The sequence below is a fragment of the Xenopus laevis genome, chromosome 4S (assembly GCF_017654675.1).
Source record: "Xenopus laevis strain J_2021 chromosome 4S, Xenopus_laevis_v10.1, whole genome shotgun sequence".
NCBI classification, from domain to species: domain Eukaryota; kingdom Metazoa; phylum Chordata; class Amphibia; order Anura; family Pipidae; genus Xenopus; species Xenopus laevis.
In genome coordinates this window covers 26,493,899-26,782,256 of record NC_054378.1, presented here as the reverse complement: position 1 = coordinate 26,782,256, position 288,358 = coordinate 26,493,899, and the positions used below count along the sequence as shown (strand labels likewise).

General features: G+C 39.1%; 1 protein-coding gene across 1 annotated transcript; it reads right to left on the bottom strand.

The window, feature by feature from the left end:
* Positions 1–68,324: 68,324 nt before the first annotated feature.
* slc6a2.S (solute carrier family 6 member 2 S homeolog) lies at positions 68,325–282,417 on the bottom strand. The gene is made up of 14 exons (XM_018260422.2): positions 282,095–282,417; positions 281,422–281,962; positions 232,955–233,086; positions 229,286–229,523; positions 206,772–206,910; positions 185,485–185,619; positions 179,085–179,188; positions 154,489–154,613; positions 140,280–140,392; positions 136,022–136,150; positions 117,994–118,093; positions 101,612–101,712; positions 68,792–68,959; positions 68,325–68,581 (listed from the first exon to the last, which is right to left on the bottom strand). Exons 2-14 carry the CDS (start codon positions 281,714–281,716, stop codon positions 68,402–68,404), a joined length of 1,959 nt encoding a protein of 652 aa, XP_018115911.1. The 5' UTR covers positions 281,717–281,962; positions 282,095–282,417; the 3' UTR covers positions 68,325–68,401.
* Between the last annotated feature and the right edge of the window lie 5,941 nt (positions 282,418–288,358).

The following is a 288,358-nucleotide window of genomic DNA, read 5'->3' as shown; positions in this document are numbered from 1 at the left end:
CCGCCTTCCACCTTGACCACCTGTTCCCATTCCCAGTTATCTGCCACCAGCCAAGTTTCTGTGAAGGCCATGTTTGAGCGTAAGAAGCCAATGTCTGACTGTCACCCCCTTGCCCGGCGTCTGACAGCTGGCTTGTCTGCACTCTTAGCCCGCCAGCTTTTACCATACCAGCTGGTGGACTCTGAGGCCTTCCGCAAATTTGTAGCAATTGGGACACCGCAGTGGAAGGTACCCAGCCGCAATTTTTTTTCTAAAAAGGGAATACCACACCTGTACCAACATGTGCAGAGCCAAGTTACCGCATCTCTGTCACTTAGTGTTGGGCCAAAGGTCCATATGACTACTGACGCATGGTCCTCCAAGCATGGTCAGGGCAGGTATGTCACCTACACTGCCCACTGGGTGAACTTGGTAATGGCTGGGAAGCAGGGAATGGGTAGCTCAACAACAACAGTGGAGTTGGTGTCACCGCCACGGATTGCACGCGGTTCTGCCACCACCTCTACTCCTCCATCGCTCTCTACCTTGTCTTCTTCTTCTTCTTACTCTGCTGCTGGGTCCTCCTTCTCCTCCTCCACACCTGTGCACCCCCAGCTCCCCCTAGGCTATTCGACGTGCCAGGTACGCCGTTGTCACGCTGTCTTGGGGATGACGTGCCTGGAAAGCAAAAACCATACCGGATCTGTACTCCTGTCATCTCTGCAGTCACAGGCCGATCGGTGGCTGACCCCACACCAACTGCAGATCGGAAAAGTGGTGTGTGACAATGGAAGCAATCTGTTGGCAGCGTTGAGACTAGGCAATTTAACACATGTGCCCTGCATGGCACATGTGTTAAATTTAATAGTCCAACGTTTTGTCTCCAAGTACCCAGGATTCCAGGACGTTCTCACCCAGTCCAGAAAGGTGTCGGCCCATTTCAGACGTTCCTACACAGCCATGGCACGCCTTGCTGACATTCAGCAGCGCTACAACATGCCAGTCAGGCGTTTGATTTCTGACAGCCAGACTCGCTGGAATTCAACGCTCCTTATGTTGGAACGTCTGCTGCAACAACAAAGGGCCGTCAACGAGTACCTTTTTGAACTGGGTGGTAGGACTGGATCTGCACAGCTGGGGATTTTTTTCCCCCGTTACTGGGTGCTTATGCGCGATGCCTGCAGGCTCATGCGACCTTTTGAAGAGGTGACAAATATGGTCAGTCGCACCGAAGGCACCATCAGCGACCTAATACCCTTCGCTTTATTCCTGGAGCGTGCCGTGCGACGAGTGACAGATGAGGCTGTAGACCAGCGTGACGAGGAGCTGGAAGCGCACGATTTCTGGTCGGAATCACCAGAACGAACCCAGGCACCTGCTGCAACGCAGGGAGAGGTGCCAGAAGTGGAGTCAGAGGAGGAAGGTGGCTTTGTGGAGGAGGAGGAGGAGGACCAACAGGAGCAGGCTTCCCAGGGGGCTAGTGGTGACCTTTTGGGGACCCCTGGTCTTGTACGTGGCTGGGGGGAGGAGACCGTGGATGATGCAGTCCTTGATAATGAGGAAGCGGAGATGGATAGCTCTGCATCCAACCTTGTGAGAATGGGGTCTTTCATGCTGTCATGCCTGTTGAAGGACCCCCGTATCAAGAGGCTTAAGGAGAAGGACCTGTACTGGGTCGCAACGCTACTAGACCCTCGGTACAAGCATAAAGTGTCAGAAATGTTACCAACATACCACAAGTCCGAAAAGATGCGGCATTTACAAACCAGCCTGCAAAACATGTTGTACAATGCTTTTAAGGGTGATGTCACTTCAGGAACTCATCAACATTCCAGGGGCAGAGGTGCCAGTAATCCTGCCACGAGCACACCTGCAAGGACAAAGCCCTTTGGCCAGTCTGTAACGTCAGACATGCAAATGTTTTTCTGTCCAAGGCAGCGCCACAACCCTTCTGGATCCACCCTCAAAGAACGCCTCGACCGGCAGGTAGCGGACTACCTGGCATTAACTGCAGATATCGACACTCTGAGGAGCGATGAACCCCTGGACTACTGGGTGCGCAGGCTTGATCTGTGGCCAGAGCTGTCACAATTTGCCATGAACCTCTTGTCTTGCCCAGCCTCAAGTGTGCTCTCAGAAAGGACCTTCAGTGCAGCAGGAGGGATTGTAACTGAGAAGAGAACTCGCCTAGGTCACAAAAGTGTCGATTACCTGACCTTTATTAAAATGAATGAGGGGTGGATCTCGGAGGGTTACTGCACGCCGGAAGACTTGTTCTGACTTCTATGCAGCTGTCCTTCTCTTCAAGCCTCATGACTCCACACACAGCTGTCCTTTAGCGTCCTCCTCCTCCCTCCGCCACCGTTACAAACTAGGGTGCAAACCCTACTGGTTTAATTTTTTCTGGCCTCTGTGCTTCAGTGGCTGCAACCAAAAAAAACTGGGCAAACAATGTCTACAAGGTCAACGTATGGCAAAAAATGACTATTTTCAGCATTTATATGGCATATTTTTTCTGGCAACTGTGCTTCAGTGGCTGCGTCCAAAAAAATGCATATTTTCTGCATTTATATGGCATAATTTTTCTGGCCTCTGTGCTTCAGTGGCTGCAACCAAAAAAATGCATATTTTCAGCATTTATATGGCATAATTTTTCTGGCCTCTGTGCTTCAGTGGCTGCAACCAAAAAAATTTATATTTTCAGCATTTATATGGCATAATTTTTCTGGCCTCTGTGCTTCAGTGGCTGCAACCAAAAAAATGCATATTTTCAGCATTTATATGGCATAATTTTTCTGGCCTCTGTGCTTCAGTGGCTGCAACCAAAAAAATGCATATTTTCAGCATTTATATGGCATAATTTTTCTGGCAACTGTGCTTCAGTGGCTGCGACCAAAAAATGACTATTTTCAGCATTTATATGGCATATTTTTTCTGGCCTCTGTGCTTCAGTGGCTGCGGCCAAAAAAACTGGGCAAACAATGCCTACAAGGTCAACGACGTTGACCTTGTAGGCATTGTTTGCCCAGTTTTTTTGGCCGCAGCCACTGAAGCACAGAGGCCAGAAAAAATATGCCATATAAATGCTGAAAATAGTCATTTTTTGCCATATACGTTGAGTCAACGTATGGCAAAAAATGACTATTTTCAGCATTTATATGGCATATTTTTTCTGGCAACTGTGCTTCAGTGGCTGCAACCAAAAAAACTGGGCAAACAATGTCTACAAGGTCAACGTATGGCGAAAAATGACTATTTTCAGCATTTATATGGCATATTTTTTCTGGCAACTGTGCTTCAGTGGCTGCAACCAAAAAAACTGGGCAAACAATGTCTACAAGGTCAACGTATGGCGAAAAATGACTATTTTCAGCATTTATATGGCATATTTTTTCTGGCAACTGTGCTTCAGTGGCTGCGTCCAAAAAAACTGGGCAAACAATGCCTACAAGGTCAATGTATGGCAGTTGTTTAAAGAGAACAGTAGATTACTAGCCAGCAAAGCTACCTAAGCTAAAATGTCCCTCAAATCCCTGCAGACTTCTGTCCCTCCAATACAGAGCAGTATCAAGCAGATTACTAGCCAGCAAACTTACTATCATCTGTCCCTGAAATCACTAACAGCTCTCCCCCTACACTATCTCTTCCAAGCACACACAGGCAGATTTTTCAGATACATTTTTGCCCTTGATCCCCCTCTGGCATGCCACTGTCCAGGTCGTTGCACCCTTTAAACAACTTTAAAATCATTTTTCTGGCCAGAAATTTTTTTTTTAGATGTTAAAGTTCGCCTTCCCATTGAAGTCTATGGGGTTCGCGAACCGTTCGCGAACCGCTCGCGTTTTTGCGCAAGTTCGCGAATATGTTCGCGAACTTTTTTTCCGACGTTCGCTACATCCCTAATTAACAGTTCACAAAGTTAAGTTCACAGTTCAGGTGTGTCTGGAATGTAGTGGGAGGACAGGCAGTGAGTTGAGGAGTCTGATAGCTTGCGGAAAAAAAGCTTTCACGCATCCTGGTTGTTCGGGCTTTAATACTGCGAAAGTGTCTGCCAGATGGGAGCAGCGTGAACAGTTCATGTGAGGGGTGTGTGGTGTCCAGTGCAATACAATTGACTGACACCAAGACTTATATCACTCTGAGAGGGGGATCCAACTACTGCTAATAAGAATGCATTAGACTCTTTGGTCAAAGCTGCCCTATTGGCAGGGTGGATTGACACAACCACAAGCCAATTTTTAATGATTGACTATCCAAAGATTCCATTTATATACACTTTGCCAAAAATCCACAAGTCCTTAATATCACCTCCTGGCCGTCCAATAATATCAGCAATAGGATTGTTATTTCAACCGGCAGCAAAGTACTTAGATTCTTTTCTACAACCCCTCGTACAGAATATGGGTTCTCATGTAAAAGATACGACACATCTGCTATCTCTGCTTAGAGGGTTAATCATTCCATCAGGGTGCCTATTGGTGACAATGGACGTATCAAGCTTATACACGGTTATTCCACATGATAGGGGTATTGCGGCCTGCAGCGACGCATTGAAAGGGTCCCATCAAGGTCCTCCACCAATTGAATTTTTGGCATCTTTACTTGACCTGATACTCTCCCACAATTACTTTACCTTCAATGATGCCTTTTATTTACAAATATCAGGGACAGCAATTGGCTCGAATGTAGCCCCGTCATATGCCAACCTGTTACTGCAAGATTACGAAACACATTACTTGCTCCCCTTGGGTAAAGAAAAAATCATTTTTTTTAAACGATATATCGACGACCTGCTGTTATTTTGGGATAGTACAGAGGATGAACTCATTGAGTTCCATAGGACCCTTGAAGGTTTAAACTCTCCCATTAGGCTGACCATGACGTATGACAGACAAAAAATAGATTATCTGGATGTGAGTATTTTTGTATAGGACAACACAGTGGGTACCACACTTTATAGAAAGCCTACAGATAGAAATAGTCTAATACAAGCACAGTCTCACCACCCCCTACATATGTCCCGAGGGGTTCCCTATTCGCAACTTTTGAGAGTTATTAGAAATAACTCCAATCGGGAGACTGCTGAACTGCAACTCAAGAGGATCTACTACAAGAGCAGACTATATCCCCCAAGGAGAAGGTGGATTCGATTTTTGACAGAATGGACGGATACAAGTGTGCAGGTCAAGAGAGCCATAGAGGATCGGTGGGAAATCGTTCATGCTGATGCCAAATTACCTTTTTTTGGAAAAAAAGCTCCACTTGTCGCATATAGAAGAGGACACAATTTGAGTGACCTGCTAGTGGTCAAAAATTTGACAAAGGACCCCAAAAAAGGCACCACTTGGTTAGATAGACCTTTAAAACTTGGATGCTACAAGTGTGCCAATTGCCTCACATGTGGCGACATGTCTCAGGGCACCTTTTTCACACACCCGAGTGAAATATAAGATTCACCATAGGGTCACGTGCACTTCGGACCATGTGGTATACATGGCATGGTGCCCTTGTGGACTACACTATATAGGAAAGGCCTCCACCACTTACCGTGAGCAAATGAACAATCATCGCAGTGCGATCAGGAGTGCTCTGGCAACAGGGAAAGCTGAACAACTGGTTCCTAGACATTGGTTAAAGATGAAGCATACCCTTCCACAGTTCAGACATATGATAATAGATCATGTACCAGCCCCTAAAAGAGGGAGCGACAGGGATACCCTATTATTGAAAAGAGAAAGCATGTAGATCTACACACTGGATACATTGGCTCCGAAGGGGTTAAATGAAACCTTACCCATGTCTCCATTTTAACGGGCCCAAGCGTATTGACTGCTTGTATATTTGGGATATTTAGGTCTTTTGAACATTCTGTGGGGGTTATAGTAAGTGCAATAATTGAAATTATCAAAGGGGTGTGATATCTCCCCATCTACATCCAAGGACTTGGACACTTATAGCTACATGAACTGGGTAGCAATTTAGTGTTTGCAACAGTTAAAGGATAAGGAAAGTCTAAAATAGAATAAGGCTAGAAATGCTGTATTTTGTATACTAAACATAAACATGAACTTACTGCACCACAAAGCCTAATCAAACAAATGATTTATGCTTTCAAATTTGGCCACAGGGGGCTGTCATCTTGTAACTTTGTTAAACATTTTTGCAAGACTAAGACTAAGTGCACATGCTCAGTGTGGTCTGGGCTGCTTAGGGATCATCATAAACAAAGCTGCTTGAGTTCTGCATGGCTGGTAAGTAAGGCGGGGGCTCCCCATGCTGTTCATAAGTATGATTGTTTCCCTGCTCAGCAGTTAGGGACCGTCTGACAATTCCTATCCACAGCAGCAAATGAAGGGAGAATTTCACTGCATACAGTCAGGTTTCTTATAAAAACGGTACACATTTTTTAATTAAAGTATATTGGAGATAGGTTTATTTTTCATTAAAGAAAGTAAAAATGGGATTGTATTTTTTTGCCTTTCCTTGTCCTTTAAGTGACAGGTGTATCACCATGTAGTAACTATGTTTATGGCAGCAAGTTTAAAATTAATACATTGATGCTTTGTATCTCTTTGGGCTAATAACACATGATTGCTATGCTTTATTTTTAGAATTACATCCTACACAGGATATGTGTATGGTCATTGGCTTATGACCATATTCTGGACACCCTGAGGGATGAAGTGGACCACAGGAAGGTAGGCCCTATGCTGAAATGGCGCAACCACCAGCTGGATACCCTAATTAATTCCAATATGAGATACTGGCGTAAGTGAACAGGAGTAGCCCCCTTATATGTCAAACTCTGGCCACGTGTAATAAGCATAATCATCCCACTACCCTATTCCACTGCTTGATGCCCATGTTTCACTCAAGATGGGAGGTGAAATACCGTAAAGCCCAACGGCCGTGAGCAGGGTGTGTGGTTCACGACACCCAGCTTACTGTACTTTAGAGCTACAGGTAGTATACTGACATATGAGCATGGACAACGGGTAGGATGGGCTTATGGAGCCTGCTTCACGAATGACGTGAGCGGCACCCGACTGACACGGATGGAAAGGTGGAGTGGATGTTGCGATACGGACAAGGGGTTCAGTGAAGGCCGGATGATGCGCCTGGATATTATTTGCTGTGATTCCTAAAATGGGTTTACCGGCACAAGTGGAGGTCTGCGCCTACGGCGGTTAGGGCGAGAATCAGAGCGCACCATTGATCTTTCAGTCTTCTGCCCTCAGGGTAAGCTTCGTGTTTTTTACTTATAAGTATGTTCACATATCTGTTCATTGTTTTCTAGGGACACTGGCACCATTCAGCGCAGCTTGATGCGCTCATTTTAGGCACAAGCACGCACACTAAATACAATAGCTAAAAGAATCACAACATAGGCAATTACACTAAGTGATGTATGCACGGTCCAATGACGTCACTAGCCTTGCTTGGCGCCATTTTGTGTTTAAATAGGATTGTTATTTGTTAAATGTTCACTCCATGAGGAAGGCTCGAGTTTAGGAGCCGAAATGTCGGAATAAAAACACTTTTTTGTTTGCACAACTCACACAGATATGTGAACATACTTATAAGTATGTTCACATATCTGTTCATTGTTTTCTAGGGACACTGGCACCATTCAGCGCAGCTTGATGCGCTCATTTTAGGCACAAGCACGCACACTAAATACAATAGCTAAAAGAATCACAACATAGGCAATTACACTAAGTGATGTATGCACGGTCCAATTACACCACTAGCCTTGCTTGGCGCCATTTTGTGTTTAAATAGGATTGTTATTTGTTAAATGTTCACTCCATGAGGAAGGCTCGAGTTTAGGAGCCGAAATGTCGGATATGGTCAGACAGAGGATGAACTGTGAGACCACTATGGTGGTATACATCATTAAATGCCCCTGTGGATTGCTCTATTGTGGAAAAACGACAAGGCAGCTGAAGGAGAGAATTGGCATGCATCGGTCGAGTATTAGGGCTGCGTTAAATCCTGAGAGAATAAAGATTGAGGGGAAACAGGACATAGCCCAACAGCCAGTTGCCAAACATTGGGCTGATGCCAGACATGATGCCTCATCCTTCAGATGCATGCCAATCGAACACATTACAGCACATCCCAGGGGTGGTGACATTGAAAAAAAGCTATTACAGAGAGAGGCTTTTTGGATTTATGAGCTAAACTGTATGAGTCCGAATGGCATGAATGGGCAGGTCAATTTGAGCTGCTTTTTAACATAATTATACCTAGTGGGAATGTGCAATATTTATTCATTAGGTTAACCTAAAGAAAGGGATCAGTAATATATGCTAGTAGATAGAAAAATGACTCTAAGAATACCGATGTGGTTGTTACAGTAACAGATTGAGTCTTTTTAATTGATACTATTTTGTTTCTTATTTTTTCCTTTTCAGGATTTGTAGCAATTGGATGTTATGGACACTGTAACAAACTTTTAAAGCACACTGGGGACACCTTGTGGATGTAATATAGTTTTACAATTCATTTATGTGATTATTTACTTGGACACAAGCACAGATAACTTTTAAAAAAAGGTATTTATTGAATATCTGCTATTTTATAACACATATTATATGTTGGTTACATGATTTGCAAAAAAATTTTTTTAAAAAAATGTTTTTTTAGAAAAATGTTTTACACTTGAATTGTCTAAGTATTTGGTATGGAACAATTAACCAATTAAGGGTGGATTGAACACGAGTACACGGATTGGTCTGGTATGAAGCACATGGTTATTTAATGTTTGGTTTTACCACATTTTGTATCATCCTTGAAAAAGGTCCCAACAGGGACCGAAACGTTGGATAAAGATGCAATAAAAGATTATTTATTTTCAAAGGGAGTGCTGGTCTATGAAACATTGGTGTATACAAGATTTACTGTGCACCCCTGCCTTCATTAAGATTGATTTCGGAGTGCGGATACTCACCTGGAAGAAGGCTGACAAGGGAGGGGCTGTGGTAATTATGGATAGAGAGAAATATAATAATGAGGTGATGCAGTTATTAAGCATATCAGGTCATTATTGTAAAATCGACTCTGACCCTACAAATATCATAAAAAATACTATTGATACTATGGTTAATGATGCCTTTCTTCAGGGCACTATTGATAAAACTGTCAGAGATTTTCTCACTACTGATTTTCCCCATATTCCACTGCTGTATAATTTGCCAAAAATCCATAAAACCCTGAATGACCCCCCGGGTAGATCAATTGTCTCAGGGGTAGGCTCAGTATTGGAACCCTTATCAAAATTGGTTGATTCCCACTTACAAAAATTGGTTAACAATTTACCAACATGTTTGAAAGACACAACAGATCTACTAAGCAGGGTAAACAACTTGGGCATTATATAAGGGGAGATCACTTTGTGTAGTATTGATATAGAAAGCTTATTTACTTCCATTCCTCAGGAAGAAGGGCTGTTGTGCGTGGAAAAAGCTTTACTTGATACTAATTTACCCAATGCCCTAGTGTACTTTCTTGTTGATTGTTTGGAGATGGTCCTGGGTAAGAACTATTTTATGTATGATGGGCAATTTTATTGGCAAAAACAGGGAACCTCGATGCGTTTGGCGGTCGCGCCATCCATAGTGAATCTTTTCGTATATGGGCTAGAGAAGAAACTATTCTTAAATGACACATACTTACCTTATATCAGACAGTATTATAGATACGTGGACGATACATTTTTTATATGGGATGGTCCCCTAAGCACATTTGAGCAAATGGTGAATGAGGCCAATAGTTCCCATCCTACAGTTAAATTCACCATTGAAACTTCAAAGCATGAGCTGAATTTCCTTGATGTCAACATTAAATTCATAGATAATAAATTAATAACTGGGTTGTATCGTAAAACAATGGATAGAAATAATCGGTTACATGTTAAAAGTTGCCACCATCCCTGTGATGAAAGCGATCCCCAAAGGACAGTACATGTGAGCAAGAAGAATATCGGGGATTGATTTCCTTTGTAGAGAAGCAGCCAATGACCTCACATTGCGTTTTGCAGAGAGAGGTTACTCTAAAGGCAAACTACAACATATTGCTAACGAGGTTGAAAAATTGCCTCAAGAGCAACTACTGCAGCCTAAAAAACGCAATACTCACAGGAATAGAATGATGTTTGTAGGGAGATAAGATAAAAAAAGCCATAAAATAGAATAGATTATTAAAACGTTTTGGCCAATTATGCAATCAGATGACAAGTATGGTGGCTTAGTTAAACAATACCCCAGTTTTGCGTACAAACAAGGTTCTTCACTTAAAGATTTATTAAGTCCAACTCAATTTACCCCTCAAAAAAAGCTCTTTGAAGGCACATTTCCGTGTATGGAATGTAACTGTTGCAACTCCATTATTAAGGGGCCAAATATAAACCATCCTTTGAGTGGGGCCGCTATTGAATGCTTATGCCATATGCAAAAGTAAATATGTCATTTATGTATTGAAATGCCCATGCGGAATGCTCTATGTGGGAAAAACAATACGGTCTGTGAATACTCGCAGGAGCATAAGCGCAATATCCGCAATTTCAAAAATACACCTACACTGATACACCAGTGTCAAGACATTTTTTCAGCAGTAAACACAGCGTTTGCCAATTGAAATGGAAAGTGTTAGATGTAGTTCCAAAACCAGTAAGAGGAGGGGATTGGAATAAAAAACTACTCCAAAGGGAAGCTAGGTGGATTAGGCGCTTAGATAGTGTTATACCTCATGGGATGGATGAATGACTAATACAGTTTAAGTTGCTTCTTGTAACAAAAGTTGTGTTAACCTTCTTGCATATTGCTTTTTTCACAGATATTAAGACTATAAAGATTCAATGGCAGTTACATGCAGTCTTACATGGATCTCCTGCCATAAATGTAATATGGGTGAGTTACAGCAGATAAATTACTACAATATATGCTGGCGTAAATATTGGGTTGTATCAAATACTTTTGGTATTTTTGTATCCCTTTGACCATAGGATAGTTACATAGTTACATAGTTAAATTGGGTTGAAAAAAGACAAAGTCCATCAAGTTCAACCCCTCCAAATGAAAACCCAGCAAACATACACACATCCCTCCCTACAAAAAATCATCCAAGCCATTCTTAAAGGCATTAACTGAATCAGCCATCACAACATCACCCAGCAGTGCATTCCACAACCTCACTGTCCTGACTGTGAAGAACCCCCTACGTTGCTTCAAATGAAAGTTCTTTTCTTCTAGTCTAAAGGGATGGCCTCTGGTACGGTGATCCACTTTATGGGTAAAAAGGTCCCCTGCTATTTGTCTATAATGTCCTCTAATGTACTTGTAAAGTGTAATCATGTCCCCTCGCAAGTGCCTTTTTTGAAGAGAAAACAACCCCAACCTTGACAGTCTACCCTCATAATTTAAGTCTTCCATCCCACTAACCAATTTAGTTGCACGTCTCTGCACTCTCTCAAGCTCACTTATATCCCTCTTAAGGACTGGAGTCCAAAACTGCACTGCATACTCCAGATGAGGCCTTACCAGGGACCTATAAAGAGGCATAATTATGTTTTCATCCCTTGAGTTAATGCCCTTTTTTATGCAAGACAGAACTTTATTTGCTTTAGTAGCCACAGAATGACTTTGCCCAGAATTAGACAACGTGTTATCTACAAAGACCCCAAGATCCTTCTCAGGAAACTCCCAACACCCTGCCATTTAGTGTATAACTTGCATTTATATTATTTTTGCCAAAGTGCATAACCTTGCATTTATCAACATTGAACCTCATTTTCCAGTTTGCTGCCCAGTTTTCCAATTTAGACAAATCAGTGATACCAATTATATCATAATTTTTAGACCATGCAATTAATTCTAGGTCTCCCATTTTACCTGACAAACTCCGTGCATTTGCCAGCATACAGCGGAGGTTACTACTTTTACTTTTGAAATTTGCATTACTTAGTGGAGAATTATATGTTAAGTTAGTATTATTCTGTTTTCCTTGTAACAGAGGGACCTCCATAGCTGGTAAACTTTATGCCCCCCTCACTCCTCCCCCATGACCCCTTACTAACCCCACTGTCCGTCTACCCTAGCTTCCCCATAATTCTTTATCTCACCCCCCCTTGCCTAGTTTAAACACTCCTCCAACCTCTTAGCCATTCTTTCCCCTAGCACCGCGGACCCCCTTACATTGAGGTGCAAACCGTCACGACTGTATAGGTTGTACCCCAACGAAAAATCAGCCCAGTGCTCTAGGAACCCAAACCCTTCCTTCCTACACAAAGACTTGAGCCACGCATTTAGCTCCCTAATCTCCTGCTGTTTTTCTAAACTTGCACGTGGCACGGGCAAAATTTCAGAAAAGATGACATTGGAAGACCTTTCCTTGATCTTAGAGCCTAGATCCCTGAAATCACTATTTAAGGTCTTCCATCTACCATTTATTTTTTCATTAGTACCGATATGCACTAAGACAGCTCGGTCATGCCCAGCCCCACCCAATAATTTGTCTATCCGATCAACCACATGCCGAACCCTGGCACCAGGTAGACAGCAAACTGTTCGGTTGTAGCGATCCGGATGACAAATTACCCTATCCACTTTCCTAATAATTGAGTCCCCTACAACCACAATCTGCTTAGGCCTGACTCTACTCTCCTCCCCACCTCTACTAGAGAACCTGGTCCCCGGCTGTTAGAGAGATCAGCCCCATCTAGAATTTCCAATCCAGAGTTCATACTCCCATCATCTTCACACAATCTGGCAAATTTATTGCGATGTATAAGCTCCGGATCAGCCTCCATTTTCCTTTTGCCCACCTTTGAACTGTCACCCAGCTAGCTGCCTCAACATACTGCTGCTGTTCTGTTCCCCCCAAACTATCTGACCCCGCTAGGTCCTGCTCAGTGAGCAAAAGACTCCTTTCAAGATTGTCAATCGACTGCAGTGTTGCAATTTGTTGCTCTAGTGCTCTAACTTGAGCCTCCAAAGTGGCAATTTGCTCACAACCACCACAGAGGTAAGCATTTTGGATCTCTTGTTCCAAATCTGTATACATATGGCAGACTGTGCACTGAGTCAGACCTTCAATCTTGCTAGCACTCATTATCCCAGTTACAGATCAAAACAGGAAACAATAAAAATAAATATATAAAATAAAAATGAGGGTTTAGAACAAACTTTTGACCTAGTTTGAACCTCCTTTAGTTTTAAACTCCACTTACAGATCCTCCACTAACTCCTGTGTTTATAACTCCACTTACAGATCCCCCACTAACTCCTGTGTTTATAACTCCACTTACAGATCCCCCACTTAAAGAGCTAACACTAGAGCAAGCTCCACTGGAGTGCCAGGGGTTCTATTTATACAGTCTGTTCAGGTGCAACTAATCAAACCCCAACCCCTCAAAGGGAGGGAAAACTAATTGCAAAGTAAAGCAGGTTGTGACAAACTTGCTGTAAGCACACTAGCACACCAAACTTTGCTGTTTAGCACCCAAGACAGAAAAAAAACCTTTAAAAAATAAAACCACAGTAGTTAAATATAAACCTTAATATAAAATAGCAGTTGATAACAAATACTTATCCCTTTCAGTTGATTTGTTTGCTTTATGTTGCTTTATTCCAGTTAGCAGCCTGTTTCAAAAACAGGAAAAAAAAGGATGTCTTGGGACAGGTATTATGTGCAGTGTCTCATCGTTAAGTAGGCGAGGTTTTAGTTAGACAGTGGCCTGCCTAAAGGGACACTTTTTGATACCTTTTGTTCCTTTCAGGAAATTGTTTCACTGTTTCTATATTATTGGACATTTTGTTCTTTCTTAACATACTGTATGGACATTTTTTAACCATCCTGGACTTATCGCAATTGGATACAAGCAAATAAAGATGAATACAAGATTGGGATTTTTTAACTTTAATTGTTTTCATTTTTGTATGCTGCAAAGTTTTCTATTTCTTATATTTGTGCACACAATTATGGTCTGAGCACTGGCTTTACTATTTATGTATTAATAATAAACAGATACAAGTGTCACTTTACCCCCTCACTATGGACTACAACTCCCAGCAGCCTCTAGTATGGAATCCATGTTACAGGCAAGCAGAGAGTGTGGCCCTGAGCTTTTGTATTTTTTATGTCTGTGCTCACACTTATGGTCTGAGCAATGGCTTCACTATTTATGTGTTGCAATACAACCTATATACGCACTAATGTTTTAAAATGTGTTAGTACATTTCTCTTTAAATTGATTACCCAGACTGCACTATGTTGTATAGGTCAAAGTGCATATGAGTTTTAAATGGGTGCACGTGTTAATGGTCCTTATTCACTTGATAAAGGGTATTGAACCCGAAACATGTTGTGTTTTGCACTGCCTGGAATAATAAGTTGTTTGCAGTAATACTGCTGGAGTTCCTCTTCCTTCTCCTATACTTGGATCATTTGCAGCACAGAGCAACTATTAAGGAATTGGACGCATACCATTTGGAAAAGCTGTGCCGACATCCCCCTGTTCTATTTGAATGTTCAATTAGAGTAGTCCTCCCAGGAAGATCAGTGAACACAGCCCTATTTCTCATCAAGAATTGTTTTACTTTTTTCTGTGACACCTAAAGGGTTTTGGCTATTTTTACCTCTGTTATCAGGATGGCCCAGAGGTATCAGTTCTGATGCAAGGACCTCCTGATTCCTCCATGGCTTAAATAAAATCACATGATAAATTTGCACCTGTTTTCTCTTATTAGGTTGTATGGGGTCTACCATATAATAACTCAAATGGGGAGAACCCAGTTGAGGCTTGTGATACCTCCCTGATTGAGAACAACGAAAATAGCAATAAACAGTCCCAGTTTTCCCCATCTTTATCTACAACATTTTTCAACATGGCTTTCCACCAAGCCATCAGTTTGAGGTGATAAACTGAGATCTGAAGTGTTTTTTTTTACATCTAGCATATTATTGCCTTTGAAAGCTACTTATAACTTTGCCATAAAGTAATTTGCAAGATGTTTTTACATTACCTGTCTGATGCCCTATATTTCTGTATGAGGGGGCTGCCATATTTGTGCAGCAGAAGTCTGTAAGCATTAGAAACTTTAACTGACAGGCTGAGATGGGACAGTCAGGTTGGCAAAACAGTCAGGTTTAGAAACTTCAACTAACTTACAAAAACAAAAATTGCAGCAAAGTGAATGGCCATGAAATAGGCCAAAAGTTTAGCAGCATGAGGGTCCACTGACACCTGGGCCCACCGGGAGATTTCCTGGTATCCCGGTGGGCCAGTCCGACACTGTACCTCCATGATTGGAACGGAAACCAATGGACCTCTGTAATATGGCCTTGGTGCTGTTAACTGACAATCTGGGCAGGAGTTACAATATCGCTTTACAAACCACCCCAGGCCAAAATAACCTCTGAAGGATTATTTCTGTAGTTTTCTTGACTCCCATGTTTATGTGCCATATCAAATACCACCTTTCTATATTGATGGGGAACAACCAGCTGTTCTATAATTTCACCCCTTCTTTTGCTCACATGATATAAAAGATCCTTATTCAGGACCATGTGCAGGGACACTGCTACTGCCCCTGGAAATTGGGGTTCCCATTTATCACTTTTATATTTTCTGTAACATTGCTCAGAATTGGGTTCCTCATTTGGGCAGTTCCAAAATTATCTCTGGAGACCTCTAAATCAGGTACCTCTAATTTTTCTCTGAGTTGGGTCCCTCATTTGTGCAGTTCCAAAATGAGCTCTGGAGACCTCTAAATTAGATAGCCTGTCACCTTTCTCTACTCCCTCTTCAAGGCCCGCAAACACTTCTAGGGGTGAGGAAACATCAGAGGTCACCCCTACCTTTCCAGCATTCTCAGTGTGTGTAAAGCATTCTGCGGACAAGCAGGATCCCTCTGCCTCACAAGAGGAGCCCTTTTCAGAGTTACTGTCGCCACCCTACCGTTGCCAGAGTAATGTAAAATTTTACAACCCCCACTTGATACTTTACAGTTCCATACAGAGTTTCACTCAGAACCAAAGCTGGGTAGTCTTTGGTGTCTCCATGAATGCACAACACCCTCACATGTGAGTTTAGAGAGTCAACGGTGTTCACCAAACTAGTATGAACTAATGTTACCAAACTCCCCAAGTCCAGGAGAGCCTTTACACAATGTCCTTCTATGACTACTAAGCAAAATTGTTTACCAGGCTCTTCTTGTAGAGAGGCCAGATACACTGGGGCAAATTCACTAAGGCGCGAAGCGCCGAACGCTAGTGTTAATTCGCTAGCGTTTGGCATTTTCGCTACTGCGCAAATTCACTAACGAACGCTGGCGTAGTTTCACTAGTGTTACTTCGCAACCTTACACCAGGCGAATCTTCGCTAGCGACGAAACTACGCAAATTCACTGACTTGCGCAGTGTAGTGAACGCTACCTTTTACGCTAGACTTCCTTCGCCACCTCAGACCTGGCGAAGCGCAATAGAGTAGATAGGGATTGTTTAAAAAAAAGTCAAAATTTTTTCTAAGTCCCAAAAAACGCTGGCGTGTTTTCTACATGATGGCTGATAGGCTGAAAAAGATTTTTGGGGCTCCCCTTCCTCCCCCCTACATTTCCTGACTCATGGCAACTTACCAAGACAGTGGGCACATGTGTAGGGCAAAATAAAATTTTTATTTGCAGATTTGAAGGTTTTCTAGGCATTTGTAGTGCAGATACGTGTTCCTCCATTGAAATTTGAATTTCGCGCCGAATGCAAATTAGCCTTCGCTAGCGCAACTTCGCTTTATATAGCGAATCAACGCTAGCGCAGCTCCGCAACCTTACGCTACCCCTGTGCGCAACTTCGGATTTTAGTGAATTTGCGGAGCCCTGGCGAAACTACGCCTGGCGAAGTGCGGCGAAGTTGCACCTGGCGCAACTTCGCATCTTAGTGAATTTGCCCCACTGGCTGAGCATAGATGGATTCTTCACTCCCCCAGCTACAATCCATGATATATGAATTGTGAATTATTCAAGCGGATTAATCTAGCCAGTGAGTAATGAATACATGGTACCTCTATGTACAATGAATGTTTAATGCTGTATGTGTGAAATAAGTTATTTCATTTGTTTGGTCACAAGCTTTCACTCTATGGACAATTATAGAAACATTGGTATAGAGCACTTCATTTATACTATGGAACTGTTCCAAACTAAATGGACTTTGGACTATTTGTTGGACTTGTTTGATTATATTCAAATGACTTTGTTGTATGGGTGTAAAGATGTGGGGATTCCCTCCCTTTTTAATTCACCCCAGTAGAGGTCACTGTGCTGTTTCCTACAATGTGTGTACAATATCACTGGTACACCATCACTGAGGGTGGACCATCTGGATCGGGTGTATAAAGTTGTGAGCACCATGCAATAAAGTTTGGAACACCCCATTTGCTGCATAAATTCAGGTACTGGTCTTCAATTTATCACAAATGAACCGCTATGACAACAATATGGGCCAGGATTTCCTCAAAATATTATAGTTATGGGAATCCTGTTCTTTCAGGTCATAGTACACCTTCTGGGTTTCACCTGTCTGGGGTTCTGCCAGGAAGCCAAAAGGGCCCTGCCCATGTTTGAGAGAGTTGTAACAAGGGAAAAGTTACCCCCAGAGGAATTGGGAGAGGTGGTAGCATTTTACTTGACAGGTGAACCTGATACTGATACAACAAGCTAATTCAAGCCACCAGGCTTGCATTAGATTGTTGCTGATTGGCATTATTTTGCTGCTGGGTTTGCAACATCCCCCTTTTAAACTGTACCTGTCCCTTTAACATTTTGTCTTCATTATTTCCAAGTTAAACTTCTCACACACTGTAGCAGACAGCACCAACAGGAATATCTGTTTAAAAAGCCTTTATTTAGCTTTTCTTAGGCTTAATGATCAGGACAGTTACAACGTTTCAAGCCAAACAATGGCCCTTTATCCAGCTTGAAGGTTTCCTTCTTAATAGTCCCAATCCTATTAATGCAACTAATGTTGCATGGTTCAAGCTTGAGGAAATTCAAGAGATGTTAAGATGCATGTTCAGATAAAAAGTTCCGGGACCAGATGGTATTCATCCCAGGGTACTTAGAGAGCTTAGATCTGTGATTGCCAAATGGCTTTAGTTAATTTTTCAGGATTCATTGAGGTCCGACACAGTGCAGACTCGTATTGCTAGTGTGGTGCCGCTATTCAAAAAGGGATCCAGTTGTCAGCCTCAAAACTACAGACCGGACTCATCCACTATGCCCATCGACAAGCCAAAAAATGCAGTGACAACTGCTTCACGAAAACATGGTTCGAATCAATCTGCAGACAAGCACCACTGGCACCAGGCATCCTCAGTCTAACGTATAAATTATTCAAAAAACTGCCTACCGAAAACTTTAAACATAATGTATGCTGCAATGGGAAAAAGACCTCCAAACTACAATCTCAACTCAACAATGGTCTCAATGCAGCCTCACAGCAAATTTAGGAAGTACCTGTGTTTCTATTAGAGAGACCTCAATCAAGCTTCTGCACAGAACTTACCTTGTGCCATCACGACTACACAGGATCTACCCATCTTGTGACCCACTCTGCTCCAGGGGCTGCCAAGAAACAGGCTCAATGCTTCACATATGGTGGACTTGCAAAACAGTCTCAAAATTCTGGGACCGTATCACACAACTATTGTCCAAATCCTACACACTGAATTCCCCAAAGACCCAACCACCATGCTCCTAAGAAAAAAACCAGCTCGATTACCCAACTCGGCTCATAGACTGTCACAACATATCCTCACAGCCGCCAGGTTGATTATTGCTCGCAACTGGAAAAAGCCTACCATCCCTATACTCATGCTTAAAACTAAGATAATTGATATAGCAGCTAATGAAAGAATGTCTTATATGTTGCAGAATGATTTGGAGGCCTACGATAAGATTTGGTTACCCTGGTTGGCATATGAAAATGATCCCTTGCTTTTCTCAGCATTGCATGTATAATCTGTTGACTTTCTCTCTGGGTCACCAAACTGCCTACAATCTTGAAAATGCCTATGTTCACTGATACCTAGCCCAGCACCCTTTACTACCTTATTTATCTGTTTATTTATGTATTTATTTGCGAACCCCCCCTCTTTTTTTTATTTTTTATTTTTTTCTCTTTTTCCCCTTTTCTCTATTGTTTCTTTTACTCTCCATTTTACTCCATGTTATCTTATTGCTCTCTTATTCATGATTGAATCTACATATGATATCTTACGATTTTCTGCGACTGCACTCATGCAATAACATGTTGATTTTTTTTTCATTGGAAAATCAATAAAACATTTCAGTTAAAAAAAACAAAAAACCTATAGACCGATTAGTCTGACATCAGTAGTAGGATAGCTTTTCAAAGGGGTATTAAGAGATAATATACTGGACTTCATTGTAAATCATAATACTATGAGTTTGTGCCAGCATGATTTAATGCGTAATTAAATTTCCTTTTGAGTAGGTGAGCAGGGACCTCGATTCTAGGAAGGCAGTGGATGTTATCTACATAGACTTTGTTAAATCATTTGATACAGTGCCACACAGATGGTCCTGGTTAAATCAAGGAACATAGTATTTGTACCTGGATAGAGAACTGGTTAAAAGATAGATTACAAAGAGTGGTGGTAGATGGAACATTTTATAATTTGACCAGTGTTGTTAGTGGTTTGGCTCTGTACTTGGTCCTTTGCTTTTCAACTTGTTTATTAATGACCTGGAGGTGGGCATTGGTTCCATGCGGGATGCTCCCACTTTGTAGAGTGATGTGACTAAACTGGATATCTGGGCAGCAAATTGGAAAATGAGGTTTAATGTTAATAACTGCAAGGTTATGCACTTTGGCAAAAATAATATAAATGCAAGTTATATACTAAGGGGCAGAATTATCAAAGGTCAAGGTGAATTTTCAAATTGAAAAAAATTAAAATTTTGAGCTAGTTTTTGTATACTTCGACTAGGGAATAGTCCAAATTAGATTAGAATTTGAAAATTAGAATATTTAAATTTATCAAATTTTTTGGGAAAAACTTAAATTCAAATTCGATCGAATGCGCTATTACTTTGATTTGTTCGATTTCAATTTGGCCAAATATGGACCTATTAGATTGAAAATGGACCTATTCGTCCAAAAAAAAAAACTTCTTAATTTCGGTTGGTCTTTTTTGAATTTGAATTTCGAAGTTTTTCAAATTTGAAATTTGACCCTTGATTAATATGCCCCTAAGGGGCAGATTTATCAAAGGTAGAGGTGAATTTTCAAATAAAAAAAAAAAAATCTAATTTTGAGCTATTTTTTGTGCACTTTAACTTGGGAATAGTCCTAATCCAATTCGAATTTGAAAAAAATTCAATACTGTCTCTTTAAAAATTTAACTTCAACCATTCACCATCTAAAACCTGAATTGCTGTTTTAGCCTATGGGGGACCTCCTAGAATCTACTTGGAGTCAATTGGTGGACTTTGAAAAATCAAAGGTTTTTTTGGGAAAAACTTTGATTCAAATTCGATCGAATGCGATATTACTTAGATTTGTATGATTCTAATTTGGCCGAATATGGACCTATTCAATCGGAAACGGACCTATTTGGCCAAAAAAAAACCCTTCGACTTAATTTTGGTTGGTCTTTTTTGAAGTTTTTCGAAATTCGACCCTTGATAAATATTCGCCTATATGGCAGTGTGTTGGGAGTTTCCTCAACTGAGAAGGATGTATGGGTTTTTGTGGATAATAAGTTGTATAATTCTGGGCAGTGTCATTCTGTAGCCACTAAAGCAAATCAAGTACATTCTTGCAAGGACATAAACTGAAGGAATGAAAACATAATTTTGCCCCTTTATAGGTCCCTGGTAAGGCCTCATCTGGAGTATGCAGTGCAGTTTTGGGCTCCAGTCCTTAAGAGGGATATAAATGAGCTGGAGAGTGTGCGGAGACATTCAACTAAACTGGTTAGAGGGATGGAAGACTTGAATTATGAGGGTAGACTGTCGAGGTTGGGGTTTTTTTCTCTGGAAAAAAGACTTGAAAGGGGACATGATTATACTATTATAGTATATTAGAGGACATTATAGACTAATAGTAGGGGACCTTTTTACCCAAAAGGATCACCGCACCAGACTCTACCCTTTCAGACTAGAGGAAAATAACTTTCTTTTGCAGCACCGTAGGTGTTTCTTCACAGTGAGGGCAGTGAGGTTGTGAAATGCACTGCCAGATGATGTTGTGATGGCCAATTCTGTAAATGCCTTTAAGAGTGGCTTGGATGATTTATTGGACAAGCATAATATCCAAGGCTATAATGATACTAAAATCTATAGTTGGGGGCTGATTCATTAACTTCGAGTGAAGGATTCTAAGGTAAAAAACTTCGAATTATCGTTCGATCGAAGGAATTATCCTTCGATCGTTCGATCGAACTATCTGCGCTAAATCCTTCGACTTCGATATTCAAAGTCGAAGGATTTTAATTCCTAGTCGAATATCGAGGGTTAATTAACCCTCGATATTCGACCCTTAGTGAATCGGCCCCTTAGTGTATGAGTATATATAGTTGATGTATATGGAGGGGTCATTGTGTGTGTGAATGGATACTAGGTTTTATTTGGAGGGCTTGAACATGATGGACTTTGGTCTTTTTTCAACCCAATCTAACTATGTAACTATGTAACACTCTCTCTGGCAGCTAACAGATCTAGCCTTCTAATTATTTCCCAGGTGATACTTCATAGGGAAAATAACCCACTAGTGTTCCAAATTTTACATTTGGCACGCGAAGCAGAGTGCAACTTAACCCGTATGCCAGTGCTTGGTAACTGAGCACTAAGGGGTGCATTACTGTGCAGTAAATAAAAAAACAATACTTTGTTTCAAAGAAACTCTAAAATCTCTAAATAAAAAATGTCTTGAATTTTACCTAAGACAATTCCCATTGACTTCACCAGCTTTTAGATGCTGATTTTTTACATTCAAGTTTTAAATTTTTTTATTTGCTTAATAAATACTAGATATTCAAGTTTTTTGAAAAAAATGAAACATGGCAAATATTCAAATCTGAACCTTGATAAATCCCCCCCTTGGTGTATAGGCAGCTATCTGAGGTTATTGTGCTTTCAGAAAGAGCCAGCCCTTCATAGTGGAACTGCTGTCAGATAAGTTATTGTTTCCTAATCAATGTAAGTCTCGACTTAGGTTAGACAGACATATTGAGTCTCATACATATCACTAGGTGGGACATGGGAGCATTGATTGGGAGCAATGCAGGTGTCAGGGAGCTGTTTTCTGGTTACCTTCCCATTTTTCTGCTGATGGGCTGATGGGGGAGAGGGGGGTTATATCACTTCAACTTGCAGTAAAGATTGACTAAAGTTTATCAGAGCAGAAAGCAAATGGATGTGGGGACCTAAGAAACCATGTCAGATTTCAAAATGAAATATAACTAAATCTGCTTGCTCTTTTGAAAAAAATTTTTTTTGTCATAGTGGCCATAGTATTATTGTTGCAAAACACTAGGTCAACAAGACTTTATATCTCTAATTTACATCAGTACTTCTCAGATTCACATTCATCTGGTATGGTGCCTATGGATTGGAGAAAAGCTGATGTTATTCCAATATTTAAAAAAGGATTATGATCTCAGCCTGGCAATTATAGGCCAGTAAGCTTGACATCTGTGGTGGGCAAATTACTTGAAGGATTGTTAAGGGATCACATTCAAAATTTTGTCCTAGTCAATGGCATTATGAGCAGCAATCAGCATGGCTTTATGAAGGATAGGTCATGTCAGACAAATTTGATTGCTTATTAAGATGAGGTAAGTAAGATGCTGGACAGTGGGGTAGATGTGATCTATTTGGATTTTTCCAAAGCGTTTGATACTGTGCCACACAAACGACTGCTTTCTCAACTAAGGTCTGTTGAGCTTACTGAAGTCGTTTGCACATGGATAGGAAACTGGCTACAGGATCGGGTACAGAGGGTGGTTGTTAATGGTACATTCTCTACTTGGATTAAGGTTCTTAGTGGGGTCCCCTAGGGCTCGGTATTAATGACTTCGGGGAGGGTGTTGTAAGTAATGTATCAGTGTTTGCAGATGACACAAAATTATCCAGCCCAATTAATTCCATCTAGGATGTGGCATCCTTGCAACACGATCTTGACAAACTGGCAATCTGGGCAGCTAAGTGGCAAATGATATTTAATCTTGATAAATGTAAAGTCATGCACCTGGGATGTAAAAATGTCCAAGCCACTTATACACTTAATGGTACTGCACTAGGCAAATCCATTATGGAAAAGGACCTTTGAGTCCTTGTGGCTTGGAAACTTGGCTGTAGCAAGCAATGCCAGTCAGCAGCATCAAGGGCAAATAAGGTCTTGAGATGTATTAAAAGGGGCATAGAGTCACGGGAGGAGGGGGTCATTCTTCCACTGTATAGAGCCCTTGTAAGGCACCATTTAGAAAATGCCATTCAGTTTTGGTCTCCATCACTCAAACAAGACATTATTGTATTAGAGAGGCTACAGAGAAGGGCAACTAAGCTGGTGAAAGGTATGGAAAATTTTAGCTATGAGGAAAGACTGGCCAAATTGGGGATGTTCACACTGGAGAAGAGGCGCTTAAGGGGTGATATGATAACTATGTATAAATATATAAGGGGATCATATAATAATCTCTCTAATGCTTTATTTACCAGTGGGTCTTTCCAGCTGACACGAGGTCACCCATTCCGATTAGAAGAAAAGAGGTTCCGCCTAAATATTCGGAAGGGGTTTTTTACAGTGAGAGCTGTGAAGATGTGGAATTCTTTCCCTGAATCAGTTGTGCAGGCTGATACATTAGATAGCTTTAATAAGGGGTTGGATAGCTTTTTAGCAAGTGAGGGAATACAGGGTTATGGGACTCCATTTTGGGGTAAGTAAGGAATTTTTTCCCCCTCCGAGGCAAATTGGTGAGGCTTCGGATGTTTTTTTTTTGTCTTCCTCTGGATCAACTGGCAGTTAGGCAGATATAAGGTTGAACTTGATGGACGTGTTTCTTTTTTCAACCTTACTTACTGTTACTATGTTACTATGTAATGCATGGACTGGGTTGTTAAATGTTTGCTAAAACAGAAAATAAATGGTTGTCATTTAAAGGACACTTGTCATGTTACAATTGCTCCCCCACTGTTTACATTGCAAATAATTCACTACCATTTAATTGAACCAACAAGTGTATTTTTAGCTTTATTTTTTAAAATTGTTTTAAAATTGGTGTGGAGGCAGACATCTCAGTGCATGATTCTGAGCTTTGAGAAAGATCCAGCACTTCAGGATGGAACTGCTTTGAAACAGTCAGCCTGCTTGCCACTGAAATGCGGGCCGTACGGAGGGAGGCATTAGTCCGGCTGCGTATCACGCAACATGGCCCCTCCCCCTCTAGTTACGTTACTGTATATATTATAGTATATGCATATTTATATCAGTAAATTCAAATAAATAGCCACAGAAAAAGGTTGTGAAGTAGTATATTTTATTGTGTTACTATTTTAATCTTGCTTAAAGTTTCTACACTTTAAAATACATTCAGAAATTCATATAACCACTGTATAATTAGTAACATTATTTTTAAATGTTCACATTTCTTTATATCCACAGTACTGTATATATAGACTTAATGAATTGACAAAACATATTCAAACACATGTATTGCATAATAAATATTTCATGTAATATATTTTGCCTTTTTATATATAAAAGGCAATTAACCTGTTTATAACATTGTTATAAAATACAAGCATTTAAAAACAAAATCAAAGTTGCAGAAACAAAAAACAAATAAACTCATAAATAATACATTGTACTTTAGTCCCTCAGTATTTTGTATTTAGCCTTGAACTGCCCCAGATTTCCTTTTGAAAAGATAGTTTTGATGATACTGCCCTTTTCTTTAACATACCTCTGCAATAATTTCAATTATTTTCAAAACACACTACCAAAAATGCTACCATCTAGTGCTAAATGTAATGGCATTGTCTGAAAACTATATTTTAAATATATTTTTAATACCAAAGAAGAAGAGATTAAAAAGTTGGACATAGTCAGGAACAAGAATACATTTTTAAGGGGTTCAGTAGTCTCAAATCTCTTGGCATTCATATAAGAAGCTTTAAAAGCAAGAAATATAAAAGATGAAATATGGAATATATACAGTGCTGGAATTGGGGTGGGATGCAGAGGGATGACATCCTGCCACTTCTTTTATTTCATTAAAATGCATCCTTTTTGGTGGGATGCTAAGGTTTAGAATACTGCTGAGAAGTGAACTCTCTCACCAGACGCTACTGTTTGAAGTTAACCTTTACAGGGGGGTTAAGGTCACAAGAGAGATCAAAATTTGTTGAGTATGCATACTGGCTATTAACAGGGGTTTAAAACTGATAGCAGAAGATAAGAATATTGTTGCTGACTATTCTACTATTTATAGTTAACTGTTACAGGGCTGGCTATAACAGGGGCAAGAGCAGCTTTTGCAGTCATTATTACTTTGCTGCGCACAGAACAAATATGAATACACAAGGGCCGGTCACAAAAAAATGGGAGAGCTACCAAAAGAGTCAAAAGGCAGGAGTCACATACCGGAGAGAAAGGGGAAAATGGAAGATACGAAGAAAAGAGGGGTGCTTGCTGAAGAACAGGAAGAGTTAGATAAGTATGAAAAACTGTAAAGAAAAAATGCTAGAAGAAAAATGATTAGAAGAAAGCAAAACAAATATGTATAAGAAAATAAAAGGGAAAGAAACGCAGAGCAGGGGACAGAAAATATAAGGTTAGTAGTATGTTGCTTTTACATATTTTATATTTATATATGCACCTATAATTTATAAAGTGGACCTTTGCTATGGGTAACTTGTGTTCATAACAATGTGCTTGTTTGTGGTGTAAAAATGGGCATGTTGGTGGAGCTGTGCTTTACTTTCATAATGATTGGGCAGTATTGTCCTAACAGACCTGCAGGAAGGAGATCCCTTTCCTGGTAACCCTTTAAATGTGTTGTCTTGTGGTTGCAGTCACAGTGCAGGTCTTCCTCTTGCTGGTTAGACAGCAGCCCCAGTATAATTTCTTGTATCTTGGGTTGTATGTATATCATTTACGTGATATATCTTATGAAGATAATGTATTTCTCTGTATATTTTACTATATGTGCCAGTACTTACTGTCTCTCACTATGCACAGTTTGCTTGGGGTGCCAGTACCTACTAACTCTTATTTCATATAATGCTCTGTATAATGTGCTTGGGGTTTGGATATTCATTGTTTCTAACTGTATATAATGTATTTGGGGTGCCAGTTATTACCTATTACTGACTACTGTTTATCATGTGTTTGTGAATTAAAAATCCACTGCTCTCAGAATATAATGGGATGCTTGGGATGCCAGTCTCAGCTCCTTTTTACAATATTATTGTATATTTTTACTGTATATTGTGCTTGAGTCAGTACTGCTGTTTGCCATGTGCTTGAGGCAGGACTTACTACTGCCTTTTAATCTTTTAATAATATGATGGTGATGCTATTACCCATATAACTGCCAGATTTCTAGCATGTCTAGGGTTAATGCCTCTATCTATTTACTGCAGTGTTCTGGCATGTCTGAGATTAATACTGATTATCCATTTACTAAGGCGGCTATTGACATTTCTGGGGTTAATGAATATGGTTACTAGCATTTGTGGGGTTAATGCTGATTATTACTTTTCTATAGTGACTACTAGCATAATGGCTCTGTAGTTGAAGTGCAGATGGTACTGATGCTGCTGAACGAGCAAATCCAACAGAGTCTACCAGCAATTAACATGTCACATTTATGCCAACCTTGAATGAAATTGAATTGAGTTATGAAATATTTTCCAGGTTGGTATTGATGTATCTGTTGATTGCTGTTGCTTTGCTTTAAAGTTAAACTGACACTGAAATGCTATTCATCAAAATATTAATGTACATTTAGGGGCATATTAATCAAGGGTTGAATTTCGAATTTGAAAAACTTCGAAATCCGAATTCATAAAGACCAACCGAAATTAAGTCAAAGGGTTTTTTTGGCCAAATAGGTCAGTTTTCGATATAATAGGTCTGTATTTGGCCAAATTCTAATAGTTCGAATCGAAGTAATAGCGCATTCAATCAAATGAGAATTGAAGCTTTTCCCCAAAAAAAATTAGATTTTTCAAAGTCCAACAATTGACTCCAAATGGGTTCTAGGAGGTCCCCCATAGGCTAAAACAGCAATTAGGCAGGTTTTAGATGGCGAATGGTCGAAGTTGAATTTTTAAAGAGACGGTACATGATAAATTTTGATATTTGAATTTTTGCATTCTTTTCAAATTCGAGTCGAATTTGGACTATTCTTTAGTTGTAGTACACAAAAAATAGCTCGAAATTTTAATTTTTTAATTTGAAAATTCATCTCGACCTTTGATAAATCTGCCCGTAAACGATTTTTAGTTGCTTTTGTAAGTAACTGTTACTTAAAGTTCCTAGACTTGACTGTTTTACAAACTGGACTGTCCCTTCTCAACTTGTCAGAGAATTTCAAATCCTAACAGACTCCAGCTGCATAAATATGTCAACCCCCTCATAGAGGAACATGGGGGCATTAGATACATAATGTAAAAGCATGCGGCAAATACTTTTATGGCAAAATTACTTTTTTATGGCAAAAAGTAGCATGCAAAGACAATGTTATGATAAAAGTAAAAAAAAAAAGTTTAGTTTCTAGTGTCAGTATCTCTGTAAAGTGGCAGAAACAAGAAAGTGTCAGTGGGTTAAGTTTATTATACCAGTGGGTTTGGCTTATAATTGTGGGCATGGCTTATTTTTCTATTTTCTTTCCGCCGCACTACACACGGCACACGTACCATCCCTCCAACTTTTCAGACTCAATTTCAGCACTGAATATATATAATACTTTCCTTCAGAACAAATTACAAGTAGCCATGTCACTGTTTGTGCTGTTTACATTAAAGAAAAAGTAACATGGGTTGGCACCACATCCATCACTGAATGTGAAGCAGATAACACATCACCAGTTGCACAAGGTTTTAAACTTTTATTGTAGAAAAATATGCAAGACTACGAAAAATGGCAAAAATTGCAGCTAAATGTAAATATAATTTACAGTAAAGCTGGGGTTGACATAGTAGTAGAAAATTGTTATCCCCAAAAATATGGGATGGGTGGGGCAGACTAAGTAGTCTGCCTCTCACATTCCACAATTTGGGTACACTGTATGAAAGTGTACTAAAGGAAGAACTATACACCATTATGAACATTTTACAACTAACTGCATCTGCTGCCACATATTCATTCAAAACACTTGCAGATCTTACTCTTGCCAATATGAGAACAAGCTTAAGAAAAGAAATGGAGGAGCAGAGGGAGAATGAAAGAAGAAAAACTAAAGTATAATTTGAAGAAGTAAAAAAAGAAATGAGAACTTGAGTAAACAATGAGGAAGGGGGAAAAAAAAGAAAAGTAGAATGAGGAAGGAAAGAAGAGGTGAGCAGATGAGAGTAAAAGACAAGTGGAATGAAAGCGTGAACCGTGAAACAAAGACAAAAAAAGGTAAACTAATCCAGAATGCTCAGGACCTGAGGTGTTCCGGTTAAGGGACCTTTCTGTGATTTGGATCTCTATACCTTAGGTCTACCTTACAGTAATTTATATATTACATAAACCCAATAGTACTGTTATGCCTCCAAGAAGGATAAATTGCAGCTTAGTTAGGCTCAAGTGCATTGTACCGTTTCATTGTTACAGAGAGAAAGGAAATCATTTTCAAAAACTGTGTAATTTGATTATAAAGCAGTCTATGGGAGATGGCCTTCCTGTAATTCGGAGCTTTCTGGATTACAAGATTATCTTTTACAAGATAAAAGTAAGTAACCAGTAAATGCTGCTAATTGGCTGCTATGGGAGCTTTTTGTAATGAAAATTTTAGTTTGCATTTTTTCTCAATTCCAGAAAAAAATGGCTAATACTCATGTGAATATTTTCAGAAACCTTGAGGTATTTATTAAAAAAAATGTGTAAAATTATGTGTAAAAAAATGCTAATAAAAGCCTGGGATGTTCCATAGAAGTCAATTGGAATATTGATTTTGGAATTTTATATATTTTCCCAGTTCATTACAACAGTTAAGATTTTCAGCCTTATTGAAAATTAATAGAAAAATGTATACTCCCAAAATTTTAAAAATGCAAAGAGGGTTACAAATTATTAGATTATGGAAAGTTTGAACACATTTCTGGTGGTTTTAAGGCCATATTTATTTTATTTATTTTAGTTTTGCTAATGAAGGTTAAATTGCCCTTTAAGCTGTGAGTCCCCAAGACACTTGTTTATCGTATTAGTTACAATTGTATCAAAGTCCAGGTGCTGAGTATTTGTGGTCTCTGCTAAAAGCCTCTTATGTAATTACGTTTCAGTGCAGGAATTTAGGACAATTTAATCAAAATCCAAGACTGCAGGCTGAGCTGTCAGACTCAGGACTGTCCCATGCAAATGAGGATAGTTAGGAGGTATGCAATATGATTCTTGCTGGCGTGTCATTTTTTTGCCACAAAAAAACTCAAACTCAACTATTCAGTTCAAGTTTCTTCTTAAAAAAGTTACCTTCAAGAAAAAGAAACAAAAAGTTGCAGTAGTTTTTCAAATATCGAAATCATTGAATTTTTTAAAGCTAATATTCAAGAAAAAATCGCCAAAAGTTTTTTCACAATTGTTTTTTTGGTGCTTGCGTTTCTTTTATCAATCTCAAAAATAAGTAGAAAGGCCTCCATATGTTACTAGACAAGTTGCAAACTTTTCGATTTTTAAAGCTCCCATTATTTATTGCAGAGAGTGAGGAAATTGTGAGGTTACTAATGATAAATTATAAACTACAAAATCATTTAATCATCATTTAATAATATCTTTCAACAATCATTCAGCAACCTTTAAGTTTCACCTTTAAAATTTTAGTATGTTGGAGTCTGTGCTAATCTTAGCAATGTATCAGTTTAACTTCTTATTGGGCCTTTTGCCTTATTATTTAAATTCAGTACTAGCTAGAATGTTGTCGGAAAATGATCACAGATATATTTTTTAATAAAATCACATTTGGTAGATGAAACTTAAAACTGAAAAGATTAAAAATTAAACAAACCTGTTCCTCCACTTAGCATTCAAATATGGAAGTATTGTTTGCAGAACATTTCAAAGCACTATTACTTTGCAAAAGTCTAAAGATCAAGTTAGAGGCATGAAGCTAAATGCAAGGAAAATCATGATGTGAATTTGCTACTTTGTACAGAATTAAAACTGGATTAGGCTATAAATTTTATACTGGTGGAGTACCATAATCTTTGAAAAATCAACTGCGCATTGGTGAAAAATCTCTTTGTATTAGAGAACATTCATAGTTTTTCTCCAGGTGAAATTCCTTTAGTGAATATTTGTCAATTAATGAAGAAAATTAATTTTCGTCAAAACCAATTTCTCTATTTTCAGACACTAAACATTATAAAGACAGAGCCACCACTATTGCATTACATTATCTACATCACTTCCTCAATGCTAATTTTCCATATATTTTCCAGATATCGATAATTTTTTATGGTATTAATTCCCCCCACTACAATTGTATGGGACAATACACTGGTGAATTTTCAAAGAGAATTTATGCCAATTCACCACATTGCTATCACATTAGAATACTAACAGTATTTAGTAAATATGAGATGTAATATTCACCTTGGATTAAATTAAGGTGAACTTTGCCATATAATTATTCTTTGTCTTTCTATTCTGCATCACTAAACATTACAATTTAAAATTCTATCTGGTCACGGGAGTGAGCGATCACTCAAACAAAAAATAATAATTTTAATGCAAAATTTTTAATGTAATTCTTATTGCTGATTTTCCTCTAAGAAGCTCTTTTAGTTATTGTCAATTCTGACTTCTAAACTAAAGGCTGTTTGCAAGGGAAGTAACCCTAATAATCAGCTTGCAAAACACAAATATAAATAACTACCTTTCAAAAAAATAAAAAATAGATGAGGGAACGTAACATAGATTGCTAATGGAAAAACATTCACAATGCAAATAATAATTGTTCACATTGTAAAAATGTTGCCTTTGCGAAATTGTAGCAAACATTTTGTGAACCATTTGCCTCTCATGCGACAGTAAGATAGAGATTGCGAATTTTATAGTTTGCAATAGTGCGCAGTGTATGTAATAACGTTTCTTACAGAATAAGTTGTTATATTTGCTCCAAAAGTTTATGCCATCTTCAATCATTTGTTAAAAGTGCGCAATGCACAATTAAGATTCGATGCAATAAGTCTAATGAAGAATATTACATTGCATGCAAATTTTTTTTCTCTTTGCAAATCTTATTACATTCCCCCAAAGACCCGTAACACATTATATAAGAATCCCACCTCTTAAATCACAATAAAAATTAAGGTGAACTATTCCTTTAATAAAAAAATAGTGAAGTACACAGGATGCATCTGTCAAGCTCTCCTTGGGTGCTTGGATTGCCTAAAAGAAGCTAACCTTATCCCACAGTGGCACAGCTTGTAAATTCAAACTTGAAGTGCTTCTGTCATATAGTCAGCCAGTGTTGAAGCTGTAAGAAAACAGAGGGATTAGTGATTGAAACATCAAAAATCAGTAAATCATAAAATAACAAACTATATAGAAATTGCAGTGCTTCTTGACATATTTCATGATTAATTTGTACAAAGCAGTTTATAATTATTATCAAACTACTGTTTGTAACATCATTACAATCTATGGGAGATGTTTTTATAAATATTCAAAAATTGTCTAAGAGGAAACTTATATGAGAAGGAAAAAATCACTGACAGGTCATTGTTATGAACTTATAAATAATGTCTAGGGACACTGCGATCAGTTTTATTTTTGCAGACATTATTAGCATGTTCCTCCAGCCCACAGGTGTAATAGTTCTACCTATATACAGTAGATTGCAGGTGCAGATCAGGGAATATACTTAATGTTATTTTATCATTGGTAAGTTTTTGGAAGCAGAAGCCTTACGTCCCTTATTTGAAAGTTGCAAGGGCCAAAAATGTGTATGTTGTACACCCTTTGCCATGAGACCCACTATCATGCTAAACTCTTACTGAATTACAGCCTATTACTCTGTGATGTGAGGTTGTTGGAGAGGACTAATATACTTTTCAATGCTATTTTTTTCTGAAATAGATTGATGGACAATTTTCCACATATTAATTCAACAATGGCTTCATTATATTCTAGTGTTAATTTTACTTATTTCTTCTGCCTTAACATTATATTTAGTGATAAATAGTACATTGTATTGTCAGTTTCTTTTTTTTGGTTTCTCTCTTGAAACATGCTTTGCTTTCCTACAATTCTTTCACGTAAAACCTCTACCTGTTACACGTAGGGGCAGATTTATCAAAGGTCGAAGTGAATTTTTGAATCAAAAAACTTTGAATTTCTAAGTAATTTTTGGGTACTTCGACTTCGATTCAAATTGAAAATAGTTCTGTCTCTTTAAAAAACTTCGACTTCAACACTTTGCCACCTTAAACCTGCCGAATTGCTATGTTAGCCTATGGGGACCTCCTAGAACCTATAGCCAACATTTGGCTAAGTTTTTAGAAGTCAAAGATTTTTTTTTAAAATCGATCGATCGATTAAATCGTTCGATTCGAATGATTTCTACGATCAAACAAACAATTGTAATTCGATTGCAAACAGCTAGATTTAAACAACAAAAAAAAACTTTGACTATCGAATTTTTCAATTCAATGGTCGAATTTCGAAGTTTTAGCACTTCGAAATTCGACCCTTGATAAATCTGCCCCATATAGTTACATAGTTAAACCGGGTTTAAAAAAGACAAAGTCCATCAAGTTCAACCCCTCCAAATGAAAACAGCATCTATATCCAGCATCCATACACACACCCCTCCATACTTTCACATAATTATACAGTATATACCCATACCTATAACTAACTATAGAGTTTAGTATCACAATAGCCTTTGATATTATGTCTGTCCAAAAAATCATCCAAGGCATTCTTAAAGGCTTTAACTGAATCAGCCATCACAACATCACCCGACAGTGCATTACACAACCTCACTGTCCTGACTGTGAAGAACCACCTACGTTGCTTCAAATGAAATTCTTTTCTTCTAGTCTAAAGGGGTGGCCTCTGGTACGGTGATCCACTTTATGGGTAAAAAGGTCCCCTGATTTTGTCTATAAAGTCCTCTAATGTACTTGTAAAGTGTAATCATGTCCCCTCGCAAGCGCCTTTTTTCCAGAGAAAACAATCCCCAACCTGGACAGCCCCTCATAATTTAAGTCTTCCATCCCTCTAACCAGTTTAGTTGCACATCTCTGCACTCCCTCCAGCTCATTTATATACATCTTAAGGACTGGAGTCCAAAACGGCAATGCATACTCCATATGAGGCCTCACCAGGGACCTATAAAGAGGCATAATTATGTTTTCATCCCTTGAGTTAATTCCCTTTTTTATGCAAGACAGAACTTTAGTTGCTTTAGTAGCCACAGAATGACACTGCCTGGCATTAGACAACTTGTTATCTACAAAAACCCCTAGATCCTTCTCATTTAAAGGGATACTGTCATGGGAAAACTTTTTTTTTTTTTTCAAAATGAATCAGTTAATAGTGCTGCTTCAGCAGAATTCTGCACTGAAATCCATTTCTCAAAAGAGCAAACAGGTTTTTTTATATTCAATTCTGAAATCTGACATGGGGCTATACATATTGTTAATTTCCCAGCTACCCAAGTTATGTGACTTGTGCTCTGATAAATTCAATCACTCTTTACTGCAAGTTGGAGTGATATCACCCCCCTTCCTTCCCCCCCCCAGCAGCCAAACAAAATAACAAAGGGAAGGTAACCAGATAGCAGCTCCCTAATACAAGATAACAGCTGCCTGCTAGATCTAAGAACAACACTCAATAGTAAAAACCCATGTCTCACTGAGACACATTCAGTTACATTGAGAAGGAAAAACAGCAGCCTGCAAGAAAGCATTTCTCTCCTAAAGTGCAGGCACAAGTCACATGACCAGGGGTAGCTGGGAAATTGACAAAATGTCTAGCCCCATGTCAGATTTCAAAATTGAATATGAAAAAATTGGTTTGCTCTTTTGAGAAATGGATTTCAGTGCAGAATTCTGCTGGAGTAGCACTATTAACTGATGCGTTTTGAAAAAAAACATGTTTTCCGATGATAGGATCCCTTTAAGGAAACAAACTGCCATTTATTGTATAACTTGCATTTATATTATTTTTGCCAAAGTGCATAACTTTACATTTCTCAACATTGAACCTGATTTTCCAGTTTACTGCCCAGTTTCCCAACTTAAAGGGATACTGTCATGGGAATTTTTTTTTTTCAAAATCAATCAGTTAATAGTGCTGCTCCAGCAGAATTCTGCACTGAAAACCATTTCTCAAAATAGCAAACAGATTTTTTTATATTAAATTTTAAAATCTGACATGGGGCTAGACATTTTGTCAATTTCCCAGCTGCCCCCAGTCATGTGACTTGTGCCTGCACTTTAGGAGATAAATGCTTTCTGGCAGGCTGCTGTTTTTCCTTCTCAATGTAACTGAATGTGTCTCAGTGGGACATGGGTTTTTACTATTGAGTGTTGTTCTTATATCTACCAAGCAGCTGTTATCTTGCGTTAGGGAGCTGTTATCTGGTTACCTTCCCATTGTTCTTTTGTTTGGTTGCTGGGGGGGGAAAGGGGAGGGGGGGTGATATCACTCTAACTTGCAGTACAGCAGTAAAGAGTGATTGAAGTTTATCACAGCACAAGTCACATGACTTGGGGCAGCTGGGAAATTCTAGCCCCATGTCAGATTTCAAAATTTAATATAAAAAAATCACTCTGCAAAGTGGCAGCATCCTGCATGGAATCTATATTTTTGCACAATTTAGTATGATCTGCAAAAATAGAAAGAGTACTTTCAATGCCCACCTCCAGGTCATTAATAAACAAGTTGGAAAGCAAGGGACCTAGTATAGGGCCCTGCGGTACTCCATTAACAACACTGGTCCAATTAGAAAATGTTCCATTAACCACCACTCTTTGTAGTCTATCTTTTAGCCAGTTCTCTATCCAGGTACAAATACTATGTTCCAGGCCAACATTCCTTAATGTAACCACTAACCATTTGTGTGGCACTGTATCAAATTCTTTAGCAAAGTCTAAGTAAAACACATCCACTGCCATCCCTGAATCGAGGTCCCTGCTTACCTTCTCATAAAAAGAAATTAAGTTAGTCTGGCAAGATCTATTACACATAAAACCATGCTGGCACACACTCATAGTATTATGATTTGCTATAAAGTCCAGTATCTTCTCCTTTATTAACCCTTCGAAAAGCTTTCCTACCACTGACGTCATACTAACTTGTCTATAGTTTTTAAGCCGAGGATCCTTTTTTGAATAGAGGCACCACATTTGCAATTCGCCAGTCTCTCGGCACTATGCCAGACCTCAATGAATCCTGAAAAATTAAGTAAAGAGGGGTGGCAAAGTATCCTGGGATGAATACCATCTAGCCCGGACCCTTTTTTATCTTAACATGTTCAAAATAATTTTGGATTCTTTTTACTGCTTTCTGCAATATCCTTTTCCATATCAACTTTAGCTTGACTTATAGCTTCTTATTGGCCTCCTTGAACCTTATAAATGATTTGGCTGTCCCAGCTAACTTGAAAGCCTTAAATGCACGTCTTTTCTTACCTATCTCAACACCAACACTTCTATTGAACCAAAAAGATTTTGCTTTGCAACGACGTTCCTTGCTTACAAGGGGAATATACTGACATGTATATTTATTAAGCAGCATTTTAAAGACTTCCCATTTTTGTTCTGTGTTTAACCCTGTGAAAAGCATTTCCCACTTAATATGTTGCAGAGATGGCCTTATACTGTCAAAGTTTGCATGTCTGAAATGTATTTTTTATTTATTTTTTATTTTAGTTACTCCCTTATAGAATTGCTTCTACAACAGAATCTCAAAGGAGACCATGTTATGATCACTATTCCCTAAATGCTCACCAACACAAATGCTAGAGATGAGTTCAGTATTGTTAGTTATTACAAGGTCCTAGTAGGTTCTTGAACGAGCTGGAATAAAAAGTTGTCATTAAGCATTTTTACAAACTTACTAGCTTTTTCTGTCTTGGCAACCCTATTACCCCAGTCAATGTCTGGATAATTTATGTCACCCATAGCAACAACTTGACCCAGCTGTGAAGCCGCTTGTATCTGCAAGAGTAGCTGGGCTTCATACTCCTCACTTATACGAGGTGGTTTATAGCATACACCAACGATCATTCTCTTTGTAACTTTTGCCCAGTCAAAATCTCTACCCAGAGGGATTATACACCATCACCAGTGCCAAAACCAGAGCATGCAATTCATTCTAGGTCTCCCATTTTACCTAACAAAGTCCATGCATTTGCCAGCATACAGCGGAGGTTACCACTTTTACTTTTCAAATTTGTATTACCTAGTGGAGAATTATATGTTAAGTTAGCAATATTCTGTTTCCTTGTAACAGAGGGACCTCCTTAGCTGGTAAACTGTATGCCCCCTCACTCCTCCCCCACGACCCCTTACTAATCCCACTGCCCCATTTACCCTAGTTTCCCTATATTTCTTTATCTCACCCACCCCCCCTTGCCTAGTTTAAACACTCCTCAAACCTCTTAGCCATTCTTTCCCCTAGCACAGTGGACCCCCTTCCATTGAGGTACAAACCATCACGACTGTATAGGTTGTACCACAAGAAAAATCAGCCTAGTGCTCTTGGAACACAAACCCTTCCTTCCTACACCTAGACTTGAGCCACGCATTTAGCTCCTGCTGTCTTCCTAAACCTGCACATGGCACGGGCAAAATTTCAGAAAAGATGACATTGAAAGACCTTTCCTTGATCTTAGAGCCTAGATCCCTGAAATCACTCTTTAAGGTCTTCCATCTACTATTTATTTTGTCATTAGTATCGATATGCACTAAGACAGTTGGGTCATGCCCAGCCCCACCCAATATGTTGTCTACCCGATCAACCACATGCCGAACCCTGGTACGGGGTAGACCGCAAATTGTGGTTGTAGGGGACTGCATTATTAGGAAAGTGGATAGGGTAATCTGTCACCTGGACCGCTACAACCAAACAATCTGCTTAAGCCATGCACAAGCAATCAGGAAGGGGTAGTGTGATGGACAGGATAGAGGGCTAATAACCTAATAGATCCAATTGTTTATATTAATGCTCACACTGATTGCACGGTGCGACGCAATCTCACAGCCGATGTAAACTCCAACCACCTTAATGTTTATTTTCACAAGATTTGAATAAAAACCATAGCAGCAGGAGCAACATTTTTTATGTCTTTACCCAGAGCAACTGTATATTAAGATTATTCTGCAGTAGACTAATAGTTGGCTGGGTTCTGTGTATAGGTTATGAGACCTGTTACACAGTAAGAAAAGAGGACACTGGACCCTCAAGCATATTATATAGTGACAAGGCAGTATTGAAATCTCAAGTACATAATATATTAAGATCAGGGTACTGGTACCCCCAAACACTCATATTCTGAAAACAGGGGGCACAGACATTTAAAGCACAATATATAAAGAGATACTGCTATCCAATGTGAATGATGAACAGTTGAAGGAAATAAATGGCCACTTCACAAGGACATTATTGTACATAACCTAATGCACATTATGCACAGAAATAAGCAGTGAGGGCTGATACCACAAACATAATATATATGGCAAGGGACAATTGTACTGCCACCCAATGCACATTATACACAGCAAGAGGAAGTCTGGGTTGACACCAGAAACACATTATATACAGTAAAGGGAACTGGGATACAAAATAGGCACCAGCATTTGAAGTACATACAGGCCCAAACAGCACCCCAGCCCAGTAAATAGTGAATTTCTATGACATTTTACAGCAGCCACTCTGGCATTTGCCAGAATATACAGATTGTCAATCTGGGCCTGGCTATTAGGGATGTAGCGAACTGCCGATTTGGTGTTCGCGAACACCGGCAAAAAATGCGAACGTTCGCGGACAGTTCGCGAACTTCGAACACCCGCTAAAATCGTTTGATTCGAACGATCGAAGGATTTTAATCATTCGATCGAAGGATTTTCATTCGAATCGAACGATCGAAGCCATTCGATCGAATGCTTTTCATTCGATCGAATGCTTACAATCGTTCGAACGAATGGAAATCGTTCGATTTTTAGCGATCGAAGGAATTCGAATGGTCGAATGACTTGTATTCGAATCGAACGCGAACTCAAAATGCGAACGTTCGCGAACATTCGGCGGACGCGAACGGTCGAAGTTCGCGCGAACTAGTTTGCAGCAGAACAGTTCGCTACATCCCTACTGGCTATAACAGCTCTCCAGTTTTGCACCAGCAGCCCTTAAAAAAACATGTTATTCCAGCAATTGGGAACTAGGGATGTAGCGAACTGTTCTGCTGCGAACTAGTTCGCGCGAACTTCGACCGTTCGCGTCCGCCGAATGTTCGCGAACGTTTGGGAACGTTCGCATTTTGAGTTCGCGTTCGATTCGAATACAAGTGGTTCGACCATTCGAATTCCTTCGATCGCTAAAAATCGAACGATTTCCATTAGTTCGAACGATTGTAAGCATTCGATCGAATGAAAAGCATTCGATCGAATGGCTTCGATCGTTCGTTCGAATGAAAATCCTTCGATCGAATGATTAAAATCCTTCGATCGTTCGAATCGAACGATTTTAGCGGGTGTTCGAAGTTCGCGAACTGTCCGCGAACGTTCGCATTTTTTGCCGGTGTTCGCGAACGGCGTTCGCGAACACCAAATCGGCAGTTCGCTACATCCCTATTGGGAACACAGCTAGGTCCACAATTAATCAGTCATCATAAATATATACTGTATGTGCTGGAGCTCACCTTCTGTTATTCAATGGCCTTCAATTCACTTTTCTTATTAATTAATTAATGATGTTTTTCAATTATTTTTAACAGTTTCCTGTACTTGCCTTTCAGTTCTTTTTGTGCTCTCTCTTTTACTTTTCTGTTTTTTCTTTTTCTTTTTTCTATACTTCGCTACTTTTTTCCACCTCTCCTGCTTCCTCCTCGAGAGTCATTTTTTGTTTCCCTTTTATTCATTACCTCTCACTACATTTCCTTTCTTTTGTATTTTAATTTTCACATTTCTATATCTCACTCTCTGCCTCCCTGATGTTTCTATAGTACCTGATTTTCCTCATCCACTTCTTACAGTATCTATTATATCTTACAGTTATGTGTTTTTTTGCTATTTCGCCATCCTCTGTACCCCTATTGTCTTCCTCCGTTCAATTTTGTTTCTGTGCAGACCCAACCCCAGAGTTTTTTTCCCCTTTCACTTTATGTAAACACAATAAGCCCTTTAAAGAAGTAACAATACTCCCCCTTCCTACCAATGCTCATAATTTAAAGATTTGTTAGATAAAAATTAAACTCTTTATTCCTGGATCCTCTTGAAACCACTACAGCAGTATGTTACATATTTTCTTATCCCTGCCCAATATTTATTACATATTATTTAATAATATACTACGTAATATTATATGCCCATTTTTATTTTAATTTTGGTGCTTCTGCTGTTCTCTTATTTTCATTCCACCTCACCCCTGCAGAGAAATACAGCATGAAAAAAGTATAGCCAAAAGCAGCACCAGTCGTTTGCCATCTTGAAATGATGAGTATTCCTTTATCAGTTTTACTTAACACTTGCTCTTCTCAGTTATACATGTACCTTCTGTGCTTCTGTTTTGAATTTCCCAGACAACTGAGAAACACAGTACAGCCAAAAAGCCAGCGATCAGGGCCTGTCTTACCAACTGCGGGCCCAATTGGAACCATTCTGGCGACCCCTTTGATGGAATTTTGCTGCCTTTGATGGACCCCTTTGATGGAATTTTGCTGCCTGCCACAGGGTTCCAGGATGGGATGGCAAATAATGTATGCTTTTCCCTCTGTCCAAGTGACTACAGCCAGTAGAGGTTGGGGGCAGGCTATGCAGCTGAGAGACAATTCTCCCTCATTTTCTAAGCTATGTGCAAAAAAAAATAATTTCTGCAAATTTTGGTTACTAGTGTATGCAACACCATGGATTATAAATACAAAATTAATACATTTCACTTGTTACTCAGTTTTATTTTCATGGAGCAGCTGCATACTCAGCACCAGCTATACATTTTCATAGTAAATGCATGATGCATTTGTTAAAGACTTTCCTGCTTTATGGCACAGGGAAATGCTGGTATTCATTTATGTATTAATCTTTTTCTACAGGCAATAAACAAACTTAGGGGTCTGTTCCTGCTGAATTGTGCTTAGTACAGGGGAATACCTATGCTGCCATAGTTTTATGGGATCTCTCTGTACAGGTTATGAGTAAACTTAAGGGGCTGTTCCTGCTGAATTGTGCTTAGTACGGGGGATAACTATGCTGCCATAGTTTTATGGTACGTCTCTATACAGACAATTCCTGCTGTGAAACTATTTGTTTTATAAAATTATGTTTTAACCTAATTTAGTGCATCACCATTTTCTTGGCTGATAACCAACAAAGTACTTAAAATTGTGAGGAGAAACTTGGGGTGAGGGTTATAGGTGGCAACTTCCCTGGAATATTAGTTTTTTAAATCTGTTCCTTGGACACAATTATACAGGAATATTGGATTAAAACCTGTGAACAGATGCCCAAAGCCTGGCATGTCCTGCATAGAAAACAGCACATACAGATGCAGCCACTTTGGTTTGTCTGTTTGACACAGAATAACTAAACACAGATATCCCATTTATCTCATTTAACACAGAAAACTGCGTCACAACATCCCATCTAATTAAAGCATTCACCATTGTTCACAATGGTGCTTTGGTATGCTAATGGAAAGGTTAAATGCATTAAATGAGTTAAGATGACTTTAGATAACGCAGTTTCTTCAATTAACCATGAGTCATGACGCATTTATCTCACAAATCCAAGTGGCTTCATCTGTACATAGCTAGAATCTCAGTGGCCTAACAGAGCAGGACTGCTGCTTCCAATGGGGATCAGATAGGATTTTTTTAATATTGAAAACTTAAATACAATATTACTTTCAATTCAGAAAGAAACTAAATATTCAGACCATTTACAGACTAAAGAAACATCACCAGTTAACAGGTAAAACGTTTTTCATTTTTCAGTTTGCAGGAGATTTCCCATCATACAAAACTTTTTCAGAGTCCTTCTGTCCATGAAAAAGCTATTCAACCTGGCCACAAAGTCCCAAGTACGACTTCCTATAATTAGGCCGTCCCACCACCCTCCTCCCTTTCTCCATACACAAAGTTTTGCATTCACACATGCTAAGATGGAAATGATACAGAGCCAAAGAGAACTTGTGGAAAAGGCATGAACTGGTGATATTTGTTTTTCCCTCTGTACACTTACGTATTGACATATCTTTTTCCCTCTGTACTACCAACAAAAAGCCTATCAGATCAGTCACAGATTCACACATCTCCATTTGGATCCATTCAAATAGCCAAAAGCCAGAAACCTAGACCTCTGGACTTTAACGTTACAAACATTTGAGGTAAGAAATTTAATTGGAGACAACACCATCATGTACTTTTGGCAAAATTTTACTCCTTCTTACTTTTGCTGAAGAAATAGCCTTGTCTCCATATCTTTTTACCTGTGGCCCAAAGGGAAACCTCATCTGCATCACCAGCTAAACTTTCCACTGGATTTTGGGAAATATCTGCAGTGCCTCCTATACTTTTTTACTCACTCGCTGTTCGCCACCTTCTCTAGTTCTCTTTTTTTGAAGCCAGTTGGATTTCCATAAACTCAGGCTCCAAATCTCTTTGCTCTCCCTCATTCTCTGTCCCCTCTGCCTTCTCCAACCTCTGTAACTCCTCTTCCCTTTCTACCCTATAACCCCAGGACTCAATGTCTAGCACTGAGAAGTTATTTCCTAATACTGAGTGAGAATTTAAGTTCTCCTGAGCCACCTTCCCCTGAATCAAGCTGATGGGCACATTTTGTTATTTTTTTCTTTTGATAGATTTTCCAACCTTCTCCTTCCACATTCTCTTCACTTGCAGCCTTAGCTTCATTCACTTTAATCTCCTTTTCTGGCCTCTTTCCTCTTTTCTGACTATTAACAGGTTGTTTAGCTCTTTGCTTTTTGGAAACCTTCCTGTGATAGGGGCAGCTCTGTGTCCTGTTCCTGTTCTCTTTCTCCTCCCATCGGCTGCATTTCCCTATCTATCTCAGGAAACAATTTGACAATATTGTGGTAGGCTTCAGGGCACCTTCTATGGGAATGGTCCATTCTGTTGCACAAATTGCACCTCACTCGGTCACAGCTTTCTGCCTCATGGCCTGTTGCATTACAAAGTGCACATGTTAGTACTTTACAGGCTCTTGCCACATGGTTTCTAGCCCCACATTTAAAGCATCAACACAGCTGGCCAATATAAAAGCATGTACCTTTCTCCTTCCCTATGAAGAATGAATGGGGCAGATGATTTGGTACATTGCCTGCTATTTGTAACTTCACCTGCGTGCGCCAAACACCTGCCCAGACATAGTCTTCATCATATGTTTTAACTAAAGGAGTCAAAACAGTGCACTGGCGCCATAACCAAACCGCAATGTCCTCCTGGGGAACTGCATCATTTTTCATGACTATTGTGATATTTTTGGTTTCTGGCTTGGTCATTGGTAGGACTAATCTATCCCAGTTTTGATGACCTGCTGTTTTTTGTACATTCTATATCTTCCAGAAATGGTCTAATGCTTCTAGCAATTTAAAAGTAACATCAAAATCATTCTCTGTCTGTGCAATAACGGCCGATAAGCCATCTGGTGATCTAATAAGAGGGATCTTACTATAAAGCGCCTGGGGGGGCATCCTCTTTAGTACCATCTCACGTCATCTTAACTCAGTTCTTTCTCTTAAAGGGCTGACACATCTGGACCTGGGAACAACCTTCATTTCTCCCTAAAGGATGCAGGGTTTCTTTGTACACTATCAAAACCTACTTGGATTGATTCTACTTCTACAGAAGCTGCCTCTGCCTGATCCATCTGAACGTGCCTATTACCTACTAATTCCCCAGTAGAAGGGTAACCTGTATTCCCACACACTTCCCACTCTTTCACTCTGACAGCTCTTTCCTTGCACCCCTTCACCCATCACACCATTCAAACCACTCTCCACTGCGCCACTCTCCACTGCGCCACTCTCCATTGCGCCACTCTCCATTGTGTCGCTCTCCACTATGCCGCTCTCTATTGCACCGTTCTCCATTGTGCCAATCTCTTTTACACTTGGAGTTGATTTTGTTGAAGCTTCCATTTCAATTTTTTCTCCTGCTTCCAGGGCTCCTTCATGCTGTTTCTCACTTCTCACAGAAGCGGGCTTGCATGGTGGCTTCACATTAAGTTTGCCTTTAGCATTTGGTAAATCTGGAAAATCTTGATCTGATGATAACTCAAAAGTTCTTTTAATCTGCAGATCTTGTTTCTGGTTATTTACTTTAAAGGTTTTAATTACAGATTTCCTCTTTTCCTGATTATCCACATATTGCTAATCAAAAGCCATGTTTTGCCAGTCTACCTTTTCTCTGCCTCTTTGCATTTTTGGGGGTAACGGATTTGATAAACTCTGTTTCACTCTCGGATGAGCCGGGGCTATTGGATGTACTTGCTTCGTAGGATTTCTGTAGAACAGGCTTTGATACAGAACTACAGACATTAGATCCCATTGTTTCAAATTGTTGTTTATTTTGGTAGACCTCTTTCCATGGTTTACATCTTTATACAGTTTACTTATTTGAAAATCAATCTCAGCAAGTTCACCCCATAACTCATCTCTCTTCCTTGCATTTAATTCTTTCATTTCGCCTTCAGAAACTGCTAACACATTCGTTAGATATTTGATAGACAACTGTAGTTTTTTATTTTTATTTTGCAAGGTGGCTAGTTCCTTCAAGGCTTCAGCTACTTTTTCAGCAGTAAAAGTTTAACTTTGCCTTTAATTTTTGGTTCTTTCGTGTCTGTACCTTTAAGAGACAGTACCTTCTCTTCAGTCTCTTCACACAGTCTATGTGCTTTGCTGAGTTTGCATCAACTGGGCTCCTTTACTGGTACTTGTGCTTTACATACAACTCCTTTACCGGTGTTATTATCAATGCTTGTACCAGTGCTCACACAAGGGCTGCTGCATTCTGAGCTCAGTGGATACAATGGTGGAAACTGCACTTCTCCTCCCTCCGCTGCTACAGGCGCTGGCTGCTCCATGGTCTGGAGATGTGGGGGCACCAGTGCAAGGTGTGGCAGCTGTATCTGGGGTCCAACTCTCTTGGCAAGTCAGCTGTGAGGGTAACACATGCACTGCATCTGATTCCTCCCCCACCTGGACAACCAATTCCCGCTCACACAGAGGGGCCTCCGCTTGTTTCTCAGCACAGCCCTGGATTCCCTGCACAGTTTCCTTTTGCTTTACATTAATATCAGTTTGTGATACAGACACAGGTTTTTTTCCCCTTGCACATCCACACTCACTATTGGCAGTTCATTTACAACTAAAGGTACAGCTTGTGTTTCCATACCTTTGTGCTTTATTTCTTCATTAGAAGCCATCCCTTGTTTCCGTTGCATTTGTTTACTTTACTTTCCATCCACTTTAACCAGAGGCTCAATCTTTGCTGCTCCAGGGGGACTGATCCTTCCCTGTGAGCATACCTCCCAACATTTTGGAAATAAAAAGAGGGACAAAAAAGTTGATGCGCCCATTTTTGTGGCCACACCCCCTCATTACCATGTTCATTTTACAAAATTTGGCAGGTTATGAAAGTGTAAACACATTTCTGTGTTTTTTTTTCAGTTATTATAATTTTGTTAATGAAGGTGAATTGCCCTTTAAGCTGTGTGTCTAACGTTTCCCAAGGGACCTGTTATCTTATATTGTTACAATTACTTATTTGCTTATCTGAGATTGTTACAAAAGTTTCCAAGAGCCCCTGTTGGCTGTTCTGGGCTCTCTGCCAAAAGCCAATTAAGTTAGAAACATTGTTTCTTTTACTAGCTGTTCAGTGCAGAGAAAAACGGGACTTTCCAGTACAAATGAGGGACTGCAGGTTGAGCTGTCAAAAGCGGGGCTGTCCTTCTATGCCTGTGGGGCATCTCTGTGGGCTTTCACCTCCTGAGCATGAGCTGCAGCTGCGCTTCTCTGCTTCTGCCTCCTGCTCTCAGCCACAAACTTCTCCACCTCCATCTCACTCTGACTGCTGGTTTTCCCCCGAGGTGTTGTTGGGGTCCCAACAGATGAGGATCTTAGTCTTGGCCTTGAAAGTTCAGCCTCAAAGCCTGTGTCTCAGTTTTCCTGGTAGCCTGGGCTTGTTCCAGACATTCACAGAGCTCACTGATACTCTACCGCTTCCACCAGGGATCAGATAGGATCTGTGCAGCTATTTTATACAGATAGCTAGAATCCCAACTGCCATAAAGCAGGGCAGTGGGAATAAGATAGGATCTGTGCAGCCACTGGGACAGAAGGCTCTGTTATACAGATAGCTAGAATATCAGCTGCCATAAAGCAGAGCAGGACTGCTGCTTACAATGGGGGATCAGATAGGTAGGGATGTAGCGAACGTCGGAAAAAAAGTTCGCGAACATATTCGCGAACTTGCGCAAAAATGCGAGCGGTTCGCGAACGGTTCGCGAACCCCATAGACTTCAATGGGAAGGCGAACTTTAACATCTAGAAAAGACATTTCTGGCCAGAAAAATGATTTTAAAGTTGTTTAAAGGGTGCAACGACCTGGACAGTGGCATGCCAGAGGGGGATCAAGGGCAAAAATGTATCTGAAAAATCTGCCTGTGTGTGCTTGGAAGAGATAGTGTAGGGGGAGAGCTGTTAGTGATTTCAGGGACAGATGATAGTAAGTTTGCTGGCTAGTAATCTGCTTGATACTGCTCTGTATTGGAGGGACAGAAGTCTGCAGGGATTTGAGGGACATTTTAGCTTAGGTAGCTTTGCTGGCTAGTAATCTACTGTTCTCTTTAAACAACTGCCATACGTTGACCTTGTAGGCATTGTTTGCCCAGTTTTTTTGGACGCAGCCACTGAAGCACAGTTGCCAGAAAAAATATGCCATATAAATGCTGAAAATAGTCATTTTTCGCCATACGTTGACCTTGTAGACATTGTTTGCCCAGTTTTTTTGGACGCAGCCACTGAAGCACAGTTGCCAGAAAAAATATGCCATATAAATGCTGAAAATAGTAATTTTTCGCCATACGTTGACCTTGTAGACATTGTTTGCCCAGTTTTTTTGGTTGCAGCCACTGAAGCACAGTTGCCAGAAAAAATATGCCACATAAATGCTGAAAATAGTCATTTTTTGCCATATACGTTGAGTCAACGTATGGCAAAAAATGACTATTTTCAGCATTTATATGGCATATTTTTTCTGGCCTCTGTGCTTCAGTGGCTGTGGCCAAAAAAACTGGGCAAACAATGCCTACAAGGTCAACGTCGTTGACCTTGTAGGCATTGTTTGCCCAGTTTTTTTGGCCACAGCCACTGAAGCACAGAGGCCAGAAAAAATATGCCATATAAATGCTGAAAATAGTCATTTTTTTGGTCGCAGCCACTGAAGCACAGTTGCCAGAAAAATTATGCCATATAAATGCTGAAAATATAAATTTTTTTGGTTGCAGCCACTGAAGCACAGAGGCCAGAAAAATTATGCCATATAAATGCAGAAAATATGCATTTTTTTGGTCGCAGCCACTGAAGCACAGTTGACAGAAAAATTATGCCATATAAATGCTGAAAATATAAATTTTTTTGGTTGCAGCCACTGAAGCACAGAGGCCAGAAAAATTATGCCATATAAATGCAGAAAATATGCATTTGTTTGGTCGCAGCCACTGAAGCACAGTTGACAGAAAAATTATGCCATATAAATGCTGAAAATATAAATTTTTTTGGTTGCAGCCACTGAAGCACAGAGGCCAGAAAAATTATGTCATATAAATGCAGAAAATAGGCATTTTTTTGGTCGCAGCCACTGAAGCACAGAGGCCAGAAAAAATTAAACCAGTAGGGTTTGCACCCTAGTTTGTAACGGTGGCGGAGGGAGGAGGAGGACGCTAAAGGACAGCTGTGTGTGGAGTCATGAGGCTTGAAGAGAAGGACAGCTGCATAGAAGTCAGAACAAGTCTTCCGGCGTGCAGTAACCCTCCGAGATCCACCCCTCATTCATTTTAATAAAGGTCAGGTAATCGACACTTTTGTGACCTAGGCGAGTTCTCTTCTCAGTTACAATCCCTCCTGCTGCACTGAAGGTCCTTTCTGAGAGCACACTTGAGGCTGGGCAAGACAAGAGGTTCATGGCAAATTGTGACAGCTCTGGCCACAGATCAAGCCTGCGCACCCAGTAGTCCAGGGGTTCATCGCTCCTCAGAGTGTCGATATCTGCAGTTAATGCCAGGTAGTCCGCTACCTGCCGGTCGAGGCGTTCTTTGAGGGTGGATCCAGAAGGGTTGTGGCGCTGCCTTGGACAGAAAAACATTTGCATGTCTGACGTTACAGACTGGCCAAAGGGCTTTGTCCTTGCAGGTGTGCTCGTGGCAGGATTACTGGCACCTCTGCCCCTGGAATGTTGATGAGTTCCTGAAGTGACATCACCCTTAAAAGCATTGTACAACATGTTTTGCAGGCTGGTTTGTAAATGCCGCATCTTTTCGGACTTGTGGTATGTTGGTAACATTTCTGACACTTTATGCTTGTACCGAGGGTCTAGTAGCGTTGCGACCCAGTACAGGTCCTTCTCCTTAAGCCTCTTGATACGGGGGTCCTTCAACAGGCATGACAGCATGAAAGACCCCATTCTCACAAGGTTGGATGCAGAGCTATCCATCTCCGCTTCCTCATTATCAAGGACTGCATCATCCACGGTCTCCTCCCCCCAGCCACGTACAAGACCAGGGGTCCCCAAAAGGTCACCACTAGCCCCCTGGGAAGCCTGCTCCTGTTGGTCCTCCTCCTCCTCCTCCACAAAGCCACCTTCCTCCTCTGACTCCACTTCTGGCACCTCTCCCTGCGTTGCAGCAGGTGCCTGGGTTCGTTCTGGTGATTCCGACCAGAAATCGTGCGCTTCCAGCTCCTCGTCACGCTGGTCTACAGCCTCATCTGTCACTCGTCGCACGGCACGCTCCAGGAAGAAAGCGAAGGGTATTAGGTCGCTGATGGTGCCTTCGGTGCGACTGACCATATTTGTCACCTCTTCAAAAGGGCGCATGAGCCTGCTGAATGTCAGCAAGGCGTGCCATGGCTGTGTAGGAACGTCTGAAATGGGCCGACACCTTTCTGGACTGGGTGAGAACGTCCTGGAATCCTGGGTACTTGGAGACAAAACGTTGGACTATTAAATTTAACACATGTGCCATGCAGGGCACATGTGTTAAATTGCCTAGTCTCAACGCTGCCAACAGATTGCTTCCATTGTCACACACCACTTTTCCGATCTGCAGTTGGTGTGGGGTCAGCCACCGATCGGCCTGTGACTGCAGAGATGACAGGAGTACAGATCTGGTATGGTTTTTGCTTTCCAGGCACGTCATCCCCAAGACAGCGTGACAACGGCGTACCTGGCACGTCGAATAGCCTAGGGGGAGCTGGGGGTGCACAGGTGTGGAGGAGGAGAAGGAGGACCCAGCAGCAGAGTAAGAAGAAGAAGAAGACGAGGTAGAGAGCGATGGAGGAGTAGAGGTGGTGGCAGAACCGCGTGCAATCCGTGGCGGTGACACCAACTCCACTGTTGTTGTTGAGCTACCCATTCCCTGCTTCCCAGCCATTACCAAGTTCACCCAGTGGGCAGTGTAGGTGACATACCTGCCCTGACCATGCTTGGAGGACCATGCGTCAGTAGTCATATGGACCTTTGGCCCAACACTAAGTGACAGAGATGCGGTAACTTGGCTCTGCACATGTTGGTACAGGTGTGGTATTCCCTTTTTAGAAAAAAAATTGCGGCTGGGTACCTTCCACTGCGGTGTCCCAATTGCTACAAATTTGCGGAAGGCCTCAGAGTCCACCAGCTGGTATGGTAAAAGCTGGCGGGCTAAGAGTGCAGACAAGCCAGCTGTCAGACGCCGGGCAAGGGGGTGACAGTCAGACATTGGCTTCTTACGCTCAAACATGGCCTTCACAGAAACTTGGCTGGTGGCAGATGACTGGGAATGGGAACAGGTGGTCAAGGTGGAAGGCGGAGTGGAGGGTGGTTCAGACGGGTCAAGGAGAGCAGAGGTAGAGCAGTAAGATGCTGGACCAGAAGGAGTGTGGCTTTTAGTTTGCCTGTTGCCTTTGAGGTGTTGCTCCCAAAGTGCTTTGTGCTTGCCGCTCATGTGCCTTCGCATAGAAGTTGTACCTATGTGGCTGTTGGGCTTACCAAGGCTCAGTTTCTGACTGCACTCATTGCAAATTACAATGCTTTTGTCAGAGGCACACACATTAAAAAAATCCCACACTGCTGACTTTTTGGAAGTGTGCGATCTGGCGGTAACAGTAGAAGTTGGCGGAGTTGGCGGTATTGGCGGCAATGGCGGGTGCGTTGGCCGGCTGAACACAGGTGCCGATACATGTTGTTGCCCTACTGATCCCTGCGGGCTGTCCTCCCTGCTTCTTCTAAGTCTTATTCTCCTACTGCCTCTCTGACTCTCCGTCTCTCCATCTGAACTACCCTCCTCTTGCTCTCTTCTACTAGGCACCCACAAAACATCAATCTCCTCATCATCATTCTCCTCAGATGCATCAATTTCTTCTGACACATCACAGAAGGAAGCAGCAGCGGGGACCTCCTCCTCATCACTCATTATGTCCATCTCTATCGTGTTCTCTGCCAGAATTAAATCTGGTGTAAGGTCCTCATCTCCTTCATCTTCTTCTGGCAATAATGGTTGCGCATTACTCAGTTCAAGAAACTCATTGGAAAATAACTCCTCTGACCCCAGTGAAGAAGGGGCACCGGTGGTGGAGGAAGTGTTACGTGGGGTGGCCATAGCAGTGGAGGATGAGGAGGATGTTGTGGTAAAGTTAGAAACGGTAGAGGATGGGGTGTGCTGTGTAAGCCAGTCAACTACCTCTTCAGCATTTTGGGAGTTCAGGGTCATTGGCTTTTTAAAACTGGGCAATTTGCTAGGGCCACAGGATTGCATAGCAGCACGGCCCCTAGCACGGCCTCTGCGTGGCGGCCTGCCTTTGCCTGGCATTATTTTTAAAAAAACAACAACAACAACAAAAACTCAGTTGGTTTTTCTGGAAACGATAATACACACAGCTAGATGGCGGGTTGAAGAAAACACTGTGCAAATAATGCCTACAAAGTCAACGTATACACTACTACAGCGGTGGATACGGATTACGTAAAATATATGAATGCTGCTTGAAAAAAAGTAACTCAAGTGGTTTTTCTAGAGACGATAATATTATCAATATTTAGACAAAATGTGAACAAGGTCACACAGCTCGATGGCGGGTTGAAGAAAACAGTGTGCAAATAATGCCTACAAGGTCAACGTATACACTACTACAGCGGTGGATACGGATTACGTAAAATATATGAATGCTGCTTGAAAAAAAGTAACTCAAGTGGTTTTTCTAGAGACGATAATATTATCAATATTTAGACAAAATGTGAACAAGGTCACACAGCTCGATGGCGGGTTGAAGAAAACAGTGTGCAAATAATGCCTACAAAGTCAACGTATACACTACTACAGCGGTGGATACGGATTACGTAAAATATATGAATGCTGCTTGAAAAAAAGTAACTCAAGTGGTTTTTCTAGAGACGATAATATTATCAATATTTAGACAAAATGTGAACAAGGTCACACAGCTCGATGGCGGGTTGAAGAAAACAGTGTGCAAATAATGCCTACAAGGTCAACGTATACACTACTACAGCGGTGGATACGGATTACGTAAAATATATGAATGCTGCTTGAAAAAAAGTAACTCAAGTGGTTTTTCTAGAGACGATAATATTATCAATATTTAGACAAAATGTGAACAAGGTCACACAGCTCGATGGCGGGTTGAAGAAAACAGTGTGCAAATAATGCCTACAAGGTCAACGTATACACTACTACAGCGGTGGATACGGATTACGTAAAATATATGAATGCTGCTTGAAAAAAGTGACTCCGGTGTTTTTTCTGGAGACGGTAATATTATGGATATTTAGACAGAATGGGAACAAGGTCACACAGCTCGATGGCGAGTTGAAGAAAACAGTGTGCAAATAATGCCTACAAGGCCAACGTATACACTACTACAGCGGTGGATACGGATTACGTAAAATATATGAATGCTGCTTGAAAAAAGTGACTCCGGTGTTTTTTCTGGAGACGGTAATATTATGGATATTTAGACAGAATGGGAACAAGGTCACACAGCTCGATGGCGGGTTGAAGAAAACAGTGTGCAAATAATGCCTACAAGGCCAACGTATACACTACTACAGCGGTGGATACGGATTACGTAAAATATATGAATGCTGCTTGAAAAAAGTGACTCCGGTGTTTTTTCTGGAGACGGTAATATTATGGATATTTAGACAGAATGGGAACAAGGTCACACAGCTCGATGGCGGGTTGAAGAAAACAGTGTGCAAATAATGCCTACAAGGCCAACGTATACACTACTACAGCGGTGGATACGGATTACGTAAAATATATGAATGCTGCTTGAAAAAAGTGACTCCGGTGTTTTTTCTGGAGACGGTAATATTATGGATATTTAGACAGAATGGGAACAAGGTCACACAGCTCGATGGCGGGTTGAAGAAAACAGTGTGCAAATAATGCCTACAAGGCCAACGTATACACTACTACAGCGGTGGATACGGATTACGTAAAATATATGAATGCTGCTTGAAAAAAGTGACTCCGGTGTTTTTTCTGGAGACGGTAATATTATGGATATTTAGACAGAATGGGAACAAGGTCACACAGCTCGATGGCGGGTTGAAGAAAACAGTGTGCAAATAATGCCTACAAGGCCAACGTATACACTACTACAGCGGTGGATACGGATTACGTAAAATATATTATGGCTGCTTGAAAAAAGTGACTCCGGTGTTTTTTCTGGAGACGGTAATATTATGGCTATTTAGACAGAATGTGAACAAGGTCACACAGCTCGATGGCGGGTTGAAGAAAACAGTGTGCAAATAATGCCTACAGGGCAAATAATGCCTAAAAGGTCAACTTATACACTACTACAGCGGTAGTAAAATAAAAAAAAGTAAAATAAAAAAAAAATGAATATTAAAAAAAAAAATTAAAGTTGGTGCTGCTGAACTACTAGGAGCAGCAGATTAGCACACCAGTCCCACTCCCCAACACTGCTAGACTAATAGCACTGGGCTCTTATAGTAGTAGTAGTAGTAGTAGTAGTAAAACAACAAAAAAATAAATAAAAGCAGTCCTTACAAGGACTACTGTTATTGCAGCAGTCAGCAGATGAGATCAGAAGCAGGACAGCTGCCCACTGCAGCTACATACAGAGCACTGCAGTAGAAGGTAGATTACTAGCCAGCAAAGCTACCTAAGCTAAAATGTCCCTCAAACCCCTGCAGACTTCTGTCCCTCCAATAACAGAGCAGTATCAAAACGATTACTAGCCAGCAAACTTTCAACTGTCCCTGAAATCACTAACAGGCAGCAGCTCTCTCCCTACACTATCTCTTCAGCACACACAGGCAGAGTGAAAAAACGCTGCAGGGCTTCGGTTTTTATAGGGAAGGGGAGTGGTCCAGGGGAGAGCTTCCTGATTGGCTGCCATGTACCTGCTGGTCTGGGGTGAGAGGGCAAAAAAAAGCGCCAACAATGGCGAACCCAAAATGGCGAACGTCGCGCGACGTTCGCGAACTTCCGGCGAGCGCGAACACCCGATGTTCGCGCGAACAAGTTCGCCGGCGAACAGTTCGCGACATCTCTACAGATAGGATCTGAGCAGCCACTGGGTCAGAATGCTACTAAATAATAATTAATGTTTCAGCCATAAAGTCTGCCAGAAAATGCTTGATAAATTCTGCAAGAAATGCTGCTTGAATTGGGCTGCAGATAGGAATTTGCACCACTGAGGCAGAATGTTTTTAATAGATAGTTAGTATAGTAAGTACATGCAGGTCCGTGGATTCAGTACTTCAATCTTGGCTCTTTTCGTGACTTCCGGTCTTTCTGCAGCTTCAGGACTTCAAGTTCGTCTCTTTTCAGGACTTTGGGTCTTTTTGCGGCTTCTGGACTTTGGCATTTCGGATCTTTTCGTGACATTGGCTTTTCGGTGGTTCAGGACTTTTGACGAGGCGGCTTTGGCGCTGCCAAGGAGGGCCCGGCTATTTCCAAAACTACAGCACAGCCAGGCCCCCCTTTAGTCCACGGCCCGGTACACTTGTCTATGCCCCCCTCATGGCGGCCCTGTGTACATGTAATTAAAACACAATCTCCAAAAGTCCATAAACATCTTCCCTTTCAAATTGTGATTCCATGAATAACCACTTTTATCCCCTGTATCAAGAGCCTCCTCTCTAGTGATCTCTTTATCTATCATCTCTAAGAGTTAACTGTTTCTGACTTTGAAATTCCTCAGTCCTTGCCTCTCTGATATTCTGAATTTGTCTCCTTACTTTGCTGGATGTTTACAAAGCTAATAATTCTGTCAAAAGTTAATTGTAGTAGAGACAAAATGCAGATTTCCCTTCAATGAGTGCAGAGCAATAAGCAGGTATCTGTAAGGATTTCTTACAAAAATAAACAAACTATGTTATGTAGCCTAGCAGAGGGCTGCAGCATTCCTCAGCTATATCAGAAAGGATCCTTGGGTTGGGAATGCATGACCCCCTGCGTGGGCAGGGCCAGAGATGCAGGCAGAGTAGAATGCAGCCCTCCACTTCACCAGTCTCAACCAGCCTCAGCTGTAGCAGGGAAACATAAGCAAGTGAAAGGACCACAGTCTCATGAGAACACAACAAAAAGAGCTGAACAGAAGAACCGAAGAGTCATCATAAGTTTGAGACATAGAGAGAACTATCCGGCACAGCGGAAAGAATTGCCAAAAACTCTTTACCTGAGCTGCTGTGTGGGGACCCCATGGGTGCGGGGCCTGATTGGGCACAATAGATCCAATCGACCTAAGACCGGCCCTGGTCTAGTGCAGTGATCCCCAACCAGTAGCTTGTGAGCAACATGTTGCTTTCCAACCCCTTGGATGTTGCTCCCAGTGATCTCAAAGCAGGTGCTTATTTTTGAATTCCAGGCTTGGAGGCAAGTTTTGGTTGCATAAAAACCAGGTGTACTGCACAACAGAGCCTCAATGTAGGTTGACAATCCACATGGGGCTACTAAATGGCCAATCTCAGCCCTTATTTGGCACCCGGAAACATTTTTCATGCTAGTGTTGCTCCCCAAATCCTTTTACTTCTGAATGTTGCTCACGGGTTCAAAAGGTTAGGGATCCCTGCTCTAGTATTTAGCTGCTCTTAAGTTTTTGCTCTGTAAGCGCTTGCTCTGTAAGCGTGTGTGCTGTAAGTGAAGTTACAAATGTCGGATTTATGCTCCTATAGTCCTCCAGGGATATAATATTCTCAGCCACGATGAGTAAGTCCCTCTTGGATTTGAATAAATACTTACTCAAATCGAGCCTGGCCCCGAAGTTCCCCCTGGGCCTGACTTGAACCAAACAGATTCTTTCAGGAAATTAACCAGACAGCTTTATTTGAGGTATACATTAATACAGAGTATTACAATACAGAGTATTAAATAATAGCTCACACATCCTGAAAGCTCGTGAGGACGTTGGGGAACAGTTAGCAATACAACAGATGACTATTTAACCATTTCTTCTTCCATGGGCTGATCCAGTGGCATCCAATCATCATTCTTGTTTTAGCATAACTGTGTCACTATTTCCATCTTAGGGACAGACTCACAGTCTCAGTACAATAGCCAAATAAGGTGCAACTACTGTGTCAGCACAGTGTCCAGAATAGTATCTATGCTGTAGTTTCTGAAACGATGTGTCTTGCTTGGCCTTGCACTATACTTGTGACATGAGACAACAGATGTATTCCTTGTTCTGTGCAAACATTCTACATTCTAATAACAGAATGGCCTTTAACCTTGAGCTTCTTCTACAACACAGCAATTCTGTATTTAGTGTCGTGTTCTATAATCGTTGTTCTTTGATAATAACCACTTATGGCTTAAATCTAAAACTCTGTTATCTACTACAAACACATGAGTTAAAGAGAGTGTTCTGTAAGTGGAGTTATAAACACAGGAGTTTCAATTAGTTTTCAACTAATGAAGGTTCAACCTAGGTTGAAAGGAGTCACTTGCTTACTGAGCAGGACCTAGCTGAGTCAGATAGTTTGGGGGGAACAGAACAACAGCAGGATGATGACGCAGTTAGCTGGGCGACAGTTAGAAAATGTAGTGCGGGCAAAAGGAAAACGGAAGCTGCTCCAGTGTTTATACATCCCAACAGATTTGCCAGATTGTGTGAAGAAGATGAAGTGTGAACTCTGCATTGGCAGTTCTCAATGGGGCTGATCTCTCAAACAGCTGGGAGACCAGTTTCTCTAGTAATGGTGGGGAGGAGAGCGGGCCTAAGCAGATTGTGTCATATGGATCGCTAAGTTTGGCATGTGGTTGATCGGGTAGACAAATTATTGGGTGGGGCTGGGCATGACCCAACTGTCTTAGTACATATTGGTACTAATGACAAAATAAATGGTAGATGGAAGACCTTAAAGAGTAAGTTCAGGGATCTAGGCTCTAAGATTAAGGGAAGGTCTAACAATTTTTTCAGAAATTTTGCCAGTGCCACGTGCAAGTTTAGGAAGACAGCGGGAACTTAGGGAGCTAAATTTGTGACTCAAGTCTTGGTGTAGGAAGGAGTGGTTTGGGGTTTCGGATTAAAAAGGGTGGAGGTATGTAAAGCGTGAATTAAAGTCATGCACTAAAGAAATAACTGTTGATGGCACTGGTGATGGTGAGGAATCCCTCTGGGTTTTGACTGGGCAAAAGGTTACAAAGAAAATTATGACACTTTGTCAAGCTTTGAAGATCAAATAATTGCTTTCTACAGCTTTTCACTCAGTAACCAATGGTCTAGCACAGAGGACTAATTAAATCTTTGAGAAACATCTTTGTTGATTTTCATCCTCTCATCCAGATAGTTTATTCAATTTTCTTCCATATTTTGCTTATAGTAATTCTCAACAGTCTTTAATCAAGCAAACTCCTTTCTTACTTTCAGGTATTTTCTGTGCCAGCAGATCAAGACCATATGTCACTCCTTGCTAATAATGTTCTACTTCTTCAACAATCTATTCTTCATGTTCAAAGAAACGTTAAGATGTTCACTGACCTTTAACGAAGGAGAGACCCTGAATTCAAATCAGGAGTGTTGGTTTGGCATCAAAATGCACACTTGTACACAATTTGGAACAGGAGTTGGAACAGACACTGGTAAAGACTGCAACTATAGCAAAATGTGGGGATAGGAAATGAACAAGAAGAAGCAAGTGGCAATCAAAGGAGGTCAGTTGATATAAGACACAACCGCTTTTCTATGCCACTGCGGATAGCAGCACCTTCTGTCTGAAGGTACCTTCTGTATTGAGAAAGCAGCAAAAATGCTGATATGTGCACTGCTCAGCCTTTACCCTTGCCACCTTGTAGTATGTCCAGCAATATTGGCATGTGAAGATGGATGGCGGTGAAGGTGGATGGATCATGTTGACTATCCAAGCACCATGTAAAGAATGTCTTCCAGATGCAGTGGTGATCCATTTGTGTGCTCTCGATTGTGGCAGTTACTTTGTTAAAAAACCCTTTCTTTGACCAGATTGTGCTTTCAATAGCCATGCCATAAGTGCTAAGTTCTCCAAAGTGGGGTGGGAAGCAAGGAGGTTGGGTTTCAGGGGCAGCTTCCATGGTGGGGCTATCAATAGATGGTGGAGATAGGAAAACCAAACCCTTGGCCAAAATGGTGCTGATACCATGGTGATTGTGTGGAGCAGAAGTAGTCTGTGCAGGATTGGGTGAATCATCGGGTAAATATGTACCTCAGATTGAAGTCCAGAGAGAGAGAGGCCCTGTAGGTTACTGTATCAGGAGCAATATCATGGGACCTGATGGTTGAACATGATGCCATGAGGTCTACTTGAAGACCTGATGAGTTCTCTCCTTGGGAAGAGACCATTCCCCAGGGTTGAGAAAGTTTTGGCTGAGGAAGTCTGCCTCCCAGTTTAAATGCTCAGGAATTTAGATTGCTGCTTGGTATTTGGTAACAATAAAAAGGGAAAGCCTGAAAAGCTTGCGGTGCTTTAAGTGGTTTATGTACTCCACTGTGGTGGTGGTTTCTAACTGGATCTTGATTTGGCATCAGAGGAGAAGACATGACCAATGGGTGTCTGAGGGTTAGACTGTGCATAGTTTTTTTTTTAAACTAAAATAATGCTTTATTTATTTATCCACAGTTAAAAGATTATGACAGGTTATAGTTATCATTTAAGTGGAATGACACATACAATGTCCTGCATTGTAATATTGTATAGATTTGTGAACAATAAACAATAAACAGTAATAATCTTGCTAATGGGTCTCCTCATTTTTTGTGTTATCTCCATTATTCTCCTATGTTTCCTGGGTAGCCACACCTGGGGGGGGGAGGTAGGGGGATAGGGATGTCTTGTGGTGGTTGCTCCATGTTTGTTTTAAAGATATATAGGTTGCCATGCCAACTAAACTTTTCTGTGTGTTTCCCTTTTATTTTTAATGATAGCTGCCATCTGTTTCATGTGTTCACAAGAAGCAAGCAGTGTAAATAGTTATTTCTGTGTGTATCCGGTGTTAAGCTTCCATCTCCTTGCAATGATTGTGGCTGCTGCAGTAAAGATTTGGAACAGTAGTCTCCTCATTGGGAGAGTGAAGTCTGGTGGGGTTGCATTGAGGAGGGCAATCTTCAGTCTAAAGGGGATTGTCCATTTGAAATAGGTGTTTATGAAGGTAAAAAAGTAGCAGAATTTGTTTATTTGTGGGCATTCCCACTACATGTGTATCAAGGTACCGTTTGTATCACATCCTATCCAGCATTTCTCGTTTTAGGTGGGATTGATCCATTGTATTTTGGCAGGTGTTAAATGCCATCTGAAGAGTATTTTCCTATTGGTTTCAATGTGGTTAGTGCACCTGGTAGCTCCATTGGGCGCTGTAAGAACTCTGTCCCATTGTTGTGGTGTAAGACTTATTTTTTAAGTCCTGTTCCCATCTGATTTGGTATAAGAGTTTTTGATCTGGGTCTTTTTGTATAAACTTCTAATAAAAGTCCTAAAGTACTCCTTTGCCGTACCTGCTTTCTCTGCAAAGATTTTCCATCAGTGTTGAGTGTCTGATTGTTTTATAATTGGGTAGGTATGTCTGCATCAAGTGGCTAATTTGTAACCATGGGTATCTGGTCCATTCTGGTAAGTTATGTTTCCTTTGGAGATCCTCAAATGGTCTCCATGAACCAGCAAAGTATAGATATCCCAATGTTCTAACTCCTTTGGCATACAGTTCTCTTACATTTATGTTCTGAATCAGGAGTTTAAGAGCTGTGTTGGGGGTGAGTGTGAATGAAAAGTCCTCGAAGTTGCATCTCTTGCAATTTATGTCCCAATAATTAAGGAGTAGCTTAGTTGTTTGTAATGCTGTAAGTAGTGGCGGTTGTGACTTGTGTGGAAGCCACAGAATATATACTATGGAAGGTCCAGATATATAATAAGTCTCTATGTCTACCCATTTTTTATAACCTAGGCACTATGCATTCTTATCACATTTTCAAGAGTGGACGCTTTGTGGTTGTCACGGGGGCCTATTGACTCCCAGCGGGTGAAGTCCGGACTCAGAAGGAAGCTTCTGGTAAAGTCCAAGTTCGCAGTACAGACAAGGGTTTAGGAACAAAGCATAGTCAAATCCAGGCAGTAGGTCAGAAGATAATTAGCAAGGTCAAGGTTCGGGCAAGGTCAAAGGTCCAGGAATACCATTAACATGAAATTAGGAATTCCTAGGAATGCTTGGATGCTGTAGGACCGAAGCAGAATTGAAAGCATCCTTCAGGGATTGGAATGCTTATATGGCTGGAGATGGCCATGAATTAGGTTTACCCCCTTTTCAAATAAGAGCGAGGATGGGGGCTATGTAGAACCCCTTGATGAACTATCGGTAGTAGTTTGCAAACCCGATGAATCTTTGTATGGCCTTGGTGCTCAATGGAAAAGACTACTTCTGGATCGCAGAGACTTTGGCAGAATCCATCTCAAAACCTTCTGGGGAGATGACATAACTGAGAAAAGGGATCTTGGCCATAATTTTACTTAGGTCCCGGAAGTCTATGCATGGACGTAATCCTCCATCCTTCTTTTCCACGAAGAAGAAGGGTGGAGAGGTAGAGGAGCGAATAAACTCCCTCTGAAAATTTTCTTGAATATAGTCTTTCATGGCCAACATCTCGGCAGGAGATAAAGGATAAGTGTGGCCCCTGGGTGGCATGGTACCGGGAAGAAGATCTATGGGGCAGTCATAGGAATGATAAGGGGGAAGGAATTCTGTGGATCTTTTACAGAAGACATCAGCGAAATCCCCGTAGACTGCCGGCAGAGGTCAAAGATTGGTAGAGGAAACGGATATCCGCTGGATGGGTGTAACCCGTAGGCAAAGGGTTTGACAGTATAAACTCCAATGGGAGATCTGACTTGAAGACCAATCAATGGAGGGATTGTGCAGACGAAGCCAGGGTAATCACAACACCACAGGAGCGGATGGGCAGGTAATAATCACGAACTATAGTCTCTCTTTATGCAAAGGCCCAACCTGCACAGGTTATTACCCCATCGTCTTGTAGATAATTGCAGAGGTTAGTAGTCTGTAATCAATGGCTGTAACTAGCAAGGGAGTAGATAAGGGGTGCAGGGATACCATGTATTTGGCAAAGGAAGCGTCCATGAAATTCCCTGCAGCCCCAAGGAAGGCAGAACCGTCAATAGTCTTAGTGGTGAGATGAATCTGTAGAGGTAGGAGAGAATTCCCTTGAGGAACAGGTGCAATGCTCCCCACATGAGACACCCCAGTTTTACCTTGAGGAGAGGAAACTCCTGGCTTTAATGGGCAGGAGTTGGCAAAGTGAGCCTGGCCACCACAGTATAGACACAGGCCAGCTGAACATCTCCGTAGTTTCTTCTGCTCAGAGAGACGTGCCCTTCCGATCTGCATAGGTTCCTCAAACTGGATGAGGCATTGGGTCACAAAGCCTCTACAGGCCTGAGTATCCCCATTATTGCGGGCGGAGGAGGAATGCGGGGCTCACCAGCCAATGAAGCTGCAGAAGGAGGAGCCACTGTAGCGGGAGGATTTTCCACAACCGAAGAGGCGGATGGCATCCGAGAAAGGATAGTGTCCAGTATTTGCCCAATGCGGACCTGCTGACCTTCATAAGCTTCCATGCTGGACGCCAATCCACCACGCTCCTGACAGTGGTATAGGGAGACATTAGGTATTCCTAGACCTCCCAAATGTATCGGGTAGTGCAGTGTTTTTAAAGCTAATCTGCTTTCTTGTCTTTCCATTTGAAAAATTCAAGTTTTTTGGAGATCTTTGATGAATTTTGGGGGTATTCTGCAGTGTTCGGACAGGTAAAGGATGCGTGGGAGAATTGTCATTTTGGTAGTGGCTATACGCCCTAGCCAAGAGAGCTCACGTTTTCACCATTTAGTACAATCTGCCCTTATAGTGTTGAGTAGAGGGGGGGGGAGTTTAACTGGTGTTGTGAAATGTCTTAGGAATTTTAACCCCTACATAGGACATACAGTATATGTGTCTCGCCATTCAAACTGGTATTTCTGTTGTAATTGTGTGACTACAGCTGGCCATAGATGCAAAGATCTGATCGTACGAATCGAGGATTCGTACGATTTTCGGACCGTGTGTGGAGAGTCCCGACATTTTTCGTCCAGCGGAGATCGTTTGTTTGGTCGATCAGACAGGTTAAAATATTTCTGTCGGCTGACGATAATATCTCTGCATGTATTGCTGATCGTACGGTTTTCTGAGGGAGACTGTCACTAGCTTTGGTCGGACTTAACTGTCAAACGTTTGTTGTCAGGGGCAGAACATCGGCTGATCTGTTCTTTTGTACTTTATTTTATCGGGATGGTTAGTGGCAGGTCGGGAGATGGGAAAGTCTGATCGTACCATGATTCATATGATTGGATCTTTGCATCTATGGCCAGCTTTAGTCACTGGGGAAGCCAATTGGGAGAGCGTGTGTCTTGTAGTTTATTTTGTAGTGGGATGCTTTCTGAAAGTTGTTTAATTCTGTTACTACCTAACAACAAGGTTGGGTTTGTTAGAGTCAGAATTATCATCTGCGAATAACCCAATCTTATGCTGAAGATGTTTCCCTTAAGTCCCACTTGTTTTAGAACTTCTTGCATATATAACCAGTTTACCCTGTCGATTGCCTTTTCTGTATCCAACGATAATACCAGCAGGGGGGTCCTTTCTCTTTCTGTTATATGGATAAGGTCTAAAAGTTTTCTAGTGTTATCAGGGGCCATAACAAACTCAACCTAGTCATTTTGAACTAGTTTAGGGAGAAGAAGGGTTAATCTGTTGTCTATAATTTTAGCATATATTATAATATCTATTAATTTATTTAATATTTAGGAGCGCTATTGGCCTATAATTGGTGCAGCTGTCTGGGGCCTTTCCTGGTTTAGGGATAGTGACAATATGCATTGAAATAAATTCTGGGTTAATTGTATTGTCTGTTACCCAGTGGTTGTATAATTTAGTGAGCCGTGGCGCAAGTATAGATGAAAATATTAATTTTAATTACCGTATATACTCGAGTATAAGCCGACCGAGTATAAGCCGAGGTACCTAATTTTACCTAGGAAAACTGGGAAAACTTATTGACTCTAGTATAAGCCTAGACACAACTACAGCCCTGTCTCCCAGCAGCGCACATTCCGCCAAAAGACGTCTTTGCAAAGTTGATGGTGACAGAAAATTGCCAAATGGATTACTGTGTGCATTGTCCCACTGTCCCACTACCATGTGCAGAGGGTGCTGTGTGATATTGCCATCACTGTTAATCTTTCGTATAACCAACAGAGGGTGCTGTGTGATATTGCCATCACTGTTAATCCTTCATATAACCAACAGAGGGTGCTGTGTGAAATTGCCATCACTGTTAATCCTTCATATAACCAACAGAGGGCGCTGTGTGATATTGCCATCGCTGTTAATCCTTCATATAACCAACAGAGGGCGCTGTGTGATATTGCAGTCACTGTTATTTTTCATATAACCAACAGAGGGCGCACTGTTATTCTTTCATATAACCAACAGATGGCGCTGTGTGATATTGCAGTCACTGTTATTCTTTCATATAACCAACAGATGGCTCTGTGTGATATTGCAGTCACTGTTATTCTTTCAAATAACCAACAGAGGGCGCTCTGTAATTCTTTCATATAACCAACAGAGGGTGCTGTGTGATTTTGCAGTCACTGTTATTCTTTCATATAACCAACAGATGGCGCTGTGTGATATTACAGTCACTGTTATTCTTTCATATAACCAACAGAGGGCGCACTGTTATTATTTCATATAACCAACAGAGGGTGCTGTGTGATATTGCAGTCACTGTTATTCTTTGATATAACCAACAGATGGCGCAGTGTGATATTGCAGTCACTGTTATTCTTTCATATAACCAACAGAGGGCGCACTGTTATTCTTTGATATAACCAACAGAGGGCGCTGTGTGATATTGCAGTCTCTCCCCAAGTGAACTGTTGGTATAGGAATGATTAAAAGTGACTGCAATCTCAGCTACTGCCCGCTAAGCTGAGGTAGACTTTTTCAGCACATTTTGGATGCTGAAAAACTCGGCTTATACTCGAGTATATATGGTATATTTAAATTGTTCGAGAATCCATCAGGACCAGAGGATTTCCCAGTTTTTAATCGTATCTACCACCTCTTCCTCTGTAATTGGGTCGTTAAGTTATTTTAGTTGTTGTTGTGTTATAGAGGGGAGTTTCACAGTGTTCACAAAATCTCTTATTTCTATAGGGGTGGGATTATGCTCATGTCTGATTTTAAAGATTGTAGAGCCCCGTGTAATATTCTGTAAAGGCTGCTGAAATTTCTGTTGGGTTAGTGATGTGGTTTCCTTTATGTTTTAGGTATTTAATTCTGGTTTGTGCTTGTATCTCCTGTGCTTGGCAACATTCTATCTGCTTTGTTGCATTTAGTATAATATTTTAGTTTCAGTAACTTAAGTCTATATTCTGTTTTTGCAATTAATTTCTTATTAAGCTGTCCTCTGGTTTCTTCTATTTGTTTTTTCAATTTTGTTTGCTTAATATTTGTTTGGGAGGGCTGGAGAGAGGATTCCAGTTGTTTTAATAGGGTTTCTAGGTTTGCTTTTTGGGTTTCTCTATTATGTTTACCTTGTTTGCTAAGTTTAATTAATTCCCCTCTAGTTACTGCCTTGTGGGCTAACCATAACGTTTGCGGGGTTGTTTCAGCATTCATATTAATTTGGAAGTAGTCCCTAAGACCCTGTTCAATTTGTTGCTTATATTCTGTTTTTTTAGTAGAGAATCATTCAGTCGCCATATTTTTGGGCCCCTTTGTTCAATTTGGTTTCCTATATCTACCACTACTGGTGCATGGTCATGACCACGACCGGGTCGTAATAAAAGCGTTCTCTAATAACATTGTTGTTTGCTAAAATAAGGTCTATCCTCGAGTATGAGTCATGTCTTGGGGAATAAAAGGTGTATTCTCTTGAATTATGGTTGTGAGCTCTCCAAAGGTCTATTGTTGGTATGTATGTATGTGTCAATTTTCTGTGCTATCCGTTGTAAATTTGGGTGTGGGCTTTTTCCTGGGGGTCTGAGGGTGTCCCTGATTTGATCTAGGGTAATATTAAAGTCTCCTGCAACCACCAAGCATCCCCTCTTATTCTCTTGTAGCTTCTTGAGGGTTTTATTTAAAAATGTATCTTGATTGTCATTCGGTACATAGATATTGGCAATTGTGTATAAGTTACCATCGAGTTAGCAGATCACCACCAGATACCTGCCAATGGAATCTGGTATTGTAGGTCAAAAGTGACATGTGTTGATATCAGTATTGATACTTCTTCTTTCACTTCACTACTTTCATTTATGGGGGTAATTTTTATTGTAAAATTTGGGAGGATTACGAATGGTGAGTTTCTGCTCACCTCTTTCAGTGCTATATTGCGTTTTTGTGGGATATTTAGTCCCTGAACATTGTGGTAGACAAATCTAACCATTACATTTTTCTAATATGTGCTTATACCTTCTCTGAGATGGGCACAAGCAGTCAGGCTGATATGGAAAAGTAGGAATGGGGATTTGGTGCAGCTTACCCAGGAGACACAAATAATTAGAAAAACAAAAGGAGTAGCAAGAGAGGAGAGATTTTGTTTGTGAGAGCATAAATTCAGAACAACAATTAAACCAAAAATAACCTGAGGTAGGCCTTTGTGGCCTTGGTGTGAGAGTTTGTGGTTTAGGTCCTGATGCGGTTGCAAACCCCCCGAGGGTATTCGCAAAACAGGTAAAGCTGGGGGAGAGGTTTGTTAGATCCCCTGCGGCCCTCACACATAGATGATTATTCCCCAGTGAGTGAAGGTGTATGGTGTTGATAGGAATCTTCTCTGGATAGGGTGGAATTTGGATGTTGTTACACCACCTACCACTCTGTTTCCAGGCAAGTGGGCGAGGCTGGGAGTCAGTTGGTTCTTGAGGCGTCTCAGTTTTCTCGAATCTCTGATCTGCTGTTCAGCCATCTGGATGTTATTTTCCTGGACTGTGTACATTTAGAGATTTCCATTCTTTGTCAACACCAGTTCGGTGGGATAAGCCCATCTGCATAGGATTTTGTGTTCCCTGAGGGCTTTAGTTGTCTCTTCTCTTGTCTGTTCTCCTTTTTGTCAGGGTGGCCATGGAAAGATCTGCATAAAGTTCAAGATCTGCATACTTACAGAGCCAGCTTTCTTTTTTCATGGCTAAGGCCAGTATTTTCTCTTTTATCCTGTAAAAGTGTATTTTCATAAGGACATCATGGGGGGCCATTTTAGGCTTCGGTACTCTGTGTATGCGGTCCAGTTCAATGTAGTATGCATAGGAGTAGTTCCCTGAAGTAGGCCTCAAGCTCCTCTGCTTTAACCTCCTCTGGGATACCTCTTATACGGATATTGCAGCTTTGGGAGCTATCTTCAAGATGTGCCACTTTGCCTGTTAGCATTGATAGTTCTTTCTCCATGGCCTACTGGGAGTCAGCGACTTTTGCGCTGTGGCAAACTCTCCCATTTTGCGCTCTATGTGGTCTGTGTGCTCCGCTAAATCTCTCACCTCTTTCTTAATTTCCTCCGTGAGCCGTTTAAAATCATAATACAGTGAGGTTCGGAGGTCAGAGAGCATTACCTTTATTTCCACAGCTGTTGCGGGTGGAACTGCATTGTCCATCTCTGCTCGCGCCTCGCTGTTTGCTGGTCCAAGATGTTTGCTTGCTGTGCTGCTCTGTGAAGAACTCATACCTTTTTCTGGTCTTTCTTTGCTGGGTTCTTTGGTCCCATGTTTTGCCGCTCGGGTCAGACACTGAGACATGCCTAAAACTTGATCTTTGGAATGGGGAATATGTTTAAATTTCACCTTTTTGGGCTATTTGCAGGAGAGCTCTCGTGTAGTGTGTCCGCTCACATGAGTAGCTTAACTCTGCCATAGCAAAGTGCATAGTTTTAGGATGTTTATGTGTCTCCTGTCGACTCCATCTGTCTTGAATTTTTATGTGGATGAATACTCCTCCCAGCTGAGTAAACTGATGTCTGTTGTGATGATGGCCCAGTGTGTAAGAGAGAAAACCCTGCCACTTAAAAGATTGTTTGATTGGAGCCACCATTATAAGGACAGCTTTGTTAGTCGAGAGAGATTTCTTTCTCCCTTTTCTGTTGTCAGATATACTTTGTGTTGTTTGCAGTAAAAGTGGACACGTAAGAAAATAATTGAATGGTAACAGGTAGTCTACTTTTTGCATAATCGACACCACGAGTCTTTAAGATGGCTGCTGTAAGTGACTGGGAGTTGGTAGGAGCTTGGAGCAGTAGGTCATCTAGATAGGGTAGTCCTATTAGACCTTCTTGTTGCATGTAGACCACTAGGGCTACCCTTATTTTTTGTAAATACCCAAGGGGTTGTAGTGAGTATGAATGTATAACCTGAAACTGGTAATAATTCCAAATCATAGATATTGTTGATGATGCTTGTGGATGGCTAAATACAAATATGCATTTTTTCACTTAACAGAAGTTAAAAAGTTCCCCTTTTGAGGTTGGCAATAACTGACTGAAAGGATTCATACTTAGAAGTGTGCCCTGGAAGGGTTGGAGCCAATATGGAATATTAGGATCATGCCCTTGCTATACTGACAATGTTTGTCTGGGAGTTGAGGGCCAGTTGTGATGCCATGTTATACTGATTAGTATTAGAAAGGTGGAGGAGAGAGAGGAAGGTGAGCTGTCAGGGAAAAAGGAAAAAGTAAGGAGAAACAAACGTAAGTATTAGCAGTACTTGGGTACCACTGTTGCATAATGCCCCATACTTCTGGGGGCGGGGATAACAGAACAAGAAAATATCTAATTAGTGATCCTAAGAGCAGCCATATCTGCAAGAGGTATAACAATGCAAAGCATATCACAAACACAAAATGCTCCACCAATCTCTGCATTCAGGAAGGGACTTGTTGGTTGGTTAGTTGGTGTTTTAAGGCAGTACAGCATGCCTGAGTAAACAAGAAACTACAGCATGCCTTAGCGGTAGCCCTCCTCAAATGGACCTTGTTTGAAACCACTTGGATAATTCCTGATTTGTATATATTTTTTTAGGATCACCTAAAATTACTATAAACAGCCTCCAGAATAACATCATGTAGGAACCCATAGGGTTAAATTCCCCTATGGTCTGAAAATCTCCACATGGTTGGAAATCCCCTGCTGTGGCTAGCTAAGTGTTGAACCAAAATTGGATAAGGGAGGGGGGGTAAATCCTTTGTCCCTAATGCAGTGTGCCCTGGCAGATTCCAGATTTGGCCAGAAGCTGAGCTGCCATGTGCTCAGGGTCAGTGTGTGCACGTGTGTGTTTACTTCTGGTTTTTCTAGTTGGGCCACCGATAGGTGTATCCCCGGATCTCACTAGTTGGAGGCACTGCCATTGAGAGAAATTCCCAGTACACTTCCTTTTAGCAAAAGGGATTCAGGACCTGTGTATGGTAAGATACAGTATTAATGAAATACATCCTACAATACATGTGGTGTCAAAATAGGATTATAATACCTTTTCTCTTCCATTTAGTTTTATTTTGTTTCTCTGATACAAGCAGTTGAGCAGCAGCTCCTTTAGCCACTTTCTTGTCTAGAGTGAAGCTCTGCCCCAAAGCTCTCCTTCTCCCTCCAACTGTGAAGATCTCAAAAAGGCTCTTACTAGATACACTCACTGCATCTACTCTAATAGAAATGAATAAGGCATGGAAAAAGCTCAGGGGGTAGAGCTACATGCTAGACAAGGAAGTAGCTAAAAGTTGCAGTGTAGTTGATTGTGCCAGAGAAAATTAATAAAACTAAATGGAGGGAGAAAGATGTGTTATTCTGGGGGCTATTTAGAGTAATTTTAGAGAAAAAATAAAGGTTTACTTGTTGTTTAACTCTAAATACAGCATATACATGACAGTTTTATATGATGGCCAATTTAGATTTGGGAAGTCTGTTCCTTACAGTTGTTGTTTTGTTCTGCATTGATAAAAGTTCTGCAATTAATGCAGTACATCATATAGAAGCTACATTTTAGTTGATTAAAGAAGAAGACTGATTGGCTACCTAATCTGTCATAAAAAGAAATGTATGAAAGGCTCTCAGCACCCCTTCAGGAACACCTATTTATGTAGGAAATTATTGCTTCAAATCTCCCAAGTTTATTCTGTGGGAAAGCCAGAGTAGAGGGTGCATAGTGGGCTTTTCTATACTACTGCAGAACTTGGATCAGCAATATAAAATGCTTAGCTATTGACTTCTATAGCAAGATAAGCCTACTTTCATTTGACTGACCCACGACTAACAAAGAACTGGCATTGTGATTAACTATTAGAATCAACCTTTTTAAGAGTACAGATGAACTAACCTTATATTGCCTGATGTCTCCTTCAGCAACAAGGTGATGTTCACTCTCTGGGGTGATGCAGTATGCAAGTCTCTAAAATGGTTAAAAAGATGGAAATATAGTTTTACAAAACTGGTTTTTGTAGGCAGATTTTTGAATAAAAGTGTTGAAACATGTTTCTTATTTTAAAAAAGCTGCCCAGTCTAGTAGTTCCTGTAACCTGAAAAACTTGAGAAAGGGTCCATGTTGTGTCAATAAATATATTTCTGATAAAATGTGTCTAAAATGCAATGTGTTTCTTACCTCTCTCAATGATCCACGCATTGTAAAAAACTTATACATGATGTATACGGGAACCAAAGTCATAGATGACAATGCTATTGCCCATCCAGATCGATTAGCCCAAGGTGGAAATTTGTATTCATCATACGTCAGAGGTTTGTAAGTCACGATACTCACAATTATCACAAACTTGATGGATAGAAAAAATTAGACAGTTATTTAATAGTCCTGATTTGTGTTGCATACAATTTAACTGTTGGATTAAAAGGAAAATATTAAGCAAAAGTAAGTACCAAAGTCTATGGTGTTTTGTGTACAGGAATGCATGGATATAAAACATTAAGACCAGTGACATCATAAAGGGAAAATATTTATTGTTAAAGTCTCTTCATCCAACACCTATAAATAAACTATTTATCGGCAACAAATGTCCTATTTTATAGAAGAAAGGTGTTAATTCTCTCACAAAGGGCCACCAATGGTATGTTTGTATTTTACAGGATATACATGAATTTTCTATGCAAACTTGTGAACTTTTCCCTTTTTCTATTTGAATTGCTGCTCCCATGTATACAACACAACTTAATTATATAAACCAGTGCTGTCCAACTTCTGTGGTACAGAGGGATGGAATTTTTCCAGCTTACATGGTGGAGGGCCAGTAATGAAAGCCAGTGCAGACCACTCCCTGTTTTTAAACCACACCCATGTTACAACAAGACCATACCCACATTAATTGTGGTAGCACACCAAAAAACCAAATGGTTGGTGCTCACTGCAGGGATATCACTCCTCACTCATATGTGAAAAAACTTGTCATATTAAAACATACCCTTAAATCCATATGCCTCACCCTCCCCTGTGGATAACACAGCATGCCCAGCACATGATTACACACGTTATAACCCCCTAACAATATTTTTCAAATGCTAACAAATCCCCAGAACAAACCCTACCAGGCTAATGTTCCACAGGCAGAGTATTGCACACCCAGGGAGCATATTGCAGGTAGAGTATGATACACACAGGAAGATATACATAGGGCAGGCAGAATATGGCACACAAAGGGAGCATAGGGAAGGCAGAACAGAGCAGGAGATAGGGAAACCTATCAGGACCTCCATAATATGTGCTACATACAGTGACACAGTGCTTGTGCCCCTTCAGCAGTTTGTATAAAGTGTGAACAGGCAAACAATGTGGGCAGTTTCAGTCTGGGTCTCAGGTGTGAACAGTACAGGTTTTTAGGGTATGAACAATAGAGATGTTACAATGTGAACAATGCAGGGGGAATTAGATGTGTGAACAATACAGGGGATTGCAGTCTGAATTTGAGGTTTAAACAATGCAGATAATCTCTGTAGTGATACATTTTAAAGCTTCCACATTTTAAGAAGACACAGCAGGCATACTTTCATGTGGGGGCCACACAAAGGGGTATTGTGGGCCGCATGTGGCTCGCAGGCCGCCAGTTGGAAAGCCCTGATATAAACTACATGCAGTTTTTACCAGTGCAGGATAAAAATACATTATATTTAAAAGCATATAGTACCCTTTTATTTGTTGATGTTGCTCTTCCATTAAAGGAGAACTAAAATAACCGGGATGTGTTGGCAAACATTTTTCCACTTGCACTAGGTCTCATTTTGTGGGCTCCCTACCCACTTGAGACCAATATAACCGGTTTAATTCTTGTCTTTGCTCGTTTTTATGTTATACTGTATTTGTTTTTTTTTTTTCTTTCCATACTTGATTTTGCTGAATTTATCTGTGGATTGGTTTCACAGGGATGCATGGCTCACTCTACAAGGGTGTCACTAGTTAAAAGGGGTCGCCACCAAATTACACCTTACAGTAATCCTCATGGCTAAGTTACTGTCCTTTAACGTAAAGGGGCTCAATACCCCACGTAAGAGGTATTTAGTGCTCAGGGAGGCCAAAAAACTGAAAGCTGAAATACTGTTCCTACAAGAGACACACTTTTGCAATAGCAAGTCAAATGCCATTAATTCACACTTATATCCTCATGTATACTATGCTTCTGGCCCATCCCGAAAAGCAGGCGTGGCTATAATGCTCCACAAAAATGTTTCATTTTCATTAACCTCCATCATCAGGGATCCATCTGGCAGATTCCTGCTACTTAGGGGTATGTTGAACGGGACAGAAGTCATACTACTTAACGTTTACCTACCCAATCAGAATCAATCTGCGTACCTGTCAAGAATCCTCTCAAAGCTATTACCATTTTCTCATTTACCAATCATAGTGGCAGGAGATTTTAATATGGCACAATCAACTATAAGAGACAGATCGAAACCGACTCCATCACCACAATCTGAACAATTAACCAGAGCCTTTAGACAACTGATACAAAAAGCTAGACTATATGATGCCTGGAGAATTCAACATCCTCTGGAAAGGGGTTACACCTTTTACTCCCCAGTACACGAATTGCATACCAGAATTGACTACTTTTTTGTGAATCAGTTGGCCCTCCCATACCTTGTCACAACGAATATCCATCAGATAACATGGTCTGATCACGCCCCTATTGAACTAATTCTCTCAACTCATACCCCCCCATCACGACCACCTACTTGGAGACTAAACGAATCGCTGCTTGCTGACCCTGACATAGTCAACCGGATCGGAGACTCTATCAAAGAGTATTTTGCATTGAACACAAATTCGGTGCCCTCCAGCCTTACACTTTGGGAAGCACACAAAACTGTGATCAGAGGCCAGCTTATCTCTGTAGCTTCTTCCAGGAAAAAAAATCTCCAAGCTAAATCCAAAGAACTTGAACAAACACTTAGAAAAGCCGAGAGAAGGTTATATGCCAACCCAACAGTTTCGCAACTAGCCAAAGTAGTGGGATATAGGAATCAACTAAAAGACCTAGCGATACAACACGTCCAAAAATTGATGCTGTGGACCCGCCACAGATACTTTGAATATGGAGACAAGGCCCATACCCTTCTAGCTAAAAAACTCAAAAATCAACAAATGGCCAGGAACATTCCAGCAATCAGAAACAAGCAAGGGGTCACAGAATACACAACGGAGAAAATCTTAGCCATTTTTCACTCTTACTACCAATCCCTGTACAATCTGAATGACGTAAATAAGTCCCCACAGGGTGACCGAGCTCTCATAGAGGCTCTGAAACTTAAACTCGCTTCTTGGATACCACCTGAGGTCCTGCCAACTCTATCGTCAGAGCAGAATGATATCCTTAACAGACCCATCACTGACTTAGATGTACAAGACACGCTTAAAAACCTCCCAAATAAAAAAGCTCCGGGCCCGGATGGCTTCACGTACTGTTATTATAAAACCTTCAGCCACCTTTTAACCCCACACTTAGTGACAATATTCAATGAATTTCTAAAAGGGGAACCTGTACCGACCGGTATGAATACTTCTCACATCACAGTTATTCCAAAACCGGGAAAGGACCCTCTGGAATGTGGCAATTATAGGCCGATATCACTGATCAATTCTGACCTAAAAATTTTCAGCAAAATCCTAGCTGATAGGTTATCAGTTATCATCCCTTCCTTGGTGAATGACGATCAGGTTGGCTTTGTGAGGGCAAGACAAGCGGGCGACAACACAAGGAAGGCAATTGACCTCATAGACCTTATCAACGCCAAAAAGGAACCTGCGCTAATACTGAGCCTAGATGCGGAAAAGGCCTTTGACCGCCTAGACTGGAATTATATGTTAGCACTCTTAGAATTGATGGGATTCAGAGACCAGTTCCTTCAGGCGGTACAAGCCCTATACACCACCCCCTCAGCAGCTGTCAATCTCAATGGCACCCGATCTCCATACTTTCGTATCTATAATGGAACGCGACAGGGGTGCCCCCTCTCTCCTTTACTGTATATATTATGTATTGAACCACTGGCCATAGCCATCCGGGAAAATCCGGACATCAACGGTATCAAATACGGCCATACCGAATTTAAAATTTCACTTTTTGCCGACGACGTGCTCCTGACGCTGGCCAGACCTGCAATTTCCCTACCCAACCTTCATAGAGTGATACAGGAATATGGACTCCTCTCGGGTTATAAGATCAACGAACGTAAAACGGAGGCTCTTCCGCTGCATATTGCCACACACTTGCTTAAAACTCTAACACTTAACTTTAACTACAGCTGGCGAACCCATTCCATCCGCTACTTGGGAATCTCCTTAACGAAAGAATACAACCTACTCTACGAACACAATTACCCTGCCATAATTAAGAAAATTCAAAATGAGATGACACTGTGGAACCAAGGCACATTAGCATGGTTTGGTAGGATAAGCGCAGTTAAAATGAACGTCCTTCCACGCCTGCTATATCTGTTTGAAACACTCCCCACTCCGGTGCCGAACAAAACTCTTATCTCTCTCCAATCTATGCTTACAAAATTCATCTGGGCAGGCAAAAAACCACGTATAGCAAAAGGAGTACTGGTGAAAAGACTATCCCAAGGAGGACTATCCGTGCCGGACATTAAAGCATACTATCTAGCGGCCCACTTACGACATATCACTTATTGGTCTACCTGTAACCCATACAGCAAATGGGCACTACTCGAAACTCTAGTGGCGCACCCACTACACCTGGGTAACACGATATGGGGACAGGGTCATCATTCATTGCCTAATAGTTGCCCCCTACATTCAATAAAGTTTACCATTTCACTTTGGAAAAGGACTGCCAAACAACATCACCTCATATCTGGACCCAGTCTTTTACAGTCCATCACTGGCAACCCGCAGTTCCCACCGGGACAGTCCATGTCCCTCCGGCGGATCTGGCATGACCCTGTTAGCTTTCATATTTGGGACATTATAACTCCTACAACAGGCAGGATCAAACCATTGTCGCAGATACAGGAACAGATGGAGACTAAAGCGATACCATACTACCAATACGTACAAGTCTCAAACTATGTCAGAACCATGACTAAAGGACAACCTAACTTATCTCTCCATCCTTTTGAAAAGCTCGCCAAAGATGGGCCCTCCCAGAGAAAACTGATCACTAACATATATAACATGCTGGTTACATTGCCTACAGACCCCTTTTTGAAACACTCATATATGCGCTATTGGGAAGAGAACCTATCAACTACCTTATCCTATGAAGACTGGGAAGATATCTGGGAGAATGCCAAAACATCCTCCACATGCGTTCGATATAAAGAGAATGTATACAAAATCCTACTTAATTGGTACTACACCCCGGATAGACTCCACGCCATATACCCTACCACAACGGACAGATGTTGGAGAGGCTGCAAACAGCGAGGCACACTAGCACATCTCATGTGGTATTGTCCCATAATCGTCCCGTACTGGGAAAAGATGTCAACACTTTTAAGCAAGGTGCTTTTTCGGAACGTACCACTTGATCCTTGGATATATATACTGGGTAGACCCCTCGAGGGGAATCCCAAGGCAGATCAAAGGTTAATGAACCACATACTGACAGCGGCTCGGAGACTTATATGTTCAAAGTGGAAACAAAGATTAGCTCCTACTATGACTGAAGTGCAAGATAAAGTGGAAGACATACGTAGAATGGAATATATGTCAGCGATACATAATCACAACACTTCGGCTTACGATAAGGTATGGACGAATTGGATATATCATTTTCCCAACATTCACACAACAGCATAGTCACTATGATCTTCCAGAATTTAGGGGCCCAGAGCGCCTATACAGCATGCGCAGTTTATGACTGCAGAATATGGACACGACTACGTTCTTTGATCAGGGCCTCTTTGCACCAAGTCCTCCTTTCCATTTTTTTTTCTGCGATACTTTAGACCAGGGATCCCCAACCTTTAGAACCCGTGAGCAACATTCAGAAGTAAAAGGAGTTGGGGAGCAACACTAGCATGAAAAATGTTCCTGGGGTGCCAAATAAGTGCTGTGATTGGCCATTTGGTGGCCCCTATGTGGATTGTCAATCTACATTGAGGCTTGGTTTGGCAGTACACCTGGTTTTTATCCAACCAAAACTTGCCCCCAAGCCTGGAATTCAAAAATAAGCACCTGCTTTGAGGCCACTGGGAGCAACATCCAAGGGGTTGGAGAGCAACATGTTGCTCGCGAGCTACTGGTTGGGGATCACTGCTTTAGACCTATACCTCCTACCTCCATATCACTCTTTGACTGGTTTACCCAGATACCATACTCCAAACCTTGATGTGGAGTGGGGCTGCACCTTGTGAAACCTTAAGACACTATGCTATTATATTGTATTTAGTCAATCATATCCACAACCTTGCATATTTCAGTTTCTCAACTGTATAATGTTTTTTTTTTTTTTTTTTTTCTTTTCTGTTTTCTTATGTTTCTTATGTTTCCTATTTTGTCCTACTTATTATTTGTGTAAAATTCATAAAACTACTTAAATAAAGAGTTATAAAAAAAAAAAAAAGGAGAACTAAAGCCTAACTAAAGAAGTAGGCTAGCAATGTTGTACATTATGTTTTAGGCTTATGTACCAGCCCAAGGGAACCACAGCATTTTGTCATGGAAGATCTATGCCTCCAAAGATCCCTTATGAAATACTCATATTAAATATTAATTCATTTAATATTTCAATTTTTATCTGGAAGATTGTCAGGGAGGATACTCTCTAGCATTTGTCAACCTTCAAAATCCACACGTAAACATACATTTCCTCAATAAAGAGTCTTTTAACCCTTTTGCTGCCCGTCTATTTGGTACTTTTATTGCCAAACCATTTTTGAACATTTTGTACTCTTCCACTTCAAGGGCATTTCCTGGGGGTATTTTAGTTAACCTAGGAAAAAAAAAAAAAAATTTTTTTTCAGGACAACCTAAGATTTCAAAATATGCTAGAATTTTGGTGTAATTCCACTTCTGTAAAAAGATATAGGCTGATAAGTGTCTAATACAATGAACAAAATCATGTTTCACATAATTGAATCACATATATCAGAAACATTATTTATTTATGTATGAGAACACAGCATAGAGTCCTGTACAATATATATATATATATATATATATATATATATATATATATATATATATATATATATATATATATTGTACAGGAGGGCTAATTACTGCAGTAGTGCAGGAGTAAAGAGAGCCCTGAGAGTTCAGGAAGGGGGTTGGTAGACACATTTGAGGTCTGCATGAGAGAAGTGTGTTTGGAAACTCCTCACCTGACTGGGAATGAAAAGCGTTGCAAGGCTAGGTGATCCATGAATGGGAATATGAACTGTTTTCTTTCAATTCTGCTGTGCATGTGACTGTTACTTTATGCTGAAGAATATATTTAAGTTGACTTATTTTACCTGCTGAGGATACAGCTTGTTTAAGTTGTTATTGTTACCTGCTGAAGATACAGCTTGTTTGTTTGAATAAGGAATAAAAGGACATTTATTCTACTACTGTGTTGTGGCCATAGTGCACGGGTGATCCCACTCCACCTGAACATTACAATATAAATATTTATTTATTTATTTATATATTTATATATATAGTTATTTCTCACTTGTATAGATCAAATACTCCAAACAGTACACTACCAAATTTCCAAAGAACCTCTCCACAATACGGCATACTTCTGATCTCAAGCCCAAACATTCTACTAATAGTAGGTTTACCATAGAAAACTACGCATTATTAGAGCAGATTCTGGCAAATCAAAAAATGGGTAAATATATCTATGTTGGGATATACTAACAATATTACAGTGTGTGGAGTGGAAAAGTTCATACGGCTGGGGTACAGCAAATGAAGTGTCTCTTTACTCGACCATACCCCACCATAAAGGTATAGTAACAGTTCAATATCATCTGACCAGATGTAGTAATTATTCTGACAATGTGAAGGATTTCATTTTGGAGGCAACCTGGTACTTGCCAAAGCACAATTATTTTACATTCGGGGGAAGTATTACCTCCAGAAGTGTGGGAAGGCGATGGGGGCGAGTTTCGCTCACTCATTTGCCAACCTATATATGGGTTGTGGGAGGAGGCCTACATCCTTGGAGGTGATATCCGGGGACTGGAAAGTGTTATACTGTTCCGTTGCAATATCAACAATCTCTTGTTTATATGGGCAGACAGTGCAGAATGTTTTCAGGAATTTGTTGAAAATTTGGATAATGAGGCTCTAAATTTGAGATTTACGAGTAGCTTTGATGTGGATTTGTGGATTGTATATCTGGATTTACTGATTGCTGCTAGAAATGGAGAAATCATAACAACAATACACACCAAACCCCTTCCATAAAAATCAACTCAAAGCTTCCACCTTGCAGCATTTTATCTCCCACATACTATTAGGTACCAAGATAAAACACCTCGAATATGAACAACTGGGGTCCACTGAACAGTTTTATGTCCAAAAAAAAGTATGTGGCATATATATTCGAGCTGTCAGTTCTGTTATTCCAGATACTGCAAAATCAACACATTTCCATCGTTTTGGGGGGGCAAAGGTAGAAAAAAATACTTTCACCCCATAAAACTATATATTTTCAGAAAGTACACATTCCCCCACATTGGGAATGCATGTCTCTCTACTCCAAAGGACCAAGTCGCAAACCTTTCCTAAATTTGGTGATTTTGGTGACATTTTCAAAAATCACCTCAAAGCTTCCACCTTGCAGCATTTTATCTCCCACATACTATTAGGCAACAAGAGAAAACACCCCAAATATGAACGATTGTGGTCTGCTGAACAGTTTTTGTCCAATATGTATAGTGTTTACTTAAGTATGTGGCTTATTGGGGCCCCAAAAATAAGACACCTCCATCTGGTCTGTCATTTCAGGTACTGCAAAATCAACACATTAATAGTATTTTTTAAGGGGCAAGGATAGAAAAGAGTACGTTCACCCCAGAAAACCATATATTTATAGAAAGTACATATTCCCCTGAATCCAAATTGGGTAAGCATGTCCTTCTACTTGAAAGTGTCAAGCTGCAAACATTTCCTAAATCTGGTGATTTTGTTGACATTTCCAAAAAACACCTCAAAACTTCACCTTGCAACATCTTATTTCCAACATATAAAACACCCTAAATATGGTGTGGTTTGATGGCTGCCTAGAACATGATCACAGCCCTCCCACAAAAACCTGGCTGTACTTTTGGCAGACATAAAGCAGAGCCAATAAGTTCAGCTACTTAAAAGTGAAATACAAGGTCATACTACTAAGCTCCAAGACTTAGAGCAGCATCATGCACTCTCTCTCTCTCTCTCAAACTGTCAGCACAAACTCAACCAGACTCTCTACACAGGCACATCATATCTTAAATCTGCGCTGACTTCAAGAAGATGCAGAAAATAGAAGTCGCCATTGTAACCTCCGTATTCACAGAATACCATCTGATGTAGCCAGCGCTGAACTGCATCAAATTCTCTCAGACCTCTTCAACCAACTGTTAGGCCAAGATAAAGGTACAGAAATTAAGATCGACAGGTAGCACAGATTGAGCGGAGGACGCCTGAACAAGCCAAGAGATGTCCTCTGCGCCTTTCATAATTTTACCACTAAAGAAAAGATCCTCCATAAAGACCGAGAAATCAAAACTGTGCAATTGGAGGACGACTGATTGAAGATTGAAATTTACCAGGACCTGGCCTACACCACAGTACTACAATGCCACATGTTGCGAAATGTGGTACAATTTCTAAAAGAACATAGTATCCCCTATAAGTGGGGCTTCCTATTCGCATTGATGACGCATAGAGCTGGTAAGACATGTTTATTTAAGGAACCTGCGGATGCAATTCCATTTTCCAGTAACCTGGGCCTCCCAAACATCAACATAAAGGAATGGAGCAGATTTGTGTAACCAGATGAACCTCCATCTGACATCGCCTCAAGCCAGTCTGAAACTCCTTCCGTGGACAAAGACCCAGATCCCCCAATGCCCGGAACCTTAGATACAACATGAATAGCTGATAGATATCACTGCTTCATCTCAGCAATGATGTAAAGGGTTTTACCCTTTTTTTTTACGGTAGGCCAACAACATCCTACTTGGCTACCAATCTCGGATGTTAACCTGAAGATGCGATCTACATGGTAACTATAGAAAAGACCAACCATATTTGCTTAATTTTTTTATTCAGCACAAGGCCTTATAACAACGGTTCTATGGTTTAGCTCTCACCTACATTTTTTACATTAGACCTTATAGTAAATTGTTTCTCCTAATAGTTCTACAGCTGAGTTTAATCATTGTTATGAAGTATATAAGTATACCTATGACCAAAATTGACTCACAAACTGAAGCCTTACACTCTGACATGAGAGGCGATCCTTAATACTAATGAACCCAAATCACTATTCTTTGGACACAATATGATTCTAACATGACTGCTGGTTGAACCATATTTGATCTGATAAAAGGGTAAATGACAACAAAGCAGGCTCCAACCCCAATTTCCTTTACCATCCTCCCCACCCCCTTTCTATTTCTTTATTTTTTTTTCTCCCCTTCCTCCACAATATCCCATAATGACTACATGTGATATATCTCTATGGTTCCATCACAACCCTACCTAATGGTCAGTCCCATCAGTACCATAACTATAATAATGTGAAGTTAAATATACCCGACAGGGAATACACCAATTTAGTTCTCTATATTAAATAAATAACCATTGTCTGCAATTGACAACAACCCAAAATACTTCCTCAGGACACCCATCAATGAAAGACTCAAGGCTAAAAGACAGGAAGATGCAATCCGTGACTATACCCAAACTACCTACCTATATGACCTAAGATACATACCTTTTTCTGGAGATTATAGTTACACATCACGCTTTATAAGCCAATATATAAAGCCATGTTGTGTAATGTACTATATTCACGAGTTACTGTATTTATCTCCTATTTAAGCTTACTGTTATATATGTTCTGATGAAAATAACCATGCAATGTCCATTTGGAACTTTCAACTATGTAAAACTCACTGCTAGGATAGGACTGCATAACATACAGTATTTCTGTCTTTCAACAAGACAATAATGTCTACGGCCCATGATACAGATCTTAGCTGGTCAGTGGAAATGGTGAATCTTTCTATATTACTCACTTATATTCCCCTCACCTTTTTTTCCCCTCCTGCTAGCTTTTAGATTTTCAATCCTTCCACCCTCCCCGCAAAGAGATATCCAATGCCAACTACGATAATTAGGGATGTAGCGAACTGTTCTGCTGCGAACTAGTTCGCGCGAACTTCGACCGTTCGCGTCCGCCGAATGTTCGCGAACGTTTGGGAACATTTTGAGTTCGCGTTCGATTCGAATACAAGTTGTTCGACCATTCGACCATTCGAATTCCTTTGACCGCTAAAAATCGAACGATTTCCATTCGTTCGAACGATTGTAAGCATTCGATCGAATGAAAAGCATTCGATCGAATGGCTTCGATCGTTCGATTCGAATGAAAATCCTTCGATCGAATGATTAAAATCATTCGATCATTCGAATCGAACGATTTTAGAGGGTGTTCGAAGTTCGCGAACTGTCCGCGAACGTTCGCATTTTTTGCCAGTGTTCGCGAACGGCGTTCGCGAACACCAAATCGGCAGTTCGCTACATCCCTAACGATAATGAAACCTAGAGACAAACTAGACTGCTTTAGGATTATTAGCATCAATTCTAATGGCTTAAATTCCCCTTAGAAAATAATTCTTCTTTCCTCTGATCTTTAAAAACAGAAACCAAATGTGGGAAGAGGGAGAAGTACCTAAATGGAACAAAAAACACAAATTTTTATGAGTAAACCACAAACCGCGAAAGCACTCGGGGTTGCAATAGTTTTTTCCAGAAACTTTGGTTTCACATTGACAGGCTGAAAAACTGATACATCCGGACACTTCCTTTTTAAAAGGCCTTTTTATAGGCTGAATTTACACTTTTGTTAATATATATCCCCCCAAAATTGACCAAGCTCAAGAACTTACCCGCATACTAGAAATATTACATACATTTGCTGAATGTACCTTAGTAGCAGGAGGAGACTTCAATATACCTTTTGAACACTGCCTAGATTGCTCCTAGATTGGCAAATCTAGTATTGTTGCTAAACAATTATCATGCTGCAAACAACTAATCCATTCCATACAACTAACTGATCCGTGGAGTATATTTTACCCCAGCGAGAGACACTATACCTTCTACTCACATAGACACAATATATATTCAAGAATAGACTATTTATTCATATCCCACACCTCTCTATCAGATGTTCTAAATAGCCAAATTCTAGCCAGAGTGTGGTTAGACCATTCCATGATTGCCCTTACATTAAAGACACCCCTTCCTTCTCCTAAACATTACGTCTGGCATATTAGCCTACTATTGAAACCAGGGAAAACTCTATATGAACCAAGCAGTTATAGACCAATTTCATTGATAAAGGGGGATATTATACTACAGGTATGGGACCTGTTATCCAGAATGCTCAGGACCTGGGGTTTTCCGGATAACGGATCTTTCAGTAATTTGGGTCTTCATGCCTTAAGTCTACTAGAAATTAATTTAAACATTAAATAAACCCAATAGGCTGGTTTTGCTTCCAATAAGGATTAATTATATCTTGGCTGGGATCAAGTACAAGCTACTGTTTTATTATTACAGAGAAAAAGGAAATCATTTTTAAAATTTGGATTATTTGGATAAAATGGAGTCTATGGGAGACAGCCATTCCGTAATTCGGAGCTTTCTGGATATTGGGTTTCCGGATAAGGGATCCTATACCTGTACTAGCAAAAATCATTTCAAACAGAATAAATTCTATCCTCCATAAAATAATAGACCCAGGTACAGGTAGGCTTTATACCAGGTAGTCAAGGCAGAGACAATACCAAAAGACTCATATATATCTTACATTGGACTAAACTGCAAAACACACCACTACTGCTACTAAAAAAGGCCTTCGACCATGTTAATTGGTCATACATGTTCACCTGTCTACAACATATTGGTCTGGGCCCAAAGACATTAAAACAGATACAAGCACTATATTAAAACCCCATAGCCCGTATCTGCACAAATTGTCAACTGTCCAACTACATTAATATCCACAATGGCACACGACAAGGCTGCCTCCATTGCCAGGCTTATTTGTAATATCACTAGAACCCCCTCCTATTTCATATACGACTGAACCAGGAAATAAAAGGAGTAAATATCACAAGCCATCAGCACAAGACTGCAGCTTATGCAGGCGATTTGCTTTTTCTTAATTACACAACCTATTACATCAATCCCAGCTCTTAATCAATTACTGACACAATTTGGTTACCTTAGTAAAATCAATTTCTCTAAGTCTACATCTTTAAATATATCTCTAACCCAACAAATTATACAAACATTTTCCCTACAAATGGTCCCAGCACCACTTAACATATCAAGAATTTCCAAGGACTGGACTTCAAAAAACTTAAAGGAATTTATAATATATGTATATATGTTTGGCTGCATGAATGTGGTAAAAATGAAAATTATCCCATATTATTACCATTCCTTTACATGTGTCCGAATCCACATTAGACTCCCTGCAAGCTGTCATAACAAAATTAATGTGGCAAAACAAAAAATCGAGATTGAGCCATAGAACACTGTTATAGAATAAAAAACAGAGTGTGGTGTCACTTCCTGATTGCAAACTATACTATTATGTATCCGGATTGGGGTGTGTAGTGGATTGGTCCCACCACATAGAATTGAAATTATGGGTAGAGATTGAACAACAAGCTACTTTCAGTTACCTACTACACATATCATGGCTATGTAAGAGATATAGGCAAATTAAGTCCACAGATCACCCACTTCTTACAAATGTCGCACTCTGTATAAACTTACCCAATTTACCCTCTTAAACCAATTATTAATAACCCAGCTTTTCCGGCTGGACAACAATTAAAATATTTCTCCCATTGGCTAATAGAAGACAACATACAAATCTTTAATTTTATGGATAAAGGTGAATTTATATATAAAGGAAAATTTCAGTTGGTCAGACCATTCTCACAGTCAGCTCACTTTAAGTTTAAATTAAATTTACACAAATAAAGCACTTCTTTTAAAGCATAGGGGGCTCTTTATTTGAAACCCTTTGTTCCACTGAATCTATTCCTAAACACGTAACTTCACAAATATATAAACTACTACATCAGCCACATCTACTTGCTAGACCTTCATACTTAGAACGATGGGCCACTGGACTTTTTTATTCAATTCCAAGAGGAACAATTTGGCAACATCATGAATAAACTTTTTAAGAGCACCAGATGCTGCAGGTCCAGGAAATAAATTACAAAATAACCTCTAGATGATACCATACCCCCTCCAGAATAACACTTATATACAAACCTACCAGTGAGATATGGAATATGGAATAGACAAGGGCAATGTACCATATATTAAATTTCTATAGGAACGAAGAAAGCAGGTACCGGCACACAGGTGCGATTCAAGTAGGGAATTTAACCCTTACGTGTTTATTAAGTCGACACAACGTTTCGGGGGCAACTCCCCCTTCGTCAGGTGATACAGCCATGCATGTGAAACAGGTTTAAATACCCAAAGGAAACTCCCCCCCAGGATCCCATTGTCCAATGTCCAGAAGGGAATGCAAAATTGTCCAATTCTGGGGAACTCCCAATTAGAAAGTTCAACACCGTATGTGAAAAAATCTATTTCCCATACGAAAAAACCTATTTCCCAAACGAAAAAACAAAATATAAGCAGAACAAATGATGGACAAATTCATTGCAAGGGGCTACAAACAGGAGCCACTCAAAAAAATGAGAGAGGAAATAGCAAAAATCCCCAGGGAAACATTGTTGCAACAAAAGAAAAAAGAAACATTTAAGAGAATTCCATTTGTGTCAACTTACGACAAAAATTCTAATTTTGTTAAACAAACCATTTTAAGATATTGGGGGGTTCTTAGGAACGACCCTAAAATTGGTAACTTTTTCCAGTCTCCACCCATTTTCTCCTACAAACGAGGGAGAAATATTGGGGATCTAATTAAGCGAAAAAAGGCTCCTCCAACTGTAAGGCAGATCCCTTCTGGCACTTATCCATGCCAAAATTGTGGCCATTGTAATGGGATCATTAAGGGGGATAAGGTAATGCATCCCCTGAAAGGTACTCCCCATAAAATCAAAGGGATACATACGTGCAACACACAAGGGATTGTATATTGTATTAAATGTCCGTGTGGCATGGCATATGTAGGCCAGACACAAAGATCTTTAAAGGTGCGCCTGAACGAGCACAAATCTGTAATTCGCAATTATCAACCAGAGGTGGGGAATACACAAAATAAGAAAAAGCAAGAAACCATTTTGGCAAAACATTTTTATGAGTATAAACATGGTGTCTCACAGTTGCGTTGGCAAATTCTAGAAAAAGTGAACAAAAAACATGGACAGGATTTCAAACAAAAATTATTACAACGGGAAAGTTACTGGATATGGACCTTACAAACTCAGACCCCTAAAGGTTTGAATGAGGAATTCAGTCTAATGTGTTTTCTATAACATTTGCTCCTGGATAACCTGTTTTTTTGCATTGTTTTTTGCATTCTTTTTCGCAGTCCTTTCCGTATGCTTAACCATCTTCTTTTTACTTTTTTCAGATATTAGAATGAAAAGAACGAAATTTACTTCCAGGGTGAGGCAAAATTATTTTTCTATTTTTCTAATTATTAGGGAAAGTTATCCTCCTATTCGTTAGATTTAATTTTTTTTGGTATATTTATAACTGTTTTTGTTCTGCTTATATTTTGTTTTTTCGTTTGGGAAATAGGTTTTTTCGTTTGGGAAATAGATTTTTTCACATACGGTGTTGAACTTTCTAATTGGGAGTTCCCCAGGATTGGACAATTTTGCATTCCCTTCTGGACATTGGACAATGGGATCCTGGGGGGGAGTTTCCTTTGGGTATTTAAACCTGTTTCACATGCATGGCTGTATCACCTGACGAAGGGGGAGTTGCCCCCGAAACGTTGTGTCGACTTAATAAACACGTAAGGGTTAAATTCCCTACTTGAATCGCACCTGTGTGCCGGTACCTGCTTTCTTCGTTCCTATCGTATTACGGAAGTGCCGTCTTCCTAGGGTCCGTGTCTACTACTTCATAGGGCTCGGGTGTGCACGTGAGTGTATTTCCATATATTAAATTTCAACATACATGATGACCCAGCATATGTTTTATTGTTCCATATGGATAAATCACTTAATAACTTCGCATTGATAACTATTGAACCTCACTTACTGAATGCGGCAAACATTTTGATTCCACTGAAATGAAAACAAATTGCCCCAATAAAAAAATGGAGACAATTTTAGCAGAGCAAATTTTTAGTTATAGCACAAAATGCCCTGTTTCAATCACGATACAATACTGAGACTAATGATTTATTTGTTATTGCCTGTGAAAACCATATATTTTAAGTACACATTCTGACCAAGTCCAAAATAGGTAGTTATGTCTTTCTATTCCAAACTACCATACTGCAAAGCTACAATAAAGGCAGCAGTTTTTATGACATTTCTGAAAATTGCCTAAAAATATTGCAATTGGCCACATTTTGCTCACCCAATTATTTACATACAATTGTAAACACCCTAAATATTGACTCCAAGGCAGGGCCGGACTGGGAGTTAAAAACAGCCCTGGCAAAAAAATCAAAGCAGCCCACACATAAATAGTGACTAGGCTGTACATTATACATTAACCCTTTGCCTGCCAAGCACGTACACCGTACGTTCTGGCAGGCAAGGGCTTTAACTGCCAAGCACGTACATTGTACGTGCTTGCAGTTTTACATGCTGTACTCTGCATCAGCGGCTTTAGCCGCCTCTGCAGAGGTTTAGCAGCATTGACAGCCCCCTGGGCAACGAGGCTGGGGGGCTGTCATGTCGGTCCTGCGACTGGATTGTCGCAGGGCCGACCTAAAAGAGGCAGACACAGCAAATCGCGTGTCTGCCTTGCTGCTCTGCTTCCTCCTGCTCACCTCGTGTTCCAGCCGCCCACACACTTCCTGCTTGCTGTGAATCTGCAGTTCTGCTTCTCTCTCCAGCTCTAAGATCAGCCAAAAACGGTAAGTGGCCTTTATTTTACACACTTACATACACCTACCTACATTATACACATATACACACATATTTTAGTATAAAAAAAAACAAAAAAAAAACGTTTTTTTTTAATTTTTAATTTTCCACTTATATGGACTTATATGCATTTATATACACTTATATAGACTTATATACACACCTATACACACTTATACACTGTCACACAATTCTTGGAAGTGTACACACATTTTATTTTTTTTACTTTTTCATTTCACCAATTTGTGTTTTTTTTACCCATAAAAACTGTTTATTTCAGCAGCGTGACTATTGGATAATCGATAAATCGATAAACTAATTACGCTGTCGGTGCAGTTATTTTGTTATTTCATTGATTTGCACAATTTTTGTGGTTTTATTGCAATTTTATCCCTGGATTATTGTTCCTTATGTATCTTTAGTATAGTTTTGCTGTTTGGTGCTTTGGTATATTATTTTACTTAGATTGATCCGTCAGAATATATGCTTTCCAAAAATATATGGTTTTCTGGGGTCTTTTTACAGTTTGGGGGTCTTACGGCACATAACGCACAGTTGGGGTTCTCTTTTCAGCAGCTTAGTTGGCCAGCGTGAAAATTCATATGCACATTTTTCATTTGGGGCCGTACACACCATATACTTTGGTAAATCTATGCATATTGGGCATCAAACTATTCAGTAGACCTCTGATGTCCATATTTGGGGTGATTTTTCTTTGTACGTAAAACATTGTGTGAGATAAATGTGGCATACTTCAACATTTTTAGGCGATTTTCGGAAATGTAAAAATCTCTATGTTTATAAAAGTTTTGCAGTTTGGTACTTTGCTGTAGAAAGACGTCTTTATCTTGGTTGTTTTCGTCAGAATGTGTACTTTCCAAAAACATATGGTTTTGGGGGGTCTTTGCTGTTAGGAGGGTCTTGAGGCACATGATATGAAGTCAAGGGTCTATGTTCACAGAAGGCGAATCGGCAGCAGAGAAAACTCATATTCACTATTTACATTTGGGGTCCGCACATGCCAGCTGCCTTGGTATATCAATGCATATTGGGCATAAAACTGTTCAGTAGACCCTTGGCATCAGTATTTATGGTGTTTTACAATTGTATGTAAGAAGTTGGGTGAGATAAATGCGGCCAATTGCAATATTTTTAGGCGATTTTCAGAAATGTAAAAACCGTTGCTTTTATCGCCAAATTTAGGAAAGGCTTGCGACTTGGTACTTTGGAGTACAAAGACATGCATACCCAATTTGGATTCGCGGGAATGTGTAATTTCAAAAAATATATGGCTTTCTGGGGCGAACATACTTTTTTCTACCTTTGCCCCCCCAAAACTATGTAAATGTGTTGATTTTGCAGTACCTGAAATGACAGACTATATGGGGGTCTTCCTTTTGGGGCCCCTATATGCCACGTGCTTGGGTACACCTATACATATTGTTCATCAAACTGTTCAGAGGACCCTAGGCTTTCATATTTGTGGTGATATCTCTTGATACCTAAAAGTATGTGGGTAATACGATGCTGCAGGGTAGAAATTTTGAGGTGATTTTTGGAAATATCACCAAAATCATCAAATTTAGGAATGGTTTGCGGCTTGGTACTTTTGAGTACAAAGACATCCATACCCAATTTAGATTCGTGGGAATGTGTACTTTCCGAAAATATATGGTTTTCTGGGGTGAAATTACTTTTTTCTGCCTTTGCCCCCCCCCCCCAAAACGATGTAAATGTGTTGATTTTGCAGTACCTAAAATGAAAGACCATATGGGGGTCTTCCTTTTGGGGCCTCTATATGCCACGTGCTTGGGTACACCTATACATATTGTGCATCAAACTGTTCAGAGGACCCTAGGCTTTCATATTTGGGGTGATTTCTCTTGATACCTAAAAGTATGTGGGTAATACGATGCTGCAGGGTAGAAATTTTGAGGTGATTTTTGGAAATGTCACCAAAATCACCAAATTTAGGAATGGTTTTCGGCTTCGTACTTTGTAGTACAAAGACATGCATACCCAATTTAGATTCATGGGAATGTGTAGTTTCCGAAAATATATGGTTTTCTGGAGTGAACTTAATTTTTCCTACATTTGCCCCCCTCAAAACGATGTAAATGTGTTGATTTTGCAGTACCTGAAATGACAGACTATATGGGGGTCTTCCTTTTGGGGCCCCTATATGCCACGTGCTTGGGTACACCTATACATATTGTGCATCAAACTGTTCAGAGGACCCTAGGCTTTCATATTTGGGGTGATTTATCTTGATACCTAAAAGTATGTGGGAAATATGATGCTGCAGGTTGGAAATTTTGAGGTGATTTTTGGAAATGTCACCAAAATCACCAAATTTAGGAATGATTTGCGGCATTGTACTTTGGAGTATAAAGACATGCATACCCAATTTAGATTCGTGGGAATGTGTACTTTCCGAAAATATATGGTTTTCTTGGGTGAACTTACTTTTTTCTACTTTTGCCCCCCCCAAAACTATGTAAATGTATTGATTTTGCAGTACCTGAAATGACAGACCATATGGGGGGGGTCTTCATTTTAGGGCCTCTATATGCCACGTGCTTGGGTACACCTATACATATTTGGCATAAAACTGTTCAGAGGACCCTAGGCTTTCATATTTGGGGTGATTTTTCTTGATACCTAAAAGTATGTGGGTAATACGATGCTGCAGGGTGTAAATTTTGAGGTGATTTTTGGAAATGTCACCAAAATCACCACATTTAGGAATGGTTTGTGGCTTGGTACTTTGGAGTAGAAAGACATGCATACCCAATTTGGATTCAGGGGAATGTGTACTTTACGAAAATATATGGTTTTCTGGGGTGAAAGTACTTTTTTCTACCTTTGTCCCCCCCCCCCCAAACAATGTAAATGTGTTGATTTTGCAGTATCTGAAATGACAGACCAAATGGGGGTCTTCCTTTTGGGGCCCCTGTATGCCACGTGCTTGGGTACACCTATACATATTGGGCATCAAACTGTTCAGAGGACCCTAGGCTTTCATATTTGGGGTGATATCTCTTGATACCTAAAAGTATGTGGGTAATACGATGCTGCAGGGTAGAAGTTTTGAGGTGATTTTTGGAAATGTCGCCAAAATCACCAAATTTAGGAATGGTTTGCGACTTGGTACTTTGGAGTACAAAGACATGCATACCCAATTTAGATTTGTGGGAATGTGTACTTTCCGAAAATATATGGTTTCTGGGGTGAACCTACTTTTTTCTACTTTTGACCCCCCCAAAACGATGTAAATGTGTTGATTTTGCAGTACCTGAAATGACAGACCATATGGGGGTCTTCATTTTGGGGCCCCTGTATGCCACGTGCTTGGGTACACCTATACATATTGGGCATCAAACTGTTCAGAGGACCCTAGGCTTTCATATTTGGGGTGATTTCTCTTGATACCTAAAAGTATGTGGGTAATACGATGCTGCAAGGTAGAAATTTTTAGGTGATTTTTGGAAATGTCACCAAAATCACCAAATTTAGGAATGGTTTGCGGCTTGGTACTTTGTAGTACAAAGACATGCATACCCAATTTAGATTCGTGGGAATGTGTACTTTCCGAAAATATATGGTTTTCTGGGGTGAACATACCTTTTTCTACTTTTGACCCCCCCAAAACGACGTAAATGTGTTGATTTTGCAGTATCTGGAATTACAGAACTGATAGCTCAAATGAGGTGTCTACATTTTAGGGCCCCTATATGTCACATGCTTGGGTACACCTATACATATTGGGCATCAAACTGTTCAGTGGACCCCAGGCTTTCATATTTGGGGTGTTTTACATTGATACCTAATGATGTGTGGGAGATACGATTCTGTAGATTGGAAGCTTTGAGGTCATTTTTCAAAAAAATACTATATATATTTGGTATTGCTGCGTTCAGGAGACATAGACCTTTCCAAATCAGCTGTGTTCTCATACATAAAGTAAATAATGTTTCTCATATATGTGATTGTTCTTTGTGAAACATGATTTTTTTCATTTTATTGGAAACTTAGAAGAAGTAGAATTACACCAAAATTCTTGCATATTTTGAAAGTTCAGGTTGTCCTGAAAAAAACAATATATTGTTTTCCTGGGTAAACTAAAAGACCGCCCCAGGAAGGGCCCTTAAAGTGAAAGAGTGCAAAATATCTAAAAACTGCTTGGCAGTAGATGTTCGCATCTAGGACAAAACGGCTGGCAGGGAAAGGGTTAAAATCAGGGTACTGGTACTATAATCTGATTATACAACATGCAACAGGGACTATCACCCCAAGCACAATATGTCATGAAAGCAGGGGGCAAGACATCTACAGCACAAAGAGAGAGGCAGTAGATACTGCTATCCAATGCACATTATACACAGATAGAGGCAGTGAGGGCTGACACCACAAGCACATTATACAGGTATGTATATGTATCATAATGGAGTTTATGGGAGACAGTCTTTCTGTAATTTGGAGCTTTCTTGATAATGGGTTTCAGGATAATGGATCCCATACCTGTATAAAGCAAGGGGCAGTGGGTACTGGCAACCAGGAATATTAAATAAAGTTAATGACAGTTGGTTCTAGAACCCGAAGAACATTACTTATAGAGAGAGAGGCAGTGGGCACTAGCGACAAAGCACATTCTATAGGCAGATGGTACTCAAACCCCAAACACTACTCAACTCCCCCTATCAACAAGAAACATTTCTGAAGCTGGAGGTCTGAGGCACTGTCTAAACTGCAAGAGGTTAAAGTGATTGCATATCTCAAGGATGGAAATATCTTCCTCATGCAGGTTAGACAATGTTGTTGGTTTAAAATTGTACAGTTATATACCAGCTCTCCAGTGCTGCACCACCAGTCTTTAAAAATCATGCTGTATCAGCACAGCTGGCCCAGTTATACACAGGGAAGAGCGGCCCCTCGGGCAATTGCCCGAACAGACAGATTATCAGTCCGGGCCTGCTCCAAGGGTGTATTGAACAGGTTGATGGGCAATATGCACAGATATACCAAAACAGTTGGCATGTGTGGACCCCAAATAAAAATAGCGCATATGAAGTTTCTCGGCTGCCAATTCACCTTCTGTGAAAAAAGTCCCCAGACTGCGTATTATGTGCTGCAAGACCCCCCCAAAACCATATTTTTGTAAAGTACACATTCTGACAAATATAAAACAGGGAATTATGTCTTTCTACTCCAAACTACCATACTGCAAAGCTCTTCTAAACATAGAGATTTTTACAACATTTCTGAAAATCACCTAAAACTATTGCAATTGGCCGCATTTATCTCACCCAATTTCTTACATACAATTGTAAAACACTCTAAATATTGATGCCATGGGTCTACTGAACAGTGTTATGCCCAATATGCATAGATATACCAAAGCAGCTGGCATGTCCCCAAATAAAAATAGTGCATTTGAATTTTCTCGGCTGCCAATTCACCTTCTGTGAGCCCCCTGATTGCGTATTTCCGCAAGACCCCATAACAGTACAAAGACCCCCCAAAACCATATATTTAATCTTTAATCATACAGTATACTATAACTTATCATTTAGAAAATGCAAGCAATATTTGCTAGGTACCCATATGATTACACATTTTTAATTGTCCTATAGCTCTTTACTAATTGCCTGTATATTATCCTATTACTTATACTATTATCCTATTATTATTGCTACTTTATACATAAGCACCACGAGCCTGATGTAGTTCCATGTAACACAGAGCCTCTTTGCTTTCTATGTATTCACACTGCAGGGCTCTAATAATATATATAATTATATATATATTTGGGGAGAGGTCATCCCTAGGATACCTGGGAAAACAGCAGCCATTAAACAGTGGCTACGCCCTCTTAATAAGAAGCAGATTGGAGACATTTAAAACGGATGGCCCAAAAGAAGGAGACCAATAGACGAGTGAATCGTTGGTTCGTCGCGATGCAAGACTACTGTTTCACAGTGAAACTTAGGCCTGGGTCAGAAATGGGCAATGTTGATGTCTCGGGTTCATTCCTGCTGGGCCTCAGTTGTTCCAACCATTGGGTTAAAACAAGGAAGAGGGTATGTGGACAGGTCACCACTAGGATACCTGGGAAAGTCCTGGACAGAGCTTATCACACAGATCACAGGCAGGCTCACACAGAGAGTACAAATGCAGTACAACCTTTCTCTCCTGGAAGTTGTCAGGCAAGCAGCTTCTACCTGAGTTCACTGAGGTCCCTGACTGGAGGCAACACACAGAGCCTCTGGGAAGCTACTCCCTTTCTGCAAATCCTTGTTGGAGCTTCAGCTGCTCTTTCTCTCTATCCTATCTGCCTTTCTCTCCTAGAGAGACTATGACAAGTCTGCCCTAGTATATCTGTTCCTCATTTACGGGGTTACCTGGTCCCCGACTTGGACACATGCCTTCTTCTGGGCCTATTGCACTCAGTCCCCCTGAGCACATCCAGCTGGATCAGCATCCAGAGGCAAAAGAGGAAGTGGCCACTCCCTGCACACACTATATAGGAGTGAGTCAGAGCAGTGTCATCAAATCTCTCAGCCTATCACTGTAAAGGTTATTCTGTAACAGGGATTCTACCCAATAACCCAAGGAATTGGTGAAAAGATTAACTCTATAGGGCCTGTATGCCTATAGGGCCCTACATATATATATATATATATATATATATATATATATATATATATATATATATATATATATATATATATATATATATATATACAGTATAGTGACATAGTACTGCACTCAACGGGAATACTTGTGAAAAAATCAAGATTTATTAAAAAAAAAACAATGTTTTGAACACCAACTGTGCTCTTTTTCAAAGATAACAAACCAAACCAACACAAACTGCTAAATACCCCCCCCCCAGAAGTGAATGGCACCAAAAAACACTGGTTGTCATGGCAAACCTTGTAAACAAGCAAGTGGAACTTGCACATAGGCACACACTGGGTCCTCTATAACCTAAGGTACTGTAAAGCCTTGTAAGATTCTTCCAACAACCTCCCTAAGGCAATGTATTCATTTTAGATATTTGAAGTAGGCTATATACAGATGCTGTACTATGTTGCAAAAGTTGCATTAATATGTATTTATTTGTTTTGATCAATTCTCTAGTTAACCAGAAGGATAGCCAGGTATTATCCTCAGATCAAGGTACGTATTTCACAGAAGAGGTAATGCAATTAATCTGCAAATACATTTATATACCATACATTATGTGTCATACCAACTTCAAGCTAGATGGAAGTTTAAAGGTTAAACGGTGTCATAAAAATAGACTCAGTAAGTGGGTGCAGAGACAAAACTTGGTTGGCCTGATGCTCTTGGTCTGTTGCTCATGGTCTAGGATATAGGCAACTATGCTCTAAGCACACAAGATTCGCACTTATGACCTAGTACTTTTTCACTTGCTGATTGGCTGTGCATGAACTATGGACTGTAGTGTACCTGACTGAGTCCATGTCCAATGGCACCAAATCAATGGGCAGATTTATCAAAGGTCAAATTTTGAATTTATTTTTTTACTCTGATAAATTAGAATATCACAACTCGAATGGGAGGTTATTTGAAGTAAAACAACTAATATTTGATTGAATAGTCCCCATTCGAAAATTCTAATTTGAATCGAGTTTTCCCTACAAAAAAAACTTGAATGTCTGGAAGGCAATTAACATATTCAAATGGTTCAACTGACCTCTGTCATTGACTTGTAAATGAACTCAGCAAGTTTTAGGTGCCAAATATTAAAATAAGGACTGTTTCCCAGGTTGAGGTATGATAAATCTCACAATCTAATTTATATTCAAAAAAAAATTCAAAAAGTTAAAGGGTAGGCTGATGGGATTCCAGAAGCACACTGCAATAACACTTAGCTTCCAACTGTTTTTGTAGGTGTGGGGTAAGTGTAGACATAATAGGCTCCTGTCCTTGAACCACAAGTCCTAGGGACCTCAGGTTCCTGGGCTAAGCAGTAGGTCCTGGACACTGCACCATCAAAAACACCTACAAATCATGGCACCATTTCTTCAGTTAAAGTTGTGCAAATACATTTATATGCTAAAGTAGACAAGCTCTATGATAATGCTCTTATTGTGATAAATATTACGGCAGTCTCTTTTTATATTTCTAATTGTTGGATGTGCTTGCACTCTTCCTTTCCTGCCTTTAGCATGCCTTACATAGCAGAACCTCTTACTCTAGAAGAAATAGTGAAAAAGGTAGTGTTGCATCAAGGTAATACAATTACTCTAATCTCTACTCTAACACTGGTATAGCAGGTACTAGTAAAAATGGAACTATTGCCCCCTAATAAATTAGGTATAGAGTGGCATTGCTGTTCATAAGGCAACTATTTTTTATATTTTATCCTTTGCTCAGGAGAAAAAAGGTAGGGAAACTGAATTGTTTAACTGCCCCTTATTTTCATAGGCTCAAATAATCAGCAAGGTACCATTTTCCTCTGTTACGTTTGTTGAAAAATAACCTATGGTTTCTCAAGATATGTATATAATCCTGACATCACATCTAGTTAGACAGGCTGCCAGCAAAAATAGCACTTACGCTCTGTTTGACATCCCATTGGTTAATAGGTGTTGCATTAGGAAGGCCTTTAACCTTATTTCAGATCTTTGTTGCTTGACATCACTAATGAGTATGGTGATACATTTAAGTTAGTTAGCCATGAGCTTCAACAGTTAAAGAAAGAAGTTATGCAGTATCACTTAGTATTAAATTACCTCACAGCCAGTCAAGTAGGGTTATGTACTATAGTCATAACCCTTTGAATCACAGACAGCACCATCCATGTATTTTCTTAAAACGCCTTTATTGAGATAAAATCAATAGTCATACAACGTTGAAGAAGCATTGTGGTCGGTGCTGCCATCCTACAATTTATCTACTACTTTCCTGATATCATTGGTTGTTGCTGTCCTTACTGTTCCTCCTTGCTATCATGCCCTTTTCCGGATGCACGTCCAAGAGAAGCCCGGGAACCGGCGCAACTAAAGCTAAGCACACGCACCAGTCCCCGGACGTGCGTCTGGAACGAGATGTGCATCAGCATGTTTGGATGCATGCATGCACAATAGCGCTTGCACCGCATCTAGATTGACGCACGGTGCGTTGTGAAGTCATCAAACGTGCTGACGTCACAATTGGCACCAAAATTCAAAAATAAAAAGTGCTTTCAGTTTGGATTCATTGCCCAAACTGTTTTTCAGTACTCCTGACTCCGTGCAAGCTACATTCTGCATTCCTGTTGGTTTTTGACTTTTGATTCTTGTCGCCTGCCACTGACCTTTGCCTGGATATGACTTTGACCTTGCCTGATCCTTTGGTACCATGCTTCTGACCTCCTTGGCTGTGGGTAGGATCCCTGCCTGCTCCGCAGCAGAAAGTCTGGTTCCCCAAAAGGGTGTTGGTGAATACCGGAGTTACTAGGGCTGTCCTGCTACACCTAAGGGGTAGGTCCTGCCTCTACACTACTAGCCATAATAGGTTAGCTTGGGCCCAAAATGGAGCTCAGGTTGTAAAGGAAATGTCTCTGTTCATTTAATGAGGATGCCCTAGGGCAGGGTCCCCAACCTTTTTCACCCGTGAGCAACATTCAGATTTAAAAAAAGTTGGAGAGCAACACAATCACGAAAAATGTTCCTGGGTGGGGCCAAATAAGGGTTGTGATTGGCTATGTGGTAGCCCCTATGGGGACTGGCAGCTTACAGGAGGGTCTGTTTGGCAGTACATCTGTTTTCTAAGCAACCAAAACTTGCCTCCAAGCCTTGAATTCAAAAATAAGCATCTGCTTTGAGGCCACTGAGAGCAACATCCAAGGGTTTTGAGAGCAACATGTTGCTCAGGAGCCACTGGTTGGGGATCACTGCTAGGGTAATATGTCTGCTGCAGAACACTCTATAGACTTTTGTAATCTGGCAGCCGAGGTTGCTTGGAACAACAACACTTTGGTCGCAGCTTTTTGGCAAGGTCTTAATGAGAACCTAAAGGATGAACTGGCTCCCAGGGATCTTCCTTCTCTGTTTGAAGACTTAGTTTCCCTTGTAATCCGTGTGGACACTCGGATGAGGGAGAGGGTGTTACAAAACTCCTATGTACAGTGGGTTGTTCTTCCTACTGTGCCTACAAATCCTTGTGTCTCTGCTGAAGAACCCATGCAGTTAGGGGCAACTCATTTGTCTCCTGAAGAGAGGACCCAAAGAAGGAATTCCGGTCTCAGCCTGTACTGTGGTCAAATTGGTCATCTTCTTAAGAGCTGCCCTGCAAGACCCAAGCACCAGGGAAATGCTCCCGCCTAGGTTTGAGTGGGGAGTCTCCCCTAGGCAAAGTATTTTCACTCCCAGATAAACAATGTTCATGCTTCCCTATCCTACAGGAAAAGATGTATCCCCTTTCAAGTGCTTCTGGACGCTGGTGATTTCGTAAACTCTTTTGCCAAGAAGTGTTCCTTTTCCTTGAGGTTCCTCTCTCTGCTCAAGTGGTAGATGGTCGGCCGTTATCTCTGGGATTGTTAACTGCCTCTACCATGCCGTTACACCTACAAGTTGGCCTCCCATAGCTAAGACAACATAATTCCTCCATTGATTGGGAGACTGATCAGCTCACTGCCTAAGGCTCTTCATGCCACTTATATTGTCTCCCTGTTTCCCATGGACCAGTGAGGATTTTGTCAGTCACACAAGTTTCTTCTCTTCTTTCTAATTGTTAAGTTTCTTCTCTTCTTTCTAATTGTTATGTTGTTATTTGAATGCTGACACCATTCCTCTAAATAGACCGTGTGATTTCCCTATTGTCCTCATCCAAGAAACTATGCCACCTTGAGGGAGAACCTATCCACTATCCATTCCTACAACTCAAGCTATGCAAGAATACATTCAGGAAAATCTTTCTAAAGGTTTCATCAGAAAATCATCATCTCCTGCTGAAGTGGGAGTTTTTTTGTGCAGAAGAAAGATGGCAGACTTTGGCCATGCATTTAATACCGTGGTTTAAATAAAATCACTATTAAAAACCACTATCCTCTTCCTTTAATCCCAGAATTATTTGACAGATTGAGAGGTGCCAAGATTTTTTCCTAACTTGACCTTCGAGGAGCTTATAACTTGAGTCGCATTCGCTAGGGTGACGAGTGGAAGACTGCCTTTAACACCCAGGATGGCCACTAGGAATAAGTTGTTGTGCCCTTTGGCTTATGCAATGCCCACACAGTTTTTCAAGACATCATAAATTAAATTTTTTGTGATATATTGCAATCTTCTGGTAGTATACATTGATGATATTTTGGTATTTTCCGCCTCTCTTTCTGAGCATATTATTCAAGTTAAAGCAGTCTTGCAATGCCTCAGTCACAGAATGGCCTCCATCTGTGCGGTTAAAAGCCATACAACGTTTCCTTGGGTTTGAACATTTTTATCAAAGGTTCATTGAAGGTTTCTCTCAAATTGTAGCTCCTATCACTTCGCTCACTTCTAAGGACGCCAATTCTTCCTGGACCCCTGAGGCTCGAAAGGCTTTTGAGTCTTTGAAGGTGGATTTTGCCTCAGCTCCGATGTTGATTCACCCTGAGACCTCTCGATCATTTACCCTTGAAGCGGATGCCTCCAATTTTGGAGTCAGTGCCATTTTATTGCAATGTATCAATTTCCATGGTCCACTCCATCCTTGCCCTTTCTTTTCTTGGAAATTTTCCCCTGCGGAAAAAAACTATAACGTTGGCAATCGAGAATTACTGGTCATAAAGATGGCTTTGGAGGAATTTCATCATCTACTGGAGGGGGCTACTGATTCATTTACCATTCTTTGATCACAAACAAAAATATAGTTCACTTGTAATTAATGTTCACTCACTTGTATTACCCAATTTCAGGCTGTGTAGAGGTATATAAACCAGAATAGGGATACTAAAAACAAGAGAAAGCAGTAAAACCCCACACTACCTTACTAAAATTAATTGAGATCTAATTATATAAGTGCTTAGTGCTATTATAAACATATGCTTAGTTCTCAATCAATTTAGCACCAGCATACAATTAATGGTATTTCAATCGATTGTGTTAATACAAATAATTATGATTGAAGTGCATAAGTGCTATAAATTAGGTGCTGTGACCTTTAACAAAATGTATCTACACACAATTGATGAATAATCTAAAAGTTCATGGTTCTTATATGAATTAAATAAGGTGCTAGTGCTGTAGTTATAATTTTAAAGTGAGTTCATGGTATGAATTAAAAATAAAGCATCAGCAATTCATGAATAAAAGTTAGAAATTAGAAAATAGTATAGAGGTGGAGTTGTCCCGAAGAAACTAGCTGCGTTGTTCTAAGCCCTGGGACACCACATGTGGGAGGAAGGCAGAACACTGAGGACTGTGGTCTTAGAGATAAAAGAGAATAAAAGGAATGAATGCTGCGCTAATAGCGCTACAATTCCATTAAATTTCTCTGGATCCGAGATTCAATTAAAGTTTAAAAAGGTAAGATTTCAATAATGAGCTTTTTTTTTTTAAAAAAAAAAAGGGTTTAAAGGCTCGCTGATGTACGTTTCGCTTACGCTTTATCATTTACCATTCTTACCTATCATAACAACTTGAATTATAACTCCACAAAAAGCTAGATGGACACTTTTTTTTCAAGATTTAACTTTATTATTTCCTATAGACCAGGGTCAAAGAATGTCAAAGCTGATGCTCTATCCAGGTCAGTGTCTCTGGGGGAGGTTGCCACAGCCCCTCCCTGCCCTATTATCCCTCCCGAACGAGTGGCTCCAGTAACCCTGGTCCAGCCTGTTCATGAAGTGCTTCCGGCATGTCCTCACGGTAAGATATGTTCCTCAGGGAGCCATTAAAATTGCCGGCCATGAAGGCATCAAGAAATCCCTGGATCTTATTTCTAGATACTTTTGGTGGCCATCCCTCAAGAAGGACATCTCTCAATTTGTTGCTGCATGTTCCATTTGTGCCCAACAAAAGATTCAATTACACACTCCCCTGTGGTCTCTTGCAGTCATTATCTATTCCAAGTTTACCCTGGACTGACATTTCAATGGACTTCATTGTTGATTTACCCAAATCTGCAGATTACTCCACTATTTTTGTGGTTTTTGGTTTTCCAAAAAGGCTCACTTCATTCCCCTAAAGAGACTCCCATCTGCGGCTTTCCTTGCAAAGATTTTTATTAAAGAGATTTTTTGACTCCATGGTTTTTCCCTCCTCTATTGTATCTGACCAAGGAGTGCAATTTGTTTCCTGTTTTTGGCGTGCTTTTTGTAAATTATTAGGCATTGGCCTTAATTTTTCATCAGTTTATCATCCACAGAGCAATGGCCAAACTGAGAACTAATCAAACTAATCAAATCCTGGAACAGTTTCTCCGCTGTTTTATGATAATGATAATTGGGTTGAGCTTCTTCCATGGGCTGAATTTGCCCATAACAACCTAAGACATGAGGTGGTAGGTTGTTCTGGTTTTTTTTGTATCTGTGGTTGGAATCCGTTGACTCTTCCTTCTTCATTAATCAGTGGAGGTTCCTGCTGCTGAAGAGGTTGTGCAAGACTTCAAGTCTATTTGGTCCACTCCACACAGCTTCGTGTGCCATCTCCTACATTGGGTCCTCGATTCATATGCCCTTTTAAAATCAAGGAGGTTATTAACCCAGTTTGTGTCAAGCTTGAGCTTCCTCCCAGCATGAAGATTTCCAACTCCTTCCATGTCTCTCTCCTCAAGCCAGTGGTCAGCAATGTCTTTTCTTCTGTCTGTCTCCTTCTCCTGTCCTGGTTGATGGGCATCAGGAGTTTGAGGTCCAGGAGATTGTTGATTCTCGCATATAGAGGTAACATTCAATATCACATACACTGGAGGGGTTGTGGTCCTGAGGAGAGGTGTTGGATTGCTGCCAAGGATACTCATGCTCTTTGATTGGTGAGGTTGTTTCAAAAAAGGTTTCCTGGGAAGCTCTGGGAGCCCCCAGTGGATGCTCCTGATAGGGGGGGTACTGTAAGAAACCCCTGGAGACTGGCACGTGTGCTTACCTTTAGTCATGCCGGTCCCCAAGCTTCTCTTGGAAATGCGACCGGAACAAGACGCGCGTCAGTGCATTTGGACGTGCGCATGCGCTATATTACTCACGCCGTGTCAAGATATGAACATGCTGTGACATCACAGAACATACTGACATCACAATTGGCACCAAAATTCAAAAATAAAAAGAGCTTTTACTTTGGATTCATTGCCCAAGCTGGTTTTCACTACCCCTGACGCCGCTCAAGCTATGTTCTGCATTCTTGTTGACTCTTGCCTTGTTTATGACTTCTGCTTCTTGCCGCCTGCCACTGACCCTTGGCTGGACATGACTTTGACCTCATGCTTCAACCTCCTTGCCCGTGGGTAGGATCCCTGCCTGCTCCACAGCAGAAAGTCTGGAGTTAGTAGGACTCTCCTATTACACCTAAGGGGTAGGTTCTGGCAGTAGAGCTTCTCTACACTACTAGCCATAACATTATGTTCTCTTTTATCCTCAAAACATTAAATCTTAAAGGGTTTAATTGCATACACACTGTATACACATATTATATCTCTATTTAGTATTCATAGCATTCACAAGTAATTGTATACCGTCACACTGGTTCATTATTATTCTATTGTATGGTTTATTGTGGTTTAATTGTTACTAATACTAACATAAGGGGGCTGAATGCCCCAGGCCCTTTTTGTATTATTTCCCTGGTTCTTTTGTAGCCCCACCCCACTGAATTCTTCTTTTAGAAGCTAACCAGACTGTGTGCACAATTTGCAGAGAGAGAAGAAAGGCAACAGAGGAATTTATTCCCCCCCTACTGTATTTTTGCTGTGCAATTGGTCCTTATGTAGCCCCTTTCTTCTACTGAAAGATATTCTCCATTGAGTTCCCCATTTTTGCACTACAGAAGTCTATGTATCTGCTATATTATAGAGCAAATACAACTATAATTTGGCAGGCTTCCACCCAGGCTCAGGACAGACTATACTGTAATGCCCCTCCTTGAGAACCTCTCTAATCCACAAACACAACTCTGAGGTAAGGTTGATAGGTAATGTTTCTCTGCCACTGGGGTTCCATATTTGGTTTATACATCCAGTGATATTTGGCATGGTACATAAAACCAGTTACAGCACTTCCTTTTCAGGCTTTCTTACAAGGCTACAGACTCCTCCTCCACCATGCGTAGAACATGTAAATGCTGCTACAAAAAGTGAGTAATAGAGTGGGTATCCACAGCTTCCCTAAACTTAGTAGTAGATATAGTAGATATAGTTATATTACCAGTATACAACAGCATATCAGTATACAACACACTCCTTTCACCTCTTTATTGGGAATGTTTCATGAGCAGGAGTCCAGTATGCCCCCACCCTTGCATATTGTTGTTATTGGACAGGAAGCCTGTAGTGATTGTTTAAATCTGACTAGATGGAAGTTGGTTCAATCACAATCTGTGACTTCTTTCACCAATCCTATTGACTGCAAATGATGTTACTGTCACATATCCTGAAAAACCATGGTGGTCTATAAAAATGTAATTAGCATTTGTTTTGTAAAAAAGAAATGTACAATGTGTGTAACTAAATGTATTTTCATTTTAGTAAATCATTTCTCAAAGGCTTTACTTACCAGAAGAAATGCTGGGCTGACAAACTTCCAGCAGAGTCTCCAGTAGAGCCCAGGCCTGAAACCAAGCATTCTATAAATGTCTTCACTGAACCTGTCTACACCTAGACCAGGAAACAAACATACACAGATAAGATGTTCATTCATAGCTCTAGTTTAAACAGGATAAATAAATGTTTCCGTGCATTTATTAATGGCATTGAAGATGGATTAAAAAATAAGTTGTGCATATTTTCAAATGAGTAATTAAATATTTGCATAAAATGGTAGATTATGTTCTTACTTTAGGCAAATACAAAAGCGAAAATGTTACCAACACTATTTTACTTACATCTGAAAACTGTGTGCATTATTTAGTTATTTAGATTGGGGGCAGAAGTATAAAATATAAAAAAAAATTGAATTCCAATTCTTTCTTTATTTTTTGAGATGTACTGTATTATCACTCTTCTGACTGTCAGGAAGATTTTCATTATTGTCAGAAACATGTTTAGCAAACTGACAATAATGCTGATGAATGTGTCCGTTTGTAAGAAATGGACTACGTTGACTTCCTTTCTAATAGTGTTAGAAAAAAAGTTGGAAAGTGGTTAAAAATAAATAAGAAAAATGATTTCAAATAAAATTACAAATACATAAATAAATTACAATTAAAAAGTACAGGTTTATCTATAAATTGCCCAAAGCTTTTACTTTTCAGCATCTTATCTCCCACATGTGCAGGTTATCTTAAAGAAAATGAATGCCAGGGGTCCACCAAACTATTTGAAGCACATTGTGCAGCTTATCATCAAAGTATCTGGCATGTAGAGATCCCAAAATAAAATAAGTGTATATAAACTGTCCTAGAGGTTCCTTCAGCAACTGAAACACATTTTCTGCTTTTTATGTGAGGCAAAACCACAAAAAAAAGATTTTCCCCTGCAAACCACATTTTGGCAAATTCCAATGCATATTGAGTTGCAAAGCTTTCCTAAAATTAGTGATCTTGATGAAATATCTGAAAGTCGCCACAGAGCTTGCACATTCCAGCATCTTATCTCCTACATATCATGACAAACCAAGATAAAACATACTAAATATGAATAGTTTACATGCCCTTTACCCATGATAATCCCCACAAGTCGTAAAGTACTAACATAAAACATCCTACGTATGACTGACAGGATTCTGCTGAACAATTTGATGCCCCATACATTTACTAAACTATGTGGTGTGTAGAGGCACCTAAATGAAAATATACATATGAAATTTCATGACTGACATTCTGGCTTCTGTAGAATCCAAAATGGGTAAATATGTCTTTCTACTGCAAAACTATGTCTTTCTAACTGCAAAGCTACACTAAGGGGCAGATTTATCAAGGGTCAAATTTCTAATTGAATTTGGACTATTCTCTAGTCGAATTACACTAAAATAAACTCAAAATTCGAATTTAAATTTTCAAATTTTCAATTCGACCCTTGATCTTAACTTTTTTTTAATGAAATTTCTAAAAATTGTCTTAAAGGAACAGTTCTGTGTGAAAATAAAAACTGTGTAAATAGATAGGCTGTGCAGAATAAAAAATGTTTCTAATATAGTTAGTTAGCCAAAAATGTAATATATAAAGGCTGGAGTTAACAGATGTCTAATAAAACAGCCAGAATCCAGCTTCCTGCTTTTCAGCTCTATAACTCTGAGTTAGTCAGCGACTTGAAGGATATGACCCATGTGCCCTCCCTCAAGTCTCTGATTGGTTACTGCCTGGTAGCCAGGGTAACCAGTCAGTGTAAACAAAGAGAGCTGAAAAGCAGGAAGTAGTCTTCTGACTGACGTGTTATATATAAAATCACTCCAGCCTTTATACATTACATTTTTGGCTAACTAACTATATTAGAAACATTTTTTATTTTGCACAGCCTGTCTATTTACCCAGTTTTTATTTTTACACTGTACAATTCCTTTAAAGCTTGTATTTTACCCCATCATATATGCCCCACATTTCTTAATGCATACCTCCCAACATTTGAAAAATGGGAAAAAGGACAAAAAGATCTGCCACACGTATGAAACTTTTTTGACCATGCCCATTTTTGGCCACACCCCTAACTACAATGTCCATATTACAAAATTTGGCAAGTTATGAAAGTTTGAACAATTTTCTGGGAGTTTAAGGGCCATGCTTTATGTGTTATAACTGTTTTGCTTATGAAGGTGAAATTGCCCTTTAAGCTATGAGTAAGGTGCTATAAGTGCAGGTGCTGAGTATTCTGGGCTCTCTGCCAAAAAGCCTGTTATTTAATTAAGTTTCAGAAAATTTGTACCTTTTACTGGTGTCAGTGTAGGAGATAAAAGAAACACATGGAACTTTTTAATAAAAATCAGGACTGTCCCACAGAAAACAGGACAGTTGGGAGGTATGCTTAATGTACTAACATAGAACATCCGAAATATGAACACCAAGGGTCTTCTGAAGAGTTTAATTCCCAATATACATACATTTACCAAACTATGTGGCATTACAGAGTCAGCCAATAGAAAATATAGCGCACAAATTTCCAAGGGCATAAACAAATAATAAAGAATAATGCAAAACATTTTTTTACCTAGTGTATTCTGCATCATACAGAATCACAGGTTGAATAGTTTTACTTGTAAAATAAATTTTACAGGCACATCAAGCAATCATTATATTGTCAAAAAAATCAAAGATTAATGAGGTGAAACAAAAAACAGAATCATAATATAGTGTAGTATTTTTTCAAATTCGATATTTACACCCTTAGTGCATCAATTACAAATATGACCATGTGTGTCAAAGAAGCTGTGCTTTCTCTTATCATCAAGCAGTCAACCCTTATGCAGAACTAAACTATACCTAAAATTTACAATATATGCAATTTTTTCATAATATAGAGGAACATGTCAGAAATAGGGATGAGCAAAATGTTTTGCAGGAAAAAAACTGTCATACACTTTATAGTTTAAAAAATGTTGTGCAGTTTGAAAAAATGCCACATTGACATCAATGTGTTTTGCGAAGCAATACGTGTCAGATGTGGTACAGTATATGTATTCTATGCACAAAAATACAACTGACTTGGAAAGTGCCTTGTGTCCTCAACCCATCAATACTTATGTGCATTTTTAAGATTCTCATCATGTTTAGATAAAAAAAATTCATCATCATTCTTTAGATAACAAGGGAAAAAATGCAACAAAAAGTAGGTTTATAGCCGCTACCACAAAGAGAAAACACAGATACCTGAGTAAAAAGCTATAGACGCTCTTTGTTTGTTTAGGATAGCAGCCGCAGTATAAACTTGGTATGACATCACTTCCTGCCTGAGTCTCTCCCTGCTCACTTATTGCTCTGGGCTCTGATTACAGCAGAGAAGGGGGGGGGTAGAGGAGCAAACTGAGCATGCTCACGCCCAGGGCAAGGAGGTTTACGTTGAAGGCAGGAAATCTGATACAGAAGTCCATGTATACACAATAGAAGGAAAGAAATGCAGTGTTTCTTTTGACAGTGGAATCAGAGCAGCACTACTTTGAGGGTTTACTGGTATATTTAGGTGGACCTTACTGATAAGGCTTACTTCATTTTAACCTTTCCTTCTCCTTTAAAAACCTGACATACCGTATTGCTTTCACTAACCAAAATAACAAGAGGTTACTATTGATCCAGTGAATTCCTCAATCACAAATATGGATTTGAGACTGTTTGCTTCTATGTGACTCATGTACCTTTATGAACAATGCCTTTTTATCTATTTTGGGACATTTTAAATGGGCTGTTCACCTTTAAATGAACATTTTAGTTTAGTTGCTATGGGTTACTGCCCAGGAACACATTTGCCCTTTGTATATAAATGTTCCCCAATGTCTCTCACTGTATCATGCATTTGGGCAGTTCATACCCACTCTGTTCTTGTGGTGACTATACCCTGTGATCTTGTTATATAATGTACTATATGTTAACTGATGTCACATTATGACATGGTGGGGATGTTATACCTTTACTCGTTACCGTCAGTGTGCACTGGATCCTACCCCCTTCCACTTCAGGTACATCCAGGATTCATCCTGCAGACCCAAGCTAGTGTTCAACTATATTTTTCAAAATCCTTAGACAGGCAAAGCCATATAGTGGGTTATATTTGAAAAAACATGGAAGTTAAAAGGAAAAATTTAAGCTACTCCATGTCTGGTCCTAACATGGTAGATCAGTAGATTCCCAGTTGTTATTGTTTTCAAAGCAGCAGGAGGATTAAACACTAGCATGCAGATATATCAAGGATCAAATTGAAAATTCTAATTTCAAGTTTATTTTAGAGTAATTCGACTAGGGAATCGTCCAAATTCGATTCGAATTTAAAAAAAATTTGAAATTCTAATTTTGACATTTATCATGTACTGTCCCTTTAAGAATTCAAATTTCACTATTCACCATCTAAAACCTGCCAAATTGGTGTTTTAGGCTATGGGGGAGTTGTTTTGTGGACTTTTGAAAAAATAATTAAAAAAAAGGTTTTTTAATTATTTATTTATTTATTTTTTGGTGAAAAAACTCGAATCAAATTAGATTCAAATTTGATTCCAATTTGCAGCCCGATCCTATTCACCTGTTTATAAAAAATTACATTTTTTTAAATAAATTTTGCTTGGTCATTTTTTTTTTAAATTCGAGTTTATGGGAGTTGGGAGTTAAACCTACCCACCTGAAAGCTACAGCATTAATAGTTTGTAGGAAATCTTCTACAACAGCTTATGGGACTCTTAAGCTGTAAAGAGTAGGAAATTTATTCCCTACTCTTTCTTGTCAAAAAGGCTTCAGCAGGTTGGAGGCCGGTACTGGATTTGAAGAAAGTAAACTTCTCTACAACATGATTTTCAACATCATAATTTCAGCAGTCCAGGAAGTAGACTGGCTCTTGTAGATCGATCTGAAAGATGCATATCTCCACCTTCCGATAGCATATCAGCAACAGCATTTTCTATGCTTTGCAGTTCATCAAAAGGCTTAGCTATTTGGCATTATCTGGATGACATTCTTCTGTCTGCAAAATCTCCAGATATTCTTTTAGCTCACAGAGTGCTTGACATTACTTTTGTTTTTTTTTAGTTCCATGATTGGATTGTCAACTGGAAAAAAAATTGGTTACAGCCATTTCAGTCTGGGTGCAGACAATGTGGTCAAGTTGCTTCAGCAGAAGGTGGATCATTTGATAAGGGAGATATATGGTTTTTTTTGTTTCCAAAATTCAGTGTCCAAAATTCAGGTGAAAAAGCAAGTAGACAATTATTTGGCAGTGCCTTATGTGAAAAACAGGAAGTGTGTGCACCCAATTTTAAGATGGGCAGAACATAATCTGGATCATTTGGCTGCGATTTATTTTCTGTGGATTCACAATCAACAAGTGGACTTTCTCAGTGGTTCAGTGTTGTCAAAGCCCGAATGGAAGCTGCATCCAGAAGTTTTTCACCTGCTGGTGGAGAAGTGGGGTCTGCCAGAAGTTGCCTTCATGGCTACTCCAGAGAATACTCAGCTTCTGATCTTCTTTTTGAGAACTTTCAGTCAGCTCGCCCAGGGGTCAGACGCTTTTCTTCAGCCTTGGAGGTTTCAACTAGTCCATTCTTTTCTGGCAATTCCTCTCCTCTTTCAAGTCCTTCTAGAGGTTGTCCAAGTGGAAGTGGATGTGATTCTTCTGGCTCCGTAACGGCTTGCTGCCCATGGTTTCTGCTGCTGAGGAGACTGGCAATAACGGATCGATGGCCTCTGCCTGTGAGAAAAAGTCTTCTGTCTGAGGGTCCAGTCTCACAATCGGACCCACAATGTATTTCTTTGATGGCATGGAAACTGAGTGCAAAAAGAATTACGTCTTTCTCAATCGATTGCAGCTACGCTGCTTAAAGGGACCTGTCATCCAAAAAAATTATTCCAAATCCCATTTTATCATGTTATTCAAGCAAAATTAACATACCTCCCAACATTTTGGAAATAAAAAGAGGGACTTTAAGCTTTAAGTCTAACATTTCCCAAGGGACCTGTTATCTATATTGTTACAATTACTTATCTTGAAATTGTTACAAATGTATCTAATCTTCTGTTGTGGCTGTTCTGGTCTCTCTACTAAATGCCAATTAAGTTAGAAACTTTGTTTCTTTTTCTGGCTGTTCAGTGCAGAGAAAAACAGGACTTTTCTTTACAAATGAGGGACTGCAGGTTGATCTGTCAAAAGAGGGACTATTCCTCTAATAACAGGAAAGTTGGGAGGTATGAATTAACTTTAATTACACTGTATAAATTATTTGAATCTTGTTTCCATCACTCTGGGAACTTATAATTATAGCAAGCAGGCAGGAGCCATTTTTTGCAAGCCTTGCATCATCTCAGAATCTTGTTTGTGCACCAGAATGGGGGACTTGATATCCATCCCCATGCCCTGGCTACACAATTAAATGGTTAAGAGAACTAGTGGAATGTGGGGAGAGCAGTGACATCTAGGAAGTGCTGAATGGAAAGTGAAAGTAATTGCCTGCCCTGCCTCTATGCCTAAGGCATAAAGGAGGGGCAGGCATAGTTTGATTGACAGCTGAGATTTTTAAACGAGTTTACAACAGCTCTAAAAGCTTTAATGAAAAATTAATTTGGATTTCATGTGTAATTTGAAAAGGACTACAGCTTTTTATGTCTGGGTGACAGGTCCACTTTAAAGCAAGAAAGCCCTTCACTACTAACACATATAAAATTTGGAAAAAAATTCTGCTCTGGCAGTTAGAGAAAGCTAGTCCCATTTTTCTACAACCTTTACTTCAGGTTCTGGAATTCTGCAGTACAAAACTCTATGTTGCAGCACTTTCAGCTATGACAGAGATTAAGTAGGCAGAAGATCAGTAGTAAAACATTTCTTCTCTGCCACTATTAAGATTTGTCCTCCTAGGAGGATATTATCTCCTCCTTTTGACCTCCCTATAATGCTAAAAACAAAACGCTATTTGAGCCCCCATTTGAGCCTGGAAGAGACATCACTGTGGATGGCTACCCTTAAAACATTGTTTTGGTGTTAACTGTTTTGGCAGCAAGAGTCAGCCTTCTGCAGGCTTTGTCTATGAAAAATCAAGACATGACTTTTTGGTCAGATAAAGTTATTCTGAAGCAGAATCTTTTCTGCCCAAGGTGGCTTCTGCCTTTTACCTACCCAGGAAACTGTGATTCCTACCACACCAGAGGATTCCAGCATTCCTACCGACGTCCAGAAATTGGATCCATTCAGACTTTTGAAGCATTACTTATCAATGACTGAATGATTGAGAAAGACTTAAAGATTGTTTGTCACACTGGGGGGCCCTCCAAAAGGAGAACCTCAAGTAAAATCCACCTTTGCCAGATGGATCTTAATTCTGATTCAAAATGCCTCCAGACTACAGGGCAAACAAACTACAAAGCTTCAACAGGGCTTAAAGCTCATTCAGCAATGACTGTAGCTACCTCCTGGGCAGCAGAGGCTGTATGATAGGAAATTTTCCTTTTTCTATGGACAACCCTACCTGTCCATGCAGGACTACTGGGGAAGGCCAAATGCTGTCCAATCCAAAAGGGTAAAGAACTTAGTATTGTAACTATATATATATATATATATATATATATATATATATATATATATATATATATATATTTATATACAGATGACTGCGGGATCTAACTATGTGCCACCTCTGCTATGTGCACCTTTCTGTCAAAAGCCTCTCCTGAAGAGGCTAAAACATCTAGTTTGTAAAACTTGACAAATCTGTGCCGTGAACTCCATATAGTTGTCTTACAAAAAATTTTGGGGGAGGCAAGTTCTTGTAGACTGGTAAGTGAACAATGTTCACTTATTGGTGTTTTTTGAGTATACAATGTTATGACTTACGTGTGAATCCTCACAATGGTTCAAGGAGAACTGAAACACATTGATGTGGGGGATTATATGAATTTCCAATAAATTCACTTTTCATTATGTCCGTGGTGAGTGCCAGTATTTATGAGGACTATATATATATATATATATATATATAGTAAAAAGGAGGATCGGCACTCACTGTGATTGCAGTGAAAAAAAGATTATTTATTTTTCAAACAAATGTTACATCTTAATTTGGATTAAGATGTAACATTTGTTTGAAAAATAAATAATCTTTTTTCACTACAATCACAGTGAGTGCCGATCCTCCTTTTTACTATTTGAATATTTTTGATCTGGCACCATTGGAATCGCCTAGATTTGAGTGCGGGTACTGTGGGAGTATATATATATATATATATATATATATATATATATATATATATATATATATATATATATATATATATATATATATATATATATATATATGTGTTCAAAGGCAGCTGCATTCTAATATGGATTTTCTGTATTCTTGTGGGTGCAGGTTCAAAACGTTTATTGCATAATTAATCACATAGAACCGCACTCCAAATTATAGCAAATCAAGTCACCTTTATTTGCATGAATCTTTGTGTCCAACGATTCGGCCCCCTTGGTGCCTTTTTTAAGGATCTATATATAAATATATCCTTGGTGTGCATGAGTAGCTATATGTAAGGTTTTCTGAAATTACTTGAGTTTGACGCATGTGTAACTTTTGGTTCATGTACAACAGGTGTAAATGTAAAGATGTGCTGTCTCTACCATACAATGAGGAGAGGACTGCAAAAGTGCCCCCATTGCAGTAATACCGGTGTTATGTTTTGGGTAGCCGATGATGAGTAGAGTGCTTTATTAGCAGGCTCTCATGCAGGCATTATACAACAGTAACTTTAACTTTCACTTTTAAGCTGTCAGGAAGTATGCACAGTATACGTCTGTGCACAGTGACATCTATAGGCCATTTATATAAACACCACATTTTCCTCCTATAGTAGGAAAGCATTTGGACAACTATAATAAACAGCAACAATTAAACAGTATGCATTTTAAAACAATATTATACATTCTTCACATAACAAAGTCCTTGGTCAATGCAGGTAGTTTTCTGACTCTCTCAGTACACCTTATAGGTTCACTTTCTTCAGGCCTATTGCAGTTGACATCAGGAGTAGGAAAATGTCCTTCATCAAATGGAGCTTCTCCAAAGTCATAACAGGAGCAAGATGGAGCAAGACGACTTGCATTCCATATGCGTCCATCAGACAGTTCATATGTGTATGGTCCTTGCTGGTGTCTCACTTCAAGTGGTGTAGTAAATTTAGATTGTCCTTGTTTCATTATTCCTGGTTTCTTAATTCTGACTAAAGATCCGGGCTGAAAATGTACTTCTCTTGCACCAGATTTTCTGTCAGTATAAGCCTTGTATTTGGCTTGTTGACGTTCACAATGTCAGCAGTAGATGATTTTGTAGGCACAGTATTTTGTAGAAGTTTGATGTCTGCAACATGTAACTTAGTGCGCATCTGTCTGCCATGTAATAATTCAACTGGAGATGATTGGGTTGTTGCATGGCGCGCTGCTCTGTAGTTATGTAGACACTTTGTTGTAGATACTTTCCCAGTAAGATTTTCTGTCTGTAATGCTTCTTTCAGACTTCTGTTGAATCGCTCGATTTCTCCATTTGCTTGTGGGTAATACACTGAACATTTCCTATGCACAATATTCCTCTCTCTCAGAAAGGATTGAAACTCATATGAGACAAACTGTGGTCCATTGTCTGATATTAACTCCTTTGGATTATGTTCTCTGCTGAAGACTGTAGACAGAAATGTTATCACTGTAGCTGATGTTATATGAGAAACAAATGCAATTTCTTTCCATTTACTGTGATAGTCCATCAAGGTTATAGCAAATCTGCAGTCTATAGGAGCATCTGTTAAAGGTTTGAAAATATCAATAGCAAGTTTTTCCCATGGTGAATAAGGAAATGGTACTGGTTTTACATCTGGTCTCAACGTAACTTTGTGTATAAAGTTCTTTGCACAACCCAGTGAAGTGTTGCTTTGTGGTAAAATTGCAGACACTGGCTGTGTGGCAGGCACTGGGGCTGTAGTAATAAGACCATCAACTAAATGTAGGTTTAATGCAGCAAAGAGATCCCTCCAAGTATAGCAGCACCCTTATTCACAATGCAGAAGTCACATTTTGCAGTATTTGATTCAAATTGTAAAGTCAAGGGCAAGCAACCAAGCACAGTAATTGGATCCTTTAAGTAACTGACCAGTTTCAGGGCAGGTGCAACAAGCGGATCTTTTGCAAAGTATTTCAAGAAAATATCCTTTGGTAGTATAGAAACAGCTGAACCTGTATCAAGCATCAGGTTAATGGAGTGTACTTTGTCAGCAGAAGCAGTACTGACACTGACAGTAAATATTATCTTGTCTGGAATAAATGTACCAGCTTTATCCACACTTAATACTGTAACATTTGTAGTAGTGCCTTCATTAACATCTTTAGCAGAACTATGGCAGATCTTAGCAAAATGTCCTACTTTTGCGCATTTGCAGCACCGTTTAGCTTTTGCAGGACATGTAAGATGATTTGCAGTGTGTTGTGTTGAACCACAGTGAAAACAGTATTTTCTATTTGTATTTGCTGCATGGTTTTGCAGTGTAGGTGAATCCCTTTCCTTAGCACTGTATTTTGCCTGTGACTGTGCATTATTAAGCCACAGTGACAAGTTCACAATCTGTACATTCCCAGCAGTTCCCTGACTGAGAGTTTTAGCCTCTGCCAGTGCTGTTTCAATTTGGCTAGCAACTGTAATAGCCTTTGCAAGGGTTAAACCTGCTCTAGGAGCAGTCACTCTCTAATGCGAGTTGAGTTTGTTTTTTCCACTATTCGGTCTCTTAGCATTTCATCTGTTACATTCCCAAAGTTACAGATAACAACCAGCTCTCTCAAAGCTGCTACAAATTGTTCTGTGGATTTGCCATTACGTTGTCCACGTTGGCGGAATTTATATCTTTCAGCAACCACATTTACTCTTGGCACGAAAAAGTTCTTTATAGTAGTAAGAGCAGTTTCATAAGTATCATCAGGTAATGGTAATGTATAGAATATGCGCTGTCCCTCTGCTCCCAGGCAGTAAATAAGTAAAGCACGCTTTCTAGCAGCAGAAATCTCCCCTTGGTCAGCAGCAATAATGTAATTTTCAAACATACAGATCCAAGAAGTAAAAGGTATGGTAGGCTCACCAGGATTTGATAGAAAAGGCTGCTTCAAAAAGCCATCCTGTCGTCAATTTTTTATGTTTTGGGTAGCTTTTTTAGCAGGCTCTCATGCAGGCATTATACAACAGTAACTTTCACTTTTAAGCTGTCAGGAAGTATGCACAGTATAAGTCTGAGCACAGTGACATCTACAGGCCATTTGTATAAACACCACATATTCCCCCTATAGTAGGAAAGCATTTGGACAATTTTAATAAACAGCAACAATTAAACAGTATGCATTTTAAAACAAAATTATACATTCTTCACATAACAACCTGCTTCCAATTTACTCTGACACTTACTTGAAAAGGTAGTACCCCATCTCACTGCACTATTCCCCTATGATGTCATGAAAGGGGCAGAGCTTCAACTTGTAAATGAAAGATATCTAACTTGCAAAAAAACTGCAGCAGCACTGAGTCCTAGTATGTAATATAATGTAATATATTAGAGAAACAGAGAAGAGAGGAAGAGAGACGGTAAGAGTTCACAGAGAAATGTAGAAATGTTATGTATAAAATGAAACATGCAGGTAAGAGGTATCATCATGATTAAAGGGGATCTATTGCAGAAATTTAAATTTAATTTAAGCTTCATCTCACTGAAGAAACTTTCTAAATGTAATCAGTTAAAAATTCTGTACTGTTTATGAAATCATCAAGTTTGGTTTACCTCCAGCATTGTTTTAATGTTTGTTGTGCCACCTACTAATTTAATCAATGTTTTTGTGCATTGCTTTTAGAAACGTCTTTCTTAGGGTACTATGCTGTACCATGAGATCATGTGTAACATCAGGAAATTATTAGTCTAGCTGGCATCTTTATACTGTTCACCGCTAAAATGACACCATCTGCACCAATTTTTCCCCATCCATATTCATGGTAGCATCGTTGGTAGGTATTACTTACCCTCAGCTCTGGTTTACCAATATAAATAGTTATTTACCATTTTGAACTGTCTTTGCTAGTTATAATTTATATACACAGATATCTCATGGCACTGCTGTATCAGTCATTGCTCAGGCATCTAGGCTTTACCCCCCATGGATGCTTCTCTTCTTTTATGCTTTGTAGAAGCTAATAATTACAGTGTTTATTGTACTTTGCCATGACACATTATGTCGTATAGTATACATAGTCATTTTTCTATTTCCCCAGTTTCACACCTTTCCCTTGTTAATAAAACTGAAGCTCACTAATCTGTCTCAGTTTGAGTTTAGCTGCATGTCAAACTACACACTGCTCCAGGGTAACATGTAGTGAGAACAGAACAAATATACTCTTCACTTTCCCCTCTGAGCAACCTGCCTCTCTTCATTCTCTCTTCATACAGTAGGTGGAGTCAGTTTTTGATTGATAGGTATAATACTTCCTTTGGGGGGGGGGTTACACCCTTATGTATTAGAGCTCACTCTTTCAAAATAATTAGCTCTGATGGAAATCCTGTTTTTCTGTTTAAAGGGTATGTGCCAGAGTCTGTTATTTTGAAAACTTTTGTTTTTCTGGAGTTGATTAATTGAGTTAGTGCTAAAAACAATGGCTAAGAAGGGGAACCCCTCTAGAAGACATATTAAACCTACCAGTCAATCAAAATCGGACCCAGACCTCAGCATGAAAAGAGCATGAACAGTGGCAGGTTGCTGAGAGTAAGATACTGAAAAGTAACTTGATTATTTCTTAAAACATACAGAATTTTTAATTGATTATATTTATAATTATGTATAATGTTTAATGTTATGTATAATGATAGAGTAAAGTGGAGGAGGGGGAGCGGGGAAGGCAGCAACAACAAAAGCGTTTGGTTTGGACTACTGTTAAATGCTTGAATATGCTTGCTGTAGTAGAATACCATGGAACGTATTTATGAGATTGTTATTATGTTACTATGTTGTATATGTAATTGCTATTGCCATTGTTTGTTTTGTCTGCACTTGTAGTTCTAACTCCTGAAATAATTTAGCAGAAGCCAGAGAAAATAAATGGATAAATAAATGCAGCATTTATTTGTGATAACATTTACAAATGTTTAAACAATTATTAATATTTATATAAGGCATAATGGAAAGTTGCTTAGTATAATCTTCAGGGTCCCTTTATATTTACTTATTACAATTTCTTTTAGTCAGCCTTTATGGACTTAACCCCTAAAAGTCAAATTCTGTACTCTATTTTGTCTGAGCTATACTGTATATGTTGTTTAAATAATGTTTACACCACAATATACAAAAAACCAATGAGTTTCAAAAAGAACAAATTAAATTTATTTTAACTTTAAGGATTCCACTCTTTTATAACAGTACATTATTGGGTTTATCGAAATATTGACAGCATGCTTAAATAAACACTGATGTCAAGCAGTCATTTGCAGTTTCTAACAAAAGGGAAATAAGAGGTCTTAGTTTCCTATAAATAATAAAATTTCATAAATTTCAATAAATCCTTGGCTGGCTTGGCAAATTAGTACCTACATTTTTTCCTGATTAGAGGGTTTTGTTAGAGTTTTACATATATGGTTAATTAATAGGGATGTAGCGAACTGTTCTGCTGCGAACTAGTTCGCGCGAACTTCGACCGTTCGCGTCCGCCGAATGTTCGCGATCGTTTGGGAACGTTCGCATTTTGAGTTCGCGTTCGATTCGAATACAAGTCTTTCGACCATTCGACCATTCGAATTCCTTCGACCGCTAAAAATCGAACGATTTCCATTCGGTCGAACGATTGTAAGCATTCGATCGAATGAAAAGCATTCGATCGAATGGCTTCGATCGTTCGATTCGAATGAAAATCCTTCGATCGAATGATTAAAATCCTTCGATCGTTCGAATCGAACGATTTTAGCGGGTGTTCGAAGTTCGCGAACTGTCCGCGAACGTTCGCATTTTTTGCCGGTGTTCGCGAACGGCGTTCGCGAACACCAAATCGGCAGTTCGCTACATCCCTATTAATTAATTGTTTCATCCTGTTTCAACAGACAAAAGAATAAAATAAACTACAGGTTCATGTGTCAGTCTTCTATCTCAGAAAATTTTGTTGTATGGCTTAAGGGAAAACTATATCCCCAAAATGAATACTTAAGCAACAGATTATTTATATCAAATTAGTATCAAATTAATTTTCTATTTATGATTACCCAATGGCACATACTACTAAAAGTAAATTATTATGAAAATGGTTTATTTACATAAAGCAGGGTTTTACATATGATCTGTATTATGCAATATATTTTTTATAGAGACTAACATTTGTTTGGGGGGTATAGTTTTCCTTTAAAAGATTTCAATTCTAACAGCTGCTTTTTAAGGGGTGGTTCACCTTCACATAAATTAAGTTATTTTAGCAGATTAGGTCATTTTAAGACCATATGTAATGTATCTCTTTAAGAAAATGAACTTAGTTTTTGAAATATTTACCTCTGAAGATACGATTTCTTTCTATGGTAGGAGTTAGTGCAGGCACTAGGGGAGGGGGTCACTGACCCCTTTTTGCACATGCCTGTTTCAGCGCTTAGAAGCTCTGCCTAATGCTGAGTACTGGCAGTAGGAGTTTCTAAAGCTGTTATAAAGTTGTTATAAAGAAGTAACAGGCTCTTCCCCCATCAGATCTCCTTCCCAGCTTCACCATGGAACAGAATCTCTTGCTGCTACTGCTGTAATCTCATTTCAGCCTTGCTAAGTAAAAGTTATGTTTTATATTATAAACTGTAATGACAGGAGTGAGGAGTTTGAGCTGCTACTGCTGGGAGGCAGTGAGTGGGAGAACATCAGAATGCACTACCTTGATTCTGGCACGGTTAATGTCTCCTGCTAGGAATCTTGGTGTAGGGAGGGGGGAGCAGTGGGCAAGCAAGTCACAGAGTTTTTCCAGTAAACAGTGTTCATGGAAACGATCTGATAAAAAAGTACATTATACAAACAGGACAAATACACTCATAACCATCTCTGCACTAGGCAGGGTAATATATTATGTTATACTCAATGGGGTGGGTTTCTCAGACATCAGGAGCTATAAACTCCAGCTAAAAAAATCTGAAAAAAAATCAGAAGCAACAGGTAAACAGCCAATAAAAAAGTTTCTTCTGCTAGCCAATGAGTGAATAGTAAGGGAAAAGTCATGTGACTCACACTGCAGAGAGGAGTAATGCCCCTCCCCCCTGAAACTTTCTCGGATGCATCTTTGAGATCTGTAGCTATTACAGCAAAGGTGGCCATATACGTAGAGATCCGCTCATTTGGCAATGTCACCAAATAAGCGTATCTCTCCCCGATATGCCCACATCGAAGTGGGTGATAACGGGGCAATCCGATTGTGGGCCCTAGGGCCCAATGATGGAATTATAATGGATCCGATATGGGTGGTCGGATCGTGGGACCGCATACACGCATAGATGTGGCTGCGATCCGATGAGATATTTTAACCTGCCCGATCGAGATCTGCCCAACTTTTGGCCAGATATCGATCGGGGACACCCGTCGGATGACCCCACACATGGGCCAATAAACTGCCGACTCAGTCTGCCAACTCTTATTGGCCTGTGAATGGGGGCCTTTAGTTATAAACAGTGTTTTCAGCCATATAAGTATACAATCTTTTCATAACACATATTATCATACTCAGGAGAACAGAATCTAGATTTTTTTTTTGAGTAGCAGGAAACCCTTTAAATAAAACTCATGGGTTTTGCTCAGCAAGGCTAAACACAACAAATGTATCAACTAAATGTATCAATTTAAAACAGTTAAAAGTGAAAAATGAAACTTAACACTTCAATATTAGAAAAACAGTCACAAATAGAAGATAGGAAGTAATTGGAAAAAAGTCCAACTGAAACTGAAACCAACTGAAAGGAAAAAAGTGTATAATGGTAAACAACCCCTTTAAAAGAGTTAGGGGCATTAGAAACTATAGTTGATTTGGTAAAAGCTATTTGGTAAGGCAAGAAGGAGGGCAATACACCAAATTTCCCAATGGGGCAAAAGATCCATGCATTGGTATGTCTGCTACAAAAGTAAAATAATCAAGGGAGTCCTGCTTTTTAAGTTTGTCATGGGCTCTCTGGATCTCCCTAAGATTACCAGGTTCAGTTAGCATTCAATACAAAAAAATACTGACTGTGTTTTTGGGACACTGTCATGTTGACATTCTTAATGTGCTTATGCTTTCCACTGGAATCATATAAGATGTTTGCCCTTTTTACATACCGTAAAACCAAGATACTCCTATGGCTTCAATTAAAACAGCAAATAAAATAGATGTCCCAGCTGCATATGTATCCAGTAGAGTCAGCACATATATTCCTCCCTATTACAGGAAAAAAAAAACACTGTTCAAAAAAGAATCAGCACTTATGACATACGCACTGAGAAATTGACATAGATCAAAGAATCATCACTTTTTATGACATGAATAATTGACAAACATTTTAAGAAATAGAACACTTTCTAATGATCTATAGCAAAAAGTTATATACCCACAGGGCAGATTAAGCTATGGTTTTCAGGTCAAGTAAAAAATTAGGCACTTCTCACAGATGCAAATAAAATGGCTGCACTGACTGCACTTAATTAAAATGTAATCAGCTTGCAAGTACTGCTGTATAGCACCTTATTTTTGCATTTTGCATTTTTAGAAGTGTTGATTCAAGATAATTTAAAGGGGAGGTTCACATTTGTGTTAACATTTAGTACGTTATAGAATGGCTAATTCCTGGCAACTTTTAAATTGGTTTTTGGTTTTTATTTTTTATAGTTTTTTAATTATTCGTCTTCTACTTCTGACTCTTTCCAGCTTTCAAATGGGGGGGGGGTCACTGATCCCATCTAAAAAACAAATGTTCTGTAAGGCTACACATTCATTGTTATTGCTACTTTGTATTACTCATCTTTCTATTCAGGCCTCTCCTATTCACATTCTAATCTCTTATACAAATCAATGCATGGTTGCTAGGGTATTTTGGACCCTAGCAAACAGATTGCCAAAGTTGCAAACTAGAGAGCTGCTGAAAAACACAAATAATAATAAAATAAAAACCGATTGCAAATTGCCTTGGTATATCATTATCTACATCATACTTAAAAGTTCATTTAATACTGGTTTTACCTTGTGGTTAAATATCTAATGTTCCACCATTCATTCAGTTGCAAATGCTAATGGTTACTTGCCCTTAAGATAACTATAAAAATAAAATTCAAAAAAGTCTATAAAGTTCAACATTTGCAAATAATCACCAGCACATACTGTATTTAGATAAATGTACATACACAGTTAATTGTATATCTTGAGATTACGCCTGTGTTGCTTGATTTACTTCAAATAAAAGTTTCATGTTCTGTTCTATGTAATAAAGCCATGCTGGAACAGACACATAGGGGGTTTTGTAATAAAAGGTTGAAAGTTTGCCATAGGTCTAATCAACTGTAGCGACAAGTCAGAAAGTAGCATTTACTGACCAGCCATTTAAAACAAACATCTCTTTGGCTGATATGGGTTACTGGACCTGGAAGCTTTGTGCCTTGAATCGATGCAGTTTGGATCTTATTACACTCACGATCCAGCAGCTACAGATTGGACTGAAGGACATCAATCAGCGAATTCACACTATGAAGGAAGAATTCAAGTCCAAAGCAACAACGGACGACGACACTACACTATGGAAACTGGACCAAAAAATAGAAAAACTGCAACAGGAAATTCTACAGACGAAGCTGAGCAAATTCCGACGGGACACCTGAGACTACGAAAGAGGCGAAGTATACAACTGGAAGGATTCAAGGAAAACACAAGGTGAGAGGGCCAAAGGTTCCCACAAAGTACACCTTATTCCCATTCAAGTTGAACAGAAAATATATCAGCGACATATTCACAGGACTCCTTCACTACCTCACCAACTTTTTTAGGAGCAGGCCCTTACCCCACCAGGGCAAAAAGAAAAGAACAAGAGAACCCGACAGGGACCCAAAACATCGGGATTTACAGAGGGCAAAGGAAACAGAGGTAAACACTGTGATCAATTTGTCTACTTACACTTTAAGTGCCCCTGAACTTACAGTACTTAACAAAGGTTTAAACTATGTACCTGTATGTACCAATACCCATTTTGATTTTACCAAAGATTTTTTCAAATTTACAGAGTCTCTTAAACTTAAAGCATTTTTTAAGTTTTTTTTAAGCTATGATTAAGTGTCCTTGGGGACAGGAAACGCGTTAGGCTTTTATCTTTTATACATAATGTAAAATTTAAAATGTACTATTTAAAAATGTGGGCTCCTGGATTCTACTGATTGACTGAGTTTGGTTTCCTGGAGTAGTGACTGCCCACTATTCCAGTTTTCCGGAGCCACAGTGACAAGTCTGATTATATTCAAGAAGCACACAGACAACTGAGTAATGAAATACATTATAAAAAATTAAAGTCATATACATAGATACATTTCATAAAGAGATAAAAATATATCTCAATGCAGCAGTTATGGAAGGCATTATAACTGATGAAATGTCTAACCTATTGACTCGTGAATATCCTAATGTACCCTATATCTATTTTCTGCCCAAAATTCACAAAGATTTACAATCTCCATCGGGCATTCAATTTGAAAATGAATACTTTTTACAACTACAAGGCTGTGCAATGGGGGCAATCATGGCACCTACATACGCCAATGTGTTCATGGGTTATTTTGAGAATACCTATATCTTATCCAATACAGAATACAGTGGGTACATCCAGCATTTTATTAGATATGTGGATGACACGTTCTTAATTTGGGGTAACTCAAGGGAGAAATGGCACCTACATACGCCAATGTGTTCATGGGTTTTTTTGAGAATACCTATATCTTATCCAATACAGAATACAGTGGGTACATCCAACATTATATGAGATATGTGGATGACACGTTCTTAATTTGGGGTAACTCAAGGTAGAAATTACAAGAATTTTTGGATTACCTAAATGGGGTCCATGGGTCAATAAAATTCACATTGGAATGCTACCTCATTACATTACATTTCTTGGATGTTAATATAACACATTCTGAGGGTACATTTATCATGACCCTTTACAAAAAACCCACTAACATAAATAATTTGATAGCTTCCATCCCCCCGCTTTGCTTAAATGGTTGCCACGCAGTCATTTAACAAGGGTGCATAGAATCAACTTCAATGATGAATTATTTGAAAGAGAATCGTCACAAATGATACAAAAATTTGTGGACAGGGGGTATAATAAAAAAAATTTGATAGAGATAAATAAGGAAATATTCAACACACCCAGACAGGTTACTTTACAAAAAAAGAGGCAGAAACAACACGGTATAAAGTAGAATACCCTTTATTACCACTTATGATACTAATGCTTGTGGATAGGGTAAGATAGCACTATACAATCATTATGGTTTAACTACTGAGGCTTTTTGATATATTTGTGGGACTCACACATATAAGAAGAACGGCACCTACACGTTACATACATCATATGATGAAATAAACGTGCAGGGGACCTCCCCGCTACACTTGCCGTTTGTGTTTGGTAAACTTTTTTGGATTCACAGAAGCAGAGGACAGAGCAGAGCTTCATGTCCTGCTGGACATATGACTATGAAGATTTTCATTCATCCAGGTCATGGTATATCTAGTATAGGTAAATCTAAAAACAACTGGAGTAATCAATGAAGACGTTTCACTACTCATCCGAGCATTTTATTCAATTCAACTGAAGTTCTCGGCATATAAACTCTTCCACTAATCCAATTACAATGGCACATTGTAATTTTTCAAAGAGGTGTCGATGGCCCCCACCTCTGTTTAGACACCACCTGTCTGCTACATACAATGCTGTTCTAACATCTGTACCCCGGCGGTTTCAGAACGCTTCACACATCCATTAATGCAACTCTCACAAGTAGCACCTCTTTCTAGGAGTTGCATGACACATTGGATAATCCTATCACAGTAACTACACAGAATCTACACCTCTGTGAATTTCTTCAGATGTCACCTCTTTGAAGAGTTACAATGTGCCATTGTGATTGGATTAGTCGAAGAGTTTATATGCCGACAATTTCCCACACCAGTCAGTTGAACTGAAGAAGCTGCTCAGATGAGTAGTAAAACCTCTTCATTGATTACTCAGCAAGTCCAGTTGTTTTTATTTATTTATTTATTTATTTTTTAGATTTACCTATACTAGATATGTCCTGCTGGACAGCTATTCTACAGAAGAGATAATCTGTTTTGTTATCTAGAGACTGGGTGTTTGCATGAAGATGATGTAGAGGGCAAGTCTTCCTTTTTTCAAAAGCAGTTGCAGCCTTCTCATTTGGCCACCTTTTTCCTTGTTTCCTGAGTTTTGGCTTGTATATGTAAAGTGAACAGTTTGTACAGTCGTAAGGTGCATTTAGTAATTGTGAACCAATGTTGTCTATTCTTGCATATTTTCCACTGTAATTATGGGTTTTGAGCGTACCTGGAATTTGTACAATGCCACCTCCATATCCCATGGGACCCCTCAATGCCCTTTCAGGCTTGAAGTGAAGGTGATCCTGTACCAGAAATCCCTGGAGACCAAATCAAGCTGCCCCTGCAGTGGGCAAAACTGTCAGAGTGGACTCAGCCGCTACTGCAGTAGACCAGGCTGTTTGAAAGGGCTGGGCCATCCTTGCTATGAGCAAATCTGCAGGGAGAGGGCTGAGGCCCGGTACAGATGGAGAGGGCTGAGGCTTAGTGCAGGCCTGCAGGGGGGGAACACAACTCCCCTTCCTGTAGCAGGCAGCCTTGGCAACCCTGCCTGGGAGAGAGTGGATGGAATCTGCCATCTGGGGACCACAACTACACTTTGCCCAACAGCGGACTGTGCCATAGGAGCTCCCCTCCATGCAGCAGAGAACAGCGACACCTGTGCATCAGCCCCTTGCTGCATGCCCTTCGATGGAGAGTAGATCACTTCCCCAGCTGTCTCTCTCCACCTTGCCTCAATGCTGCTCTCTCTCAGTGAACACCCACACCTCCCAATGCCTGGTTCCAGATAGCCGCTGACACTTCCGCAGCCAGTGAGAAAACCCAATGCTACTATCACCATCCAGTTTATGGCCACCACATCTGCATCACTATCTGTCAGTGAGGCACTTCCTCCTCTCTTTCTGACCTCTCTGTGCCAATGTTCATCTTTTGCAGGTTTTGGGGGACAGAGTCTTTCTTCGGGGTGCCATTTCTGGAGTCAAGGGAGTTCTTTCCTGCTGTAAGATATGCATGCAATAAGAGTAAGTGTGTCCCTGTTGTTGCAATGTTGCACACTTGTCTTGGAACTCGGTGAAACATTATTATGATCATTATTCCTTACATGTTCACCAACACTAGTGCTAGAAATACATTTGGTATTACTAGCTGTCAGAAACATCCAAAAGACCTTCTTTGGATCTTTTAGCATATTCACAAACCTTATTCCATTTTCTACATGTCTACTCCATTAATCCATTAAAATGTGGCCTTATTGTGAAATCTTTTCTATTTGTAAAAGTAAATGATTTGAAGCAAGTATAATTTCCTTAGCAATCTTAAGTCTATCTGAAATCCCTAAACATAAAGCCTCACCCTCACTCTTCTCAGTGCTATCATTGTTAGTTCCTTTATTGCCTTTCTTTAATTCTGGAATATACATAATTATCCTCCATCTATAGTTATCATTAGATTTATTTGAAGTTAAGCTCACCATAAACGTTAAGATTTTTCTCTCCTTAACAACCATTTTTTATTGTGATCTGTCAAATTATTGTGAGGTTAGTGGGCACGAACAATCGTGCATCGAACGTTTTTTCGTTTGACACAAGATAAGACCAAGCTTATCTTGAAATGATCGCTTCAAGATAAGCTTGGTCATACGATAACGAAAAGATCTTTTAAAAATCTTTACATATATGGCTACCTTAAGGGCAGTGGCAGACAGGGTGATTTGTCGCCTGTGGCTATTTATGAGCGTCAGATTTCCCAAAAATGCCTCTGCATTTAAAATAATTGAAATCACTAGTACTATGACCAACATATCTTTAAGTCACCTGAAATTGCCTCTGGACTATTTCAAATGGAGAGGCATTTTCGGTTGATTTGTTGCCCACAGTTGCTCATAAATAGTTGTAACAACTCTTTAGCAAGTGTACTATGTGCCCCTTTACTCATTCCTTGTCCCTACTCTATTCTCACAACCCGTATATACAGTGGTGCTTGAAAGTTTGTTAAAATGCTAGTTAGTTAAAATGCTCTATATTTTTATATGCAGTGTAAAGCCTTCTGAAAAAAAATTATATTTTAACTCTCACATAAGGCATTATGAGCAGAGACGAGGGGTGTAGCTGAATGGTGACCTGATAGGACATGTCTCTCTATAGCCCCCGCTCCTAAGCAATAATTACCTACTTTTCTTTTGGCTGGAGACCCTACTGATGGTTGAAATGGACAAGGACAGCGAAAAGAAGCATCAAACCCCAATCAACCAAGCTCATCACAGTCCAAACTCCATTGGTACCTAGATTCTTTAAAGACCAGATAATGGCGAGCTATCACAGAGACAAAACAAGTTGGTGGATTGGCCGGCTCGTAGCCCCAGCCCAGCGTCATCACTTAATCTATCTCCATTATCACCAGCACAACCAGATTTACATGAAGTGATATTCTTATTACTGACAAAATCAGATCTGCAGGAAATGGCAAGCTCTATTAAAGCCAAAGCCAAATTAAAGTCATGAAAGATACGCTAAGAGAAATCGGAGAGAAGCTGGAGGAAATGGAGGCCCAAACCATTGCCAATATGCTGGCCATTAAGAGATCTACAGAATGGACTAACGATCACCTCACATTCATCTACAGGTATGGGATCTGTTATGTGGAAACCCGTTATACAGAAAGCTCTGACTAACGGAATGGATGTCTCCCATAGACTCCATTATAATGAAATAATCCACATTTTTAAAAATTTCTCTTTTTTCTGTAATAATAAAACAGTACCTTGTACTTGAGCAAAACTAAGATATAATTAACCCTTATTGGAAGCAAAACGAGCCTATTGGGTTTATTTAATGTTTACATGATTTTCTAGTAGATTTGGCGTATGAAGATCCAAATTACGGAAAGATCCATTATCCGGAAAACCCCAGGTCCTCTAGCATTCTAGATAACAGGTCCCATACCTGTACCTTCTATGGTGGCATTTACTGTAGAAGATCTTGACGATTGCAGACGCTAAAGCAACATCTGCATACGTGGCATCCCCAAGACGGTCAAACCTGCAGAGATCGAAACAGCACTGCAGGGAATCTTCAACACCATACTAGATTGTCCTCAGGACAAGGCCATCAAATTTGAGAGCTACAGGCATGCCACAGAAAAGGCCCAAAGATAATTTATGCTGCTTACACATAAGCTTAAAGAGACAATTATGCAAAAGACAAGCGCAGCAGGCCAGCTCTCATATGCAGACAAAAATATAGATATATACCAGGACTTAGCATGGCTTACCTTCCAGCAAAGATGCACCCTTTGGCCTCTTACAACAATGTTGCAAGAGAGAGGAATAAGATACAGATGGGGATACCTATTTGCCTTTATAGCCCAAAAAGTGGTGTTACACCCTGAAAAAACAAAATGAGCTTCAGCAATTTTGTCTTAATATTGGTATACCGCCCATGGGTCTCGCAGAATGGAGAATGCTGGGGTACAACGGGACAACTTGCCTGTGCCACAGGTCCAGGAATGGGCAATTTTATATTGCTCTATTGGTTAAAGGAAAACTATACCCCCCAAACAATATAGGTCTCTATAAGAAGATATTGCATAAAACAGCTCATATGTAAAATCCTGCTTCATGTAAATAAACCATTTTCATAATAATATGCTTTTCTAGTAGTATGTGCCATTGGGTAATCATAAATAAAAAATTGCCAGTTTAAATAATAAGGGCAGCCCCTGGGATCGTAGGATTCACTGTACTCACAAACATACCAACAAACTATACATGTTAGGTCACATGAGCCAATTAACAGACAGAGTTGTGTCTTTTGCTTCCACACTTCTTCCTGTTACAGTTAGAGTTGAAGTATTTCTGGTCAGGTGATCTCTGAGGCAGCACACAGACCATCACGAAATGGTGGCTCAAGGCAAGCGATGTAAAAGGGCAATACTTACTTAAATATATATTCCAGTTTGTTGAGATTCTTTAATATGCCACTTAATATGATATGAACTATCTGTTGATTAAGTGTTCATTTTGGGGGTATAGTTTTCCTTTAATGTATCCCACCTAGACACTTAAAGGAGAATGAAAGGCTTAAATTAAGTAAGCTTTATCAGAAAGGTCTATATTAATACACCAGTAAACCCTCAAAGAAATGCAGCTCTGAGTCCTCTCTCAAATGAAACACAGCATTTCTTTCCTTCTATTGTGTACACATGAACTTCTGTATCAGACTTCCTGTTTTCATCTTAAACCTCCAGGGCAGGGCTTGAGCATGCTTAGTTTGCTCCTCTCTCCCTTTTCTCCCTCCCTCCTCCCCTCCCTGCTGTAATCTGAGCTCAGAGCTGTAAGTGAGCAGGGAGAGACTCAGTCAGGAAGTGATGTTACACCATGCTTATATGGAAGCTTCTATCCTAAAAAAACAGCGACAGTGTCTAGAGCTGTTTACTCAGGTATGGTAAAGCATTCTGCAGAATAAATATAGCGTTCTAGCTTGCACTATTGTGGCTAATCTGTTGGCAATAAATGTCTTGGAGCTTTCCTTCTCCTTTAACGGTACCAGTATGCAAATTGCGGTAAACTTGGAATACTTATACAGATGGAAAGTTTTGATTTGAAAGACACCGTTACTCCCCAAGACCATAGCACCACCATAGCCACGGGGACAAAAAGGGAACTTCCCTTAAGAATTTAATTACCCACAGCAGTAGAAGATACATCCCCAGGATTAGGTCTCCTATACAGAACATAATCAGGTTAAACACATATTGTAAAGCTAAGGGAGCTTAGATATGTTTATGAATTTACTTTTCCACAACTCACCCTACTGGGTCTACATAACTATACCACATACCCCACCCAATTTATTCACTTCTAGCACTTCCTCTCTAAATGCCTGGGGAAGTGGCGGATTGCTATATACCGACACTTTATCTCGGGAAGACACTAAAGGTATATTAAAGTGGTACACCCATTTTCCAAATGAGCAATACCTTAAGTGCCACTTATGGTTATGTTTTATTTGGTCTTTGGTCAACAACACAGCAAACTTGTATCATACAAGATAATGCTGGCATGGAATGGGAGTGTAGCGAGTAAAATCATGAGCTTTTCTCTGTAACACACTCAAATGGCTAAGATACATGTCCATGTAAGAGGCCTCAATACTTTTTGTAAGCACTGCAGGGAATCTTTCACACCATACAAGATCAAAAAGCTACCACCCAATTTCAATAATAAATGTAGACACAAAGTTATATTCCAAAGTTTTAGCAAACCAATTTTAAATCCTAATAGCCATCTTTATCCACCCAGAGCAAGTGTAAGGGAAACAACTCACCGACGCCATTCCTCAATCCAAGATAGCGGCGCCCTGTCCTCCCACATGGTTCTTCCTGGTCACAGCACTGTGACATCAGCTCCTTCTGGCCAGCCGATTGGATGCCAGTGCCGGAATGGACGTTAGCATTTGAACGCCAGAATAAACACTCCAGCGTCAACGTCATGATGTAATCACATCCAATTTTGGAGCCAAACGAGGCTTATTTAAAGGAGCATGAAGACTGCAACATTGGCCAAATATAGGTTTCGCTTTGTGCATTCCTGCATGTGATTCTAGTATTGTTATATTAATTCCTGTGTACCGACCTTTGCCTGTTTAAACGTTTTGAACCTATTCTGCCTGGATTGACCTCTTTGCCTGGACTCTGACCATTCTATTGCCAAACCCTTTTTTACCTTGAACTTTGTTTGTTGAACTGCCTCCTCCTTGGTCCACACTCCATACTGAGCCTTCGGGCCCTTACAGCAAATAGGCTTTGTCCCCAAAAGAGAAGCTCACGGCAACACCCTGCAGCTATACAGCATCATGAACTACTGTAAGAGGAACACAGTCCCATTAGCCTTATTATCATCGATGCGTAGAAGGCTTTTGATCGTGTAACGTGGGCCTTTATTTTTAAATCTCTCTCCTGGTTGGGATTAGGCCCCAATTTCATATGCAGCATTCAAAGCCTCTATACAAACCCAAAAGATAGCATTAGGGTTCATTCTCTGGTTCTTTTGCTATCAGCAGTGGGACCATACAGGGATGTATGCTGTCCCCACTTCTATAAATTCATAACATTGGAACCTTTCCTGCACAAAGTGAGACTGTACCCACGCTACAAAGAATTCTTGAGATAAGGCATTAAAATACTTCTAAGTTATTCGTATCAGTATTACAACAAGCGACAGCAATACAACTGGAGGTGCTTCCGTGGTTAGATAAATGCAATCGACCTCTTCAAAACCCAATAAACTCTGTTATCGCAATGATACTGAACACATGAGATAATCTAAGGTACAAATAGAAACTATTGAACATTAATTCTAGAGTAACTCCAATATTATATAATAACAATTTTATCTGATGTACTATGGGCATTCCAACTTATGAATGGCAGACAACTTAAAAAATTGGAGAACATACTTACACCAGAGAGGATCACATCACTCGATTGACTACAGTTTTGTGAAATCCAACACCTCCTTTCAACAGAAGGAACGTTAAGTTACAGGAAATTACCAGATACACCTTTTGACGGCCTCAACCGGTCTTCCCCACAAAATTTCTTTTGCTATACAAAATTCTCTCAGAAACTCAGACGCCTCCCATGAGCATTTATAGATGTAAATGGGCAACAGAACTCAACACCAAATTTTCACATGATGAATGGTCCTCTATCACAGAAAAAACTCTCCAAATGGCAACCTGAACAAAGCTACAGGAACACAATTATAAAATCTTGACATAATGGTTCCCACAAAGCTATTCAAGATTTACCCAGGTCTTCCAGACAACTGTTGGGGAGATGTGGACAGGCGAAAGGGACACTTACTCACATTATGTGAGACTGCCCTAAGATAACGCCATACTTGTCAGCAGTCAAACAGTTACTATCTACCTTTACCAATTTGACAATCACTGATTCGGCTGCCATCTTTCTACTGCATAACAACCCAATGCCCATAGCTCAATATAAACGATCGATCATCTCAACCCTGATCAACGTGGCTACAACATTAATCCCCAGATACTGGAGATCAGATCAGATTCCCTCAACTAAGGAATGGGCTCTCAAAATACAAGAAATACAAAAATTCGAGAGATTAAAAGTCACCAGTGGATAAGAAACCGTGGATAACAAAGGAAAAGTTTAGACAGAAGTAGTGCCACTGGCTCCTTTTTATAGATTCACAAGAATATGCAGCCCTGATTACCTAGATTCTATAATACGCTGTGAAACCTGACTACCTCACTGACAATCCAAGACTTATAGAGTACAGTACATTTATACAACCAGTGGACTTCCTTCCTGCCAAATATCCTTTTTTATCTGTAATACTTCAATATAAGGTGACAATATAAAGTAAATGATATATCACACTAAGTGAGAACGGAGAGCCAGACCATTTTAGTTACTTGTTTATTTAAAGTATATTGTTGTTATCACTTTATGCTTGTCTTCTCTCTTTTTCTTTTATTTTCCTATTATCTTTCCTATTATCATCTCGCAAAACAAGTCTATAGTAATGGAACAAAAGCAGTGCACAGATTTTCATGTTACTGTTAAGTGGCCTATTTTAGGATGCTGTATGTACATAATACTGTGTAGTGAATCATATGTTGCGAATGTACAAAATAAAGAATTTATTAAAAAAAAAATATGGGCAGAGACATGCAAATCCTTCCTTTATGTCCCTTGGCTAACTATGTATCTAGAACTGCTGGTTTTATTGCACAGATGCAGCCTAATATCTCAGAACCATATTTCCAAACTTGCAGAAAGCCTGTTTTGATCTTGTTAGATCTCATCAGTCCAAAATATTGGAACATGACTTCTGAGTTGTTTCATTTGTTTAAATTGGTTTTCTTTATCTACTTTTAGAGATAAAGATGATGATTTAGGTCACATTCATATAAAAATACAGGTAATTGTAAAATGTTCACAAATTTTCAATCACTGCTGTACACTACCTCTCCTCCTAGCCACACTTTTCCCCAGCACAGTGGCTCTTCTTCCACTGAAGTACAATCCATTACCTTCCCTGCATGGAATTTATAGTTCTGCACAATTTAGTATCATCAGCAAAAATAGAAACGGTACTTTCAATGCTGACCTCCAGGACATTAATAAACAAGTTGGAAAGCAAAGGACCATCTACAGAGCCCTGTGGTACTTCATTAACAACACTGGTCCAATTAGAAAATGTTACATTTACCACCACTCTTTGTGAACTATCTTTTAGCCAGTTCTCTTTCCAGGTACAAATTGTCACGGTCGGCACCCAACACCAGAACAAATGCCAAGCACCCTGGTCTCAGCTCGTGCTTCACCTGTAGTGTGACCGCCTTTGGCCTTGGGAGGAGCCCTCAGCTACTTGAATGCTACCAGGACTTAAACGAGAGATGCAAGGCCAGATGTTCTGGATAGGCAGAGGGGCACCACTGTTAGCGAGAGTCTTTGGGCTGAAGGTTGTAGTACAAGGCGTTAGGCAATAGAGTAGTCAGATCAGGCCGGGTCGGGGCAGGCAGAGAATAAATGTAGTCAGGCAGGCAAGGGTCAAACCAGGAAGTCAATCAGAAGGGTTAAGCAGAAGAAATAGTCGGTATTCAGGCAAAGGTCAGGATCCAGAGGTCAGAATAGTCAAAAAGCCAGGCAGGGGTCACAACAGTAATCAAAACAGGTTCAAAACAGGATATCAAATTTCGTGCCATTGCGAGCGCGCACTAAGGAGCAGCGACCGAGCAGAAAGAGGCACCCTAGACCACCAGGGTGAGTTCCTTTTATTGCACAAATACTATGTTCCAGGCCAACGTTCCTTAATTTAACCAATAACCTTCTGTATGGCACTGTATTGAATGCTTTAGCAAAGTCTAAGTAGATTGCATCCACTGCTCACCTTCTCATAAAAAATTTATTTAGTCTGGCAAGATCTATTAAACATAAAACCATGTTGGCACAGACTCATGGTATTATTATTTGCAATGAAGACAAGAATCTTATCCCTTAATGCCCCTTCAAATAGGGGCACCACATTAGGAATTTTTCCAGTATCTAAGCTCTATGACAGACCTCACTGAATTCTGAAAAATTAAGTAAAGAGGTCTGGCACTAAGCTCGTTTAGTACCCTGGGATGAATGCCATCTAATTCTGGACCTTTGTTTATCTTTAACATTCTTGTCTCTTTGGAATTTCTTTGTGCATGGACCAAACATCATTAGTTGTATTACTGGAATTGGAACTATTAAGAAGGAAACCTCTGTTAGCTGGTTCCTCATTTGTGTAGACATATGAAAAATAACAGTTCAGAATCTCTGCTTTTTCTATATTCTCATATATTCTCTATTCTCAACTGACCCCCTCTGATATTAAGGATCCAACCCCCTTCCTGCTTAATTTTTTTTTACTATTTCCGTATTTAAAAAATAATTTTGGATTTGTTTTACTCCTTACCTGCTTTTTGCATGATTTATTGTACCTTGTACCTGACATTTTAGCTGCCCCAGCTAACTTGAATGCCTTATAAGAATGTATTTTCTTACCCACCTCAACACCAACACTTCTATCAAACCACAAAGGTTTTCTTTTGAAACAATGTTTCTTGTATACAAGAATGCACTGGCATGTATATTTTTAAGCAGCATTTTAACGACATCCAATTTTACTGTATTCAACCCTGTGAAAAGCCTTCTCCAGTTAATATGTTGCAGAGATGCCCTTATACTGGCAAAGATTCGACAACTAAAATGTTGTGGTTTTAGTTACTCCCTTATAGAGTTGCCTCTGCAACATAATGTCAAAGGAGACCATGTTATGATCACTGTTCCCTAAATGCTCACACACACAAATGCTAGAAATTAGTTTGGTATTACCAGTTATTACAAGGTCCAAAATAAAGTCATTCCTACGAGGTTCTTAAATGAGCTGAAATAAAAAGTATTTTTCTGACTTGGCAACCACATTACCCCAGTCAATATCTGAATAATTAACCCTTTGCCTGCCAGCTGTTTTGTCCTAAATGCGAACCTCTACTGCCAAGCAGTTTTTAGATATTTTGTCACTTTAAGGGCCTTTCATGGGGGGGGGGTCTTTTAGTTTACATTATATATATTGTTTTTTTCAAGACAACCTGAGCTTTCAAAATATGCAAGAATTTTGGTGTAATTCTACTTAAGCTTCTAAGTGTTTCATAAAATGAAAAAAATCATGTTACACAAAGAACAATCACATATATGAGAAACATAATTTATTTTATGTACGAGAACACAGCCGATCTGGAAAAGTCTATGTCTCCTAAAAGCGGCAATACCAAATATTTATAGTTTTATGGAGATTTCTCACGTATAGATCAAAATCTACAAGCAGTACACTAACAAATTTCTAAAGCACTGCTCCACAAAACGGCATACTTTTGATTTCAAGGCCAAACATTCCACTAACAGTAGGTTTACCCTAGAAAAGTACCCATTATTAGAAATAACAGATTTTGGAGAATCAAAAATAGGTAAATATAGCTATGTACTCCAAACTACCAAGTTGCAATTCTTTCCTAAATTTTTTTTATAGAAATTGGTGAATTTTTTGAAAAATTACCTCAAACCTCATTACCTTCCAATCTACAGCATCATATCTCCCACACATCATTAGGTACCAATGTAAAACACCCTAAATATGATTGCTAGGAGTCCACTGAACAGTTTGATGCCCAATATGTATAGGTTTACCTAAGCAGTTCTGTAATTCCAGATACTGCAAAATAAACACATTTACATAGTTTTGGGGGGGGGGGCGAGGGCAAAGGTAGAAAAAATTTAATTCATCCCAGAAAAACATATATTTTCGGAATGTACCTATTCCCCCGAATCCAAATTGGGTATGCATGTCTTTCTACTCCAAAGCACCAAGTTGCAAACCTTTCCTAAGTTTGGCAATTTTGGTGACATTTCCAAAAATCACCTCAAAATTTCCACCCTGCAGCATCATATTTCCAACATACTTTTATTTATCAAGACAAATATCAAAGCCTGTGGTCCTCTGAACAGTTTTATGCCCAATATGTATAGGTTTACCTAAGCATGTAGCATATAGGGGCCCCAAAATGAAGACCCCCCCCATATTGTCTTTCATTACAGGTACTGCAAAATCAATACATTTATATAGTTTTGGGTGGGGGGGTCAAAGGTAAAAAAAACATGTGTACCCCAGAAAACCATACATTTTCGGAAAGTACACATTCCCCCCGAATCCAAATTGGGTATGCATGTCTACCAAAGCACCAAGCCACAAACCTTTTCTAAATTTGGCGATTTTGGTGACATTTCCAAAAATCACCTCAAAACTTCCAACCTGCAGCATAGTATTTCCCACATACTATTAGGCATCAAGATAAATCACTCCAAATATGAAAGCCTGGGGTCCTCTGAAAAGTTTGATGCCCAATATGTATAGCTTTACCTAAGCACATGGCATACAGGGGCCCAAAAATGAAGACCCCCCCATATGGTCTCTCATTTCAGGTACTCAAAAATCAACACATTTACATAGTTTTGGAGGGGCAAAGGTAGAAAAAAGTATGTTCATCCCAGAAAACCATATATTTTTGGAAAGTACACATTCCCCCGAATCCAAATTGCATATGTATGTCTTTCTACTCTAAAGCACCATGCCGCAAACCTTTCCTAAATTTGGTGATTTTTGTGACATTTCCAAAAATCACCTCAAAATTTCCACCCTGCAGCATCATATTCCCCACATAGTTTTAGGTATCAAGACAAATCACCCGAAATATGAAAGCCTGGGGTCCTCTGAACCCAATATGTATAGGTTTACCAAAGCACGTGGCATATAGGGGCCCCAAAATGAAGACGCCCCCCATATGGTCTGTCATTTATACTGCAAAATCAACACATTAACATTGTTTTGGGGGAGGGGGGCAAAGGTAGAAAACAATATGTTCACCCCATAAAACCATATATTTTCGGAAAGTACACATTCCCCTGAATCTCAATTGGGTATGCATGTCTTTCACTCCAAAGCACCAAGCCGCAAACCTTTCCTAAATTTGGTGATTTTTGTGACATTTCCAAAAATCACATCAAAATTTCCACTCTGCAGCATCGTTTTTCCCCACATACTTTTAGGTATCAAGACAAATCACCACAAATATAAAAGCCTGGGGTCCTCTGAACAGTTTGATGCCTAATAAGTATAGGTTTACCAAAGCATGTGGCATATAGGGGCCCGAAAATGAAGACCCCCCATATGGTCTGTCATTTCAGGTACTGTAAAATCAATACATGTACATTTTTGGGGGGGGGGGCAAAGGTAGAATAAAGTACATTCTTTGTAGCCTTTTGCCCAGTCCCAATCCATCTGTTCCTCCTAAAAAGGGTGTAACCATTTAAATTCACAGCCAAGTCACATGTCTCATCCCACCAGGTCTCAGTCTCAGTGATACCAATGATGTCATAATTTTTAGAGCATGCAGTTAACTCGAGCTCTCTCATTGTACCTGACAAACTCATTTGCCAGCATACAGCAGATGCTACTACTTTCCCCTTTGAAATGTACATTACTTAATGGAGAATTAGTGTTAGCTTTTTTCCTTGTAACAGAGGGGTCTCCTTAGCTGATAAACAGTATGCCCCCCTCCCTTCTCCCCCATGACCCCTTACTAATCCCACTGCCCAACCTACCCTAGTTTCCCCAGAATTTTTTTTAGCTCACCCACTCCCCCTTACCTAGTTTAAACACTCCTCCAGCTTTTTAGCCATTCTTTCCCCTAGCACAGTGGACCCCCCCTTCCATTGAGGTGCGATTGGTCATGACTAAATAGGTTGCACCCAAGGAAAAATCAGCTCAGGGTTCTAGGAACCCAAACCCTTCCTTCCTAAACCAAGAGTTAGGCATACATTAAGCTCACTCTTTAAGGTCTTCCGTCTACTATTTATTTTGTCATTAGTACCAATATACACAAACCCAGGTGGGTCATGCCCAGCCCCACCCAATAATTTGTCTACCCGATCAACCACATGCCAAACCCTGGCACCAGAAAGACAGCAAACTGTTGGTTGTAGAGATCCGGACAACAGATTACCCTATCCACTTTCCTAATAACTGAATCCCCTACATCCACAATCTGTTTAGGCCTGACTCTGCTCTCCTCATTGTTTTCAAACTTTTCAGATGGTGCAGTTCTCAGCTCACCTCCTACCATATATTCTTTGTATCGCCTGTCCTGAATCACCTACAGCTTGACTGAGATTCACTTTGCTCTGCTTTCTATCACCCTCCAGGTAGAGTAGTGTCCAACTAGGTGTTTGTCTGCACCTCTTTAAAGCAACAGTTCTGCATACCATTGCAGTGCCAGTAGATAGTTAAACATTTGTTCCTTAGACAAACCTCTGCTGTCTAGATCATGCACCATAAAACCACATTTCTAAGATACAAATACACATCTTCCAAGCACTGTGTAACTGTATTAATATACATACAAATCATAATCCATTAATCCGCATTAATCCATTAGGGGGCGATTTATTTATAAATGCAACAAACCTCCCTTATTCTCAGTAATAGTTCTTCATCTAAAGAGGCACATATTCCATAAGTATGGACCTTAGGTCTGCATAAGTATGTTTTGTCTCCACAAAATGTTCTGATCCATTGTCTTTACCTATTTTGTAATATACATTACTTGCCTCCACCTTGAACATAGTAGCTTCTACATTAAAGAGACCACAATAGCAGGAGAGCAGGTACAACAAAAATTTGGACAAACAAGTATAATATCTATATATTGTAATTGTCAGTGCCAGTAAAGGTGATAGAGAAAGAGAATATTTGCCTATGACATAAGGGACATACAATAGTACAAGTTATAAATAGTCCAAAATAGTTTACTGAATGACATATTAATATATTTTATAAAATATTAAAATGTGCTCAAAAATGCTACCCACATTAGTTATACACAAGAGAGCAAATAGAAATGTGATGACAGCCACAAGTAAGGTAAACAGTTTACGATGTCTTTTCAGGATACTGAAATCATCTGCAAGCCCAGTAATAACAGCCTCCATGCCTCCCATCTGAAAAAGAAAAGCACAAAAGTCAACTAAAGCTGTTTTTGTAAAGCTGGTATTAGAGTAGATCATAGATAAACCTGGTACATATCTATGGTTTTGGGTCCCACTCAATCCATAATTTTAGAATACACACAAAATTTCACCACCGTTAGTGAGCTGTAGGCTCTGCTGCTCTCAGACTGCCCCATGTTACTTCATTTGTGTTTGATCTGCCTGCATGTGCTCACACCCAGCAGAGGTCAGCCCAAATACACAAAAGGAGGCATCTTCTGGATGACCTCCACTGTGTGTGATAACACACGAGATGAATCGTCTTAGATTAATGAAGCAGTGGAGATTACAGTTGTGTGCCCAGAGGGGCACCTAGATCTTCTAAGTCCTAATGTAGCTTCACTGAGTTCACTCTGGATAGCAACTGATACAAACTGATGCAAAGAAAGCAATCACCGCTACTTATGCAAAAATCCACAAAGTGATATTTTTATTTTTTAATTGCATTTGTGGATAGGTGAGACTAGTATCAAGAAAATGCAAGGGACAGTTAAATTAATAATTCAATGCAAAATGTAGAAAAAAAAGCCAAACAAGAAAAAATAGGATTTGTATTGTCTTGGATTCACTTCTGACCCTTCCATGTCCAGGTTTAATTTTTACCTAACTATAAAAAGGGACATATTTTTAATGACAGGATGAAAACTGGTGAAGAAATGCAATTCCCACTGGTGCTTAAAATAATTCTGTCATGATTTTTATGGTTTAGTTTATATTAATAAAGTACACTGTGCACATGGCAAATTATTAATTTTGCCTTTTAAAATTTTATTCTTAAACCAATAAATGTATTTTTTGTTTTTGAAATATTGGTGTGTTGGCAGCCATTTTAGGTCATTTTGCCTAATCCAATGCTTTAAGAAACAGCCAGCTCAGCACAATGCATCTGTTTGCAGATAAGCTATTGTTTCTCATACTCAGTGTAACTGGAGGAATTCTGGATGGACATGGGTGTTTTACTATTGGGTGCTAATCTCATTTCTACCACTGGGCATCAGAGCATTTTTTTGCAAAGCAGGTGTCAGGGATCTTTTATTTTGATACTTTCCCATTGTTCTCTTCATAGGCTACTGGGGAGAGGGGGGATTGAGGGGGTTATATCACTTCAACCTGCATTGCAGAACACAAGTCACGTGTCTGTGGCATCTCAAAATTAAATCGAAAACTTTTTTTTTTTGAAAAGCAGATTGCAATAAAGGATTCTGCTGGAGGCGTTTAACTGATGCATTTTGTGAAAAAAATCCTTTAAATAAACTAGCCTTCACATCTAAAAATCATGATGAGGTTATAAAACCTCTGTATTTCTGGCATACTCACATAAGAATGAACAAATTGTTTAGATGTAGTTAGTAAAAGAAAATTGTGTAGCTTATGCAATTTTACTAAATAACCAATTGCTATATAAGTTTTTATATGCTGCATTTGTTTTCATGAATAACATTATAAATTGCATAAATTCCATGGCATACACATTAAATTGAATCGGTGCACAAAAGCTTTTGCATACAGATGTTACATACATACAAAAATTGGCATTCTGGAGCTTTATAAATAAGTGGTAATAACCAATGGTTGTGATGGCTCCTGCAAAGGTGCCCCCAGCACTTACCTTTCTTGTGCAGCAGGGGGTCAGTGTACATTGCTTTTGCAGAGAGCACAACTGCCCTCTCTTGCAATAGAAAAGCCAAATTTCTGGCCCATTGGCGTAGCTCCTTGGTCACCCCGAACTTTTTTGGATCACCTATTTCAGGTAGTGTGTGACCAGTTGCACTTATGATTCAAGTGAATGGGAATGTCTCTGCAGCAGATAGCAGCAAATTATTCTCTACAAAGGGTAGCAGTGTTCTAAAAGCACTGTGTGTGTGCTATACCCTTAAAGCTCAGAATCAAATATGATGGCCCTTGGCAGAAGAATACAAATCTTGATTATCCTATACATTTTTTTAATGAGCTGCCATACTATCAGGTCTTTTTTATAGGTATTATACACATCATGGCCTGTTTATATAAAGCAAGACTACTACGGGGGTACATCTATGTGTGTGCAACTGGTTATCCAGAAAGCTCTAGACTAGTGGATGCCCATTTCCCATAGACTCCATATTAATTAAATAATTCACAAACAGGTTCCTTTTTCTCTGATATAATAAAACAATACTTTGTACTTGATCAGAACTAACTAATCCTTTTTGGGCACAAATGATTAGTTAGTTATGCTCAAGGTTTAGATGACTTTTAAATATATATACATCCAAATGTTTGCACTCTGAGCCAGTCTTTGATTACTCTGGGTGCTTGGTCAAATACTGCATATATATTATCAATGCAGCCCAAATAATTCCATCCAGGATGCAGCATCCTTGCAAAAGGATATTGACAAACTGGCAGTCTGGGCAGCTAAGTGGCAAATGAGATTCAATGTTGATAAATGTCGAAAAAAGATTTAATAATATAATATAATGTCTAAGAAATTCTTGGAGAGAGAATATCCCTTTAAGTTGGTACACAAAATATAAGAAAATGGACCATTGAATTGGATAGAAATGAAATGCTATCTGGGCAAAAAAGTGAAAAGACAACTAAAAAATTATTTTGGTGATATGTATTATGTGAGCCATTATGGGGTAGCCACAAGTCACATGCAGCATTGTGTAATGAAACACTGGCTGATAGAATCTAGTGATGAAAGTTTGTCTAGAAAACTGCCCTCTAGGCACGTACAGGTAAAAAGTATGAAATTAAGCAGAGGATGACATGTACCACCACTATGCTTGTTTACATTATAAAATGTCCCTGTGGCCTTGTCTATTGTGGTAAAACAATAAGACCGCATTGGAATGCATAGGGCTAGCATAAGGGCCGCATTAGACCCAGACACAAAGATGACAAGGGTAAGAAGAGGAGTAACAAACAAGATATTGATCAACAGTTGGTGATCAAGCATTGTGCAGAGGCCAGGCATAGTCCAACTGCCTTTAGATGCCGATTGAGCATGTTCCTGGTAAAGCTTGTGGTGGTGCAAAGGGAAGCCTGTTTGAACTATGAATTTGACTGTGTGGTACCAAAGGGGTTAAATGGCCAGTTGGTCCTAAGTTGCTTCTTAAATTGAACAAAGTTGGTTATCATGATTTATGGCCAAAACATGACAGAATAGGAAATGTTATATGATAGATTGTCACAATGTGAAAGATTAATATGACAATTGTAACAGAATCTTATTAAGATATTGTGTATATGTCGCTTCTGGTAAGAGAGTATATAATATGTATAAATTTGCAGGTTATACATGGATGGAATTTTACAGAATGGACTTTTTTCACTAATGAATATTCTTTCTTCACTCAACAGTGGCATTTTGTGGTGAGAATAGATATTGCATATAAAATGTTGTATGCACCACCAATAAACTAATTATGTTTGGTCTGGACATGCATGACGTTGTTTGGCGCCATTTTTCGAAATGGGAAGGGCTAGTATATAAATAGTCACTTGCACACTTGTATTTTGTCCTTGATAAAGGCCCTAATCAGGGCCGAAACATTGGATACACAAGTATGAATAAATAATATTGCTTCACTGATTTTGGAGTGCAGGTCTGGCTGAACAAGCAATCTTTCAGTAAAAAGTGTTATATTAGTGAAACTAAATAAAAGGAATATTTTATTTTAATATATTATTTATTTATTTAATATAACAATAATTTATTTGACTAATACTAAATTCTCAGTGCATATTACTATATATTTAGTTAAGTCGGGTTGAAAAAAGACTAGTCCATGAAGTCCATCAAGTTTAACCCCTCGAAATAAAACCCAGCATCCATACATACACAACCTGACACTGACCCCTGACACAACCTGACACTCACATAAACTATATATACCCATATCTATATACTAACTATAGCTTTTAGTATCACAATAGCCTTGGATATTATGCTTGCCCAAGAAATCATCCAAGCCACTCTGGGGCATGAGCACAGAAGTTAGGAGTAAATTGGAAAAAATATACATATAAATAACTATACATATACATGCTATGTAAATATTAAAACTGCTGTTTTATGAGAAAGATAACTTACAGCACTATCGATGCCTAGTGTTAGTAACATGATGAAAAAAACCACAGCCCAAAATGTCGATCCTGCAAGGGTAGAGATTGCCTCTGGGTATATTATAAAGACTAATCCAGCACCTGCCAAAAAAAATTATAATTCATTTATTATACAAAAATCAAGAATTTTAATTATGGAGTTTACAACAAATAAAATGCAGGTATGTTGTGTTTTTAGTAGCTGAAAATTCATACACATTAATTTCATTCTGGATTCTCTACATACTATATTCTTTTTAGTCCTACAATAACAGGGTCATGTATTAAAACTCGACTCAACCATACCCGAACACCCCTAAAGCAAACAGACAAGTTGGACCAGTGCAGGTAAACAATACATTATATTTTAATTACTTCAAAACACTTTTATTTTTTTTGATGTTACTGTCCCTTTACCAAATTTAAAAGTTTGGTGTAGACTTCCTTACGTGAAGTCCATGGGCAGTGACCTGTGCCATGTGGATGTCAAATATTCCATTTACCCAGGTGCAGGCCCAGATTTCCTTTCTGGCCACCCCTAGGCTGCGAAACATATTCCGCATGGTCCTAGCACCCCTGAGCTGCGGGTCCCAAGTGCTCCACAGAAAGTGGCTGGGCGCCATGCCACCCCTCACATTTTGCCGTCCAAGGCCTGGCCCTTTGTGGCCTCGCCACAAATCCTGGCCTGCCCAGGTGTAATTCAGGGTAGATTCTGGTTCCATAGCCTGTAAAAGGGAAGAAAACTTTCTCTTGGGACTTTGTTTTTGGGCTAAAAAGTCTGAGGCATGATACTTCAGTGAATGAAAAGCTAGGACACTAATGTATGAACAATATACCTTGTTGTGTAAGGAACCTCATGAATGAGTGATTCTAGTTTAAGCAGGTTTGTGCTCCACTGAGGAGGCATAAAAGTGGTGTTACTTTTCAAGGTAGCAACAGAGTAGGGAATTCAGAGTGGTAGGATTTGGAGACATCCTCTGAATATCGGGTATATTCACAAAGGCAGATAAATTTAAATCAATATTCAACCCAATAGAGCATTGTACCACAGTATTGTGGTTTTAAATCCAATAAGGTTCCCTAAATTGCTGCAATCTATCTCCACCTTTTAGTTTACCATGTATATGCTCCAAAACCACAAATTTCACAACATTATAATGACTTGTATAGTGCTGCAAAAAATGTCCCAGAATGCAATGGTTATTTTCTTTCCAATATTATATACATGTTTTGATACCATATTATACATCTCTATATTAGGTTGTTTTAATAAATTACTTCAGTATGTGAAAACAGGTATCCGAGGTGGGTACCTTTCCCTGTTACAGCTGCGGCCACTGCAGTGGCATTATAAAAGGAGGTAAATGTACCCATCCGAGTAAAGGTTTCCCTATAAAACTTCTTAATACAGAAGGGGTGGTCTACCTGATAAAATCTCCATGTGGGTTTGGCTATGTGGGCAGTGCCAGGCCAGGCCAGCTATACGCCCCAGGCAACCTGGCCGGCCAGTTCTGCCCCAGCAACAGCACTACGCAACCGCAACCGAGGGTGCAAAACACTTTGACTTCAGAGAGCGTACCCACTTTTCACTGAGGTAACACTTGCCGGACTAGGGGTAGGCTGCATATGAGGTATGTGTCTGGTGACTCCCAAGATTTGCGCCCTAGGCACATGCCTCTTCTGCCTATTCCTAGTTCCGACCCTGTATGTGGGTCAAACTGCAAGGGTCTTTAGAGTAAACTCAATGAGCATCAAAGAGTCCTCTGGAACTTTAAACCAGAAACAAATGCTGTTGATTTAAAGAGAGTAAAAAGAGAAGGTTACGAAAGAGACATTGTTAGCAAAACATTTCTTTATACAAAAACATACGGTATCCCAAATAAGATGGGAAATCCTTAAGAAAATGAGGGTACTGCCAGGTAAAGACATGAAGCTGGCACTTCTAAAAAGGGAATCTTTCTGGTTATGGAAAGTGGAAACTGTACATCCCAAAGCTTAATGAAAATTTTAGTTTGATTTGTTTTTTTTAAATATATAGTTTTAAGATGACACACTTTGTTTCTTTTTCACAGAAAATCTTGCCAGGGGGAATAATGAAAGATAGAGGTAATGGTAATGACCCGCTGGCTGTAAGTAGATCTTATGATTTTGCTTATTGAAAAAATGGTTATTTTGTATTGTTTTTTCTGCTATACTTCCTTGATAAAATATCAGGAAAAAGTTAACAGGAACATTGATATTAACTTGGACTATTAAATTGAACTTTGGACTTTAAACCGTGATATGGACTTTGTGTGTCAAACTTCAATTTGAAATTACAGTGGACCTTGGGGAATTATGGGTAATAGGGTGGGACTTTGTATGCCTTAAAGGGCAAGTAACACTAAAAATGGAAGTATTATTAGAGGGGGGAGGAATTGTTAGTGTTACTTGTGTTGTTGTAGCACTAATGTTTGTATCCTGTGGTCACAAGAAAAGGGGTAAGCTCCCCACCTGAAACAGATATAGGGGCAGATTCACTATAGGGCGAAGTGGCCGTTGCTTGCAAAAAGTCACCAGAAACCACATCCGCAGGAACATCCCCAATTCACTAACGAGCATAGAGGACAAAGAGCAAAAATTCGCCCTTTAGTGAATTTACCCCATGGTGTCTGTGCCACTCTTTCAAAAAATCTACATTAATAAATGACTTGGCATTTGTGATTTTAGGAAAATGTTTAAAAAAAATGTTTAAAAAAGAATGTTTAAAATGTTTATGGTTTCTAAAATCTCTAAAACACTAAAATCAAAGTTGGGGTATATTTATCAAAGAGTGAAGTTAAAGAGCATGAAAAACCGCCTCTCTCCATTAATTTCTATGGGATTGTTAAAGGTGTATTTATCAAAGGGTGAAAGTGAAAGTTCACCATACCCCCTTCAATTAAGTTGCCTGATATGTAGTATGTCATGTCATCTGCCTCTCCCTTTCATAATGTGCTGTGTGATGTCATCTGATCCTCCCTTATTGTGGTTGCTGAAGTCTGGAAAGGAAAGTGATTTGAAAAGAGAGGATTCCTGCAGAGAAGCAGAAGTTCAGTGAGAAGTTTTACACAGGAGTCTTTGTTCTGTGAGCAAAAAGTAGTACAACCCTGGTTGGCTGCAGGCCGGCTTCAACTCCAGCTACAAAGGTCATACCTCCCAACTGTCCTGTTTTTAGTAGGACAGTCCCTTTTTTGACAGCTCAATCTGCAATCCCTTATTTGTACTGGAAAGTCAAGTTTTTCTCTGCACTGAACAGCCAGAAAAAGAAATAAAGTTTCTAACTTTAATTGGCTTTTGGCAGAGAGCCCAGAACAGCCACAGCAGAAGATAAGATACATTTGTAACAATTCGAATGTATCTAGATAAGCAATCTAGATAAGAAATTAAGTAATTGTAACAATATAAGATAACAGGTCCCTTGGGAAAAGTTAGACAGCTTAAAGGGCAATTCACATTAGCAAAACTGTAATAACTGGGGAAAAAAAACACAGAAATATGTTCAAACTTTTATAACCTGCTAAATTTTGTAAAACGAACATGCTAATTAGGGGGTGTGGCCACAAAAATGGGCATGGTCAAAAAATTGCCACGCTATGTGCGGCAACTTTTTTGTCCCTCTTTTTATTTCCAAAATCTTGGGAGGTATGCAAAGGTGGTTTACTTTAAGGGCTATATATATAAACATTAATCAATTTTTTCATTAAAGAAGAAGGAAATCTACAGAGGTTGTTTATTACCAATAGATTAGCCACAATGGTGCACGCTATAACACTATTTATTCTGCAGAATGCTTTACCATACCTGAGTAGACAGCTCTAGAAATTCTCTCTGTTTGTTTAGGATACAGCTGCCATATTAGCTTGGGGTGACATCACGTCCTGCCTGAGTCTCTCCCTGCTTTCTCATAGATCTGGGCTCAGATTACAGCAGGGAGGGGAGGAGGTAGGGGGGGAAATGGAGGGGGGAGAGGGAGAGAGGAGCAAACTGACCATGTTCATGCCCTGCCCTTGAGGGTTTAAAGGAAAACTATACCCCCAAAATGAATACTTAAGCAACATATAGTTTATATCAAATTGAATGACATATTAAAGAATCTTACCAAACTGGAATATATATTTACATAAATATTGCCCTTTTACATCTCTTGCCTTGAACCACCATTTCGTGACTCTATCTGTGCTGCCTCAGAGATCACCTGACCAGAAATACTACAACACTAACTGTAACAGGAAGAAGTGAGGAAGCAAAAGGCAGAACTCTGTCTGTTAATTGGCTCATGTGACCTTACATGTGGTTTGTATGTGTACACAGTGAATCTTACGATCTCAGGGGGCGGCCCTTATTTTTTAAAATGGCAATTTTCTATTTATGATTACCCAATGGCACATACTACTAAAAAAGTATATTATTATGATAATGGTTCATTTACATGAAGCAGGGTTTTACACATGAGCTGTTTTACTCAGTATCTTTTAATAGAGACCTACATTGTTTGGGGGGTATAGTTTTCCTTTAAGTTGAAAGCAGGAAGTCTGATAAAGAAGCCCATGTATATACAATAGAAGGAAAGAAATTAGGTGTTTCTTTTGACAGTGGACTCAGAGCAGCATTACTTTGAGGGTTTACTGGTGTTTTTATATAGACCTTTTAGCTAAAGCTTACTTAATTTTAGCCTTTCCTTCTCCTTTAAGGGGCCTATTTATTAAACCTCAATCTTTTTTGGTCGAGTTTATAAAGGGGAAAGACTACATTTTTAGAGGAGGAAAACATTTTTTTTTCAAAATGTATTATGCTCTGAAGCTGGTAAAATTAGAATCCAAAAATACTCCAGCTAAAACCTGTCGAAATCATGTTGAAGTCAAAGGCAGATGGTCCCTTTAACAATTGGAACATGTTTTTTACCTTCAGGATTCTCTATAATTTCAGCTGTTTGTGCTGGTTTTCATTTGATATTCCTATAAGTTTGAGTTTTTGGGGAGACAACTCAATAAAGTCGACTTTGCAGAGTGATAATTTGCATGATTTAAATTGACTCTTGATTTTATTGCAACTTTTTCTTGCACCGATTTTAGAGAGAGTAGTTATTGTTATATTAAGCCGTTTCGGGTTTGGGAGTTTGGTTGAGTTTTTTTTTTTTACTAGAGTAAGGAAAAGTTAAGTTTTAGTAAATAGACCCAAAGTGTTACATAAAGATGGAAATTTTGGCCTCCACCACAGTCCCCCAGAGTGAAATTCTACTACAGACTATTTATTTGTATGGGATTTTTGGAAGCATATTTATTTATAGGTGAAAGTAACAGTTTACCCTTTGAAAAAATACATTTCCGAAAATCTCTGGGGTCCTCAAAGGGACATTTCAGTGGCGTAACTACCGGGGGAGCAGGGGGGTGCGATTGGGCCAGGGCCCGCACCCCCTCAGGGCCCCCCGGCAGCTCGCGCCACTGTTCTAATGTGGCCGTTTCTGGCCGTACGGAGGGGGGCGGGGCCCAGCTGCACGTCCCGCGCCAGGGCCCGCCCCCCTCTAGTTACGGCTCTGGGACATTTCAAGTTACCCTAACACATGTAATGCAACATTCAGTTGTTTTCAAACTTTACTATCTTCCTAAACCTCTGATATAATCCTCTCATCCTCCATGCTTGCTCAGATTTACACGGAGTTGGGGTTGCTGTTGGAGGATTTTTTGCTGACCTTGACTTGGCTGGGAAAGTTTTTCAAACAATGTTACTTTAAAGCTATACTGGCACATTCTTGTCAGATCCATAGGAATGTGTCAGTATTGCTGGGGAAATTTAGGCATTGTCTTTTTTCTTTAAAAAAATGTACCACTGACCAGGGGCTTGCCTGCCACGAGGCAAGCTGAGAAACTAGCCTACGGTGGCATTTCCCTCTAAGTTACCAGGGCAGCAAAAAGACATTGTGCTCTCTGCACTACTGATTCAGTGATGCGTTTAGAGGTCTGAATTGCTCCTGACTGCCATAGTTTAAGGTCCTGTTCAATTCTGTGGAGGCGGTGCAATCTTTCCATAGGCTCCAGAAGTGTTTTTATTTGTAATCCACATATGAAAGGATTGTGCTGCCTCCAGTCCAATTTGAATGAAGAAAACAGTGTAGTATCTGCTTCTCTCCTTCCCATCATTTTCTTTAAAGGTCAGCACTAACTAAAAGCTCAAGGGAAAGAGTATGATGGAAAAAGGAAAAAGATGAATTTTTTATAGTGTAGTATTTTACTGGGAGTTGTAGTTCCACAACCAAAATAATCTATTTGGTGCAGTTACCCTTTAAAATTCACCACAGGTGGCTATTGGATGGGTACTTACGAACGTTTAAATTTAACAAGTGCACATCACATTTGTTGGAGAATATAAAGTTGCAAGATATTTCTTCTAGGCTGGAAGAGGTTAAAAATGCGCAAAAATAGTGTAAAACTCTTAAATATCTAAAAAACCAATTGGTTACACTCACATTTTAGTAGTTAAAACCAGGCATATAGTCACTTATCCGTGCAAATCCGTACTGCTACAAGTCTTTTCCAGCAAATGCTGTTGGGGTCCCGACCAGCGTTTCCTCCACGATCAGCTTGCTGCTTGGTTGCTTTCTGGACGCTTGGATGTGACGTCTGCCAGCTATGCCTTACGCGTTTGAAACAAACAAACGTGATGTGCACTTGTTAAATTTAAACGTTCGTAAGTACCCATCCAATAGCCACCTGTGGTGAATTTTAAAGGGTAACTGCACCAAATAGATTATTTTGGTTGTGGAACTACAACTCCCAGTAAAATACTACACTATAAAAAATTCATCTTTTTCCTTTTTCCATCATACTCTTTCCCTTGAGATTTTAGTTAGCGCTGACCTTTAAAGAAAATTTTGGACTGTAGTTTTGTACTCGAGGAGAAACGAGGATCGTTGGGTCGGACAACCAAGGGAAAGACTCAGAGACTTTGGTCAACCAACTTTTTATAAGTTTTTATTTTTTATCTATATTTTTTTCTCTCCTTCCCATGCCAAACATTTGGCATTGTTGGGCTAGAGGTAGCATGGGGCCTTTTTAATCTGGAAAATAATAAAATCCTAAATTTTTGCAGGAATATTGACATGTTTCTATGGATTTTTATAGGAACTTGTCATCATAGGCAGAGGTGGATTTTGTGCTTGGGAAGGCTACTTAACCCATTCCATGCCAGGATGCCAATTTTTTTGTTTCTTCAAATTTACCCAATCCATCTTCTTTTCTTGCCTTTTGGCCCCCTCCCTCCATATTACGGTGTACTGACTTCATGTTTCCCTAACTTGATATGTATGCCATACTATTTCTTATTGTTTCCAGGCTGGTGGGCAAAGGCAGAAGGGAATTAAAGCAAAGGAATAAAAAAAAATGTACGTGGACACTTGCCCTGACACTTATAATCCAGGAACAGTTAATCACAGCAGCAGACACAGACTAAACTTGAGCTTTTTCACTTCAAAGTGCAAGTGCTGATACTGCCACTAGGTGATTGACTAGGCCACTGGAAAAAAAATCCACCCATGCTTGTCAAAATCATTTTAAGAATACTGCCCTGATGTTGCTGGACTACAGCTAAAACCGTGTTTTAAACTTTGGCAAACGTTTATAAATTAACATGTATTTATAAAGCAACAATTATTATATTGTTATTGCTTCTAAATAGCAGTGATAATATAGAATTAAGTTAATAAACAAGCCATGTGAGGATGTAGCTTCACAAATAAGGCCTCATAGTATCTAAGTAGTTATAAAAAGAAAGAAGTAACTGTATTTATAAATCACTACATATTATGCAGCACTATACAATAAAACAAATAAATGTACAAATTGAACATGCAGATTATATACAAGAATACAATCAATAACTGATAAAAATTGTACAGAGGGCCATGCCCAAAAGAGCTTCCAATCTGAAAGTGAAATTATCCATGTGCCCCCTACAGAAGTGCATCAACCCCACTTCCTAAAAGTCAATGTTTCCCCTGTATCCGGTGCCACACTATGTGCATGGTGGAGTTGGAAAATACTTATGGTACCAATGGCTATGTAATGATTTCTAGGTGTGATCATGAACACTTAAGGCCTATGGTCCTGGTGCAATGTTCAGAAATCACTGATATGACTGCAGAATTAGGCAGTGCACTGAGGACTGTCAGTTAAATATAGAGGCCTTTAGTTCCTATTTAATATCACTTTCTGACCTGACAATGCACCATCCACCTACCAATAAGGGACATCAACATTAGATGAAATGATTTGTGTGGAAAGACTCTCTGTTCACCTCAAGTATCATATATGGCCAAAGAGTCAATATAGCTACTGACATAAAAATACACCATACTACCAGGCCTAATAAGGACTGCACAACCCTACCAGGCAGCTCACAGGAAAACCACCCTACCAAGCAGCCAATAGGAATACCATCCTACTGTAGCTATCAGGGTTTTAGATTTAAGCCATATAAATGGTTATTATCAAAGAACAAAGATTATAGAACATGACACAAGTACAGAATTACTGTGTTGTAGAAGAAGCTCGAAGTTAAAGGCCATTCTGTTATTAGGGTTGTAGAATGTTTACACAAAACAAGGAATACATCTGTTGTCTCATGTCAAGTATTTCTATTGTAAGATCAAAAAAGGCACTTATAGCTTCAGAAACTACAATATAGATACCATTCTGGACACTGTGCTGACACAGTAGATGCATCTTATTTGGCTATTGTACTGAGACTGTGAGTCTGTCCCTAAGATGGAAATAGTGACACAGTTATGCTAAAACAATAATGATGATTGGATGACACTGGACCAGCCCCATGGAAGAAGAAATCGTTAAATGGTCATGTGCTGTATTGCTAATTGTTCCCTCCACGCGAGGTTTCAGGACATATGAGCCCACAATATCGACACTATATAAGAATATATTTATATGATCATTTATATTTGACTATATATTGTATTATACATAAATTTAAATACGACACCTACAAGGTAGCTCTTAGGAAAACCATCATACCAGGAAGCTCACAGTAACAACAATATCCTACCAAGCAGTTCATAAGAACAACATCCTACCAGGCTCATAGGGTCAACAGCATCCTACCAAGTAGCACATAAATTAGATCATCCTAGGAGGCAGTGAACACATGGTTACATCTACTATTTTAGTATTAAGAAACACAAAACAATCGCTTATACTGTACATCAAATTTATTGCCAAATATAAAAAAGGGAATGTTGGGAAGCAAATATGTTTCAAGCTAGAAAGAAAATTTGCTACTTTCTGCCATGAGAACCCCCATGTTACATTAAAATGTCAACTGCATCTGCTTTCTGCATTTCTGCAGGAACTCCCTCTCTTTTCAAATCACTTTTCCTCCAGACTTCAGCAGCCATAATAAGGGAGGAGCAGGTGACATCACATACTCCATATCTGGCATCTTCATTGAAGGCATTGCTAGTGTGTGCGGACTGATCAGCTGGGGAGGCGTGTTATGCCTAAGAGGATAGTGTGGCTGTCTTGTTTTCTGCCTGTATAGTAGAGCTACCTGGAAAGTGACTTTCATAAGCTATTCCCCCTAAGCTATTAGTGTGATATACTTGTGTGATATACTTGTAAAATATATTGAACCTCTAAGTACTTCTACTTCAGTGTCTAAGTGAAATACTTTATTTTCCATAGTTTGTGCTTACAAACAAGCCTTGAGTTACATCACCCTTTCCTACAATACTTCAGAAAGGACTCTGCTGATTAAGAGAGTGACATGTATATTGCATTTGTTAGCCATTTCTTATTCAAAGCATGGGAAGGCAGCTGAGTAAGTAATTGGAAAAGGCCAGTAATTGTGCTGCTTGGTTTCCCATTCATGCCAAAGTGAGGTCATGTGGTGTTGTTCAGTTTTTCATGGATGGTCAGTACTGGTGCTGACTGGACTTTCCCATTTCAGGTCAAAAGAGACTTTATTTCCAATAACTGAATGGCTTTCTTGTTACAGCGCTGCACAATATGTTGGCGCTTTATAAATACATGTTTAATGATAGTATACAGGCTACTTCTAAATTTGACCAATAAGCTCTCTCTGCAAAGACACCATAACCAGATAATTAACACAACTGACATTGTGCTAACATTTTTTCCTGATTTCAGTTTGAACATATATGTGAAATTACTAGAAAAACATGTTAGCTATAAGGTTAAACAATTCTCCATACTTTGATACGTAAAGACCAATTGGGGTTCATACCAAGGCATCAAGTAACAGACAACTTCAGTAGGGGCTCTCAATCTAATTAATATAGCAAAAATCCAAAATGCTCCCTCCATTATGTGATCAATTAATTTGGAGAAGGCATTTGATACCATATTTAGTTTCTTGCTTAGTTTCCAGTCATGGGAGAAAAATGGTTACAATTTATTCCCTCAAAAAACAGACATCTATGCTCTCCGAGCAACAACTACAAGACTAGTATAATATCCTACAACAGGAAATATTTTGATTAGTACAAATACAATATTACAACAATACTAAATCGCTATGGAAGGAGGGCACCTTTCCACATCCAGCTTAATTTGAATTGATGTGTCTCCAGACACTCATTCAGAGGCAGACAATCTTGATCCTATATGACCACATGGCTCATTTAATCACAAAAAAGGAATTGAAATTTGTTCAGCGCTGGGAGCTAGACCTGTGGATCTGCTTTGGTCTTGGCACAGACAGACATTATTGGAGACTCAATCTGATGTTCTATAAATATCAAAACTATTGGCCAGTTAGTCTGACATCAGTGGTAGAAAGCTTTTTGAGGGGTTAATAAAGGACAAGATACTGGACTTCATAGCAAATCATAATACTATGAGTTTGTGTCGGCATGGTTTTATGAGTAATAGATCTTGCCTGCCTGAATTTCTTTTTATGAGAAGGTAAGCAGGAACCTCGATTCTGGAATGGCAGTGGATGCTTTGCTAAAGCATTTGATACAGTGCTACACAGAAGGTTACTGGTTAAATTAAGGAATTTTGGCCTGGAACATAGTATATATATATATATATATATATATATATATATATATATATATATATATATATATATACATATATATGAATAGAGAATCGGCTAAAAGATAGATTAAAAAGAGTGGTGGTAAATGGAACAATTTCTAATTGGACCAGTATTGTTAGTGGAGTACTGCAGGGCTCTGTACTTGGTCCTTTGCTTTTTTACTAGTTTTTAATGATCTGGAGATGGGCATTGAAAGTACTGTTTCTATTTGTGTTGATCATACTAAATGGTGCCGAACTATTGGTTCAATGCAGGATGCTGCCACTTTGCAAAGTGATTTGGTTAAATTTGAAAATTGGGCAGCAAACAGGAAAATGAGGTTCAATGTTAATAAATGCAAGGTTATGGTTGCTTTGTCAAAAATAATATAAAAATGCAAGTTATACACTAAATGACAGTGTGTTGGGAGTTTTCTTTAGGGATGTAGCGAACTGCCGATTTGGTGTTCGCGAACGCCGTTCGCGAACACCGGCAAAAAATGCGAACGTTCGCGGACAGTTCGCGAACTTCGAACACCCACTAAAATCGTTCGATTCGAACGATCGAAGGATTTTAATCATTCGATCGAAGGATTTTCATTCGAATCGAACGATCGAAGCCATTCGATCGAATGCTTTTCATTCGATCGAATGCTTACAATCGTTCGACCGAATGGAAATCGTTCGATTTTTAGCGGTCGAAGGAATTCGAATGGTCGAATGGTCGAACGACTTGTATTCGAATCGAACGCGAACTCAAAATGCGAACGTTCGCGAACATTCGGCGGACGCGAACGGTCGAAGTTCGCGCGAACTAGTTCGCAGCAGAACAGTTCGCTACATCCCTAGTTTTCTTAACTGAGTGCGATCTAGGGGTTTTTGTAGATAACAAGTTAACTGATTCAAGGCAGTGTCATTCTGTGGCTACCAAAACAAATAAAGCACAGTCTAAATCCCGCCCCAATTCCAGCACTGGTTGTGCCCCTTCTGAATCCTGTTCCGAACAGTGTGCACCTCAAATGTGGCAGTAGCTCCAGAGTTCTCACAGGGGGCAGCATACTAGCTCCTAAAGAATCTCACACAGATGTCATTTATATGTATGTATATATATATATATATATATATATATATATATATATATATATATACACATACAATACAGATACTTACAGCAACATCTAGACGAATTGAAGGAAAGGTGCATTTTGGGTGTTGCAAAAGGTATGGGGCTTGTGCAGGTTTGGTTTGGGTGAATCGTGGGTGCTGTTTGGATGTAATGAGGTGTGATCATGGGTGGAGCATTGTGCATACAGTTTTGTGCTTTTTTTTCATTGTGGGTCCCATTTTATTTAGTTAGCAGGCCTCAGCCCAGGAGGACACTAACAATGGACATGAGAATACAAAAAAAATATTATATATATATATATATATATATATATATATATATATATATATATATATATCTATATATATATCTATATATATATAATAGGCAGAAAAAGCTGAAGCACACCAGGATTTTCTTCAAAAAGATAAAGTGTTTATTTCCTCAACGTTTTGGCCCTCGCATGGGGCCTTTATCAAGATACAAACATGCACAAGTGAAAGTTTTTTTAAAGACTCACCCAGCTAACATCCACCGCCCAAACACACCTACTATGCAGGTGGATGAAATAATCAATTAGTGAACAACATTTTCTTTAGTGTGGCTAGATTTCATACCAGATGCAATCTGAAAGACAAAATATATAATACACTAAGTGCTAAAAGGTTAGTAAGTGCTAAAAGGTTAGAATATATTTAAATATGCAGAAGGTGCTGAATAATAAATGTTAAAATCTCATAAAAATTCCCTTAAAACAGATTCTTTATGTTAGATATAAAAACACAAATGGTAATGAACTGTATGCAGAAAATATTTAATACTGAATCTTATTGATATTTAAGTTAAACCTGAGCCTGTTATCTCTTATCCAAAAAAGGGGGAAAGGAACAATATTTGTTTAAACCACGAAGAGCTACAGTATCTAATGTTTTAATCCAGTAAACCTCTTTGATGTACTCATGAAAACGGACCCTGTTCAGTGTTATGATTCACAAGGTGGCATTCTTACTAAATTGAAGAAAGGGTGTTATAAGTGTGCAGGATGCATTACATGTAGACAGATGCCATCAGGGAATTCTTTTAGACACCCCCACACTGGAAAGGAAATACATATTAAACATCGCATTACATGCACAACGGCCCACGTAATTTATATTATAACATGTCCTTGTGGCTTAACATATTTTGGGAAGACCCAAAACACTTTACGTGAGAGAATGGGTAACCATAGATCTTCAATGAAGAGGGCCATTGAAACAGGAAAATCTGATCTACCATTACCCAAACATTTCCTACTAAAGGGACACGGCCTTCCCACCCTAAAATTTATGAGCATAGACTCCGTCCCTGAACCTAATAGGGGTGGTGACTGGGACCGGTTGCTACTATAGCGGTTTACTGGATTAGAACATTAGATACTGTAGCTCCTCGTGGTTTAAACAAATATTGTTCCTTTTCCCCTTTTTTGGATAAGAGATAACAGGCTCAGGTTTAACTTAAATATCAATAAGATTCAGTATTAAATATTTTCTGCATATAATTCATTACCATTTGTGTTTTTATATTTAACATAAAGAATCTGTTTAAAGGGAATTTTTATGAGATTTTAACATATATTATTCAGCACCTTTTGCATATTTATATATATTCTAACCTTTTAGCACTTACTAACCTTTTAGCACTTAGTGTATTATATATTTTGTCTTTCAGATTGCATCTGGTATGAAATCTAGCCACACTAAAGAAAATGTTGTTCACTAATTGATTATTTCGTCCACCTGCATAGTGGGTGTGTTTGGGCGGTGGGTGTTGGCTGGGTGAGTCTTTAAAAAAACTTTCACTTGTGCATGTTTGTATCTTGATAAAGGCCCCATGTGAGGGCCGAAACGTTGATGAAATAAACACTTTATCTTTTGCATACACTTTTTAAAGAACAACCCAAATCGAACTGTGAATTTAAATCAGTTTTGTATTACCAAAAGGTAAAACTTTACCAGAAATATTATGTGGATACTCTCTCTTACCTTCAGTTGCAACATCTTCAATGTTTACATTGTGTTTGTGGGCCATGTAACCAAGTATAGAGAAGATAGCAAATCCTGAAATGAAGCTGGTGACACAGTTGATAGTACTTGTCATAAGAGCATCCCTAGAAGGTAGCACAGAAGAGCTATTAAGTAAAGAAGAAGTGACATCCCTCCACCATGTCAAACACATTCCCAAAAACCTTTTTGTTCATTCTAAAGATGGCAAAAAGAAGAAGACAATTAAAACTTTCAAAGATGTTTTGTTCCACCACAAGCACCTACACTGGTCCCTGTGGATGACCCACATTTTGAACCGTAGATACAGTATTTTTACTTTATAGCACAAACTTAAACCCTGTGAGTGCTATCATTCTGTATTCTGTATTATTTTATATATTTATATACATATGTATATATTTATAAATATATTGTGGTAGAATGACTAAAGAAATGTGTAAAAAGGTGTGTTTTGCCTTTCATTTCTTCCCAATAAGAGATGAAAGCTGCAAGGGAGTTGTGTCTAAACAGAGAATGGTTTCTCTGTTTAAAGGATTTTGCTGTCTGGCCATGGAAGCTATAGTGTTCTGGAAGGAACAGGCAATCCATTCCAGCTGTCCAGTTCGCATGTTAGAGCTCACTTTAAGGAAGGCTGTCCTGTGGAAAAGTATTTAATTATAGTTAAGTGTTAACTATGAAGTGTTGCTCTCTGAGCAGGGCACAGAACTGGAAGGTTACCTGTCCGTGTTAGGAACTGCCAGATGAGCTGGGGGTGCTGCCTGCCACTGCAAGGAGCAGGTGGAAAAATGACATGGTGATTGAGTCTAAAGTGATTGAGGAAAGCCAGAAGGTGAGCCAGGAAGCTGATGAATTTGTGTCCCTGGAGGGGAAGTCAGAAGGGCTTAGTGAGAAGCCTGTGTGGAAGCCACCCTGTATGGTGAGGACCTCAGAGTGGGAAAAGTCTTGAATAAGTGTTGTTAAATTGCTAATGAACTGTGTACCAGTGACTTTATGTTTGGTGAAGTTTGCCTGAATAAACCTGTGTTTTTGCCTGAAGACGCTGTGTCCCTGTCTTTATGCTCATCTGCTTACCATTGCTAGTTTTCCCCCAAAAATTGCATGTAAAAGCAACCAGCTTGATACAAATATATATTTTTTTTTAAAAAAATAAATCTATAAAATAGCACACTTTTCTTGTACCCAGGCATTTGCCATAAACAGGACATTAAAACCAATGTTTTGGCTCAACTTGGCTCAACCAGAAACTTCCAAATTCTGAGAACATAAACAGTACTTTATAGTTGATAAAAGAATTCCATTGGGTTTACTTAGGGGCCGATTCACTAAGGGTCGAATATCGAGGGTTAATTAACCCTCGATATTCGACTAGGAATTAAAATCCTTCGACTTCGAATATCGAAGTTGAAGGATTTAGCGCAAATAGTTCGATCGAATGATCGAAGGATAATTCCTTCGATCGAACGATTAAATCCTTCGAAATCGAAGGATTTAAATCCAACGATCGAAGGAATATCCTTCGATCAAAAAAAGTTAGCCAAGCCTATGGGGACCTTCCCCATAGGCTAACATTAACTTTGGTAGCTTTCAGATGGCGAACTAGGGGGTCGAAGTTTTTTTTAAAGAGACAGTACTTCGACTATCGAATGGTCGAATAGTCGTACGATTTTTACTTTGAATCCTTCGATTCGAAGTCGTAGTCGTAGTCGAAGGTCGATGTAGCCCATTCGATGGTCGAAGTAGTCCAAAAAAAACTTTGAAATTCGAAGTTTTTTAACTTCGAATCCTTTACTCGAAGTTAGTGAATCGGCCCCTTAATGTTGAAAGGTTTTGTGTATATATATATATATATATATATATATATATATGTGATGTGACGGCTCCCTGTGAGTAGAAACTCGTTGATGCACCATGCAACAAAAATCCTTTGATACATATTTGAGGAGTCAATGCCGTGAGTGCTTTCGCTGGACTGATATCTACGAATTTGGTTAGCTCCCGGCCCTTAACTATATGAATGGTGAGTGCTGATTTACTCGAAATATAGATATATATATATATATATATATATATATATATATATGTGTTCCAGCAGAGTCGCACTCCAATAGATTAAAACATAACGTTTATTGTCCCATCATAAAAGCATGATACAAAGAGATATACTCATCTATATGGAGACATCACGCGACGTTTCGGGGGTCCCCTGCCCCCTTTCTCAAGCGTGTCCCCAATGTGTATCACATTGAATCAGTGAAAGGACCCGGAAGTCCGTTGCTACCATTGAAATAGCGGAGGCTGCGTGTTTCACTGATTCAATGCGATACACATTGGGGACACGCTTGAGAAAGGGGGCAGGGGACCCCCGAAACGTTGCGTGATGTCTCCATATAGATGAGTATGTCTCTTTGTATCATGCTTTTATGATGGGACAATAAACGTTATGTTTTAATCTATTGGAGTGCGACTCTGCTGGAACACATGTATGTGATATATGGATTCACTCACCATTAATGAGGACGCACCTTATATGTTGGCATTGTTTCAATAAGGGAGTGCATTACGAGACATTTGGATTTTTTTTGTATATATATATATATGTATATATATATATATATATATATATATATATATATATATATATATATATATATATATATATATATATATATATATATATATATATAGTAAATTTGGACAAAGTGCACACGGACAACCAAAAAAGCATGCCTGTGTGCTGGTTACATGTGTCAATATATATATACTTTCTCAAGATAATGCCCAATTAGCAGAAAATATATGGGCTGTGTTGGTATGTTTGTAACATGTATTAACATTATTTGTGAGACTATACCTGTGCAATACATGTATGTAGTTAGATGCCGATACAATATATATATATATATATATATATATATATATATATATATATATATATATATATATATATATATATATATATATATATATATATATATATATATATATATGGAATTATATACACCCAGAGACACTAAGGAAAAGAGACATCTGGAATAACAGATAGGATATAATCTTTATGACATGGATGGAATTTGACATCCAGTACAGCATGCCAAATAGGCTATGATATATATTTCAGTCCTAAGTTTGACCTGAAACATCTGTATTTCTTAGGGAATCCAGTCTCCACAAACAATTACTTGCTCCATCGCAGATTTGTTCTTGTTTATACAACTGTTTCCTCTTTTTATTATTCTCTCTTTTTTATTATTGTCCCTTCATTTTTTTCCTCCACTGCACTAAAGTTTGCCACTAACTGTGCAATCTTAAGTAGACTTATTATTTTCTGTGTCTCCTTCACTTCACTTGTGTGGGAACACAAGACATTCACAACACAATTTTCACATACAAATAAAGCATGTAATGTTAACAGAGTAGATGCACATTGCTACAGCTACATATTGGTATGAGACCTTAAGGGAGAGCCCTCTTTGAAAACTTACAATCTAAAACAAAGAAGAAATCAGACAATATAAAGGGTTGAGTATTGTGTTAGTAGAAGTCATGTTGGTCGCTATAGTAGTGGAAAGTGTAGTGAAAAAATGGAATATCAGTTAAGAGCAGATTTATCAAAATGAATGAGATTAGAGTTTACCACAGAAAAATTCACTCACTTATTCCTAATTATTCCTATGGGATTTTTATAATCATATTTATTTAAGGGTAAAAGTTAGGGTTACTCTATGATAAATATAATTTTAAAAATCCCATAGGAATGAATAAAAAGTAAATAATTTTTTTGTTGTGAACTCTAATCTCTAATTTTGATAAATCTGCCCCTATTTGTGTGTTTGAGATAAGGATTTGCATATCTCTGCCAATGATGCCTTATGTGAGAGTTAAAATCTAATTTTGGGTATCAAGGCAGTGGTATGTGTTTAGCATGAGGCATTTGAATACCTTCTGTTCTCAGAAGGCTTTACACTGCATGCCTTGCACACGAAAGGCTGTTAGGCTCCACTTTGAGAGAAGGGTAATGGGGTTCAAAAGTTATTGTGATTAGATTATACGTTTGCATGAAAAAATGGGTTTAAAGCAATTATTTGAAGCTCTGGAGGTTCTATCTGGGATGAGAAAGAGGGTTCTAAAGGATTGGTTAGCATGGGAAAGGTTCAGGATGCAGTTGTGAGCAGACTAAAGGTTATGCCTTGGTGTGTGGTATTGGGTAATTAAAGAGCAGATGTATAGTGGTGACACAGCTTTCATGCAAGATTAAGGGACTGATTTACTAACATTCGGATTTCCATTTTGTTAAGGAATAATATTTTCTCTCCAAAAATTCATAGTTTTTAAATTTCTTTAGCGGGCCCATTTACTAACAATCAAATTGCAATATTTCCATGAATCTAAAAAAATTTGTGGTTTTCCTATATTTCTAAATAGCTTTTTTGAGTGAAAAAATTACAAAAAACTTTAATACCAAACTTGATCAAGTAAATGTTGCTGCAGTAATATAGAAGTCAACGGGAGCTGCACTGATCTTATTGGACTACTTTAAATCAAATTGGTTTTGGATGTTTTTATCAGTAGGAATTTTCTGAAAAACTTTAGTGCATCGTTCAGTGCCTTTTTTCGTTTGTACTTTTTATATTCAGATATTTTAATAAATAAACAATCATGGTTTTATTGTTTGTGAGTTTAATAGTGGTTTCAAAAACCTCTAAAACCACTTAAATCCGACATTTTAGGGGCCCATTTCCTAAGGGTCAAAGTGAATTCGAAGTGAATTTTCTAATTCAAAAACTACGAATTTCGAAGTAATTTTTGGGTACTTCGACCATCGAATAGACCAGAATTCGATTCAAATTGAAAAAACTTTGAATATTCGATCATTCGAAAATTGAAGTACTGTGTCTTTAAAAAACTTCGACTTCTACACTTCACCACCTTAAACCTGCCGAATTGCTATGTTAGTCTATGGGGACCTCCTAGAACCTATTGGCTAAGTTTTTAGAAGTCAAAGTTTTTTTGTGAAAATCGTTCGATCCATTGATTAAATCGTTCGAATCGAACTATGTTCTATCAATCTATTTCAATTAGATCGAAAATGACTACATTTAATCAAAAAAAACTTTGACTATCGAATTTCTACAATTCGATGGTCGAATTTCGAAGTTTTACCACATTGAAATTCGACCCTTAGTAAATGTGCCCCCAAATGTAATATCCACAAAAAACTTAAGTACAAAACTTTGTGAAGCAAAACCAGTCAAAATCCTATTAAAGTCAAAGGGAGCTACACTGGTTCTATTGAACCTTTTTTTAGCCATTCAGACATTTAGAAGTGTTTGATTTTTTTCACTAGTAATTGCCAAAAAACTTGAATTTTTAGTGGTTTTAGCGGTATTTGCATTTTTGGCTCATCATTCAGTAGTTTTTTTTCAGTTCACAATATTTAGATCCTTTTGCAACTTTCATGGCATGGGTTCAAAATGCTATAATACCACTTAAATTCGACCTTTAATAAATGGGCCTAAGTATGACTGGTATAAGATGAAAGAATTAAATTTTCATATTGCTGTGCAAGAATACAAGAATAGAGAATGTCCTCACATTCCTCTGTTATGTAACTTACCCCTATAATGTATGAAATCAATAAAGTAGAAAAGCTGAAAACTAATACATAGGGGCTGATTCACTAAGGGTAGAATATCAAGGGTTAATTAACCCTCGATATTCGACTAGGAATTAAAATCCTTCAACTTCGAATATCGAAGTCGAAGGATTTAGCGCAAATACTGCGACCGTACGATCGAAGGATTATTCCTTCGATCGAACGATTAAATCCTTCGATCGAACGATTCGAAGGATTTTAATCCAACGATCGAAGGAATATCCTTAGATCAAAAAAATTTAGGAAAGCCTATGGGGACCTTCCCCATAGGCTAACATTGACTTCGGTAGCTTTTAGCTGCCGAACTAGGGGGTCGAAGTTTTTTTTAAAGAGACAGTACTTCGACTATCGAATGGCCGAATAGTCGAACGATTTTTAGTTCGAATCCTTCGATTCGAAGTCGTAGTCGTAGTCGAAGGTCGAAGTAGCCCATTCGATGGTCGAAGTAGCCCAAAAAAAAACTTCGAAATTCTTAGTTTTTTACCTTCGAATACTTCACTCGAAGTTAGTGAATCGGCCCCATAGGGTAAGCAAAAAGTGAATTTATTCATGTACTAGTTATACAGTGCCAACAAAAATAAGAATTTAATTTTATTGGGCTGTATTTTAATTTAACAAATGCTGCTTGTTTGTATCAAGGGTGCAAGCTATTTATTGTTCTAAGCTGCTTTCTTAATCAAATTATCAGAACATTGTCATTTAAATAATCGTTTTCTGATCTAATGCTTTGGCATCTACCTTTTGGATATTTATTTATAAAACCTTGACTGCAAAGCAGCAAATTGCACAAAACACATCATAAAAATAAATGGCCCATGTCTATGATCAACTTAAAGGAGAACCAAACCCTTGCTAATAAAAACCCCTACCCCCCTACTCTACATAGATCCCCCTTCCTGCTCCCCCCCCCAGCCTAAGTGGTACATTTGGTAAATGCCCCTAACTCTTTACTTACCCTTTGGTGCAGATTCAGGGCATCGGAGTTCACGGGTGCCATCTTCGTAAATCTTCGTGTCTTCTTCCGGCACTTCAGCAATTACCGTGAATTTCTGCGCATGTGCAGTTGTTGTGAAACAGAAGATTGATCCAACTGCACATGCGTGGTTACGCCACCGTCTTCCCGAAAATTACCGAAGAGAAGAAGATGGCGCCCATGAACTCTGATGCCCTGAATCTGCACGAGAAGTAAATAAAGAGTTAGGGGCATTTACTAAAGGTACCACCTAGGCTGGGGGGGCAGGGAGGGGGACTATGTAGGGTAGGGAGTAGAGATTTTTATTAGCAAGGGTTTGGTTCTCCTTTAAGAGTCCCCTTTTTTCTGTAAGGTGCACCTATTATATGTTCCCATTAGCAGATTGAACAACATGAGGAGCAATGTCCCTCCCTCTTACATTCAGGGAAGAGCAGCATTATCCTTGTACCGTTCCTTTACTGCAGTAGCCAGAGACATTTTTTAATAAATGTGTAGGGATGTGAAAATCTTAGACACCCCTACACATTTCAGACAGGCACATCCCTAGTAATATGGACACCTCAGTGGGTCCTTATGGGGACCTTGTGCTTATGTCATCCTTGCAGTTCTCACAGTGAATGCTAGATGGCACTGTGGTATAATATAAAAGGGCTTGAAAGCCATGATTTAGGGGCCATTGCTGCTGAACCTTTCCTCTGTTAGGCCACAGAAGTTAGGGGTGGTGGAACTCAGCTTGAGTATAGTGAAGTGATAGTTATACCCTTTAATAGATCACTCTAGGAGTGATAGATAGGGTATGTAGTTGAGCAGCTCAAAGCTCCAACGAGGATATTAGAGGGATTAAGATCCCGGGTACTACTGAAAGCATAGTAGGGCCTAAGTGTTAAGATCAGGGAAGTATGAGTTTCTGAGTTCCATTTAAAGTAATCCTGAAGATTGGGGAAATACCTTCCAACAAGCTGCATTGTTTTCTACATGTACTTTTTACTCTTCAGAGAGTTGTTCTATGTTAATACAGTGAGTATGCCTTGTTACCTTGATTAATCTCTGTTTTACTCTATGTTCTATGCTCCATGGTGAACTCTGGTTTTGGTTAATAAACTCCGTTCATTTTTTAAGAAAATAAAACTACTGGCGCCCAATCTCTTGCGCATTGCACACAGTTACAGTTACACTATACCTTGCCTCCACCCCGCTCCGAGGGCTGACCCCTGAGAAAGAGAGCTCATCTGTGGTCTCAGCCCACAAAGGAAAGTAGCTAAAACTGCCCTCTCCTAAAGCAGTTTACTATAGTGCTACAAATGTATATTGGAAAAAATTATTAGAATTATTTTTCTTTTATTAGGCAACTCTTTATTTTGGGTTCACTTGCTGGTGTGCACAGCAAAAGAGATAAAATATTTATCTTTTTTGCTGTTCACACCCACTTAAGGCTTATCTATTCCATACCTTATCCACAAATACTTCAGGATTCTTTAAAGTACAAGTGAACCCAAAAATAAATAGTTTCCCAAGATAAACTTAACATTTACAATAATTTCTAACTAGTCTAAAATTATTTCTATTGGCAAGGGATGGATAATGTTATATATATCATGATATAAATATATATAAAGTTCCAAAAAAGCAGGTGCATACTGGGAACGTTTAGAAATAATTTAAAAAAAGTCTTAGGAACAGACCGAAATGTTGACCTATGTTTTAATATGTAAAACAATAAGGGTCACATTTACTAAGCTCGAGTGAAGGATTCGACCATCGAATAGGCTACTTCAACCTTCGACTTCGACTTCAATTCGAACGATTCAAACTAAAAATCGTTTGACTATCTCTTTAAAAAAAACTTCGACTACCTACTTTGCCACTTTAAACCTACCGAGCTACAATGTTAGCCTATGGGGACCTTCCCCATAAATTTGTTAAGCTTTTTTTGATCGAAGGAAAATCCTTAGATCGATGGATTAAAATTAAATAATTAAATCATTGGATCGAACAATTTTTCCTTCGATCGTTCGATCGAAGTATTTGCGGTAAATCCTTTGACTCCGATATTTGAAGGATTTTACTTCGAGGGTCGAATATCGAGGGTTATCGATGTTAATTAACCCTCGATATTCGACCCTTAGTAAATGTCCTGCTAAAAGTTATGACTTTTTAACTTATTTTAAAATGTTCCCAGTATGCATCTGCATTTTTGGAACTTTGTTTGAAGCAGTAGCGGATATCACCTGGGACGGGTCATATTGAATCGGTGGTGTACTGAACAGATTGGGGCTATATATATAAACTGATTAGAAAGTGGTAACAAGTTTGCAAATTTTTGTGCATATACACTGTAGTTAGTACAGATTGTGATCTTAAGTGACATTGTAGAACAACAACAACAATAATAATAATATTAATAATAATGTAAGAAGACTGAATATTTATGTGAAAACTAAATACAATGAAGAGCCTTGAATGAAGAAATAAAAAAGTACTCACTTTTTTCATAGTAAATGTTTAACAGGTTTTAGTGTAAAAAAAAACATAGATTTTCAGGCTATGGGTTGTGAGGTACAGGTTCAGGGATTTGATTTAGTACTTTAGTATGAAATGCAATTTAACAGATGTGTATATAATTAGCAGCATTTGGAATTGTATAACAGAATTTGCATAACAGAGTCTGAATGAACACTGGGCAGTTGGCCTTGAGTAGATGGACAATGAGTAGATGGACAATTGATTTCACACTCTTACGGGGGATTGAATATGTTCCTTTGGAAAAGCAAAAAAATGCATCTGTGTAGAAACACCCAGGAGGTCCTGTTTTTCTTTGATATCCTTTATTTTAAACTAGACAATAACCCCTTTAAATAAACGGGCGCTAGAACATGCATATGCGCAGTAGCGCAATCCCACGGACACAGGGACTGGACACTAATTCGCCAGAGACGGTCCGTGGGGAACATGCGCAGTAGCGCAATCCCACAGACACAGGGACTGGACGCAGAGACACTTCAACTTTAGGATATAGGATAGGATATAGGATATCACGCTCTACATCACACTAAAAGTTAATTTAAAGGTGAACAACCCCTTATAAAGTGTTGGTGGGATTCTGGGACTTGCAGTTGAGGAAGAGCTGGAGGGATGTAAAAATAGAACACTTGTTACTCGTTATAAATCATTTGTACCTTTGTCACCCCCCCTATAATCCAGGGGCCCCTGTGATGGTGAGGACCCATTTCCGGTCCTGATTAAGGAGGAAGTAGCAAAGTTTCCTCATTATTAAGGAATTGTCCGTCTCCAGGACGGGTGGGTGTGTGGTTTCGTGTTCTCCGCTCGTTACTAATTACCCCGCCCATCTTATTCAAATAGTATTAAAGTGTTAATCACCAATAGACTTAAGTGCACGGTCAGTGCCTATTGGACAAAGGGAATGAGGAAAATGAGCTGTGACTATAGGATAGGATAGGATATAGGATAGGATACCAGCCGATTCATGCAAGTGAATGTTTGTGAAATTACCTAACCCAGCTATTCGCCCCTCCCCTACTTCTATCTGTGTCAGTTCTGTGAACTCCAGCAGCGCCTTACTACCGCCAGTCCTCCCTGATTCGCTCGTTACTAATTACCCCGCCCATCTTATTCAAATATAGTATTAAAGTGTTAACTTAAGTGCACGGTCAGTGCCTATTGGACGAAGGGAATCAGGAAAATGAGCTGTGACTACGAGGAAACGCTGTACAGAAAGTGCGGCCAGAAGTATGGATTCGCCTGAAAGTTGGGACAACTCGCTCTCTGAATGGTGAAAGCTAAGGTAGCAGTAGCGGGGCATCTTTCCGGAAACCAGAAACGTGGTTTCTTGTTTGGCTGTGCAATGCATTGCCCGACAATTGTGTCACGTGCTTGTGACGGCATTTTGAGGCGTCTGTCTACTGCTACGCTAAACATGTTGTACGAGTATATCAAGAAAGCTTGAAACAACTTTGTATAAGTAGTTTATTGGCATGTCTCTTGATAACAGGGTATTTACACTGTGTATTTTAGGGTATTTGTATGGTATGCACATGCCGTGGGGCACATGCGCAGTAGCGCAATCCCACGGACACAGGGACTGGACGCAGAGACACTTCAACTTTATTATATAGGATACTGCTTCTCTTGTCTGACGGACTGGTTGGGTCTCGTATATAGCCAGAGGGTAAGTAATATACATTACGCAACTAAGTGCTAATCTGTATTTGTTTCAGTTATAACAACCAGGAGCTTATTGTAAAATCAGGAAGGATTAAATATATATATATATATATATATATATATATATATATATATATATATATATATATATATTTTAAATTGTTAAATCGGGTTGAAAAAAGACCAAAGTCCACTAACTAACTATATGAACTATAGATTTTACTATCACAATTGCCTTGGATATTATAATAGTACAAGAAATCATCCAAGCCACTCTTAAAAGCATTAACATAATCAGCCATCACAACATCCAGCATTCCACAACCTCACTGTGAAGAACAACCTACACTGCTTCAAATAAAAGTTCTTTTCCTCTAGTCTAAAGGGATGGCCTCTGGTGCTGTGATCCTCTTTATGGATAAAAAGGTCCCCTGCTATTTGTCTATAATGTCCTCCATTGTTGTATAAGTTGCAGAGGCAAATGATTTGCTCAAAGTATAGAACATAGTAACATAGCATGCATATGGACTATAGAGTCTATTAGGTGGAGGGTGCTAATGTGCATTGAGCACATACACTGCGCCAAAGATGTTCAGTGAGGACGATTTTAGATGTGAAAATATGCAGGCTACCTATACCCTATATTTCCACTTTACTCTGTAACTATAAAACATTCCCACTTATTTAATCCAAATTAAGATAATTAATCCCTATTGATGGACAAAACAATTCTATTGGGTTTATTTCATGTGAGTTTTAAATAGACTTAAATGTGTAGTTCATCTTCAAGTTAACCCTTACTTAATAGACTTTTAACATAACTTTTAGTTATAGATTGGCCAATTCTTAACAACTTTTCATTTGATCCAATTTAATTTTATATAGTTTTTGAATAATTTAGGGTATAGGAATCCAAATTACAGAAAACCCCAGTTTCCAAGCATTCTGGATAACATGTGGCATACATGTACTCATTTCTGTTTGCCTCCAAGCTAGTGATTGGTTTATAACAGGAGTCTATGCAGATCCAAACCAAATTTGATGCAATTAATAAATCTAAAAGTAACACTTAACATTCATTCATTCATTTAAAATCAAACATACATACATACATATAGTCCAACTGAATCACTCTCCACATTTAAAAAAAAAACTTAAAGTAAATACACAAATAGCAAGCTTTCAACAAAATACTCATCTGTATAGAGGTGATAATTCAACATTTTAGGGACCGACTGCACAGTGCCAGTTGGTCACAGAAGTGGAGACCCAAGGAATTCCGCAATAAACAGGAGCAGGAACCATATTATCGGTTGGCACAGGTTCTTGATGCTGACAGCGTCACTTCCCACTGTGCCTAATTCACCTTATAAAATACAATTGCAGCTTGTACAATCAGCATTCCAATGACAGATATAGATTTACTCATATATAAATATTAAATTTGGCCATAAATATTTGTATCAATCACATAAATTTCAACCAAAAAAAACTAAGAAAAAAAATTAAAGAAGAGTTAAAGAAAAAAATTCATTCACTGAACTATTTAATAAATAAATGTAGATCAAAGTCCCTATTCAATCCATTTGGGCTTAAAGGACAAGGAAAGGCAAAAAAATAAAATCCCATTTTTACTTACTTTAATGAAAAAGAAACCTATCTCCAATATACTTTAATTAAAAAATGTGTACCGTTTTTCGAAGAAATCTGACTATATGCAGTGAAATTCTCTCTTCATTTACTGCTGTGGATAGGAATTGTCAGATGGTCCCTAAGTGCTTAGCAGGGAAACAATCATACTTATGAACAGCAGGGGGAGCCCCCGCCTTACTTATCAGCCATGCAGAACTCAAGCAGCTTTGTTTATGATGATCGCTAAGCAGCCCAGATCACACTGAGCATGTGCAGGGTCAGGGTCAGGCAAAGATGTATAACAAAGTTACAAGATGGTGACCCCCTGTATAGTATACAAAATACTATTTTAGACTTTCCTTGTCCTTTAAAGTACCTTGGCCTTTTCCAACAACATAATTCAATCAGCCCCTCTCTGGGATTGAGGGACATTCTGAATTAACCAAAATCTTAAAACTTCAGCAGTATGACTTATTCACACAATGAGCTTGATTCAATTCAATGTAACATGGTACTTTTCATATAAGTGACGGTTTTTGCATGTCCACTAAGTAATTCATTGCATTACCTGATATTACATTAACTGATATATCTTTTTACCTATTTTTCTAACATACTGTAGGAGGCAAATGTATCAAGGGTCGAATATCGAGGGTTAATTAACCCTCGATATTCGACTGGGGAATTAAAACCCTTTGACTTCAAATATCGAAGTCGAAGGATTTTGCACAAATAGTTCGATCGAAGGAATAATCGTTCGAATCGAACAATTCAAAGGATTTTAATCCAACGATTAGCCTCTGGTCAAAAAAAGATAGCCAAGCCTATGGGGACTTCCCCATAGGCTAACATTCACTTCGGTAGCTTTTAGGTGGCAAACTAGGGGGTCAAAGTTTTTTCTTAAAGAGACAGTACTTCGATTATCGAATGGTCGAATAGTCGAACGATTTTTAGTTCGAATCATTCAAATCTAAGTCGTAGTCGAAGGTCGAAGTAGCCCATTCGATAGTCGAAGTAGCCAAAAAAACACTTCGAAATTCGAAGTACTTTTTCTTCTATTCCTTCACTCGAACTTAATGAATGGGCCCCTAAGTGTGTGTATTACACTTGAATAGTACTACATAGATGTATTTCTCAAACATCTCTTTATCTATCTCTGTGTCTATCTCTTCCTGTTTGTTTCATAAAGTATCCAATCACCTTAAAATGAAGAGGCTTATTTATTAAAGTTTGGATTTGTTGGAGTTTTTTTAAAACCACGACTAAACCCACAAATTCTAAAAAGACAGTTGTCATTGAATTAAGTAAAAGTTCAGATTAAAAAAATATAAATGAAAAAAAGGACTGCACCATCCCAAAAAAATCTGAATTGAAACCTCTAAAAATTTTAGTTTTTTGGACAATTTGTAGTGAACAAAAATCTGTAAACCTCTAACATTCTGATTGGTTTATAAATGTTCCAATATGATCAGCACGCCTCCCACTGACACTGACTACAGCACCTCAACAACTTTTACTTGGCAAAGTTTGTCATGAAAGGCTTTCATGTTTTTTTCACTTGATTTCACATTTTTGGTGATTTGTGGGGAAAAAAAAATTGATTGTTAGTAAATGGGCCCCAAACTTACTATACTGTGTAAAGACATCTTCTAAGCAATTTTTTTCCTTTGATACTACAATCATTTTTTTTCCAGTAAGGTGTGCAATATTATTGAAGCACCCTGCATTTTACACAATATTGCAGTGGACAATCACCTATTGGTGGGTCTACAATTTTCTGAACTTATTGAATATGACAGTGCTGGGCCAAGTCAGCTGGGCCCCCTAGGCAACCCGGCTGAGTACTTCACCCCCTTGTCAAGTGTGTGCGCGCGCATGCCTGGAGGCATATGCATGACGAGGATAACAGAGCTTGCTGCTGGCGGTGGGGGACACGAGTCCGAGTGAAATCGTATGGGTGCGTGCGTATGTGCGGAAGAGCACAGGCACACACTGAAAAGACAAGAGGAGCTGCCCAAGATGAGAGACACAAGGGTCTGAGCTCAGGGAAGGTACCAGAAGAGGTATCTGCCTGGTGCCCCTCCACCTCTGCGCCCTCGGCACGTGGCTCTTCTGCCTACCTCTAATTCCGGCCCTGGAATATGATTATCAGCATGAAGATCCTCCTGTTCCTCCCATAGATGAAGGACACTGTTGGATCCAGGTCTCCCAGCATATAATTCATGGACACTTTTCTTGTAAATTAATTTAAATTGCAATCTGACATGAGATTATGATTTCTTAGGTTACAAATCTCATCTGTCTGCTAGCTCATCTATGGATATGCTATAGAATGTAGTTTGTATGACACTGTTTCTTTTTTCAAGCAGGCTCATTGTTCATTTTAATGGTGTTGTTTGGCCTTGTCTTTTTTTTTGGATAAGTGTAATTTGGCTCATTTATTACTGTCCCACCACACAAAATAACTAGTTATGTAAGGGTAAACTTTGTTGTTTACTGTGACATTATCAAAATCTGTGTTCTATACCACCCTCTCCAGTCCAAGTTATACTCTCTAATTCAAACAGGCTGGATGCTATAATAAAATATACCCTAGGGACATCTCAGTAAGATCTAGCTGTTACAACTAAAGCTATGCTTTATGTTAAATCTATATAATGATGTAAAATAATATATATGTGTGTGAATTAAATTTTCCCTAAATGTAAATTTGTTTAATTAATTTTAAGTCAACGTGGACAAGTAACACATGTATTGATCGTTTAAACTAGGATTTTATTAAATGAGTGAGGCTGTAACTATTTGGACTTATGTACAGTATTAGTTAAAACTGTAGCATACTAAGGGGCAAATTTACTTATGGTCGAATATCGAGGGTTAATTAACCCTCGATATTCGACTGTTGAAGTTAAATCCTTCAACTTCTAATATCGAAGTCGAAGGATTTACCGCAAATAGTTTGATCGAACGATTAAATCCTTTGAATCGTTCCATTCGAAGGATTTTAATCCATCAATGGAACGATTTTTCTTCGACCAGAAAATTGTTACAAAGCCTATGGGGACCTTTCCCATAGGCTAACATTGACTTCGGTAGGTTCGGTAGGTCAAAGTTGTTTTTTAAAGAGATAGTACTTTGAATGGTCGAATAGTCGATCGATTTTTAGTTTGAATCGCTCGATTCGAAGTCGTAGTCGAAGGTCGAAGTAGCCAATTCGATGGTCGAAGTAGCCAAAAAAATCATTCAAAATTCAAAGTTTTTATTATTCTATTCATTCACTCGAACTAAGTAAATGGGCCCCTATATGTTGTGACTAATTTGTTATTTGAAATAAAAACAAAACAGACATTTTTAAACATTTTATTAAAACAATACATTGTTCATAACAGAATTTTGCTGCTATTGCTTGTGTATGTAGCACATCCTTGAGTGAGGCTAATATGTATGTATGTATGTATGTAACTTCAACACACTCCATGACAGTATTTTCCCCAGACTAATCACAACAAGGTTAAAGCTGTTTAAACAATATGTTCCCTTTTATTTATTAAGTAAAGGAATAAGGTCAACAATATTAACATTAATATTAACAGGGTATTCTTATGCTGTAACACACGTAAATTAAAAATTATATATAGTAATGAGGTATAAACCTTTAATATTACAGTTACTTTCTTAACTTAATTCCCCTGTCACAGTGCCAAATAGTTGGTGCACGTTGGAGCCCTTGTTAGGTTTCTCCAGCCAGCGGTATAAAATGGTCTCTTAGTGACATGTACTTCCTGCAAAAACTCTATCTTTCCAGGTGAGGAATTATTTAGCAAAGAGGCTATACTTTAGCAACAAATGGTACAAGGGGACTGAAACAATCCCCCAATAAAGTAATAGCTTGCCAGGTTACTCATAGGCTGTGCTCCTAAATCTCTGGATCACTTGGAGTAGCAGATCCGAGATGATGAAGGCAGTCCTGTTCTCTAAGTTGCTGTACTCCACCAATCCTCTGTGCAGCATTTTAGCCAGTAACTTTCCTGTCCAACTTCCAGACAGATTTCCCCTGCTCCCTTTCTGGCTAGCGCTGATAACAGTTCTTCTACTGGTGCTAGTCCAGAGTTGGGACAGCAGGGTCAGCTTCTTCTCCAGGCTCTCACCCTGTAGTAGGCTTCCCTTGGTCAGGATACAGCAGTCAGAATCCCCTGCTGTCTCACAGCTCTCTCCTTTTATTCAGTAGCAAGAGGACAGTCCATCCACAAACATTTTGCGCCCCTTTTTTGGTAGTAACAAGGTCCATCCAGGGTCTTGAGCACTTTTGCATGCTGGGGAATGTAGTTCTGTTACTGTCCATGCAAACTCCAGAAATCTAGGCTCCTTGCTGTGGTGTTGCTGTTTGTATTTCTTGCTCAATTAGTGTTAAGTGCAAAAAAAGGAACATTATGTCCTCTTTAAAACACCTGACCATTGGTGTCATGTAAAAAAGGCAAAAAACACAATATACAGATATAAACAAATACACGATGACCAAAAAATATTCCTAAAAAATGTAGTTGTCATGTTGTGTGTTTAGGAATTATTGTTTCCCCCTTTTTTGAATATTTTAAATGAGACATGCATTAGCAGTGTCTCAACCAGTTACATAGTTAAATTGTGTTGAAAAAAGACAAAGTCCATCAAGTTCAACTCCTCCAAATGAAACCCAGTATCCATACACACACCCCTCCATACCCTCACATTAATTATATATACACATATCTATACTAACTATAGAATATAGAATTACTATAGCCTTGGATATTATGTCTGTCCAAGAAATCATCCAAGCCACTCTTTAACAGAATCAGCCATCACAAAATCATCCGCTAGTGCATTCCACAACCTCACTGTTCTCACTGTGAAGAACCCCCTATGTTGCTTCAAATGAAAGTTATTTTCCTCTAGTCTGAAGGGGTGGTCTCTGGTGCGGTGATCCTCTTTATGGGTAAAAAGGTCCCCTACTATTTGTCTATAATGTCCTCTAATATACTACCCTCATAATTTAAATCTTCCATCCCCCTAACCAGTTTGGTTGCACGTCTTTTCACTCTCTCATTTATATCCCTCTTAAGGACTAGAGCCCAAAACTGTACTGCATACTCCAGGTGAGGTCTTACCAGGGACCTATAAAGAGGCATAATTATGTTTTCATCCCTTGTGTTTATGCCCTATTTTATGCAAGACAGAACTTTCTTTGCTTTATTGGCCACAGAATGACACTGACCGGAATTAGACAACTTGTTATCTACAAAAACCCCTAGATCCTTCTCCATTAAGGAAACTCCCAACACACTGCCATTTAGTGTATAATTTGCATTTACATTATTTTTGCCAAAGTGCATAATCTTGCATTTATTAACATTGAACCTCATTTTCCAGTTTGCTCTGCAAAGTGAACCCATATAACCTATAGTTCTGTACAATTTAGTATCATCAGCAAAAATAGAATCAGTACTTTCAATGCCCTCCTCCAGGTCATTAATAAACAAGTAAAAAGCGAAAGGACCAAGTACTGAACCATGTCGAACTCCTTTAACAACACTGGTCTAATTAGAAAATGTTCCATTTACCACCACTCTTTGTAATCTATCTTTTAGCCAGTTCACTATCCAGGTACAAATACTATATTTCAGGCTAAAATTCCTTAATTTAACCAGTAACCTTCTGTGTGGCACTGTATCAAATGCTTTAGCAATGCCTAAGTAAATCAAATCCACTGCTATCCCAGAATAGAGGTCCCTGCTCACCTTCTCATAAAAAGAAATTGAGTTAGTCTGGCAAGATTTACTATGCATAAAACTATGCTGGCACAAACTCATAGTATTATAGTTACATAGTTAAATCGGTTTGAAAAAAGACAAAGTCCATCAAGTCCAACCCCTCCAAATGAAAACCCAGCATCCATACACACACCCTCCCTACTTTCACACAAATTATATATACCCATACAGTTTAGTATCACAATAGCCTTTGATATTCTGTCTGTCCAAAAAATCATCCAAGCCATTCTTAAAGGCATTAACTGAATCAGCCATCACAACATCACATGGCAGTGCATTCCACAACCTCACTGTCCTTACTGTGAAGAACCCCCTACGTTGCTTCAAATGAAAGTTCTTTTCTTCTAGTCTGGTACGGTGATTCTCTTTATGGGTAATAAGGTCCCCTGCTATTTGTCTTTAATGTCCTCTAATGTACTTGTAAAGTGTGAACATGTCCCCTCACAAGAGCCTTTTTTACAGAGAAAACAACCCCAACCTAGACAGTCTACCCTCATAATTTAAGTCTTCCACACCTCTAACCAGTTTAGTTGCACATCTCTGCACTCTCTCCAGCTCATTTATATCCCTCTTAAGGACTGGAGTCCAAAACTGCACTGCATACTCCAGATGAGGCCTTACCAGGGACCTATAAAGAGGCATAATTATGTTTTCATCCCTTCATGCGCTTTTTTATGCAAGACAGAACTTTCTTTGCTTTATTGGCCACAGAATGACACTGCCCAGAATTAGACAACTTGTTATCTACAAAAACCCCTAGATCCTTCTCATTTAAGGAAACTCCCAACACACTGCCATTTAGTGTATAACTTGCATTTATATTATTTTTGCCAAAGTGCATAACCTTGCATTTATCAACATTGAACCCCATTTTACAGTTTGCTGCCCAGTTTTCCAACTTAGACAAATCACTCTGCAAAGTGGCAGTATCCTGCATGGAACCTATAGTTCTGCACAATTTAGTATCATCTTTTTAAAAAATCAGAATTTTTGAAACTCAGGTAAATGGGATCAAACCACAAACTCAAATCAAATCCAAATCGCATTCAATCATTTATTATGATTTGCTATGAAGTCCAGTATCTTATCCATTACTAACCCTTCAAAAATCTTTTCTACCACAGACTAACTGGCCTATAGTGTTGAGGCTAAGACTGGAATCCCTTATTAAATAGCGGCACCACATTTGCAATTTGCAAGTCCCTTGGCACCATGCAAGACCTCAATGAATCTTGAAGAATTAAGAAGTTTGTCAATCAGAACTAAGCTCACTAAGTACCCTGTGATGAATACCATCTGGCCCGGACCTTTGATTATCTTAACATGTTCTAGTGTCTCTGAATTTACTCATGTTTGAACCATGCATTGTTAGATGTATTAATAGAATGAGGACTATTAATAAGGAAACCTTCATTAACTGGTTCCTCATTTGTGTAGTCTCAGCTTTTTTCTGTTCTTACCAACTTGAAAATTCAAATTTTTGAATTGAATTTTAAAAGTTCTTTTATGGCCAAACCTGTCAAATTTGACAATTTTTTTAAAAAAATTTGAATTCGATTTTTGAGATTTATCATACACTGGTCCTTTATGAACTCGAATTTGACTATTTGGAAACTTAAACCTGCCAAATTGCTGTTTTAGCATATGGGAGACGTCTTGGGAATCATTTTTTGCCTTCCTGACATTCATTCGGAGAAAAAACTCTAATTGAAATTTCGAGTTTTAAATAACTCAACCCTTGATAAATCTGCCCCTAAGGGTCCCACCCCTTCATTTTTTTACTCTTTATATATTTAAAAAATAATTTTGGATTAATTTTAATGCTTGCTGCAGTACCCTTTTCCATATCAATTTTAACATGATTTATTGGCCTCTTTGTACCTTATAAATGTTTTGGCTGTCCCAGCTTACTTGAAAGCCTTAAAAGCACATATATTCTTACACACACAGGCAATCTTGTTGACACAGTTTTCCTTCCCCATTGTTTGAGATAATTTTTCAGAAGCGGTTAGTGTGTTGGCCACACCAGATATGGGAGTAATGTCAGGATTTTTTTCAAGTGCTTTCTACAAGCGTACACGTTGATGAAGCAATATCTGCCAATGAACACCTGATGTCAAACGAGTTACTGTTTTATCCAATTTACCTTGAGGAGATCAGTTTGATTGTGCTCCATTCTTTGCAGTGTTCAGCACAATTCACAATGTTGATGTCCCATTCTTGCTAGCTGCAAACATCGTTTTTAATGTTCTTTATTTTTAGCACAATGCAAACTCACATCTCATGATGCCATGTTCTTTGTGTTTCCACATAGGAATTGTTGAAAGGTTTGAAAGCCTTTTTGGAAACATGGAATGAATCCAACGCTCTGATGTTTTCTGATATTCCACTGGCTTCTCTGAAAATACAGCATCATTGTTGAAATTGTGCTTCTGCTTCCTCACATTTGACTACTGTTACAGGCTGACTTTCATTGGGAATAGTTTCTTCAGTACAGATTGCTGGATTCTCAAAAACATCAATATTTAGGTTTGTTGAAGCACTTTGGGTTATTCTTTCCAAATGCTGTGTTTGTTGATTCAGTATTTAATTACGTGTTAGATTTGGAGAGGACATTGATGTTGTAGCCATCAATTGTTGAAAAGTGGCTTCTTTTTAGGACTCATATTGTAACACTGAAAAAAGGATTGTTGTTGGTTTATTGCCAAAATATATGTTGGGCATTGCTGCACCATAAACACCATATGGCTGTGTTGTTGGCCAGGTAGGAAAAGATGGCTGCTGCCTGACAACATGATCCTGTCTTAAAGTTTCAGGATGAGTGACAATTGGAATTTGTTTTTGAGTTGGATTAGGAGTGTGTTTTGAAACAGCATCAATTGTTAAAATCTTAGAAGCTGTGGTATTCTTTGGGCCAAGTTTTTTGTGCTTCAGAACAAGGTTGTCCCTTGGGAGCTGTATTTTTGTTGTTGTTCATCTGCAAGAAAAGTAAAAAAGTGTTCATCATCTATAAACAAACGGCAGAATGTTAACAAAATCTTTATGCAATTCCGTATGCATATCATTTTTTTTGGTCTATTGTATCTTTACCTTCAAAAAAACATATTTCTTTCTCTTTCTCTCTGTCCCCTCCCTCCCTTAAGATTTCAATTATACACAATTTATGTATATATAGATGGATAGATTACATAGTTAGATTATATAGATAGATTAGAGAGAAAGAGACACAGAAATAGACAGACGGGCTTATTTATGAAAAATCGAATTTGTGAGGTTTTAGAGTTTTTTCTACTTTTTTTGAGTTTTTGAAAATATGATTCAAATTTGTGAATTGCACCCACAGACTATCACACAGGTTCAATGGTTGATTAACCTTTAGACTAAATTTTATAATGTTAGACAGTGTTTTTTTTAAATTCTAAAATAAGGATTAATGTTTAATTTTGAAATGTTAATATTATTTATCTTATTCTTCTTAATATTTGCAGATTTAAAATGGGGGTGACTGCAGCAACAAAAATGTGTCTGTGAAGATAATTGTTTAATGTTATTATGGCTTTTAACACTTAGATTTTTATGTAGGACATCCGTTTGACAGTTACAACCAGCTAGATGCTACATTACAGGGCAGATTTATCAAGGGTCAAATTGAAAATTTTCAATTTTTTATGTCAAAACTGTCAAATTCAACTAGGGAGTTATTCTAATTAAATTCAAGTTTTTTTTCAAAAAATTTGAATTTGATTTTCGAGATTTATCATACTCTGGTCCTGTAACAACTCAAATTCGACCAATCGCCACCTAAAACCTGCCGTATTGCTGTTTAAGTCAATGGGAGAGGTCCCGGGATCAATTTAGAGTTGCTTGCAGCCTTTCTGACATTTTAGGAGAAAAAAAATCAAATTGAGTTTTTAAAATTCAAATCAAATTAGATTCAAATATGATTCAAGTTTTTGGGTCGATCCCATTCATCTGAGTTTAAAAAATGTGATGTATTAATACATTTTGATTGGTTGAAATTATGGGAGTTTTTGAAATTTGACCTTTGATAAATGTGCCTCTAAAAATTGGAGAGCTGATGAAAAAAACAAGATTTTAAAATATAGATATAACAACAAAACCAGTTACAAACTGTCTTTGAAAAACAAACTTTACATCAGAATAAATGTTAAGGTAAAGATGATCTACTACTTTAAAGAAAAGTTGTGTACTTTTTGTTGTAGTTTAAGCTAAAAAAAGGAATTTAAAATAACATACCAAATGTTTGATAAATGGATGGATCTTCTGTATCCAAGCCACCAGGTACCTCAGACACAGCCAAAGGAGAAATTCCCATGAGGAAAAATGAGCCTCCTCTTTCTCCACTTTTTTAGACTGAAGGGTTTCTTCTGACATTTTTTGCTTAAAGATTTCTTTGCAGTCAGTGGTTCTATGTACAATGCTGACGCTGTTGACAGATGTTGTTATTTCATTCCAGCAAATAGCTTTTGGGGAATATGGTGTATGGACCTTGCCATTTCCAAAGAGATTATCATGCTTTTCAATGTTATCTGTGATAACTACAAAATTTACGAACGAGCTAAACCTGTAGCCTTGTTGCCTATCCTTATCTACTGGATTTACATTCATGTGGTCTGACTGGATATTGTCTGTTTGGATTGACTTGGCTTCAAGAACTCCTTGTTCTTCAAACTGAACATTTAACCAGCATATGCACTACAAGGTTGCTATCACAAGTAAAGTCCCCCCTGATTTTAAATTCCCATCTGTAACTGGATTATTACAAGTGGCTCCTGTTAATACGATCACACCTCTACATCAATGCATACCCAAAAAGGTATATTGTTTAGGTGGAGAAGTTATTTCAGCCTGTACAATTTTTTTGCCTACAGTGCACCCTCTCCTAAACTACATCATCAGTGGTTGACTAAAAGTTGACATAGTGTCATATGCATCTTTCAAAAGATGCCAGTGTTTGCACAAACTCTGTCAAAAGTTCTCACTCTGAGTGAGAACTTTTGATGATGTTGATGTTGATTGACAAAAGAACACGTTGTCTATCACTTATATTGTGCTTATGCATTTTAGTCACTTATCGACTTTTAACTTTAAACTCTAAAGTATTAGATGGAAAACCTCTATCTGATGCAGAAAATTGGTCTTCATTCTCATTAGATCCTGTTCTGATAGGGTTGGTTCATTCATAATTCAACATACTTTAAGATCTTGGAAGATGGACTTGGAAGGTACTCCAAGTTAACCCATCATAGGAGGAACACATCATTGATGTACTGGCACCTGTCCCTGTCTCCTGAGATTAATGGTGCCCATGATGATATAAAATTTACTATGATTTCTGATCTCCATTAGATTGCCTTTCTAGGTGTTCAAATAATGTGAGCTAGTCATGGCTTTTAACAAAGATTTTTACTAAATCAACTGACCATAATCAGTTATTAGCTTATGATAGCTTTCATCCTTCAGCGGTTAAAAAATCTATACCCACAAACCAGTATACCAGAGTACAAACCCTTTTTCCTTAATTTTTTTGGTTATTTGAGAAATATACAGTATGTGATAAATTATTTATGGCCAAGTTTAATATTTATATATGATTAAGTCTATATCTGGCATTGGAATACTGTATAGGCAGTGATTGTATATAAGAAGGTAAACTAGGTACAGTGTAAAGTGATGCTATCAGCATCAAGGATCTGTGTCATCCAATAATATGGCCCCTGCTCCTGTGGGATGCGGAAGTTCCTTGGGTCTCTGCTTCTGTGATGAACTGCCATTGTCTGTGCCATTTCACCATGGAAACTGGTGAAGTTGCTTCCTGTAACCCAGACAGAGATGAGTTTGAGAAAGGGTGAAGTTGTCCCATGAAATGTTGTGTTATCATGTGGTGTAACTCGACTTGTGAGAATTTATACACCCCAATTTATATTATCTCTGACAAATGCAAGTGTGCAATATGGTGGTTGGACCCATGACCAACAGCACAATCCACAAAACTTTTGCTTGGGAACCAGCAGTTTCAATAATGATGAAGGCGATCCCAGGCAGGTGCAATGCTCCTAAAATGGCTAAATATTTTTCGTTTTGATACCGTCATATTGTTTATTCTTGGCAATACTGTTTGTGATGCGTCACCATGATCCCAATCAATAAAGTGAAATTGTTTATCAACCATTTTGACAAAAACTTAATCTGGGCTTAATTGGAAAAGGTGTGAACTTCCAAGTCTAAAAAACATAAACAGAAGCTTTTCAACTTTTTGAACTTGATCAAAAAACAACAGAGGATGCCAATACCATGGTCTTCTTACCTGTAACAGTTGTTATCAAATTTATTATAGCTTGCAAATGCAATCAATACTCCAAATCCTGCCCCTAATGAGTAGAATATTTGAGTTGCAGCATCTATCCACACCTACAAAAAGATAAAATGAGACTCTGCTTTATAAGTCACTTTTAAAACCTTCAATCTACATTTGATTTACCAATACAACATAAATATTCTTAATGTATTTACATGCAATGGCAACATAAATTGCATTGGAGAATGCAATATAGCTCAATATAGTATACCTCAGGCATCCAGGAAAAGAGATTTAAGTAACATTAAAGGAAGGTATTGGTAAAATAATTACACTGGATTCATGCAATTCTTTACAAATGTAAGTGATAACAAGTTGCAGTGTACTCAATTAAATTAATTATTAAATTGTAATTTGTCTGTTTAAGTTCCCCCAAGATCTAAAATGATATATATATATATATATATATATATATATATATATATATATATATATATATATATATATATATATATATATATATATATATATATATATATACAGATGCATGTGTTTGACACAGAATAACTAAACACAGATATTCCACTTTTCCCATTTAACACAGAAAATTGCGTCGCAGCATCCCATCTAATTAAAGCATTCACCATTGTAAACAATGGTGCTTTGGTATGCTAATGAAAAGGCTAAATGCATTAAATGATTTAAGATGACTTTAGATAACAGTTTCTTCAATTAATCCCAAATAATGACGCATTTAACTAATAAATCCAAGTGGCTTCATCTGTATATGTCTCTAAATTTGTGCTTTATGTCTTGTTATGTCCATGCAGTCTCATCTATGTAGGTGAGACCACATAGATGAGGGAAGGTGACCGAGAGTTCAAATTAAAAAAGATAGAGGTCTGGTGGATTAATAAGCTAAATTCAATGTATTCCATTGGTCTCTATAGAGACTATGATCTGTTTCTATTTATGCAAAATATTGCTTGACACTTTTTATAGTACATTTATGATATGAAGCTTATGCTTATGTGATACACATGTTGAGTGATGTTACTTCTTGTAAATCGCTTGACTTCTGCCCACACCGACCTGGCCTATTTGACCTCACTTGAATTCTGCCTGCACCGACCCGGCTTGTTTGACTATGCTACTTGTCTTATTCTGAACTGTACTTTCCATCCAATGACTTTAATAATGATCGTGCCCCTTTGCTCGTCCAGAACCTTTGCTTGGCTCCTCTCTTATTAAGAGCATCCAATTAGCTGAGGGCTCCTCCTGAAGTGAAAGGTGGTTGTTGACGGCAGAAGCAAGAGCCGAGACCAGGGAGCCTACCACTGGTTCTTGATTTAGGGTGCCGATCGTGACAAATCTGACAACCCAAAGATCACCACTAAAGACGTACAAAAACATCTTTATGCAGATGGTGTATCTGTACATCGTTCTACAATTCAGCACAATTTGCACAAAGAACATCTGTATGGCAGGATGATTAGAAAGAAGCCCTTTATGCACTTATGCCACTAACAGAGTCACTTGTTGTTTGCAAAAGCTCATTTAGACAAGTCACAGTCATTTTGGAACAAAGTGCTTTGTACTGATAAGACAAAAATTTAGTTATTTGGTCATAACAAAAAGATATTTGCATGGCGGAAGAAGAACACCGCATTCCAAAAAAAACACCTGCTACCTACTGTCAAATATGGTGGAAGTTCATGTGGGGCTGTGTGGCTAGTTCAGGGATTGAGGCCCTTATTAAAGTCAAGGGTCAGATGAATTCAACCCAATAGCAACAAATTCTTCAGGATAATCTTCAAGCATCAGTCACAAAGTTGAAGTTACACAAGGGGTTGGATATTCCTACTAGACAATGACCCTAAACACACTTCAAAATCTACAAAGACATTTATGCAGAAGGAGAAGTACAATATTCTGGAATGGCCGTCACAGTCCCCTGACTTGAATATCATTGAAAATCTATGCGATAATTTGAAGCAGGCTGTCCATGCAGCAGTCATCAAATATAACTGAACTGGAGAGATTTTGTATGGACGAATGGTCAAAAATACCGCCATCCAGAATTCAGACACTCATCAAAGGCTATAGGAGGCGTCTAGTGGCTGTTAACTTTGAAAAAGTAGGCTCAACTAAGTGTTGATGTAATATCTCTGTTGGGGTGCCCAAATCTATGCAACTGTCTAATTCTGTTATGATGCATATTGCATATTTTCTGTTTATCCAATAAACACTGCAGAAATACTACTGCTACTACTGTTTCCATAAGGCATGTTATATATTAAAAGGAAGTTGCTACTTTGAAAGCTCAGATTTAAAAGGGTTTCCCAACCAGGTGAGTATCTGCACTCCAAAGCTCCGTAGATCTTTAATAGTAGGGGAGCTCACTTATAAAATGTATACAAAAAATATCTTCCAACTGGCACACCCTTTGTGAAAAAAACGTTTATCTTTTTATTATTCCTAATGAGGACTGAAACGTTGGACACTGATACAATGTAATAAAAAGATAAACTTTTTTTCACAAAGGGTGTGCCAGTTGGAAGATATTTATATATATAACCTCAGGGACCAATTGGTGAAAACTGACCCAGAATATTGTTATCTCTCCTCCACAACATCCACATGGCTCCCCCCAGCTAAGACAGGGTGTTATCGCTGCACTGATTGTACCACCTACAGGCAGCTACTGACTGGATCTTCATTCACTCAGGAAAGCAGATCATGATCAAACATAGGGTCACATGTACATCAAAATTCATCATATACATAATTAAATGCCCGTGTGGTCTTATATTTGTGGGCAAAACTATAACTACCTTCAGGGACAGGATGTCCAATCACCGATCAGCAATCCGGGCAGCCCTCCTCAAAGGCTCTGGAGACACACCAGTTTCCAAACACTTTGTGCTTCACTTAAAAGCATAATCATAGACATTATCCCGATACCTACACGTGGAGGTGTTCGTGAGCGACAGCTATTACAGACTGAACTGAAATAGATACACCATTTGGATACACTCAGCCCTAGATGACTGAATGAACTTTTCATATGCCCTTTTTTACTGAACTGTTAGATACCTGAACTTTCTTGCCCGTTCATAGTTGAACCAATGAAGGCACAGCCTTCTTTCGATATGGCACCCACATGCCACACCGAAATGTTTGCTATAGCCACCTATTCTTTTGACTTTTTAATTTCTTTCTCCCCTATCCTCGATTCCCACCCTTGCACTATGCACGTCCATTAGTCTTACTCTCCGATACCCAGACCAATATGAGCCCTCAGTCTATGTGGACAACACTGATCTATGAGTATTATCTCTATCTGTACTATGGGCATTATCCCATTTTTGAATTTTAACTAATATATGTTTGAAATGCACATTTCTCAGAATGGCCACGTGACGCTACACCCCTCGCTCAATAGAGGTGGTATACCATATCCATACTCCAGTGCACCTTCTTGACGTACTCTATTCTTTAAATACATCAGTCGGGATTCAGACAAAAGAGACGAACATTCCTCTCCCTTAATGAACCTTTATTTTAATTTAACAAGTACAACAATAAAAATTGCATTTCTATTGGCATACTATTATGGTCGGGTCTGGTGTTGCATGCCCCTAAATATGTAGGTGGTTTACCCAGCCCGGTACCTAGTGTGTCCCATTTTGCAAAACTTCAATGTTTAATCACATCTTTATGTACATAATGGATGTATTCATGTAGCTCTCAGCTCTACTCCTCTACTTTGCTTTGTCTGATTCTCTCTTGTCTCTACTTTCCCTGCTCTTCCTTTGCACTGTTCTACCTTTTCTTATCCTCTTTCTTTTTCTCCCTTCACTCCAACTGCCCTTATCCTATGATCTATTTCTGGCTGACAGCAAACCACTGAATGGGCACGATGTATGGTATCCGATCCTGGTTGCTATGACACTGGGCCTTAACAACATTCCCAACCAGCACCACATGGCAGACGCCTTCACGTATACCCGTGAGTCCTCACGTCTGACACGCTGCGCCTGATTGACCGCTCCAATGAATGCCGCACCGATTCCAAGCTCCTTAAGAGTACCGATCTGTATCTGATGCTCCTGTTTCCCTTCGGACATCTCCAGGCTCTCTGTGAACTTTCTCCTCAGACATTTCCAGGCTCTCTTTGAACTTTCACGGGATTGGGAGAATTCTACCCCTGGAAGTCTGGACACCGAACCACACACGGATTGAAGGCTTGCCAGTTATGTATGACTTACAGTTTACGATTCCATGTTTCTTATAAGCTCATCTATATATGTTGAATGATTTTGCACTAAATAAGGTGAACTATTGGGCTTATGCCACATTTATTACACATTACGTATTAAATAATCTATGAATATTTTTACCGATGTTCGGCTCTTTACAAAGTTGCCTTAAAGGTGTTAAATCTGACATGATAAAGAACTAGCTTGATTGTTGGTGGATACTTTATTGATACTTAAAATGTTACACATTAACTCTTGCCAACCTTGGTGAGTGCTTGCCTTCTTGCTTTGAGAAAGGTCAGATTGCTGATTGCAATGTTAGTTCTTGCCTCACTTGAAATAAAAACCTTTTATTTTTTCATAAGTCCTGAGTGTGCGGACTCTCTCTTCTGGCTATATATATAATATATATATATAGATATATATATATATAGATATATATATATATAGATATATATAGATATAGATATAAAAAGCATAGTAACATTAGGTTGAGGTAAGTTAGTTAAAAAAATACACATGTCCAACAAGTCCAACCGTTAAACTTTAAATTCCTTCCTGATAATCTAGAGGATCGAAACGTGTAGATTTGTGTACACACAAATCTACACGTTTTGTGTACGTTTGTGTATCACAACAACTGTATCACTGTGATACAGTAAAGCATTATATTTGCTTCTATCAGTTTTTTGCCGTGAGTGCTTTCTTGTCACGGACTTTATATGATTTTTAGTGAGCACCCGGCCAATGCTAGAACAGGAGAGGTGAGTGCCGGTACCAAACACATGTATATATGTGTGTATATATTATGTGTATATAAAAACACTACTTTTTTGACCAGTATTCACTATGTATATACAGTACATACTACTACATACTGTTTCAAAAATGTCATTTAAATGTTACTGTTATGCATTATGTTTTTAAAAATGTTAGCAGTAGAAAAAAGCCATACACCATAAGAGCAAAAGTAAAATATGAAAAGGCCAGTATAGTACTGTATATTGCAAACCTTCTTATGTTTTATTGTAGATTGCCCCTCATTTTCAGGCAGTGTGGTTTTTAATACATTTTCACATAAATAGTCCTTTTATCATTTGCCCCATTAATAAATAACTGACATTCTATTTCATTAACATCTTAATGAAACTTGCTTCATTTTGGAAAGGATTCCATTATTTCCTATGTTAAAGATAATGACAATTATGGCAAAATGAGACAAAAACTTTAACAAAATTTCCATATCGGAAGATTTAGTTTTGAAGTCTTTAAAATGCTATTAATATAATAGCTTTTCAGCACCATTTTACTATTATGAAGAAACTTTTAGTCTGGCACTGATAGAAATGGTTAAATGCATTATGAATAGGCAATTCCTACACAGACTCAAAATTCCAAATTTTTTCAAACCTTCTAAATAGAATCCACGCGTTAGAACATTTATATATCTGACAGAAAAAGCCAAAACTGTTTGATTTCAGATTTATTTATATAATGCAATAAAAGATTATTAACTAACTGTCCGCTGACCACCCTACTATATAACGAGCGACTACTAATCTCAAAGCCCAACAAAGGCTGCAGCTGGAGGGATTTGGGTTGTTTATACAGATGGCTGGTGGAATGGTTATTTTCTTATATCATCTCATCAAAACAGCAGAATGCAATTTTACTTTTAGTTTCAGTTCTTTACAATGTTCATTGCATCAGTTAATAAAAAAACATACATTTGTGGGTTTCCTATTCATCTTAAAGGTCCACAAAACTTTGAGAATGCCAGTTTCTGACCAAATAAATGGCATCAATGAGTAACCTGAAGTCACATGTCAGTGAACCCTTTTCTGCCCCATCACATTGCTTTAGAGGTACAACAGCACTATCTTATTTCGCAGCATCCAACATGGTGCAATTGGCTCAGCATGTGCATTAAATACTTCTACTGGCTTAATTTAAACTAATCAGTAGCCATATATTATGAACTTGGGCAGAGCAAGTGTGCAATATTGAATGGTGGGACTGCTTGGAAGCTAAATGCAGCAGCTTTAGGACTGACATGTTTTTTATTTTAGGTCTCTCTGGGGTGCTTCAAAAATGAAAGTGTGTTGCAGGGATAAAATTGTCTGATAACAAAGAAGTCACCTACTTACAGAAGCATCCGTAAGTCTTTTGATATCTATGTGAAGGTAGGCACTGATCCCTTTGAAAGAGCCAGGGAGTGTTATTCCTCGTATAAGTAAGACAAATAACACAACATATGGGAGTGTTGCAGTTATCCAAACCACCTAAAATTAGAAGAGGAAAAAAATACAATTATTAAAAAGTATATATAAAAATGTATTTATCATTTCAAACAATGACAGCAATTGTTCTTGAACACTACTTTTCTGGATTTACATGCATTTACTGGTTTAACTCTCTGCTGGAACAATCAGTAACCTACAGTATACCACTCTGGACCATTGGCTGTTCCCAAGTCAGTTGTCTGCAGGATGTGCCTTTCTGTTCACCTGCTAAAAGTATACAGTGGTGCACAAATATGTAACTTACATCCTTAATGGGACTGCAGTATGCAAATCTATAATGGAGAAGGAACTTTTGATTCCTTAGGATAGATAATTAACTTGTCTGTAGCAAGAAATGCAGCAGCTGCAAGAGCAAACAAGGTTTGAGCTGTATTAAAGGAACAGTAACACCAAAACAAAAGTGTTTTAAAGGAATGACAAAACAATGTACTGTTGCCCTGCACTGGTAAAACGGGTGTGTTTGCTTAAGAATCACTACTATAGTTTATAGAAACAAGCTGCTATGTAGCCATGGGGGCAGCTATTCGAGAATAGGATTCACAATAGATAACAAATACATTCTGAAGAATCTCATTGTATACTACAGAGCGTATGTGTTATCTGCTGTGTATCCTGTGCCTTTTCTCCTTTGAATGGCTGCCACCATGGCTATACAGCAGCTTGTTTATATAAACTATATTAGCATTTCTGAAGCAAACACACCAGTTTTACCAGTGTAAAACAACAGTACATTATGGTTTCATTACTTTAGAAGATTTCCATTTTTCGGTGTTACTGTACCTTTAATATATGAGTATAGAATTATGGAAGTAGAGGTTCTTTGTTCTCCTTTACAAAGCACTGGTAAGGTCCCATCTAAAATATGTAGTGCAGTTTTTGTCTCCAGTGCTAAAATGAGATAAAATATTATAGGGTAGCAAAGCTGGTAACAAGTATGTTTAATATCAGTTATAATCAAAGATTATCCATGCTGAAGAGAATGGTTTTAACCCTTTACCCACCAAGCACTTATGCTGTATGTGCTGGCGGGTCAATGCTCTAACCACCGGCAACGTATCATGTACAATTTCACCGGCAGTTACGATTTCTCTTCAGCTGCGGCTTTCCTGCACAATTTAAAGCTGAAACTCAGTGGCCAGCCCCCTTAGGCAAGGAGCAGGGGGGCTGGATGGATGCTCCATGGAGCCGATGACCCCCATGCCAACCACAATGCAGCAGGTATTGCTGAACACATGGAGGTCATTGGCTTCTACTGTTCAGCTGTGGCTACCAACCAGCAAGGAAAGCCACAGCTCAGTAGCCAACCCCCCTAGGCAATGAGCAGTGGGATGTAATGTGTGCCCTATGGAGCCGATGACTTCCACGCTAACCCCAAACGCAGCAGGTACTGCTGAACACGTGGGGGTCATCAGCAGGGCTGCTACTGTTCAGCTGCAGCTTCCAACTGGCAAAGAAAGCTGCAGCTCAGTAGCCAACCCCCCATGGCAACGAGCAGCGGCTGTCTTTTTCCCCCATAGGGCCAATGACCCCCCACACCGACACCCAAACCCACCAGGTACCTTTAATGATGTGGGGGTTATCATTGACGCTGCTCTTCCTCTACTGCGGCCTTCTTCCTTGTAGGAAAGCTACAGATCAGCAGCCACCACCACCCCAGGCAATGAGCAGTGGTCTAAAAACTTCCGTGTAAACCCCATAGCAATGTCATCAGGACATTCCTGCTGTTGGGGTATATAAGAACACACCCCAGAACCTCCTACTCTTCACTGCTGGTCGTGGATGCCATTTGAATCCCTCCTGCTGCCTTCTGTGGTCGGCCTGTCAGATCTTCTGTGCCTGCCCCAGGTAACACATTCTCACTCATTTATCTAATTTGTCTTACTTATTTTAGTTTTCCCTTTTTTTCATTTACTTTGACTTACCTTCACTTACTTTTACACACACACACACACACACACACACACACACACACACACACACACACACACACACACCACACTCACAGTCACACTCACACCTACATTTGATTGCTGTTTTTTATATTTTATTGCTTATAGATTTTATATAGATTAGATTTTTGTATTTTTCCTTTATTGGCTTATATTTCATTTTCAGTCATTTTTATTGCCTTTTCCTCTTTTGTGTTGCTGCCAATTACTGTTCTTTTTATTGATTTTCAGTGATTTATTGCATTCCAGTGTTGCTTTACTGTTGATTTATTGTTCTAGCTTGTTTTTGCTGGTACTTTGCATTTTGAGTTTTGTGTTGCTACTGATTATTGTTCTTTATTGATGTTCAGTGTTTTTATTCCATTTCAGTGTTGCGTTACTGTTGATTTATTTGTTCTAGCTGGTTTTTGCTGGTACTTTGAAATTTAAGTTTTGTGTTGCTGCTGATTATTGTTGTCTATTAATTTTCAGTAATTTTATTCCATTTCAGTGTTGCTTTACTGTTGATTTATTGTTAAATAGTTGTTTAGTAGTTGTTCAATACCTGTTCTTTTTGTTGGGTCACTAGTGATCAGATATTTTGGTTACTAGTAGTAGTTTTCACTTAGTATTTTTGGATTGTGAGACAGGGTTTTTGTTTCAGGGAGTTTGATTTTTTTGTTTTCTTTGTCTGATTTGTTTATCTTATCGTCAGTTTTTTTTTCTTGATCTGTTTTGTTTATCTTCAGTTTTTTTTCTCAAGTCTGTTTTTTCTTGCCTGTGTTGCAGTAGTTTTGTGCATAATGTGATCCAGCTAACTTTTTCTGCCAGTGAAATCACTTATTACTTGTTTTTCTGTTTGTCACTTTCCCTGATTGTTCTTTGGGTTAGGGGATCTTTTTTTTTGGCAACATGGCAAAATGTTTTTTTACTGTTGAAGAGGCTGCTGCCCTATGCATGGCCTCTAGCTCAGAGGAGTTTAGTGACTCAGTTTCTGAGTAAGGTAGCATGGTTACTGCCCTTGAGGAGCCTACGTGGGGGGCCTCCTTTTAATTTTACCCCTGAAATCCCCCCCATTTACTGCAGTTTCAGGTGTAAAGGTGGACATCTGTAATTTTGAGCCAATACATTTTTTTCATTTATTTTTGACTGAGGCCATCCTATGGTCCAGTACACAAATGTCTATGCCGAGCAATATCTTGACCGAAATCCCCACCCTAGATATGCTCAGGCATGGCATCCCACTGATATTGCTGAAATGGAGAGGTTTGTGGGACTCAATCTAGCTATGGGTCTCATAAAAGCAAATTCCCTGGAGTCCTAGTGGGATACCAGTACCATGCTACCCGTTCCAATATTTTCTGCCACAATGCCTAGATTCCAGTATCAGCTACTACTCTGGTTTCTGCATTTCAATGACAATTCTAGGGCTGTACCCCCTAATGATCCTTCCCATGACAGGCTGCATAAATTGAGGCCCCTTATAGACAGCCTGTCTGAGTGCTACGCAGAAGTGGACACCCCCTCCCAAAACATTTGTATTGACGAGTCCCTTCTCCACTTCAAAGGGCACCTACACTTCTGTCAGTACATCCCAAGCAAGCGTGCCAGCTATCGGATCAAATCAAACTATTTTTTGATTTATGAAGGAAAGGACTCACAATTAGACCCCCTGGTTGTCCCCTTGACCTGACTGTCAGTGGCAAAATTGTGTGGGAGCTCATAACTCCACTACTGGGCCAAGGTTACCACTTATACATGAATAACTTTTACACCAGCATCCTCTTATTCAAAACCCTACATTGTTTAGACACCCAGGCTGTGGCACCATAAATCAAAAACGAAAAGTATTGCCCAGGGTTCTCCTTGACAAAAAACTGAACCATGGAGAAATGTATTCCCTAAGAAATGATAAGCTCCTTGCCATCACATTTTTTGATAGAATTTTTTTTCATGCTGACGACAATCCATGACGCGTCAGTAATTAAAGAACAGAATTTTGATTAGTATGGGCTTTGGCTTTTTCTTTGTAAAGTGATCTTTGCCTGTTCTGGCTTTTTGTTTGCAGTTGACAAAGAAAGTTATGGATTGCTGATAGATTCATTTACATGAATCAATTTGAAGAGAAATACATTTACACCAATACACAGTACCATGAGCACTGTCTTCGATGGTTTCGTTACATCGATGACATGTTCATGGTTTGGGCGGGACCTCGGTCTACTTTGGATAGTTTCTTTGAGTCCATCAATTCATGTTCACCGCATATTAAATTTACTATACATACACTATACACTATACACCAAGCCCACGGATAAAAATACCTTGCTCCATTTCAATTCGTTTCACCCGATTCAGGTGAAGAAGTCTCCTCCTTAAGCACAATTTTCAAGTGTGAAACGAATTGTAAGTGATCAGGTAATATGCCAATGTAGATTGGATGAGATGCAGTCTAAATTCTCTGATAGAGGCTATCCTGCTTCATTATTGGTCCAACAGCGTTTTGAAGTTGAACTCTCTAGTCGAGAGAATATGTTACAGGGACGTCCTCGTAAGCCGATGGATCGTATACCGTTTGTCACTACATATAACAGTATAAGCCCACAGATAGCCAATATTCTACGCAAACACTGGCGAGTATTGAGGGACAGGATTCCAAACATCCCGAGCTTTAAATCACCCCCCATGATGTCGTATAAAAAGGGCCATACAATTGGGTCATCCTTGGTGCAATCTGACATTGGTGGTAAAAAGGATATCCAGTTGCTACTACAATCTAAAAAACATGGAACTTTTCCCTGCTTGAGTTGCAACTGTTCCACGAATTGCCTCAAAGGCCCACATGTTTACCACCCCCGAAAAGGTACCCCGATTAGTATTAATGGATATTACACCTGCCTTACCATGTTTGCTATCTATGTAATAAAGTGTCCATGTGGGTTTCTTTATGTAGGACAGACCATTCGCCAGGTCAGAGATAGAATTAGAGAGCAAAAATCGGCTATAAAAACGAAAAAGGTTGATCAAGCTGTTGCGGGCCACTTTATTGAGATGGGATACACCAGCTTAAATTTCAAGTGGTGGACCATGTCCCCTCATTACGGTGTGGGGGTGACAGAGCGAAAAGGCTACTCAAGAAGGAAGCCTTTTGGATTCGTCGCCTTGAAACCCTCACGCCTAATGGCCTAAATAGAGAGTATGAGTTACATACTATTTTATGAAAAAAGACATCCAGTTGGTTTTTATAGTACTTTTATTGTTGTATTGTGTTTTTACAGGTAATTGACCTCTGCGCATTCTATTGAAGAAAAGCTGAATAGCTTTTTGCCAAGTGGCTACATATAAAATGGATACAAGTATGTTTTATATTATATACAAATTGCTGTTACTTTGTTGCTATGTCAATAGATGGCACTGTTTTTACTTGTTTAAAAGGAAATTTCTGTGACCAGGTGTGTTAGTTTGATAAAGAGCCAGAGATGGCTTGAAACGTTGCTACTATTGGTCTGTGCCATGTTTGAATAAAGGCCTTTTTATTACATTAAGAAGGTGCTGTTCTCGTCTATATTGAATCTTCTACGGTGTGGGGTGGCCACCATTGAACGTGCACCAGAAACAGTGGAGGAGTTGTGTGCTGACACAGAATCACTAATTGATAGATGGGAACAGTTTTCATTTCAAAAGGCTAATTGTAGTCTTTGTCTTTATTATGGATAGTAGTTAGTACTGTACTGTATGCATGGCTGAGATGGTTGGAAAGAAACAGGGCAATTGATTGAACTGAAAACTCATCAGCTTTCAGTGCATATTCTTTACTTCTGGGCAATATATATTTTGTTCTTGTGTAGACATTTTTTTTTTGCAAAATCGCGGTTGGGAGCGTGATTAGACTTTATTTGGTCAATCCATAAGTTGATTTCACCTCTTTATCTAATGCCTCAAACTTTAGGGCAGAGACACACATGGAGATTCAGGGAGATTAGTCGCCCAGCGCTAGCTAGAATCTAAATCGCCGGCGGAATTGCACTCAGAGCGCTTTGTTTTCCAAAGTCGCCCAAAGTTTCCTTGTGAGGCAACTTCGGGTAACTCGGAAAATGAAGCACTCCGACTGCCATCCCACCGGTGATTTAGATTCTAGCCAGCGAGAAGGCAGTTCGGGGAGATTAGTCGCCTGAAGCAGAGGTGATTTGTTGCCGGGCGACTAAATCTCCCCGAATCTCCACATGTGTCTCTGCCCTTATTATTGGCATCTCAAACGCTCACCTTTCACTGCAGTTACAGAAGGCACATGTGTTGCTGACAGTATGAATATATAGTGGCATTTTTTTTTTTTATAATTGTGCAGATTTTCTAGATCTAGTTTTCTAGGTGTTCTAAAAGTAAAAAAAAATAAAGATAAAAGCAGCCTTGCCAAAGGACATTGAAGAGTACAGATGAAACAGAAGATGCTCCACCAAACAGATAATGGTAAGTAGAATATTCAGTCATGATGGAGGAGTGAGGGGGGCATACAGTTTACCAGCTAAAGAGGTCCCTCTGTTACAAGGAAAACAGAATAATACTAACTTAACATATAATTCTCCACTAAGTAATGCAAATTTCAAAAGTTAAAGTAGTAACCTCCGCTGTATGCTGGCAAATGCACGGAGTTTGTCAGGTAAAATGGGAGACCTAGAATTAATTGCATGCACTAAAAATTATGATATAATTGGTATCACTGAGACCTGGTGGGATGACACATGTGACTGGATTGTGAATTTAAATGGTTACACCCTTTTTAGGAGGGACAGAGGGATCAAAAAGGGTGGAGGAGTGTGTTTGTATGTAAAGCCTGAATTAAAGCCATGCGCTAAAGAAATAACACTAGCTGGCACTGGTGAGGGTGTAGAATCACTCTGGGTAGAGATTTTGACTGGGCAAAAGGTAACAAAAAGAATTATCATTGGTGTATGCTATAAACCACCTCGTATAAGTGTCGAGTATGAAGCCCAGCTACTCTTGCAGATACAAGCGGCTTCACAGCTGGGTCAAGTTGTTGCTATGGGTGACTTCAATTATCCAGACATTGACTGGGGTAATGGGGTTGCTAAGACAGAAAAAGCTAGTAGGTTTGTAAATATGCTGAATGACAACTTTTTATTCCAGCTCGTTCAAGAACCTACTAGGAATAACTCTCTTTTGGACCTTGTAATAACTAACAATACTGAACTCATCTCTAACATTTGTGTGGGTGAGCATTTAGGGAATAGTGATCATAACATGGTCTCCTTTGAGATTCTGTTGCAGAAGCAATTATATAAGGGAGTAACTAAAACACTACATTTCAGACATGCAAACTTTGACAGTATAAGGGCATCTCTGCAACATATTAAGTGGGAAATGCTTTTCACAGGGTTAAACACAGAACAAAAATGGGAAGTCTTTAAAATGCTGCTTAATAAATATACTTGTCAGTATATTCCACTTGTAAGCAAGGAACGTTGTTGCAAAGCAAAACCTTTTTGGTTCAGTAGAAGCGTTGGTGTTGAGGTGGGTAAGAAAAGACGTGCTTTTAAAGGGATCCTGTCATCAGAAAACTTATTTTTTTTTAAAAAATGCATCAGTTAATAGTGCTACTCCAGCAGACTTCTGCACTGAAATCCATTTCTCAAAAGAGCAAACGGAATTTTTTATATTCAATTTTGAAATCTGACATGGGGCTAGGCATTTTGTCAATTTCCCAGCTGCCCCTGGTCATGTGACTTGTGCCTGCACTTTAGGAGAGAAATGCTTTCTGGCAGGCTGCTGTTTTTCCTTTTCAATGTAATTGAATGTGTCTCAGTGAGACATGGGTTTTACTATTGAGTGTTGTTTTCAGATCTACCAGGCAGCTGTTATCTTGTGTTAGGGAGCTGCTATCTGGTTACCTTCCCACTGTTATTTTGTTTGGCTGCTGGGGGGGGGGGGGGGTGATATCACTCCAACTTGCAGTACAGCAGTAAAGAGTGATTGAAGTTTATCAGCGCACAAGTCACATGACTTGGGGCAGCTGGGAAATTGACAATATGTCTAGCCCCATGTCAGATTTCAAAATTAAATATAAAAAAATCTGTTTGCTCTTTTGAGAAAAAGATTTCAGTGCAGAATTCTGCTGGAGTAGCACTATTAAATGATTAATTTTGTTTTCATCCCTTGAGTTAATGCACTTTTTTATGCAAGACAGAATTTTATTTGCTTTTGTAGCCACAGAATGACACTGCCCAGAGTTAGACAACGTGTTATCTACAAAGACCCCTAGATCCTTCTCATTTAAGGAAACTCCCAACACACTGCCATTTAGTGTATAACTTGCATTTATATTATTTTTGTCAAAGTGCATAACCTTGCATTTATCAACATTGAACCTCATTTTCCAGTTTGCTGCCCAGTTTTCCAATTTAGACAAATCACTCTGCAAAGTGGCAGCATCCTGCATGGAACCTATAGTTCTGCACAATTTAGTATCATCTGCAAAAATAGAAACAGTACTTTCAATGCCCACCTCCAGGTCATTAATAAACAAGTTGAAAAGCAAGGGACCTAGTACAGAGTCCTGTGGTACTCCACTAACAACACTGTTCCAATTAGAAAATGTTCCATTTACCACCACTCGTTGTAGTCTATGTTTTAGCCAGTTCTCTATCCAGGTACAAATAATATCTTCCAGGCCAACATTCCTTAATTTAACAAGTAATCTTTTGCGTGGCACTGTATCAAATTCTTTAGCAAAGTCTAAGTAAATCACATCCACTGCCATCCCAGAATCGAGGTCCCTGCTTACCTTCTCATAGAAATAAATTAAGTTAGTCCAGCAAGATCTATTACGCATAAAACCATGCTGGTAAACACTCATAGTATTATGATTTGCTATAAAGTCCAGTATCTTATCCTTTAATAACCCTTCAAAAAGCTTTCCTACTACTGACGTCAGACTAACTGGCCTATAATTTTGAGGCTGAGAACGGGATCCTTTTTTTGAATATAGGCAAATCTAACTTTGAAAATTTATTTTTCTTTATTTCAGGTCAAACTGCAAACTTCTACAGAGAACTGCGCCCACAAATCTGCATGTAGAAAAGCAAGGATGGCACCTCTGAATAGTTGTATGGGTGCACTTTCAAAGAATATATTGTTTGTGGGGGGTGTTTCACAGGTAAGTGGGTGTTTAGACTGACCTAACTGCAAGGTGTGCAGCTTCAATATTTAGCTATTGGCCCTGTTTTAGGGTGTTTGGTGTCTTTAGGTGTACCCATTTATGTAGGGTATTGTTTTATTTGGGAGAAGTTGCACATTGACACGTAGCAGGTTTTTTTTTTGTTGTCATGGCAATTTTGGGATAAATCTTACTTTGAAACTTTTTTTTTTAATTGCAGGTCAAACTGCAAACTTCTACAGAGAACTGCGCCCACAAATCTGCATGTAGAAAAGCAAGGATGGCACCTCTGAATAGCTGTATGTGTGCACTTTCAAGGAATATCCCATTTGTGGGGGGTATTTCACAGGTAAGTGGGTGTTTTGACTGAAGAACTGCAAGGTGTCCACCTAGAGTGCAGCCCCAAACCTTCCAGCTTAAATTTCCCTTATGTATTGCTCCTGTTTTGGGATGTTTGGAGGCCGCATCTTTAGCTGTACCCATACATGCAGGGTATCATTTTGTTCAGGAGAAGTTACAGATTAATATTTAGTAGTTTTTTTTAGTTGTCATGGCAATTTTGGGGAGAAATCGAACTTTGGAACTTTTTTTTTCTATATATCAGGCCAAACCGCAAATTTTACAGAGAACTGCTCCCACAGACCTGCATGCAGGAAAGCAAGGATGGTGACTCTGAATAGCTATATGTGTGCACTTTCAAGGAATATATAGTTTTTGGGGGTATTTCCCAGGTAAGGGGGTGTTTAGACTGAAGAACTGCAAGGTGTGTACTTAGAGCGCAGCCCCAAACTTTTCAGCTAAAATTTTCCTTATGTATTGCCCCTGTTTTGGGGTGTTTGGAGGCCACGTCTTTAGGTGCACCCATACATGCCTGTTATCGTTTCAATCAGGAGAACCTTTTCTTTCATATTTGGGTTAATTTGAATTTTTTTAGTGGAGTAATTTTGTCAAATTCACTTCCGACTTTGTGATTGTAATGGTGTTTCAGAAAAACAAAATCCCCAAAAATATTGCTGCATTTTAGGGTGATCTGTATGATGGCAGTTATATTTATAGCAAAAACTATACCACAGCTAAAACCTAGAGGAACCTAACTTATCGGGATAGGTCACTTCTATCGTTAGATATGCCATGTTAACCTAAAGATGCTCTTATCTGTTGTGTTCCAATGTAAAATTTGTACAAAATGCTGTTTTATTATTGGGGCGTGTTGTGGACAAGAAAAGCAATACATATCTGGTATCATTGGATTCAGCAGAATCAGGGCTTTTAGGGTTTGTCAGTAAATATAATTCTTCTTTGAAAAAAACACAAAACATTTTATTCTTTATTTCACTTTTTTTTACATATTTCACTCAAAATTTTCTTTATATGTCCAGAAAAAGTACAAAAATGTTTTCAGTGTTCAAGCCCAATTCATTATGTAAAAAAAAAAAATATATAATGTGTCTTATTTTACATAGGTTTTCTTGTCAAAAATTCTCAGTAAAAGGAATAAATGCAAAATGTCTAAAAACTGCTTGGCAGTAGATGTTCGCATTTAGGAAAATCCAGCTGGCAGCGAAAATGGGTTACAAAAGGATGTAAAATCTATGTATACATATATAAAGGGACAATAAATAAACTATCCTATACTTGATTTACCATTTGGTACTTCCAACTGACACAAAAACATCCATCCAGATTAGAAGAAAAGAGGTTCAATCTTTTTTTTTTTTCATTGTTTTTAATAAATATTTTAACATTTTACCAACTATCTAGAAACGTTTGTACATAAAGTTTGTTTCAAAAAGCTTTTCTATTGTTACATAGTCAGTTGTACAGCATAACAGTAACATCCAAAAAAACATAAATACAAAAAACAAACCAGTTAACGGGAAAAAGGTAAAACACAAATCTTACAGTAAACAACTGCTAGTTTCATTATATCTATATTGATTGGTTGAAGTTAAAATGTTTCTGCCTAGTTCACGTAGCCCGGTTTTTAAAAAGGGCTTCTAGGAGAATTGCTACATCTTTGTCTGTTGGCTAATAAAGATGTTAATATTTCCATCACCATCAATCCCAGTTTTCACCATATGAAAATGTTTTAACCCTTCCCCTGCGAACAAATTTGTCCTAAATGCGAACGATCTACTGCCAAGCAGTTTTTAGACATTTTGTACTCTTTCACTTTAAGGGACTTTCCTGGGGGGGTCTTTTAGTTTACCCAGGAAAACAATATATTGTTTTTTTTAGGACAACCTGAGCTTTCAAAATATGCTGTAAAAGATATAGGCTTCTAAGTGTCTAACAAAATGAAAGAAATCATGTTTCACATAGTACAATCACATCAGAAATATAATTTATTTTATGTACGAGAACACAGCCAATTTGGAAGTCTCCAAGCAGTACACTACCAAATTTCCAAAGCACCACTCCACAAAACGGTATACTTGGAGGGGGCAAAGGTAGAAAAAAGTACATTCACCCCACAAAACCATATATTTTAGAAAAGTACACATTACCTCTAATCCAAATTGGATATGCATGTCATTCTACTCCAAAGCACCAAGTCGCAATGCAAACCTTTCCTAAATTTGGCGATTTTGGGGACATTTCCAAAAATCATCTCAAAACTACCGCTATGAAACATCTTATTTCCCACATAATATTAGGTATCAAGACAAATCACCCCAAATATGAAAGCATGTAGTCCTCTGAACAATTTTATGTCCAATATGTATAGGTTTACCTAAGCACGTGGCATATAGGGTCCCCAAAATGAAGACCCCCATATGGTCTGTCATTTCAGGTACTGCAAAATCAACACATTTACAAAGGTAGAAAAAAGTACCTTCACCCCAGAAAACCATGTATTTGTGGAAAGTATACATTCCACCGAATCCAAATTGGGTATACATGTCTTTCTACTCCAAAGCACCAAGCCACAAACCTTTCCTAAATCTGGTAATTTTGGTGACATTTCCAAAAATCACCTAAAATTTCCATCTTGCGACATTTTATTTCCCACATACTATTAGGTATCAAGATAAAACACCCCAAATATGAATGCCTGGGTTCCACTGAACAGTTTAATGCCCAGCATTCATACAGTATGTTTACTTACAGTACCTCATCATAAAAGCAATCAGATTTGTCTGACATGACCTATCCTTCATAAAGCCATGCAGATTACTGCTCATAATACCGTTCACCAAAGTGAATGAGACCCTTAAGCCTTCAAATAATTTGCCCACTATGGATGTCAAACTCAATGACCTATAATTGCGAGGCTGAGATCGTAATTGTAAGAGTACCTGATGTCTAGTGGGGCGGTGGGGATGCCCACAACGATCACAGTGGGGACATCTGTTGCCTGTTTCCTCTCATCGCCACTCCCGAACGCCACTTGCCATGGATGAGTATATAAAGGAAAATCTGGAGAAAGGGTTCCTAAGGCCCTACTAGTCTCTGGCGGGTGCTGGCTTTTTGTTTGTTAAAAAGAAAGATGGGGGGGTTAAGGCAGTGTATTGACTACAGGAGGTTGAATAAGATCATGGTCAAAAATTGTTATCCCCTTCCCTTGATTTCTGAACTCTTTGATAGAGTTAAAGGTGCCACAATCTTCACTAAGCTTGATCTCAGGGGTGCTTGTAACCTAATTCGAATCAGGGAAGGGGAGGAATGGAAGACCACCTTTAACACTTGGGACGGGCATTTTGAGTACTTAGTAATGTCTTTTGGCTTATGTAACACATCAGCTGTCCTCCAAGAGTTTATAAGTTTCTATATTCTGTGATCTTCTGAGTCGGTATGTTGTGGTCTACCTGGATGACATACTGGTCCTGCTGACCGTTTCAAGTGTCAATTTCATTCCAGGTTCCCTAATAAGCCTAAGGGTCCAGTGGCCCCCTCTAGCGGAGGGGCATAATGTAAGAGTACTTAGTGGGGTGGCAGTGATGCCCACCGTGCTCAGAGTGGGGATGCTGCCACCTGGTTCCTCTTGTCATCGCTCCCGAATGCCTCTTCTGGGTTTGTGCAGCACATGCATGACCCTTTTCGTTTCGCCAAAAATTCTCGGCTGCCGAATTATCGCCGACGCCCATTACAGTCTATGGGCGTCAAAAATTTTTTGTCACAAGGCAAATTTTTTTTTTGACGCACGCCACCATACAAGTCTATGGGCGTCATTTCCACGGTGAAACATACCAAAAAAATTCGCCCATCCCTATTCACACCATAACCTCCTAATCTCCAATCAGGGAGATGACATTAATTTGCTAAACAGCAAACAAAAAGACTATTTTGCAAAATACACATTATCATTTTCACCTTGTATAGGATGTGGTGGTCAGCATATGCCCTCTGCAGGCATAATCAGAAAAAGTCAAGTGATAATACAAAGTTTTCACGGAAGAAATAATGAAGCAGCTATGGGAATAGAAGTCAGACAGCTATATCCAACATGCCAACAGTAAGTGCCGTTGGATTCTCTGAAATTAAAATGGCAAATGTTTATATACATGGCCATCGGTGTGAAATAGAGATTGATTCAGGGGCTGCATTAACTATATAGTTCAGAATTATTTGATCACATTATCAAACACAGGGTGCACACACCATTACTATAATGGTCAATCTGTTGAACTTGGAAGATGTGATGTCAGTGTTCAGTATAATATATTTAGGGGAATGTTACCCCCACTAATTGCGAAGGGTACTCAAAAAAGCCTTTTGGAATGGTTTTCTCTGTTAAAAATCAGCATCCAATGTATCCATGTTGTCACTAGGGAAACTCTAAAGGTAACTGAGGAATTTCCACAATTTTTTTATGATGAACTGGGTAACATCTGTAACACTTAGATTAGATCCTGCAAATTAACCTTATACACATTGTGACAAGCTGATTGTGGGTGAAATTAGCTATGGTAGACAGGTAAGCATAGGATCAGGAGCATAAAGACAGGGACACCGTGTTCAGACAAGAACAAGGGTTTATTTTGTCAAACTATTGCCAACATAAAGGTAACAGGAACACAGTTCATAAGCCTTTCAACAGCATGAATTCAAAACTTTTCCCCACTCTGGGGTTCTCATCATACAGGGTGGCTTCCACACTCTGGATTATTCTGGTTTCTCATTAAGCCTTACTTACTTTCCCCTCCAGGGATACCAATTAACCAGCTTCTGGCCTGGCTCACCTTCTGGCTTTCCTCAATAACTTTCAGTCAATTGGTCATGACTCCCTCTGCTCCTTGCAGTGGCAGGCAGCACCCCAGCCCCTCTGGGAGTTCCTAGGACAGACAGGTAGCCTACCTGTTCTATGCACTGCTAAGATAGACCAATCTCACTACAATAAAATACCTTTTCACAGGGCAGTCTTCCTGTAGATGGCAAAATGAAAAGTTGTTTGAAGAGTTCAGACCATATTCAAGCCATCAGCATGAACTGTCTGTGATTATTATGGAGAAGCAGACCAGTCATCCATCAAAGAGAATGCAAAACTGCCCTAGACATGCTACATGCAGCCCATCCAGGAATTGTGCACATGAAAGCTCTTGCAAGGAGTTATGTCTGGTGGCCTAAAATTGACACAGACATAGAAGAGGCTGTAAATCTGTGTGTCACTTACAAGAACTCTCATCACAGCTCCCCTGCAGCATTGTGTTTTCTTGGAAGATTTAAAAAAATCCTTGGTCTAGACTTCATATTGATTTGGTTTTCAGGAGGGTGAGATGTAATAGGGTAAAATGTAAATGGTTTAATATAAATGTATAAGTAATGGTTAATACATATATTTAGGTTGGCCACTAGGGGGACCTAGAGGATAACAGTTGTGAGGGAAAGTACCCAGTGGGTGGAGAATAGGAAATTATAGAAGGGAAGGTTTCATGGGAAGCAAGATGAGCTGAGGGCACTGGAGCAGTAGAGTCATCTCATGGAAGAGGTACTGAAGCTGCCCTATACATGACCTCCAAAGGAGTCCCTGCTTCAGCCACCCATGAAGCTTCTTGCCCCCTGGTAGAATGAGCATGAACACCAGCCAGATCCTGAGTGCTTTGAGACAGATATGCCTTCTTGATGACCAACTTTATCCAATTGGAGATGGTATCGGAAGAGACCTCTCTGCCTTTATCTGCCACATCTAAAGCTCTGAGATTTTTGTCCCCTTTCTTGTCTGGGAAGCCTGGTAACGACAACTCATCTTTCAGGTAGAAAGGAGATACCACCTTGGGTTAAATAAAGCACTGAACTTCAGGACCACTCTGTCCTGAAAAAACAGCAGACTGCTGCTATCACACAAAAGAGCATGTAGTTCCCCTACTCTTTTGGCCAAGGTGATGGCCACCAGGAAAACTACCTTCAACATTAGTAGTCACAAAGATACCTCCTCCATGGGATGGAAAGGATGTCTAGATAACATTTTCAGTATCAAGGGCAGGTCCCACATTCAACGGTCGGGAGTCCACATCTGAATTCTGTAAATCCCCAATTAAGCCAAAAGGGACCTGCCCCAGTTCACAGGCAATCACATACAAAAAGTTTTTATATCAAAAGATATATGTCCCAAGGCCTTTTCTTTTAGTAAAAAAATATTTTATTTATATTCACGTTAAAAATCAGATACATACTGACCCCACATGGCCCACCTTACGCTTTTCACACCCTCCAGTGCTTAATCATAGGTGCCACTGTGGACATGAAGGCCTTCTTTCCGGTAAAATCCTAACTGCTGCTTTGAAGAAGCGTACCCCAAACGGATGCTGAGACCAACGTACATCAGAAAAGGCAGATAATGCTGAGACTTGAGTCCTCAGGGTACTTGCGCTTAAGCCCTTGTTCAGACCTGACTGTAAGAACTCGAGGACCTAGCCGACTTCAAGGATCACTGAAGATGTACCCCTAGTTTCTCTCCACAGCTTGAAAGCTGCCCAAAATCTCCCATATCTGCTATTGGTAGAATCCTTTCTGAACTTCAATAATGTGTTTACTACCTCCCCCAAAAGGCCCCGAGCCTCTATTTTCTACTGCTCAGTCGCCAAGCTGTCAAGGCCAATGGACCCGGGCCTGGATGCACGAATGTTCCCTGAACCAGGAGAGGTCCCGTGCATGGTAGTTTACATGGAGCATCCACTGTCATTTGTAGTAGACGTCCAGGGTTCCCTGGAATAGAAACTCTTGCACTTTGAATTCCTTGAAGTAGCCATCAAGCCTATTGTGGGAATACCCCAGCGATGAACAATGCTACTGAAGACCCTGGAATGAAGTTCCCATTCGTGCCATCCCAGAACATATCTTCTCAGGAGGTCCACCCTCTGATTCTCTCTGCCCGGAATGTGGATTGCTGAGAGATCCTCCAAGTTTTCCTCTGCCAATCGAAACAGAGGCTCCACTTCTCATATCAGTGAGAAGCTTCTTGTGCCCCCCTGCTTTTTGATATAGGCCACTGTGGTCATATTGTCGGAACATACCATAGACCTTCGGTCCTGAAGATGACTGCTGAAGAACCGGCAGGCCTCTTTCATCACCCTGATCTCTAGCACATTGGAGGGCACATCTGAGGATGGACTTAGCCAAGAGCCTTGAGTGACTTGGCATTTAAACTCTGTGCCCCAGCCTACGCCGGATGCATCTGTGGTCAGAATGGACCATAGTTCCAGAAAAAGCTTGACCCCTCTGGCCAAGTGTTGAGGAACCCACCACCAAGAAAGGGCCTTCGATACTAGAGTTCATATTAGGATCATCTGAGCCTGGGAGACTCAGTCCCATTCCTCAGGCCCCTCATCAGCCAATGAGTCCAAGGATCAATCCTATGGATGAAGCTACCATTCCCAAAATCTTCATTAGCTTGAACACTGGTACCCTGGAGAGAGAAGCCAACACCCTTGCTGCTAGCCTCAAGGCTTACTGTCTTTCTTCCGAAACACTGATGGCACCTCTGCTGGAATTTATAGTTGCTCCCAGGTACACAATCTTTTGGGTCAGATGTAGTTGACTTTTCTGCCAATTAAGATACCATCCATGCTCCTGTAGAAAGCATACTACCTGCTCCCTGTGTTCTATTAATTGTCCCTTGGAATCCGCAAGGATGATCAGGTCATTCAGGTGATGGAAGATTCTGATTTTCTGCCACTGTAAAAGAGCCAACAGTACTACTAGGATTTTGGAGAACACCCTTGAAGCTGTAGACAGGCCAAACAGAAGGCACTGAAACTGCAAGAGGGCTTCTCCAATTGTGAACCTCATAAAGCGCCGATCTTGGGGCACGACCGGAACATGATAAGCATTGTCAATATCTAGGGAACACATCCAGTCACCTGGGCAAACGGCTTTCTTCACTGAATCCAAGGACTCCTTCCTGAAATGCTGTACCCACAATGTTCTATTCACTGACTTCAAGTCTAGAATAGGACATCAAGCCCCCAATGCCTTCCTGACCAGGAAGAAAACGGAGTAGACTCCAGTCTTCTTTTTTCCTTCAGTACTGGTATAATGACTGCCTGTTGGGTCAGAGACACTGAATAAGCACCCTCCTTTTCTCCGGATTCCTCAGAACAGCTGAACATCGAAAGACTGTGGCTGTGGATGATTGGCACCAAATTCCAGACTGTAGCCCTCTTTGATTACCCTGTGAACCCTTGCATCCTCTGTGGAATGATCCCAGGAGTCCCAGGTCAGCCTGACCTGATACACCGCAGTGTTAACCAGGAAGGAAGAGCCAAGCTGCAGCTCCATAAGGCCTTTAAGAATGTTGTTTCTGTCTTGGCCTTCCTTCAGTTCGGACTTTATGTTGGAGAGCCATGCTTCCATAGCTTTAGTTACTGAAAGGCTGGCCACCGCTGGCTTGAGTGACTCTCCTGTCTCCAGTCTCTTATCAATTGGGTCATGCAAAGAGGCTTGGTCGTCAATAGGTAGTAGCGTATTCCTAGAAAGATTTAGCACCAGGGCATCCACAACAGAATTCTTTTATCTCTTCTTCCTTGACGGGAAATAACTTGCTGAATTGTATCTTTGTTGGACTTCCCTTAGACAAGATCTCCCATTCTGACTTTATCAAATCTCTCACCTCCTAGTACAGTGTAAAAACCTGACCCTTCTTCCTTGTTGAAGGTAAGAACTGGGCAGAAGATTCCTCCTTCTCTTGGAGACCCAAAGTCTCACAGACATTATTAGTGGAGATATCAAATTGAAGTCAAAGTAGGAAAGCTCCTCCTCTGAATCCTCTTCTGAAGAGTAAGCCAATAGGATTTCACTGTCCTCTTCCTCTGGCAGATGAGTCTCTTTGGAAGCTTGACCTTTAGTTGCTGAGGACCCTGATAATTCCTGGGCCACAGCTTCTCTGATCCAGGCCCTTAAGTCTGAGGGTGTGACTGAATGTCCAGCTGCTTCTGCAAGACAGGACTGGCATATAGTGATGGACGAATTTATTCGCCAGACGCGAATTTGCACGTTTTGCCAGCGGTGAAAAAATGTGCAAATTTGCAGAGAAAATTTGCCGGCATCAAAGGTTTTTCCTACGCCTGCGACCGATTAACTGACACCCATTGACTTTAATAGGTGCCCATCACTAATGGCATAGCCTCTTGCCCAGGAGTGCAGGTTCTGAGCATCCCAGGCATTGACTGTTAGTTGCTTCTGGAGGACTGGAAGTTTCATTGTGCCTAGCAGCAGCTTTCATGGTGGTAGGAGAAAAGGAGAATACATATGAGTATTAACAGCCAAGGCTGCCCAGAGTCCACACAATCTGTGTGCTCGTGTGGGCTTAATATCTTTTTTTTTTTACCTCAACGGGGGGGGGGGGGGACTAGACTTGGACTTGACCAGGAAGGGGACCTTAAAAAAAAATATGCAATGTAACCATGAGGAATGAACCACCGTCTGGTAAGATAAAATCTTAACAGGTACCCCCTGAAGTCTGCTAAACAAGAGCAGGTGTGGAGCAGTCAGCGCGGATGCCAATTCGAACAAGGCCACTCACTCCCAACCCAGAAGAAAAGGCTTCTGGATTGTGACGTCACCATCCTGCTGAACACCGACAAAGCTAGTTGAAATTGCCGCTATCTTCCGCACCCCCGCCTGTCTCCCAAAAATTACGCGGTCAGAATTGAGACACTTTAGGAGCCAGACACCGTGTGAGCAGGCCAGGTACCTTGGGAGCAGAGGAACGACGAGGTAATGGCGGGTGAAAAAAAGGCCCTTTCCAGAGACGCCTTGTGGGCAGGTCCCAGCTAATCCCCCCTGAAAAGAAAAGCAAGCTCCTGAAGGAGCTGAGCACAAGAAAAGAACAAAAAAGATGATGTTTAAAGGTGTAAGCGGCAGTTTTATTGATTTGGTGAGAGGTTCTTCTATTGGGGCATGAGGGAGGGGCTGGGCCCGATGAGTACTGACATAGAGAGGACAAGGGAAAAAGGATTGCACAGGATTGTTGGAATCCAATACAGGACTGAAAAGAGGAATACCATTCAGGACTTTAAGGAGGACTAAAAATGAATCCCATCCAGGACTAAAAAGCAGAATCTCACTAAGAACTAAAAAGAGGAATCCCATCTAGGACTTTAAGGAGGAATCCCTCCAGGACTGAAAAGGAATTCCACCGAAGGCTAAAAAGAAGAATCTCATGCAGAAGAACTTTTTTTTTAGAAAAATCACTAGATAAATAATCTTAAAGGTGGATATTTTGACCCAAAGTTCATGGGATCTTTGTGTAAAGACTGCAGCTCTTTAGGAGCCTCTGTTAAATTTCATCTCCTACAAAGAGCTAAACTTTTCATCTTGTTTGTTACAGGGCAATAAGCATTGTTATTGGTTCTGTAATGTGACTGACAGTTGACTGACGTAATGTGACTGACGTTCTTCAGTTTGTCTCAAGCACAGTCTTTGCACATGTGCCATTTTTCCAGAAACCTTTTGAAATAACTTTATTATCTAATAACACAATTTTGTGCATTTCAGTTTCTGACAAAAAAGCACTAATTTCTACTTATTACATTAACATGTTTTACTAATAATAATAAATATAAATTTATTTATTTACAAATCATGGCTTTATCACCTATGCATCAAGCCTTAGAATGTGTCAATGTTCTCTTTTTCTTGGGGATCACTTATATGCTTCTCAGGTAATTTCAACTACAATAAGGGACCAAAATGTAGTTTCATAAACTGCCAAAATAGTGGAGTGGTATACTGTATGTCCTTAAAGAGATACTGACACTAGACCTTAAGCCTTTTATACATCTATCATAACATTGTCTTTGCATGCTATTTATAATTTTGCCATAAACATATTTGCCCGATATTTTTATATTGCCTATCTGATCCCTCATGTTCCTCTGTGAGGGGGCTGCTTTATTTGTGCAGCAATAGTCAGGTAGCATTAGAAACTATAACTGACAGGTTGCTCAGGTGAGAAACAAGTTTCAATTATTTACAAAAGCAGACCTATTAGCAAAAAACATGACCTACATATACCTTTTAATGTTATGTTTTGAAGAGTATTTTATCACTTTAAATGCACATATCCATCATTATTCCATAGGAAAAACTTTTCAGAGACTGGAAAAAAAGTGAGCATGTGAAAGACATAGGTAGTTATTTACGAAACAAAAAAATTGTGAAAATCGAAAAAATCGGATGAAAAAAACCTGAAAAATCGCAGTTTGTAGCAGAAAATATTGAGATAAATTCGGACTTTGATAAAATAACCCCCATAAGATTAAAGGGGAAACAATAAGGGGGTTATTTACTAAACTTCAAATTATTTTATCTTATAAAATCGGACTTTTAAAAAATCACAAATGTGTATATATATATATATATATATATATATATATTATACATTATAAATATTTATTTTTATACTATATAAATTATTATAATAATTTATTATATTTATTTGTATTACATGAGCACCACCTCATGATTTCTGAAGTAGTGGGCAATTAAATTATATGCAGTTAGTTGCACTTTGTCTAATAAACGAGAAAACATCAATGTTCCTTGCATATGTTCCTAGATAATAATAAATTCTGTTACCAGAAGAAACTCACCTTTCCTGAAGTTTTGACTCCTTTCCATAAACTGAAAAATAGCACTGTAAGCACTACAATTAGACAGAGAGTCAGTTGCCATCTTGGGAGTCCCAGGTCATGAATTCCATTACTTTCATGTAGATGCAATACCCCACGCCTATTACGGATAACAGAAGTATGTAAGCACATTTATAGTACATCTACATTTATAAAATGTAGATTTGGTGGACAAAAAACATGCAGTGAACATAATGAAACATATATCAAAAATATTCCCATGATTGAAAATGTAATGAATTAATTCATTCATTCATTTAATTCATTTTATTTAATTAATTATCAACAGCTTGATGAGTCTACATAGCTTGCTTAACTAACATATACTACTAATGGTCAGCTCTAAAATATACTAATACATAATCACTTCACAATTCAATTTTGAATATGAAAGGAATGCATAATTCTTCCTATGTGAAATTCTAGACTGGTATCAGTGTTATGAAAAACCACCCCAATTTTAATTGTGAAAGCTGAACTAATTTTTCTGCTAATTACAATTTCACATAACTCATTGCTTTGATTGTGGTTCTATGAGTCTCTCGGAAATAATTAAAACACACCAGCTATGTATAAGCAAAGGTTTATTACAGACAATAGACAAAGAAGCAAAGATCCTATATAGCTAACTGGTAGCTGAATAGCATATTGTGCCCCTAGCTATAATAAAGACAAGTCAGATAAGGACTTCAGAAATCATAAGCATATTAGATAATACATATAAGAATATCCAGAATAGAGAACGTATTAGGTCATTGAGTTGATTAGTTCCTGTGGTGTTTATACAAAGAGGCTGTAGGTGTCACGGTGCACAAAAGTTATACTGTGTACATAGTACTTTCTAGACTGTTTAAAAGTATTAGAGTTGAAGTGTAATTGCTGCATGAAACTGCTAATAAAGCACTGTTATACCCTACTCATCCTCGGCAACCAAAACAAGATGTCTCTTCTACCAGCAGCCTGCAGCTTTTCTTCCAAACACTAGTGAGCCTACCATACCTTTTACTGCTTGGATCTGTATGTTTGAAAATTACATTATTGCTGCTGACCAAGGGGAGATTTCTGCTGCTAGAAAGCGTGCTTTATTCACAGCCTGTGAGTAGAGAGACAGCGTATATTCTATAAATTACCATTACCTGATGATACTTATGATGCTCTTACTGCTATAAAGAACTTTCTCATGCCAAGAGTAAATGTGGTGGCTGAAAGATATAAATTCTGCCAACGTGGACAAGATAATGGCGAATCCACAGAACAGTTTGTAGCAGTTTTGAGAGAGCTAGTTGTTACCTGTGACTTTGGAAATCTAACAGATGAAATGCTAAGAGACCAAATAGTGGAAAAAACAAGCTCACCTCGCATTAGACAGAGATTTAACCCGTTGCAAAGGCTATTACAGTTGCTAGTCAAATTGAACATTACAGCAAATCTTACTGGGAAATCCTTGGAAAGTATTTACAACACAGTTCCTACATAACTATAGAGCAACGCACCATGCAACAACCCAATCATCTCCAGCTGAATTATTACATGGCAGACAGATGCACACTAAGTTACATGTTGCAGACATCAAACTTCCACAAAATACTGTGCCTACAGAATCATCTACTGCTGACATTGTCAAACATCAAAAAGCCAAATGCAAGGCTATACAGACAGAAAACGTGGTGCAAGAGAGTGCACTTTCAGCCTGGATCTTTAGTCAGAATTAAAAAAACCAGGAATACTGAAACAAGGACAATCTAAATTTACTACACCACGCCAGCGAGGACCATACATATATGAACTGTCTGATGGACGCATATGGAATGCAAGTCGTCTTGCTCCTATTAAGAATGACTTTGGAGAAGCTCCATTTGATGAAGGACATTTTCCTACTACTGATGCCAGTGAACCTAAAGAAAGTGAACCTATAATCAGTGCTGGAATTGGGGCGGGGTGTGGTGGGATGGAATCCCGCTACTTCATTTATCACAGTAATTGCCATCCCGTTAGGTGGGATGCCACATTTTTGAATACCGGCACGGTTTTCCTGGGGCCGGACGGAGCTTTTTTTTTATTTTTTAGCTCCGTCTACAAAGTTGGGCTGGCTAGGCTGAGCAGGACAGGAAGGGTGGGTTGAGCAGGGCTAGAGGGGCGGCACCAATGGGGGAACGCGCGCTAGATGGAAGCAGGAACCCACCTCACTCCCAACTTTTGCCTCTGCCAAGGCCTCTGAGCAGTGTCCCTTGCGGAATCCTCCACAAGGGTCGGTAAATTCGGGGTTCCTAGTACTTTGCGGATGGACACAGCTCTTTCCCCACAGGCTAAGGTGTAGCAGTGCCGGGCAGCGCACAGGAACGGGTGAGCTCCGATGCAAATCGCATCATCTTTTTTTGCTTATAACAGTTTACTGCTTCACAGGCGCACAGTACATCTTGGTCAGGCGGAGCTGACTGGGAGAAAGAGGAGGGGGTGTGTGCGATCTGGGGAAGGAAAGGCTAATGTCAAACTACCCTTTTAGGGGTTTCAGCAATGACTGTTGGATATTTTCAGTTCAAGCTCCCCTTGGAGGGTCGATTTTTAGTCAGAGCCCCTCATTAGTATATCCTGGGTAACAGAAAAAGGACGTGTCCGCTATAATGACCCTGCGTGGTACAGTTTGGGAGGCACACTCTTAATGAGCTCAGTCATTTCTGAGGCTCAGCAGTGCATTGGTTTGAACTTTGAACCAAGGAGAAAGGCTGATTGGCGACACCAATCAGTGTGTAGAAATGTCTGAAACACTTACAGGAAGGGGCTCCAGGGCACTTTATCCACACTTACTGTTAATGGCTGCAGCAGTGGATGATAAAGTACTCCACTGATAACTTTTTGTTCCTTGTTTTTTTTTTCTGCCTCAATACAGTAGGTGTGAATTAGGTGCAGGTCACTAAGTTTCTGTGACAGGGTTTTAGTTACAGGGTTGTGTTTGGGCAGACACCTGCTTTTATGTACAACTCCATTTGCCTTCAGAGCACTTTTGCCTGCGATAGCTGACACGCTGAGAGGAATCCTACTCGACACGACAGATGCGCTGAATCTAAGGTATGCATGCATGCATCCAACAAGGCATGGCTGTTGGATGAAGACGCAACATACAGTGTTCGCATCCAACAGTCGTGTTGTTACAACACGTTAGACATTTCTTTTACTTACCTTAGATTCTGCGCATCCGAGGTGACGCCTGAAATTCATCTCAGCACGTCGGAACAGATGCTATCGCAGGTAAAAGCACACGTGTAGTTCTACCCTTAGAGGAGACAAACAAAAACAAAAACAAAAATCTGCCAGTGCATTATACTCCTCTAACTATATAAGGAATGTGCTTTAAAAATATGTTAAGGGATTGTGGGATAATCAAACTTAGCAATGGCATGGACATTTTATTTATAAAAATTAGGAGAAATACTTCTTTAGTTGTTGTCAAAGAACTATTCCTATGATCTGTTTCAATCTTTTTCATCTGTTGTTAGGCACCATCTCTCCCTACTATACCTGTTATCCCACAGTCACACTACCTTCCCAGAGACTATTATCCACTGTTACTATGGGCACCATCTCTCCCTACTATACCTGCAATCCCACAGTCACACTCCCTTCCCAGAGACTATTATCCCACTGTTACTATAGGCACCATCTCTCCCTACTATACCTGCTATCCCACAGTCACACTCCCTTCCCAGAGACTATTTTCCACTGTTACTATAGGCACCATCTCTCCCTACTATACCTGCTATCCCACAGTCAGACTCCCTTCCCAGACACTATTATACACTGTTACTATGGGCACCATCTCTCCCTACTATACCTGCTATCCCACAGTCACACTCCCTTCCCAGAGACTATTATCCCACTGTTACCATAGACTCCAGTCGCTTATTCAAAACAATGCATGGTTGCTAGGGTAATTTGGGCCCTAGCAACCATCATACATAAAGCCCTTAAAGATGTTTGCCCTATTTTAAAGTATTGTATATATGACAATCACAATATTCGAATCTCCCACCCACACACTGACTGTTGGGAAGGGGTTGGAAAGCAGATTCTTCAAGCCCGACTTCTCCGCTAATAGAAATTGGTGTCTGTCCTGTCAGGGCTACTCTGCAGATTCCCCCTCTCCCCCCTAAACTGATAAGTGCAGCAGTATAATGGTAAGCAGTTTTTATTACTTGTACTGCCTGCTGGCACTCCCCCCCCCAACTCTTCCCACAACTCATTTCTTCCACACATTGGGGGTTATTTATAAACACTGGGCAAATTTGCACCTGGGCAGTAACCCATAGCAACCAATCAGATGATTGCTTTCAGTGTTCACCCTACAGCTGGCTGAAAAAAAGCTAATCACTGATTGGTTGCTATGGGTTACTGCCCAGGTGCAAATTTGCCCAGTGTTTATAAATAACCCCCATTGACTATTAAATCTTTCCTTGCCTTCTGTAAATCTGTCACTGCTATGATTTCTGGGTTTATTTATATATGATTAGTGATGGGCGAATTTGCGCCGTTTCGCTTCGCCGAAAAATTCGCGAAACGGCGCCGCCGTTTTTGGCGCCGGCGCTCGTTTTTGGCGCCGGCGTCCGTTTTTTCGAAAAAAAATTTTTGACACCGGCGAATTTTTGCCACGAATTTTCGCGGGCGTTTCGCGAATTTATTCGCTCGCGGCGAAACGCGCGAATTCGCACCTGGCGAATAAATTCGCCCATCACTATATATGATATTGCCACTGTGACACCCTCTATGACTTTTGGGGGTATTTATATGTGATATTGCATCTGTGCCATGGGTTCAGGGGGTACATATAAATACTGATTAAGTCCTGATTTACATCCTGAGCTAGTGGGGGTGTGGCCACAAAAGGGGCGTTGCCTCAAAAATGTGTCTGGGCGTTGCTTTGTTCAGTGGGCGGGGCTACCCATGGTACACCCCACCATCCCTTCACCTTTCTGTTCCCAATTCAAGCACTGCCTATAATGATATTAAATCATTACTGTTCTTAATACTGTGAAGTTAATAGGGAAGAAGAGAAAGGCATGTAAAAACTACAAATCTGTTGGGACAGAAGCTGCATTTAATGAATATAAACACTGTAATAAATGTTGTAAATCAGCAATCCGGAAGGCAAAGAAAGGAAATGAAGCGTTAATTGCGATGGAGGTGAAAACTAACCCTAAAAAGTTTTTTAAATATATTAATAGTAAAAAGATGCAGGTTGAGAGTGTTGCTCCATTAAATAATGGTACCAGTATGGTTGTAACAGATACAGAAAAGGAAAATGTGTTAAATCGGCTCTTTTCTTCAGTGTATACAATGGAGGAGTCTGAGTTCCCAGGCTCACTTTATAGTTGCACTAATGGCTCAGCTCAATCTAGTCAGTGGCTGACTCAGGTTATGATTCATAAAGCTTTAATAAAAATTGGGCAGCTAAGTGGCAAATGAGATTCAATGTTGATAAATGTAAAGTCATGCACCTGGGATGTAAAAAAATGGAAAATCTTAGCTATGAGGAAAGACTGGCCACGCTGGAGAAGAGGCGCTTAAGGGGTGATGTGATAAATATGTATAAATATATAAGGGGATCATATAATAATCTCTCTAATGCTTTATTTACCAGTAGGTCTTTCCAGCTGACACGAGGTCACCCATTCCAATAAGAAGAAAAGAGGTTCCGCCTAAATATTCGGAAGGAGTTTTTTTTTACAGTGAGAGCTGTGAAGATGTGGAATTCTCTCCCTGAATCAGTTGTACAGGCTGATACATTAGATAGCTTTAAGAAGGGGTTGGATGGCTTTTTAGCAAGTGAGGGAATACAGGGTTATGGAAGATAGCTCATAGTACAAGTTGATCCAGGGACTAGTCTGATTGCCATTTTGGAGTCAGGAAGGATTTTTTTCCCCCTTTGAGGCAAATTGGTGAGTCTTCAGACGGGTTTTTTTGCCTTCCTCTGGATCAACTGGCAGTTAGGGAGATATAATAAAAAAAAAAAAACAAGGTTGAACTTGATGGACGTGTGTCTTTTTTCAACCTTACTTACTATGTTACTATGTTACTGAGAAAATCAGAAAACTACCTGCATGGACCAAGGACTATGTGATGTGAATAATGCATAATATTGCTTTAACATGCATACTGTTTAATTGTTGCTGTTTATTACATTTGCCCAAATGCTTTCCTACTATAGGGTGAATATGTGGTGTTTATACAAAGGGCCTGTGGGTGTCACTGTGCACAAGAGTTATACTGTGTACATAGTACTTTCTAGACTGTTTAAAAGTATTAGCGTTGAAGTGTAATGGCTGCATGAACCTGCTAATAAAGCACTGTTATACCCTACTCATCCTTGGCAACCAAAACATAACAGTTCCCATGATTTCTTTTGCACAAAACTTCATTATACAGGATTATAGAAAAGGCCGTCTTGTATACTATGATACAAAGCTTTGTTATACACAATTATATGTTATAAACCTGTCTTGTACACTGCATTGGGCTCAACAGTAGAACAGTTCTTTGTGTTATATTTTTATACAGTTCTTTATCAAAACATTGCAATGAGCTATTGGGTTTAATTAGAGTATTACCATGAGCCATTATTGAAAAAAACTCCTATTACACTCATTAAAAGTTAGAAAAAAAACAATGGTAGTATGCATTTAGCATTTCAAGACGACACTGCATTTTCTACGAAATAATAAGAGGGGTTCAAAATCAGGATCGGTGACCCCCCCTCCCAGGGCTGCTTCAGAAAGTGAAAAAAGACACTTTACACTTCAATATCAGAAAAACGGTCACACATAGAAAATAGAAAGGCATAGGGAAAAGTTAGTGGCGGAACTACCGGGGGAGCAGGGGGTGCGAGCGGGCCAGGGCCCGCACCCCCTCAGGGCCCCCAGCTAAAAAATTAGAGTGTCATAAATGCCCTTTTTGTACGTCATGTGCATAGGACGCCTGGGACAAGATTTGCACATCCTTTCACACTACTTGCACTATAACTTTTTTCATTTATTTAAAAACTTGTCCTTGTGGGCCTTCATACATTGGCAAGACGGATTTAATGTTGTGCTTGCATATAGACACTAACAGATCAGCAATCAATACAACCTTTTGTGATAAAAAAAAAAAAAACCTGTGGCAAAGCACTTTCTAGAGTGGGGCCACAGATTGCCAATGATCATGTCCCAATGCCAAGATTTGGAGGTGAAAGGTCCAGGTTATTATTACAAGGTGAGTCCTTTTGGATTAAAAAATTGGGCACTCTATACGGTATGCCCAAATAACCTGTGATGTGTAAATAACTTTTAATTCATATTTGTTGTAGGTGTGGAGCTTACCCCTTTTATTGTGACCACCTGTGCATCAACCTTTTGGGGGGATTAACCCTCCCTTCATCAGGATACAAAAACTTGTGCTACCAACATATTTAAAGCATATGGGAAAGGATAGTTTCCATCCAATAAGGACCATAAAGAGACTCCCTAAGAGTCAATTCATAAGGGCCAGGAGAATAACATTATCAGACACACTATACAAGAAATAAGGAGTTGGTGACAAAATTTATTCAAAAAGGTTACAGTAAAACTGAATTGGTCAACTCTACAAAAGAGGAGAAATCTAAAGGGAGGATTTACTCCATGGGGCAAATTCACTAAGCGCCGAAGCGCCGAACGCTAGCGTTAATTCGCTAGCGTTTGGCATTTTCGTTACTGCGCAAATTCACTAACGAACACTGGCGTAGTTTCGCTAGTGTTACTTCGCACCCTTATGCCTGGCGAAGTTTCGCTAGCGACGTAACTATGCAAATTCACTAACGCACGCAGTGTACTGAACGCTACCTTTTACGCTAGACTTCCTTCGCCACCTCAGACCAGGCGAAGCGCAATAGAGTAGATAGGGATTGCTTCAAAAAAAGTCAAAAATTTTTCTAAGTCCCAAAAAACGCTGGCGTGTTTTCTACATTATGGGTGATAGGCTGAAAAAGATCAAAATTTTTTTTGGTTTGGGGTTCCCCTCCTTCCCCCCTACATTTCCTGACTCATGGCAACTTACCTAGACAGTGGGCACATGTGTAGGGCAAAATAAAAATTTTATTTGATGTTTTGAAGGTTTTCTAGCCATTTGTAGTGCTGATACGTATTCCTCCATTGAAATTTGAATTTGGCACCGTATGTAAATTAGCCTTCGCTAGCGTAACTTCGCTTCACTTAGCGCAGGCATCCCCAACCTTTTGAATCCATGAGCAACATTCAGAAGTAAACGGAGTTGGGGAGCAACACTAGCATGAAAAATGTTCTTGGGGTGCCAAATAAGTGCTGTGATTGGCTATTTGGTAGCCCCTATTTGGATTGTAAACCTACATTGAGGCACTGTTTGGCAGTAAACCTGGTTTTTATGCAACCAAAACTTGCCTCCAAGCCTGGAATTCAAAAATACGCACCTGCTTTGAGGCCACTGGGAGCAACATCCAAGGGGTTGGAGAGCAACATGTTGCTCACGAGCTACTGGTTGGGGATCACTGACTTAGCGAATCAACGCTAGCGCAACTTCGCAACCTTACGCTACCCCTGAGCGCAACTTCGGATTTTAGTGAATTTGCGAAGCGCTGGCGAAACTACACCTGGCGAAGTGTGGCGAAGTGTGGCGAAGTGCGGCGAAGTTACGCCTGGCGCAACTACGAATCTTAGTGAATTTGCCCCCATAAGAGAACAGGAATATGAAAGGAATGCATAAACAGGACCACAGTAAAAGTTTGGAATTCCAGGGTTATTAGGGTTTTTTTTACAGTAATTCTCAACAGTTAAAAAAAATTTGCAGCACAGCACCTGCAGTTTTGAGCCTGTTTGTCCACAACTCTAAAGATTTTGCATTATTGATATCTCCAGATGATCCATCAAGGTTGAATAGAACAATAGGTAGAGTCAACTGGGGAATACAATCCTGTCATCTTGGCTCCAATACATCTACACTCACCTCTTTTAGAACAATAGGAGTTTACCAGGGGGTTGGGCCAATAGTGGCATAAAAGGAAGACTTGGAAGACAGTCTTCAGGGAAAGAGGAAAGGACTCCTGCATATTAGACCTTCTACTGTACTACTGTTCAGTCATTATTTACTTGGAATCTTCTTTTGGACTTTGAATAGACTTGTGTAAGACCCCAGTACTGCATTTGTTGTTTTGTATAGGAGGATTTGTTCCTGCTGTTTGCCCTTCGACCTTATAAAATAAATTGGAAACTGCTACGTGATTACTCTCCTATGTGTTCTACATTCTTTGGTAATGTAATTTTCATGACACCTACTGTTTATGACAATGACCTTTAGAACCCACCCACTTTCTACACAGAATTATCAGGAAAATCAAAGCAGTGGGGGCAATATTTGCTTAAAGTCTGATAACACAGGACAACATAATATTACAATTATGTAAATGAGTTCTAGTTTCTTTACTTTTGAGAAAGTTATAGGAAGAGTTTTGTGAATTTAGTTTTTTTTCAAAGGGTGAGAACAAGTTTTCAGATTTGCATTTGGAGTGCACACATATATGGCTGGTGCTAAATAAGTCATTATATATTTTTGGGTGTTAAGACACTTCTGATTTGTAGTATGTTTAAGCAGCGCTCATTGTCATGGAGACACTGCAAATGTCATCTCCAGAACAATATGCTAATAGAGATGTGGTTAATGGTTGGAATCAGAATATGAGCATATAAATGATTAGAGCGGTAGGTTCTACATCCCAAGAACATTACTAAGTATGGAAGTAGGAACTGGCACCATAAGTGCATTACTGTATGTAGTGAGAGTTGCTGGCACTGCAACCTATTGACACCACAAATATAATATAGATTGAAAGCTGTGAATACTTTTATTACAAGCACATTATACCATAAGAGGAAATGGATTCTGGCACCCAAAGTACATTACAAGCAGAGACTGTGGGGTACCCCAAGGACATAGAGATGCAAAGTACAGTAGGTACTGGCAGGGGCGATCCGGGCCCCTCCGCCGCCTGAGGCAGCAGCAGTTGCTGCTGCCCCCCCTCCCACGGAAATTTGCTCTTAAAGTACCAGGAGCAGCATTTTTGCTGCCCCTGGTACCCAGTGGGGCGCTGCTGCCTGAGGCGACAGCCTCAACTTGCCTCATTGGCGAAGCACCACTGGGTACTGGTCCTCCAAGGACATAATATAGAAAAGTTCTGGCACTCCAACAACCATAAAAACATTTTATAGTAAGAAGCACAGGGCACTGGCACACCAAATGCATACATCAGGAGTGGGACCAATGGATAACTGTACAGTTTTGGTCTCCAGAGCTCAAACAGGTCATTATTGAATTAGAGAGGGTACAGAGAAGGGAAACTAAGCTGGTAAAAGGTATGGGCAAGTTGGGGTTGTTCATTCTGGAGAAAAGGGGTGCTGGAGGGGTGATATGATAACTATGTATAAATATATAAGGGGATCATATAATAATCTCTCTTATGATTTATTTACCAGTAGGTGTTTCCAGCTGAGGAGAGGTCACCCATTCCAATTAGAAGAAAGGAAGTTCCACTTAAATATTTGGAAGTGTTTTTTTTACAGTGAGAGCTGTGAATACAGTATGTGGAATTCTCTCCTTCAATCAGTCATACAGGCTGATACATTCGATAGCTTTAAGAAGGTGATATATGGCTTTTCAACAAAGGAGGGACTACAGGGTTATGTAAGATAGCTCAAAGAACAAGTTGATCCAGGGACTAGTCCGATTGCCATTTGGAGTCAGGAAGGAAATTTTCCCCCTCTGAGGCAAATTGGAGAGGCCTCAAATGTTTTTTTTTGCCTTCCTCTGGATCAACTAGCAGTTAGGCAGGTTAAAATAGAGTTAAAAGGTGTATATATATATATATATATATATATATATATATATATATATATATATATATATGCATAGTCATTTAGAAAAATATATATATATACTTAATGTCAAAAAAAATCATTCCTGATGCATTCAGACCAGTCCACTGGATCAACTTTGTATTAGGATCTTTAACCCTGTATATTCTCCCTTGCTAAAAAGCCATTTATCCCCTTCCTGAAGCTTATTAGCAAACAAACATGTAGGCAAGGCTGACCTTGTTATCCAGTGATCTCTTCTCCATGCTATTCTCTTCTTTGTCTGTTCTTTTAAATTTGCTCTTTACTTCTCTACATTTTCAAAACTGCTTTTCCTTTTGTTCTGTTTTCCTTTATCATTAACATATTCTTAATCCCTTGTGATTAATCCCCCTTGTGATTTTTCTATGCCCCCCCCTACACTTTGTCTCATCTGTGATAACCCCTGCTTTTACATTTTCTCCTTGTGTGCCACTAATTCTCTACCCCTACCCGATTTCCTTTCCACTCCTTTACTTCTTTAATGTGATCCCTATGTTTTACTCTAGCTGCATCCAGCTTTGTCTTTAGAAAGAAAATGCCTACTAGGTGACTGCAGTGATGAGATTTTGCACTGAAAACCTTGTGAGATTTCTGATCGGGAAGCTTATGAGCTGATCTGTGTGCCAAGCACAGTTACTAGGTGTGACTGAGCTTTACCAAGGATGGTTGTTTGTGCTGTGGCGATCAAGGCAAACAAAGCACCTGTTCATCCTTCCCCTGCTTGTCTGGTATGTGCAATTTACATTGTATCTGAACTCATCCTGGATAGGTGGTTTTGGAAGGTGTTATTGCAAGGGGTTGCAGACACGAAACATAACGAGCAATGGTAGTTTCATTACACTATTCAGGTAGGTGTTAGCCGAAACTGTAACAGTCGTTATGGTATCATTGTGATTAGATCACTTTTCACACCTGTGAGTTTCAGCTAACACCTACATCAGGCATGTCCAAAATCAGGCCCGGGGGCCAATTGCAGGCCGTTTTCAAATTTAAACTGGCCCTCAGCCTCCATTATGAAATTAATAATATTGTGGCCCGACAGTACAGTGTGATCAGGAATTGCGTAGCCATAGCAGTAATATTTGGGCACATTAGTGAAATGATCTGCAACATGGTCTATACTGCTGGCTGTGCGCTGAAGGTGTTAGCAATAGACACGTACTGTCACGTAGTGACGTACCACATACGTCTTAAATTCACTGTACTGGCACGTCAGTACGTCTATTGACACCTTCAGCCCTAAAGAAGTATGCAAGAGCGGCGCTTCACTATGTTCCAGTACGTGTCTGTTGCTAACACCTTCAGCACACAGGCAACAGTATAGACCAAGTGGCAGATCATTTCACTAATCATGTGTCCAAATATTACGGCTACACGATTTCTTGTTTAAATGAGGCGTGGAGAATAAGTCCAAACAGACTCCACTTCTCCACTTCCTATACACTGTGTACGTGTCCATCTCCAGTAGTGAATGATCCTGATCGCAAGCTAGCTACCTCGGAATAGATGTCAGGCTGAACGGTCGGCCCCCACACATTTTCACCTCACCAAATCTGGCCCTTGTTGTAAAAAGTTTGAACACCTATTCTATAATATCATTTCAAGATCCACCAATCTTATAGAATAATAAAGTGGATTATTTATTTTATATGGTTGTATGAAAAACCTAGGATACAGCAATGAGGTTGGTATATGATGAACTTATTTCTACCAGGGATGCAATAATTAATTCACTATTACCCATATACAAAGATTTACTCTACATATGAGTCTAATGTCTGAGGTGTGGTAGCACCAAAGGCTAATTGTAATAATCTACTATGTCAAATTCCTCAGTATATGGAATTTTTGATTTTTGTGGTTTTGTTATATTTTTGATGAGGCAAATACACCAGTGCCACTCATCACTAGTGATTACTTCATTTGTAGTTTTTTGCTATCTTTTCTGATAAATTGAAAAATAAATTAAAAGGGAAGAATGTATTAATAGTTACATAGTTCATAATGAAGATTATTACATTGCAACATGTGAATTTTTTTTCTTAGTTGTGTGCAAATTTGTTCTCTTTGCAAATTTTATTACATACCCCCCAGTGACTCCTAGCATCAAATATATTGATTAACAGCTTCTCTTCTATTCCTTTCCTTGTATACACTTTTCCTTTTTTAATCCTTCAGTTACAGTATTTTCCCTCCAAATATTAATTGTCTCTCCTCTCAAAAATTGAATTGATCAAATTTACAGTAAGTCCCGAAAACTCAAATTGATTGAGTTTACGGATAAAAACCCTCAAATCAACCAAAAAAACTTGAGCTTTGCCTAGCACAACTCCCATTGACTTCTACATGACCTCGCCAGTTTTTAGATGGCACAATTTTTACATTTGAATTTTCAAGTTTTTCTTATTAATAAATACCAGAAATTTGAGTTTTCAAAATTATAACTTGAATGTGTGAATTTGGGTGCAAAACAAATTAGAATCGTGGAAAAAAAAAATCCCATTTGATTTTTGATAAATCTGCCCCCATGAGTGTATTTGTCTAACTGACTTTGTCTGCCTTACGGGATACGCACAAGTAAATATTACCTCCGAATTAAGCAATAGTTATGAGCAAGTTTGCCCCATTTTGCATTCATGAAATACATTGAAGTCAATAGATATTTTTTCTTGTGTCCTTTTTAAACCTTTGTTTAATGTGCAACTTTTCTTCTCATACCAAATACATTAAGGTCAACGGGTGTTTTTCTCACTCCAAATGCATTAAAGTCAATGGGCTTTTGTTCTCTCTCCAAATGACTTGAAGGGAATGGGCAAATGTTTGCTGCAGTCTCGCAATAAACTTTGCTAATGACAAAATGCGGAATTTTGCTGCAAATCCATGCATGCTGAAAAAATTCACTCTTCACTAGGTAGCAACACAATTATTAATGCTCTTTGACAGACGTCAAAGGAAACACAGCTTATATAAATGATCCATATTTGTATGGCAGGTTTTGTTTTTCTGATAAGTCACAGAAATATAACAGGCAGAGTAGAAGTGAAAAATCTGAAGTATAAGAAGTGAAAATCTTAAGTATAAGATTAGAATTAACAGCAGACTGAGAAGACGTATACTGTATTTTTAGTAGTACTATTGATGTAGTATTGTTTAGTTTGTTCAGTGCTGTTTGAAAGACATCAGTGGAAACAACTGATGTATATGATCCATATTTGTATGTTTGGTTTTTAAGGAGGTAGATACTAAATCCTTATTTTATTCAATATGATAGCTATTAAAGTCCAAGTGGTTGCCTAATATCCCCTGTGGCCGATTCCTCACTTTATTCTGAAATGGTTTTAGATGCGGGTTATACAGAGAATGTTGTAGCATTTCTCAACCTCGATTTTAAGTCCCCTGATTTTAAGTTTTCCTGCATTTTACATTTTTTATTTGTGGTCCCACCAATTTATATTGCATTTTAATGGGTGCATTTCTCCGATTTTAAGTATTTTTTTCCCGGATTTTACATCAAAATTTTACATCAACACATTTCTATATATCTTTTGTTTTTGATCATAGGCATTTGTATTTTTTAATTAAAGCCATTAGACATATTAGTATAGAAGATGAAAATCAGCCTTACCCTCTTTTTCTTTACTTTTCTAAAAGAAGAAAGAGCCAGTGTTTATTCTTCATAAGGAGATTAAGGACTTTGTTCTTACAGAGTGGAATAAAATTTCCAAGAGGATTCTGGTAATATGTATCCTTTTTCTGATGATATGGTAGAGGTTTGAGATTGTTCGGCAAAGCCCTGGATGCTATTGCTAAATCTACATTGCTAAATCTACAGAAGCAAGAGTACGTTTCTACCACAGAGTAAGCATTTTGGTGAGAGAAAACAGTCTGATACATTCATCAGAAGGAGAGATAATGCTAGAGCTAGGGTAAGGAATCTAGGTCAGCATCCTGGAAATCTGGTCAAAGCAGAGTCTTTAGGGCCTCCAAAGTTAAAGCTCCAAGTTATCCTAAGCAGCAGTAGAAAGCAGAATTATTATGGTCAGTCTACACTGCCTTCTGTAGGAGCAAGACTTCTTGCTTTTCACGAGGTCTGGGCAAAAGAAATTTCATATGCTTGGGTAGTCTCCAATCATTGTGTGTATACTGTGGTTCCTCAAGATGAGGAAAAAGTGAAGTACTCTTGCACTATGTTCTAAACATCAACTTCTAACAAAGCAAGCCATATCTTCAGTTCCAGTTCAGGAACATGGAGCAGGTTTCTACTCAGTGTTCTTCTTACTCAGGAGATCTGCGACCAATATTAGACCTTTGGAACAAGTGTTTAAGATATCAAAATTTCAAGATGGAGACACTGGCTATGATAAGAACAGAGATCCAGCTGGGGGATTGATTATTGCCAATATATTTAAAAGATACCTACCTGCATGTTTCTATTGCTTCAGAACATCTCTTCTGGGTCTTCACTTCCAGTTTTGGTATTTACCCATTGGTTTGGCCACCTCTCCTAGAATATTTACAATGATTCTTGTAACCTTTTTGCTAGGTTGAGGATTATGGATATCAAGATCTACGATTACTTGGATGACAGTCTCTTTATGGTTTTTTACTATGAAAATGTTTTTTGTGGTAGACAAATATCTGAGCTTTGTGCATTGTCTTTGGATCCACCTTATACCACCTTTCATGAAAATAGAGTACGGTAGTTTTGTGGCCTTTGCTTGAATTTCTTCAAAAAGCTTCCATGTGAATGAGCTGGTAGTTTTACCTTCTTTGGGTGCAGCATTTGAGTTGAGTCATCTCAAGAGGATTTCTCCACATTAGGAGATCTATATTAAGAGAATGTCGGGAAACAGTCGATGGGAGAGAGTCCACTTTAAGTTCCTGGATTGTTAAGTCTATTTTCAAGGGCAGACCTCTGCCAACAGGATTTAGAACTCACTCAACTCATAGCATTTCAACCTTTTGGGCAGCAGAGGAAGAGAGGAGTATCAACCAAGGCCATTTGCAGGGCAGCAACCGGGTTTACCCATTAAACATCATCTGAGGCCCACTTTTGGCAATCAGTCATCATTTCTGTTAAATTGTAAATTAGTTTTTGTTCAGCATTATTTTGCCCCCCACCCTTATTGATTGCTTGAGCATTTACCCATCAGCCTATTTATGTTGACAAAAGAGAAAATCATTATCATACTTACCAGGATTTTCTTTTCCTCGCCACCCTCCTGGTCAACATGCCCTCCTTAAGTAAGGTAACAGGAAGGGGAGGGTCTTATAGCCTACATTTGATGTTTCATCCTTCTGTCTGGGTTGATGAGCAAAGGAAATAACCATCAGTGTTTTTCTATTCATGTTGAGCAGGAGGATGGCCAGGAAAATAAAGCATGATAACAAATTTCTCTTGTCTGTGTTATATGTGTTGGAAGTTTTAGGTTTAACCTTATCCCATTATGTCATGGTTGGAAGGATATAAACATACTTCCTGCTTTATGTGGTGAATTTTAATGTTACTATTGTCAGAATAGGACCAGATTACTGCCTTTAGATTCAGCAGTGCCGACTCACTTGTTGTCTAAGGGTATGACAAAAATCTCCAGGCTCGTAGTATTTGTAGAAAAATAAGAATATTTAATGCTTTGTTCACTGAACAAGGTACAGCATAGATTACAATAGAATGAAATTGAGCAAACACAGGCACAGGGAACTAGCATGAGATGTTAACTGCTGTCCCTTCAATCCTACTGTCTCCCTCAATCAGACTGTGTCCAGACCAGACATCTGGGCTTTCTTATACACCTTTGGTCTGGAAAAATCACTCCTCCAGAAAAGTCAGCTTTTGCCCCAACCGTTGTTTACGCATGCACCCCCTGGCAATGCAAGTTAGCTATTTACCATACAACTGCATAACTTGTTTGTACAGTTGTGTCGTGTACTCCTTGTGTTATATAACAAACAACATTCCCTCTATTATAAATATATATCATATAAAATCATATAAAATATAATGCAGATATACTATAAAGGTATGACCCCCACACACTCCCTACAACTATTGCCTGAGGATACCTGAAATGGTGAAATGTGCAGAAAAAATAGATTTTTTGTGCAGTAACTGAAAATAAGACCGCGCCGCGTTACTTCAGTCCCCTCTTTGTTATTGGGTGCTTCCATGTAGGAGTGATGGTTACAAATAAAGTTGAGTGAATGTAAACCGCAAATCTGTTAAAAACGTATCCTTTGTTATCATTATCATTATTATTTTTGTGCAGTAATCATCATGTTCTAAGTACTGTGTGCTGCAGGTAACATTTACTGTGTTAGTGCTGCTCCTTGATATCTGCAAGGTTACTGGTTTGCATTGCACTGTGGAACACATGGATAATTCACAAGTCGAATTTAAGAGTTTTCACCAAAAAAAAAAAGTGAAAATCCACTTTTAGAATTTTCACTTCAACCTTTAATAAATCTGCCCCTAAAAGTATGGTGATCTTAATTATGGAAATATTCCTTTTCTGGAAAACTCCAGGTACTGAGCATTCTGGATAATATGTCCCATGCCTTTACTGAGAAAATAGTAGGCACAAAAAACCCCTATTAAAGTACCCCTATAAACACTGCACCCCCATCTGTGTTGGACAGAAAAAGGAATTGACACTAAAAAGTAAAACTTATTTAATCTATTAAAAAATACTTGGATATATTGCTATTTCAAGAAGTCATCAATGCCACTCATTAAAGCATTAACAGGCCTTGGATTTGTGACAAGGCCACAAAGGCTAGGGTCTAAGGCGCGGACAGCAGAATTTCGTATTTTAATTGGTTACCAGCACTGGAGACAGTGGGAGATTTGCAAGCTCTCCCTTACGCCAATCCATGGTGCTAGTACTCTGGACCCAACACGTTACGACGTGCACATGTGTGCATGAACAGGAAGGGGAAGCAGCGGGTAATGGGTACGCGACAAGCTGTGCCGGCACCAGATTTGTAAATCCTGGCCTGGGCATTAATAGAATCTGCCATGACAACATCATTCAGCAGGGTATTCCATAATCTTACTGTCCTCATTGTGAAGAACCACCTTTGCTGCTTCAAATTAAAAATCAGTTCTTACAGTCTAAAATGGTGGCCTCTTGTTTTTTTTATCTTTTCTATGGGAACAAAACACCCTACTACGTATCTATAATGTCCTCTAATAAACTTGTAAAAAGTAATCATGTCCCCTCACAAGCAACTTTTCCTCAGAGGAAAAGACACACATGGAGAATCAGTTGCCTGGCGACAAATCACCTCTTCTCCGGTTGATTAATCTCCCCGAACTGCCTTACCGCCAGCTAGAATCGAAATCGCCAGCGGGATTGCAGTTCAGGAGGTTAGTCGCCCGAAGAAGAGGTGATTTGTCGCTGGGCGACTAAGTCTCCCTGAATCTCCATGTATGTCTCTGCCCTAAGGCTTTACTCATAGTTTAATTGTGTCATTCCTTTTACCAGTGTAGGGACCCACAGGGTTAATGTGCCCCTTTGGCTTTAATTCCCTATACTTGATCTCCCTAGTTGCTGGGCAGAGGCTCCTGTAGCTCAATATAATTTGCATAAGATATGCTATTGGCCAGGAGGCGCTGTGACCACGTCCTCTCACACTCTGGTATAGTGAGTGAGAAGGGGTGGATCTTCCTCTTTGGCTGCTGGATGCTGATCCAGCTGGGTGTGCCCAGGGCAGCCTGGGTACAGCAAGGCCCAGAAAATCCATGTGCTCTAGAGGGAGCCGTACCTTTAGAGATATGTCGGGGAGCGGGGACCCCGTGAATGAGGCAATAGATAGTGGCAGGTGTAGCTCCTGTAACAGTACACTCTAGGAGTGTAAGTCAGTTAGGGTTGAGCTAAAAAGAGCAGTATTGGGCTCCAACATAGGTGTGGCAGTTTGGAGGTATCTCTCCCAGGCCATATTGCCTGTAGTGTAGGGATCCCAGTGGTGAGGGAATCAGGATAGAGAATTTCCTTGAGGTGATCCAGGCTGCTATGGGGATATGTTGCAGAGGTGAAATGAGATTCCTGCCAAGGGAGTGTCATCCTGTGTTACGCTCTGCATGTGATGTGCCTGCGCCACTAGTCTCTGAAACACTGTAATGTGAGTAAGCCCTGTGGATATTAAATAAACTCTTTTTGTTCTGTTTTGCTGCAAGAACATCCTGGCTCCCATTCTTTTTCTGTTTTATTGCACATTACACTACACCACACCTTTTATCTTCCATGTAGCAAATGGCCCTAGCCTGAAGTGTCAGAGTCATGTGTAACCCATGCTCTAGTGCACTAGATGGTAATTATCCCTGTTGGCCCGTATAGCCCAAAATAGCGTTACACCAATTTAGTTGTATGTCTCTGCACTCTCACCAACTCATTAATACGCTTCTTAAGGACCAGGGCACAAAATTGCACTGCATACTCAATTTCCTCACCAGAGAACGATAAATAGGCAAAATCATGTTTTCATCCCTTGAGCAATGCCCTTTTTGTGCAAGATAGGACTTTATTTAGCCACTGGATGACTGTCTAGTCTTGTTACACACTTTGTATGCTAAAAATCACCAAATCCATGTCAATTAAAGGAACACTAACACCAAAAAATTAAAGTGTTTTAATGGAATGACAATATAATATACTGCTGCCCTGCTCTGGTAAAACTGGTGTATTTGCAATAGAAAGACTACTATAGTTTATATAAACACATTGTTGTGCAGCCATGTGGGCAGCCATTCAAGCATAGGATACACAATAGCTCAAAGATAAGTTCTGAAGAATTCCATTTCCTTTAAACAGGCCCACAACATAAACATTTAGAGGCAGATTTATCAAGGGTCGAAGTGAAAATTTGAATTAAAAAAATTCTAATTTCAAGCTAATTTGTGTGTACTTCAACTAGGGAATAGTCCAAATATGATTAGAATTTGTAAAAAATGTGAGAATTCAAATATCGAGATATGTACTGTCTCTTTAAAAATTCGAATTCGACTATTTGCCATCTAAAATCTGCCAAATGGGGGACCTCCCAGAACCTATTTTGAGTCAATTGGTGGACTTTAAAAAACTTTCAAGGAAAGATTTTTTTAGGAAAATCTTCGAATCGAATTCAATCTAATGCGCTGTTACTTTGAATCATACGATTCAAATTCGAATCCGAATGTGAATAAATTCGGTAAGCGCTAATTTGTGTCTAATTTCCCCGCTTTGCCTGCGGCAAATAAATTCACAATACTGAGGTGAAAATTCTGCTGGCAAAAAATCCAGCAGAAAAAACATTTTGTCGCGAGTCAAAATAGTCGATTGCATGAAAATTGTCGTGCATCAAAATTATTCAGACGCCCACTGACATTATGCGGTTTGCAATTTTTTTGTTGTTTTGCAAATTATTTACTGTTTCGCAAATTTCGCTGGAAATTCGCAAATTTTTCAGCGAATCGAAATGAGACAAATTCGCCCATCTCTAAAAGCCTCCAAACAAGTTGTTCGGCACAGAAATAGAGATTTCTGGAGTAATATATTACTAAGCTTTGCCTAGTTCTGGGGGATGTTTCACGAAGGCAGTGAGTACCTTCTCTGGGGTGAGTACCTTCTCTGGGGTGTTTTTTTGTGCAGTAACCGAAAATAAGACTGCTCTGACCGCGCCGCGTTACTTCAGTCCCCTCTTTGTTATTGGGTGCTTCCATGTAGGACTGATGGTTACAAATAAAGTTGAGTGAATGTAAACCGCAAATCTGTTAAAAACTTATCCTTTGTTATCATTATCATTATTATTTTTGTGCAGTAATCATCATGTTCTAAGTACTGTGTGCTGCAGGTAACATTTACTGTGTTAGTGCTGCTCCTTGATATCTGCAAGGTTACTGGTTTGTATTGCACTGTGGAACACATGGATAATTCACAAGTCAAATTTAAGAGTTTTGACCAAAAAAAATGTGAAAATCCACTTTTAGAATTTTCACTTCAACCTTTAATAAATCTGCCCCTTCAAGTATGGTGATCTTAATTATGGAAATATTCCTTTTCTAGAAAACTCCAGGTACTGAGCATTCTGTGTGAAGATCAACTGATGTGATAAAGTAATTAAACAGTTACCAACATGATCTCTACTGGGAATTGCAGGGAGTTGCTACTGGCCTAAGATCAATTACAGTACAAAGTACAAGTAAGCAAACCGTTATTTTAAAACCTCATCTCATAACCCAGCTCCACTTAATATAGGGGCGCCACAGGGTTCTGTGCTTGGGACTTTTTATTCTTCCTATAGATTATTATTAATAATTATTATTAGTAATAATATATAATTAATAATTATTAGGAGTGGAGACAAACATCACCAGTGATGTTGCCCATAGCAACCAATCAGCAATTAGATTTGAACAGTCACCTACAGTTAGAAAAAAAAGCAAAGTTTTAAATGGTTGCTATGGGCAACCTGTGATGTTTGTCTCCAGTGTTAATAAATATGCTCCTCTGTCTTTGGAAGGAGTTATTCACTCATTTGGTTTTAAATATCATCAGTATTCTGCTGATATCCAAACATATATATATATATATATATATATATATATATATATATATATATATATATATACTGTATATGAACCACTTCACTTAAAGTGAGACTCAAATCTCCAACTGCCTCCAGTTCCTAGCAAACTCTACCTGCATCAATGCCACCTACTGGCCTCCTTAACTCACAACATTCCCCAATACTGTCTTAAACTATGCTGCTAGAATTATCATACTCTCATCTAAGAGAGAGCATTCTCCCCCATACCTGAAATCCTTATCTTGGCTTCCCATTAAACAAAGAATAACTTATAAACTCCTCATAATTTCAAAGCCCTTCAGTAATCACCTAACTATCTATTCTCTTGTGACTCCATATATTCCTGGCCAACTTTTTGTTCCTCTCAAAGCAACTGTTTTGTGGTTGCATCACCCACTGGCACTGCTGTTTTTTCCCTTAAACTGTTGTCTTATATTGCTCCTTACATTTACAACACCATCCCTGAATTCTTTTGGGAAGAATTTTCTCTCAGTGTCCTAAAAATGAACTCAAACTGACCCACTTCTGGCACTTATAATGCAGTGGCATCCACTGTAAACTGCAGTACGTAAATCCTTCTGTTTGTGTCTGTTTTACCCACCCACTGATCCCCTACCTTTTCAACACTTAGCACTTGATCTTTAAACTAATGTAATTTCAAGTAGAAAACAACTTTAAGACTGAAAAAACCTCTCTGGCCCAAACAAAATTACATTAATTTATTTCTTCATGGTGGCATCAAAATGATTCTGCTTAAATGTTAGTAATTAGCCCATCTTACAGTTCAGTTACTATACACATAATAGGTCACAGTTCATTATTTTAATCTCTAAAGCAAACAAACTAAATGTATAGTGTTGATAAATATTGCCATCTGAAGTTTAGGTACAAACCTTTTCAGCAGACATTGTTGAGGCACTTCTGTCTAAACAAAACTACCAAAGACTTGCTTAATGACTTAATGAAAAAAATTTAAAAACTTACTCGTAAAACTCAGCGGCTGGTGTTGTCTTGAATTTAGAGTATTTAGTATTGTAGCTGATCATGGACATATTGAGTAGCATTGGGTCCGTGCAGTTGGGACTGTTCCATTCATTCCCACACTTGATCCAGGGCAACTCAGATGTAAAAGAAGATACGAGATAATACAAAGACCAAGCGATGATGACATTGTAATAGAATCCGACATAGAGAGCTATTAATATCACAGTATAGCCCACACCTGTATAACAAAACACAGATAGAACATACATTTGTAATATTTCATTCCATAATCATCCAGTGATAGTCTAACTATCCACTTCAGGTAATTAATGTATCAGTTTGGGTCTCTGATACGGTTATAAAGTGTGAAAATACAGACTGTGCTGCAGATATCTTTTAAAACATTGCCATAAATTGTTTGCTTCATGATATCACCATTAACCTACAGTAATTTGTTTCCTTTTTAAAAATTGTATGCAATTATTTTATATCTGTTAATGTGGCATTTTATATAACATCTAAGAGGAAGAGTATAAAAATAACTGCAAAATGGGTACAATAAATCTGAAATGAAAAATGCTTTCTGGATCTATTTTTAATTTTTAAAAAAATCCTAGTTTTTTTTTGTTAGAAGGTAGGTTACCATAAATATACAGCACTTTCTAAAGACAACCCTTCACGTTGATTACAAAGAAAACATTTTTTTGTTATTGTATATTTTCTTTAAAGATCCATAAATGTGTCTGTAATGTCAAAAAATGTACTTGGAGAACCCCTAAGTAAGATAATAGGGTTTCTTGATGCAAAATATAGGACTAAGCATATCTTTATTCATTATTCTATTTAAAATAATCTTAATTTTAGTTTGAATCTTGGTTTACATCAGTACAATAGCTTTTTGTTCATGGATCCGCACACACAAATTTTTCTGCCGTGGGTCATGCACCCTTTCCTTTTATTTATTTACACCACCAACAATATCATATCAACGTTTCGGGCGGTACAACCTCCCTTCATCAGGTGATCCTCATCTGATGAAGGGAAGTTGTACCACCTGAAACGTTGATATAATATTCTTGGTGGTGTAAATAAATAAATAAAAGGAAGGGGTGCATGACCTACTGCAGAAAAATTTGTGTGTGCGGATCCATATTAAATATATCCCTTGATATTCGACCATAAGTAAATTTGCCCCTAGATGTACTTTTACAAAGTAAAGAATTAACAGTAACTCAAGACACCTTACTAATTATACTTGGAAGCCCGTTTATTTATATTTTTTACAAATTTCGTTTTTTTCTACGAATCTCAAAAAATATATACAGTTTTCCTACATTTCTTAAAAGCTCTAAAAATTTGAGATTTATTTAGTGTAAAACCCACAAAAACCTCTATTGCAAAACTTTTTTCTCTACAAATTGTTTTCAAGGTATTCGGATTTTTTACTGCACAGTTTAGAGCATATTTTCTTTGCACTTTTTATATTTGGATCTTTTAATAAATACAATGACAATCATGGGTTCAGAGTTTGTGGGGCTCATTTATAAACTTTGCACAGGGCACATTGGTTCATACAGTGAACATATTTGCCCTGCGCATGGTTACATTTATAAAGCTGAACAAGAGTGTGGAAACACAATTGCAATTTTTTTTTCAGTCTGGGAATGTCTATAAGAGCTTTTTAAAAATGGCAAAAATAGCAAATTGGGAATATTATGTGCGCACTCTGCATTCACTCTCTGCCACAACTTTGGTGGCGGAGAAAACAAAAGTTTTGCAAATTGCGAATTTAAGTTACTGTCAGCGCTAATTTCACGCACAACAACCTCGCACAGTGGGTGCACTCATGCAAACACCCGTCTCATTTGCAAAAATTTATTCACAATACGAATTTGCAAAAACCGGATATACGGGCACAGCAGTGCAATATTTTAGCTTTCAGGAAAAAACATGGGCAATACAACCATTTGCAAATAAATATGTGCTGCGCAAACTTTATAAATGACCCCCAGTGAGTTTAGTTGTTGTCTCAAAAACCTCTAAAAAAATCTCCTCATCTTCAATCACCATATACCTCAATAAAACATGAATTATGGAAAATGTCTGGATATTTTATCAAAGGCTGATGTAAATACAACTGACAAAATCTACTTTTTTATCTTGTATTATAACCATTTTACTTTCAGTGGAAAGTTTTACTACCAAACACAGGGCAAGGCCATGTAACTGCTTGTGCCCTGACATATGCCAGTTTATTTTTAGGTCTTTGGGAAGACACTATTGTGCTTATTGACTGATTTCATGTATCATACAAAAATTGTAACGTGGATAATATATCAATGATATCCTGATGATCTGGCAAGGTACAAAACTTCAAGGTACAACTTTGCAGATTCCTGCTGCCTGTCTAGACCCTTGGCCCATCTTTGACTACGATTTGCCTGACGTCTTGTTGCCATAGCACTTTTGCCACTCCTCCACATGGCTGGTCCTTAATCACCCTCACATGCTGTTCCATTGTGGGTGATGCAGGAGAGGATTTTTCCCACTTTGGTTCCAGTGAACCGTGAGTAACCTGACAGTTTGAAATATGCCCCAGAAATGACATATATTTTGTCTATCCCATTTGCTTTAGATGGATGAAAATCCCCTGGTTCCTGAGAGCAACTGTGCAAATTTTTGGATCATCTTAGTATTAAGAATTAATTTCAGTAACCCTGTATTTTCACTAAATTCCTGAAACTATCTAACACTATCTGTGGGAAATAATTCCACAGTTCACATTTTTACATCTAAATGGATGCCCTTGAATCTGCTAGAATCTACTGTTGAATAAAGAATCAGATGTTTATTGTATGATCCACTTGTATATTTATAGATTAGTGCCATTGGCATGCACATATACTTTCCTCTAAATGCTCTACTCAAGGTCATTAATGAACAAGCTGAATACAGAACATGGTGGCACCCTGTGGAGAACCATATTTCAAGCAGAAAACTACCTTTGATCACCCCCTGTGCAAGATCCTTTCACAATTTTCTATCCATGTACATACAGCATCACTAAGACCAACAGTTTTTAATTTAAAAAGCAATGGGCAGCAATCTGCCCCCCTCCTTTGAGTGCTTAGTGCAGTTTTAGCCAGACCATGGCTAATTTTCTCAGATATCTTTATCTGGTATGGTGGCTGTGGATTGGAGGAAAGTGAATGTATTTCCAATATTAATAAGGGATTACATTCTAGCAATTATAAATCAGTAAATTAGACATCTATGATGGGTTGAATTTTATTTGAAGGTTTGTTAAGAGATCACATTCAAGTTTCACACTCCGTTAAATACATTGTAGAAAAGTTAGGCTATGTCAGTTTCTTTAGCAGTTATTAATGTATAGAACAGTTGTACATTTTAAATAATATTTTATGTGCATTTGTTATATGGAATAAAATAGATTGCCTGAAAGCAAATAACTATATTTGTTGGAAACATTGCCTTTTAGATAGAATGCTGATATGTATTGTATAATATGTACAAATTATTTTATAACCATAACTACCATAGTAGCCATTAAATGTATAGTGAGGATTTCTAAACATAAAAATCCTCTTAATCTAATTAGGATTCTCTTCTGCATTCTGGAAGAAAACAGAACAAATAAATACCACTTACCTTTGAAAAGGGGGCATATCTTCCATACTGTTGCTGCGCCTTCTCTATTGTATTGTCCAAGAGCTAATTCCATGTAGAAAAGAGGCATTCCAGCAATTATAAGGAACAGTGTGTATGGGATTAGAAATGCACCTGGAAAAACAATTCCTAATGAGTCCAGTTGAAAATGCATTTATTTTAGCAGTAATAATAAAGCTATGTGACAGAAAAAGAAACAAATATATTTTGATTTGGAAGTTTGTTTGTATGACTGTATATAATTATTAACTGTAAATTGTAAATTTGTATTTACAGTAAACATATTTAAAATGACAAATTCAAAAGGGGTTTTAGATGGCTTCAATTTTTAATTTTTTTTTTTTTGCATTAATCTGGATTAGATAGCAGTTAAACAGATTTCATTTAGACATAATAGATGAACTTGATGACCTTGTGTTACTTTTAAACTTTAATTACTATGTTACTATGTCAGTCTGCATCTCTGTTAAAACCAGTAGCTTTCACAATCCAAACAGTAATAGTTTTCAATATGAAAGACCAATACATCAAGGTAGAATTACTTTGCCTTTGGAAGAGTTTGTTCCTCAGTAATTGCATGTGCCTTAAGCAAGTCTAAAATCCGGCAACAGTTAAGAAATCCTTTGACGAAACTGTGGGGGCCTGTGCTCCAGAGAGCTTACTACAAGGAAAACCCAAGAAAAATAGAAGTAGCTAAATCCCATTTTATCCCTTTACAGCTGTCTAATTAAGAGAATTGCAAGAAATACAACATTTTCATTGAAGTCAAATGTTTTGTATAAGTAGACAGAAAACATATTTTAAGCCTTTTTCCTGCTATAACTGTGCACATTGCACAATTGCAAGATTTATCATAATGTGAGATTAGAGATTCCACAGAAAAAAAACACCATCTTTATGTTTTTTAAACTGCTAATTCGGAGAGACGCCGTGTAGGACAGGTAAGCAGGCAAGGGGGGAGGGGTGTGGTAGAAATTACCCTGAGTAAAAAGTCATTTTTGCACATGTATAAATAGTGCCCATTTTTTCCCTATGCCATGCAGTTATGTACATGCACACAAATTTTGAGGCCAGTGAACACAACCAAACTTTCCTCCTTCACATTACACATAAGCTGGAAAACTAGAATAGATTTTAAAAGGCTTGTAAGAACTGTTTTGGAAGGTTTTTAGAAATTGACTTTTACTGTGTTCAATAGATATAGCAACCTTGGCTAAAAATTCACTTCTTCCAAACTAAAACAAGTTAAATACTTTTAGGTCTATAGTTCCATTTGTGAAATGTGTATTATAAAGTAAAAGATAGGTCTATGGTTCCATTTGAGAGATGTGTAGTATTATAAAGTAAAAGATAGTTTCTGATTATTTGAATCCCATCCCCATTATAACATATTCAGTCATCCTTTCATCTGTAGTAAAAGTGACTTTTGTGTTAAATAATTGAAACAAAACCAAAGTTTCTAAGGTTTTGAAATGGTTTTAGTTAAAAGTCTAAAATGGGGGTGGCAGCTCTAAAGTGGGGGGTTGAATTTTTTGAGATAAATATATTTGGTGAGTTTTTTATCCTTGTGTTATTGCCTGCTCTTTTTTTCCCTGATGAAATAACATGCTTTCCTATATGTCTGTAAAATATATTGTTTAGCATGAGGTTTGATATTTTTGTGGATAAATTTTAGGTCCACGTTTAAAAGAACTATTAGAGGCCCATTTACTAAATTTATCAAATTTAGTTTTCTTTTTTTCATGAATCTCGGCAAATGTGGGGTTTTCCAAAATTTCTAAAAAGCCAAGAAAACCTCTTAGGCAAAACTTCACCAAATAAAAGTTGTCAAGGTGCTATATAAGTCAATGGGAGCTGCACTGATATGATTGGACCTCTTTAAAGGTCAATATATAAATAAAAACTGGGTAAATAGATAGGCTGTGCAAAATAAAAAAAATGTACTATATAAAGGCTGGAGTGACTGGATAGGTAACAGAACAGAACACTACTTCCTGCTTTGCAGCTCTCTTGGTTTATACTGATACTGTTATCAGGCAGTAACCAATCAGTGGCTTGAGGGGGGGCACATGGGTCATAACTGTTTGCTTTTGAATCTGAGCTGCATGCTAAGGATCAATTGCAAACTCACTGAACAGTTGTGTCCCATGTGGCCCCCCTTCAAGTCGCTGACTAACGCAGAGTTAGAGAGCTGAAAAGCAGGAAGTTGGGTTTTGGCTATTATGTTACACATCCAGTCACTCCAGCCTTTTTAGATTACATTTTTGACCAACTAACTATATTAGAAACATTTTTTATTTTACACATACAATCTATTTAACTAGTTTTTATTTTTACATTGAACTTTTAAATCCATTCAGACTTTTAGAGGCTTTCAGATTTCTTTTCCCTAGAAATTTTCGAAAAAGTAAAATATTTGAATTTAAAGTGGGAATCTTGGTGTTAGAGATTGTGAGTTTAGTTGTGATTTCAAAAACTTCTAAAACCACTAACATGTAATAAGTAAATTATTTAGCAACATTCTCATGTTAGCCCCCCTGGCTGGACTTTTCAGCTGCAGGAGTGGAGTGACTTCAAATAAGGGTGAACAAATGTGTGAAACGACCACTATTAAGATGCACTTTTTCTGCATGTGAGTACCATTAGCTGGGAATTTGTCGTGATGCTAAACAGTCAAATCTATTTAAATTCTGCACATACTATAAGAACTAGTAAATGAACAGGCATACATGTCCACCATAACTGTTTTAATTTAGGATGGGGACTATATTTGAGAAAATAGTTTCTTGATTTTACATGTATTAATAAATACATTTTTCACATTACATATGAATTATTGCAGAGTGTGCGACTGCACAAGATATCACATTGCCTGGATAGCCTAAGGAGGGCATTTTTTGCTATATACTTGAGTGCAGTAAAGTTGGCTCTTTTTCTTTCTTTGTTGGTGTTCATATTTAATACTTACAAATATAAATCTAACGGAGCACCGTCAGGTAATTCTCCTGTCTCAAGATTGTAGCATTATTGGAGGTGCAGACACCCTTATGTATTAAATATAATAAAAACTATGAATTAAAAAAAGAGCTGAATGATCTGAGCAGTGTGTGCTCAGGTCAGAATAAATCAAAACTCTTTGTGTGCACCACAATTTGTTGTGCGCGCTAGCCTCAAAATGTGTGTGTGCGCGCGCATAAACACAAACCTTAGCGGGAACATTGTTATGGACTAGCAGTAGATATCAACTAGCATTACAACAATAAATGATGTGGGTAAGGAGCATCAGGACTCGTGAGGTTTCAAACCCCGATCCGTGTAGTGGCTCATATGAGCTTTTCCCTGTTGAGCCACTGGAGGCCTTTGGAGGCCTTTCTTCACTAAAGTTCTCACAACTGTAGGTTTCCTCTATAATCATCACTGTTTAAAGATACTTATCGATCCGTGCTGCTTCGCCCACAACGATCCTCTGTCCTGCACAGGATCCGAGGCGCGCGTCCGGTTCGATGTCCTCGATAGATGCAGGTTTCATGACATATGGAGGTAAGGGGTCGCAGGTGTTTGTCACCTGCATCAATTCAGTGCTGATACAGATGCAGGCGTGCATCTGATTAGTCGCCTGCGCCAATTCTGCGCATGCTCCTTGCCTATTTAAAGATGCCAGCGACTTTTGACAAGTTGCTACTTGATCTTTTGCTCCTGCAGATTCTAAGCTACTCCTGTTCATCCTGATTCTCTGGCTTTTGACTTCGGCTTGTTATTGGACTCCTGACCCTCTGCTGCCTGACCCGACCTTGACCTGCTTCTCGTTTCCGCTTTTTCGCTACCCAAACTGACTTCGGCCTAAATCTCAACTTCAATTCCGTCTCTGCCTGAACCCTGACCTTCATCTGGTTCCTGGACCCATTTCCATCCATTACCGGTACTCATGCCTATTTACACAATCTCTTCCCTGTTCTCACGTCCAGGGATTTGAAGGTGTTGCTTGAGAGCATCTAACTGGAAGCATCAATACCTCGGTACGTGATACACTGTCCCCTTCCTCCACTTTCATTAAGGCCAGGTGTTTAACTCTAGGTTTAACAAGTTTCTTCAGTATTACCAAGTATTACCAGTATTAACAATCTCTGATTTTCTGAGGTTGTCATTCATGTTGCGGAATTCGCAGGGATCCGCTGTGCATTCAGAGTGTTTTTTCCGCTGAATTCAGAAAAATCAGTGAAAATGTATTAATAAATGGGGGGGGGGAATCGGTGCAGATTTGGTCAGAATGGTTTTCAGAAAAAAGTGAGAAAATATTGGATAATCTTTGGATGTCTTTGCGTTTCTAAGCATATTGAGAGGTGTAGTTCTGTACCAGCGTGGTGCTGCAGGATGAACCCTGGAAAACCCACATTTTCGGGATTTATTATACCTCGAAGATGGACAAGGTCAGAATCTGAAAACCTGGCATCTCAGACCTGCCAAGGTTGTTTACAAGTCAATGGGAGAGGTCCTAACCTATTTGGAAGTTTCTGTGGGCTATGCTGGAATCCGAAAAATTCAGGCTGTTCTGGAAAAAGCATAAAAAAATTGAGCGATTAGGGGTTTCATTCGATTTTATCGAGTTTGTCACTGATCTGATGAAATCATGCTTTTTTTTAATAATAAATAAGGTCCAATCATGGATTCTAGTTTGGTTGGACTTTTTTATTTTAAAAATTCGGATTTTGATAAATAAGGCCCCCCTAGTAATAGGTAAAACCACAACGTTTCCCCCTCACCACTTAATAATGTATGATCAGTTAGCTTCTCTAGCCCAATTTTAAACAAAAAGAACAGGGTATAGACACCCCAAGGACATCATATAATGAGAGCCAGTGGGTTGAGGCACCACAAGCACAAAATAAACAGTGTACGGCTGTGGGTACTGACACTCCAGTCACATTATACACAATAAGAGACAGTGTTTAATGAATTGGGGAGGTGCACTTGACACTTGCCACTCCATTTTTTCATGAAAGCCCCCCTTATTCTGCTGCCCCGTGTACTCTCCTATCTATCCTTTTGCTCTCTTACTAGTTTCCACTTAAATATTCAGAATATAACTGGCACCCCAAGTACATTATACACAGTTAAAAACAGTGAATATCCACACCCCAAGCACATTATACAGAGCATTATATGAAATATGAGTTAGTAGGTACAGGCACCCCAAGCAAACTGTGCATAGTGAGTACTCACACTTATAATATATAATAGAGAGGCATACATTATCTTCATAAGCTAATGTTAAAGTCAATGGGCATCCGAATAGGGTTGACGTGAGGCAATTTTGACGCAAGTGACTTTTCGGACGCGCGTTTTTCGCCGATTAATTTTTGCGGGAGATTGCCAAATTTGTTCGCCCGTGGCGAAACTCGGATGTTTGCCACAAATTCGTGCCAGGTGAATTTATTCGCCCATCACTACTTTTAGGAAAATACTGCCCAATCATTATGAAAGTAAATCACAGCTCCACCAACATGCCCCCTTTTGCACCACAAACAAGCACATTGTTATGAACACAAGTTACCCATGGGAAAGGTCCACATTATAAATTATAGGTGCATATATAAATATAAAGTAAAAGCAACATACTACTAAACTTATATTTTTTATCTCTGCTCTGCTTTTCTTTCCCTTTTATTTTCTTATACATCTCTGTCTTGCTTTCTTCTAATTATTTTTCTTTAATTACTCTTATAATTATTTTTCTTTCTTCCAGCATTTCTTCTAATCTCTTACATTTTCTTTACAGTTTTTCATACTTATCTAGCTCTTCCTGTTCTTCAGCTAGCACATTTTCCCCTTTCTCTTCAGTATGTGTTTCTCTTCAGTATGTGACTCCTGCCTCTTGACTCTTTTGGCAGCTCTCCCATTTTTTTGTGCCCTGCCCTGGAAAGTTAAACACATCACTTGTGCCATACCTTTCTTAGACAACACTGTCTGTTTTGTTACTCAGATAACAGTCATAACGCGTTAAATGCTGGTTAAATGCTGGTCTGTGACTGCAGAGTATAACAATGTTTCTATGCCAGAAAAGGTTACTTATTTAAATGAGGCCAACAAGGCCCTCCTGGCAGTCCTCAGGGGCCCCCATGTGCAGACATGTCGTGATGCATTTGTATGTACCTACACGTTGCACTGCATACGCATGCACATACATGTTGCGCTGCATGCGTATGCAGGTACATGTTGCGCTGCATGCACATGCACATACACATTGCACTGCATGCGCATGCAGGTACACGGTGCTCTGCATGTGCATGCACGCACACATCACGCTGCATACTCATGCGAAAACACGTTGCAATACATGCGAATACACGAACATGTGCTGCATGCATATGCGAGCACACATTGTACTGCATGCGCATGCACGAACACCTCGCGCAGGTTTTAGTTCTTTATGGGGCAGGGGGAGTAGGTCTGGGCTGAGTTATATATATACACTGGAAACCTGTAAGTAGTCACATATTTTGTATATAGTTAGGAATAAGTTGGTCTACATTTTGGTCAGTAGGTGGCAGCAGCTCCTATGATTGGCTTTGGCTTGAAAACCCTTGGGAAGGTCCTTGGTCCTGTAAAATCAATAACGTTTTATGGATGCAATGAGCCAGGAAATAGGCACTTATTGTGAGGCAGTCACTCTAGGTATAGCTAGTTGGCATGTTTCCTTATTCACCTCTGAATAAGACTGTGATTAGTTAGCAAGGGCAGCTGAGACCGTGACTAAGCGAGTAGTGGAGTAGAGACTCAAGTGGTCCTGACAAATTGAGTAGTGGAAAAGTATTCTCAAACAGCTACTGGATGCTTTTTCAAGGATGCCATTTTAGTGGGAAAGTGAATGAGATACCAGTTAACAGTGGTGGGCCAAGCTGGAAGGGTGCCTTAGGCAGCCTGGTCATTCACCTAGGCAACTTGGCTGAACGGAGTGAGCTAGTTGGAGAACTCCAACTTCTATATGGAGGATATGTTTTGGGAGCATGTGGAGAAACCAGGGTGGGTATGCTGTGTAATGACCCAGTGCAGGGTTTGGCAGAATTGGAAGAATCTGCACGAAGTTGCCAGGCTGTGCACACAACTGAGCTGGAAGCAGTAGGAGGTCCCCCCAATGTGTGCTTTTGGGCTTCTTTGAGGCTGCATTAATGAAATTTGTGTTGTGCTGGGTATGAGTGAATCACTGCAATAAAGGTTTGTTTAATTTATGGCAAAAACATTTACAGCTCTTTCTGACAATACTAATGGCCTGAACTTTATTTTAAACCTTTTTACTGCCAACTGTGTAGTTATTACATTATGAGCAGCGGAAATGGCATATTGCCAACAATGTTCTATCTACTTTTTCTAGTTTAAGGTTATGCTTAAACTAAATATATTGCCTAGCAATGTGACTTTCCTTAACTGTTACTAAGTGCAAACAAAAGAGGTTAATGGGAGTTCAAGCCATACATTGTTATTACGTCCATTAGTTTAATACCCATGGCAACAAATTGTTCTTTGGGGACATTGCATAACACTGCCTATACCCTTTGCTAAATATGGCCCTTGTAAGTGAAATGGAAAATAAAACAACAAACAACCACTATTATTTATGGCTTCTGTGCTGCACAAATTAAAAGTATGAAAGGCAATTTCCACAAACATTGTTAATTTAATTTTTTTAGTATGTACCAAGTTAAATTGTACTTTAAACAGTACTGATGACTTTATAGGAACAATTTCACAAAATAACTCTGGCTAAATCAATTAACAGCTTTTTTGCTTGAAGACATGGAATACATCCCATTACGGTTAGACACAAATGAGAACCACAATATATTGGAACACTACTGTCTAATAGCTTGATCAAGTTACCTTAATGCCTTCAAGGCTTTCAATGTGGGAGCATTGATTTGCTCTTAATAATAGAGGTATTCATTGTTTTTTTGTAAGTTATTTCAAATTATGACATTAGAAGCATTTTGAAAAAAAATAGCAAACAAAATACAAGGGCACTGCCATTCCTTTATATACATTATCTAAATATCTTAGAAACATAAATAATGCTTTTTAGTCTTCCCATATGGTTCCTTTAAGTGTTTCATTTGTTCGTAAGCTATATAATTTACAAAATGAATTATCATTTTATTTATAGAGGGCAAACTATTTAATACATGGTTGGAAAAACTACTACTTGTCTCTTAAAGGGATAGTGACAGTCGGACACGCTATTCTTCTAGGACCCAGATACCTGTAAACTTTCCCGGGGGGGGGGGGGGAGTAAAATTGAGTAAACTGAAATTGGAGTAAGAAATATTACTGGAGTTAAATTAGAGTTAAAAGCATGTCAAAGTCACAAAAGTCAATTAATGTTGTGAATATGATGGTTTTGTACACTATATAACTGTCATTCTATAACATCACTACATATTTACATAAATTAGAAGTTTTTTGAGTTATGAACTCCATTCAGAAAAGATGTAGTTAAAAGTGGCAAATGCTTTTTTCCCACCTTTTGACTTAAAAGGAAACATAACCCCTGAACCATGCAGGTCTTTATTACAATATATTGCATAAAACAGCTCAGATTTAAAACACTGCTTCATCTAAATAAACCATTTTATGAATACTGTATATATTTTAGTAGTATGTGACATTAAATAACTCCTAGCCCAAATTGCCATTTTATAAGCTAAGGACCTCCCTCTGGTTCATATGATTCACTGCGCTCTTACACAAACAAATGGCGTACATACATGCTAGCTTATATTAGCAAATCAATGGACAGAGCTTTGTCTTTTACACAAGTACATTCTTGACAGTAAATGAACAGAGTTCATATATAAATTGGATATATATATTGATACCTACTATATACTAACTGCAGATCTTAAATTCACTATAGCCTATATATTAGCATATATAATGCTTGTTCAAAAAGTCATCCAAGCCATTCTTGAAGGCATTAATAGAAACTGCCATCACAAAAAGGCATTCCACAACCTCACTGCTGTCACCGTAATAAAACTTATGCTGCTTCAAGTAAAAGTTCTGTTACTCAAATATAAAGGGGTGGTCTCTGATGTGTTTTTATGGGAATAAAGATCCCAATATTTGCCTATAATATCTTTTAATGTTCTTTTCTGCAGAGAAAACAACCCCAACCTTGACAGTCATATGTTGATTCTTCCATTCTTTTTCATAGTCTAATTGCTTCTCTACAGCGCATACTCAAGGTGAGGCCTTACCAAGGATCTATAAACAGGTAAAATTATGTTTTCATTCCTCAAGTTAATGCCATTTTTATACAAGTTGGCACTTGGCTTAGTAGCTTCTGACACTATCTAGAGTTAAACAGTATATTATTTACAAAAACTCCCAAACTTTCTCAATATATATATCAACCTGCCTAACTGCTGGTTGATCCAGAGGAAGGCAAAAACCCCATTTGAAGCCTCTCCAATTTACCTCAGAGGGGGAAAATCTGGCAGTACTGTTGCTCCAGTCACAATCTGGGTAATTAAAATACCCCATTATCATTACATCACCCTTTTCTATTTGCATCAGGAGCTCAGCCTCCTAATCCTAATTTACTTTAGGGGGCCTATAGCATACTTCTGCAATTAATTTGCTGGACTCTTTACAACCACCTCCTCCTTTATATTAGCTTCCAAATCCTGCCTAACAAACAGACATACAATCCTCCTTTTCTATTGCCTCTGTTCCTCCGAAACAAACTATAACCGCTCATATTAACTGGCCAGTCATCTGACTCATTCAGCCATGTTTCGGCCACACCAGTCACATCATATTTTCCCTCCAGCACCAGCACCTCCAGATCTCCCATTTTGCCAGTCAGACTCCTTGCATTTGCAAACATACATTTGATACTGGTACCATATTGAACAAATGACATGTGGTCTTCCATATCCTTAACAGTACCTCCAACCAAATCTTCTCCCCATTTTCCCTTCCTTTTCCCACTACCTCATCTAACCTGTCTTCCTTTACTAAACCTTCCCCCCACACCTAGTTTAAAATCTCCTCCAACCCTCAAGCCATCTTCTCCCCCAAAGCAGCAGGAAAGAAGAGAATGGCATTTAAAAACTATAAGTCTGTTGGGACAGAAGCTTCTTTTAATGAACTGGCAGCACTGAGGGCAGCAGAAAATGTGGAGGAAGAAAGGAGGATCGCAGAGCAACTACTGGCAGGGGCCAGTGTAGTTGGGGGAGGAGAATGGGCAGTGGAGGCTAAAGAGGGAGGCAGGTTTGTTAGATTTATGAGGGGAAGTAGGGGACAGAAGGGTAGGGGGGCTGGTCCACAGCTTGTCCAAAACAACAGATTTGCCATTTTGGCAGAAGATGCTGGGGAGGAAAGCTCTGAACTGGGGTGTATGGAGCAGACTGACTCTCGGAGCACCCTGGGGGCAATGGCTCTAATACTGGAGGTGGGGGAAGTGCAAGGAAGGAAAGGCAGGTTTTAGTTATAGGGGATTCAATTATTAGAAAGGTGGATAGGATAATCTGCCATAAGGACCCTTCTGGCTTTGCTGGTGCTAGGGTTTGGAATGTGTTGGAAAGAGTGGGCAAGACCCGGTGGTCTTAGTACACATAGGTACCAATTACAAAGTTAGAGGAGGTGGTGAAGCTCTCAAGAATGATTTTAAAAAACTAGGTGTAAAGTTAAGGGCAAGGACTTCCAAGGTAATTTTACAGATATTACCTGTGCCACGAGCAATGCTAAGAAGACAGCTGGAGCTTAGGGAGATTAATGCGTGGCTGAGAGATTGGTGTAGGGAGGAGAGTTTTGGGTTTTTGGAGAACTGGGCTGATTTCTGATGGTGCAGCTGTTTTGGGGAGAAGATGGCTAAAAGGTTGGAGGAGATTTTAAACTAAGTGTGAGGGGGAGGGTTCAGAAAAGGATTCAGTGAACGACAGGTTAGATCAGATAGTGGGCAAAGGAACAGAAAAAGGGGTAAGAGATTTCGTTGGAGGTTGTGGTCTAGTGGGCTGGCGGGGACGCAGCCGCGCCTCCTGCATCTTCAGCCAAAATGGCAAATCTGTTGTTTTGGACAAGCTGTGGACCAGCCCCCCCTACACTTCTGTCCCCTACTTCCCCTCATAACTCTAACAAACCTCATTAGCCTCCACTGCCACTTCTCCTCCCCAATTATACTGGCCCCTGCCAGTGGTTCCTCTGCGATCCTCCATTCCTCCTCCAAGTTTGCCACTGACTTCAGTGCTGTCAGTTCATTAAATGCAGCTTCTGTCCCAACAGACTTATAGTTTTGAAATGCCTTTCTCTTCTTTCCTCTTAACCTCTTTGCAGCTGGATGATGGCTAGAGGGTTGGAAGAGATTTTGGAGGTGTGGGTGGGAAGGTTCAGTAAAGGATTCCGTGGAAGACAGATTAGATGAGGTAGTGGGCAAAGAAAGGGAAAATGGGGAGAAGATTTGGATGGAGGTACTATTAAGGATATGGAGGACCCCATGTCATTTGTTCAATATGGTACCAGTATTAAATGTATGTTTGCAAATGCAAGGAGTCTGACTGGTAAAATGGGAGAGCTGGAGGTGCTGATGCTGAAGGGAAAATATGATGTGACTGGTGTAGGAGGGTATGTCTGTTTGTTAGGCAAGATTTAAAAGCTTATATAAAGGAGGACGTGGTGTTAAAAAATGAGGGGGCACAAGTCTTATGGGTGAAGTTCTTCACCAATTGTGAAAAATACAGCAAATTAATTATAGGGGTATGCTATAGACCCCCTAATGTAAGTGAGGAGGAGGCTAAGCTCCTGATGCAAATAGAAAAGGCTGCTAGTTTGGGTAAAGTAATGATAATGGGGTATTTTAATTACCCGGATTTTGAGTGGAGCAACAGTAATGCCAGATCAGTTAATGTGAACAAGTTTATAAACTTGTTGCATGACAATTTTATGTCACAGGTTGTTGAGGAGCCAACCAGAAAAAATGCTATTCTGGATCTAGTGATCTCAAATGACTTATAGCAAATGTGCAAGTCATTGAACTCCTGGGTAATAGAGACCATAATGTTGCTGCATTTAATGAACATAAACACTATAATAAATGTTGTAAATCAGCAATCCGGAAGGCAAAGAAAGGAAATGAAGAGTACATTGAGGCTGAGGCTAAGACTAACCCCAAAAAGTTTTTTAATAATATTAATAGCAAAAAGATGTGGGTTGAGAGTGTTGATCCCTTAAATAATGATACCAGTGTGGTTGTAACAGATACAGAAAAGGCAATTGTGCCTTTTAGTATACACTGATTTCTTCAGTGTATACAATAGAGGAGTCAGAGTTCCCAGACTCACTTTATGTCAGGAGCACCCAATGTCGCTCCAGTCTCCGGCGCTGCCGCATCCAAGATGGCGGTGCCCATGACTCACTTGGGCTGATGCCAGCGTGTTGATGTCACCCATCAAATTTGGAAATAAAAGAACTTCCAGGTCACAGGTTCGATGCCCGATTATAGGAATTGCTGACTTGTGTTCCTGGGTTCCCTAAATTCCTAATTGCTATTTTCTGGATTCCTGACTTCTGCTTTGACTCTGATTCTTGCTGCCTGCCTTTTGAACTAAATTTGACTACACTTTCACCTGATCCCTTTTGGATACCGCTGAACTTGGACTTTTACCCAAAGCTTCCTCCTTGGTCCAGACTTCTCCCGCTGGGAGCCGATAGGCCCCATGATACTTCACAGCTGCACTGATGGCTCAGCTCAATCTAGTCAGTGGCTGACTCAGGATATGATTCATAAAGCTTTAATAAATATTTATGTAAACAAGGCTCCAGTGCCTGATGGTATACACCAGCTTAGTTCAGTTTTAGACTGGGCCCTATTTCTGATTTTCTCAGATTCGCTTTCATCTGGTATGGTACCTATGGATTGGAGAAAAGCTGATGTCGTTCCAATATTTAAAAAGAGAGTATGATTTCAGCCTGGCAATTATAGGCCACAGTTTGATCTGTGGTGGGCAAATTATTTGAAGGCTAAGGGATCACATTCAAAATTTTGTCCTAGTGAATGGCGTTATGAGCAGCAATCAGCATGGCTTTATGAAGGATAGGTCATGTCACACCTATAGGATAGGGTACAGAGGGTGGTTGTTAATGGTACATTCTCTGCTTGGAGTAAGGTTCTTAGTGGGGTCTCTCAGGGCGCAGTATTGGGTCCACTTATATTTAACTTGTCCATTAATGACTTAGGGGAGGGTATTGTAAGTAATGTATCAGTGTTTGCAGATGACACAAAACTATCCAGCCCAATTAATTCCATCCAGAATGTGGCATCCTTGCAACAGGATCTTGACAAACTGGCAATCTGGGCAGCTTAGTGGCAAATGAGATTCAATGTCGATAAATGTAAAGTCATGCACCTGGGATGTAAACATATCCATGCCACTTATACCCTTAATGGGATTGCACTAGGTAAATCCATTATGGAAAAGGACCTTGGAGTCCTTGTAGATGATAAACTTGGCTGTAGCAAGCAATGCCAGTCAGCAGCATCAAGGGCAAATAAGGTCTTGAGTTGTATTAAAAGAGGCATAGATTCAAGGGAGGAGGGGGTCATTCTTCCACTTTATAGAGCACCGGTAAGATCCCATCTAGAATATGCCATAGTTTTGGTCTCCAGTGCTCAAACAGAACATTACTGAATTAGAAAGGTTACAGAAAAGGGCAATTAAGTTGGTAAAAGTATAAAAAATCTTAGCTATGATGAAAGACTTGCCAAATTGGGGATGTTCACAGTGGAGAAGAGGCACTTAAAGGGTGATATGATAACTATGTACAAATATATAAGGGGATCACATAATAATCTCTCTAATGCTTTATTTACCAGTATGTCTTTCCAGCTGACACAAGGTCACCCATTCCGATTAGAAGAAAAGAGGTTCCGCTTAAATATTCGGAAGGGGTTTTTTACAGTGAGAGCTGTGAATATGTGGAATTCTCTTCCTGAATCAGTTGTATTGGCTGATACATTAAATAGCTTTAAAAAAGGGATTGGGTGGCTTTTAAGCAAGTGAGGGAATACTTGATTATGGAAGATAGTACTTGCTTGGTCCTTTGCTTTTCAACATGTTTGTGAATGACCTGGGGGGGGCATTGAAAGTACTGCTTATGATACAAAATTGTGCACATTTACCACACTCAATATTTTAGCCAGTTCCTTAATTTAACCAGTAACCTTTTATGTGGCACTGTATCAAATGCTTTAGCAAAGTCATCATCATTTATTTTCATCATCATTTATTTGCGCCGGGACACCCGCCGCACCGTTCCTCTGTTACAGTGCCAGTTCCTATGGACGCACGCGGCACTCACGTCCCTTATTAAAGACGCAGTGACGCTGGCGCATGACGTCAGCGCGCATGGTGCCAAATTCAAAACGGATTTAAGGGAGCTTCAGTGCTGTGTTCTTTGCCGTTATAGGTTTCCTCATTGTGAGTTCCTGGGAGCTAATCTGTATCCTGTTTTGTGATCTGATTCGAGTTTTGACCCCTGTATCCTGTTTTGTGATCTGATTCGAGTTTTGACCCTTGCTGTTTCTGTGATTTTGACCCCTTGCCTGGTAAACTGGCTATTCTACTCTCTGTAATCTGACCCGTGCCTGTCTTGACTCTTCTTGATAGATCTCTTGGTTTGACCCTTGCCTGCCTGACTCCGCTTGTACTCTGCCTGCATTGACCTGGCCTGATCTATCTTGTACCATGACCTTCTGTTAAAGGCGGAAGCAAGAACCGAGAACAGGGTGCTTAGCATTGGTTCTGAATTTAGGGTGCTGACCGTGACTGAATCATGAAAGATTAAGAAAAGAGGTTTGGCAATCACAGAGCTAACCACAGAGTCTATTATTCTCCTAATAGAAGGCAATTAGATTAGTCTGGCAAGATCTTTTACTCATAGAACCCTGCTGGCACAAACTCATAATACAGTATTGTGATTTGCATTGTATTCAACTATTCTATGCCACAGACCCTGCAATGTATTCAACTATTCAATTTTACAGAGCCTGGGCCATCTTTACAGGCAGCGGTGAGTATTATACAAGAATTTGCAGGTGTTCCAGTCTCAAGATCAATTGGGACAAACCACTTATATTGCCTCTTGAACAAATCCCACAGCAATTCCGGTAAACCAACACTATGTTGCCATGGGTGTCATAAATTAAATACTTGGGGATTCATGTAACCCAAGCACACTTGAATTCCTAGATTTTAAGCTACACCCACTGCTGACCTCAGCTGCTACTACCTGGCAGAGACTCCCACTTACCCTGTGGGGCAAAATAAATCTCCTCAAAGTGACATCAGCCCAAGTTTCTCTATTTTTTCACAAACTAACCAAATATGATACCCAAAATCTACTTCAAAAAAGCCAACACCACACGTTTATCCTTTATATGGGCTGGAAAACAACTTAGGCTCTCATGGAAATCTCTTACGGCTCCAATACAAAGTGGCAGCCTGGGTCTTCCCAATTTGTGGTTCTGCTATTTAGCGGTACAGCTGTCACACCCGGATGACCCCAATATGCTACTACATTCACTGCTCCTGGGATCAATAGAAGCCCTCTCTCATTGTCCTATGAGGAAGCTGAAAGACTCCAATCCCTTACCACCAGTGCTGAAAACACCCTACTTAGCCTGGCAAGAAGCTCTATATATAAACAAAATAACCCCCTACCTGATATCCCAGCATACCCAACTTTGGGGGAACTCACACCTCTCTCACTTTCGCTACATACTAGATTTTATTTACATAGTAACATAGTAACATAGTAAGTAAGGTTGAAAAAAGACACATGTCCATCGAGTTCAACCTTTTTTTTTTTTTTTATTAACTACCTATCTGCCAGTTGATCCAGAGGAAGGCAAAAAAAACCCATCTGAAGCCTCTCCAATTTGCCTTAGAGGGGGAAAAATTCCTTCCTGACTCCAAAATGGCAATCGGACTAGTCCCTGGATCAACTTGGACAATGAGCTATTTCCCATAACCCTGTATTCCCTTACTTGCTAAAAAGCTATCCAACCCCTTCTTAAAGCTATCTAATGTATCAGCCTGTACAACTGATTCAGGGAGAGAATTCCACATCTTCACAGCTCTCACTGTAAAAAACCCCTTCCGAATATTTAGGCGGAACCTCTTTTCTTCTAATCGGAATGGGTGACCTCGTGTCAGATGGAATGACCTACTGGTAAATAAAGCATTAGAGAGATTATTATATGATCCCCTTATATATTTATACATAGTCATCATATCACCCCTTAAGCGCCTCTTCTCCAGCGTGAACATCCCCAATTTGGCCAGTCTTTCCTCATAGCTAAGCTTTTCAATACCTTTACCAGCTTAGATGCCCTTCTCTGTACCCTCTCTAATACAATAATGTCCTGTTTGAGTGATGGAGACCAAAACTGTACGGCATATTCTAGATGGGGCCTTACAAGTGCTCTATACAGTGGAAGAATGACCCCCTCCTCCCTTGACTCTATGCCCCTTTTAATACAGCTCAAGACCTTATTTGCCCTTGATGCTGCCGACTGGCATTGCTTGCTACATCCAAGTTTATCATCTACAAGGACTCCAAGGTCCTTTTCCATAATGGATTTGCCTAGTGCAGTCCCATTAAGGGTATAAGTGGCTTGGATATTTTTACATCACAGGTGCATGACTTTACATTATCAACATTGAATCTCATTTGCCACTTAGCTGCCCAGATTGCCAGTTTGTCAAGATCATGTTGCAAGGATGCCACATCCTGGATGGAATTAATTGGGCTGGATAATTTTGTGTCATCTGCAAACACTGATACATTACTTACAACACCCTCCCCTAAGTCATTAATGAACAAGTTAAATAAAAGTGGACACAATACTGAGCCCTGGGGGACCCCACTAAGAACCTTACTCCAAGTAGAGAATGTACCATTAACAACCACCCTCTGTACCCGATCCTGTAGCCAGTTTCCTATCCACGTGCAAACGCCTTCATTAAGCCCAACAGACCTTAGTTTAGAAAGCAGTCGTTTGTGGGGCACAGTATCAAACGCTTTGGCAAAATCCAAATAGATCACATCTACTGCCCCCCCACTGTCCAGAACCTTACTTACCACATCATAAAATGCAATCAAATTCGTCTGACATGACCTATCCTACATAAAGCCATGCTGATTGTTGCTCATAATGCCATTCATTAGGACAAAATTTTGAATGTGATCCCTTAACAAGCCTTCAAATAATTTGCCTACCACAGTGTCAAGTTTACTGGCCTGTAATTGCCAGGATGAGATCGTAATCCCTTTTTAAATATTGGAATAACATCAGCTTTTCTCCAATCCATAGGCACCATACCAGATGACAGTGAATCTGAGAAAATCAGAAATAAGGGCTGGTCTAAAACTGAACTAAGCTCTCTTAGAACCCGGGGGTGTATGCCATCAGGCCCTGGGGCCTTGTTTACATTAATATTTATTAAAGCTTTATGGATCATATCCTGAGTCAGCCACTGACTAGATTGAGCTGAACCATTTGTGCAGTTATTAAGTGAGCCTGTGAACCCAGACTCCTCTATTGTATACACTGAAGAAAAGAACTGATTTAACACATTTGCCTTATCTGTATCTGTTACAACCATACCGGTACCATTATTTAATGGAGCAACACTCTCAACCTGCATCTTTTTACTATTAATATATTTAAAAAACTTTTTAGGGTTAGTTTTCACCTCCACCGCAATTAACTCTTCATTTCTTTTCTTAGCCTTCCGGATTGCTGATTTACAACATTTATTACAGTGTTTATATTCATTAAATGCAGCTTCTGTCCCTAAAGATTTGTAGTTTTTAAATGCCTTTCTCTTCTTTCCCATTAACTTCTTTACTTCTGTATTAAGCCACACAGGATGATTCTTAGAGCTTCTACGTTTAGTCCTTAAGGGAATAAATTGAGAACAGTAATGATTTAATATCATTTTAAAGGACAACCATTTCTGTTCTGTGTTTTTAGCTGAAAACCTAATGCCCCAATTAATGCTCTGTAGGGCAGCCCTCAAGGCACTAAAATTAGCTTTTGCAAAATTCATGGTTTTTGTTGCCCCAGTATATTTTTGTTTTTTGCACCAGACATTAAAAGATGACTTCACACAGATGAGTGTAATCAAATTATACACCTGAATTGTCTGCAGGATAGTGTTCATTAAAGAACTAATATACTCCACAACCACTAGAGACGCAGGGAAAGTAGAAAACTTTATAGAGACCCTGTGACCTCCAAGCTACCCAGTTCAGACAAATTATTATATAAGGAAGTATTCGCATTAACTTAAAACATAACTTTTAATCCAAATAGATTAAAAACACACACACAACCACAAAGACCATGCCGAATCTGACTTCATTATCAGTGTATGGAAGTCCGGGACCATGTCCCTAAAAAGAACACCTTTAAAAACAGGCATCACCGCCTGACAACCGCAGTGTTAAAATATAAGCCCAGCTCATATGGCTATTCCCAAATCCTCCCTTCCATTCATTCCCCAGTGACAATTTCCTGCCTAACTACGTGGGGAACAAGTGGGAGCTAGTCGTCCACCGTCCACCTATGCCACCAGCCCGACGCGTTTTGCCGTATGTCACGGCTTCCTCAGGGGCATAAGTGGCGAGTGCGCGTCCAGAAACAGTTTAAATAGGCTTCCAGTATCGCTCGTATGAGTTTGTGCGTGCGCGTCACTACCGTCCTGTCACTTCCGGTTGCGCACAGTGACTTCCGGTAGCGCTTCCGCGATTGGCCCACAATGGCTTCAATGAACTAGTGCGCATGCGCTGCCCTCACTTTTGCGCAATGACAGCTCCTGCTGTACACATTGACACGCTGAAATTGCCAAAAGTTACTGCGCATGCGTACCTCTACACAAAATATCCTAATTACGGGAGCTGGCTAATACCAGGTTTCCCTAACTCCCAAAGAGGATCTAGTAGGCAATTGCAGCGTGGGCAACCCCATAACATGCTAAACAAATATCGGATGCCCAAATGTATCTCAAAACCCTCTAAATGGATAGTGCAACACAAAATCATGTGCATATTTACTGTTATGTATAAGTGGTCACAAATCAACGTCAAGACCAAATTTTTTGAAAACACATATTTTATAAGAAGGGGGAGAAGGTAAAGCCTTCATTTAGGCCATTAGGAACTCTCGTATTTAGCCAATAAATCCATTGCGCTTCTCGCTGCACTGTGTTGCACTATCCATTTAGAGGGTTTTGAGATACATTTGGGCATCCGATATTTGTTTAGCATGTTATGGGGTTGCCCACGCTGCAATTGCCTACTAGATCCTCTTTGGGAGTTAGGGAAACCTGGTATTAGCCAGCTCCCGTAATTAGGATATTTTGTGTAGAGGTACGCATGCGCAGTAACTTTTGGCAATTCCAGCGTGTCAATGTGTACAGCAGGAGCTGTCATTGCGCAAAAGTGAGGGCAGCGCATGCGCACTAGTTCATTGAAGCCATTGTGGGCCAATCGCGGAAGCGCTACCGGAAGTCACTGTGCGCAACCGGAAGTGACAGGACGGTAGTGACGCGCATGCACAAACTCATACGAGCGATATTGGAAGCCTATTTAAACTGTTTCTGGACGCGCACTCGCCACTTATGCCCCTGAGGAAGCCGTGACATACGGCGAAACGCGTCGGGCTGGTGGCATAGGTGGACAGTGGGCGACTAGCTCCCACTTGTTCCCCACGTAGTTAGGCAGGAAATTGTCACTGGGGAATGACTGGAAGGGAGGATTTGGGAATAGCCATATGAGCTGGGCTTATATTTTAACACTGCGGTTGTCAGGCGGTGATGCCTGTTTTTAAAGGTGTTCTTTTTAGGGACATGGTTCCGGACTTCCATACACTGATAATGAAGTCAGATTCGGCATGGTCTTTGTGGTTGTGTGTGTGTTTTTAATCTATTTGGATTAAAAGTTACGTTTTAAGTTAATGCGAATACTTCCTTATATAATAATTTGTCTGAACTGGGTAGCTTGGAGGTCACAGGGTCTCTATAAAGTTCTCTACTTTCCCTGCGTCTCTAGTGGTTGTGGAGACATTAAAAGATATAACATTATGGTCACTATTACCCAGGGGTTCAATGACTTGCACATTTGCTATAAGTTCTGGGTCATTTGAGATCACTAATCAAGAATAGCATTTTTTCTGGTAGGCTCCTCTTGTGCTAAAAAATTGTCGTGCAATAAGTTTATAAACTTGTTCCCATTAACTGATCTAGCAGTACCGTTGCTCCAGTCAATATCTGTGTAATTAAAATCCCCCATTATCATTACTTTACCTAAACTAGCAGCCTTTTCTATTTGCATTAGGAGCTTTGTCTCTTCCTCCTCACTTACATTAGGGGGTCTATAGCATACTCCTATGATTAATTTGCTGGATTCTTTACAATTGGTGAAGAACTCCACCCATACGATTTCTGCCCCCTCATTTTCTAACATAACCTCCTCCTTTATATGAGCTTTTAAATCCTGCCTAACATACAGACATACCCCTCCTCCTTTTCTATTGCCTCTATCCCTCCGAAACAAAGTATAGCCACTGATATTTACTGTCCAGTCATGCGACTCATTCAGCTATGTTTCGGCCACACCAATCACATCATATTTTCCTTCCAACACCAGCAGCTCCAGCTCTCCCATTTTACCAGTCAGACTTCTTGCATTTGTAAACATACATTTAATACTGGTACCATATTGAACATATGACATGTGGTCCTCCCTATCCTTAACAGTATCCCCAGCCAAATCTCCTCCCCCATTTTCCCTTTCTTTGCCCACTATCTCATCTAACCTGTCTTCCACTGAATCTTTTACTGAACCCTCCCCCCCCACACCTAGTTTAAAATCTCCTCCAACCCTCTAGCCATCTTCTCTCCCAAAACAGCTGCCCCATCATCATTGAGGTGCAGCCCATCCCTAGCAAAGAGCCTGTAGCCGACTGAAAAATCAGCCCAGTTCTCCAAAAACCCAAAACCCTCCTCCCTACACCAATCTTTCAGCCACGCATTAATCTCCCTACGCTCCCGCTTTTACTCCCGCTTTTTACTGACCCAATGCTAAGATTAAGAAACTAGGAGATCTGTTGGAGCAAGGAACACTCCCTACACTTGCTCAACTTCAGCTAAAGCTCCATCTCACCCATGGCCTACTGGAAAATTTTGGAAAAGTATGGGAAAATCAGCTTGATATCTATCCTATGACAACTCCTATGAACCTAATGCTAATCCTTCAGTTGTGTGATTTACTTGATTGTAAATTCTTGATAGTTTCTGTAAAATACACTTTTATAATCATTTTACTGTATTACCAATTGCTAAATTAAAAAAAATAAAAAATCTTCTCCAAAATATTTCCTACTACTGATGTCAAACTAACAGGCCTATAGTTTTCAGACTGGAATGAAATCAATTTTTTTTATAAGTGGAACCACCTTAGCAATTCCCAATACAGGTATCCCTGCATTATGCAAGGCCCTTGAATGAATACCATCTAGTCCCTCTTTATCTTCACAAGTTTTAGCCTTTTTACATTTCCTCCTGAGTGACCCATGCATCAATAGTTATATTATTATAATTGGGTATATTAAAAGTAAGCCTTTGTTAGATGGTTACTCAGTTGTGTAGACTGAAAAAAAAAATAACAGTTCTAAATCTTAGCTTTTTTTCAAACTCTTCTCAACCAATTGACCTTCCTCTAACACCAAGGGTCCATATATTAACAATCGCATTGCAATTTTTTTCCATGAACCTCAAACAATTTGTGGTTTTCCTATATATTTAAAAAGCTCTAAAAATTCAAAATGTATTAATTGAAAAAAACATAAAAACCTTTAATACCAAACTTCTCCATGTAAAAGTTGTAAAGGTGCTATAGAAGTCAATGGGAGCTGCACTGATCTTATTGGACCGCTTTTAACCAAATCAGACTTTCAGAGGTTATCAGATTTTTTTATCGCTACAAATTGTCGAAAATATAAAACTTGTGTACTCCTTTTTTTAGTACATCGTTCAGGATATAATATAAATAGTAAAATAATAAACCTTGTAATATATATAAAACAATCATGTTGTATAATTAACCCTGTAAAGTGTATAAAGTAATGATGCAGGTATTTAAAATATGTTTCCTGCAACATCCACACCTCCTCTAATGAAGTGCTCAATGGCACGAAATGCGCCAGGAGGGAGTGGCTCGCATGAGGCATGCAGACAGGAGGGAGACACTGCCATGTGGTTTGATATATATGAACACATATGTGGATTGTGTAAATTGGAGTATGTTGATTTTATTGTCTTCGGTTAATTTGCACAAATAAATGTTTGAAGTGAGATATTGTGCATGTTTCTAATTTTGAGCTTGTAAGCATTTTTTGGCCCTTGCACAGTGCTCACCAGCAGATAGCTATAACCCATATTATTAATAAGTATGGAGTGTCTTAGTTACTTTGTTACAGAGTTGTCTCTGCAATATAATCTCAAAGGAGACCATGTTTTGATCACTGTTCTAAAAATGCTCACCCATGTTAGTTATTACCTTTCTTATTTATCTTAATTGTCTTGCCACACTGCTTTATTTGGATTGCTTTTTTTACTAAATAATAACATAGTAAGTTATGTTGAAAAAAGACACATGTCCATCAAGTTCAACCTTTTAACTCTATTTTAACCTGCCTAGCTGCTAGTTGATCCTGAGGAAGGCAAAAAACACCATTAGAAGCCGACTAACACCATGTAGTAGGCAATGGCAGATGGTCCCTTTAACAATTGTAACATATTTTTTACCTTCAGGATTCTCAATATTTTCAGGCTGTTTACTCTGATTTTTGTTCGATAATCCGATAAATTTGAGTTTTCACTGTGAAAACGAAATAAATTCAAGTTTTTGGAGCGACAATTCAAAAAGTTGCACAAATTTGTCTCAACAATTTTTAGAGAACTTTTATTAGTATATTAAGGGGATTCAGGTTTGGGAGTTTGGCCACATATTTTTTTTTAAAGAGAGCTAGTCTGACTCTGCTAGTACATTTCAACAAGCAAAACATCAGCCATTAGGTACAAGTTAATGTGGTAAGCTTAAAGGTGGCCACAGGGGCATGGCACCCAGTTTCATTTGTATTTCCTTGTGCCTACAGACACCCAGAGCACTGGAACTTGACAAGCTAACAGGTATTTACCTCTCCTGCATCCTGTCTGCTGCAAGTGTCTGTAGCAACAAGTGAATTCAATATTGTCATAAATGTGAGTTGCAGGAGGAGCTCAGAGATGTTGGTGGGAGGGGTGCAGGAGGCCGCTGGCCTAGGGTGCATTTGGAAATCTGGCACTGACTGCCCTAGGTCTAAAAGCTTCAAGTTTGTGGCATATCTTCTTGGCCATGTGAGGAGGGGTTAAGACGGTGCATTTTTATGAAAGAGTGAATGGATACTTTTATTGATCTCTCTTTCCCTCTAGGGTGAAAGAGAGTTTAAAGATGGGAGGAGTGACTTAAAAGAAGCAGACCCTGTGGTTGCTGTTTCCTATAGCTGTAAAGAACTCCCTCCTTCCCAGCCATTCTTCTACCTGCACAGGACAAGAAACAGCCCAGTGTCATACAAGTTTTAGGTCATTAGTAAATTCTGAGAAAGAAATAGGGATGGCTTGGTAGGTAAGGTGACCAAAGTTTTCAAGTGAAATCCAGAGATGGAGGGGAGGCATGGGGGCAATTTTTAGACCACACCCACTTTGAAGACATGTCCCTAATAAACACTCCCCATTTTGCAGACACATCTTCAGAAAATATATAAATATGTAAATGGACACACAATTTCATTTATAATACCACAGAACTCATAGCAGGATGGCACAGTGGCAGTTTCATGTATAATACCCCACTCATAGCAAAATGACAAAGTGGCTGTTTCATGTATAATACCCCCAGAACTCATAGCAGGATGATGAAGTGGCAGTGTCATGTATAATATCCCATTCGCAGCCTCCTATTGGACACAAATAATCCAAACTCTGGCTACAGAGCTTGGATCTCTGCATATTTTGTCTACCTTGTTCTGCCTACTTGGGGTCCTTGTTGATGTCCTCACCACTAATTAGGCCTGCTTGAGAATCAGGGTGTTACTGTACTATGCCAAAAAAATGCAGTGCTGCACTGGGTGTGCACTAATCCACCCACTAGAGACTCCTGGATCAGCCTGATCAACTCAGCTATTCCCCTTATCAAACTCACCCACGAGGCCAGATGCACCTACAAAAAAAATAAAACCTGAGTCCCTGTGGAATTGTGGACTGGGAGCCTAAGTTTCCTTCAACCTTGGTGATGTTAGGATTGCTAATGTCCTCTGAGATATATATGGGAAACCTAAGACCTCCATGCTAAATTAAACCTGGTCTTAAATTTGCCTTACTACCTCCTGATCAATGACTAAGACCTTCTGTATACCATTTCTATTTGTGTTCTTTTTTGCTTTTTTCTTTATTGTGCTCCACTATATAATTGGAGAATAAAAATAAAAGATACCCTTAAAAGAAAAAAAAAAACCTGAATGGAAAGCAGGATGACACAGTGGCAATTCCATGTACAAATACACCCTGAACTCTTAGCAGGAGGATGCAGTGGTAATTCCATGTATAATAATGCCAGAACTCATAGCTGGATGACAGTGGCAATTTAATTTACAAATACCCCATGAACTCAACACAGGAGGACACAGTAGCAATTCTTTGTATAAATACCACCAGAACTCATAGCAGTATGACACAGGGATAATTCTATACATAATACCCCCAGAGGTTAAAATTCAGAATGGCTAATTAAGGCAAGTAAAGAGTTAATGACATTTGTGTGCAGCATTTTCTCTCTGTCTGTACTGATAGTTCGTGGGGGAAGGGGCTGAGTGGGGTATCTGCCAAGCTGCAAGCCACCAGGATTTCTCACACAGTGAGTGAAGAGAAATGTTTTTTTCCCTCCTCTCACCAAAAGGAGCCAGAATCGGGAAGGAAATTCAAACCATTCTCCCATATATGCAAGCTGTAATTCTTCTGCTTCCTGCTCTTCTGCCAAATACAGGCTCCAATAAATGAACAGTTTGTCATGATAAAGCCATTTAAAGCATATTCAAGTGAAGCTCAGTGCAGTCATCAATGATATAAATCAGAGCTGTCCAACTGGATGCCATCGATTGTGGTCCCCCAAAGGATTTTTATGGCCCCCAGTCTGCGCAAGGGCTCCATAGACTTATCTGTATGACACAATCATGTTAATATAATCTGGCCCTTGAACATGCTATACGAGAACTGATTGGCCCACTACATGTAATCAGATGGACAATACTGATATGAATTATAGGGACTATGCTTAACAGTAGATGATGGTTTTCTAACATCCCAGGTCTTCATAACTAATGTTATGTTTGTTAATGTCCTTTTCAGCTCTCTACAGCAGCAATACATATTACCTGCTTACTCTTGGTATACTTATTGGTCTGTCTGTGTTTTTGGGCTCTTAGGAAGGAATGGTCAGATATCAGTGATGCATGTGTCAAAAAAGGCCCTCACCAAATACCAGAGTGACCACAAAAACTAACTAAAACTAATATAACTAGGCAATGTAAAACTAAAATTTTATCTATGAATATTTATGTATCCAAATATAGCTACAGGTATGGGATCTGTTATCTAGAATGCTCAGAACCTTGGGGTTTCCAGATAAGGGATCTTTCCATAATTTGGATGACTAACATTTTTCGAATAAAAAAGTAATTTAAACATTAAATAGGATCCAATAAGAATTTTAGTTGAGATCAAGTTGGGCTCAAGTACAAGGTTCTGTTTTATTATTATAGAGAAAAGGGTAATTTGTCTGATTAAAATCAATTCTATGGGAGACTAATTCAGATCTTTATTTTTAGATATCAGATGCCACACCTTTAGAGAAATATACACAGATGTAACACCGGTAGAACAGACTATGACATGGAGTCAAATTACAGAGTAGGGGTGGGGGGGGGGGGAAGGAACTGTAATTTTGTGGTCTCTCTGTTTTATCTAAATTTTAATTTGCCTATCATTACTGTGTCCCAAACTGATTACACTTCAAGCTGATTAAGCTTGGATTACAATCACAAGTCCCAGCATCAGAAAGCCAAAATTATGAAAATGAGGAACACATAGCCAAAAATAAAAAAGTTGTTTGGAACATGGGAAATAATTTTACTTAGTAGATTGATAGACACCTTGCTCAGGGTCAGCAACCCCTTACACCCCTGACAATATAGCACACCAAGTACGGTTGCTCACCCTTTGAGGGAAAAAAATATATTTTAACCCTGTTTCCTTATTAATAACAATGGGCCCAAGCATTATTTTTACCAGCCAGGTAATACCAGCCCTAATATTAAGATATGACTGCTCAAGGGTCAGGTCCAGACTGAGATTCAAAATCATGGCCCAAACAACCCCCACAGGCCCCATTAAAAGTGACTGTCTATGGCATCTTACAGCAGCCCATCTGCCATGTGGCAGAATCAACAGATTGTCAGTCCAGGTCTGCCAAGGGTTATAACACATATGGGGGAATATAATATTGGTAGCTAATGCAAAAAACTTTTGCATTTCATTCACAATGAGAATAAATGTTCGCAGTGAAAAATGTTTCCTTTGCAAACACTGCTCTTCACTTGTTTCACCGCAAAAATGACACCCATAGACTTGTATGGCATTGTGCGGCAAAAAAAAGACGTGCGTCCAAAAATTTTTTTGACGCCCATAGACTTTAATGGGCATCAGCGTCATTTTGCTGGCGGCAAATTTTTGGTGAATCTAAATGGGTCCAATTCGCCCATCCCTACCCTTCACGTGACAGTAAAATCACAATTCAGATTTTTTTAGTTTGTGATAGCGTGCAATGCATGTATTAAAACTTATTGAATTAAAAATGTTTTTACATTTGCTCCAAAAGTTTAAACAACCTTCACAATGTGCAATTAAAATTTTGCAATGCAATAAAAGCCGAATGTAGAATATTACATTGGCACATGCAAATTTTTATTCGCAAATTTGTTTTCTTTGTGAATTTTTTTTACATTTTCCCCATACTGAATATACAAAGAAACAGTATTCCCCCAATTGGGTGTCCCCTTAAAAAAAGACTCTCTGCAGCTCCTCCACGCGCGACGGTGTTCATGCAGGCACGCGCCACACCTACGTTCACGCAGAGGGAAGCCGGGAGGTGCGAGATGGAGGTTTGCAGAGGGAAGCCGGGACTGCCTGGAGGGGCCTTACAGGATTCTTACAGGCCTTGTGATCTGATACTTATATATGCATGATATAAAGAAACAGAGAAGATATGGTAATCTTTCTCTGATGATTTCTAACTTAATAATTATCATTATCAATACCGGTAATTTAAATGCTGCATCTATGCATCACAATGACTGCCTGTACATTGTTCTAGTCCCCAGTGCTAACATTTCATTAGCACTGGGGGAAGATTAAAGACATTCCAGCAAGCATTGCTTGGATTGCTTGCTTCTCCAGCCTTTCAAGGGATAGAAATTGGCCCTACCCAATTTAAACTAACTGCTTCTGCAATTGACATTCTGCTATGCATGACCAACCCATCAGAGGCAATCCCTTATCTTTCAAGCAGTATTGAAACTTTTGGTAGGGTGGCGAGATTTCAAGTAAACATGGCCAAAATGGTAGCCATGCCCCTTAATCCTCATCTGCAAAATACATGGCGTTGCCCTTTCCCTTACAAATGGGCTGCAAAGGCAATGCAGTTCCTGGGAATTCAGATCCCCTCCCGACTTCATGCATTATATAGTATAAATTTTGCTCCCTTACTGAATAAAATTGATTCAAGAGCTCAGTGTATGGTCGAAACTACCAGTGAATTATTTAGGAAAATGCCATCTAATCAAGATGATATGGTTCCCCCGTCTGTTATATCCGCTACAAATGCTTTCACTATTCCTTACCCGCAAGGATCTGACAAAACTGAACAAAGCACTTTATCTGGGGAGGTAAACATCCCAACAATTAAAATCTCATGGTGGGATAAATCTTCCAGACATACAGACATAACCTGGCTTGTAACCTCCGCTATGCAGCAGATTGGGTTAATAATAGAGAATTTTTTGCACTACCTACACTAGATCAGGCACTCTCACCAAACATCTCTTTGACTTCTGTCTTACATTTGGATGAGAAACAAATCCCACAGATAGTGAAGGATAACCCATTGATATAAACACCACAATCAGAGCTTGGCGTGCAGCGCGCCACAGACTTTATGTCTCGCCTTCACTGTCTCCCTTTTTACCATTTGTAGGCAACCCACAGTTTCTGAATAACTAGATTGGACACCCATTTCTTGTTTGGGCAAAGCTGGGCTTCACACAAGTTAGACACTTAAAGGAACAGTAACGTCAGAAAATAAAAGTGTTTTAAAGTAATGAAAATATAATGCAGTGTTGCCCTGCAATGGTAAAACTGCTGTGTTTGCTTAAGAAACACTACTATTGTTTATATAAATAAGCTGCTGTGTAGCAATGGGGGCAGCCATTCAAAGGAGAAAAGGCTCAGGTTACCCAGCAGATAGCAAATAAGCTCTGTCTGTCTAATGGTGTGATCTGTTATCCATTCGTTAACCTGTGCCATTTAGCCGTTTTTCAATTTCCGCCATTGCTCCACAGCAGCTTGTTTATATGATCTATAGTAGAGTTTCTGAAGCAAACACATCAGTTTTACCAGTGCAGGGCAACACTACATGATATTTTCATTACTTTAAAACACTTACATTTTTTGGTGTTACTGTTCCTTTAATGCGTAATCCCACAAATCCTTATTCCCTTTCCAAACTCAAAGAACGATATCCCTCAGTGACCTAGGACTTTTTCTCATATTTACAAGTTAGGCACTATGCACAAACAGTGACTCGCACTATTCCAGCTCCGGATGTAGACAATCCGATGGATCGCCTATTTCGATCAGACACAATACGACCTTCCACCTCCCTTTTGTATAGAATCTTAAAAGAACCATTGTCCGACAGGGACTTTGACAGAGGTATAGGGAAATGGCTGCATCAAACTCCATATCTTACATGAGGCAAACTATTTACCTTACACGTTAAATCATTATAATTTCTAAATTCAAGCCTCTTCCATGTCATGTTTTTAAACATACTGCACAGGGGATACTTCTCTCCCGATATACAGAAAAAGATGGATTGGTCCGATTCGGACGCCGGTCCAAAGTGCCAGGCCTTGAAAGCTGACATTTATCATTTTTTATGGTCCTGTCCATTGATCAAACAGTTTTGGAATGTGGTCACTGACTATTGTAAACTCACACTACATATTCAGATATATCTTAAACCTACATGGGCAATCTTTGGAGACACAGCGAAAATACCAAAAGTTGAAAAGAAATTAGCAAACATTGTCTTGGCGGTTGGTAGAAAAGCTATACTACAGTGCTGGATATCGAATCTGCCTCCTTCACTTGAAGTCATGTTTACTAAACTTGACTATGCTTACCATATGGATTGGCTGGAAGCCACTCTTGATCAACGTTTTTTAATGCTCAATGTACACTTCTAATCATTAGATGGTTAAAGAATCTGTAGACCTACTCCAGTTTATGTTTGTGACCCTCATTTACAATTGTATTTGCATGTTGCATTTTGTTTGTGAATGTGAATCTGCTTTGTGCAAACAATAAAGACATTTAAAAAAAAAAAAAAGATCTGAACTGAAATAGCATGAATGGGAAAAGTCTCAGAAAAGTCGCAAAAAACTTTTTGTATTGTCACACAAAAGCTAGTGTCAAACCCCCCTGAAAACTTCTAAAACCACAAATCAAAGAAAGATTTTCCAGTTGTAAGGGATATCTGTCATTGACTTCTACATGATTTTGACAGGTTTTAGCTGGAGTATTCAGAATTGTTTCAGCAAGTCACACTTTCTTTTTTGGATTTTTGGTATCAAAAAGTCTGACCCGTTTAATAAATTGGCCCCTTAGTAGGATTTAGAGAGTGATATTCTAAACAATTTTCAACTGGTTTTCATTTTTTATTATTTGTGGTGTTTGAGTTCTTATTCAGCAGATCTCCAATCTGCAACCTGGTTGATAAGGTACAAATTGCCCAAATGTGAAACCATGCACTGATATGAATAAGAGACTGGATTATGATTAGGAGAGGCCCTGGATAGAAAAAATAGTTATAGAAGTAGCAATAACTATACATTTATAGCCTTACAAAGCACTTTTTATGTGACCCCCATTCGAAAGCTGGAAACAGTCAAAAGAAAAAATGTTGTCATTAATCACTGCCACACTGTCTGGCCACTCACCAATAATATCAATGAGTATATACACACAAAAGGAATCTAACTGCACACAGCTCCTACATTGGAAGCTGTAATAATAAAAATTATGTAGTTAAACCACAACAATCACCACCCCTTAGTGTGACTATAGCAACCTGTTGCTTACTAATGCAAACCAGTGCAGAATAATACACCAGTCCTCATATATCAGGGGACTCATCCAAATTGTATATATTGTATAACAACCTCCCATCCCATCTCCCATCTTGTGAGATAATGTCAGTGGACATTAAAATACACATAACTGATCACATTAATTAAAAAAATGTGGAAAATATGCAAAGCAAAGGTATATATTAATAGAAATGTTGCTGGACAAAGCAATGGACTTCGACTTTCCCAAACATTAACTAGTTGCTCATTGCATGGTATATAAGGCAGCCTAAACTAGAAATATCCTGTATAAATTGCAAGGTGATTTTGAAACTAATGTATAAATTAAAGGAAAAGGTCTTGAAAAACAACTTAGCTACCCTTAGTGATTCTGGTACTTATTTAAAGAGGGAACATTATTTAACAGCATCATACTTCCTCATATGCACCACTGTTAAGGTGGTAAGAACAATAAATAAATGCATCAAAATTGTTAAGTTGTTAAGGAATTATAGACTATTCCCTAAGATTCATAAAAACATAGAATACAAAGGGGGTTATTTGCTAACTTTTACTTAACTCGCATCCTTGAATTTGGCTAATGTACTTTTATTTAATTAAACTCAAAAAAATCGGATCGAAAGAAAAACTTAAAAAAGAGGAGTTTTTAAAAATATCTCTAATTTTAGAATTTTGTAGGTTTAAATACCTTGGATGTGTCAAATTTATAGGCTCGAATACCTAAAACTTATCGATTTTATAAGCGAAAACCAAAAGGCCCCAAAACTCCTGAAAATCGTGAAGGCAAAAGAGACCTCTGGAATTGACTTTTACATGAATTTGACAGGTTGATGGAGTATTATATAATAAAGTGTGTGTTGTAATCAGCCTGTGGAAAAGGCAATGGGAAATGTGGCAAGTAGCACAAAGTAATTGCAGTCCCCTAATAAGTAGGAGCATTAAATGCCTGGATATAAGTAAATTTTCATTCAGGACCTGTGGGGACATTATCAAAGAAGCAAATTAGTCGCCAAGACAAAAAAGTCGCAGATAAAAAAGTCTCCAGAAGAAAAACTCTCATTGACTTTAATGCATTTAGAGTGAGAAAAAAATCGTCATGCATAAAAAAAGTTGATGCCTATTGACTTCAATTTTTTTCGCAAATTTTTTGGCAAAGCGAAATGGGACCTATTTGCTCATCACTAAAGGGGGGTAATGTTTTGCTGCCAGGAAATGTTTAGCTATAGATTGGCCGTCTTTCCCTGTACTATTATGGAACATCCACCGGTATGGTTGTTTATCCTTTCCCTGTGTGTGGTTGAAACCTTACCTATATATGACAAACCACAAAGACACCATGCAAAATACACTACAAAGGAACTAGTGAATGTCAATCTGTGGTGTCTCTTATACGTTGCCATTCCATTGCTGATTAAACTGCCAAATCACCTATAGCATCCTGGTTTTTGTAGTCCTCCCAGGCAAGTGTTAGGTTACTTGACAGGGACAAAGTCTTTCATTATCAAAAGGTCACCTAAATTATTAGCATATCTGTTGCCCATATTGGGTTTGTTGACATTAGTATAACTTAGTGATGTGTGCACTGTCCATAGAGAAAGTGTTGCTTAAAATCAGAGTCAGCCGGCTTGGGGGTTGAGATCTTGATGTGTAAACCAGAGAGCTTTATCCGTCTGAATCTTTATTTCTCTAGGATTGTATCCCTTTCCACAAACTATTGTGACGCCTGTGTTAAAGTTCTTTTTCTGTTGGAGTTGTTCCTTTTAACAAGAAGGAACTGGGAGTAAAGGACACTTCGGGAAGTAGATTTCGGGTGATGGAAATGGTCATGCAAAACAGTATTGCAATCAGTTGGTTTGTGAATAATGTAATGCCTAAGGTGTTGTCCAAATATTGGAAGTGTATAATGGAGGATTTTTTATTAAAGATTTTAGTGGTTTTAGAGGTTTTTTAAACACCAACTAAACTAAAAACTAAAACCACAGTTGTCATTGAATTTATTAAAAGATTTGAATATAAAAAGTATAAAACAAGCGCTGAACAATGTGCTAAAACATATGAATACCTACCCTAGGTAGCCCTTATGTGGACTGGCAGCCTACAGGAAGCTCTGTTTGGCAGTGCATCTGTTTTTATGCCACCAAACAAGCCAGTACCTGCATTGAGACTAAGAGCAACATCCTATGGGTTGTTGAGCAACAAATTACAAACCACTGGTTGGGGATCACTGCCTTAGAGGAAACATTGCTTGTAGTGTATTAGCAAACAGCTTTCCCATTGCGAGCATCTCTCCTCCAGAAAAAACAAAATTGACTCTGCTAGTATTTCCTGGAATTTTCATCACCCGATTTAAAAATTATGTGCCCCTAATCTGGCCGCCTCCTCTATTCCTCCCAAATGCAGGCATGTGCTTGCACACAAATATTATTTTCTTTTCAGTTGACTCCTGTGCTCCCTCTTTGATACATGCACATGCTGGGCATATTTAATATGCTGTGTAAAAAACAACAGTATAAAACACCACACATTGCCAAGCTTTGCCATGTAACAAAAGGTGTAAAAAACAGCATAACATTTTTGCATGTTTTTTCTTGGAGTGACTTCTACCGGAAGCAATGTAAAATAACGGTGTCAAATCTGGCGTTCACATGGCATAAAATTACACACACCTTGATAAACTCACCATTTATTTTACATAGCTTTTTACACCGTTTTTTCTAAGAATTTTGTTTTACACAGCATAACAAATGTGACTCTGGTTCACTTGTTCCTACAGACTGGATGCGGGCAGTGTCGGACTGGCCCACCGGGATACCAGGTAAAGTCCCGATGGGCCAGGTGTCAATGGTCCCTCATGCTGCTAAACATTTGACCTATTTCATGGTCCTTCCTTATTTCCATGAGAATAAAGAGGCTAAATAGATAGGATAATAGATTATAGTATGTAAATAAAAGAGAATAGAGATTGAGTGAGGAGAGGAAGAAAAATAATACTTAGAGTAGGCCCCTTGTCTAAGGGTTTTTGGGACCCCTGTGTCTCAGTCTGACACTGGATGCAGGAGATTCAAATAACTCAAAATCCGAAGCTTGTTAAATTCCAGCGCTCCGGGTGTCTGTAGGAACCAGGAAATACAAATATAGCATGTTGCCCCTAAAAACATACCACCCTAGGCCCAAGATTTTGTGGCCTTCCCACAAATCCAGGCCTGGGAATTGTTCTATTTACTAAAGTACTTTTAATTGCATCTACATCATACCTCCCAACTGTCCAGCTTTTGACAGCTTGGCCTGCAGTCTTGGATTTTTATTAAAAAGTCCAGAGTTATCTTTGATCTCCTGTACTGACACCAGAAAAAAATACAAAGTTTCTGAAATGTAACTTTGATCTCCTGCACTGACTCCAGAAAAAGATACAACGTTTCTGAAACTTAATTAAAATAAGTGACATTTTGGCAGAGAGTCCAGAACGCCGAGCAGCTGCACTTCAATATAATTTAATATAAGCAAAGAAACAATTGTAACAATTTCATATCATAAGCAAGTCTCTTGGGAGAAAAGTCTAGCAACTTAGACATTTCAGCTTCATTAGCAAAACTATTATAACATAAAACATGGCCGTACAACTCCAAGAAATGTAGCAGGCACCAGTAATCGGCTGGAGGTGGCATCACCTGCCAGTTCAGTGCTGGAGGACACCTCATCCCCCTTAATGTTTGATTCTGAGGTGGACTTGAGCCCAGACACCCAGGATATTTTTGATGAGTAGACAGGAATGGGGGGTGTATTACTGTCTGATGAGGAGGAGGTTGTGGCACAGCCCACATCAGTAGGGGGATATTAGGCAGGGTCCCCTAATGGCAGGCAGCAGGCTACTGGTGTGGAGTCAAACACCAGCATGTTGGATGTGGGTGTGGATGCCACGTATGATGCAGGGTCTGGTCTGGGGAATGACTTTGAGGATGACAGGGACCCCCAAAAGAAAAAAAAGGCTCCCATTTTGCCAGTTACTTAAAAACTTTGTGATTTTTTTACATTACCTCTGGTTGACTGCTAATGGTATCTACTACTTCTCTATATTGTTGTTTAACCAAAAATTACCATCTGTACTTTATATATCTACTATTAGATTACTAACACAATTACAACTAATAAATATGAACAGATAGTATCTAGGTGCTTTGTATCTCAGATACAAGAATAAACCATATATTTATGTGAATGAACATTATGGGGCAGATTTACTAAGCTCGAGTGAAGGATTCGAATTAAAAAAACTTCGAATTTCGAAGTGTTTTTTGGGCTACTTCGACCATCGAATGGGCTACTTCGACCTTCGACTACTACTTCGACTTCGAATCGAACGATTCGAACTAAAAATAGTTCGACTATTCGACCATTCGATAGTCGAAGTACTGTCTCTTTAAGAAAAACTTCGACCCCCTACTTCGGCAGCTAAAAGCTACCGAAGTCAATGTTAGCCTATGGGGAAGGTCCCCATAGGCTTGCCTGTGATTTTTTGATCGAAGGATATTCCTTCGATCGTTGTATTAAAATCCTTCGAATCTTTCGAAGGATTTAATCGTTCGATCGAACGAATAATCCTTCGATCGATCGATCGCAGGATTTGCGCTAAATCGTTCGACTTCGATATTCGAAGTCGAACGATTTTAGTTCCTGGTCGAATATCGAGGGTTAATTAACCCTCGATATTCGACCCTTCTTAAATCTGCCCCTTTATTTACATCCTGTAATTGCAATGATTCTGAAATACTACGTAATGCTGTTTACATATGACACCTTAAACTGGCCTGCATGGGGTTATGGGCAAGGCCCAGTGTAAAAAAAATCACTGTTACAGAGAGAAGGAGAAACTTAGCTAGAATCCTAATGCTCCCACTAGGTTTATATCAACACTACAACACTGTATATTGTATCCACCTACTGTGAAAAAACCCCATAGCTACTGATATATATACTGAATTTTAGCAGTTCCTACTGTATGGCTCTCAGCATCCCTTGAGAATCTAAATTCACTGAAATAAAGTATACGCACTTGTTAGTCACTACTTTGAATTTTATTTTTGGAGCTGACATTTCGCCAGTGATAAATCAAGTTATGCTGGGAATCAGAGTTTTCAACTCAGGTGCAATATTTTATGCTATATGCTATAAACTTATGAATTTATAAGCTTACCAGAATCTGAAAATTCACTTACCATACATGAGTAACACATTGTGCAAGAACTTTCCTTGCTAGAGAAAACTAGAGAGTGTGGGAGACATTTTTTTCTGAAGGAAGAATTAAGATATATAATATGTCATTCCCCTGTGTTTTTGTTTGTAACTGCAATGTGAATGTGATTTAAGATTCACATGGAAGAGAAATCTATTTAAATAAAAAACGTATGTGAACAGTCTCTGGGGATTATACTGCAAGATTTTACTGCATGCTATGTTTGTGCAATGTGAGCACAATGTTTGATGGTAAATGAGAAATAATTATTTTTTTAATATTTTTTTTCTTTACTAAAGATACTATGGGGACTATTAATTAAACCTCAAATTTATCTGATTAGGTTTTTAAAGGGAAACTAAAAATCTTTAGAGGAAAAAGTAAAAATTTTTTGGAGGTGTATTATGCTCTGAAGCTGTTAAAAATTTGAATCTGAAAATACTCCAGCTAAAAATCATGCAGAAAAAATCATATCGAAATCATGTAGAAGTCAATGGCAGATGATCCCTTTAACAATCGGGACTTGCTTTTTACCTTCAGGATCCTCTATAGTTTTAGTCTGTTTTGTGCTGGTTTTTGTTCGAAAATCTGATACTTTTGAGTTGTCGTGACAACTAGAAAAAGTAATTCAAGCATCAAATTGAAAAAAAAATAAAATAATTTATTGGTTAAAGGGGATTCAGGGGGGGACGGAGTGAGAAAAAGTAGAGTTTTAGTTCAAATGCCTTTTAGGGACCTATTTATGAAGTCTTGAATTTTTCTGGTCGAGTTTTAAAGGGAAAAAAATCTGAAATCTTGGTGGAAAAAAACTTGAATTTTCTAGATTTATTATGCTCCAAGCTGCTAAAAATCTGAATCCAGCAAAAACCTGTCGAAATCATGTAGAAGACAATGGCAGATCACCCCTTTAACAATTATAACATGCCTTATACCTTCAGGTTTCTTGATAGGTTCGGGCTGTTTGAGCTGGTTATCATTTGATTTGAGTTTTTTGGGCGACAACTTCAAAAAGAGTTTTCAGAGAGGCAATTCTAAAAAGTTGCCTAATTTAAACTGGAGCTCAATTTTGTTGCAACAGTTTTTTACACTGATTTCTCCAAGAAAATTGTTGGTAAATTAAGAGGGTTAAGGTTTGGGAGTCTGGTGGGATTTTTTATTAAACAGAGTGAGTAAAAGTCGAGTTTTAGTAAATGACCCCTTAAAGTTTTTATGAAATGTCTGATAAAATTGTGATAACATTACAGAATTTCCTCATGGTATTAGATACTAAGGAATCTATTTACTAACATTCAAATTTCTCTTATTTTAACAAATTTCTAGGAAAAGTAAAGTTTGGTGATACCTTTTATTGGCTAACTGAATAAGTAACAATTGCAAGCCTTCGTCAGGCAAAATGCATTCTTTTTTTCTGTATTTCTTTAAAACTCTAAAAATGTGAAAGCTTAAAACAAATAAAACCTCTAATACAAAACTGCACCCAGTAAAAGCTGTCGAGGTTCCATAGAAGTCAAAGGGAATTGTGCTGATCCTAAAAAATAGAAATTCGAAAGTGAGTTTAGTTGTGGTTTTAAAAACCTCTAAAATCACTACAATTAGACTCTTTGAGCATGTATCACACTCATAAAAATGTAGCATGTTGCATTTTATAAAACACAACTGTGCTAAAATGTAGATTACATTTAAAGAAAATCCAATAACACTTTATGAGGTAAACTCACCAATGTGAGAGGTCCAGGTGCATACACCCGCTTAGTTTCCACAAAAACTCAAAATTCACAATTGTCAGGCTGGCACAAAGCTGGATCATCACAAACAATGATGTAGATTTGAAAACTAGTGACTATAACCAGCAAGAATATAATGAAATCAATTAGCCCTCATGCTTAGGTGCACTTAAACACATGTCAAACATGTTGAATGCATAAAAATGTTGTGTACAAAATGATCAGTATATTGGATCAGTAATGATCTAAAGCAACACCCCCTCCAGCAGAAATAATTCCACAAACTAAACGGTATTGCTCTTTATCAGTTCCATGCTATATAGCTATACCCTCTTTGGGTGTTTAATAAAATGACAGAAGTGGCAATACTTTGGTTTCAAAGGAAGAAACAGTAACACCCAGGGGGTTATTTACTGAAAATTATTTTTTTCTCATACTACAAAATCTGAATCATACTATTTTAACAAATTGCCATTCAAAAAGCTAAAATGTTTTGAGTTTTCAAGCTAAAACCAAAAACCAACCAAACAATTTTTTCGAATTTGACGCCCGAAACCACAAAATTTTTAGATTACGGAAAAAACCCCAGTACAAATCAGGTCAACAGGACAAATGCCATTGACTTCTTCATGAACACGGCAGGTCTGAGTTGGAGTACTTTTTAATTCAAACTTTTAACACCATTGAATGACTGTATTCAATCAACTTTTTTATATTCAGATTTTTTAATAAATAAGCAAACATTCAAGTTTACATTGTGAGTTTATTCAAAGTAGAAAAATCCTCTAAACCTCACAAATTAAATTTTTCATAAGCCCATAAAACAAACTGGTCCACTGGCAGTCTAAATATGTCATAAACCTGATTTTATTAATGCCTCAACCACTTAGTAAAAACCATTAGTAAAACTTAATCCAGGAAAATTACAAATATTTTACTCACAGACTGAGATTTTTTCTTTGCTCCCCTAATACTGCACAAGCTTGACCCTTACTTCCTGGGGAATTCACAAAAGTGGAATAAACTGAAATTAACAGGAGTCATAAGAATGTCAGATCAACATTCTTATAAATATGGTGGTTTTGTACACAATTTTTTTGGATTTGACACCTGAAAAAATAGTATTTTCCCCTTTAAAACTCCAACCAGAAAAAAACAAGTTTTCGTAGTTGCCAGAGTTAATAACATTCAGAAAGATGGAGTTAAACTGGCAAAGGTTTACTCCAACTTCCTGATGTAAATAAAAAATATTTTGGAGTAGAGTGGAGTTTTTCCCAATTCATAATAATAATAAGCCAATTTAGCAACAAAATGAGTTTGATACTCAATTCAATAATCCAAAGAAGTAACATTGTATTCAATGGTAATAATTCACAAAGATTAAACTGTAAGTGATGTAAAGGCTGCCATATAAAAAGTAATTGAAATTTAGTAAAATAAACTGAACTAAAAGTGTCATAGAAGAACTCTGCCAATCTGCCAATCATTCCAGGCTGAAATCCTGTTGGATGATAATCTGGTGCTCATCTCGGTCTACATAGGTCCCACTATATGATCCAATCAGTGGCCCAATTTGACCAGTACAGTATGTGGGTGACCAAATTGGGCTCAGATCCACTCATTTGCAGTATGGCCACCTCCTTATTGGAGATTAACTGCCATTAACCCTTTCTCTGCCATCTTTTTATTTTAATTAAAAGAAGCTTCTTGAAACGCGTCAAGTGACTATACGTGTTTTAGGGCAGGAAGTACAACTGTAATTGATGCCTGTTCACTATTTTAAAGTACTAAATAAACGCTCAATGGTGGCAAGTTGGACACGGACAAATACGTTTTTATTTTTCTAATCATTGTAAAAAAGATATAGGCTTCTACGTGTCTAATAAAATGAACAAAAATCATGTCTCACATAGTACAATCACATATATCAGAAACATAGTTTAGATTTGGAAAGTTCTATGTCTCCTGAACGTGCCAATACCAAATATATATATAGTTTAATGGCGATTTCTTACTTGTATAAATCAAAATCTCCATGCAGTACACTAGCACATTTCCAAAGCACCGTTCCACAAAATGGCATACTTCTGATTTCAAGGTCAAACATTCCACTAACAGTAGGTTAACCCTAGAAAACTACACATTATGAGAAAGAGCAGACTCTGGCAAATCATAAATGGGTAAATATATCTATGTATTTCAAACTACCAAGTTGCAATTCTTTCCTAAAGTTATAATTTTTATAGATATTTGTAAATTTGTGAATGTACAGCATCATATCTCCCACACATTATTAGGTACCAGCGTAAAAACGCTGTAAATATGAATGCCAGGAGTCCACTGAAGAGTTTAATGCCCAATCCCAAAGCATGTGGCATATAGGGGTCCCAAAATGTAGACACAGCACAGTCAGCACATCTACACCAATTTTGGGGGGCAAAGGTATAAAAAGTATGTTCACCCCATAAAAAAATATATTTTCGGAAGGTACACATTCCCCCCAACCCAAGTGATTGCTAGCCCAGTTCTCTTCACTTCCTGTGGACTTCAAACTCACTGAGAGATCCCCTATCCCTGTCATGCACCTGGGTGTCAGTTTCACTTGCTTTTTTATTCAGTTTCAGCTGAATCAATCACTTTTTTGCACAAATTGTGTGCAAAATGGAGAAGTATTTAAGAATATAAAATCTTTTCCAGCAGCAGTGCAGCTTCCAGGCACCTGCTCATATTAACCCTCTTCCTGCCAAAAACTCTCACCTTAGCATTTACTTTTTTTGTGGTTTGTTTAGTAAAATAATGGGAGGGAATAAAAAGAAAAATTAGAGAAGCTTACAAGAAAGCACGGGGTTAGAAGTATAATGTTGGGGGCTCATGGCATAGAGGCTTACATAAAAGCTGCAGCTGAAGTGGCGGGCTGCAATAGTGGCAGCTAGTAAAATGTATGGGAAAGCCATAATATTTGCCCATACACTAACTGCAGTGCATACGTTAGTGCAGTGGGGTATCACAGTATGGGGTTGCTATATCACTGTAGAACCCCTAGAAGGATTAGGCAGTGTAATCTTATCTGTGCCCACCTTCCCACAATACCTCTCATTCCACCCTGGATGATACCTGAGGAATGGGTTTCAGTGGTCAATGACAGAGCACCCCCATCCAAGGGCAAAAAGAGCAGCAAAACATCTGCCCCTCATATGGTGACATTGTCTAGTAGTCCAACTGTTAGATGCAGTCAACCGATGCCAGACCATGCACTCTCACCTCCAGACCCAGTAGGGAAAAAAGAGTTAAATGGTCTGGAGAGCCTTGAACAGGGGAATATGTATATACCCACAGAGTCTGGGGTTCTGTATCTGCCTCCAACAAATTTGCAGGATCTTCCCTTGGAGTATAAAGGGACACCTAATGAAACTCCTGCAGAGTAGGCAGTCAATGTTCCTGAGGTGCTGAGCTTTGGGAACTACAACCAGCCTCAGTGGTAAGTGTCTCAGGATATAGAGAAGCTTACAAGAAAGCATGGGGTTAGAAGTATAATGTTGGGGGCTCATGGCATAGAGGGTTACATAAAAGTTGCAGCTGAAGTGGATCTGTGCTTTATTAAGAATTGGTAACCAGTCTCACTACTCATCACAGACTATAAAATCATAGCCAAAGCTTTATCACTGAGGCTCAAGTCTGTGCTGACAGAGGTGATTCATCCTGATCAGTCCTTTACAGTCCCCGGCCAGACAATTTTTGACAATGTCGTTTTGCACAGAAGGCTGGTCTATCACTAGCTTTTCTCTCCCTAGATCAAGAGAAAGCATTCAACAGACAACCCACAAAAAAGGAAGCATAATGCTATTTATCAACAAAAAAGTAAATGCTAAGGTGAGAGGCTTTGGCAGGGAGAGGGTTAATGTGAGTTGCACTGCTGCTGGAAAAGATTTTATATTCTTACATCCTTCTCCCTTCCGTTCTCTTTCCTTACAAAACTGAGTACAAAAAAAGAGTACACAGCAAAAAAAGTGATTGATTCAGCTGAAACTGAACACCCAGGTGTGGGGGAGGGGTAGGGATCTCTCAGTGAGTTTGTAGCCCACAGGAAGTGAAGGGAACTGGGCTAGCAATCACTCAACTTCTGAGTCAAAATAAAAATTGATTTTAAGTAAAGTAAATCAACTCAAAACTCCCTAAAATTCACACACCACATAGCCAACACCTTCACACACAAAATGAGAACACAAATCTTGCCTTAGACAGGGATTTATCTGCTCAATTTGAACATGAGGGCTTTCTTTTTGTGGCTTCTTCAGTATCTGGAATATTATTCAAATTGCAGGTGAGTGATTGCTCACCAAAGTTAATCACATCTCAGAGGAGATAACTGACTGAATAAAATACAACTGCCACTTAAATTAAAGTACACTTCAATATGGAGTGTGAGGGTTGTCTGAACAGAAACCAACAGTAAACACTGACTGGGGTCTCTTGCCCTCATTAAACACTCGCGTCCAGATGGTGTCATAGCAGGAGACAAGGACAAGGAAGTGTACAGTGTGTAGCATGAGAGAATACAGTAGCTTTCTTGTCATGTCATGAAAGCATGTCAATGTAAAATTCTCCATCTGACTCAAGTTGTTGGAAGGAGGTGCCTCAGGGGATTGACGGGTCTTGGGTTCTCTTATTATGGCTGAAGGTAGAGACTTCCAAGGTGGACGTGGCTCTCCAGCACATACAACCCCATTAATGAATGAGTCAGGTGACCTAGATCTCCTGGAGCAGATGATATGGAACCCTAGTGGTGAGGAATCCCATGAGCTGCATTACTGCCTGAGCTTCCACCCAATTTGACCTCTCAAAATCCAGGAGATCCCCAACTCTAGTTAACTGAACCTGGTAAAGTGGCTCCCCGTCTTCTTTTCTGCTGATTCACTGCACATGCCCTGTGCTGCTGTAAATTACTGAGCTTAGGGACAAACTCACAATATGCAGTACACATAGAATATAAATGTCACACTATAATGTTAATTAGTAATTAAGACAGATAATTACTACATGGCAGCCCAGAAACCAGTGCAATTGGCGTGATCATTTAATAATCAGCCTTGTAGCATCATCTTATATTACAGACAAACCTCATTTTCTGCTTGATAATTTGTGACAACCCCTTGTCGCAGAAGCTTAGCTTCTCAACAGCTTCTCAGAGCCCACTGAGCATGTGAGTGTCGCAGACACTTTCCAAGATGGTGACCCTCTGTGACAGGTTTAGGGTCCTGGATCATTGCTGCTATTAAGAAGATGAAACTTTTAGCTGATGCAGTAAGTTCAGTATACAGAATATGGCATTTTAGCCATATTAATTTTTGGGGTTCAGATCTCCTTTAAGTGGCAGTTGTATTTTATTCAGTTAATTATCTTCTTTGTGATTAACTTTGGTGAAAAATCACTCACCTTCAATTTGAATAATATTGCAGATACTGCAAAATCAACAATTTTGGGGGCAAGAAAAAAGTATGTTCACCCCAGAAAACCATATATTTTCGGAAAGTACACATTGCCTGAATTTACATTGGGTATGCATGTATTTCTACTCCAAAGCACCCAGCCGCAATTTTTTCCTAACTTTGCAGATTTTGGTGAGATTTCCAATCACCTCAAAAACTTTCAACTTGCAGCATCTTATCTCCCACATACTATTAGGTATCAAAATAAATCACCCTAAATATGAAAGCCTGGGGTACGATGAACAGTTTTATGTATTCTATGTACAATATAAGTTTACCTAAATATTTGGCATATAGGGGCACCAAAATGTAGACACCCCATTCGAGCTATCAGTTCTGTAATAACAGATACTGCAAAATCAACAAATTTCCATCAATTTTGGGGGGCAAACGTAGAAAAAAGTACATTCATCCCAGAAAACCATATATTTTCAGAAAGTACACATTCCCCCGAATCCCAATTGCATATGCATGTCTTTCTATTCCAAAGCACCAAGCCGCAAACCTTTCCTAAATCTGGTGATTATGGTGAAATTTCCAAAAATCGCCTCAAAACTTCCACCTTGTGACATCTTATTTTCCACATAGTATTAGGTACCAAGATAAAACACCCTAAATATAAATGCCTGGGGTCCGCTGAATAGTTTGATGCCCAATATGTATTAGTTTATCTAAGCATGTGTACATAAGTTTATCGAAGTGCATGGCATGTAAAGACTCCAAAATCTACCTTGTGCATACTTGTTTGATGGTTTACATTTACACTAATTTGTAAACATTGCCAGTGTTATGTGGGATAAAAGCTACAAAAACTTATGGTGACCCCTAAAAACCATATATTTTTGTAAAGCACACATTCTGATGAATCCAAAATACTTTCTACTCTAAACTACCATACCGTAAAGCTTCACTAAAGGTAGCAGTTTTTATGACATTTCTGAAAATCGCCTAAAAATATTGCAATTGGCTGCATTTACAGGTATCTCACCCAATTTCTTACATACAATTGTAAAAAAAGCCTAACTATTGATGCCAAGGGTCTACTGAACAGTTTGATGCCCAATATGCATATATATACCAAAGCAGCTGTCATGTTTGGACCCCAAATAAAAATAGTGCATAATAATTTTCTCAGCTGTCGATTCACCTTCTCTACTCCAAACTACCATACTGCAAAGCTACGCTAAAGTAAGTGGTTTATTTGACATTTCTGTAAATCGCCTAAAAATATTGCAATTATATTAGTGAATTCCTGTTAGTCTAGGAATAACTTGAAAAGAATACCTTTTGTCTCTAGATTCAGTACAGTGAGTACCTAAATATTGTCATGGTGGTGATCATGTCAAAGCATTATTAGGAAAATAATGTGGATATTCTGCATTGAGACACTGGAACCCCATGGCTTTAGTCGGGAATATAAATTGGGAATTTGCACCCTATTTCAGTAGATGTTTTTAAATACATGGTCATCTTTTTTTAAAATATGGTAATTTCTATTTCTTTACAAATACTATGTTACGGAATCAAAAACTATATCTGGACAAGTGAAAGATAGAAACATGTGGACACTCTGTTGAGATGTAACATTGTATCTGTAATCATAGCCTTTTACATTTTTTTCCCAGGTTGATTCTTGTGATTTTTGAATATGTCTATAGGTGATGCTGTGTACAATAGCATAAAGTTTGCATGACCACGTGAAGGCCAGGTTTGGGCCCGAAACTTTGTTTCTTGTCAGAGATGTGAGCCATATAATACCAATAAAGGCTTAATTTCTTGGACAGTGTTGTGACAACCATTTACTATCCAAGCTAGTTGAGAGGACAATTTTACAGGGGCACCTCTTTGTTTCTTTCAAAGGAGAACTAACCCCTCCTACCAAAGCCCCCCTAAAATTGCAAGCATTGCCCCACCCCTCTCCCTTCCCTATGTGCTTTATTGTAAAAAAAAAAACCCCTCCCGGTCGCTATTTTTTGGCTCTTCATATAGTCTTTAGGTCTCAATGCCAGTTTGCGCATGCACAGTTGAAACAGATTCCTGACTTGGCCCAACCACCTATGCGCCGGTAGGCTTTGTGTCAGCGCATAGACCCAAATGAAAATAAGTTTTTTTTACATTAAGTGCATCACAGGGAGAGAGCGGGAAGGGAGGTTATGCCTGCAGGTTTAGGAGGGGGGGCTTTTTGGTGGGGGGTTTAGCTCTCTTTTAAAGAGGTTCGGTGTGTACTGATCAATTGCATTGCAGCCCTGATAGCAGCAGCAGTAGCAGTAACTTCTTTAAAAATTATGGTTTGCTTTGTTGCTCTTTATCCCATTTTGCATTCCCAGAATTGACCATGCTTGGATACAATTTTGTGTTTCCCATTTATTTTGCTTGTTTTATATAATTTTTTTTTACATTTGGGGTTATGGTGTCTAACAAGAGTGATGTCATCATGAGGTCACTCAGGTCTCTATTCCTGCTCACAAATGCACATTTAAAATATTATAAGTGCAGATCTTCTTTGCGGCATTGGAATACATATTTGATAGTTGATGGACTGCACCCAGGCTATATTTGTTCTATTTGTCAGCATTCAGTACATATGTAAGGGTGCCTTGCAAAATTATTCAGACCAGAAAATAGGTTTGGTATTGTAATGATTGACTGCAAGTGTCCATTTGTATTTGTTTAAGTTTGTAAAGCATTAAAAGAAGATTAAACATTCTATCATATTTATGTTTTAAAATGGGGTACAACATTTCCTATGTATACAAAAGTCACAAATAACATGTAAAGAATATCCTTATAAAATGTGCTTGTCATCAATTTGTGTAGTGATTTTGCTGGTCAGCAACACATACTTTTTTTTGGCAAACTCCAGACATGGTTTACATGGTTTAAATATAATTTTTTTTAAGGCAGTGCATTGCTGGCCAATACCTACAGTGAAGTAGGAAGAAGTGCTGTTGGGCTGGGTTTTATCAGAAGGGACTGGGCATCTTATTATGAAAGAATAAAAATGGATGGTGCACAATATAGTGGACATTGCAGTTTTTGGCTGGAGCGGAGTCAAGTTAGTGGGAAGCCACCACGAGGGTAACTACAGAACCGCTCACATGTAAGTGCCTAAAGTACATTGGTGCACAATATAGGCAACAGTTGCATCCAAATATATATGTATATATATGCATATGCTTGCTTGTACATAATTACCTCCATATACTTAAAGCTGTTATTGCTATAAGGTGGTTTTACAAATCTTAAGTGATGAAGTGGGGATAGGCATGTAAGGAGGTCAACCAGACAAGACTATTGGAGATACAGGCTGTTAAATAGGCATATTGCTGAGGAGACATTTAAGACAGAAAAGAGATTGCTGTAATCTCTGTTGTCTTAGTGTGAAAATAGACCACAGGGGAAAGATTTACAGTTAAAAATAAAGAGATAAGGGTGAACAGCAAGATGAAAAAGATATTTCAAACATACTTTCGAGCAACAAGTGTGGTGCACATCTTATTCTGACCACACCTCAAACAATGCCATACTTGCAGTAAAGTATGGTGTTGGCTGAAGTGTCTATTCGTTGTGTTAAAACTGAAGAATGCATTTTGCCAAATATAGCAGAATACTGATCCCATTCTCCATATGAAAATTGAGATTTAGACATGTCATCTGACTAACATGAGGGGCCTGAAATAAATCTTCCACGAAGAATAGATCCATATCACTGAACAGAGTTGAGTGTTGTTTATACCTACCACAAAGCTGCCATTTCTACAAATATTAAGGTGTAGGGATATAATTCAGAACAGCACAGTTAAGTAACATGGTTACATAGTTAAATCATGTTGAAAAAAGACAAAGTCCATCAAGTTCAACCTCTCAAAATGAAAACCCAGCATCCATACACGCCCCCCTCCATACCTTCACATAAATTATATATACCCATATCTATACTAACTATAGAGTTTAGTATCACAATAGCCTTTGATATTATGTCTGTCCAAAAAATCATCCAAGCCAAGCATTAACAGAATCATCTTTCACAACATCATCTGGCAGTGCATTCCAAAACCTCACTGTTCTCGCTTTGAAGAACCACCTACGTTGCTTCATAATTTTAAGATTTATTTCTAACATATAATAATACATAAAGACACACAGTTTGAGTTTCATTAGGTTGAAATAAACCCAGTTTCAATGTAGGCTTTGTTTTTCAGCAAAAAAAAAAGAAGAGAGAATTGGTCAATGGTTTAAATGATTTTAAAGGGCATATTTTCCACCACCAAAGGCGCAGGCTAATTGAACCAGTTGGGGTTAACAGTGAGGTTTTTTTAAAAAAAAAAAATTGTCCCCGCCGGCGCTAGGACACTCGCACCCAGAGGGAGCTGGACTATTAGGTGTAACAATATAAAATGTATATGCTTAGCTATAGCATGACAAATGTACGCAGTGCTTTACAAGGCTTACCACAAACAAGGGTAGAGTTATACTAAATTAGAAAATAAATAAATCTATGCTGAAGTGCTTAGGTGTTTCAATACACATTGGGTATGAGGTCCCTTTCCTGAAGAACTTACAGTCTATTAGGAAGAGGAGATAGAAACAAAAAGAGGTTGGAAACAAGTACATAGGTTTGTTTAAATGTAAAAGGAAAAAGTATGCTTTTATTATTTGTTTACAGAAAATAAAAACATAAATATGTCTTTTTTTAAGATTCTTGTGTGTTTATTTGTACAATATAATCAATACATAGGGGTATATTTATCAAGGGTCGAATTTCAAATTTGAAAAACTTCGAATTTCAAAAGACGAACTGAAATTAAGTTGTAGTTTTTTTTTTGACCGAATAGGTCCATTTTCAATTGAATAGGTATGTATTTTGATGAATTCGAATCATACGAATCGAAATTTGAATTTTTTGAATTCGAAAATTCGCCTCAAACTTTGATAAATCTGCACCATAGTGTTCAACATCATGCATTAATTAACCATTTTTAAATGCCAATCCCATTACCCTGTTGCATCTTCTATAAAATAAGAAGAAATTAATGAAATTAATGTAACATTATGTATTAAATATTCTAATACATGAATACATCAAAGCAAATATTGAACATTAATAGTATGAATGGCCTGACCTTGTAACACCTGAACATTAAAGCAAAATCATATTAACTGTGAATAGTACATTTAAATACAAGTGAAGAGAAGCAGATATCTTTCAAGTTGTACTCTGTGCTGAAATCTATGTCAAACCAAATAAAAATAAAGTATAAAACATTAACATTGCAACAAAGTGAATTATAATTTTAGTTGTGTTAATTTACACAGGGTAATGTCACAAAATGTACTTTAAAAAAAAATAATCAAAGGTTTTAAAGCAGATAATTGTACAACTGTGTGATACTGACATATTAAGGACTGCTTTATATACTATATGTACTTACCTCCTCCATTTTTATAGCAGAGAAAGGGGAACCTCCAAACATTGGCAAGATCAACTGAAAATCCAACTACTGAAAGAAGAAAGTCTATCTTTTTGCCCCATTGCTCTCGTTCTTGCTGTCCTTCACCTTGGACCTCATACTGTGGTGATAAATCTGGAGCTATTACTGTGCTGCTGGTATACTGGACTCCATTCTGTTCTTTGACCAGAATCAGTTCTACATCTTTTTTGTCTGGGGCAACCGCAGACAGTTTGAGGTCAGACTGACCATGCTTAAATACCTTGATTTTCAGCATGACAAAGCTGTTAAATAAAACAAAGGAGTGCTGTTGGAAATGGAACCATATAGTTGAATACTGAATTAACTGGATTATTTGACAGTAAGAGCTGTTGAACTTTTCTGTTGCTGAAGAAGGTGAATATGGGAATTAACCAGAGGACAACATTACATTCTGTCTTCTTTAAATCCTATTCAGAGTCATATTAGGTCCCTGAAGCAATATTTTCAGATGAAAAATCTCAGTTTCTGAAGTTTCCAATTACTGTGAAAATAAAAACATGTTTGTCAAGCACTGATCTATGAAAAACTTGCTTTAAACAAAATGGAAGCACTGCAAACTTTACTATGCTGTTTTATCAGATATTATGTATGTATGAGAAACCCACAAACTTACCATGTAAAAGAACGCAGAGATTGTGTTGCATCTGAATTCCAAATAACATAAGCATTGAGGTGAAGTTTTTTCTGGTATCTACATCTTCATTGATGTAGATCCAATGTTGTTAAAGACTTTGTGGCTCCTCTGTTGCAAGGAAAATGTGTGCACTTCGAAGAATGGAGCTTTTTAAACCAAGCTCCACTTACTCCACGTGATTTAGTTTTAACCATAAACCAAATGATGACTGGACAGCTCCACCTAATGGACAAAGGGCTCATCATACATGGATTAACAGCTCTGAACCCATGATGTGTAAAATGAATAAATAAAAGATAATAGTTTCCTACCCCCTCCTTAGAGGATGTCAGGAAGCAAATTAAGGGAGTTAGTTTGTATCTTTTGAGTGTCAGAACTGAAACTATAGACAATCTGGTGAATTTAAAGTAGACTGTCCTAAGGGCAGAATGGTAATTTGATTTAAAAGAAACAAAATAGATTACCTGTGCTATGTTAACTATAATAAAATCTGACAGGAGAAGTGAGACAGAAAACAAAATGGCAAAGGCAGGCTTATATGCTGTATATTGAGAGTGTAAAAATGTATTTTGTTCTTTTAACATGTATGAAAATATACAAATCTTTATAGAAATGTTGGTACTGGTTTATATATACATGTTTGCCCCAGGTGCTAATATTTCTAAAGTGCAAGCTAAACAAATCAGTTGTACAGTGACATATTGTAGTTCATATTCAGTCTTGAGAATTTCTGTTCATCTGTGCCACCCTCTGCCTCCCATGTTGTTAAATATACTTTTAGATATTGTAGCCCATTCTCCAGCTGCTTATTGTTAGTAATTTCCCACCTGTGCATTTGCCTTCCTCCAGTGTTGTATCATATAGTGTGATAGCAGGGGATCTAGAACAGCACAATGTGAGAATAATATTTAAAAGACAGTCTAGTTGGGCAGCTTATCGTTAACATTTAGCAACAAGTCGTCAGCACAGTGATTGTCAACAACTTGTTAAGGCGGTGCACGTTACTTCAATGGCCACTTTCCATTAGAATCACAATTGGTAGACGTTTTTTCAAACAGCACCACCAAACTTTTCTTATTTCTTAAAAACCTTTATCAATGCTTTAGGGCATCACAGCAACGTTTCAAGCTTGATAAAATGCCACATTGCCTGAAACGTTGCTGTGATGCCCTAAAGCTTATAGTTAACATAAAATTTAATTTTGTTGCTTTCATGCGTGTAAGTATATACTAATATTAAATAGACTTTAAATTATATTTGTATGTTTATATATTGTTTTGTAAGTATGTGCTAAAAAATGTCAGATAAACAAAGAAGTTCTATATGTTGTTATATTCTGCAAATAATTTGTTTACCATTGGTCACCTCAGCTCAGATGTGCACTCATCTGACTCCTGGGATGTTCTCTATATGATACTATTATTTACAGCAGCCATTTTTAATCTACGTACTGATAACTCCTGGCCAGGCCAGTTTCTGCACCTTACTCATACTCCCAGGAAACAGAGCTGGGGTGGTGTAGGATTAATTTTCTCTTTTTTCTTTCTTGACATTCTTCCACCTACTCCTTCTCTGTCAATTTCCTCATATGAGGTTCACTGTATTAGGCTTTTTTCTCTTGTATCACTTCGTATTGCTGTCATATATCTACCTCTTGGACCAACCACACAATTTTTTACAACTTTGCTGCTTGGCTTCCTTATCTCCTTTCTTCTTATGCTCCATCCATTAGACCAAGAGACTTTAATATATCAGTTAAAAATCTTAACTCCCCTGGTGTATCTTCTTTCACCAACATCCTCCCTTGGCTTATTTCTGTGGTCGGATTCCCCGTCTCATTCCAATGGTAACTTTCTGGATCTTATATGTACCAGATTTTGTTCCAGATTTTCAACTATGCAAACTCACTATGCCCCCTCTCTGATCACAATTTGCTCACATTTCAACAGGGCCAGGCCATGCTGGCTGAGTGCCCTAGGCAACCTTGCTCTGCCTCCTCAGCACGCATGTGAGATGACACGGGCGGAGAGCTGAGGAAGCAGAAGAATCTGGTCTTTGAGTGACCAGTACTGGAGGGATTTGAGGGTCTGGACTGGGGGTATGCAGGCAAGAGGTACGTGCCCAGGGCCCAAACAGCTCTGCGCCCTAGGCATAAAATTATGCATAAAACCATGCTGGCACAAACTCGTAGTATTATGATTTGCAATGAAGTTCAGGATCTTGCCCTAATCCTGTCAAAGTCTGTCTAGTGAAAATAAAGGTTAGGTATGGCCACAAGGGGACATGGGAAAAAAATCATAAAAACTTGGCAAGAGAGTATCTAACTACTTTTTGAAAAGGTGTTTCTGAATGCAATATGAAGTGCTGAAATATTAGAGGCCTGCAAGTCATTGGCAGCTAAACATAAGCTGTAAATTAAACATATGCATTGCTAAAAACAGATAAGGTTTCAGTAAAAAATCAGATTAGCAGACCAGTCTATGCGTTGTGTCAGGGACAAGGACCTTTTAATAATAATGGAGCAGAATTATCCAATTATAGCCATAGGTCGGATCAAACAGGACATTGTCACCCTGTACTGTTATAAAAAGTGTAGGGTTACTGCAAACATTTAAATGGGGAGCAAGGTCTGAGGGGCTGCAGTTTGGGCAAGCCGTGGATGTGTACATGTTGTTCTTGACCAGGTTATCGCATGGGGCTCGAGAGCACTCACTATGCAGATCATTGAATAACAGACACACATCACACAAAATTACACCATTTCATATCACTTCACAATACTACTATCTTAATACACTGATGTCTCAATGGCACAATTTTATGGATAATAAATGTATTTATTACAAATACCTTATTCTTTAAGGTATTATCTACTCCCCCATTACAGCCTGATAAACAGGTACTTTATGGAAACCCTCATTCAAAAACCTGTTATCCAGAAAGTTCATAATTGGAAGGCCATCGTCCATATATTGCATTATAAACAAATTAAGCTGCATGCACCCATATTGATGTGAAAACAATCCTGTATAAACTATAACAAACAAGGGAAAGTTGTGCTCACCAAAATTTTTTAAACCATTAACCCTTTAAGTGCCACAGAAGGTAGAATCTATGTTCTGGAGATAAAAGTACTAAATTGCCACAGAACGTAGATTCTATGTTCTGCAGCACATCCAGGCGGAGGAGAAGCAGCTTTTAAAGCCACTTGCTCCTTCCCCGCTCAATCATAAGCCCCTAGACAATGGGGCAAATTTACTAAAGGGCGAAGTGATAAACGCTGGCGAAAATTCGCCTGTGTGACGTCATTTCAGTTCTTCGCCAATTTAATAACGGCGTAACTTCGCTAGTGAAGGAGATAGACTTTAGTGGTACTTTGCTCCCTAACGCCAGGCGAATCTGCACTCTGGTGAATGGACGTAACTACGCAAATTCACTAAGATGTGGATTTTACTGAATGTTACCTCTTGCGCCAGGCTTGCCTTTGCCACCTCAGACCAGGCGAAGTGCAATAGAGTAGATAGTGTCTTTTCCTTTTTTCAGGGTGATAGGCTTCAAAAGATAGTAAAAATTTTTTGTGGTACCCGCCTTCCCCCCTTCATTTCCTAACATACGGCACATAAACTATACACTGGGCTCATGTGTAGGGCAATATAACAACTCTATTTTATTTTATTAAGGTTTCCTGGGCTTGTGTAGTGTAATGTATTTGCTGCAACATATAGGTCCATTGAACTTTAACTTCCCGCCATATGCAAATTAGCCAACGCTAGAGCAACTTCGCTTTGCTTGCTGCAGTAACGCTAGCGCAACTTCACCAGTGTTCGGCACCCTGGACGCAATTTCGTATTTAAGTGAATTAGCATTGTCCTGGCAAATCTACAGCTGGCGAAGTGTTGCTCTACCTGCGAAGCCATTGTTGCCGAATTTTCACCACTTAGTATATTTGCCACAATGAGCAGAGTGGGTGGACGAGCATACACCTGCATCTGCTGCCTGCTGCTGCTGCTGCACTTACTTTCTCCTTTAGCGGTGCCCCTAACCCGGAATCAATGATCAGACCACTCCCTCTAGCTCCTCCAGTCCTCCAGCCTTCTTGGACATGGATCTGCAGCCTACACCCTCAGGTTAGTGTAACACACACAGAATACACTTACACACACTTTTTACACACACACTTAGATTTGCACTTTGGGTTTCAAACATTTACATTATTCAAACATACTTGCACATGCGCACACCAAAAACACTTATTTTGCCAAGTGTATGCACACTTTTACACACTTACACAATTTATGTTTTTTTTTTTTACTGCGTCCTGTGTTTTATTGCCTGTTAAAATTGTTTTATTGCCATTGTGAATAGCTTATTTGCCAACTGCACTGTGCAATACCTTTTGTATGTTATCTTGGAGATTATCGTACATTTTAGGTGATTTTGATGCATTTTTAGCCGTTTTATTGCATTTTTAGCCATTGTATTGCATTTTCAGTTCTGCATCGGCATGCTCACTTGTTTCTGTCCGTAAACAGCTAAAATATTCAAACTGTGATTCTGATGGTTGGTTACACTAAGCGAAAAAAAAAAAGAATTGATTTTAGTACTTTTTTGGAAAGCATTGCTATTTAGAAGTTTGGACTAGAAAGAAATGGTTACCCATTTTAGATTCAGCTGAATGTGCACTTTCCAAAAATATAAGGTTTTGAGGGGTCGACATATTGTTTTGTGTTTTTACCCAACAAAAAATGCAGTAAATGTGTTGCTTATTCAGTGGCTGAAGTGATTTCTTGGTCAGTTTGTATGCGCTAACTTCATTTTGGGGTCTCTAAACACTAGATACTTTGGTAACCCTATGCACAATAAGAATCAAACTGTTTAGTTGACCCCTGGCATTCATATTTAGGATGTTTTCACTTGGTACCTAAAACTACATGGGAGATAAGATGCTAGAAAGTGAAAGTTTTGTGGCCATTTTCAGTTATTTCATCAAAACTGACAATTCTGGGAACGCATTGCGACTCAGTAATTGGAGTAGAAAGACATGGTTACTAATTTTAGATTTAGCTGACTGTGTAGTTTCCAAAAATATATGGTTTTAGGGGGTCAACATATTTTTTTGTGTTTTTACCCCGCAAAAAATGCAGTAAAAATGTTGATTATTCAGTAGCTCAAATGATTGGGACAGTTTGTATGTGCTAACTTCATTTTGGGGTCGCCAGATACTTTGGTAATACTATGCACAATGGACATCAAACTGTTCAGTGGACCACTGGAATTCATACTGTATTTAAAGGGATCCTGTCATCGGAAAACATTTTTTTTTCAAAACGCACCAGTTAATAGTGCTACTCCTGCAGACTTCTGACATGGGGCTAGACATATTGTCAATTTCTCAGCTGCCCCTGGTCATGTGACTTGTGCCTGCACTTTAGGAGAGAAATGCTTTCTGGCAGGCTGCTCTTTTTCCTTCTCAATGTAACTGAAGTCTCAGTGGGACATGGGTTTTTTTACTATTGAGTGTTGTTCTTAGATCTGCCAGGCATCTTGTGTTAGGGAGCTGTTATCTGGTTACCTTCCCATTGTTCTTTTGTTTGGCTGCTGGGGGGGGGGGGAGGGAGGGGGCTGATATCACTCCAACTTGCAGTACAGCAGTAAAGAGTGATTGAAGTTTAACAGAGCACAAGTCACATGACTTGGGGCAGCTGGGAAATCGACAATATGTCAAGCCACATGTCAGATTTCAAAATTAAATATAAAAAAATCTGTTTGCTCTTTTGAGAAATGGATTTCAGTGCAGAATTTTGCTGGAACAGCACTATTAACTGGTTCATTTTGAAAAAATGTTTTTCCCCATGACAGTATCCCTTTAAGATGTTTTCACTTGGAACCTAATGCTATGTGGTAGATTAAATGCTAGAAAGTGGAAGTTTTGTGGCCATTTTCAGGTATTTCATTAAAACCGACAATTTTGGGAAAGCATTGCGACTCAGTAGTTTGGAATAGAAAGACATGGCTGCCCCTAATGGATTCAGCTGAATGTGAACTTACCAAATATGTATGGTTTTAGGCGTCAGCGTATTTTTTTGTGTTTGTTTTTAGCCCACATAAAATGCAGTAAATGTGTTACTTATTCAGTGGCTGAAGTGATTTCAGGGACAGTTTGTATGCGCTACCTTAATTTTCCACTAAACACCAGATACTTTGGTAATCCTATGAACAATGAGCATCAAACTGTTCAGTGGA

Bases quoted from the DNA above. Each gene is read 5' to 3' on its own strand.
- slc6a2.S (XM_018260422.2), bottom strand. From the start codon at position 281,716: ATGCTGAAAATCAAGGTATTTAAGCATGGTCAGTCTGACCTCAAACTG. The intron at 179,189-185,484 runs GTAAGTAGGTGA...ATCTTTTTGTAG, and splicing joins AAAGACTTACGGATGCTTCT to GTGTGGATAGATGCTGCAAC. The intron at 68,582-68,791 runs GTAAGAAACACA...TAACCATTTTAG, and splicing joins TGCGTGGATCATTGAGAGAG to AGACTTGCATACTGCATCAC.